This window comes from Pristiophorus japonicus, chromosome 18 (assembly GCF_044704955.1).
Source record: "Pristiophorus japonicus isolate sPriJap1 chromosome 18, sPriJap1.hap1, whole genome shotgun sequence".
Taxonomy (NCBI): Eukaryota; Metazoa; Chordata; class Chondrichthyes; family Pristiophoridae; genus Pristiophorus; species Pristiophorus japonicus.
In genome coordinates this window covers 14,539,304-14,827,661 of record NC_091994.1, presented here as the reverse complement: position 1 = coordinate 14,827,661, position 288,358 = coordinate 14,539,304, and the positions used below count along the sequence as shown (strand labels likewise).

General features: G+C 43.6%; 1 protein-coding gene and 1 pseudogene across 1 annotated transcript; one reads left to right on the top strand and one right to left on the bottom strand.

The window, feature by feature from the left end:
* Positions 1-20,474: 20,474 nt before the first annotated feature.
* Positions 20,475-20,593, bottom strand: LOC139229558 (5S ribosomal RNA; annotated as a pseudogene).
* An 82,143-nt stretch (positions 20,594-102,736) lies between these two features.
* On the top strand, positions 102,737-222,279 carry LOC139228563 (guanine nucleotide-binding protein G(q) subunit alpha-like). The gene is made up of 7 exons (XM_070859680.1): positions 102,737-103,333; positions 194,993-195,177; positions 204,691-204,845; positions 212,884-213,012; positions 217,946-218,075; positions 218,499-218,652; positions 221,394-222,279. The coding sequence occupies exons 1-7, from the start codon at positions 103,198-103,200 to the stop codon at positions 221,582-221,584; spliced, it is 1,080 nt and encodes a 359-aa protein (XP_070715781.1). The 5' UTR covers positions 102,737-103,197; the 3' UTR covers positions 221,585-222,279.
* The last annotated feature ends 66,079 nt before the right edge of the window (positions 222,280-288,358 follow it).

Sequence of the window (288,358 nt, the reverse complement as noted above, 5' to 3'; positions counted from 1 at the left end):
CAAATCAGTCCCACCCACCCTTTCCTTCAACCACTGTCTGTCCCATCTGTGACAGAGACTGTAATTCCCGTATTGGACTGTACAGTCACCTGAGAACTCACTTTTAGAGTGGAAGCAAGTCTTCCTCGATTTTGAGGGACTGCCTTGATGATGATGAGTCCTGTTAATTATTATATTTATTCCTTATCACTCTATGTATGGTGGATTGAGGCGGAACAGGATTGATTTTCTGTTATCTATCGTGACTACAAAGAATCATAGAATCAATAGCACTGCACAGGAGGAGGCCATTCAGCCCATTGAACATGCGCCAACTCTTTCGATGAGCAATCCAGTTAGTCTCACTCCCCCGCTCTTTCCCCATATCCCGGCAATTTTTCCTCCAAGTATTTATCCAATTCCCTTTTGAAGGCTGCTATTGAATCTGTATCCATCCCTCTATCAGGCAGTGCATTACCAATCCTAACCACTTGTTGTGTAAAAAAGCTTTTCCTCATGTTGCCTCAGCTTCTTTTGCCCATCACCTTAAACCTGTGCCCTCTCATTATTGACCCATCAGCCATTGGATACAGTTTCTCATTATCTACTCTATCTAAACCCTTTATGATTTTAAACACCTCTTTCAAATCTCCTCTTAGCCTTCTCCGCCCCAAGAGAACAACCCCAGCTTCTCCAGTCTATCCACGGAACTGTAATCCCTCCTCCCTGGAACCATTCTAGTAAATCTCTTCTGTACCCTCTCCAAGGCCTTCACATCCTTCCTAAAGTGCGATGCCCAGAATTGGACACAATACTCCAGTTGGGGCCAAACTAGTTTTTTCTCTAAAGGTCCAGCATAACTTCCTGGCTTTTGCAGTCTGTGCCTTTATTTATAAAGCCCAGAATCCCATATATTTATTAATGCTGTGTTTACCCTGTCCTGCCACCCTTCAGAGATTTGTGTACGTATAGACACAATAGCAACAAAATACCGAACCCACGGAAGGTGGCTATTCTCCAACGTCGAGGGAGCTAATGGCTGTGTGTTTCAGAGTATTTAGGAATCAACACCTATGTGAATCATTCATTATCTTGCTCCTGACTGGCTCCCAAAGGAATTAAGGGGGTATGTTTGAATGTAACTAAAATAATAGTTCAAGGCTTTGAATAATCTATTCACTCTGTTTATATGAGTGGGTAAGACACTTAGATTAGGTTCTGAGAAATCGTATACTGTCAAGGAACAAGAGGAGCTCAGTATCTACCTTTGCTCAGTTTACTACTGTACTTTTATGGGCAGGGAGGTGGCCTGATGATTGTACTTTCCTCCTCCATAATAGTTCCTGACACAGCAAGAGATTGCAGCTTCCATCTTATTCAGCATACTTCCAAGCAGTGTGGTGGGGAATTTTTGTGACTGGCAGATCAGATGAATTCCTGAGGGCTAAGCCTATTTCTTCTCTGTTTTCATTTTTAGAAGCAGCAGAACTGCCAGTCCTGAAATTCAGCAGAGCTGTCTTCCTATGTGTCTGAACTCTGTTTTCGTGCCTCTATCAGAAGATTGGTTGGCTGTTGGGTGGGGGGATGGGGGAGAATAAGTTGTATGTTAAATTATGGGACATATTGATGGACCAGTTGGTCTTTTTTTTTAATTAATTTAAGGCATGTGGACATTGTCAGCAAGGCCAGAATTTATTGCCCATCCCTAATTGCCCTCAAGAATGTGGTGGTGAGCCCACCTGAATACAACTGAGTGGCTTGCTAGGCCACCACAATGCTGTGGGTCTGGAGTCACATATAGGCCAGACCAGGTAAGGACAGCAGATTTCCTTCCCTAAAGGACATTAGTGAACCAGATGGGGTTTTAACGACAATCTGGTAGGTTCATGGTCACACTAGCTTTTTATTCCAGATTTATTGGAATTTAAAGTCCCCAGTCATTGTAGTGGGATTTGAACTCATACCTCTGGATCATTAGTCCAGGCCTCCGGATTACTAGTCGGAGAACATAACCACTATTCTACCGTACTCCTTTTCCTCTCCTTCATTGTCATATGTTCATATGGGCACAAGCACCAGGCAGAGTGGGTAAAATGTTCAAAGTGGAGAATTAACTTGGGGGAGGGGTTGGGGGTTTGGGGTAGAGGGAGAGGAGCAACGTGGAGAACTATCATGGCGTCAAAAAAGGTTTTAAAAAATTCTGGTTGGCCTGTGGTATCACATAGTCACCACTGACCAAAACCATGATCTAATTGGTCCATGATAAGTTATGTGTATGAACCATACAGGTCCACAACAGTATTACAGGTATACAATATCACAGTGACCAAATGGTAACTATATAGATTGATGTGAGTCCTCCTTGGCAATCTTTGAATACTCAGAATATAAGCAGCTTCACTTAGAATCTCTTAAAATCTTTATGGATCTCAAACCTTACTGATTCCCTGGATGGAGAGTCTAGAACTAGGGGTGCATAGTCTCAGGATAAGGGGTCGGCCTTTTAAGACTGAGATGAGAAGGAATTTCTTCACTTATAGGATTGTGAATTTTTGGAATCCTCTGGCCCAAAGTGTTGTGGATGCTCAGTTGTTCAGTACATTCAAGGCTGAGATGGATGGATTTTTGGACTCTAGAGGAATTAAGGGATATGGGGATAGGGGAGGAAAGTGGAGATGAGGTCGATGATCAGCCATGATCTTATTGAATGGTAGAGCAGCCTCAAGGGGCCGTATGGCCTACTCCTGTTCCTATTTCTGATATTTTTATGTTCTTATGTTCTAATATTTATGCAACCCTGTGTTATTCTGGATCATTTGCACCTATTGTTTTTCTGTAACCTTGTTAAATTGTTTGCATTTCTTTGTCTCAGTTAACCAAAACAAATGCTCTATGTTGTGAAAAAAATTAAGAGCACAATATATGTAAATGCACACAAGTTTGCTTAGTGCATGCACTTTAGGAAGGTAATGTAGAGACTTTACTGTTAATAGTTTTAGTTCAGCATATGTGCAGTTAGAAAATAATGCAAATGGATCCTGTAGGAACCTTAACGTTTGTCAGCCTGAGCACCAATATAGATTGAGGGAGTGCAGCGAAGGTTCACCAGACTGATTCCAGGGATGGTTGGACTGACATATGAGGAGAGGCTGGATCAACTGGGCCTTTATACACTGGAGTTTAGAAGGATGAGAGGGGATCTCATAGAAACGTATAAGATTCTGACGGGACTGGACAGATTAGATGCGGGAAGAATGTTCCTGATGTTGGGGAAGTCCAGAACCAGGGGACACAGTCTTAGGCTAAGGGGTGGGCCATTTAGGACTGAGATGAGGAGAAACTTCTTCACTCAGAGAGTTGTTAACCTGTGGAATTCCCTGCCGCAGAGAGTTGTTGATGCCAGTTCATTGGATATATTCAAGAGGGAGTTAGATATGGCCCTTACGGCTAAGGAGATCAAGAGGTATGGAGAGAAAGCAGGAAAGGGGTACTGAGGGAATGATCAGCCATGATCTTATTGAATGGCGGTGCAGGCTCGAAGGGCCGAATGGCCTACTCCTGCACCTATTTTTCTATGTTTCTATGTTTCTATGCCGTCTCAACGATTAGTGGCAATAATTACTGCATGAAGTCATCTTCAGGAGCAGCAATTAGATCGGGGATCCACCTCACATTTATTCAGGCATGAGCTGGCCAAAACTACCTTCTGATTTACTTCTAGGATAGCAGAGTGTCAGCTGTGGCTCAGTGGGTAACACACTCGTCTCTGAATCAGAAGTTTGTGGGTTTAAGTCCCACTCCAGGGACTTGAGCACATAAAGATAGGCAGACACTCCCGTGCAGTACTGAGGGAGCGCTGCACTGTCAGAGATGCCGTCTTTTGGATGAGATGTTAAATCGAAGCCGCGATTGCTCTCTTAGGTGGACGTAAAAGATCCCATGGCACTATTTTGAAGAAGAGCAGGGGAGTTATCCCCGATGTTCTGGTCAATACTTATACCTCAATCAACATAACAAAAACAGATTATCTGGTCATTATCACATTGCTGTTTGTGGGAGCTTCCTGTGTGCAAATTGACTGCCATTTTTCTCATATTACAACAGTGTCTACACGCCAAAAGTTCTTCATTGGCAGTAAAGCACTTTAAGAGGTCTGGTGGTCGTGAAAGGTGCTATATAAATGCAAGTCTTTCTAGGTCATAAGATTTCATTGGACACTTTGGGCTGGATTTTTGGCTTTGATGATTTCGGGGCGGTAATGGCGGCAGGGCAGTAAAGTTTGCGCCCGGGAACAGTTTGCGCTTCAGTCAGTAACATTGGGCAGGGGGCGCATGCTAAGGGAGGCATTGTACACCTCTCTTGGGCGATAGCATGGGAAACTCCCGAGGTAAAGAGCCGGGCCGGGAGCGCTCCGAGAGAGGAGGGGGGGGGGCAGGGGGGGAGGCGGGAAACCTAAAAAAAAGCCACAAAAATATTCCCAAACCATTGCCCACGCCATCACAACACAAGGCATAAAAAAAATTAAAAGAAAAAACAATCACACTTACCTTAGGAGTCCATTACTTACCTCTCGGTATCGTTGCACCGCCTGATTTCCCCAGGCGTTCACTGCGGAGTGCGCTGCGGGCGTACAGTTCGGGCAAGAGTCAAAACTCGCGCCGATGTCGCAACCAGGGGCGTTGCACACCGGCGCAGTTCTTCCGGGTGGTGCTGCTCAGCGCCGCCACTAAACCAGACCCGAGGATCGCTGCGAGGCGCTGGAGGCTGACCGCCCGCCCAGAACACCTCACCGCCGCCATTGCCGCCGCTCCGGGGCGAAAATCGGAGTGGAGAGGAGCCAAAAATCCGCTCCTAGTTCCATTACGTTCGTAGGTGAAGGGAAGGATATTCCTGTTTAAAAAGCAGCAATGTAAATTGCAATACCACTCCTGTTAAAATTATGTGGTACAATGTTCAACTCGCAGGTCAATCACAGATTATGCATTACTGTTCATCGTGACATCCCCCCCCACAGGCAGAAAAACAAAAACACAAGCCATGTTACATTTGTGCACGCTATGCAGATTAATATATTGTAGTGTGTTCCATTCCAGAACTGCGATAACACTAATAAACTATTTGAGCTTTGCTCTCACGGTTATGCCACCTCAAAGCCTTGCTATGTTGCTGCTTTGTAATACAGATAGTGTGCTATTTGATATATAATTAAAATAATAAAAACAGAACATGCGGGAAATACTCAGCGGGTCAGGCAGCGTCTGTGGAAAGAGAAACAGAGTTAACGTTTCAGGTCGACGGCCTTTTTTGTCAGAACCGGAAAAGTTTAGGGACTATGGGCACAAATTTGCCCAGGAGTTGCTCCGTTTCTTTTGGAGCGACTTGATTTTTCTGGACTATCTTAAAAATCCCCATTTTGCACATTCAATTTGCGCCAGTGTAAGTGAGTCAGATAGGACTTTTTTTAGTTTCATTTTTTTTTCAAAAGGGGGCATTACCAGCCACCTATGCGCATTTTGGCCATGTAAGCCAGTTTGGACAGCTAATAGTTGCTCCAAACTAACTTAGGCCAGCGTATGTGGCCACTTGTGGCCGCACAGAAAACCCTTGCGGAGAGTTAAGAAATCAGCGCAGGTAGGTACTTAATGACTTGACTAAAGAATGTGAATAGTATTAAACAGCTATACAGGACTGACAAACTTTGCAAAATTAATTTACTATACAACAGAAGCATTCATGGAAGCTTAAACTACAAAAATAAAAGAAGTGAAGAAAAATATATTTACATAATTTTTTCAAATTATCCAAATAAAAAATAGAAGTACCTCCTGCTCATAGGAAAGTATTCTCATCAACAGGGTTAAGGAAAGTCTTGAGTAAGCTCATTAAAATTACTGGCTACACAGTTATCACACCCTCCCCCCCCCCCCATCAAAACTCTTCTCTCTCCTCCCCCCGGATCAAAACTCTCCTCCTTCCCCACCCCACCCCCCCGATCAAAACTCTTCCCCCCCCCGCCCCGATCAAAAGTCTCCCCCGCACCAACCTGTTTCTTGTAGCCTTCAATGCGGGAAGGCAGCGATCGGCCTGTGCAGCAGGCCCGGGATAGGGGCGAGACGCATTGGGTCCCACGCTGCAGGCATCATCATCATCATGGGAGGAGCTACTGCGCATGCGCGAACGCTCTACTGCGCACGCGGACAGCTGCCGGCACTCTTTTAGGTGCAGGGCCCCTATCTCGGCCCTCCCAATGGACTCTCCACGCCACGCCAAGCCCCGGGAGAGTTGGTAGAGGGCCCAGAATCCCGCAACATCTTTTTTGGCGCTGTTTGGATCGTAGGAAGTTGCCGCATCTCACATGAGTGCGCCGAAAAAAACGGGAGGGGCAAATTTGGGCCCATAAATAGGTTTGAAGGAAGCGCAGAGGCAGGGAAAGGGGGGAGGGGATGAAAGAACAAATGGGAAGGTCTGTGAGAGGGTGAAAGGCAGAAGAGATTAAATGACAAAAGGCTGAAACTAGGGTCATAAATATAAGATAGTCACTAATAAATCCAATGAAGAATTCAGGAAAAACTTTTTTACCCAGAGACTGGGTGCGAGGCGAAAGGAGATGGTAATGGGACAAAGAAACAAAAGATGGGTCTAGTGGAGGTATAAATGGGAATATTACAATCACCAGCAACAACTGCCGAAAGAATGGGGGTCGAGGCTACGATCTGAAATTATTGAACTCGGTGTTGAGTCTGGAAGGCTGTAAAGTGCCTAATCGAAAGATGAGATGCTGTTCCTTGAGCTTACGTCGAACTTCATTGGAGCAGTGTGAGGCCGAGGACAGAGTGGAAGTGGTCCAGAGAATTAAATGACAGGCGACTGGAAGCTCGGGGTCACGCTTGCCAATTGATGATCATGATGTTTCCATTTACACCTCCTCTAGATCAGCAAAGACTCAGCGGGTTGGGACACTTTTCTCTAGAAAAGAGAAGGCTGAGTGGTTACCCAATAGAGGTCTTTCAAATTATGAAGAGGCTTAATAGATGTTTCCACTTGTGGGGGAGTCGGAAACTAGGGTCATAAATATAAGGTAGTCACTAATAAATCCAATGAGGAATTATGGAGAACCTTCTTTACCCAGAGAGTGGTTAGAATGTGGAATTTGCTACAACATGAAGTCATTGATTAAAAGAAAGAAAGACTTGCATTTATATAGCATCTTTCACAACCACCGGACGTCTCAAAGCGCTTTACAGCCAATGAAGTACTTTTGGAGTGCAGTCACTGTTGAGGTGAATAGCATAGATGCATTTAAGGCGAAACTTTCAAGCATATTAGAGAGAAATAAAAAGAAGGATATGCTAATAAGGTGGGGTGGGAGGAGGCTTGTGTGGAGCATAAACACCGACATGGACCAGTTGGACTGAGCGGCCTGTTTCTGTGCTGTTAATACTATGTCATTCTGTGTCGTTGTCAATATTTTGTTTCTTATTCCCATACAGTACATGTTTTATGCTTCTGTTATTTTTACTGTGGCCTCCCTTGAGTGCAATGTCAAATTAGTGTTAGTTTGTTTAGCATTTTGTGGGTACATGGCCACAAGGAATTCAGCCAGTAGAGAGACAAAACTCAGCCTGTGCTGGACTTGAACCAAGGTTTTCAGGGGTTAAAGAAAATGTCGAACCCACTGTCGCCCTTACACGCCAGAAAACTTTTTTATTCTTATGGAGGATGGAGAGGCATGTGTCATTTTTATCACGGTGACAATACATTTGAGTGATACGATGATGCACTTTACTATGATTTGCATCACCATGTTATGTTTATAAATAAATGCTAAATGATTTGTCAAATACTTTTCCGTGAAGTCAGGACCTCTTTAAATCCCATCTTTTCTCCCCCAATCCTCGGTTCTTCCACATTTATATTGGAGGTGTGGGTTGTAAAACAGAGATTATCTTGCTGTAGTTTTCACTACTTTCAAACCGCTGAAGTCTGGCAGCATATCCGCAGATGTGCTGCAACAATGGGCTCAAATTTCCCCAGTGATTTGCGTCGTTTTTTTGGGCATGCGCCACTTTTTTGGGCGTAAGTTTAAAAAATTAAAGTTTCCCCATGGAATGTGCAGCAGCGTAACTAAGTTACAATTTTTTTAGGTTTGTTTTTTGCGTCATAGGGGGCATAACCTGATGCCTGCGCCAGTTTTTGTCAATTATGGAAGTTTGCCCCCAAAAATTGAGGGTTGGCCTCAGGTTCTGCAAAATATAACAGAACAAATGGTTAGCAGCAGAGAAGGGGGCAGGGTGGCATGAGTAGGCTCACACAGCGCAGGCAGCAGGCTCATTTGAAGGAGCACGATGAATAATAGCACATTGCATCAACCGAAGCGTAACTGAAGGAGACATTCTGTTGTGTATGGAGAAAGAGTCAGACTGAACACTGTGAGCTCAAAGTAAAGTGTGATCTTAGTCTTTTATTGCATGTCTCCAGAGTGTCTCTCCAACCTGTGAAGCCTCCTTAAATACCTGTGCTCCCAAGGAATTATGGGATCCCTTGGGACTCCAGGGGTTGAGCCCTCTGGTGGCTATACAGAGTAACTACAAGTATACATATATAATAATTCCCATGAACCGAAGCATGGCTAGTCCACGCAGTACTTAACATTTAGCAAAGCCAGACTGTGGAATTTGCAGGACTTACCCTCTCCCTCGAGTGTGGGCCCAGCTTGTGCAGTGGTGGTTGCTTTTCTGCAGGCAGGACCCATCAAAGCAGCGACCCTCTCTTCCAAGGGTGTCAGTGGGTGCAGATTTGCCGGGCCTCCTCCTGTTCGAGTTCTTTCTCGTTTGTTGTGTGCCACCTTCCTCTGCAAAGACGAAATCTAACTTTTTCGAGAGCGTGTCTTTCTGCTGGGTGGGACATATACAGATGGTCACATTTACAATTGGAATTCTATTGAATAAATTAAAATATTACTGACACTAACTACTTGACCAAGGTCCTGCCACTTCTTTTTGCACTGGCCTCCAGACCTCGGGGTGGTCACCATTGCACAGTAATCTTCTGGAAGTTGGTTCCAGCGTTTCTTCATTTCTTTGGGTGGAACTTTTATGTGACCTCTGCTGGTGTTCAGCTCCTGCCATCTGGCCTCAATGAAAGTAACTAGTGCCTCCACTTCATGCTGTAAGAAATTCTTGGCCTTGCACTGCATTGCATCTTATAGTGCAGCTCCGATTTTTCCAATGATAATTAAAGTTCTCATACACACAACTGGCTCTTTAAAAATGGCTGATTGCAGACCGAGAGCTGTACTGCGCATGCGTGCCCATAGGAATCACGTCAAAAACGTCTTTTTTTTTCACATATGTGCAGAAGGGGCAGCATCGTTCAGTTGGCGCAGACATTAGGGTCCATCCCTCGAGGCTACAGGACAGGCTGCGCAGCGCCAATTAAAAAAAATAGAGCGGGGAAACTTTGCACATTTATTTTTGGAGCAGTTGTGACCTAGAAAAATGGGCGTAACTCTGGCAATATGCCATAAAACGGCTTTGGGGAAAATTAAGCCCATAGGTACTAGCAACAGCATCTGAACATCCATCCTACCCAACCCAATGTTCAAGTAGAGGTAACAAACGTTATAGTTACATGTCCTTAAGTTAGATTTCTTCTGAGTTAAAAGCCCCTTAATTTAAAAACAGGAACAATTGGCTTTCCTGTTATACCTCGACTGATTTCCTTCTTTCGCTCCACAATATGGTCTTCAGCCAGCCTGCAAAGAGACTGCTGCACCACTGCATCACACCACTGCAAGCATAACACCATACATCCAATAAACGTGTTCCCTGAGTGAGGACCAGCTCATTCTAATTGACATAAGTTAACATTATATGACACACATTTTCTCCTAAACTGTGTGATATAAATAAGAAGCATGCTTGGATATAGCGCTTTTCTGAAAAAATACCCATTAATCTTCTTCTTTCGTATGGTAGTAGCAAAGGAAATCAAATGTCAATGTCAAAAGCTTCCAGTGTAACAGCACGGAAATTTTGTAGGCTGCCTGAGAATTTCCTCTCAGGGCAATGCTCAATGATGTGCTCCAGGGTCTGAATCGGAGCTCCACAGTCGCTTGATGGGGGATGCTTTAATCTCCCATCTCATCATAGGCAGTCCCTCGGAATCAAGGAAGACTTGCTTCCACTCCTGAAGTGAGTTCTTTGGTGGCTGAACAGTCCAATACGAGAACCACAGGCTCTGTCACAGGTGGGACAGATAGGCGTTGAGGGAAGGGGTGGGTGGGACTGCTTTGCCGCACGCTCTTTCCACGGTCTGCGCTTGATTTCTGCGTGCTCTCGGCGTTGAGACTCGAGGTGCTCAGTACCCTCTTGGATGCACTTCCTCCACTTAGGGCGGTCTTGGGCCAGGGACTCCCAGGTGTCGGTGGGGATGTTGCACTTTATCAGGGAGGCTTTGAGGGTGTTCTCGGAATGTTTCCGCTATGGAGAAGGTGGCAGCATCGACCATGACCGGTTCTGAGGCGGTTGATGGTTGTCCACTGTTTGCGAGGAAGGTTTGATCCTTCAGGTTGTACTGTGGGGTCCTCTATAAGGAATCCATTCCGTATGTCACAATTCTTCCAAGCATTTTGCCATCGGTCATCAAGACTGAGGGGAGATCACTGAAGAGTTTCATCGATGGTCCAAAATGGCCTTCGAGATTTGAGACGGGTTGGTGATGGGTTGTTCAGTGAATCAAGCCGATACATTCATTCCTTCAAGCAAGCCAGTCAATCATCCATTTGCAAGAAATGAAGTGTTCAGCTCTAAGACTGTTTATTTTCTGATTTCCATGGGTCATTGGCATAATCACTGGTACAGATTGTAGTTCTGTATAGTTTAACTCAGTCCGATTAATATTTATTACCTGCATTAAATATGGTTTTAATATGCTTATACCATGCTGTGATTGCATTAGAACAGCAGGGAAGAAATGGCCGACGAACTCCAGAAATGTTGAAGATATCATTTCTTCCCTACTCAGAGTACAGAGAAAGAGAAAAAAATTATAGTTAAAAAATATAGGATGCATTGACACAGGGGTTTGTATAGGCATTATATATTTCTTTTAGTGGTGCTATCTCACCACTTTCGTGGCAAGACATGCTGACAAGAGGGGCAAACAGGAGCCAAACCGGTTGTGCTGTCTGAAAGCTAATACAATATTGGTGTTTTGTTCATGTGCACTGTTCAGCTCTTGTCACAATGGAGTGTATCAGCAGAATACACTATTAATGTGGACAACAGCAGGCAACTTTTCTTTCTTTTCCTTTCCACCATTCCTTTCAACATTTTCCCCGATAACTTCCACTGTACGTGACTTCTGACGATACTGTGAACGTGTTTACAAACAGATCCATTAAAAATAACATAAAGAAGAAAATATCAGGCAGGGTCTCTTTTCATTCCCATCGATTTTATCTGAGAATATCTTAAGTTTCAGCAGGAAACCCTATTCCCTATACTTTCCTCCCATCGCTGTACCAGCCTGCCCTTGTGGAACGACAACTAGCCAGACTGCAGGGCAGACGCATAATTAAGGCTGGATATTTGAGAAGCCGTTTTCCCGTACTGTAAAACTACTGCACAGTGTATGAGGGACAAGCTGTCAGCATGGAGAATAAGAAGTTAGGGCGATGGAGGTTAATCGACCATACTGCATGTGAAAGTAATTCAGGAGCTATTCATCTAGTTTGCAGGATTGCTACTCTGCAAAGCTATCCAGACCGCCTGAAAATTACACAAGGTCATTCATTAGAGTGCATGTGAATTTGTTCTCATATATCAAGGTACAGATTTAACGCATACAATATGCGAAAGAACATTCTCATTCAATATGTTTCTCAATTCAGTAATTTATCAGGCTAGTGTAATGACTAATAATGCCAAGTTGGCTAATGGAACTGTACATTAATATATTATGCAAGAAATACAGAATCGACACGGTAGTTCGTTAAGGCCTTATACAGATGCATGTTGTTATAGAGAAGATGGTGTAAATTTTAGTAACTTTGTGGTACACAGAATACACGATTCTTTCCTGAAAGCAGATTTAATTGTGGGCAATTTTAACCCACCTCCCGCTCCACAACAGGCAGGAGAAGATCGTTGGGGGCGGGGGAAGGGGGCAGGGTGTTAAATCGGCAATTTTTAAAAACTCGACCCCAGCCCACCTCAAACCCGCCTAGTTCTGTTTGAACAGCAGCAGATTTTGTGGAGTCTGACTAACCCATTGTGGAGAGGCGGGTCTGTCATTAGAATATGTAAATAAGGCTCCATTCCTGATATTTTGGGTAGCGATTTAAATCTAATGCTGGTGCTCCCAGCAGCTAAAGGAAGGAGGGAGCAGCCGGGTCCAGCAGACATGTGCTTTTATTTAGCACGTCTTGTGGACCAGGTGGAATAGGAATGCTCCCCCACCCCAGGGCCCTCAAGCAAATGTGCTGCGATTTGCCCCAAACCCCCACCAAATCTGCGATCCCGAACCTGCCCTCCACACCCCACCCCCTTCCCTCCTGATTACTGGTCCAAGGTGGGTGGGGTGGCTTGACCCATCCACCTCCACGGAGGTGTGTGGGGGACCTGACCCATCCACCTCCATGGCACGAACCTGGTATTGCAGTACTTCCAGGAACGGTGCAGTGGCTCTAGGCCTTTTGGCTAAGAGCATTGGCGCAGAGTGATCCTTGAATGGGCCCAAGGTGACCTTTGGCGTTTGTGATTTGACAAAGAATTGGAACGATTGGCTACGAATTTCAAAAAAAACAAAAACTGGTCCAACTGCCCCCCCCATTCCCTCCTCCCAGCAACTCACGACGTTTCCCGGTTCCCCCCACCCAACCCTTGCCGGTCCAATTCTCCCCGCCTCCACCAACCCGCGACTTTGCAGAAGATTGTCCCGAATGGTCCCTGGCTGTGGCCTTCTAGCTCTGGCTTATCCACCCGGTAACCGACCAGCACCTCAATCTGACACAAAAGCAGAACACAGCGGACGCATGGAATCTGAACTAAAAACAGAAAATGCTGGAAATCCTCAGCGGGTCAGGCAGCAACTGTGGAGAGAGAGAAACAGAGTTAACGGTTCGGGTCTGTGACCCTTCGTCAGGACTGGAAAACTTCGAGGTGTGACAGATTCTTAAGGAAGTGCCGGGGCAGTGAAAGGGAGAGGGGAGGAAAGAACAAAAGGGGAAGGTCTGTGATTCGGTGGAAGGCAGGAGAGATTTTAGAGACAAAAGGGATGATAGTGAACCTGTGGAATTCTCTACCACAGAGAGTTGTTGAGGCCAGTTTGTTAGATATATTCAAAAGGGAGTTAGATATGGCCCTTACGGCTAAGGGGATCAAGGGGTATGGAGAGAAAGCAGGAAAGGGGTACTGAGGTGAATGATCAGCCATGATCTTATTGAATGGTGGTGCAGGCTCGAAGGGCCGAATGGCCTACTCCTGCACTTATTTTCTATGTTTCTATAGGCAAAAAAGAGATGGTAATGGAACAAGTTAGGGAACAAAAGATGAGTCTAGAGAGGGTGTGAATGGCGGAATCATCACCAGCTGCTGTGGGAAAGAGAGAGAAAGGGGGCGAAGGTTTTGTTAAAAAAAAGGGAGGAAAGGGAAAAAAAATATGGGCAGAGGCTCTGGTTCTTAAGCCTCCCAATCTGGCCAGTTGCCGTGGGGTGGGGTGGGGTCGGTGGGGGGGGGGGGCAGTAAGAAATGGAATTTAAAAACCAATTATGTGGTACTGCCATTAAATTCGCTAGTACCTCCACCTTCCCTGTATTTCTGGGTTTCCCGCATTGCCCCTGCCTCCCCCGCACCCCCCCCCTACAAACACGCACCTCCCCCACCTCGTAAATATCAGTGCCAATGTTTTTCACCATCTTTTGAGATCCAAGCTATTGGAATCCAGCACATTTGAGGCTAGAAATTACTGTCAACAATGTCATTCTATGAACACTGAGCCCACTTTCATCACATTTTTCTCTCTGCTATTTTAACAGGGGCGATAACCCTATTAAAATAAACACCTCATTTAGAACGTCAGAGAGGAATTTAATATGAGCTGCTAAGTGTTCAATAACATCGCTCACTATATTTCCAAGGCTTCTTTGCTGATCAGAACAGTTTTTTTTAATTGATTTTAATCGTTTAATGATTTTCTTTCCCTCCTCCGACAAATATAGTACAATAGTGATGAAATCTGTTGTGAAATAATACACTTGACATAAAAGCTTTCTGAACTGCTGCATAAACACCTGTGGCCCTGGCTGTTATCCAGCACAGTCAGCTTTTATTAGCTTGTACATTATGCCAAGATGGGATTTTTCATTTAAAGAATGTAATGACTTCCCCTAATTCAAAGGAATAAAGGCCTGATTTCTTCTCTTTTTCCAGTTGTTAACAGCTTCTCGGTGGTAAGCCCTGCGACCTATGGCGCACTGTTTCGGTTTTAGCAGTAATATTACTGTTCACAAGTTAAGTCGTCCAATTAAATATAATAATGCAAATTAACAAGCTGAAAATGAGCTACTTGACCTTTACAAATGAGTTCAGCCATGTTAACACTGCCAATATACACAGGAAGATGGAAGGCACCTCTACAAGACCTGGAAATGCCTGCTTCAGAGAAGCTGAGGCTCATCTCATTAAAGATGTGGTTCTGAATAACAGGATGCCATCTATAACAATCAATAGAACTCCTAGTAGTTTAGCAGTAATATAAATCTGTTCTTGAGTTTAATTGCTGACGGTTAGTTCTATGGAGATGTATAGTCTCATGAGGAAAATATAGAATTGGAGGTAACCTTGTAATTGGTTTGAAGGTAGAAGACAGAGGCCATGATTTTGCTGACCTCGGCAGGTCCATGGCGGGCGACATCGGTGTCCCAACACCGCTGCTGACTCCATCCCGGCCTCTGTAATGAATTTCCCTTGACGGGGCTTGTTTAGCCCTCCCAGTGAGTTTCCCGGCCAATTAGAGGAAGCGGGTCTGGCGACGTCATTTGATAACGCGTCGTCAGCGGGTTTCCTTAAAGGAACCATGTCCAAATATAGTTTGACATTTGTGCTGTCAGTGTTCTACAGCATTGAGGTACTGCGAACACCGACAATCACTGCACAGAGGTGCAGGCTCTCCCATGACTCCCTCCATATGCTTTCTGGAAGGAGTCACAGCACACAGGGAGGCCCTCTTCCTTTCTGATGGGTGGAAGAGACCTCCCCAGGACACCAACAAAGCCTGGGTGCATATTGCGCAGGAGGACACAAGCAGGGATATGGTCAGGGGGATCTGGGTGCAGTGCAGCAAATGTTTCAATGATCTCAGTAGACCACAAAATGTTACTGCAAAGCCACAATCAACCTCATCCTGCTGTGCCACTCATCACATCTCCATCACTCTGCCTTCCCTACCCTACTCCTGCACATTCTTACTCACACCAACTTACCTTGCACCTCCACCCATCCCTCTCTCTCTCTATCTACATTATCACTTCCCCATCTGACTAGCCACCCCTCACACTCGCCCTCATCCTTGTGTAATCATACCAACTAACAACACACAAGGGTAGGCACTTGGGTGTTTTATGCAATGTCCAGGTAAAGTTTCTGTTAATGTGGCGTCAAACATTGAAACCTTTATTTTCAACACTTTGCATTCTTGGACAGATTTGTGTGCACCTTTAGAAGTGGCTTAGTGAGTTTCAGTCAATAGTGAGACATAATGGTACCCTCAGCAATGCTGATGAGTGTGAAAGGATTGGCTTAGGTATGACAGGGATGTTTTATGGTGTTGGTGTGGGGTGGTGCATCATGTGACCACCAGGCTGTACAGTGTCAAGTGAAGTAAATCTGGCCATGGTGAGGCCATCCCTGGCGTCCCGGGCAGCAATGTGCTTGGGTGCTGATGCCCTCTGTCCTGTGCAGCATCAGTTGATTGTGGAAAAGGTTGGTGTTGTTGTTAGTGCTGCTGGTGTGCCTGGTGCTGCTGGTGTTAGGGCTGATAGTGATGGGATTCTGAGGACCAAGGTGAGTGAGTATAAAGGGCACCCATTCTGATGGATTAGATGACAGGTGAAGTAGAGATGACAGAAGCGATCTGTCAATGGTGAGAGAGGTAAGGAGGTCAGACTGGATGGAGATTTGTGTAAAGACTTACAGCATGATGAATCTGTTGTGGGAAATGCAGTGAGGAAGAGTTTGTGATATCTCTGGAAGATGGGAGCTTTTACTTGACATTTAAAGCTGTCAACTCATCAGCTGATTCAATGGCTACTAACCTCCCGCCTCAGCTTCACAAACATGGTCTAGCAACAGTGTGAAACCCTTAGGCGAGCTATCAAATTCAAAACTATTGTTAAGTGGCTGTAAACAAGCCACTAATCATCTAAATTAGCTCCCCCGGGGTGTGCTCAGCGCTCACAGACCCGACATTTGGTAAAGGCGTGTGGTGGTGGGTTCACAGCAGGGTCCCGACCCGCTGGGGGGAAAAAACTTTTCCACATGACCCACCACCAATCGTGTCCGCTGACCACCCCCCCCCCCCCCCCCCACCTCGGGAAATCTCGGCCAAAGAGTAAGGATAAAAGGCTCATTCTCTGATTGGCGGACTGTGACAAGGGATCTGCACTGGGGCCTCAGCTTTTCACCATATATATCAATGACTTGGAGGAAGAAATAGACAATTGTATATTCAAGTTTGTAGATGACATTAAGTTAGGAGGCACATTAAGTTGTGTGGATGGGAGGAGAAGGTTACAAAGGGTCATAGACAGACTAAATGAGTGGGGAAAAACTGGAAGATGGAGTTCAATGTGTGGAGGTGTGAGGTCATCCACTTTGGACCTGAGAAAGACAAATTGGAATGGAGAGACGCAAGGAACTGTGGAGGAACAAGAGAATTTGAGTGTCCATGTATATGTCACTAAAGACTAGTGCATAGATACAAAATGTAATCAAAAGGGCGAAGGAATGTTAGCCTTTATCTCAAAGGGTTGGGATTCCAGAATGAGGAGGTGACACTTCAGTTGTAAAGAGAAAGAAAGAAAGAAAGATTTGCATTTATATAGCACCTTTCATGACCACCGGACGTCTCAAAGCGCTTTACAACCAATGAAGTACTTTTGGAGTGTAGTCAATGTTGTAATTTGGGAAGTGCGGCAGCCAATTTGCGCACAGCCAGCTCCCACAAACAGCAATGTGATAATGACCAGATAATAAGAGTCGTGGTCAGACCCCATCTGGAATACTACATTCAGTTACGGGCACCAAACCTCAGGAAAGATATATTGGGCTTGGAAGGGGAACAGAGCAGATTCATCAGAATGATGTGGGGCTTAAAGGGTTAAATTATGAGGAAAGTTTGCATAAACTTGGCTTGTATTCTCTTGAGCTTAGAAGGTTGAGGGTTGATTTAATCTAGGTACGCGAACTTCGGCCCTAGCATTCAATTCAGCACTGGGTCCTAAGCACACCAGGTTAACCTGGCGTGCAAGCAGGCTGACAGCCCCTTTGAGGCCAGGATATCGGGATGGAATCGTCCACCTGCGGTCCCACTGGCTGGGCAGACTACCTCTTCTTGTTGATCCACTGGCTGGGCAGGTTGCGTTTCTTGTTGACCCACTGGCTGGGCAGGTTGCATTTCTTGTTGACCCACTGGCTGGGCAGGTTGCATTTCTTATTGACCCACTGGCTGGGCAGGCTCCCTCTTCTTGTTGACCCACTGGCTGGGCAGGTTGCATTTCTTGTTGACCCACTGGCTGGGCAGGTTGCATTTCTTGTTGACCCACTGGCTGGGCAGGCTGCATTTCTTGTTGACCCACTGGCTGAGCAGGCTGCATTTCTTGTTGACCCACTGGCTGGGCAGGCTGCATTTCTTGTTGACCCACTGGCTGAGCAGGCTGCATTTCTTGTTGACCCACTGGCTGGGCAGGCTACCTCTTCTTGTTGACCCACTGGCTGGGCAGGCTGCATTTCTTGGGTTGTGAAACGAGGAAGACTCAAGGGTGGAGTTGTGCTGATGGGAGGGCGGGAAACTTAGAAGGGAGATGCCAGAAGGGGGATAACGCATGAGGATACCCGCATATTGTATCCTTTCAGCCCCGCCGATGGCCTGAATGTCTCCTCCAAGGGGATGAGGCGATGCTAGGAATGGTGGAAGTGCCTCATCATTGGTGCAGATTGTTGGTAGATGAGTGATTGGGTGTTGTGCATTGAGCAGTGTGTGAAGCTAGTGGTGCAGTTGGTAGGTGATGGCTTTAGAAGATGTATTCACTGACCTTGACCACTGGTCTGCGGTTATGAAGCTTCTTTGGGCACTGGAGCCAAGTAGGGGGGGGGGTGACACTATTGGCAGTGACAGCCTTGGTAATGCACTCCCACATTGTTCTTTCTGGAGGGCCTCCTGGCCCCTGTGGGTAGAGGGCCGTCTTGCAGTGCTGACCCCCTGCACAAAGCTGGGGTATTACGTGCGAAACCCTGGGTGCCCCTTCCCTGGCTTGCTGAGCCATTTGGATTAGTGCTGAGGCAGTTTTCCCGTTTGTTCATTTAGGAAGGTAATTCAGCTTTAAGAGCTGAATAATTATATTTGGAACTTCTTTTAAAAATTGAATATTTGTAAAAAGACAGAAAGGGCTGAAAAATGTATTGAATCAGTGCATTCTACTTTGTCTTGCTTCAATGTGCATGGCTCCTTTAAATTTCAGAGCTCCTCGCAGCCCATAACGCATTGCACACTTTGCAGCCTCGCACAGGCGGTCGAAGAAGCAGTAATGCCGCATTAGGACTACAAATTGGTCCCGGATCCCTCGTTCAACACCACCAGGACGCCGTTGCGCCCAAGGTTAGCGCTGCACCCACCTACCTCCATGCCCCCTATGCCAATTTAGGTCAGTTGGCGCTGCAGCTATTTCGGACGGCCGTCAGAGGTAGTTGGCGGTGACACCAATTGCTTTGTTGCCGAACACCCATTTTTTTCCCCCAAAGTGTTTCACAAGGGGAAAAAAAGATATCCAGGAAGATACTATTACTTAAATAAAAAGAAAATAACCTGCACAGAAATAAAAGAGATCTGTGGATCCTGAATGACAATAAATTGAAGCTATTACGACAATGCTCGGTGACATTTGGTAAACAACTCACATGTTGGGATATATTAAAAGGTCAATATTGAGCCAAAATAGTGAAGTAATCCTACCAGTTTATAAATCATTGATGCAATCGCACTTACAATACTGTGTACAGTTCTGGTTGTCGCAGTACAAAAAGCATATTGCAGCTATCGAGAGCATACAGAAAAGAACAACCGGAATGGTTGAGGGGATGGAGGGACTGGATTATGAGGTGATGATGTAAATTGGGCATGTTCTCACTGGAAGAGAGAAAGTTGAGAGGTGATTTATGATTCTAAAGGGACTAGATAATGTAGGCTATGGTGAGCTATTTCACCTTGCTAAGAACAGTAGAACCAGAGGACACGGCCTGCACTTGCGTGGGATTCATTCAAAACTAATCTGAGGATTATTATTTCAGACAGCAAGTGGTCAATCTATGGAAAAGGCTCCCTGGGGAAATGGTGGAAGCAGGTAGTATTGATTCATTCAAATGCAAGTTAGATAGGTTTCTTCAGAAAATAATATTTTGGCATACAGCACATGAATAATTTGAGACATGACAAATGCTAAGTGCAGTATACTTGGGAGGAACAGATGACTTTGTATGTATGGTTCCTGTAATGTATTTGCTTCATGGGTTCTTTGCTTAAGAATTCACAGCTACACATTTGCTGGAAAGAACTAACTGGTTTATTAGCAAAGGTTTAACAATCAAACTGAACACTACCAGTTCATCCACCAGGCTCACAACTGCACGCCTCATCATGGAGAATCTGAACTCAATTAACTGGGGTTTTATTGAGTCTTGTGAGCATCATGTGACTGGCTAAGCCACTCACAGTGCAACAGCTCCACAACTCTTTTGGAGTAAAACATAATTAACATTAAATCAAGTGCCCCCTAATCTGGGGAACACTCCAGCCACTTTTCAACTGCCCTTTTTTTTTGTGTTTTTTTTTGTTTTGTTTTTTTTTAAAAAAAATTTTGGCCAATAAAATCATATAATTTACAAGTGCCCCCCTATAAAAGGGGAGGGGGACACTAAAACCCGGCAATTAAAACAAATTAAACTTTAAAACAAATATTGGCCAGGATACCAGGGATAACTCCCCTGCTCTTCTTCAAAATATTGCTGTGGGATCTTTTACATCCACCTGAGAGAGCAGACGGGGCTTCGGTTTAACATCCCATCCGAAAGATGGCACCTCCGACAGTGCAGCACTCCCTCAGCACTGCACTGGGAGTGTCAGCCTGGATTTTTGTGCTCAAATCCCTGGAGTGGGACTAGAACCCACAACCTTCTGACTCGGAGGCGAGTGTGCTACCTGCTGAGCCATGGTTGACACTAAGCTGACTGCACCTGGTATTCCCAGGCGGTCTCCCATCCAAGTACTAACCAGGCCTGACTCTGTTTAGTTTTCGAGATCAGACGAGATCGGGCGTTTTCAGACTAGTGTGGCTGTAGGCCAACAGCGCCACAAGTCTATGAGCATGCTCACAGGTGCATACATTACAGTTCCCAAAGCTTTCCACCATTCGTTCTTTTCTCTCCTCATGTCTGGCTCTGTTGTAGACTATGTGATAGAGATTGATCGCTATGATTCACCAACAACTCCATTATTGTTGTACCATACGACTACCAGGACGGTAGAAGATGAACTAGATGATCTGTTTTGTCCATTATCTCCTATGTTCCTAAAACAGAATCATATTCATTAACTAGTATTTCCATTTCTTTTTACTGATAAGCCATATGAACTGCTCCCATAATAACTCATCCTCCTGCCTATGGCCATAGACAGGTATAGGCAATGACAACAATGGTGGACAATTTATTTTTGCAGGCCAGGGAAACTAATCAGAGGTATTTGGAGCACCACTCATTCTCCTACTAGCAATGCCACTTTGTTTTATTGGGTTGATCCAAAGGGTAGGAAGTATCACACACGGTGATGCCGACAGAGGTGTGCTTGGGCTGCAGAAACATCAGTCATTGTGAAGTGGGGGAATGGATCAGATAGTGTGTGCAGAGATTTCAAATTACTCCTTGTTCCCAATCTCCCTATAATTACCCTTTAAAGTAATACCATCACCAACACAAACAACACAAGTACACTTCCAATCAGTTGCCAAGTGACAATTACGATACTGACATCATTTTATTTATGCCGATCATTTTAATTCTTGACATTCCCTGTATATTCTTTCACTTAAAAAGGCTACAATGCTGAAACAACCAATGGGTAAAGAAATAAGAGTTCTTCTTAAAGACTGGTGGTTATCTAATTCAAGTTTAACTCTGAGTATTGAAATTAAGTGGTCACGATAGATGCGTAAGGGCCAAATATTGAGTGAGAGTATGGAAGGAGGGCCAGAATTTAGGCTGGGACCAAGATATGCTGGGTCACGACCTTTTCCCTCTAGTTTCCATGGGATCTTGTTTGGGGCAGAGCCTCGAAACTTCCCAAACAAGAGGGCAGTGTCAGTGTCAAAGGCTTTCAGCACATCAAGTCTGTTCTATCCAAAGCCTACATATGATTAAACCAGTGGTTGAATTCAGTGGTAGCACTCTTGCTTCTGAGTCAGAAGGTTGTGGGTTCGGATTCAACACAAAAATCTAGGCTATTATTCCAACGCAGTGCTGAGGGAACGCTGCAATGTCAGAGGTCCCGCCTTAAAGGGGGATAGATAGGCGTTTCTGCAGCCGCAACCGAGACTCCAGGATGGTATGTTGTCTCCCTGGTGCAAGGGTCAAGGATGTCTCGGAGCGGGTGCAGGACAATCTGAAAAGGGAGGGTGAACAGAGAGTTGTCGTGGTGCACATTAGTACCAACGACATAGGTAAAAAAAGGGATGAATCCTACGAGATTAATTTAAGGAGCGAGGAGCTAAATTAAAACGTAGGACCTCAAAAGTAGTAATCTCGGGTTTGCTACCAGTGCCACATGCTAGTCAGAGTAGGAATCGCAGGATAGCTCAGATGAATACGTGGCTTGAGCAGTGGTGCAGCAGGGAGGGATTCAAATTCCTGGGGCATTGGAACCGGTTCTGGGGGAGGTGGGACCAGTACAAACCGGACGGTCTGCATCTGGGCAGGACTGGAACCAATCCTGGGAGTGTTTCCTAGTGCTGTTGGGGAGGTGTTAAACTAATATGGCAGGGGGATGGGAACCAATGTAGGGAGATAGAGGGAAACAAAATGGAGACAGAAGCAAAAGACAGAAAGGAGATGAGTAAAAGTGGAGGGCAGAGAAACCCAAGGCAAAAAACAAAAAGGGCCACTGTACAGCAAAATTCTAAAGGGTCAAAGTGTAATAAAAAGGCAAGCATGAAAGCTCGGTGCATCAACGTGAGGAGTATTCGGAACCCAGGAGAGGGCTCTAAGCTAGTTAGAGTGGGTGAGGGCTCAGATGAACAGGACCCCAAGAAAGATTGCGAAAGGCAGGAGGCAACAGGGCAGAGTAGCACTGGGGTAAGTGTAAACCACAATGTGATAGGAAGGGACAATATGTATGAATATAAAGGGGCTGCAGGAGGGGTCAAAACTAAAAATCATGGTTTAAAAACTAGTATTAAAACACTCTACCTAAACGCACGCAGCATTCGAAATAAAGTAAATGAGTTGACGGCACAAATCATTACAAATCGGTATGATTTGGTGGCCATTACAGAAACGTGGTTGCAGGGTGGCCAAGACTGGGAATTAAACATACAGGGGTATCTGACGATTCGGAAAGATAGACAAAAAGGGAAAGAAGGTGGGGTAGCTCTGTTAATAAAGGATGATATCAGGGCAGTTGTGAGAGACGATATTGGCTCTAATGAACAAAATGTTGAATCATTGTGAGTGGAGATTAGAGATAGTAAGGGGAAAAAGTTACTGGTGGGCGTAGTTTATAGGCCCCCAAATAATAACTTCACAGTGGGGCGGACAATAATCAAGGGAATAATGGAGGCATGTGAAAAAGGAACGACAATAATCACGGGGGATTTTAACCTACATATCGATTGGTCAAATCAAATCGCATGGGGTAGCCTTGAGGAGGAATTCATAGAGTGCACACGGGATTGTTTCTTAGAACAGTATGTTACAGAACCTACAAGGGAGCAAGCTATCTTAGATCTGGTCCTGTGTAATGAGACAGGAATAATAAACGATCTCCTCGTAAAAGATCCTCTCGCAATGAGTGATCACAGTATGGTTGAATTTGTAATACAGATTGAGGGTGCGGAACTAGTGTCTCAAATGAGTGTACTATGCTTAAACAAAGGGGACTACAGTAGGATGAGGGCAAAGTTGGCTAAAGTAGACTGGAGACACAGACTAAACGGTGGCACAATTGAGGAACAGTGGAGGACTTTTAAGGAGCTCTTTCATAGTGCTCAACAAAAATATATTCCAGTGAAAAAGAAGGGCGGTAAGAGAAGGGATAACCAGCCGTGGATAACCAACGAAATAAAGGAGAGTATCAAATTAAAAACCTATGCATATAAGGTGGCCAAGGTTAGTGGGAAACTAGAAGATTGGAAAAATTTTAAACGACAGCAAAGAATGACTAAGAAAGCAATAAAGAAAGGAAAGATAGATTATGAAAGTAAACTTGCGCAAAACATAAAAACAGAAAGTAAAAGCTTTTACCGATATGTAAAACAGAAAAGAGTGACTAAAGTAAATGTTGGTCCCTTAGAAGATGAGAAGGGGGATTTAATAATGGGAAATGTGGAAATGGCTGAGACATTAAACAATTATTTTGCTTCGATCTTCACAGTGGAAGACACAAAAACCATGCCAAAAATTGCTGGTCACGGGAATGTGAGAAGGGAGGACCTTGAGACAATCACTATCACTAGCGGGGTAGTGCTGGACAGGCTAATGGAACTCAAGGTAGACAAGTCCCCTGGTCCTGATTAAATACATCCCAGGGTATTAAAAGAGATGGCAGAAGTTATAGCAGATGTATTCGTTATAATTTACCAAAATTCTCTGGACTCTGGGGAGGTACCATCGGATTGGAAAGCAGCTAATGTAACGCCTCTGTTTAAAAAAGGAGGCAGACAAAAGGCAGGTAACTATAGGCCGGTTAGTTTAACATCTGTAGTGGGGAAAATGCTTGAAGCTATCATTAAGGAAGAAATAGCGGGACATCTAGATAGGAATAGTGCAATCAAGCAGACGCAACATGGATTCATGAAGGGGAAATCATGTTTAACTAATTTACTGGAATTCTTTGAGGATATAACGAGCATGGTAGATAGAGGTGTACCGATGGATGTGGTGTATTTAGATTTCCAAAAGGCATTCGATAAGGTGCCACACAAAAGGTTACTGCAGAAGATAAAGGTATGCGGAGTCAGAGGAAATGTATTAGCATGGATTGAGAATTGGCTGGCTAATAGAAAGCAGAGAGTCGGGATAAATGGGTCCTTTTCGGGTTGGATATCGGTGGTTAGTGGGGTGCCACAGGAATTGGTGCTGGGACCACAAATGTTTACAATATATATAGATGACCTGGAAGAGGGGACAGAGTGTAGTATAACAAAATTTGCAGATGACACAAAGATTAGTGGGAAAGCGGGTTGTGTAGAGGACACAGAGAGGCTGCAAAGAGATTTAGATAAGTTAAGCGAATGGGCTAAGGTTTGGCAGATGGAATACAATGTCGGAAAATGTGAGGTCATCCACCTTGGGAAAAAAAACAGTAAAAGGGAATATTACTTGAATGGGGAGAAATTACAACATGCTGCGGTGCAGAGGGACCTGGGGGTCCTTATGCATGAATCCCAAAAAGTTAGTTTGCAGGTGCAGCAGGTAATCAGGAAGGCGAATGGAATGTTGACCTTCATTGCGAGAGGGATGGAATACAAAAGCAGGGAGGTCCTGCTGCAACTGTATAGGGTATTGGTGAGGCCGCACCTGGAGTACTGCGTGCAGTTTTGGTCACCTTACTTAAGGAAGGATATACTAGCTTTGGAGGGGTTACAGAGACGATTCACTAGGCTGATTCCGGAGATGAGGGGTTACCTTATGATGATAGATTGAGTAGACTGGGTCTTTACTTGTTGGAGTTCAGAAGGATGAGAGGTGATCTTATAGAAACATTTAAAATAATGAAAGGGATAGAGGCAGCGAGGTTGTTTCCACTGGTCGGGGAGACTAGAACTAGGGGGCACAGCCTCAAAATACGGGGAGCCAATTTAAAACTGAGTTGAGAAGGAATTTCTTCTCCCAGAGTGTTGTGAATCTGTGGAATTCTCTGCCCAAGGAAGCAGTTGAGGCTAGCTCATTGAATGTATTCAAGTCACAGATAGATAGATTTTTAACCAAGAAGGGAATTAAGGGTTATGGGGAGCGGGCGGGTAAGTGGAGCTGAGTCCACCCAGATCAGCCATGATCTTGTTGAATGGCGGAGCAGGCTCGAGGGGCTAGATGGCCTACTCCTGTTCCTAATTCTTATGTTCTTTTGTTCTTATGTTTTGGTTGAGATGTTAAACTGAGATCTCGTCTGCTCTCTCAGGTGAATGTAAAAGATCCCATGGCACTATTTTGAAGAGCAGGAGAGTTATCCCAGTGTCCTGGCCAATACTTATCCCTCAATCAACATTACAAAAAACACTATCTGATCATTATCACATTGCGGTCTGTGGGAGCTTGCTGAGTGTAAATTGGCTGCCACGTTTCCTACATTACAACAGTGACTACACTTCAAGAGTACTTCATTTCCTGTAAAGTGCATTGCGACGTCCGGTGATCGTGAAAGGCGCTATATAAACGCAAGTCTTTCTTTTTATTTTCAGTCTAACATTCTCTGAACGCAGTTATTTCAGGTCATGGACAAGTTGAGTTGACCATTAAACCACTTCCTCCCCTGAGCCCTACAGACAGTTCCGTTTCACCCAAAGGTGCTCTGAGAAGTATGGAAATAGGAAGTTTGTTACAAATCTTGTTTTATATTGCCGCCTGGTAGAAAATAGAATTCTTGATGGCAGTAATATTATGCCTGCTGCCAGTAGGTAAACTAAAATAGATCTGAATCCATCAACAGTGTCCCCATTCAATAGCACTTAATACACAACAGAGAAAGCTCTACAACTCACAAATAATACAGCAACTTTAATACGGTTATCATAGTCTCTCTTTCGAATGATATTTTTGGAAAAGATTTCCACACAGAACCACTAGTATCATCCCATTATTCTGTGTTTCCTACATAGTTCATAGATTTCAGTTAAAGCCTGGCTGCGTTCAGGGTTATGTAGTCCTTAAAATCAGGTTTAGCTTTGTACAGAAGAAGCGATTCATCAGGGTTGATGTACTGAAAAGTACGCTGCAGTGTAAATTCACTTGGCCAAGACTGGCCTCATTTTCTCGAATTCGTCGGGTAGGCTGCTGCTAACGATACTGTTATCCCCAAAGCGCAGATATTTTAAATTAAGTAATAATGGCCTGGATTTTCCTGTGCGGAGGTGGTAAGGGAGTACCGCTGGAGATATTTTCCATTGCTTGGCCCCATTTTACATATTTAAATATGCTGTAATTTTAAGCCTGAGAAGAGGGAAAAAGGGAATCGAGTTGGCAGAGTGTTCAGTAATTATGTCCAACCTAGAGACAATTTGCAGGCTGAATGAGAAAGTAAAAGTAATCTTTAAACCCTTCCTCCTCCTAAACATGCTGTGCAAACAAACAAAAAAAATACGGATTTATCACATCTCTCTGAAATATATGCAATACACATCAAAAATAATGACATTCATTTGAAGTACAGTGACAAACGTGGTGGCTTTTTTTTATATACAGCAAGATACCACAAACAGAAGTGAGCTTAATCAACTGATAAATTTGTTTTCATTTTTAGGATGTAGGTCAGAAAACCAGGTGCATTCTCTGGGGGAAAAATTGATAATCGCCCGGTTTGAGGCAGTAACACCCCTGGTCGTTAACGTTAGCAGCGGGCAATGTTTACCGTCTCCAATCAGGATTTTGGATTTTTAGCCCCCCTCGAGGGGAGTGGAGTGCTATGAGAAGCGTTCCACACTCCTCTTCGGGCGCTAAAGTTGAATCACGGGGCGCTGGCACGGGAGCGCTAATGAAGTTGTGGCACTTGGAAACAGGCATCCCAGTGCCTATAGGGGAGGTCAGCTGAACCAGCTGACAAGTGAAAATTAAAGCAAGGTAGGTGGGCAGGGCTGCTGACTGAGGGCCTTGCGGCTCTTTGTCGGCCGGCGTGGACACGATGGGCCGAAGTGGCCTCCTTCTGCGCTGTAAATTTCTACGTTGTTGATATTTTGAAACGTCAAAGATAAACCTTAATGAAGTCAATGTCAATGAAAAAAACCTCACCTTCCAACCACTCACCCGATGATCGATTTCAGTAGCACCCTGGGAGCTTCTGGGATGCCTGCTTTCTCTGGAGCAATTAGCAGCCGGCGCTAAGACAGGCGAACCCATTGAAGTTCCCAACCACAGCGCTATCGGGGTGTTGCACGCGCACTGATGTCACCAAGTGGGTGGCGCTAGAGTGTGCAGCGCTAGCTGTTAGCGCCGCCGGCAAACCTTGGGAGGCGCTGACAGCAAGGTGCTCCGGTGGTGAGCTCCACTCTCGGGTGCTAATGTGTGCCACTATTCCATTTAATTTTTTGCCCTTTGATCTTTAAACAGTGCGATGGGATCTTTAGTATTCTCCCAAATTGGATTTAATTTGACATTTCATCTAAAGTTTAGCATCTCAAGTACTGCACAACTCCTTTGTATTATGGCAATGCACTACCAAGTACTGGACAACTCCTTTGATACCACAAGGAACTGCCAGTCAAGGTTATGTGTTGTATTGTCATGGGGGGTTGAATTCATGACCTTGTGATTCACAGGTGAGAGTGCAACCAACTGAGCCAAACTGACATCACTACAGCCATGTGCAAGATAAGTGAGACACTTTTCAAATCATGTACACAGTGGTATTTATCACCACTCAACATCATCGTAGGTAGTCCCTCAAACGAGGATGACTTGCTTCCACAAGAGTTCACAGATGTTTCAATGAGGACCCGATGTTCCAGTCCTGAACTCCAATTGAAGGGGTGGAAGATGCCTGTGTGTGGATTTTTTTAACGTGTGGTGACCGTTGCACATCAGCCACCACACGGGCTTGACAGAGCTAGGCCTTGATCCAGTTGCAAGGGTTAACCAGGACGATTGGAGACCTGCTCTGCTGCACGGACCTAGTGCGCACACATATCGCAGTGTGTGCAGGCCTGTGCTGCCCTGGGCCCTCGGCTCTTCTGGGCCCCATACCCTCATTCGTCACACCTTCGCCCACGATGTTCTAGGGCCCGGCGATCTAGCTCTATTTATAGCCCCTGTTATGCATGTATATAAACCTCACCAATATGTAAGACTTGCCACAAGGGGGCACACCTGTGGGAGACAGAGATAGAGACAAGATAGAGGCAAAGAGGTTGTTTCCACTGGTCAGGGAGACTAGAACTAGGGGGCACAGCCTCAAAATACGGGGGAGCCAATTTAAAACTGAGCTGAGAAGGAATTTCTTCTCCCAGAGGGTTGTGAATCTGTGAAATTCTCTGCCCAAGGAAGCAGTTGAGGCTAGCTCATTGAATGTATTCAAGTCACAGATAGATAGATTTTTAACCAATAAGGGAATTAAGGGTTATGGGGAGCGGGCGGGTAAATGGAGCTGAGTCCACGGCCAGATCAGCCATGATCTTGTTGAATGGCGGAGCAGGCCCGAGGGGCTAGATGGCCTACTTCTGTTCCTAATTCTTAGGTTCTTATGTAGACCTAAGGGTTCACCATGCTGCTTCTGCACTCTGAGTCTGAATAAAGAGACTAAGGTCACAACAGTTTGAGCTTACAATACAGTCCTGTGGATTTATTCTGAACACAACAAATTGGCGACGAGTAACGGATCACGAACTTTCATGCGGTAATGGCTGCCGTTGGTATTCTTGAGAGATTTGTTGAGGGTGATGATTGGGAAGCTTGCATTGAGCGCCTCGACCAGAACTTCGTGGCCAACGAACTGGACAAGGCTGAGACAGCGACCAAGCGCCGGGTGATTCTCCTCACTGTATGTGGGTCTTCGATATATGGCCTCCTCAAAAATCTGCTGGCACCGGTCAAACCAACGGACAAGTCTTACACAGAGCTCTGTACGCTGGTTCGGGAACACCTCAAGCCGAAGGAGAGCATCTTAATGGCCAGGTATCGCTTTTACATACACCATCGCTCCGAGGGCCAGAACGTGGCGAGTTTTGTCGCCGACCTAAGACGCCTTGCGGGACAGTCCGAATTTTCAGGATCCTTGGGGGAAATGTTGCACTTGGAATCGGCCACGAGGTCATTCTTCGCAAACTGCTGTCTGCCGAATCCCTAGATCTGAGCAAGGCCATCACAATAGCCCAAGCCTTCATGTCCATGAGCAATAACACGAAACAGATAGCTTCATAGAATCGAAGCTCACCGGCAAGTACTGTGCATAAAATAATGTTTTCAGCAGGCAGAACTATACAGGGCAGGGCCCACATGACCGCAGAGGCCAGAACTAGGCCTAGAGTGACCCAGAGTCTGCCGTGGGGCGTGAATGCGTATCCATTAGCACCATGTCAACGCTGCGAGTGCAGTCATAGACCTCATCAATGTCGATTCAAGCCCGATATGTGCAAGGCTGTGGAACAATGGGGCAGCTCCAGCGAATGTGCAAATGATCTCTGACTCACCACATGGCAGAGTCAGGAGAGGACGACCGATCCAGCGAGGATCATGCCGAACGAGCAAGAGAGGCAACTCAACCTGACGATAAAGAGGAAGTATATGGGATACACACCTTCACACACCAAAAGCCCTCCGATAATGTTAAAAGTTAACCTCAACGGCACTCCAGTCTCCATGGAACTAGACACAGGGGTGAGTCAATCAGTTATGAGCCAGAAGACATTCGAGACGCTGTGGAGCGACAAAGCACAGTGACCCAAGCTGATCCCGATTCAGGCAAAGCTGCGCACCTACACCAAGGAACTGATAACAGTATCCCATGAGGGAGCGGTGCACGATTTACCACTGTGAATTGTTTCAGGTGATGGCCCAACGCTGCTTGGTGGAAGGTGGATGGGGAAGATTCGATTGAACTGGGAAGACCTCTGCGTACCTTCTACGGCAAACGACGTCTTCCCTGCTCAACCGAGCAGCGGGACAGGTGCGGTACCCACCAACCAAAGCCGACGACCCCTTCGTGATGATGGAGGAGGCTCCAGGTCGACCATGCGGAGTGGGTCTCCAGCCGGAATGATCCGAATGCATCTTCCCGATGCCAGAGGCAAAATACCTGGGGAGGAAGATCGTGCCAGTCGGCATCACGGACATGGACCAGAGTGCGTCCCGACCACGGGAAGAGACAGCGTCCAACCACAGGATATCGCCGCAATGGAACAGAGGTATTTGTTGCCCAGCAAAGAAGACGACTGGGTTTGGGGCAAAGGTAAAGAGATGAACATAAGAACATAAGAACATAAGAATTAGGAACAGGAGTAGGCTATCTAGCCCCTCGAGCCTGCTCCGCCATTCAAAAAGATCATGGCTGATCTGGCCGTGGACTCAGCTCCACTTACCCGCCCACTCCCCGTAACCCTTAATTCCCTTATTGGTTAAAAATCTATCGATCTGTGACTTGAATACATTCAATGAGCTAGCCTCAACTGCTTCCTTGGGCAGAGAATTTCACAGATTCACAACCCTCTGGGAGAAGAAATTCCTTCTCAACTCGGTTTTAAATTGGCTCCCCCGTACTTTGAGGCTGTGCCCCCTAGTTCTAGTCTCCCCTACCAGTGGAAACAACCTCTCTGCCTCTATCTTGTCCATCCCTTTCATGATTTTAAATGTTTCTATAAGATCACCCCTCATCCTTCTGAACTCCAACGAGTAAAGACCCAGTCTACTCAATCTATCATCATAAGGTAACCCCCTCATCTCCGGAATCAGCCTAGTGAATCGTATCTGTACCCTCTCCAAAGCCAGTATATCCTTCCTTAAGTAAGGTGACCAAAACTGCATGCAGTACTCCAGGTGCGGCCTTACCAATACCCTATACAGTTGCAGCAGGACCTCCCTGCTTTTGTACTCCATCCCTCTCGCAATGAAGGCCAACATTCCATTCGCCTTCCTGATTACCTGCTGCACCTGCAAACTAGCTTTTTGGGATTCATGCACAAGGACCTCCAGGTCCCTCTGCATCTCAGCATGTTATAATTTCTCCCCATTCAAATAATATTCCCTTTTACTGTTTTTTTTCCCAAGGTGATGACCTCACACTTTCCGACATTATATTCCATCTGCCAAACCTTCGCCCATTCGCTTAACCTATCCAAATCTCTTTGCAGCCTCTCTGTGTCCTCTGCACAACCCGCTTTCCCACTAATCTTAGTGTCATCTGCAAATTTTGTTACACTACACTCTGTCCCATCTTCCAGGTCATCTATGTATATTGTAAACAGTTGTGGACCCAGCAGCGATCCCTGTGGCACACCACTAACCACCGATTTCCAACCCGAAAAGGACCCATTAATCCCAACTCTCTGCTTTCTGTTCGCCAGCCAATTCTCTATCCATGCTAATACATTTCCTCTGACTCCGCGTACCTCTATCTTCTGCAGTAACCTTTTGTGTGACACCTTATTGAATGCCTTTTGGAAATCTAAATACACCACATCCATCGGTACACCTCTATCCACCATGCTCGTTATATCCTCAAAGAATTCTAGTAAATTAGTTAAACACGATTTCCCCTTCATGAATCCATGTTGCGTCTGATTGATTGCACTATTCCTATCTAGATGTCCTGCTATTTCTTCCTTAATGATAGCTTCAAGCATTTTCCCCACTGCAGATGTTAAACTAACCGGCCTACAGTTACTTGCCTTTTGTCTGCCCCCTTTTTTAAACAGAGACGTTACATTAGCTGCTTTCCAATCCGCTGGTACCTCCCCAGAGTCCAGAGAATTTTGGTAGATTATAACGAATGCATCTGCTATAACTTCCGCCATCTCTTTTAATACCCTGGGATGCATTTCATCAGGACCAGGGGACTTGTCTACCTTGAGTCCTATTAGCCTGTCCAGCACTACCCCGCTAGTGATAGTGATTGTCTCAAGGTCCTCCTTTCCCACATTCCCGTGACCAGCAATTTTTGGCATGGTTTTTGTATCCTCCACTGTGAAGACCGAAGCAAAATAATTGTTTAAGGTCTCAGCCATTTCCACATTTCCCATTATTAAATTCCCCTGCTCATCTTCTAAGGGACCAACATTTACTTTAGTCACTCTTTTCCGTTTTATATATCTGTAAAAGCTTTTACTATCTGTTTTTATGTTTTGCGCAAGTTTACCTTCGAAATCTATCTTTCCTTTCTTTATTGCTTTTTTAGTCATTCTTTGCTGTTCTTTAAAATTTTCCCAATCCTCTAGTTTCCCACTAATCTTGGCCACCTTATACACATTGGTCTTTGATTTGATACTCTCCTTTATTTCCTTGGTTATCCACGATGGTTATCCCTTCTCTTTCCGCCCTTCTTTTTCACTGGAATATATTTTTGTTGCGCACTATGAAAGAGCTCCTTAAAAGTCCTCCACTGTTCCTCAATTGTGCCACCGTTTAGTCTGTGTTTCCAGTTTACTTTAGCCAACTCTGCCCTCATCCCACTGTAGTCCCCTTTGTTTAAGCATAGTACGCTCGTTTCTGACACAACTTTCTCACCCTCAATCTGTATTACAAATTCAACCATACTGTGATCACTCATTGCGAGAGGATCTTTTACTCGGAGATCATTTATTATTCCTGTCTCATTACACAGGACCAGATCCAAGATAGCTTGCTCCCTTGTAAGTTCTGTTACATACTGTTCTAAGAAACAATCCCGCATGCATTCTATGAATTCCTCCTCCAGGCTTCCCCGTGCGATTTGAGTTGACCAATCGATATGTAGGTTAAAATCCCCCATGACTACTGCCGTTCCTTTTTCACATACCTCCATTATTCCCTTGATTATTGCCCGCCCCACCGTGAAGTTATTATTTGGGGGCCTATAAACTACGCCCACCAGTGACTTTTTCCCCTTACTATCTCTAATCTCCACCCACAATGATTCAACATTTTGTTCATTAGAGCAAATATCGTTTCTCACAACTGCCCTGATATCATCCTTTATTAACAGAGCTACCCCACCTCCTTTCCCTTCTTGTCTATCTTTCCGAATCGTCAGATACCCCTGTATGTTTAATTCCCAGTCTTGGCCACCCTGCAACCATGTTTCTGTAATGGCCAGCAAATCATACCCATTTGTAATGATTTGTGCCATCAACTCATTTACTTTATTTCGAATGCTGCGTGCATTTAGGTTGAGTGTTTTAATTCTAGTTTTTAAACCATGATTTTTAGTTTTGACCCCTCCTGCAGCCCCTTTATATTCAGTGGCCCTTTTTGTTTTTTGCCTTGGTTTTCTCTGCCCTCCACTTTTACTCATCTCCTTTCTGTCTTTTGCTTTTGTCTCCTTTTTGTTTCCCTCTGTCTCCCTGCATTGGTTCCCATCGCCCTGCCATATTAGTTTAACTCCTCCCCAACAGCACTAGGAAACACTCCCCCTAGGACATTGGTTCCGGTCCTGCCCAGGTGCAGACCGTCCGGTTTGTACTGGTCCCACCTCCCCCAGAACTGGTTCCAATGCCCCAGGAATTTGAATCCCTCCCTGCTGCACCACTGCTCAAGCCACGTATTCATCTGCGCTATCCTGCGATTCCTACTCTGACTAGCATGTGGCACTGGTAGCAATCCCGAGATTATTGCTTTTGAGGTCCTACTTTTTAATTTAGCTCCTAGCTCCTTAAATTCGTTTCGTAGGACCTCATCCCTTTTTTTACCTATGTCGTTGGTACCAATGTGCACCACGACAACTGGCTGTTCTCCCTCCCTTTTTAGAATGTCCTGCACCCACTCCGAGACATCCTTGACCCTTGCACCAGGGAGGCAACATACCATCCTGGAGTCTCGGTTTCGGCCGCAGAAACGCTTATCTATTCCCCTTAGAATTGAATCCCCTATCACTATCGCTCTCCCACTCTTTTTCCTGCCCTCCTGTGCAACAGAGCCAGCCACGGTGCCATGAACTTGGCTGCTGCTGCCCTCCTCTGATGAGTCATCCCCCTCAACAGTACTCAAAGCAGTGTATCTGTTTTGCAGGGGGATGACCGCAGGGGACCCCTGCACTACCTTTCTTGCACTGCTCTTCCTGCTGGTCTTCCATTCCCGAGCTGGCTGTGGACCCTTCACCTGCGGTAAGACCAACTCTACACATGCTACTCACGTCATTCTCAGCATCGTGGATGCTCCAGAGTGAATCAACCCCCAGCTCCAATTCCGCAACACGGTCCGTCAGGAGCTGGAGGCGGATACACTTCCCGCACATGTAGTCGTCAGGGACACCGGAAGTGTCCCTGAGTTCCCACGTGGTAGAGGAGGAGCATATCACGTGACCGAGCTCTCCTGCCATGACTTAACCCTTAGGTACACTTAAATTGACAACAACAATGTTAACAGGTTATTACTGATATAAAAAATAAAAAGAAAAGCTACTCACCAATCACCAGCCAATCACTTACCCTATTGGCTGTGACGTCACCTTTTGATTTCTTTCTACTTCTTTTTTGCCTTCTCTCCCCGCTGCAGCTGCACAAGCTGGTCTTTTATAGGCCTCACGAACCACGAACTCCCGCCTCTCGGACTTCCGCCGCCTCTCGCTGCCGTTGGGCCTTTATAGGCCTCACCAACCACGAAGTCACGCCTCTTGGACTGCCGCCGCCTCTCGAATCATCTCCGGAATCAGCCTAGTGAATCGTCTCTGTACCCCCTCCAAAGCTAGTATATCCTTCCTTAAGTAAGGTGATCAAAACTGCACGCAGTACTCCAGGTGCGGCCTCAACAATACCCTGTACAGTTGCAGCAGGACCTCCCTGCTTTTGTACTCCATCCCTCTCGCAATGAAGGCCAACATTCCATTCGCCTTCCTGATTACCTGCTGCACCTGCAAACTAACTTTTTGGGATTCATGCACAAGGACCCCCAGGTCCCTCTGCACCACAGCATGTTGTAATTTCTCCCCATTCAAATAATATTCCCTTTTACTGTTTTTTTTTTGTCCATGGTGGATGATCTCACATTTTCCGACATTGTATTCCATCTGCCAAACCTTAGCCCATTCGCTTAACCTATCTAAATCCCTTTGCAGCCTCTCTGTGTCCTCTACACAACGCGCTTTCCCACTAATCTTTGTGTCATGGTCGCTGAGAAGGCCAGGAATCCACTACGTTGCAATAAGTTGTTTGCACAATGTAACCCATGTGAGTATTCTTTCGCGGCCAATGATGTACTATCATATGGGGTCGGGAGGGGGGTGTGGGGGATCTTAAAACAAGCCAAAGTAGCGGGTGAACACCAACCGGTCGTATATGTATCTGACAAAGTACTTGTAGCAAGTGATGTGTTATCACACGGGGTCGGGTGTGTTGTACAGCAGGCCAAAGTAGCGGGCGAACCCCAACCAGTTGTATATGTATCTAACAAAGTATTCGTAGCAAATGATGTGTTACCACACAGGGTCAGGCATGTTGTGCAGCAAACCAAAGTAGCGGGCGAGCCCCAACCGGTTGTGCAGGTATCCAATAAGTTAACCAAGGCTGTAGCTTTGGTTCACAGAACAAAAGAGACGTACCAAAGAGTGTCCCAATATTTGCTCGAGTCAGACAAGCTGCCCATCCCACAGTTTTGGGAGAGCAGAGGCACTATTAACCGATGCGTTGTTTCGAGAATGTCTAACACTGTCTGTGCACTGTAACATGATCCGCCATGGGCCAGGCACTGAGAACGACGTTAATGCCCTCAGTTGGCTACCATTGCCCACCATTGGGGTGGAAACGGCGCAGCTGGAAGACCTACTCGTTGTCATGGAAGTGTTAGAAAGCGAGGGGTCAACCATAACGGCCCCCCAGTTTAGGACATGGACCAACCAGGATCCCACGTTACCGCCTGCCAACGGTAAACTGTTAGACGGGATGTTGCAGCTTATCCGTCGCAAAGACAAAAGGCTCATCCCACCTGATTGCCCCCTATGGGGCAAACCTGCAACGTGGCAAAGAAAAGCAGGGAGGCTACACACAGTTGGTGGTCCGGTGCCTCCATATTATGGCTCAGGATCCACGGGGACCAAGAGGCGTCCCGCCACTACTGAAAGTCTCAAGGCCATGTCAGCCATCCTGGGCTTGCCAGGCCTTAGGGTCAGCGACAATAGTCCGGAGTGGGCAGCCCAAATCACAAAGCCAAGCACCACATGTGTCACTGTAGACTCCCGACAGACCTGGCTATCCCGTGTGCCACGCAGTCACCAGACAGAATCACAAAGAACCGAGCCTTCCGTATGCTATCAGCAGAGAATGTGCCATGAGAACACGGCTCCTCCACACGACATCAGAATAAATGATGCAGACCATGTTCACGGCCCCAGATGGGCCACTAGCACGGTATTAGCCAAAGGTGGGGAATGGAATGTGTATGATGAAAATGGAGCGTTTGATTGTAAAACCAGGTACTGGGCAAACGCAGAAAGCATTTGGACCAGACCAAACTGCGAACTACAGATAACCAGGAACCACGGTGAAAGGACCTGGCTCCCAGCGACCACTAACACAATCAACCTCGCCGTCAACCAAAAGGATGAACCCACCACGTCAGGACTTCAACTCAGGCGATCGACCCGGGGACGCAGGACGCCAGATTGCCTCAACTTGCAAATAACTTGTACATAAGACTTTGGGGGGCGGGGGCAGTGATGTTATGTATGTATGTAAACCTCACCAATATATAAGAGTTGCCACTAGGGGGCACACCTGTAGGAGACCTAAGGGTCACCTGAGCACCCTGGGGAAAGCAGGTATAAAAGGTGGTTCACCATGCTGCTTCTGCACTCTGAGTCTGAATAAAGAGACTAAGGTCACAACAGTTTGAGCTTACAATACAGTCCTGTGGATTTATTCTGAACACAACAAATTGGCGACGAGTAACGGATCACGAACTTTCATGCGGTAATGGCTGCCGTTGGTATTCTTGAGAGATTTGTTGAGGGTGATGATTGGGAAGCTTGCATTGAGCGCCTCGACCAGTACTTCGTGGCCAACGAACTGGACAAGGCTGAGACGGCGACCAAGCGCAGGGCGATTCTCCTCACTGTATGTGGGTCTTCGATATATGGCCTCCTCAAAAATCTGCTGGCACCGCTCAAACCAACGGACAAGTCTTACACAGAGCTCTGTACGCTGGTTCGGGAACACCTCAAGCCGAAGGAGAGCATCTTAATGGCCATGTATCGCTTTTACATACACCATCGCTCCGAGGGCCAGAACGTGGCGAGTTTTGTCGCCGACCTAAGACGCCTTGCGGGACAGTGCCAATTTTCAGGATCCTTGGGGGAAATGTTGCACTTGGAATCGGCCACGAGGTCATTCTTCGCAAACTGCTGTCTGCCGAATCCCTAGATCTGAGCAAGGCCATCACAATAGCCCAAGCCTTCATGTCCACGAGCAATAACACGAAACAGATAGCTTCATAGAATCGAAGCTCACCGGCAAGTACTGTGCATAAAATAATGTTTTCAGCAGGCAGAACTATACAGGGCAGGGCCCACACGAACGCAGAGACCAGACCAAGGCTTGGAGTGACCCAGAGTCCGCCGTGGGGCGTGAATGCGTATCCATTAGCACCATGTCGACGCTGCGAGGGCAGTCATAGACCTCATCAATGTCGATTCAAGCCCGATATGTGCAAGGGCTATGGAACAATGGGGCACCTCCAGTGAATGTGCAAATGATCTCTGACTCACCACATGGCAGAGTCAGGAGAGGATGACCGATCCAGCGAGGATCACGCTGAACGAGCAGGAGAGGCAACTCAACCTGAGGATGAAGAGGAAGTATATGGGATACACACCTTCACCACCAGAAGCCCTCCGATAGTGTTAAAAGTTAAACTCAACGGCACTCCAGTCTCCATGGAACTAGACACAGAGGTGAGTCAATCAGTTATGAGCCAGAAGGCATTCGAGTGGCTGTGGAGCGACAAAGCACAGTGACCCAAGCTGATCCCGATTCAGGCAAAGCTGCGCACCTACACCAAGGAACTGATACCAGTTATTGGTAGTGCGGATATAAGAGCATCCCATGAGGGAGCGGTGCACGATTTACCACTGTGAATTGTTTCAGGTGATGGCCCAACGCTGCTTGGCAGGAGGTGAATGGGGAAGATTCGATTGAACTGGGAAGACCTCTGCGTACCTTCTACGGCGAACGACGTCTTCCCTGCTCAACCGAGCAGCGGGACAGGCGCGGTACCCACCACCCAAAGCCGTCGACCCCTTCGTGATGATGGAGGAGGCTCCAGGTCGACCACGCAGAGTGGGGCTCCAGGCGGAACGATCCGAATGCATCTTCCCGACGCCAGAGGCAAAATCCCTGGGGAGGAAGATCGTGGCAGTTGGCATCACGGACATGGACGAGAGTGCGTCCCGACCACGGGACGAGAGAGCGTCCAACCACGGGATGTCGCCGCAATGGAACGGAGGTAGTTGTTGCCCAGCAAAGAAGATGACTGGGTTTGGGGCAAAGGTAAAGGGATGAACATACGAACATAAGAATTAGGAACAGGAGTAGGCTATCTAGCCCCTCGAGCCTGCTCCGCCATTCAAAAAGATCATGGCTGAACTGGCCGTGGACTCAGCTCCACTTACCCGCCCGCTCCACTAACCCTTAATTCCCTTATTGGTTAAAAATCTATCTATCTGTGATTTGAATACATTCAATGAGCTAGCCTCAACTGCTTCCTTGGGCAGAGAATTCCACAGATTCACAACCCTTTGGGAGAAGAAATTCCTTCTCAGCTCGGTTTTAAATTGGCTCCCCCGTATTTTGAGGCTGTGCCCCCTAGTTCTAGTCTCCCCGACCAGTGGAAACAACCTCTCTGCCTCTATCTTGTCTATCCTTTTCATTATTTTGAATGTTTCTATAAGAGCACCCCTCATCCTTCTGAACTCCAATGAGTAAAGACCCAGTCTACTCAATCTATCATCAGAAGGTAACCTCCTCATCTCCGGAATCAGCCTAGTGAATCGTCTCTGTACCCCTCCAAGGCTAGTATATCCTTCCTTAAGTAAGGTGACCAAAACTGCACGCTGTACTCCAGGTGCGGCCTCACCAATACCCTATACAGTTGCAGCAGGACCTCCCTGCTTTAGTAGTCCATCCCTCTCGCAATGAAGGCCAACATTCCATTCGCCTTCCTGATTACCTGCTGCACCTACAAACTAACTTTTTGGGATTCATGCACAAGGACCCCCAGGTCCCTCTGCACCACAGCATGTTGTAATTTCTCCCCATTCAAATAATATTCCCTTTTACTGTTTTTTTTTCCAAGGTGGATGACCTCACATTTTCCGACATTGTATTCCATCTGCCAAACTTAGCCCATTCGCTTAACCTATCTTAATCTCTTTGCAGCCTCTCTGTTTCCTCTACACAACCCGCTTTCCCATTAATCTTTGTGTCATGGCCGCTGAGAAGGCCAGGAATCCACTACGTTGCACTAAGTTGTAACCCATATGAGTATTCTTTCGCGGCCAATGATGTACTATCATATGGGGTCGGGATCTTAAAACAAGCCAAAGTAGCGGGTGAACACCAACCGGTCGTATATGTATCTGACAAATTACTTGTAGCAAATGATGTGTTACCACACGGGGTCGGGCGTGTTGTGCAGCAAACCAAAGTAGCGGGCGAGCCCCAACCGGTTGTATATGTATCTAACAAAGTATTCGTAGCAAATGATGTGTTACCACACGGGGTCAGGCATGTTGTGCAGCAAACCAAAGTAGCGGGCGAGCCCCAACCGGTTGTGCAGATATCCAATAAGTTAACCAAGGCTGTAGCTTGGGTTCACAGAACAAAAGAAACGTACCAAAGAGTGTACCAATGTTTGCTCGAGTCAGACAAGCTGCCCATCCCACAGTTTTGGGAGAGCAGAGGCACTATTAACCGATGCGTTGTTTCGAGAATGTCTAACACTGTCTGTGCATTGTAACATGATCTGCCATGGGCCAGGCACTGAGAACGACGTTAATGCCCTCAGTTGGCTACCATTGCCCACCATTGGGGTGGAAACGGCACAGCTGGCAGACCTACTCGTTGTCATGGAAGTGTTAGAAAGCGAGGGGTCAACCATAACGGCCCCCCAGTTTAGGACATGGACCACCCAGGATCCCACGTTACCGCCTGCCAACGGTAAACTGTTAGACGGGATGTTGCAGCTTATCCATCGCAAAGACGAAAGGCTCATCCCACCTGATTGCCCCCTATGGGGCAACCCTGCAACATGGCAAAGAAAGGCAGGGAGGCTACACACAGTTGGTGGTCCAGGGCCTCCATATTATGGCTGAGGATCCACGGGGACCACAAGGCATCCCGCCACTACTGAAAGTCTCAAGGCCATGTCGGCCATCCTGGGCTTGCCAGGCCTTAGGGTCAGCGACAATAGTCCAGAGTGGGCAGCCCAAATCACAAAGCCAAGCACCACATGTGTCACTGTAGACTCCCGACAGACCTGGCTATCCCCGGTTCTACGCAGTCACCAGACAGAATCACTCAGAACCGAGCCTTCCGTATGCTATCAGCAGAGAATGTGCCATGAGAGCACGGCTCCTCCACGCGACATCAGAATAAATGATGCAGACCATGTTCACGGCCCCAGATGGGCCACTAGCACGGTATTAGCCAAAGGTGGGGAATGGAATGTGTATGATGAAAATGGAGCGTTTGATTGTAAAACCAGGTACTGGGCAAACGCAGAAAGCATTTGGACCAGACCAAACTGCGAACTACGGATAACCAGGAACCACGGTGAAAGGACCTGGCTCCCAGCGACCACTAACACAATCAACCTCGCCGTCAACCAAAAGGATGAACCCACCACGTCAGGACTTCAACTCAGGCGATCGACCCGGGGACGCAGGACGCCAGATTGCCTCAACTTGCAAATAACTTGTACATAAGACTTTGGGGGGGGGGGGGCAGTGATGTTATGTATGTATGTAAACCTCACCAATATGTAAGAGTTGCCACTAGGGGGCACACCTGTAGGAGACCTAAGGGTCACCTGTGCACCCTGGGGAAAGCATGTATAAAAGGTGGTTCACCATGCTTCTTCTGCACTCTGAGTCTGAATAAAGAGACTAAGGTCACAACAGTTTGAGCTTACAATACAGTCCTGTGGATTTATTCTGAACGCAACAAATTGGCGACGAGTAACGGATCACGAACTTTCATGCGGTAATGGCTGCCGTTGGTATTCTTGAGAGATTTGTTGAGGGTGATGATTGGGAAGCTTGCATTGAGCGCCTCGACCAGTACTTCGTGGCCAACGAACTGGACAAGGCTGAGACGGCGACCAAGCGCAGGGCGATTCTCCTCACTGTATGTGGGTCTTCGATATATGGCCTCCTCAAAAATCTGCTGGCACTGGTCAAACCAACGGACAAGTCTTACACAGAGCTCTGTACGCTGGTTCGGGAACACCTCAAGCCAAAGGAGAGCATCTTAATGGCCAGGTATCGCTTTTACATACACCATCGCTCCGAGGGCCAGAACGTGGCGGGTTTTGTCGCCGACCTAAGACGCCTTGCGGGACAGTGCAATTTTCAGGATCCTTGAGGGAAATGTTGCACTTGGAATCGGCCACGAGGTCATTCTTCGCAAACTGCTGTCTGCCGAATCTCTAGCTCTGAACAAGGCCATCACAAAAGCCCAAGCCTTCATGTCCACGAGCAATAACACGAAACAGATATCTTCATGGAATCGAAGCACATCGGCAAGTACTGTGCATAAAATAATGTTTTCAGCAGGCAGAACTATACAGGGCTGGGCCCACACGAACGCAGAGACCAGACCTAGGCCTGGAGTGACCCAGAGTCTGCCGTGGGGCGTGAATGCGTATCCATTAGCACCATGTCGACGTTGCGACGGCAGTCATAGACCTCAATGTCGATTCAAGCCCGATATGTGCAAGGGCTGTGGAACAATGGGGCACCTCCAGCGAATGTGCAAATGATCTCTGACTCACCACATGGCAGAGTCAGGAGAGGATGACCGATCCAGCGAGGATCACGCTGAACGAGCAGGAGAGGCAACTCAACCTGAGGATGAAGAGGAAGTATATGGGATACACACCTTCACCACCAGAAGCCCTCCGATAGTGTTAAAAGTTAAACTCAACGGCACTCCAGTCTCCATGGAACTAGACACAGAGGTGAGTCAATCAGTTATGAGCCAGAAGGCATTCGAGTGGCTGTGGAGCGACAAAGCACAGTGACCCAAGCTGATCCCGATTCAGGCAAAGCTGCGCACCTACACCAAGGAACTGATACCAGTTATTGGTAGTGCGGATATAAGAGTATCCCATGAGGGAGCGGTGCACGATTTACCACTGTGAATTGTTTCAGGTGATGGCCCAACGCTGCTTGGCAGGAGGTGGATGGGGAAGATTCGATTGAACTGGGAAGACCTCTGCGTATCTTCTCCGGCGAACGACGTCTTCCCTGCTCAACCGAGCAGCGGGACAGGCGCGGTACCCACCACCCAAAGCCGTCGACGCCTTCGTGATGATGGAGGAGGCTCCAGGTCGACCACGCAGAGTGGGGCTCCAGGCGGAACGATCCGAATGCATCTTCCCGACGCCAGAGGCAAAATCCCTGGGGAGGAAGATCGTGGCAGTTGGCATCACGGACATGGACGAGAGTGCGTCCCGACCACGGGACGAGAGAGCGTCCAACCACGGGATGTCGCCGCAATGGAACGGAGGTAGTTGTTGCCCAGCAAAGAAGACGACTGGGTTTGGGGCAAAGGTAAAGGGATGAACATACGAACATAAGAATTAGGAACAGGAGTAGGCCATCTAGCCCCTCGAGCCTGCTCCGCCATTCAAAAAGATCATGGCTGAACTGGCCGTGGACTCAGCTCCACTTACCCGCCCGCTCCACTAACCCTTAATTCCCTTATTGGTTAAAAATCTATCTATCTGTGATTTGAATACATTCAATGAGCCATCCTCAACTGCTTCCTTGGGCAGAGAATTCCACAGATTCACAACCCTTTGGGAGAAGAAATTCCTTCTCAGCTCGGTTTTAAATTGGCCCCCCCGTATTTTGAGGCTGTGCCCCCTCGTTCTAGTCTCCTGACCAGTGGAAACAACCTCTCTGCCTCTATCTTGTCTATCCTTTTCATTATTTTGAATGTTTCTATAAGAGCACCCCTCATCCTTCTGAACTCCAATGAGTAAAGAGCCAGTCTACTCAATCTATCATCAGAAGGTAACCTCCTCATCTCCGGAATCAGCCTAGTGAATCGTCTCTGTACCCCTCCAAGGCTAGTATATCCTTCCTTAAGAAAGGTGACCAAAACTGCACGCTGTACTCCAGGTGCGGCCTCACCAATACCCTATACAGTTGCAGCAGGACCTCCCTGCTTTAGTACTCCATCCCTCTCGCAATGAAGGCCAACATTCCATTCGCCTTCCTGATTACCTGCTGCACCTACAAACTAACTTTTTGGGATTCATGCACAAGGATCCCCAGGTCCCTCTGCACCACAGCATGTTGTAATTTCTCCCCATTCAAATAATATTCCCTTTTACTGTTTTTTTTTCCAAGGTGGATGACCTCACATTTTCCGACATTGTATTCCATCTGCCAAACTTAGCCCATTCGCTTAACCTATCTTAATCTCTTTGCAGCCTCTCTGTGTCCTCTACACAACCCGCTTTCCCATTAATCTTTGTGTCATGGCCGCTGAGAAGGCCAGGAATCCACTACGTTGCAATAAGTTGTAACCCATATGAGTATTCTTTCGCGGCCAATGATGTACTATCATATGGGGTCGGGATCTTAAAACAAGCCAAAGTAGCGGGTGAACACCAACCGGTCGTATATGTATCTGACAAAGTACTTGTAGCAAATGATGTGTTACCACACGGGGTCGGGCGTGTTGTGCAGCAAACCAAAGTAGCGGGCGAGCCCCAACCGGTTGTATATGTATCTAACAAAGTATTCGTAGCAAATGATGTGTTACCACACGGGGTCGGGCATGTTGTGCAGCAAACCAAAGTAGCGGGCGAGCCCCAACCGGTTGTGCAGATATCCAATAAGTTAACCAAGGCTGTAGCTTGGGTTCACAGAACAAAAGAAACGTACCAAAGAGTGTCCCAATGTTTGCTCGAGTCAGACAAGCTGCCCATCCCACAGTTTTGGGAGAGCAGAGGCACTATTAACCGATGCGTTGTTTCGAGAATGTCTAACACTGTCTGTGCATTGTAACATGATCTGCCATGGGCCAGGCACTGAGAACGACGTTAATGCCCTCAGTTGGCTACCATTGCCCACCATTGGGGTGGAAACGGCACAGCTGGCAGACCTACTCGTTGTCATGGAAGTGTTAGAAAGCGAGGGGTCAACCATAACGGCCCCGCAGTTTAGGACATGGACCACCCAGGATCCCACGTTACCGCCTGCCAACGGTAAACTGTTAGACGGGATGTTGCAGCTTATCCATCGCAAAGACGAAAGGCTCATCCCACCTGATTGCCCCCTATGGGGCAACCCTGCAACATGGCAAAGAAAGGCAGGGAGGCTACACACAGTTGGTGGTCCAGGGCCTCCATATTATGGCTGAGGATCCACGGGGACCACAAGGCATCCCGCCACTACTGAAAGTCTCAAGGCCATGTCGGCCATCCTGGGCTTGCCAGGCCTTAGGGTCAGCGACAATAGTCCAGAGTGGGCAGCCCAAATCACAAAGCCAAGCATCACATGTGTCACTGTAGACTCCCGACAGACCTGGCTATCCTTGGTTCTACGCTGTCACCAGACAGAATCACTCAGAACCGAGCCTTCCGTATGCTATCAGCAGAGAATGTGCCATGAGAGCACGGCTCCTCCACGCGACATCAGAATAAATGATGCAGACCATGTTCACGGCCCCAGATGGGCCACTAGCACGGTATTAGCCAAAGGTGGGGAATGGAATGTGTATGATGAAAATGGAGCGTTTGATTGTAAAACCAGGTACTGGGCAAACGCAGAAAGCATTTGGACCAGACCAAACTGCGAACTACGGATAACCAGGAACCACGGTGAAAGGACCTGGCTCCCAGCGACCACTAACACAATCAACCTCGCCGTCAACCAAAAGGATGAACCCACCACGTCAGGACTTCAACTCAGGCGATCGACCCGGGGACGCAGGACGTCAGATTGCCTCAACTTGCAAATAACTTGTACATAAGACTTTGGGGGGGGGGGGGGCAGTGATGTTATGTATGTATGTAAACCTCACCAATATGTAAGAGTTGCCACTAGGGGGCACACCTGTAGGAGACCTAAGGGTCACCTGTGCACCCTGGGGAAAGCATGTATAAAAGGTGGTTCACCATGCTGCTTCTGCACTCTGAGTCTGAATAAAGAGACTAAGGTCACAACAGTTTGAGCTTACAATACAGTCCTGTGGATTTATTCTGAACGCAACAAATTGGCGACGAGTAACGGATCACGAACTTTCATGCGGTAATGGCTGCCGTTGGTATTCTTGAGAGATTTGTTGAGGGTGATGATTGGGAAGCTTGCATTGAGCGCCTCGACCAGTACTTCGTGGCCAACGAACTGGACAAGGCTGAGACGGCGACCAAGCGCAGGGCGATTCTCCTCACTGTATGTGGGTCTTCGATATATGGCCTCCTCAAAAATCTGCTGGCACCGGTCAAACCAATGGACAAATCTTACACAGAGCTCTGTACGCTGGTTCGGGAACACCTCAAGCCAAAGGAGAGCATCTTAATGGCCAGGTATCGCTTTTACACACACCATCGCTCCGAAGGCCAGAACGTGGCGGGTTTTGTCGCCGACCTAAGACGCCTTGCGGGACAGTGCCAATTTTCAGGATCCTTGGGGGAAATGTTGCACTTGGAATCGGCCACGAGGTCATTCTTCGCAAACTGCTGTCTGCCGAATCCCTAGCTCTGAACAAGGCCATCACAAAAGCCCAAGCCTTCATGTCCACGAGCGATAACACGAAACAGATATCTTCATAGAATCGAAGCTCACCGGCAAGTACTGTGCATAAAATAATGTTTTCAGCAGGCAGAACTATACAGGGCAGGGCCCACACGAACGCAGAGACCAGACCTAGGCCTGGAGTGACCCAGAGTCTGCCGTGGGGCGTGAATGCGTATCCATTAGCACCATGTCAACGCTGCGACGGCAGTCATAGACCTCATCAAGCCCGATATGTGCAAGGGCTGTGGAACAATGGGGCACCTCCAGCGAATGTGCAAATGATCTCTGACTCACCACATGGCAGAGTCAGGAGAGGACGACCGATCCAGCGAGGATCACGCTGAACGAGCAGGAGAGGCAACTCAACCTGAGGATGAAGAGGAAGTATATGGGATACACACCTTCACCACCAGAAGCCCTCCGATAGTGTTAAAAGTTAAACTCAACGGCACTCCAGTCTCCATGGAACTAGACACAGAGGTGAGTCAATCAGTTATGAGCCAGAAGGCATTCGAGTGGTTGTGGAGCGACAAAGCACAGTGACCCAAGCTGATCCCGATTCAGGCAAAGCTGCGCACCTACACCAAGGAACTGATACCAGTTATTGGTAGTGCGGATATAAGAGTATCCCATGAGGGAGCGGTGCACGATTTACCACTGTGAATTGTTTCAGGTGATGGCCCAACGCTGCTTGGCAGGAGGTGAATGGGGAAGATTCGATTGAACTGGGAAGACCTCTGCGTACCTTCTCCGGCGAAGGATGTCTTCCCTGCTCAACCGAGCAGCGGGACAGGCGCGGTACCCACCACCCAAAGCCGTCGACGCCTTCGTGATGATGGAGGAGGCTCCAGGTCCAGAGTGGGGCTCCAGCCGGAACAATCCGAATGCATCTTCCCGACGCCAGAGGCAAAATCCCTGGGGAGGAAGATCGTGGCAGTCGGCATCACGGACATGGACGAGAGTGCTTCCTGACCATGGGATGTCGCCGCAATGGAACAGAGGTAGTTGTTGCCCAGCAAAGAAGACGACTGAGTTTGGGACAAAGGTAAAGGGATGAACATACGAACATAAGAATTAGGAACAGGAGTAGGCCATCTAGCCCCTCGAGCCTGGTCCGCCATTCAAAAAGATCATGGCTGAACAGGCCGTGGACTCAGCTCCACTTACCCGCCCGCTCCACTAACCCTTAATTCCCTTATTGGTTAAAAATCTATCTATCTGTGATTTGAATACATTCAATGAGCTAGCCTCAACTGCTTCCTTGGGCAGAGAATTCCACAGATTCACAACCCTTTGGGAGAAGAAATTCCTTCTCAGCTCGGTTTTAAATTGGCTCCCCCTTATTTTGAGGCTGTGCCCCCTAGTTCTAGTCTCCCTGACCAGTGGAAACAACCTCTCTGCCTCTATCTTGTCTATCCTTTTCATTATTTTGAATGTTTCTATAAGATCACCCCTCATCCTTCTGAACTCCAATGAGTAAAGAGCCAGTCTACTCAATCTATCATCAGAAGGTAACCTCCTCATCTCCGGAATCAGCCTAGTGAATCGTCTCTGTACCCCTCCAAGGCTAGTATATCCTTCCTTAAGAAAGGTGACCAAAACTGCACGCAGTACTCCAGGTGCGGCCTCACCAATACCCTATACAATTGCAGCAGGACCTCCCTGCTTTAGTACTCCATCCCTCTCGCAATGAAGGCCAACATTCCATTCGCCTTCCTGATTACCTGCTGCACCTACAAACTAACTTTTTGGGATTCATGCACAAGGACCCCCAGGTCCCTCTGCACCACAGCATGTTGTAATTTCTCCCCATTCAAATAATATTCCCTTTTACTGTTTTTTTTTCCAAGGTGGATGACCTCACATTTTCCGACATTGTATTCCATCTGCCAAACCTTAGCCCATTCGCTTAACCTATCTAAATCCCTTTGCAGCCTCTCTGTGTCTTCTACACAACCCGCTTTCCCACAAATCTTTGTGTCATGGCCGCTGAGAAGGCCAGGAACCCACTACGTTGCAATAAGTTGTTTGCACTATGTAACCCATATGAGTATTCTTTCGTGGCCAATGATGTACTATCATATGGGGTCGGGATCTTAAAACAAGCCAAAGTAGCGGGTGAACACCAACCGGTCGTATATGTATCTGACAAAGTACTTGTAGCAAGTGATGTGTTATCACACGGGGTCGGGCGTGTTGTACAGCAAGCCAACGTAGCAGGCGAACCCCAACCAGTTGTATATGTATCTAACAAAGTATTCGTAGCAAATGATGTGTTACCACACGGGGTCGGGCATGTTGTGCAGCAAACCAAAGTAGCGGGCGAGCCCCAACCGGTTGTGCAGGTATCCAATAAGTTAACCAAGGCTGTAGCTTTGGTTCACAGAACAAAAGAAACGTACCAAAGAGTGTCCCAATGTTTGCTCGAGTCAGACAAGCTGCCCATCCCACAGTTTTGGGAGAGCAGAGGCACTATTAACCGATGCGTTGTTTCGAGAATGTCTAACACTGTCTGTGCATTGTAACATGATCTGCCATGGGCCAGGCACTGAGAACGACGTTAATGCCCTCAGTTGGCTACCATTGCCCACCATTGGGGTGGAAACGGCACAGCTGGCAGACCTACTCGTTGTCATGGAAGTGTTAGAAAGCGAGGGGTCAACCATAACGGCCCCCCAGTTTAGGACATGGACCACCCAGGATCCCACGTTACCGCCTGCCAACGGTAAACTGTTAGACGGGATGTTGCAGCTTATCCATCGCAAAGACGAAAGGCTCATCCCACCTGATTGCCCCTATGGGGCAAACCTGCAACGTGGCAAAGAAAGGAAGGGAGGCTACACACAGTTGGTGGTCCAGAGCCTCCATATAATGACCCAGGATCCACGGGGACCACAAGGCATCCCGCCACTACTGAAAGTCTCAAGGCCATGTCGGCCATCCTGGGCTTGCCAGGCCTTAGGGTCAGCGACAATAGTCCAGAGTGGGCAGCCCAAATCACAAAGCCAAGCACCACAAGTGTCACTGTAGACTCCCTACAGACCTGGCTATCCCCGGTGCTACGCAGTCACCAGACAGAATCACTCAGAACCGAGCCTTCCGTATGCTATCAGCAGAGAATGTGCCATGAGAGCTCGGCTCCTCCACACGACATCAGAATAAATGATGTAGACCATGTTCAGGGCCCCAGATGGGCCACTAGCACAGTATTAGCCAAAGGTGGGGAGTGGAATGCGTATGATGAAAATGGAGCGTTTGATTGTAAAACCAGGTACTGGGCAAACGCAGAAAGCATTCGGACCAGACCAAACTGCGAACTACAGATAACCAGGATACATAAAAAGAAAGGAAGGAGACTGTTGCTGTCACAGTTTGTATTAATTCATTCACGGGCTGTGGCCATTGCTGGCAAGACCAGCATTTATTGCCCATCCCTAAATGCCCTTAATTGCTGGGCCATTTCAGAAAGCAATTATAAGTAAACCACATTGCTGTGGGTCTGGAGTCAGATATAGGTCAGACCAGATTTCCCTCCCGAAAGGATATTAATGAACCAGATGAGTTTTTAACAACAATCCAGTAGTTTCATGGCCACCATTATTGATACTAGCTTTTTATTTAATTCACTGAATTTAAATTTCCCAGCTGCCACAGTGAGATTTGAACTCATGTCCCCAGATCATTCACCCAGGCCTCTAGATTACTCGTCCGGTAACATGACCACTTTGCTACTGTTCCCGTTAATGAAATCTTAGTGAAATCAAGCTACAAATGTATTTGTTTGGGGAACAGCCAATCCAATCTTTTGTCACTGTGAGGTGAAAGGATTGCAGTGGGCTGTGGGGCTTGAAATTCCTTTGTTGCACTATTTTTAGTGCACCGGTTAACTTGTGCCTGGCAAGTTCTGAGCTGGATTATTTTAACTAAGTCATTAACCTAAAGGATTACTGACTGCATTAAAACAGGGCAATCTGGAATTTGATGTGTTAACCACTAAAAATAGCACACAGAGGAACTTCAAGCCCAGATGACTGAAAACCAACCAAGCAAAGTTTCTTTACAAGCCTATTTAGAAAATTATTATTTTCCAGCATGTTACAGGTTTCTAAATTCTGACCTTTAAGTACACAGCAGGCATATTTTTTGAAATAGCCCCTTTAGTGTAGTAGTTGTTTTTTGTTACAATTTAATTTATTAGTCCATCCCATCCAAAGAATCTGGCTTTCATTCAAAAACACACTTTGAAGCAGTCAGCTGAAAAGCTTTAGGCCGCAACTTACTTCCATGGCACGAGAACTCTCTCCCAAATATTTGTTCTCTCTATTCCGCTAACTGTTTTATCTGCCTTACACAACTAACTGTTGTGGTGCTGACCACTATCCACACTCTATACTCGCGAGCTGACAAAAAAGCGAGCAGTTTGAGAATCTGAATTCAGTTTAAAGAAAAAATCTGGAACTAAAAAGCCAGTATCAGTAAATGTGACCAAAAAGCTATCGGATTGTCGTAAAAACACAACTGGTTCACTGATGTCCTTCAGGGAAGGAAACCTGCCGTCCTTACCCGGTCTGGCCTATATGTGACTCCAGGCCCACAGCAATGTGGTTGACTCTTAACTGCCCTCTGAAGTGGCCAAGAAAGCCGTTCGGTTGTATCAAACCGATCTTGTGGTTAAAGAAGAAGGCCCACCACCTACCTACTCAGGGCAATGTTTCCTACATTGCTACAGTGACTACACTCCAAAAGTACGGTATTGGCTGAAAAGTGCTTTGAGACAGCCAGTGGTCGTGAAAGGAGCTATATAAATGCAAGGTTGATTGACACCCCATCCACCACCTTAAACATTCACTCCCTCCATCACCGGCGCACCGTGGCGGCAGTGTACCATCTACAAGATGCACTGCCGCAACTCGCCAAAGCTTCTTCGGCAGCACCTCCCAAACCTGCGACCTCTACCATCCAGAAGGACAAGGGCAGCAGGCGCATGGGAACACCATCACCTCCACGTTCCCCTCCAAGTCACACACCATCCTGACTTGGAAGTATATCACCATTCCTTCATCGTCGCTGGGTCACAATCATGGAACTCCTTTCCAAACAACACTGTGGGAGTACCTTCACCACACGGACTGCAGTGGTTCAAGAAGGCAGCTCACCACCACCTTCTCAAGGGCAATTAGGGATGGGCAATAAATGCTGGCCTTGCCAGCGATGCTCACATCTTGAGAATTATTTTTATTTTCAAAACTCAGAAAATTTCAGGACTTTACTTTGTAGGCTATTCTGATATTGCCTTTGACTTCTACCCTTTCCTCTTCTCAGTCCCAGTCAACCATCAGCCTCACAAACCCTAGAAGCAGAAGAGTAATGATCTCGATTCAATTTAAAAACTTCGGCCTGAGTTTCCACAGCCCTGTGAAATAGATCTCTTCAGTGTTTGATTCCTCGGCAAACTCAGCAATCATTCTGCATCTAACTCATCATCATCGAAATGATTGCGTCCACATATTGTCATCGACCTGAAACGTTGGCTCTGATTCTCTCCCCTCAGATGCTGCCTGACCTGCTTAGTATTTCCAATATTGTTTTGGGCTTGTCAAATGTTGGCATTAGCCCAGGGAAACCATTTCAACCTTGATTGGTAACAGATTTTAGCCTACGGGAATATTATTTGGGATAATTTTTGTGTAATTGCGCACCCTTGCAGATCAACCATTTCATCTTCCGAATGGCCCTCTTAATGTCATAATGCGCTGCATCATAATCTACCTTCACGGCAGCTCTCAACTGCTTTGAAGAGGTTTCAAGCACTGCTTTAAAGCACTTTGCTTTTACCTAAAAGCTTCCCTTGGCTGTTACTTTAATATAACCCTTGCTCAGTGAGTGAGCAGTTAATGGGTTTTCGCTTCAGTCTGGTTTCTGGCCGACTTTGGCGGCAGTGAAAGAAAATCCTGGGCTACATCATGCATCATTGCCTCTTCCCTACTGGCAGGCACACAAACTTAAACTTGGTTGCAGGCATTGTGGTCAACAACATCCTACTTGTGGCACTTGTGGCCACAAAGGCAATCAGCCACTCCACCCGTGGCAGTCGACCTTGTCATAAAGCCAGCATCTCGCTCATGTCAGCTAGCTGCTTCCCTCTCAAGGAGGACAGCCACTTCAGTGGTCTGAAGCCTCCCAGTGATGTCTGTCAATGTAGTTGGAAAATAAAAGGGTGTGCAAGGCTAACCGTAATGGCCCTGCCAACTGCTGTGCTGCTCTAAACTCCCTGCTGCTGCACTGTCATTGCGAACTTCATAAAGAAAGTCAAAAACATCGCTGCAGATGGATTTGCACTACCTTGGAAGCAGGCCTGGCATCAAACTGTCCTGCTGGGCCATCTAGAGTTGTACCTACAAGCTTGAGAGTCCTGCAGTGCTCGCACCGTTGAGCTTCTCAGGAATGCAGAGGGAGAAGCATTATAAGGCACTGAATAAATGGAAGTGTTTCATTTTTTAAGCGCTTGTGATGAACAATTAACAGGAAGTGGGCCAAGTTCTCTGGTTTGCAGAAACGCATTAATGTTGCAGAATTGAAACTGGTGTGAAAACACCTGAGAGTGCCAGTGGGACCTTTAAGAATAAGCAAAACCAGATGATAGCTTAAGGGGTCGTTCAGTGAACAAAATAGCACTGTGTAGAATCAAGTCTTGTTTTGCAACACTCTTTGCGAATAGAAGAGCAGGAACAGGAATGGCTGAAGGCCTGGGAGATTCAAGTGCATCATAGAAACACAGAAACATAGAAAATAGGTGCAGGAGTAGGCCATTCGGCCCTTCGAGCCTGCACCGCCATTCAATAAGATCATGGCTGATCATTCCCTCAATACCCCTTTCCTGCTTTCTCTCCATACCCCTTGATCTCTTTAGCCGTAAGGGCCATATCTAACTCCCTCTTGAATATATCAAATGAACTGGCATCAACAACTCTCTGCGGCAGGGAATTCCACAGGTTAACAACTCTCTGAGTGAAGAAGTTTCTCCATATCCCAGTCCTAAATGGCCTACCCCTTATCCTAAGACTATGCCCCTGGTTTTGGACTTCCCCAACATCGGGAACATTCTTCCTGCATCTAACCTGTCCAGTCCCGTCAGAATCTTATACATTTCTATGAGATCCCCTCGCATCCTTCTAAACTCCAGTGAATAATGGCCCAGTTGATCCAGTCTCTCCTCATCTGTCAGTCCAGCCATCCCTGGAATCAGTCTGGTGAACCTTCGCTGCATTCCCTCAACTGTAAGAATGTCCTTCCTCAGATTGGGAGACCAAATCTGAACACAATATTCCAGGTGAGGCCTCACCAAGGCCCTGTACAACTGCAGTAAGACCTCCCTGCTCCTATACTCAAATCCCCTAGCTATGAAGGCCAACATACCATTTGCCTTCTTCACCGCCTGCTGTACCTGCATGCCAACTTTCAATGACTGATGAACCATGACACCCAGGTCTTGTTGCACCTCCCCTTTTCCTAATCTGCCGCCATTCAGATAATATTCTGCCTTCGTGTTTTTGCCCCCAAAATGGATAACCTCACATTTATCCACATTATACTGCATCTGCCATGCATTTGCCCACTCACCTAACTTGTCCAAGTCACCCTGCAGCCTCTTAGCATCCTCCTCACAGCTCACACCACCACCCAGTTTTGTGTCATCTGCAAACTTGGAGATAATACACTCAATTCCGTCATCTAAATCGTTAATGTATATTGTAAAGATCTGAAGTCCCATCACTGAGCTGTGCGGCACTACACTAGTCACTGTCTGCCATTCTGAAAAGGACCCATTTATCCCGACTCTCTGCTTCCTGCCTGCCAACCAGTTCTCTAACTACGTCAGTACATTACCCCCAATACCATGTGCTTTGATTTTGCACACCAATCTCTTGTGTGGGACCTTGTCAAAAGCCTTTTGAAAGTCCAAATACACCACATCCACTGGTTCTCCCTTGTCCACTCTGCTAGTTACATCCTCAAAAAATTTCAGAAGATTCGTCAAGCATGATTTCCCTTTCATAAATCCATGCTGACTTGGACCGATCCTGTCACTGCTTTCCAAACGTACTGCTATTACATCTTTAATGATTGATTCCAACATTTTCCCCACTACTGATGTCAAGCTAACCGGTCTATAATTACCCGTTTTCTCTCTCCCTCCTTTTTAAAAAAGTGGTGTTACATTAGCTACCCTCCAGTCTAAAGGAATTGATCCAGAGTCGATAGACTGCTGGAAAATGATCACCAATGCATCCACTATTTCTAGGACCACTTCCTTAAGTACTCTGGGATGCAGACTATCAGGCCCCGGGGATTTATTAGCCTTCAATCCCATCAATTTCCCTAACACAATTTCCCACCTAATGAGGATATCCTTCAGTTCCTTCTTCTCACTAGACCCACTGTCCCCTAGTACATCCGGAAGGTTATTTGTGTTTTCCTTCGTGAAGACAAAACCGAAGTATTTGTTCAATTAGTCTGCCATTTCTTTGTTCCCCATTATAAATTCACCTGAATCCGACTACAAGGGACCTACGTTTGTCTTCACTAATCTTTTTCTCTTCACATATTTATAGAAACTTTTGCAGTCCGTTTTTATGTTCCCTGCAAGCTTCCTCTCGTACTCTATTTTCCCCCTCTTAATTAAACACTTAGTCCTCCTTTGTTGAATTCTAAATTTCTCCCAGTCCTCAGGTTTGTTGCTTTTTCTAGCCAATTTATATGCCTCTTCCTTGGTTTTAACACGATCCTTAATTTCCCTTGTTAGCCACTGTTGAGCCACATTCACATTTTATTTTTACTCAAGACAGGGATGTACAATTGCTGAAGTTCATCCATGTGATCTTTAAATGTTTGCCATTGCTTATCCACCGTCAACCCTTTAAGTATCCTTTGCCAGTCTATTCTAGCCAATTCACGCATCATACCGTCGAAGTTACCTTACCAATGACATAGGTAAAAAACGGAATGAGGTCCTACGAGGCGAATTTAAGGAGCTAGGAGCTAAATTAAAAAGTAGGACCTCAAAAGTAGTATTCTCAGGATTGCTAGAACTGCCACGTGATAGTCAGAGTAGGAATCGCAGGGTAGCTCAGATGAATAAGTGGCTTGAGGAGTGGTGCAGAAGGGAACGATTCAAATTCCTGGGACATTGGAACCGATTCTCGGGGAGATGGGACCAGACCAGATGGTCTGCACCTGGGCAGGACCGGAACCAATATCCTAGGGGGAGTTTTTGCTAGTGCTGTTGGGGAGGAGTTAAACTAATATGGCAGGGGGATGGGAACCTATGCAGGGAGACAGAGAGGAAAAAAAAGGAGGCAGAAGCAAAATATAGAAAGGAGAATAGTAAAAGTGGAGGGCAGAGAAACCCAAGGCAAAAAACAAAAAGGGCCACATTACAGCAAAATTCTAAAGAGGCAAAGTGTGTTAAAAAAACAAGCCTGAATGTTCTGTGCCTCAAAGCGAGGAGTATTCGGAATAAGTTGAATGAAATAACTGCGCAGATAGCAGTTAACGGATACAATGTGATTGGCATCATGGAGACATGGCTCCAGGGGGAACCAAGGTTGGGAACTCAACATCCAAGGCTATGCAGCATTTAGGAAGGATAGACAGAAAGGAAAAGGAGGCGGGGTGGCATTACTGGTTAAAGATGAAATCAATGCAATTGTAAGGAAGGACATTAGCCTGGATGATGTGGAATCGGTATTGGTGGAGCTGCGGAATACCAAAGGGCTGAAAACGCTAGTGGGTGTTGTGTATAGACCACCAAATAGTAGTACTGAGGTTGGGGACAGCATCAAACAAGAAATAAGGGATGTGTGCAATAAAGGTACAGCAGTAATCATGGGCGACTTTAATCTACACATTGATTGGGCTAACCTAACTGGTAGCAATGCGGTGGAGGAGGATTTCCTGGAGACATTAGGGATGGTTTTCTAGACCAATATGTCGAAGAATCAACCAGGGAGCTGACCATCCTACACTGGGTATTGTGTAATGAGAAGTGACTAATTTGTGCGAGGCCCTTTGGGGAAAAGTGACCATAATATGGCAGAATTCCTTATTAAGATGGAGAGTGACAAAGTTAATTCGGAAACTAGGGTCCTGAACTTAAGGAAAGGTAACTGCGACGGTATGAGGCGTGAATTGGCTAGAATAGACTGTCAAACGATACTAAAAGGGTTGACGGTGGATAAACAATGGCAAACATTTAAAGATCACATGGATGAACTTCAGCAAATGTACATCCCTGCCTAGAATAAAAATAAAACAGGGAAGGTGGCTCAACCATGGCTAAAAAAGGAAATTAAGGATAGTGTTAAAGCCAAGGAAGAGGCATAAAAATTGACTAGAAAAAGCAACAAACCTGAGGACTGGGAGAAATTTAGAATTCAACAGGGGAGGACTAAGGGTTTAATTAAGAGGGGGAAAATAGAGTACGAGCGGAAGCTTGCAGGGAATATAAAAACTGACTGCAAAAGCTTCTATAAATATGTGAAGAGAAAAAGATTAGTGAAGACAAACGTAGGTCCCTTGCAGTCGGATTCAGGTGAAATTATAATGAGGAACAAAGAAATGGCAGACCAATTGAACCAATATTTCGGTTCTGTCTTCACAAAGGAAGATACAAATAACCTTCCAAAGGTACGAGGGGACAGTGGGTCTAGTGAGAAGGGGGAACTGAAGGATATCCTTATTAGGCGGGAAATTGATGGGATTAAAGGCCGATAACTCCCCGGGGCCTGATAGTCTGCATCCCAGAGTGCTCAAGGAAGTGGCCCTAGAAATAGTGGATGCATTGGTGATCATTTTCCAACAGTCTATCGACTCTGGATCAGTTTCCATGGACTGGAGGGTAGCTAATGTTACACCACTTTTTAAAAAAGGAGGGAGAGAGAAAACGGGTAATTATAGACCGGTTAGCTTGACATCAGTAGTGGGGAAAATGTTGGAATCGATCATGAAGGACGAAATAGCAGCACATTTGGAAAGCGGTGACAGGATCGGATCAAATCAGCATGCATTTATGAAAGGGAAATCATGCTTGATGAATCTTCTGGAATTTTTTGAGGAAGTAACAGAGTAGACAAGAGAGAACCAGTGGATGTGGTGTATTTGGACTTTCAGAAGGCTTTTGACAAGGTACCACACGAGAGATGGTTGTGCAAAGTCAAAGCGCATGGTATTGGGGGTAATATACTGACGTGGATAGGGAACTGGTTGGCAGAGAGGAAGCAGAGAGTCGGGATAAACGGGTCCTTTTCAGAATGGCAAGCAGTGACTAGTGGAGTGCCGCAGGGCTCAGTGCTGGGACCCCAGCTCTTTATAATATACATTAACGATTTGGATGAAGGAATAGAATGTAATATCTCTAAGTTTGCAGATGACACAAAACTGGGTGGCAGTGTGAGCTGTGAGGAGGATGCTAAGAGGCTGCAGGGTGACTTGGACAGGTTAGGTGAGTGGGCAAATGCATGGCAGATGCAGTATAATGTGGATAAATGTGAGGTTATCCATTTTGGGGGCAAAAACACGAAGGCAGAATATTATCTGAATGGTGGCAGACAAGGAAAAGGGGAGGTGCAACGAGACCTGGGTGTCATGGTTCATCAGTCACTGAAAGTGGGCACGCACGTACAGCAGGCGGTGAAGAAGGCAAATGGTATGTTGGCCTTCATAGCTAGGGGATTTGAATATAGAAGCATGGAGGTCTTACTGCAGTTGAACAGGGCCTTAGTGAGGCCTCACCTGGAATATTGTGTTCAGTTTTGGTCTCCTATCTGAGGAAGGACGTTCTTGCAATTGAGGGAGTGCAGCCAAGGTTTACCGGACTGATACCAGGGATGGCTGTGCTGTCATATGAGGAGAGACTGGATCAACTGGGCCTTTATTCATTGGAGTTTAGAAGGATGAGAGGGGATCTCATAGAAACATATAAGATTCTGACGGAATTGGACAGGTTAGATGCGGGAAGAATGTTCCCGATGTTGGGGAAGTCCAGAACTCGGGGACATAGTCTTAGGATAAGGGGTAGGCCATTTTGGACTGAGATGAGGAGAAACTTCTTCACTCAGAGAGTTGTTAACCTATGAAATTCCCTGCCGCAGAGAGTTGTTGATGCCGGTTCACTGGATCTTTCAAGAGGGTGTTAGATATGGCTCTTATGGTTAAAGGGATCAAGGGGTATGGAGGGAAAGCAGGAAAGGGGTACTGAGGGAATGATCAGCCATGATCTTATTGAATGGCGCTGCAGGCCCGAAGGGCCGAATGGCTGACTCCTGCACCTATTTTTCTATGTTTCTATGTTTCTATGTTTCCTTAAGTTCAGGACCCTAGTTTCTGAATTAACTGTGTCACTTTCCATCTTAATGAAGAATTCTACCATATTATGGTCACTCTTCCCTAAGGGACCTCGCACAACAAGATTGCTAATTAGCCCTTCTCATTACACATCACCCAGTCTAGGATGGCCAGCTCTCTAGTTGGTTCCTCGATATATTGGTCTAGAAAACCATCCCTAATCCACTCCAGGAAATCCTCCTCCACCGCATTGCTACCAGTTTGGTTAGCCCAATCAATATGTAGATTAAAGTCGCCCACGATAACTGCTGTACCTTTATTGCTCTCATCCCTTATTTCTTGTTTGATGCTGTCCCCAACCTCACTACTACTGTTTGGTGGTCTGTACACAACTTCTGTAAAGCATGCACTCCCATGTTCCACCACCAGGGAATGCATCCCCTGAAGTCCCAAGGGATCCCAGCAACCCTTGGGAGCACAGTATATAAGCCGGCCCCTAAGGCCTGTTCCTCATTCTGGAGTGTTCTAATAAAGACTGAGGTGACTGTTACTTTAACCTCCCTGTGTGCAGCCTCGTCTGTGTTAGGAACACAATAACTGGTGACAAGAATACGAATCCAACGCAAATATGCAGCAAACTGTGGGCATCCTGGAGAAGTTCTCGAAGGGTGAGGACTGGGAAGCCTATGTCGAACGGCTGGACCAGTACTTTGTAGCCAACGAGCTGGACGGAGAAGGAAGCACTGTAAATAGGAGAGCGGTGCTCCTCACAGTCTGCAGGGCACCGACCTACAGCCTCATGAAGAATCTTCTAGCTCCGGTGAAACCCACAGTTAAGTCATATGAGGAGCTGTGTACACTCGTTCAGGAGCATCTTAACCCGAGGGAGCGCGTGCTGATGGCGAGGTATCAGTTCTACATGTGCCAGCGATCTGAAGGTCAGGAAGTGGCGAGCTACGTCGCCGAGCTAAGGCGACTTTCAGGACAATGTGAGTTTGATGGCTACCTGGAGCAAATGCTCAGAGACTTTTTTGTACTGGGCATTGGCCACGAGACCATCCTACGAAAACTTTTGACTGTAGAGACACCGACCCTCAGTAAGGCCATTGCGATAGCACAGGCGTTTATGTCCACCGTGATAATACCAAACAAATCTCTCAGCACACAAGTGCTAGCAATGTTCATAAATTAACTGGAACTGTGTTTGCGAGCAGAAATGTACAGGGCAGAAACCACGAGTCTGCAACTGCCAGCAGGCCTCAGGTGACCCAGATGACTCAGAGTCTGCAACAAAGGATGAATGCAAGGCAATTCACACCTTGTTGGCGTTATGGATGCTTCCATTCAGCCTATTTATGCCGCTTCAAAGGATATGTTTGCAAGAGCTGTGGAACAATGGGGCACCTCCAACAAGCTTGCAGACGAGCTGCAAGCTCTGCAAAACCTGCTAACCACCATGGTGGATCAAAACATTTTCGAGCCTCAAAGAGAGGAGGCAGATGCTGAAGTACATGGGGTGCACACATTTTCGACGAAATGTCCACCTATAATGCTAAATGTAAAATTAAATGGCTTACACTGGCGCAAGTCAATCCATCATGAGTAAAAAGATGTTTGAGAGATAGTGGTGCAACAAGGCACTCAGACCAGCCCTGAGCCCCATCCATACGAAACTGAGAACTTACACCCACGAGCTCATCACTGTCCTGGGCAGCGCCATGGTCAAAGTCACCTACGAGGGCACGTTGCATGAACTGCCAGTCTGGATTGTCCCGGGCGATGGCCCCACACTCCTTGGAAGGAGCTGGCTGGGCAAAATCCGCTGGAACTGGGATGACATCCGAGTACTGTCACATGTCGATGAGGCCTCATGTACCCAGGTTCTTAACAAATTTCCTTCCCTTTTTGAACCAGGCATTGGAAACTTTTCCGGGGCGAAGGTGCGGATCCACTTGGTCCCAGAGGCACGACCCATTCACCACAAGGTGCGAGTGGTACCTCACATGATGAGGGAGAGAGTGGAAATCGAGCTGGACAGGCTGCAACATGAGGGCATCATCTCCCCAGTGGAATTCAGTGAGTGGGCCAGCCCGATTGTTCCAGTACTCAAAAGTGATGGCACGGTCAGGATTTGCGGCGATTATAAAGTAACTATTAATTGTTTCTCGCTACAGGACCAATACCCGCTACCTAAGGCAGACGACCTATTTGCGACGCTGGCAAGAGCCAAGATGTTCACCAAGCTCTACCTGACTTCGGCCTACATGACGCAGGAGTTGGAGGAGTCTTCGAAGGGCCTCACCTGCATCAACACGCACAAGGGACTGTTCATTGACAACAGATGCCCGTTTGGAATTCGGTCGGCTGCAGTGATCTTACAGAGAAACATGGAGAGTGCGTGGTTTTTCATGACAACATATTGGTCATGGGTCGGGATACCGTCGAGCACCTACAAAACCTGGAGGAGGTCCTCCAGCGACTGGATCGCGTAGGGCTGCGGCTGAAGAGGTCGAAATGCGTTTTCATGGCAACAGAAGTGGAGTTTTTGGGGGGAAAGATTGCGGCGGACGGCATTCGGCCCACAGACGCCAAGACAGAGGCTATCAGGAACGCACCCAGGCCACAGAATGTCATGGAGCTGTGGTCGTTCCTGGGACTCCTCAACTATTTTGGTAACTTCCGACCGGGGTTAAGCACCCTCTTAGAGCCCCTACATGTGTTATTGCGTAAAGGTGAGAACTGGGTATGGGGAAAAAAACAAGTAATTGCTTTTGAGAAAGCCAGAAACATTTTATGCTCCAACAAGCTGCTTGTATTGTATAACCCGTGTAAAAGACTTGTGGTAGCATGTGATGCATCGTCGTACGGAGTCGGGTGTGTATTACAACAAGCTAACGTTGCGGGGAAGTTGCAACCTGTCGCTTATGCCTCCAGGAGCTTGTGTAAGGCCGAGAGGGCCTACAGCACGATTGAGAAAGAGGCATTAGCGTGTGTTCGGGGTAAAGAAAATGCATCAGTACCTGTTTGGCCTCAAATTTGAGCTGGAAACCGATCACAAGCCCCTCATCCCTGTTCGCTGAAAACAATGGGATAAATACTAATGCCTCAGCCCGCATACAAAGGTGGGCACTCGCGCTATCAGCATATAACTATACCATCCGCCACAGGCCAGGCACCGAGAACTGTGTGGATGCTCTCAGTCGGCTACCATTGCCCACCACGGGGGTGGAAATGGCGCAGCCTGCAAACTTGTTCATGGTGGCGCAGCCCGCAGACTTGTTGATGGTCATGGAAGCGTTTGAAAATGATAAATCACCTGTCACGGCCTGCCAGATTAGGACTTGGACCAGCCAAGATCCTCTCCTGTCCCAAGTAAAAAACTGTGTACTGCATGGGAGCTGGGCCAGCATCCCCGTTGAAATGGAAGAGCTAATCAAGCCATTCCAGTGGCGAAAGGACGAGCTGTCCATTCAGGCAGACTGCGTGTTGTGGGGTAACCGCGTAGTGCTACCCAAAAAGGGCAGGGAGACGTTCATCTTGGATCTCCACAGCGCACACCCGGGTATAGTAATGATGAAAGCGATAGCCAGATCCCACGTGTGGTGGCCCGGCATTGACTCTGACTTCGAGACCTGTGTACGGCAATGCAGCGTGTGTGCTCAGTTGAACAACGCGCCCAGAGAGGCACCACTAAGTTTGTGGTCCTGGCCCTCCAGACCATGGTCGAGGATCCATGTCAATTATGCGGGCCCGTTTCTCGGTAAAATGTTCCTGGTGGTGGTGGATGCTTTTTCAAAATGGATTAAATGTGAAATAATGTCGGGAAGCACCGCCACCACCACCATTGAAAGCCTGAGGGCCATGTTTGCCACCCATGGCCTGCCTGACATACTAGTCAGTGACAACGGGCCATGTTTCACCAGTGCCGAATTTAAAGAATTCACGACCCGCAATGGGATCAAACATGTCACCTCGGCCCCGTTTAAACCAGCCTCCAATGGGCAGGCAGAGCGGGCAGTACAAACAATCAAACAGAGCCTTAAACGAATCACAGAAGGCTCACTCCAAACCCGCCTGTCCCGAGTACTGCTCAGCTACTGCACGAGACCCCACTCGCTCACAGGGGTGCCCCCAGCTGAGCTACTCATGAAAAGGACACTTAAAACCAGACTCTCACTGGTTCACCCCAACCTGCGTGATCAGGTAGAGAGCAGGCGGCAGCAACAAAATGTAAACGATGGTCGCGCCACTGTGTCACGGGAAATTGATCTGAATGATCCTGTGTATGTGCTAAACTATGGACATGGTCCCAAGTGGATCGCGGGCACGGTGATAGCTAAAGAAGGGAGTAGGGTGTTTGTAGTCAAACTAGACAATGGACAAATTTGCAGAAAGCACCTGGACCAAACGAGGCTGCGGTTCACAGACTGCCCTGAACAACCCACAGCAGACACCACCTTTTTCGAGCCCACAACACACACTCAAAGGATCAACGACACCACCCCCAGACCTGGAAATCGAACCCATCACGCCCAACAAGCCAGCAAGGCCAGGCTCACCCAGCAGCCCTGCAGGGCCAACAACATGCCAGCCCAGCGAGGGCACAGCCAACATACCAGAACAGATATTTGTACTGAGGTGGTCCACCAGGGAAAGAAAGGCTCACGACCGCCTCACCTTGTAAATAGTTTTCACTTTTTGACTTGGGGGGGGGGGGGGGGGGAGTGATGTTGTGTACCTGTAAAGCATGCACTCCCATGTTCCGCCACCAGGGAGCGCATGGCCTGAAGTTCCAAAGCATCCCAGCATCCCTTGGGAGCACTGTATATAAGCCGGCCCCTAAGGCCTGTTCCTCACTCTGGAGTGACTTAATAAAGACTGAGGTCACTGTTACTTTAACCTCCCTGTGTGCAGTCTCATCTGTGGTAGGAACACAATAACTCCCACTAGCGTTTTCTGCCCTTTCGTATTCTGCAGTTCCACCCACACCGATTCCACATCATCCAGGCTAATGTCCCTCCTTACTATTGCATTAATTTCCTCTTTAACCAGCAACGCCACCCCGCCTCCTTTTCCTCTCTGGCTATCCTTCCTAAATGTTGGCAGACCTCTTGGACTTCTTCCCACTGATTGTAACGTGAGTGGATTTCAGCTAGGAATAGTGTCTGCACAGACTGCACCTAATGGTGGGCATGATTTCTAACTGATCTCAGCTCATGGAGCCACGCGTGCAACCAATGACTAACATCCAGGATAAACTACAGGAGCACTTGAAAAGTGTCGGTTGTGGGCTCATTTGGTAGCACTCTTGCTTCTGAGTCAGAAATCCCACACCAGAGACTTGAAGACAAAAATCTAGGCTGATACTCCAGTTGAGATACTTTTGGTTGAGATGTTGAACTGAGGTCCCGTCTGCTCTCTCAGCAGTAAAAGATCCCATGGCACTATTTCGAAGAAGAGCATGGGGAGTTATCCCCGGTGTCCTGACCAATATTTATCCCTCAGTTAACATAACCAAAAGAGATTAACTAATCATTGCTCCTGCGCCTGGCCAAGGTGGCCATCAACCGGTGCGGGAGGTCGAGGTGGTCATTCGGCCCGACTGCCTGCCTCTCTTCTGCGGCTACGTTCGCGCCCAGGTGTCCCTGGAGATGGAGCACGTGGAGTCCACCAGCATGCCCGAGGCCTTCCTCAGCTGAAGTGCATTATCACAACCAGAAACAAAATTTTAATTTGATTTATTAAGTTTAATTTAATATTTGTTAAGTTACAGTCTTTTTTGGTTGTGCTTGACTTTTAATCGTCAATTGCCAGTATTTAAAAGTGTCAGAAGGACTTGAAGACTCTTGGGCAGACAGGCGGCAGATGAAATTCAAGAAGAGAGATGCAAAGTGCTTCAACTGGTGACAACAATTGTAGGAAGGGACTAATATTTCTCTGTTACTTAATTAATCTGCATGGAAAATGAAAGAGATCTGGGAGTCCTGATGAACAATTAATTGAAACTAGCACAACAATGCTCGGCGGCAGTGAATAAAGCAAATCAGATATTGGATTGTATTTAAAGGTCAATATTGAGCCGAAATAGTGACATAATCCCATCACTTTATAAATCATTGGTGCAATCGCAATTAGAATACTGTGTACAGTTCTGGTCACCACACTATAAAAAGGATATTGCAGCGATTGAAAGAATACAGAAGAAAGCAACTGGAATGATTGAGGGGATGGAGGGATTATGATGAGCGATTATGTAATATGGACATTGTAATTAATGCACCTGTGAGATTGCTCACTGGTTTGCAGAGATGTTTCTCCACCGGTACGCTCGTGGCCTTCTGCGAGAGGTGGGCGCCGGAGGGACTGGAGTGCATCATCACCCCCGGCAACCAAATTTTAATTTTATTTTATATGTTTTAAAGTTTAATTTGTTTTAATTGCTGGGTTTTAGTGTCCCCCTCCCCTTTTATAGGGGAAACTTGTAAATTTACGGTTTTAATGCCCAAAAAAACCCACAAAAAAAACCTCCAAATAAACACAAAAAAATACAAAAAAAATATAAAAACGGCCGTGATAAGCGTTTGGAGTGTCCCCCAGATCGGGGGCACTTGATTTAACTGTTTTATTTTGTTTCCAACTAAAAGAGTTGTAGAGATGTTTCTCCACCGGTACGCTCTCGGCCTTCCGCGAAAGGTGGGCGCCGGAGGGACTGGAGTGCATCATTACCCCTGGCAACCAAATTTTAATTTGATTTTATATGTTTTAAAGTTTAATTTGTTTTAATTGCCGGGTTTTCGTGTCCCCCTCCCCTTTTATAGGGTGCACTTGTAAAAAGTTATGATTTCAGTGTCCAAAAAACCCCCCAAAAACCCACAAAAAAAACACAACCCCCCCCCTCCCCCCAAAAGAAAGGGCCTTGATAAGTGTTTGGAGTGTCCCCCAGATCAGGGGGCACTTGATTTAACTGTTTAATTTTGTCCAACCAAAAGAGTTGTAGAGATGTTTCCATCATCACCCCCGGCAACCAAATTTTTATTTGAACTAAGTTTCCTTTAAAGTTGTATTCGGAAATTTATGGGTTCTAGTGCCCTTACCAAAAGGGGGCACTTGATTTAAAGTTATGCTCAAAATAGTGTAGAGCTGTTGCATTGTGAGTGGCTTAGCCAGTCATGTGATGTTCACAAGACTCAATAAAACCCCAGCCAGTTGGGTCTGGGTCATCCACGATGAGGTATGCAGTTGTGAGCCTGGTGGATGAACTGGTAATGTGATTGTTAAACCTTTGCTAATAAACCAACTAGTTCTTAATAGCAATGTGTTGCTATGAATTCTTTGGCAAAGAACCCGTGAAGGAACTACATTACAAAATGGTGACGAGGATGGGAGTTTCTTCATGAAGAAAGGTGGGTGGAATTTTCCTTTATGAGAAGGCAAATACAAGTGGAGCACAGCAAGAAGATATACTGGCAGTGTGGTTCCTGAATGAGAGTCTGGCAGTACCATTCTTTTTTGTGAGTAGTGATCAGCCATGTTATGCATGAAGGGCAAAACGGTTGCCTTTGCATCTCGTACATGAAGCAAACAAAACGATGCCCAGATTGCCAAGGAGGCTTTGTGGAAACAAGCTCTCCAAACTGTTGAGCATACTCACAGGTGCTTCCAGTACAGGCATGTTCTCACTGGAATAGAGAACATTGAGAGATGATATGATTGCAGAATTTAAGATTATAAAGGAACTAGATAATGTAGACAATGGCAAGCTGTTTTACTTTGTCCAAAACAGTAGAACCAGACGACTTGGCCTACGCCTGAAAGCGGGTAAATGGAAGTATAATTGGCCCCGATATTTACAGGGAAGCAGGGATGCCTGTCAGCTGCCGGGAAACCCGAAAATACCGGGAAAGCGGAGCTCGTGCCGAATTTACAATTTTAAAAATTCCATTTCCTACCTGGCAGTTGGCCAAGAAAGCAAGAAGAGCGAGGGTTGGTGGTGAAGGACCCAGAGCGTGGCAATGAGGAGGGAGGTAGAGATCGCGGTGGTTGTGCGGGGGGGGGGGAGTGGGTAGAGATTGTGGGGAGGTCCGAGAGAACACGCCGGGGAGGGGGAGGGGGTGGGGGGATGACAAAGGGGAGAAACCGGGTCAGCCGACCGCATGGAAGGGAGAGTTGCCGGCAGATTTGCTTGAGGGGCAGAGGGGAAGCATTCTTACTTCTCCTGGCCCACAAGCAGTGCCGAAAAAGCCCTTGCCTGCTGGGTCTGGCAGCTCCCGCCTACTTATAGTTGCCAGATTTCCCGAGCCCTGGGAAACCTGGCCCACAGCCTATAATCAAAATGGCTCCTAAACTCTGAGGCACGGAGCCTCCATTAAACATTATATTTACCGAATCGGCTCTCCAGAGCGGGCTACTCGGCTGACCCAAAACCTGAGCACATTCGTGCTGCGATGGGGTCGGGTTTCATATTTTTTCAAATTTAACCGACCCTCTCCCGCCCAGCGTGGATGGTTTAAAATTACCCCCATTATTTCAGTGAGCGAGTGGTAACTCTATGGAACAGGCTTCCTTGGGAGACGGTGGAAGCAGCGAGTGTTGATTCATTCAGATGTAAAAAGGATAGACTTCTTTCTTGCCTTTGTTACCTCCAGACTTGACTATTCCAAATCATTCCTGGCTGGTCTCCTACATTCTATCCTACGTAAACTAGCGGTGATCCAAAACTCAGCTGCTCGTGTCCTAACTCGCCCTCAGTCCCGCTCACCCGTCACCCCTGTGCTCGCTGACCTACATTAGCTCCCGGTTAAGCAACGCCTCGATTTCAAAATTCTCATCCTTGTTTTCAAATTCTGCCTTTAATTCTGCCCTCTTGAGCATCCCTGATTATAATCGCTCAACCATTGGTGGCCCTGCCTTCAGCTGCCTGGGCCCCAAGCTCTGGAACTCCCTCCCTAAACCTCGCTACCTCTCTATCTCTCTTTCCTCCTTCAAGCCGCTCGTTAAAACCTACCTCTTTGACCAAGCTTTTGGTCACCAGCACTAATTTCTACTTATTCAAATTTTTTATATCTCATAATACTCCTGTGAAGCGCCTTGGGATGTTTCACTCTGTTAATGGTGCTATATAAATACAAGCTGTTTTTCTTCTTCTTTCTTGTAATTGGCCTCAGGATGTGTCTAAGGGGAACTGCCCTCTAACCGACCACAGGAACAATGTGTTCTCTCGAAGCTGTGCGGATGCACCGTGTCTGTGAGGTCCCGCACAGGCCGCTCATGGCTTTTGCGTTGTAAAAACCATGCATGCGCTCAATTTGCATGGGCCGCACAGCCAGTTAAAGGGCCCCAAGCACCAAAAGAAATTACAGGGAACATTGCATAGGATGTGTCTTTTTGGAGCAATTAGACTTTGCAGCGGATTGCTACTGTGCGTTGCATCGTACGGTGCTTCAGGCCTCATAAAACCTACTGTGAGCACTACGTGGGGTGCGCTAAGCCATGAAATAATAAACATGAAGAAGTGAGATAAGTCGTAATCCAATACAGGGTAATGGCTTTTATGACATCATTTGAATCTTCCTCAGTCGCACAGCTATTATTCTCCATGCATAATAAAAACTTTATTAAAAATTTCACTAAATAGCTTGCTTATGCTAGAGTTCGAAAGTCCGTACAGCTTATTGTGTTTTAAGAATTGTAACTGGGAACAGATGATTGCTAATGAAGTGCATACAGGTGAAGTCCGGAATTGTGTTACTACAAGGTACATCCCCCTTCCCTTTTATAGGGGGCACTGGGGAAAATTGTGATTTTAGTGCCCAAAAAAAAAAACCAAAAAAAGAAAATCACAAAAAAAAACAAAAAAAAGGGGGGAAAAAAGGGCCTTGTAAATGTCTGGAGTGTCACCCAGGTCGGGTGGCACCGTTTAATGTTTTATGTTTTTGCAGGTGAACTCCAAAAAGAGTTTCATGCACAAGGACCAATTGTGGAGCAGTGGAGGCGTGTCCTGCTCAGTAGGAGCTGAGCTGCAGAGAGAGGAGCAGCTATCAACTTTTGCTCCTGCCTGGAGAGCCCTGAGAACAGCCCAGGAAGAGAAGGAAGGAAGGGGCTTCACCACCAACTTTCATCCAGAGGGAGAGGAGGAGAAAAGAAAACTACAAGGTACAGCTGTTGCCCATTACTGCTGTCAGGTTCACATTAGGTCCACTCCCTGTGAGAGCAATAAAATACAGTGTATATCATATTGAAATTAAATACAGTAAACTCAATTTCAGTCATAATCACTGGAGACGACAGAAGCCCATTTGTTAATCATGCATACCAAGGAGAATGAATGCATGTGACTCTAGTCATTGTCAGACAGCTGTAAGCCAAGTAATTCATTAAATGAGCTATAAACAGGAAGGGGCTGTTGAAATTGGTATTTCCACCTGCCTGCTAACTTGTGAAATACTTGGCACTTTTCAACCAAACCTGGTATATTTTATCTGATTATGTTCTACATTACAAATTGGCAATTTTCACCATTCTAATTGTCGCCCAGTCTCCACTGCCCTTTCCTGAGGGCCTCGACTCCCTTCTCAGGCATGGTTTCTTGGATGCTGGGGTGCTCCACTCTCTTGTCCAAAGGGAATTCTTCCAGTGTGAGCCTAGACAGTGAAAGTCAGCAGGCATCACATCCGAGTCTGATCCTATACTTAGCTGATGTCCGCACCTGCGCATCTTCCCGCAATATTTGGTGTGAAGCAATCAGGAACTGGAGTCTTGGCTGATGCTTCCCTTCGCTGACAAAGAGCATTGGGCCCGAAAATTCACAAGAGGGGAGCATCCTGGCATAATTATGTGCCAAGATGAATGAGCCTTCTCAGGGCATTTGCTTCTGTTCCTGACAAAGTTTGTTGGTTCAAGGGAGGAGGTCCCTTCATTTGTCTACCAATGGCAACAGCTGTGCCACTAGGGCTCCAACTCCTGCTCTCTCGCTCTTATTCCTACTAAACTGCTGACCACCCAACTTCCCTCCCTCTCTGCCCCCCCCCCCCCCCGCCCCACCCTCCCACCGACGCCCACTTTGTTAGCTGATATTATTAAAGGTTCTCTCTCCTCTGGTACTGCCACCCTGCCTTTCAATACTGCATCCATCATCCGCGTCAAAAAAAACCCCCACCTATGACCACTCTGTGCTTGCAAATTACCGCCCCATCTCCAACCTCCCTTTCCTCTCCAAAGTCCTTGAACACGTTGACACCTCCCAAATCTGTGCTCATTTTCCCACTACTCCATGTTTGAACCTCCCCCATTCAGCTTTCTGCCCCTGCCACAGCACTGAAACGACGCTTATCAAAGTTTCAAATTACATCCGATGTGACTGTGACCACGTGCAATGCCACAATTTAAAATTCATATCCTTGTATTCAAATCCATGGCCTCATCCCTCCCTATCTCTGTAACCTCCTCCAGCCCTTTTAACCCTCCAAGAATTTTCCATTCCTCCAATTGTCGACTCGTGCATTCCCGATTTCCTTTGCTCTACCATTGGCGCCCGTTCCTTCAGTAGTCTCGGAATTCTCTCTCTTTACCTCACCCTCCTCCTTTTAAATACTCCTTAAAACCTACCTCTTTGTCTAAGTTTTTGGTCACCTGTCCTAATATTTCCTTATGTGACTCTGTGTCAAAATTTCCTGTGAAGCACCTTGGAACATTTTATTATGTTAAAAATGCTATATAAATGCAAGTGCTGAGATAATCAAGGCGGTGGGGGTGGGGAGGGGGCACCAGTGGGGGATGTTATGACCCTACGGGGACAGTAGAGGCCTGCTCCCAGCAGCCCTCTAACAAAGAGGGCCAATTTATTAATATAAAATATTCCATTATTCTGCAAGGGTCCCCAGGTGGGTCTCATAACCACTGGGTGTCGAGAAGATATGCCTGTTGTGTCCGTGTACGTCACCTGACCATAGCTGGGAGCCTGCACTGAGGCCCTAGGACTTGGAACTCCTGTCGTAGGGTTCCCCGCTACCACGCCCCCTCACCGCCACTTCCAACAGTGGCAATGCTTGGGGACTCCACTCTAACAGGCCAGACAGATAACACAGCACAAGGCTGTGACAAGGCCTATATAGATGACAGCCCAGTTTCTGATTCTGTCAAATTTTGTCTGATAACGTTCCTGTGAAGTACCTTGGGATGTTTTACTATATTAAAGGCACTATGTAAATGCAGGCTATTGTTATTGTTGCAGCCGACTCCCACCAAAGTTACAACAGGAGTACACTAGAACAGCTGTAGACTTTCATGGCCGTTAAGGCTGTAGCATCCCAAGATAAGCTAATCGAGCACAGAGCAAACTTGAGCCCTTGGTAATCTAGCTTTGCCTTATGCAATCGCAAGCCTTTTATTGCTGTACTTAAAAACAACATTGAGATTTTCTAGTGCTGACTCACGAATACGCAAATGTTTGTGTGGTTCAGCTTTGTGTGATGAATATCTTTGGTCTTCTGGCAATATTGAAATGCCAGATAAGTTGAAACACAATACTTTATCAATGCCTTGAAAGGTTTCCGATGAATCTGTAAGATCCTGGTGAGAATAACGCAATCACGAATGGATCCATCCTCGCTATGGAATGTTTTTTGGGTGGAGCTTTGCGTTCCTGAAGTTCCCATCTATTTTAATCTGATGAAGAGAGGATATCATCAAGCATTTCTGGCATTTAAGCCAAAAAATAACATTGATAAGCATCCCAACATAACATCGCCTCTTACGTATCTACAAGATCTGGCAGGTGTTTGGCTGTGGTTACGTTTTCTGTTTATCTATGCTGGCGATGACACCTTAAAGCAGTGATATTCTAATACAGACAGGGGCTGTCAATAATTCTTACTGTGTCAGCTGTGACTCAGTGGGTAGTACACTCACCTCTGAGTCAGAAAGTTGTGGGTCCAGGGACTTGAACACAAAAAAAACTAGGCTGATATTCCAGTGCGGTGCTGAGGGAATGCTGCACTGTCAGAGGTGCTGTCTTTCAGAAGAGATGTTAAACTGAGGTCCCATCTGCTCACTCAAGTGGATGTAAAAGATCCCATGGCACTATTTTGAAGAAGAGTAGGGGAGTTATCCTTGGTGTCCTGGCCAATATTTATCCCTCAACCAACATAACAAAAAAAAACAGATTATCTGGTCGTTATCACATTGTTGTTTGTGGGAGCTTGCTGTGCGCAAGTTGGCTACTGCGTTTCCACATAACAACAGTGACTACACATCAAAAGTATTTCATTGGCGGTAAAGTGCTTTGGGATGTCCGGCAGTGGTGAAAGGGGCGATATAAATCTTTCTTTCTTTCCCCAGTTGTGTTCGCCAATGGCCCGCAGCAGTTTTTCCACTAAAATTATTGACAGGAATAATCCACTCCCTTCGTTACAGGAATTGCTTTGAGTTTCCGTGCCCTCAAATAATAAAGTTACTTTTCTGTGTGCAGGTTGGAGCCAAAAGAAAACCTAAAAGCTGCTTTCATATTGTGTCTCTGGCGCCAGCTTCTGACACATAGGCCTCACGCAGCCAGCTGCTATTTGAAAGTAAATGAGCCAAGCTTCACTCAGGCCAATAAGCCAGGATAATCCACCTTGACTTGATCTTTCCAGTCATGCCCCTGAGCAAATCCCAGCAAGTTTACTTTCAGTTGCAGTCGGGTGCGTGTTTACCCTGAATTGGGGCTTTTTTTTTTGCAGTGTTAGTGTTAGTCTCGCACAATATAAAAGCAGCCTTAAATGTGTAGAATGAAACAGTATTTGGGGCTTTGATCTGTCAGTAAGAGATTATGGGGATGAATTTCCTCGGAGGTTCCCCCACTCAGTAACTCCGGCAGAAACCCCGTTTAAATACGTAACGGGGAGTTTTCCATCGAACTTCAGCCGAGGTTACGGTGGTGGGGCGGGAGAACTCTCGAGCAAATTCACCCTCTATGGGCTCAATTTTGCCCAAGCCCATTTTCTGGCGTATTGCCAGAATTACGCTCCCTTTTTCTAGGACAGAAATGCGGCAGAAATATTTTGCCAAAGTTTCCCCGATGTATAATTCAAATTTGGCGCTGCGCAGCGTGTCCAGTCGCCTCGGGGCTGTCTGCACCGAAAAAACTGATGCTGCACCTTCTGTCACATGCGCGACAAAAAAGCTGACATTTTTGGCGTTCTTTAAATGGACACGCATGCGCAGTACAGCTCCGGGTTGGCAATCAGCCATTTTTAAAGAGCCAGTTGTGTGTGTGAGAAGGAGTGCTGTGTGAGAGCATTGGAAAAATTGGATCTACAGCAATACAAGATGCAACGCGGCGCAAGGACCAAGAATTTCTTACAGGATGAAGTGGAGGCACTAGTTACTGTGATTGAGGTCAGATGGCAGGAGCTGGACACCAGCAGAGGTCACATAAAAGTTCCACTCAAAGAAATGAAGAAACGCTGAAACCAAGTTGGCAGAAGATTACTGTGCAGTGGTGACGACCATGAGATCTGGAGGCCAGTGTAAAAAGAAGTGGCAGGACTTTGGCCAAGTAGTTAGTGTAAGTAATATTTTCAGTTATTCAATGGAATTGCAATTGTAAATATGACCAGCTGTATATGTCCCACCCACCCTCTCTAAAAAGTTGCATTTTCATCTTTGCAGAGGAAGGTGGCACATAATAAAACAGATAGAACCTGAACAGGAGGTGGCCTGGCAAATCTGCAGCCACTGACACCCTTGAAAAAGAGGCCGCTGCTTTGATGGGTCCTGCCTGCAGAAAGGCAACCACCACTGCACAAGCTGGGCCCACACTCGAGGGAGAGGATAAGTCCCGCAAATTCCACAGTCCGGCTTTGCTAAATGTTAAGTACTGCGTGGGCTAGCTATGCTTCGGTTCATGGGGATGTCTCCGTCAGCTACGCTTCGGTTGCTGCAATGTGTTATCATTCATTGTGGTCCTGCTGCCTGCGCTGTGTGAGCCTACTCATGCCACTAACCCTTCCCCCTCCTCTGCTGCTAACCATTTGTCTGTGTTCTGTTATATTTTGCAGAACTTGAGGCCAACCCCGACGATGCAGAAGAAGATTCAGATGAGGACGAGCCTGGAGGAGAACAATCTTCCAACCTCACCCTCCAGACCAAGAGCATGGGGGTGAGGGGATGGAGATGGATGAAGCCCCCACTGTTTTACAGACTTTGGTGGAAGTGCAGGTGCCGCCCTTTGAGGTACCAGCCCTTTCCGTGACTAGTGGTTTGAGTGTTGGTGGGACATTCCATGGTTTCCTAACGTCCGAGGCTGTGGGTTCCAGTTGTGGGGTGCAGCGAGGTACACCCAGGGCTCCACTTTCCGAGGCTGCGGGTCCCAGTGGTGTGGTGCAGCGAGGCATACCCAGGGTCCCACTTTCCGAGGCTGTGGGTCCCAGTGGTGTGGTGCAGCGAGGCACACCCAGGGTCCCACTTTCCGAGGCTGTGGGTCCCAGTGGTGTGGTGCAGCGAGGCACACCCAGGGTCCCACTTTCCGAGGCTGCGGGTCCCAGTGGTGAGGTGCGAGCCACACCCATGGGGAGGCGGGGAAGGAGAGCTCGCCCGCGCTCTCCTGAGGTGCAGGATCTAACAGATGTGGTTCAGATGATGGCAATGAGTGGGGAGAGCATTTACCTTATGCAATCACTCCTGGACACCATCAGTGGGGTGGGTGATGAGGTAGCGTGACTGTCGGAGAAGTAACAGCAATCGCACGAGAAATGGGAACGATGTCCGGGACCGTGAGTGAGGGAATATCTTAGTCAGCTGAAACCATGTCAGTGACCATGAGGCAGGGAATGTCACAGGTAGCTGATGCGGTGTCAGTGAACATCCGGGAGGGAATGTCAGAGATGGTGCAAACTATCACTGAACATGAGGGACGGCATGTTGGAGTTAGTGGCTGCAATAAGGGAGCACGCCCAGACCCAGTGCCCATTGAAAGAATCAACTGCTGCAGCCACTCCAATCCCCACACCAGCCTCTGAAGAGGCCCAAGCCACATTGCCGCCTGCTGCCCTCCCTCCACACCCCACCCCGCGCCCCCCACCCGCTCAACATGTGCGCACTACCCGAGATCTTAGAAAGAAGCTTGGTACCAACCCCAGAAACACTGCGCCACCGCCTGCGGGCAGGGGTGGTGGAGTCACCAAGAACAAGCACGGTGGGTGGTCTTAGAATAAAGTGGAGGAGAGATGGGTGCAGCCTTTCTTTGCTGCTGTTGTTGTTGTTGTTGTTTTTGCTATTATTGTTACTGTTGTAACTGTTCTCAAATTAAAAGATTTTTGTAAGTTATGTAAATTTACAAGTTTAAAAGTTTGTAAGTGATCTTAAAGTTTGTAAGTGATCATAACTGAAAACTTTAAAGTTTGATGCAAGAATAATTTTATTAAAGTTAAGTTACGTACAAAGAACTGTTTGTTAAACTTTTGAATAAAATATATTTTACATTAAATCTAAATCATTTTCATTATTTGTTCCATTATTAACACAGCAGGCAGGACAGGTTCTTTGTTCTCTCTCCCCAAGGTCCTGTATTGATGGACTTTTTTCCCACACCCCCCCAAACTCATTGCAGTCTTGTGCCTAGTGCAGCAGCCTTCCGATTGCCACCTCCCTCCGCCCCCGGGCTTGTTTTTCAGCCGAGCTCTGAGACCCTGTGTCCAGGCGCGGGGCCGATTCTGACGGCTGACCCCTCCAGCCCTGCTTGAAGACGTTCGGTGGTGGCGTGTGAGTAAAAAAAAAAATGAAAACTTCAGAAATCCTAGAAACTTCTATATACTCCGTTGAAAGGTTAAAAAAAAAAGTTGAACTTTATTATGGATATTTCGTTAGAGACTTCCTCCAAAAACTTCGATGAAAAACAATGGCGTCTTTCAGCGGCGGTTTTTCAATGTGCGCTGCTTTCTGTTAATTCCTCAGAAGGTTTTTTGGGAGTGGCCAGATATGCCGACCTAGGATAAAAAAAATTGGGCAAACTGTGAAAAATGCTGAAAATTGGCGCAGACATGAGGGAACGTCCCCGATGACGTCAAAAAAACCTAACCTAGAAAAATCTTAACTAAAGCAATTACGTCGGCGCAGATTCCAGGGGGAAACTTTGAATTAAATAATTACGCCAGAAATAACGGCGTGCGCCAAAAATGGCAGAAATGACCCGGGAAAATTGAGCCCTATATATTTACGGGTGGCCTCGACACTGAAATAATGTTTTCCTGATATTAATCTGGGCTCACTTTTTTTTTAAACAAGTAAATCCCTGTTTCACCTGGAAGGATTGTTTGCGACCCTGGACGGTTGAAAGAGAGGAGGTGAAAGGACAGGTGATGCCACCATCAAACATCATCCCCTCCCCTCCCCTTTCAATATTCCGAAGGGGCCGTTCCCTCCTCAACACAGGTCCACTCTTCCATTGCCTCCAAAAGCCGCTCCCCTTCCCGCACAAGCACAGGAGATTAAATACATGCCCTTTCACTGGTGTTTATGCTCCACTCGAGCCTCCTCCTGTCTTTCCTCATCTAACTCTATCTACATTACCCTCTATTCCCTTCTCCCTCATATGCTTGTCTAGCCTCCCCTTAAATGCATCTATAATATTCGCTTCAACCACTCCCTGTAGTAGTGAGTTCCACATTCTCACCACGCTCTGGGTAAAGATGTTTCTTCTGAATTCCTTATTGGATTTCTTGGTGACTATCTTATATGGATGGCCTGTAATTTTGCTCTTTCCCACAAGTGGAAACATTCTCTCTTTATCCACTCTATCAAAATCGTTCATCATTTTAAAGACCTCTATTAGGTCACCCCTCAGCCTTCTCTTTTCAAGAGAAAAGAAATCCAGCCTGTTCATCCTTTCCTGATAGGTGTTCCCTCGTCTTGTAAATCTTCTCTGCACTTTCTCCAGTGTCTCTATATCCTTTTTATATGACGACCAGAATTACACACAGTACTCTAAGTGTGGTCTAACCAAGATTTGATACAGGTTTGATACTACCTTTCAATTCTATCCCTCTAGAAATAAACCCTAGTGCTTGGTTTGATTTTTTTATGGCCTTGTTAACCTGTGTCGATACTTTCAGTGATTTGTGTATTTGTACTCCGAGATCCCTTTGTTCCTCTACCCCATTTAGATTCTTATTTTACAAGTAATATACGACCTCACTATTTTTCTTACCAAAATGTAATACCTCACATTTATCTGTGTTGAATTTCATTTGCCAATTAGATACCCATTCTGCAAGTTTATTGATGTCTTTTTGTTGCAGTTCTCCTCAGTATTGACTATCCCACACAATTTGGTATTGTCTGCAAATTTAGAAATTGTGTTTTTGATTCCAAAGTCTAAATCATTAGTATAAGTTGTGAACAACAGTGGTCCCAACACTAATCCCTGTGGAACACCACTACCCACCTTCTGCCACTCTAAATAGCTACCCATTACCTCTACCCTCTGCTTTCTGTCTTGAAGCCAGCTAGGTATCCATTCTGCTTCTTGTCCCCTGACTCCGCATTTCTGACCTCCTTCATTAGTCTCTTATGTGGTACCTCATCGAAGGCCTTTTGAAAATCGAGATATATTACATCTGCTGCATTCTGTACTGTCGACTGTATTCGCTGCTCACGATGCAGTCTCCTCTGGATTGGGGAGACCAACTCAGATTGGGTAATCGCTTTGCTGAACACCTTTCAATCCACAAGCATCACTTGCCATTTGAATTCTCCATCCCACTTCCACTCTGACCTCTCTGTCCTCCGCCTCATGCACTCTATCAATGAAGCTCAACGGAACCTTGAGGAACAGCACCTCATCTTTAGATTAAGCACTTTACAACCTGGAATGCATAAGGAATACACTGTAACCCAAGTTCTATAACTCTGGCAGAATCAAGGCCATACACATCCTTGGCACAGGGGGTGGATCGTGATGGTAGCTGAGTAGTGGCAGTACCTCTCCTAATTTAAATAGGTTACTGGCACAGAAAAAGCTCATACTGTAATCTAAAAATACTGCTAATGCTCCTGTAATACTGTATAATTAAAAATGCATTTTCACTCATTAAATCATGATAATATATTGTACATTACAGAGCATAAACTAGCATATGCTCTGACTTACTATTAGTAGCACTGCAGGAAATCTGCTGGTGTGTTTCTGTACTTGTGTATTTCTGTCATACTCCAAACATCATAGTTCAAAGCATGAAGCTTTGTTCCAGATGCAAAACGATCTTAAAAAAAGAAAGCTTTTCATTTTATGTTGGCTACTCCTTACAGGCAGTGACAATTATCTTCCAGTTAACCTCAAGGGTTTCCAGGCACCTACACTTACCTGGATTTGCCTATTCGGACCACTTGCCCATGGGGAGTACCTGAGCAGTGGACTTACTATGGATATACAGTTCTATCTTACCAGCTAAACATCATGTGTACTCCAGACTACCCATATGCAATGCCATAGTATCTGCTCATTGGTGGGAAGACTTGTGATATAACCTTAGTGACAAAGTCATCATCATCATAGGCCGGCCCTCGAACGAGGATGACTTGTTTCCATGAGTTCACAGATGTTTCAATGAAGGACCCAAATCGAGTCCCATCCTGAACTCGAGGGGTGGAAGATGCCTGTGCGTGGATTTTTTTAACGTGTGGTGGCCGTTGCACACCAGCCACCACACGGGCTTGACAGAGCTAGGCATTTATCCAGTGGCAAGGGTTAACCAGGTCGACTGGAGACTTGCTCTGCTGCATGGACCTAGTGCGCACACATATCGCAGTGTGGGCTGGCCCGTGCTGCCCCTGGGTCCTCGGCTCTTCTGGGCCCCGTACCCTCATTTGCCGCACCTCCGCCACGATCTCTTGCCGTTCCTCCGCCACAAACACACGCATCGCACCTCACGCCAAGCATTCGCCGAACCTCCGCCACGATCACCCACTGAATCTCAGCCACGATCCCTCAACGCACCTCCGCCTCGATCACTCGCCATACGTCCACCACGACCTTCCCGCTCCTCTGCTTTACCAGGGCCCCGCTGATGCTCCTGCCTCAAACAGCAACCCGGGTCCTGATGACGTCACTCTGTTGTCCACCTTGAAGCCGTCGCATACCTGGCGTAGCTCGCACTGGATGTTGTAGTGATATGCCGCTCCAGCTCTTTTGTAGTCGAACCATGGAGCTGTTCTTACAGGTCGGGGGCCACGATGTTTGACAAAGTACTGTAAATTAGCCCACAGTTAAAAAATATGCAGTTTCAACACACCAGGGAATATTGAGACCAATACTGTGGGAGCAATATATTTGAAAATATATACATGGAAATTGTTCTCAAATTCAACGACGGTGTCCAGAGAACCCACATTTATGGAACAATTGTTACGTTTGATTTACCTTACATATTTGTGTCTTTCGGATGAGATGTTAAACCGAGGCCCCGTCTGCCCTCTCATGTGGACGTAAAAGATCCCATGGCACTATTTTGAAGAGCAGGTGAGTGATCCCCGGTGTCCTGGCCAATATTTATCCCTCAATCAACATAACAAAAAAAAATTAGCTGGTCATTATCGCATTTGCTGTTTGTGGGAGCTTGCTATGCGCAAATTGGCTGCCATGTTTCCCACATTACAACAGCGACAACACTTCAAAAGTACTTCATTGGCTGTCAACCCCTTAGGTACGGTGGTCGTGAACGGCGCTATATAAATGCAAATCTATTTCTCTGTTTGGGAGTGAGTGTGGGGGGAGATCACTTTACACCTGGAAATAATTATCCTTCCAATCTGGCTTCAATTTTAAATCAACATGAAGAATTAGGACTGAAGCTGGGATTTGGGAGCTATTATTTAAACATCATAGTGAAGGAGGAAGCAGAGAAACAGATGCTAGGGATGCGCTCTGCTCCTTCAATGCTATGACAATAAATGACAACTCCACTTCCCAACAGTACCGATTTAAAATCTCTTCTCTCTAGATCTATAGCATGTTGGTCTGTTTATAATTTTAGATCAGCTTTAGGATTATGGAATAAAAACAGAAAATATGTCTGTGGAGAGAGAAACAGAGTTAACGTTTCAGGAGAGCTGGAAAAAGTTAGAGATAGAAAGTAGGTGCAGGAGTAGGCCATTCGGTCCTTCAAGCCTGCACCACTATTCAATATGATCATGGCTGATCATTCACTTCAGTACCCCATTCCTGCTTTCTTTCCATACCCCTTGATCCCTTTAGCCGTAAGGGTCACATCTAACTCCCTTTTGAATATATCTAATGAACTGACCACAACAACTTTCTGTGGTAGAGAATGCCACAGGTTCACAACTCTCTGAGTGAAGAAGTTTCTCCTCATCTCAGTCCTAAATGGCTTACCCCTTATCTTTAGACTGTGACCCCTGGTTCTGGACTTCCCCAACATCGGGAACATTCTTCCTGCATCTAACCTGTCCAATCCCGTCAGAATTTTATATGTTTCTATGAGATCTCCTCTCATTCTTCTAAATTCCAGTGAATATAAGTCTAATCGATCCAGATGTAACAGGTATTTAAGCAAGTGCAGGGACAGGAAAAGGAGGGAGGGGAGGAAAGAACAAAAGGGAAGGTCTGCGATAGGGTGGAAGGCAGGAGAGATTAAGACAGATGCTACCCGACCTGCTGAGCATTTCCAGCATTCTCTGATTTTATTTCAGATTTCCAGCATCCGCAGCACTTTGATTTTGTATTAGAATTATGGGGTTGGAAATTCGGTTGAAGGTTTTTTAAGGCACTAATATCAGGCGGTCGCTAAATTTAGCGCCTGAAAATGGTTTGGGACAGCAGCCAAAAAATTCAGTGGTTGCACCCTGAGAGTGGACTGGAGCACTAAGTGAAGCGTTCCACACTTCTCGTAGGGCGCTAGACCGGGTGAGCAACTGAATATCCCATGCTAAAGAGCCGGCTTCGTAGTGCCCCAAGAGAGGTCTCCCTGCAAAAAATAAAATCGGAACAAAAAAACCCACAAAAAACATTTCCTATACATTACACACCCCAAATAAAGTTAAATCGCAAAAAGAAAAAATATATATCACTCACACTTAACTCATGCAGTCATTCCTTTCCCTTAGCGCCCCGGAATTGTTTTGCACACCAGCTTTCTCTGACGGCGTCACTACAGGGGGCGCTACGGGTACAGCGCAGACCAAATGTTGCATCCATGTCGATACTGGGGGCGTTGCACACCAGCGCGACACACCCGGGTGATATTCCTCAGTGTCGTCGGTACTGAATTTGCCGAGCGCTCGCGGCTGCAAACACTTTAGCGTCCCTGTTCCGATCCTCGCGTGGACTATAGTTGGGATTTGGGAGGGATAGCTGTCAATTAAATAGGAGTGCTGGAGGAGTGGATGGTGTTCGTGTCAGCTGTCGCCATGTTCCCGCAGCACCGTGATACTTAAATGGCACATTTTCTTGGCAATTCCAGTCCAAGCTCTCGCTGCACAACTAAAAGTGGAGGCAGCTCAATAGGATGTAGGGATCAGTTCTGGGAGCCAGCACTGACTCTGAAGGGGGAGAGTTTCAACATAAGTATCACAATACAGGATGAGTTAAGCAGGACAGATGATAGGAATGTGCTGGTGAAAATGGGAAAGAAGGTAGAGAAAATATATTTATGGATGCCCATCAAAATGAAGATGATTATTTTGCGCATAGAAGCTTTGTAATATTGATCCAGTTGCCATATATGAGGGTCTCATGTTTTTCAGGGGAATTTGGGGGATTGTCTTACATATGGATTGCCTTATATGCCAGTATAGATGATAAAAAGGAATAAAAAATTGCATTTATATAGAGACTTTTACGACCACCGGATGTCCCAAAGTGCTTTACAGCCAATCAAATACTTTTTGAAGTGTAGTTACTGTTGTAATGTAGGAAACACGGCAGCCAATTTGCACACAGGAAGCTCCCACAAACAGCAATGCAATAATGACCAGATAATCTGTTTTTTAGTGATATTGATTGAAGGATAAGCAGACAGAGCCTCAGTTTAGCATCTGCTCTGAAAGACGGCATCTCTAACAGTGCGGCACTCCCTCAGCACTGTGCTGGTGTGTCAGCCTAGATTTTGTGCTCAAGTCTCTGGAGTGGGACTTGAACCCACAACCTTCTGACTCAGAGGCGAGAGTGCTGCCCACTGAGCCAAAGCTGACAGATAAGTGTACAGCTGAGCAGAACCTATGAATACAACATTTCTGAGTGCTTGCACTAAAATGTTTATATTTTAATTAACACAGCAGAGTTAAATTGGTACCTCTTGAAATGCTGTAGCTTTGTACTGTCACCATAATCAGTTCGATGGATTAAATGTACGTAAGAACATAAGAAATAGGAGCAGGAGTAGGCCATTCAATAAGATCATAGCTGATCTGGTCTTGGCCTCATCTCCACTTTCCTGCCCGCTCCCCATAACCCTTGACACTCGTGTTGTTCAAAAATGACCCAGCCTCCACAATCTCTGGGGTAGAGAATTCCCCCTCTGAGAGAAGAAATTGCTCCTCACTCCGTTTTAAATGGGTGACCCCTTGTTCTGAAACTATGCCCCCTAGTTCTAGATTCCACCACGAGGGGAAACATCCTCTCTGCATCTACCCTAAGCCCCCTCAGAAGTTTAGGTTTCAATAAGCTCACCTCTCATTCTTCTAAACTCCAATGAGTATAGGCTCAACCTGCTCAACCTTTCTTCATAAGACAACTCCTTCATCTCAGGAATCAACCTAGTGAAACTTCTCTGAACTGCCTCCAATGCAAGTATATCGCTTCTTAAATAAATGTAGTGTTGAACTATGTGACTAAACTCAAGGGGCCGAACTTGGTGAAGGCCAAGTCCCGTTCAAAAGGCTGCCGGTGGCCGCCGAGAGGCGGCACTTGGGGCGGGAAATGGATGAAAAATAATTTATAAGTTGGGCTGGTGGCAAACGAGCGACGTACGCCGCCAAACTGGGTGGGAGCGGGCGGGAGCTCCCAATCTCGGCGGCAAAGGCTCTTGCCGCCAAAGTGCTGCCGAGGATGGAGTCGGGCCCACGGAGGGAAAATAAAAATTATTGGAAAACAAAAATTACCCGGTAGACTTTCAGGGGAATCCATTAAGGTAAGTCGCTGTAAAGAAAAATGTATTAAAAAGTTCACTAACATTTTTTTCCAGTTTTTTAAAACTTACCTGGGGGGGTCAGACCAGCCTCCTCGTGGCGGCCCTTCCCCCTTCTGGCGGCAACTCCCGCCGATTCCCGCCCGCACCAATCTGGCATCTCGGCAGGCGGGAGGTCACTTACGCCACTTGGCCATCCGCTGATGTTAGCAGGCGGTTCCCGGCGGTTCTCCCCTCCCGCCCGCTCCAGCCCAAATGCAAACTGGCACAGGGCGAACCCGGAGAGGAATGTCGGTGGATCTCGGCAGCAATGGGCGGCAGGGCCATCAATTTTGGCCCCAAGGAATGGTGGATATTAAACTCGAAGGTGCAGCGAAGGTTCACCAGACTGATTCCAGGGATGGTGGGACTGACCTATCAAGAAAGACTGGATCAACTGGGCTTGTATTCACTGGAGTTCAGAAGAGTGAGAGGGGACCTCATAGAAACGTTTAAAATTCTGACGGGTTTAGACAGGTTAGATGCAGGAAGAATGTTCCCAATGTTGGGGAAGTCCAGAACCAGGGGTCACAGTCTAAGGATAAGGGGTAAGCCATTTAGGACCGAGATGAGGAGAAACTTCTTTACCCAGAGAGTGGTGAACCTGTGGAATTCTCTACCACAGAAAGCAGTTGAGGCCAATTCACTAAATATATTCAAAAGGGAGTTAGATGAAGTCCTTACTACTCGGGGGATCAAAGGGTATGGCGAGAAAGCAGGAAGGGGGTACTGAAGTTTCATGTTCAGCCATGAACTCATTGAATGGCGGTGCAGGATAGAAGGGCTGAATGGCCTGCTCCTGCACCTATTTTCTATGTTTCTAACTCAGACTAAATATTACAGACTACAATAACCTATATATTTACTTATAGTTAAGCGGAAATATGAAGCATAAGGTTTGGTAAATGCTACCAGTATAGTATATAAAAATATACATTCAACAAGTAAGTTGAGGTCAATTGACCTCAGTAACTTCCTCATGGCATAGGCTTTTTGCTTTGAAACACACAGTTCTGGATACTGACGAGACAAATTCAGTTGATTTCCTCATAGCCCTTGCAGTATCGTACAATGTATGTAACCCTGTTAAAAATGATCCTTCTTTCTTATCCTATTTTAAAACTCAAAATAATTCTTGAATTGCAGCAAAGACTCTCTTTTAACTATTAATTAACTCTTTTGAAGTTGAGATGTTCAGTCAAACTTAATATATGTATTCACATACATCGTTGACAGTGAACATTGCTGAATATAAAGACTAAGCAAATTAATTCTGCAAACGGGAGCTCAGCTGAATTTAAAGTTAATCAGAACATTGCACAAATTTGCTTGCAGAGTTGCAAATTGGATTAACAATTCCTCTTCAATCAATCAAGCAGTACAGCAAAACACTTTGGAATTTGAAAGAGGAAGCCACGCTGACCTGGGATCAAAAATTTCTTTTGAACTCTTGATCAGAAGCTGCCATCTGAACTATAATTGAAATAGAAAGACTTGCATTTTTATACAGCGCCTTATCACCGGTCATCTCAAGGCACTTTACAGCCAATGAAGCACTTTTGCAGTGTGGTCATTGTTGCAATGTGGGAAACACGGCAGTCAACTTGCGCACAGCAAGGTCCCACAAACAGTAATGTGATAATGACCAGATAATCTGCTTTTCTTTGTTATGTTGATTGAGGGACAAATATTGGCCAGGTCACCGGAGATAACTCCCCTGCTCATCTTCGAAATAGTGAGGTGGGATCTTTTACGTCCACCTGAGAGGGCAGACGGGGCCTCGGTTTAACATCTCATCTGAAATGTGACACCTCTGACAGTGCAGCACTCCCTCAGTACAACACTGGAGTGTCAGCCTAGATTTTGTGCTCAAGTTCCTGGGGACTTGAACCCACAACCTTCTGACTCAGAGGCGCGTGTGCTGCCCACTGAGTCACAGCTAACACAGCAATAAAACAAAGCAATTGAAATTTCACAACATCGCCAGCCCCTACCCCAGAAGAGTTTTCCCATAGGAGCTACTTATATGTACTAACCCTGCACATTATTCTTGCAGATAACCAACTGCCATTACCAATCATTATTCCCATAATGAGAACACCATCACCTTTAAGTCACACACCATCCTGACTTGGAAATTTATCGGCGTTCCTTCATCGTCGCTGGGTCCTGGAAAATCCTGGAACTCCCTCCCTAACAGCACTGTGGGAGCACCTTTACCACACGGACTGCAGCGGTTCAAGGCGGCGGCTCATCGCTACCTTCTCAAGTGCAACTAGGGATGGCCAATAAAGGCCGGCCTTGCTAGCGACGTCCACATCCCATGAATGAATTTTTTAAAAACCTTTTGGTGTACAATGACGATATTGTCCAGTGTTGCAATTAAGCATTTTTATCCTGCCAAATTTAAACATATCATAGGATTGTGCAACAAAGTCACATTTTCAGATCAACTTAATGATATTAAATAAAATTGACAATGATACTGTAATCTCTACTTGTATTGCCTGAACTGAATTTCTAAATGTATAATATTTCTGTAATCCTAGATTCAGTTTATATGGGGTTAATGCCCTAGGCTGCATGCAAAATATTTTCTCAATGTTAGGCCAGGTGCCCAGTTCTCATCTCAACAATCGTGATTTGGAATGTTAATAAGTGAACAAAGGGATAATCATTGCGTACAACCTGAAGCATTTCATTCCATTTTGATAATATGCTCCCTTGTGACACCCGAGAAGCCTGGCATCAGTTCATTCCATTTGTACAGCCAGGGCCTTTAGGAGCCTCATGCCTCACATTGGAGAGGAGGTGTTTCAATCAGGACTGTGACCTTGGCAAGCCAAACCCTAATTCTCACAGACCGACTGGGGAAGGCTCTCAGACACAGTGAGACTCAGACTCAGAACTGCTCCCTATGCCAGCTAGTTTCAGTCTCTTTGATAGTGAAAGTGAGTCATTGCTCAAAGATTTAGTAAGTTACACCTTTATTGTGCTTGTGATCAATGAACATAGGCATTTGGCAGTTCTCGCTGTGAAACCGCATGTTGTTTATTCATGGGTATTCATGGAGGATCTGGATAACATCCAGGATTGAGTTAACAAATGGCGGCTAATATTCGCCGCATAAATGCAAGATGCAAAAATTTGTACAAAAGTCCCTGGTGGTCCCGGAGGTTCGAAGACTTGTAGTCCTGGGCCTTTACACGAAGGCCTTCGTAGAGACACAGGAATCCCAGGAGCGTATGGGCTTCATACGCATCACTGGGATCACATGGGCCAGCCTACCTATTAGAGAAGGAGGATCCCCATTCAAACTTATGTGAGTTTCGTATATACGGAATCACCTAAGTATGAATGGGAATACTCCCAAAAACACACAAACACTGAAAATAAATTTAAAAAACATCAGATATTTAAAATTGATCAAAATGGAAATGAATTAATTATTTAAAACAAAAATTTTATTTTTTGAAAAATAAACGTTACATATTTAAAGGGTCTAAAATAAACACCTTATGTAATCGTATTTTAAATGTTTAAACGATTGAACAAAATGTATTATTCTGTGCTTTAAACGTCTTACGCTGATAAAACCAGGCCTTACGCCTGTTTTTATCAGTCATAAGAATTTGAAGGACATTCACTGGGCAGGAGTTGGACAAACAATTCAACTCTCCGCCCGTGGAGGCCCTTTAATTTCGGAGACGTGCGATCTGTCAAGAAAATTCATGACAGATTGCAAGTTCCGAGTTTAGGAGCACGTGCTTCACATGCCTAAACCCGGGGCCCTTCGTACGCATCCGTGGGGAGCGCGAATTCAGGCCCAATGACTATCTTGAACAAGAGAAAGCCCAGGCACCTCCCCATGACCTTCAGTGGCACCAACACCATTGAGTTCCCCCATCATCAACATCTTAAAGGTCACTATTGTCCAGAAGCTTAACTAAACATCCATATCATGGCTACCTGAATAGGGCAGAGGCTGGGTACTCAGAACAAAGGACTCGCCTCTTGATCCCTCTGCACCATCTACACGTACAAAGTCCCGAATCCGGAAATCTCGTGATCAAGGCCGTTCTGGTTTTTGGGTTTTTCCGGATTTCGGATAAGAAATCCAACGTCCCGAATCCGGCAACCTCGGGGCTGAGACGATTTTCGTTTTTCTCCAGATTTATATATGAAAAGGTATTTACCTGTACTTAAAATATGAAAAGGAATGTACTCAAAGCACGAAATAGAAGAAAGGTTTTTATTTGGTAAACAGTACAGGTATGAAACAGAATCCAGGTACCCTGTAATATATAAAGAATAATATTCTTCCTGTGATCCACTTCCTACGTAAGCTGCACAGAAATAGGTACAGGTAACAATTGGCTGGAGGTTGTGCTTGAAGGCGAGTTTGGGGTAGAGGGCTCAGCTATAATGTCTGGGGATGAAGATGGGCAGCAAGCAATAGGATGTTCAAGTGTGGAAATTGCTGGTGTAGTTGTAGGCTGTAGGTGTTGGGCACTCTGTTGTGATATCCTCTTAAACATATCGACTACTGGTAATTGTTTAAGTAGTTTGTGCTTTTGTTTAATTAACTTTTCACGAATTTTATATACCTGCATTATTTTTTCTTCACTTATGAAGTTTAGTTGCTCTAGGGTATTAATTAATTCATGACAAAGATTGATAGCTTTGTCTATGGACACTTTTTCAACTTGATTATCAACATCAGCATCGTCATCCGCACTGCTTTCATCCTTTTCCTCTGGACGCAAAACCATGCCCACAATTTCTTCATCTGTCACTGCATGCACAACGGGAGCATCATTGTCTACGTCCATGACTTCTGCGACATCGTCTTCATTCAATTTTAGCGCAGCTTCACAAGTCAGCCTATTTGCGTATTCTAAAAGTTCAGCAATAATTTTCTTCTCTCTGGACACATGAAAACCTTCAGCGTCATCATCAGCATCATCGTCATCTTTACTAAACATAGTTGCTGGCCAGAGGTTATGCCAAGCATTGGCCAAGGTGTTTCTAGTTATCTCATTCCATGCGTCCGCAGCTGCTCATATGGCGACCTTCACAGAGAAACCTTTTGAGAATGCTATTATCCCCATGCCTCTGTTCACAGCACTAAGCAAACACCTCATGAATTTGTTTTTGTAGAGACACTTCATTGATCTCAAAATTCCTTGGTCCATTGGCTGTACCAGTGATGTTACATTGGGAGGTAAATAGATTCCATGGACATTATCCTTTACTAGAAGTTCAGCATCAAGATGTGCTGAGCAATTGTCTAGCAGCAAGAATATTTTGCAGTTTTCTTCAAGGCCAACTGCCCTACAATGAGCACGCACCTGGGGAACAAAATGCTTCTGAAACCAGTTCAGAAAAATTACCCTGGTTACCCATGCTTTCTTACTGCACTGGGAATACTCTCACATCCTTGAAATATCTTGGATGCTGGCTTTTCTCGATGACCATAAGCTTACACTTATGTATCGCAGCCGCATTTGCACAAGCAAGCACAATCAATCTATCTTTGGCGTCTTTTACACCTGCTGGCTGTGATTCTTCTGCTGTTACTAATGTCTTTCTCGGTATATAGCGCCAAAACAGTGCTGTCTTGTCGACATTATAGATTTGCTCAGCCAAAAGGTTTTCATTAGCAATTAGTTTAACAAACTCATCTATATAACTTTCAGCTGCCTCATGATTTGCTGAGGCTTTTTCGCCCCACACTTTTAATTGCCTGATACCATGACGCATTTTAAATTTGGTTAGCCAACCTGAAGAGTAGTTGCATGGAGTTTCAATCTCCAGTTCTGCATGGAGTATCTTGGCTTGTTCCAGCACCATTGGGCCAGACAAAGGAATCTTTTCACTTCTCCTCTATCGCCACCACTCCATCATTTCTCGATCCAACTCATAACTTTTAGGCTTATGCACAGTTTTTCTCTTACTCATTTCTTTCTGAGCTTCACTTCCAGCATAAAACTTCACGATCTGTTCTTTCTGTTTTTTATATCATAAATGGTGGAGATTCCAACACTCCTCACGCAGTCTTCTCACTGAAGCACCTCTATCTAATCTCTGGAGTAACTCCATTTTCTTGGCAATTGACAATGAATTATGCTTCGTCTTTGCACTATCTGTTGGCCTTTTTGACATGGTTATAATGACAAACAACACAAATTCACAATACCTTTAAATTGGAAAAGACACCACAACGCTTGAGTCAGGTCGGGTGAGGCCTGATCGAGGGGAGTATGTGGGTCAGGTGGGGTCGGCTCGAGCCATACGTGGGTTAGGTCGGGTCGAAGTTACAAGGGAAGGGGTCGTGGGGCATCCGAAAGGCTTGGACTGATCGCGGGTCTTTAATACGTCATTTTAATGTCCGGTTTTCAGACAAGATTTACAGATTCCGGACGACTCCTTCTGCGACATGCAAAATGTCCAGTTTTTGGACAATTACGGTTTTTGGAATTCCGAATTCGGGATGTTCTATCTATATAACGCTCAAGGCAGGAGACTGATGGAATACTTAGCACTTGCCTGGATGGATGTAACTGTAATAGTGCTCAAGAAGCTCAACAAAATCCAGGACAGAGCAGTTCTCTTGATCAACAACCTGTCATCGGTTTCAATATCCACCTCCTACATCACTGGCACATTGTGGTTGCAGTATGTACGATGCACATGATACACTGCAACAACTTACTGTGGTTACTTTGATAGCATCTCCCTTCCCTTGTAACCTCTACTGCAGAGAAGGACAAGAGCAGCAATGACATGGAAATGCCAACACCTCCAAGTTCCCCTCCGAGTCATACACCACCTTGGCTTGAATATATAACATAATTTTTTTTATCATCACTGGGTTAATTTACTTTCCAGCACCATTGTGGGAATAACATTACCACAAAGACCACCGCAGTTCAAAAAGAAAGCCCTTCATCGCCTTCTCAGGGCAACTGGGATGGGCAATAAATGCAGTCTTGCCAGTGTTCCCACATCCAGAGAACATAAACAAAGTCCATTTTATCTAAAAATAAACCAGTTATTGGTTTTAAACTGTGCTTCTTCTTAATAGAAAGCTTTCCAATCAAATTTTCATAGAGAGCAGGTAAATGGAAATAAGTGCAATATTTCAGTGCCGATACCGAGTCAGGGTTCTGTTATGATCCCCAGGTCATGTTAACATTTAACTAGATATTAGGCAGTAAAAGGTGCAATTATGTAAGGAACATGTGATTCGCTTATGGGAATGACCAGTGATATGGAGATGATATCTAACAGAAAACCCCTAAAATACTGACAGCTACTCACAAAATTATCTGAATAACTATATTTATGCATGTGTGGATCAAGATACGATCCAACAACAACTTGTATTTATATAGTGCCTTTAACATAGTGAAACATCCCAAGGCACTTCGAAGGAGTATTATGCGCTAAAAATTTGACACCGAGCTGCATAAGTAGAAATTAGCGCAGTTGACCAAAAGAGATATGTTTTAAGGAGCGTCTTGAAGGAGGAAAGAGAGATAGACAGGCGGAGGGGTTTAGGCAGGGAGTTCCAGAGCTTGGGGCCTAGGCAACAGAAGGCACGGCCACCAATGGTTGAGCGATTATAATCAGGGATGCTCAGGATAGCAGAATTAGAGGAGCGCAGATATCTCGGGGGGTTGTGGGGCTGGGAGGAGATTACGGAGATAGGGAGGGGCGAGGCCATGGAGGGATTTGAAAATAAGGATGAGAATCTTGAAATCGAGGTGTTACTTAACCGGAAGCTAATGTAGGTCAGCGAGCACTGGGATGATGGGTGAGTGGGACTTGTTAGGACATGGGCAGCCATACCAAATATAGCAGGAACATCCATTTTTATTTGCAGAGATTTGCATAGTTCAGAATTTCCAAGACAAATGAGTTTGCTAGCTAAGGTGTAAACAAACGTTTACAACAGACATATAATTAGCTTGTTTGGATTACAGGAAATCCCCATTTTCATCAATGCAGTCTTAAAAAATTTAAATTAGTGAACCAGTCCGATCCAGGATCAAAGATCTATTTCTACATTCATATCAAGGAACTGCTTTTGATCTATTGATCAGAGGTGTTGACTGAACTCTTTTTAAAATAAAACTATGCAAATTCACACATTTGTAACATCCGCAATAAAATTAAAACAGTACTAATGACTATTGCAAGTAGTGCTTGTAAACTGACTGAAGATTATATGATGTTACCACCACAGAATAAAACATGTACATGATTCCAGAAGGATTAATAAAGCAATTATTTTGCAGTTGAGACACAATTTAATAAGGCCAATGATGTTGCATTATATATAATAGTTTATTATAAATTGAACAAAATCTCATACGATACTTAAAACACAAACTAGTTCTAGAATTTTGTTTGCTCTAGAAACGAGATAGGTTCATGCAAATTATAAATATTTGTAGAAGTGTAGAAAAATAGGAAAAAACATAATTTTATGCCATGGAACTCTATTTTGTTCAAAGCTTTACATTAAAATTGGAGTAACAAATTGTATATTAAAATGTAGTGATGACATACAATATTAAAATAAGTGGCATTAAAAGCAAGACTTGCATATTTATATAGCCTCTTTCTCGACCTCATGACTTCCTAAAGCGTTTTACAGCCAATGAAGTACTTTTGAAATGTAATCACTGTTGTAATGTAGAAAACGCAGCAGCCAATTTGTGCACAGCAAGCCCCCACAAACAGCAATGTGATCATTATCAGATAATCTGTTTTAGTGATGTTGATTGAGAGATAAATATTGGTCAGGACATCAGGGATAACGCCCTGCTCTTCTTCAAAATAGTAGCCATGGGATCTTTTACATCCACCTGAGAGAATAGATGGGGCCATGGTTTAACGTGACATCTGAAAGACTGCACCTGACTGTGCAGCACTCCCTCAGTACTGCACAGGAGTGTCAGCCAAGATTTTTGTGCTCAAGTTTCTGGAGTGGGACATGAACCCACAACCTTCTGACCCAGAGGCAAGTGTGCTACCAACTGAGCCATGGCTCACACATTAGGAGTAATTGTATTTGAACTATGATTTAGAGGCTTGCTATTAATAACAAGAGGACAACTTGTACCTAAATCATGTTAAGGGACTTGATTGGATTAAACTCAGTACAAGATATTTAAGTGCATACATTATAAAAATTACAATAAATCTTGAACTTCACCAGCAATCCTATTTATGTAAAGTAATTGCCCCAGTATTAGTGAATCTATTTCAGTTTGGTATAAGTATAAAAGTTATCAAAATTAAATCCAACTTTTCTGCACTTGACTACGGCATACCAATCAAATTGGTGTTTCCAGCTCAGACCTGTGTTTGTCTGACTATTCAAAAAGTATTATCACTCATCTGCTCTCACACCTTTCCCTTCTATACATCAACACAATCCCTCTGTGCTCATCTTATCTGGCAATGCATCACTGTAAGGTTCCAGAGATACCAACCTGGGAATCTCAAGATAACTGCCAACTCCAAATGATTGAAATTCCAGACAAATATAAATCTTTTCAAAAGCTGAAGAAAATATTAATCAATAAAGTAAGGCTTCTCTTGAAGAAGGAGCACCAACAACAACTTGTATTTATATAGCGCCTTTAATGTAGTAAAATGTCCCAAGGCGCTTCACAGGAGTGTTATCAGACAAAAATTTGACACCAAACCACACAAGAAAAAATTACGGCAGATGGTCAAAAGTTTGGTCAAAGAGGTAGGGTTTAAGGAGTGTCTTAAAGGAGGAAAGAGAGGCGGACAGGTTTAGGGAGCGAGTTCCAGAGCCTAGGGCCCAAGCAGCTGAAGGCAAGCCACCAATGGTTGAGCAGTTATAATCAGGGATGCATCAGATAATCAATCCTGATCTGTTAACCACCACTCCAATCAGATGTTTTTGAAAAGGTACCAACTGTACTCCTACTTCACAGAAAACATGTATCATGTAAAACAGAAAATGCTGGGAAAATACAACAGTCATTAGCATCTGAAAAGAAAACCAATTGGTTAACATTTTAAGTAGAAACCCTTTGTCAGAACTGCAAAAGTTAGGCAGGCAAATCCCTTTACTGGTCAAACAAAATCAAAGAGGGGAGGGGAGAGCACAAAGGTTGCAAGTAAATATTGGTAGAAATAAGCATTTAATAATTTGTGCATAGATTTTTTTTTAAGTCTGGAAAAAGGTAAAAAGTGATGAATGATATGCAAAGATCATCTCAGTCAGACTGTTGAAAGGCAAGACAAAAGATGTGTAAAACCGCTCTGGTAGAGGCCAGCTGAGTGGAAAGTTAATGGAAGACATTTGCAGCAAAATTGCGGAGACAGGTAATGTCTGAAATTGCTAAAGTTACTGTTCAGAACACATCCTTAGGAGAAAGATTGTGTTTAGACTGTGACTTAGAGGCTTGATATTAACCACTGTTCTTTAAATCTGTGTTGAGCTTGGTTCAAAGAAGTGTAGGAGACTAATGATGGAAAATTAGGAGTGGGAATGGGAGGGGACGTTGAAATGTTAAGCCACAGGGAGGTCAGAATTACGCTTGCAGATCACTTGATGTTTTCAACCTCAGCCATATGTAAATCTGCTCTATGTACATTGAATATGGGTGTACTACATTGGAGAACCTACACCTAATGTAGACACGCACTATGTTTGGGGCCCTTGACAATGATGTGGAAAGGAAGCAATTGTGATCTGTTGCATCTTCAACTGTAACTGGGGAGGAGCTATTGGAATGGAAGATTCGAGAAGGCGGGGTGGAGTGAATGCCTCTCCAGAAAACTGCAGGAGGAAGATGTGCTTGGTTGTGGTCACTTTGTAGTTGGTAAAAATGCTAGAATGTGATGTATGGATGGAAGATGAGCACAAGAGGAATCCTGTGTTGATGGGAAAGGAGGAAAAGAGGGTGAGAGCAGATAAACAGGAGTTGTGTATGTGCAGCCCAGGAGCGTATCAATTTCAGATGAAAGGAAAACTTAGCAGAACATAAAGGGCATTTCAGAAACTCTAATGTGTAAGATGAGCAGATACTTTGGAGATTTAGAAATGGAGAGATTTTGTAGGAAGGACAATGGGAAGGAACATCGTTTAAGTAGGATGTCTGGGCTTGTAATGGTGATGGTTTGTCCATCATTGTTGATGATGGCAGCCTATGATTCATCTCCAATTTAATACAGGTTGTGGGTTCTCTTATGACTGTAAAATCTAATGTTCATGAGGTATGTTATCTCACACATGGAACATCAGATGTCAGATTGACTGAAGGGCTGACCTTTCCTTGATTTCCTTTGGGCTCTCTTTTCTTTGGCTAGCTGGATATGACTTGCTTCAAGTTTTGTTACGCCATCGTGAATGATCTTTTGCCATTTTTTCCTGCCTCAACCACTATGGTTCCATGTGTCAGTTGAGATGTCATTTTTTTCTCAGATTAGTCCTTAAACAATCCTTGTATCTTTTGAATTGACCACTGCTTACGAAGCTTCATCTCACTATGAAATACCTCATTAGGTAGTCTAGTATCAGGCACTCAAACTAAGTGACCAGTGCACCTTTACTATCATTGCTTCTGTGCTTGGTATATTTGCTCATCTGAGGACCTGTGCCTGGAATCTTGTGCCACCATTGAACCTTCAAGAACTTTCTGAGGCAACCGAGATGGAAGTGGTTGCGCTTTCTGATATGGCAACAGCAAGTGGTCCAGTTATTGCACTCATATTGATAAGGATGTTCTAAGTAATACCTTGTAGACCTTAAGTTCTGTTTCCAGTCTAATGCCCTTTTAATCCCATAACCTCACACAAAGGCTTCCCAAAACACTACTGGCTTTAAATAATGTGTGGTTCACTTCATCATCTAGGAGCATGTCATGTGACACGATGCATCCTAGATGGGTGAACCTATACAGGGCAGGTAGCATATGCCCTTTGATGGTAATACTCGGTGACACGTAAAGTTTTCCAGGGGAAGGCTAGTATATAACTTCTGTCTTCTTCAGACTGAGTGAGGCCCAATTTCTTACAAGCATCCGAGATTGGAGGTCCTCTTTTGTGTGGGTAACAAGGGCACAGTCATCAGCAAACAAGCGCTCCCGAACAAGTTCTTCAGATGTCTTAGTTTTGGACTGCAGTGGCGGAGATTGTGCAATTTGCTATTCTTCCTGAAGCAAAAATGCACTTTTATCCAAGTTCCTGAAGGCATAAATAAGCATAAGTAAACATTACGACAGTGATTACACTCCAAAAAAAACTACTTCATTGACTGTATAGTGCTTTGAGACGTCCGATGGTCGTGAAAGGCGCTATATAAATCCAAGTCTTTCTTTCTTTCATAGAAATAAACAAAGTACTAAAAAGGATGGGAACTAGAATACAACCCTGTTTGACTCCACTGGAGATCAGCAAGGTTGAAAACCACTATCTTCTATGACTCTGGCCATCATACCATTCTGGAAGTGGCAGATCATCTGGATAAACTTTTCAGGACAGCAAACTCTGGCTAGTAATTTGCAGAGGCTCTATCTGCTGGCTGCATTGAGGGCCTTTGTGAGATCAACAAAGGCACAGTAAAAGTTCAAATTTTGTTCTCAACACTTTTTCTTAAGTTATTTGGCAGTAATATCAATAGTACCACTGCGTTTTGTGAATCCACACTGACTATCAGGCAAGAATATCTCAGCTATATGTTCGATGTAACAATTTAAGATGATCTAAGCGAGGAATTTACATGTGATGACAAGGAAATTCCTCTATGATTGCCCTTGAATTTGAATAAATGGATAATGGATGCATCTCTATACTTTTGCGGGGTGATTTCTTTATATCATAAAAGCTCAGTCAGAAAATGAGTTGGCTGGTGTCTTCCAGCTTGATATATCTCAGCAAATACAGCATTGGAACCTAGTGACTTGCCATGGAAAAAGACTTGATAGCCTTTATGGTCTCTGACAATGAAGGTTCTCCAGCAAGGGACACTATGATTGTACTTTGCAGCAGTTGACCCTTTTCTATGCTGAGTTTCTGGTTTGCTAGATTCTTAAAATGGTTAGCCCATCTGTCAAAGGTTTAGGTCTTGGTAGTTAACAAGATGGAACCATCTACTTTAGGAGAGTAGTGTCTCCAGACAGGGGAGCATACATAGTTTGCAGTATCTCATTGAACCTTTTCATAGCATATGTGTCTGCGTACATCTGGATTTCCTCAGCTTTGGCACGCCACCACATTTTCTGCATGGCTCTTAGCTTTGTTCGAAGCTCAGTATGCTTACTGTTAATTCCAGCATTCCTTGTTGATGACATGTCATTCAACCATGTTTGGTGAATTGTGTGTTCCTCACAGAGTAATTCAGTGATCTGTGTTTCATTCTCATCAAACTAGTCTTGGAGTTTTCTGGTTTTTGGCTCGACAATTTTACTGGCTGCAAACTAAAAGGCATCTCCTAAGTTTTTCCAGTCCATTTTGATGTTGCTATAAACTGTGTTGACGGCACTGAGATGATCTTCTGCTCCTACTTTTGACAACTTTTAATCTGGTAGAGGGCTTTCTACGTTGTGGTCTTCAAAATGGAGCTACCTGGAGATCAAGTTTTACTTGAATGAGTCTATGGTTCATCCAATACATCCTTGACATCTCACTATTTAGTCAATGTTCATAGATTTTATTTTGTTTCATCAGAGTTCGTCATGGTTGGCGCATTGGCAGCAATAGGTAATGGTGGTATACCGCTTACGAGACAACAAAAGTCTTAGTCATTAGGTTGTCACTGACTCCTTCAGGAAGACTTTCAAGCATAGATATCATGTTGGATTTCACAGCAAAGCCAACCCCAGCTTCTCCATGTTTCCCTTTGGAGCAGCCTATCCAGAAGAAAAGGTATGCTTCAACAGCCTTTTTCAGCTAACCTTCTTCAGCTAAGCACATTTTGCTGAGAACAGCGATGTCAATATTATACCATCTTAGTTCCCTACTGATCAGTGCACTTCTCCTTTCAGGTCTACTTGTTGACTCAGTGTCCTGGAGTGTTCTCACATTCTAAGCTGTTATATTTAGGTGTTTGGTTCTCTTATTATTTGGACCGCTTCTGTGGGTTTCCCCTCCACTGTTGCAGACTGACCAGGGATTTGTGAAGCAGGCATTGTCTAGGACACCTTTTCAAACCCCTTCTTTGTGCTATGGAGGTGAGCAGTGTGATACTAAATAGGGCTCAGTCACTCAGGGGCTGCCGAGCTCCCCTGCTGCTTCAGTCCAGTGGAGAGTGGCTCTGTTGAGAAACCTGTGTGCAACTTTGCAACTACAGATTCTACTGAATCTGCACCTGCTGTTTTACTGCTATCCCATTGTCATAGGACTTTGGGAAGGGGTGTGGTGTTGTGAAGATGAAAATGGCACATGTGCATCAACTGGATTTTAGTGAGGAAGACTTGCACAGTTTGCCTCAATCGATCGGCTTCCTTCATCTGGAACTGGTGGCAAGTCAGAGCCAAAGGCAGCTTGGTATGAAGTCAGTGGTTGTGAATGGCCAATGGTACTTGGTGTTGGACTGCTTTCGTGCTCTTTTTCATTTTGTTGCTTCAAACATCAGATTACTCACACACTCAGTTGTAGTAATGGCAGGGTTAGGTTTTTATTTAAAACTTCATAACACAAAAACTGATATGAAAGTTATTGAGACATACACTTCACAAAACCAGTGCATGCTCCCTGCTTGTGACAGACACACACTCCAATTCTAGTATTTCTGCTAAAACAGTGTTCGCTCACAACTCTTATACAAAATCAGGTCTTTGACCTCTATATTCCTTACATACTATCAATGGTACATCAAAAGTACTTCTTCTTCGGCAGTTCCCCGGAGTCAAGGATGACTAGCTTCCACACTAATATGAGTTCTAAGGTGACTGATGAGACCAATGCAGGATCTACAGTCTTTGTCACAGGTTGGGCAGGTGGTGGTTGGAGGGATGGGTGGGTGGGGTGCTTGATTTGTTGTACGCTCCTTCCACTATTTGTACTTGGCTTCCGCGTGCTCCTGACGAAAGAGGCTCAAATTGTTTGGCGCCTTCTCAGATGCTTCTCCTCCACTTTGAGCAGTCTTGGTCTCGGGATTCGCAGGTGTCAGTGGGGCTGTTGCACCTTTTCAAGAGGATTTGAGGGAATCCTTGAAGTGTTTTCTCGGCCCTCCTGGGACTTGCTTGCCGTGTTGGAGCTCGGAGTAGAGCGCTTGTTTTGGGAGTCTAGTGTCGGGCATGCAGACAATGCGGGGCTGATCGTGCGTAGTCAATGCTTCAATGTTGGGGATGTTGGCCTGAGTGAGATCACTGACGTTGGTGCACCTATCCTGCCAATGGGATTTGCAGGATTTTGCGGAGGCAGTGTTGGTGGTACTTCTCCAGTGCTTTGAGGTGCCTACTGTACCTAGTCCGTGGGCCCGAGTTTGGTCAAACCGAAGTTCCACCCGTGGACCGTCGAAAGGACCGCTAAGATCCTGACGGTACTTTGAGCGGAGGTTTGGTGGAAAAATGGAACCAAAACTGCCCGACGGAAAAATGGGCGTTACATGCCGATTCTGGGCAGCAGCTGGCGGTAGGTCTGATTATGGGCGGCAAATGTGATTCTCGGCAAAGGATAGAGGAGGGGTGGAACGGGGAAAAAAAAATGTTCAACCAATGAAAAAAATTATTACAAATCCTTCACAGGACCCTATCCAACAAAATTGCTGCAAAAGAAATGAAGATAACCAGTTTACTAACCTTTCCTTGCAGGTCCTCATACTTACCGTTCAGGTAAGACCTGCCTCCACGCTGTGGTCTTTTCTGCTGCTGGAGCGGAGGACCGCCCGGACCAATCTGGGAAGGGAGCAGGCGAGTGCGAGGACTTTTGTCGGCGTTGCACGCTGGCGCACACCAGCAGATGCTCCCCAGCGGTCTTCTCTCCCCGCCAGCGTGAGGGCCTCACCAAACTCGCTCGGAGGGGAGAGTGCCGAAAAACCAGGGAGACCACCGAGTTCAGCTGGCGGTAAGTTCACCAAATTTGGGCCCCATGTCTCCGAGGCATATAGGAGGGCAGGTATCATTACTGCTCTGTAGACCATGAGCTTGGTGCTGGGTTTGCGATCCTGGTCTTCGAACACTCACTTCCTCAGGTGACCAAAGGCTGCACTGGCACATTGAAGGCGGTGTTGGACTTCCCATCAATGTCTGTCCTTGTTGACAGTAAGTACATATAAAAGTTCACACAAATACTAACAATGTAAACTAAACAACCAGCTACTCATTATCCTGAAATCTGGTCTTATTTCCGCAATCGACTCTTGCCGTGAATTGTATTACTATAAACACACAGCTGACCAAATTGACACATTCAAATGGCTGAATGACTCTTCACACCTTCTAGTACCTGTTTCTGTGGAGACATTCTGTTTTGTTCTAAACTTCAATTTACAATCCATGCTCATCAGGAAAGCTGCTTAAAGTATGAAGCCAGCATGTGTCGTCTCAGACTGCGCCGAAAGCGATGTATTCCAGAAATACGGACTTTCACTCCCACACTTGGTGCATCCATACTGACGATCTCAGCTATCCACTGTGTCCTTTCAATTGGAGAAATTAACATATCTGTTGGGTCTGCATGTCTGCCACAGTAGACTTTGTGCTCTAGAAAGGGAAATGGATATCTACCCATCACTCAAGGACATTCGCCCAAGAGCTATCCTCTACTTAGTTTAGCAAGTGAGTCGATGCAGTTGCCCAGGGTGTGGCCGTCATTGCGCTTATTTAATGATGAGCAGTCATAGATGAGAATTGTGTGTAGCATTGGATACCAGAGATAGGAGTCCATCCATAGGGGAGGCGGTTGACTCCTAAAGATGGCTCTCTTAATGCTACACATTACAACAACAACTTGTATTTATATAGCGCCTTTAACGCAGTGAAACGCCCCAAGGCACTTCACAGGAGTATTATGAGATGAAAAATTTGACACCGAGCCATATAAGGAGAAATTAGAGCAGGTGGAGATAGGTTTTAAGGAGTGTCTTGAAGGAGGAAAGAGAGGTAGAGAGGCGGTGAAGTTTAGGCAGGGAATTACTGAGCTTAGGGCTGAGGCAATAGAAGGCATGGCCACCAATGGTTGAGCGATTATAATCAGGGATGATCAAGAGGGCAGAATTAGAGGAGCGCAGACATCTCGGGGGTTGTGGGGCTGGAGGAGAGTACAGAGATAGGGAGCGGCGACGCCATGGAGGGATTTGAAAAGGATGAGAATTTTGAAATCGAGGCATTGCTTAACCGGGAGCCAATACAGGTCAGCAAGCACAGGGGTGATGACTGAGCGGGACTTGGTGTGAGTTAGGACATGTGCAGCCGAGTTTTGGATGACCTCTAGTTTACGTAGGATAGAATGCGAGAGGCCAGCCAGGAGTGCATTTGAATAGTCAAGTCTAGAAGTAACAAAGGTATGGATGAGGGCTTCAGCAGCTGATGAGCTGAGGCAAGGGCGGAGATGGGCGATGTTATGGAGTTGGAAATAGGCGGTTTTAGTTATTCTGCGGATATGTGGTTGAAAGCTAATTTCAGGATCAAATATGTCACCAAGGTGTCAAATAGTCTGCTTCAGCCTCAGACAGAAGTTGGGGAGAGAGATGGCGAGATGGAGCTAGGGAACGGAGTTGGTGGCAGGGACCGAAAAAATATGCTGAGAGCTTAATCCTAGAGCTAGACGACGTAGATTTCAGGAAAGGGAAGGAAGTGTCACTGATTAACCATGTAAGGCAGAGGGATGGATGCAAATAGGAAGTGTAGTCAATGAATTTCTTCAGGTTGAAACAAGAGCAGGAAGCAGGACAACACAACTATCAAAGTGATGTTGGGCTTGAGGATTGTAACACATACTGTTGTTACTAAAGGATTGCCCAAACCCCAGTCATCAGAGGACTCAGTGGGCATCAGTGAATCGGGACTTTCAATCACTGACATGTTCAATGAAAATGGACTTTCAATCCCTGACATGGCCATTGCCACTCCCACTAGGTCAGCCACCCAGCCACCAGTTACAACAGACTCTGAACACTCACCCAAGGTTGGAGTTGAACTGAGACGGTCAACCCAGGAGCGTAAAATACCGGACTGTGTTAATATCTCAGAGGGGGTTATTGTCATGTATGTACTTTGGGGATCACTAGCCACTAGATGGCATCACTGTTGGAAGCTATTGGGCTGCACGCACATGTGTGCAGCCCAAGTAGAAAAAGGCCAGCCATTTTGTATATTAGTCACTTTGGACCTTAATAAAGCAGAGCCAAGGTCATACCTCGTGGAGTTAAACAATACTCAGTCTAACAGTTATTGCATACAGATCAAACAAACACAACCAAATGCCAATCATGGTTGAGACCTCCTCAATTTGAAGAAAGCCACAGATGCAGATTGGTTTACTGTGATTGCAGGTTTCCTTTTGGTTTCAGCTTCTATGTAGATTGAGCTGATGCCACTCGAGATATATCAAAATAATACATAGGAAATGACATAGTGGAGAAGTTGAATTGTATGAAATGGCAACTTATGGTGTAACCTATTTGCTCAACAACATCCTGAATTTATTTTAGCTTTCCTTGCACAGCACAAAATGCCCAATTTTTAAAGCATATTAACGAACCTGATGATTAAACCAACAACCATGCTGTTCAGACATACAACTTATTTTTTAGACAAATAATCATTTCCAAAACTTCCTTTTGCCACAGAAGCCGACGTGGCAACATCAAGCAACTGTGTGGAAGAGATATTTTTGATCTGAAGCAAAGACGCAAGATGTTGGAAGCTCTCCAACCAGTCACTGCACCTGTGGAGAGAACAGGTGAGATAACATCTCAGGTGTGGACACGTGCAAAGTTGATGAATGTTGCACATCTGAGGGCTGTTAACCTGTCTGTCCTGTCAACAGTTTTCTGTTTTAAGTCTTAGATCTCCAATTATTTTTTTGCATAATGGTGATTAAAAAAATGAAACAAATTACGACCCATGTCAAACAAATGGAGCTGAGCTTATCTTTTAAGACTTAACCCATCCATCAAAAACAATAGATTATTTTTTAATAATAGCAAAATGAACGATAAGCAATGAAAAATCTGCACATCAGGAACTGGTTTGCTTGTGTCAAGCTCTTTGCAATTCCTCATCTTAATGAGATCTCAGGGAACGCCACGCCCGGGCGCACGCGCAGACCAGAGCCTGCCTGCCTGCCTGCCTCCCGCGGCAGTGCTCAAGTCCTCTCCAGCTCGGGAGCGGAAGTCCCACCCATTCCCTCCCCCTATTGGTTGGCCGGCGTCAGCGAGTCTTCGGTCCTATTGGCCGGTATCAAATGCCACTCAAATCCATACGATAAATATATCCCGCCCGCTTCTCCGCGCCTCAAATACTCCCGAGCGAAAGTCTGACCCATTCTCTTTCACCCACCCTCCTCTTCCTCACTATTAGTTGGTCGACATCAGCGACTCTTCGGTCCTATTGACCCCCGGTACCTCATGACAGTCAAATTCCATATATATCCAAAATATATATCCCGTCCCACAGACGATTCAATATATATCTATTCCCGCCCCGCTTCTGCGCGCTCTCCCAGCCCCACCGCCCCGCGAGCGTAAGTCCCGCCCATGGATTGGGGCGCGGCGTCCACCGGCTCCTGACTCCTATTGGCCGTGAGCGAATGCCAGTCAGATCCCCGCGCAGTCGCTCCCGCCCCTTTCTCTCACACGCTTTCCCTTCTCCTGGTGAAAGTCGCCGCGATCCCTCGCTCGGCGCGTGCGCACACGCACTCTCTCTCCCCCCCCCCCCCCACCACACACACACACACACTCCCTCAGCCTTTGCTTCCGGCCGTCAAGTTGGCTCGAGCGGGGGTGTGTGTGTGTGTGAGAGAGAGAGAGTCCGGCAATAGGGGGGGAAAGAAGAGACAATTTTAATTATTGTTTATATATATTATATATTTAAAAAAAAAGAAGAAACGAGAGCCAGAAATTAAACCGAAGAAAAAAAAATCAAGGGCAGAGAAGATTTTTTTTTTGTGTGTGAGGGAAAAATATTTGACGGGGTCGGAGGAGGATTATGTGAAAAAAATAATTGGGTTTTCGTTTTATTTTTTTTTCCCTTTCCGCCTTCCTTTTTTCCCTCTCTCTTCAAATGTCGGCGTTTCTGTAAGGAAAGGGGCAAAAAAAAAACAAATCATCATCCTTTCCCCCCCCCCCTCCTCCCTCTCTCTCTTCCCCCCCCCCCCTCCCTCCCTCCTCTCCTCTCCCCTACCACCCCTCCCCGCCAAACCCCCCCAAAAAAATACCTCCGGCTTCATGACTCTCGACTCTATCATGGCGTGCTGCCTGAGTGAAGAGGCGAAAGAATCCAAGAGAATCAACGCCGAGATAGAGAGGCAGCTGCGCAGGGACAAGCGGGATGCACGCAGGGAGCTGAAGCTGCTGCTGTTGGGTAAGGAAGGCCATGAGGAAGGAGGGAAGAAAAGTGGAGTGGTGTGGAGCGGGGGAGAGAGAGAGCGAGAGAGATGCAAAGACAAAATACAATCATCCTCTCCTCTCCTGATCACAGTGCAATCCATTGCTTGATTCCTTCATGTTTGGGATTGCATCCCCTCCACCCCCTTTTTTTGTGGGTTTGTTTTTTTTGCAATCCCCCGCTCCCCATCGTTTTTTTTGGAATTTGTTTTTTTTTAAAAAAAATCAGATGCAAGATTTTTTTTAAATTCTGTGATCAAATTTCCTTTCACCCGAATCCCTGGCGGTTGCCACTCTTCCTCCAACAGGCGAGGGATTGATAACAAGTCTAAAAGGAAGGCCTAGGGAAGGCCTGGGGTATGCAGTGCAATTCTGCAATTGGTTACAGCTATCCAGATCGTTTCATGTGTGTGTGTGTGTTGTTTTTGAGGGGGAAGGGTGTTTAAGGTAGTTATATTTTAAAATGTAATTTTGTAATTCACGTAATTAATTTTCTTAATTGCATTTGGGAAAAAAAATGAATTCCAGCTGGACTGCTTCATATCATTCCAGGGTTTAATTATTTTGACTGTCAAGTTATTTTTTAGCCTAAAGTTAAAATGGTATATTTTTGGATGATTGCTTTTCTTTGTAATCTCTTGTCTGTATTTCAGTTCAGCGGAATATAATTTTTGCAGCAAGAAGATGTGTGGTGTCAGTGATTTGTTTTTGTTTGATATTGAAGGAACTAGCTCTATCATTGCATGGTGTTATTGTGATGTGCTCAGATAGATTTTATTTTCTTTGGATAGGCAATGGCCTTTTCTGGATGTTTAGGGATATTGTGATAACGTGGCATATGAGTTAATGGTATTGTGAAACTTTAAACTAAAGGATTAAAGAAAACTTTGCCACAATCCTTTTTGGCTGGACAGAGATGGTTTAGTTTCTTCAAGAAAAAGTGTAATTGTTGGCTTATGATATAGTTATGGTCTTACTAAACGTACCCATTGTTGATTTATTATGATGACAGCGTCTTAAGAGTTTGCATATAGTAAGGAAGCTAATAAATGAGGCTTGTAAATGACATTGTCCAGTTTTCCAGTCTAATTTTTGAATAATGTAAAAGGGAAGTGAAGAGTGGTGCTATTATAATAAAGATGATACCTATACACTGCACTATTGCTGCACCAGTATTTTTGGTGTACTGGTGCCAAAAGGGCAGGACATATGTCCTACTGCACCAGCAAAAGTAAGACTGCTTCCAAGAGCAGATCTTTGTTTTATTTTTCGTAACTGCTGCAACAAACACTTTTTAACTTGCCTTTTATATAAAGAAGTCTAATACAGTCGGTTGCCTTTGTGGTTCTAGTAATCAAAAAGAGCTGACTGAATGAGGAAACTTACCTGAGTTGGGACCAGTCAGCATAGATGTTTGTGAAATTCTACCTTCCTTCAACTCCACAGCCATTTGAATGGACAGTTTAAGCGTGGCTCCTCGCTAGCAGCATTACTAAATGCTAATGGTGGATACAGTATTGCATACACACATAACAGTATAGTTACGTTTTTGAGACTTCTAAGCCCATTCCTTTTTCGTTATCCAATATTTTCAATACTGTAATACATTGTAAAGTGGAAAAATGTTCGGGCATTTTAATCAGAATTTACCGGTGTATATGCTTTCAAAGAATGGAAACCATATTATTTTCTCTACCTCACAAGTTATCAATCTTAGCTCCTGATTATTACACCATTCTGTATTAATCTGAACTAACAATTGGAAAAAAATAACAGTCCAAAATTTCATTTCGGTGTAGTCTTATATTTCCTCCCTTCCTATTTTATAGGTCTTGTTGCACAATACAATTACCCCAAGGAGTGGATGTGCATGCAACTTGCTTCCAGGCTTCTGCCAGTGCAGCTGGAGGTGCATGAGAGCATAGTTGTGTGGGAGTGATGTCTGCAATTTTTTCTTGCTCCCTTTCTGGAAATGTTCAGTGTCTGTTTGTGGCCTCCAGCTGATGGCCTGAATGAGATCAGTGTGCAGGGTACTGAGCGGGAACCTGCATCCCTCCAGTCTTTGGCACAGCATGTTGGAGTTCTCTTCCACTTTTTATATTTCATCTCAGTAACCATATTTATCAGTTTCTTATCAGCACTTGCCCACTTCCTATAACGTAGCTGTGCCTTGTTTTATTTTGCAAACCTTTACTGGCATTTGCAACACAGTTGTCTAGATTGGCCCATCATTGAGATAAATAGAGGATACATTGTGAGTTCCCATTGGATGAAATTCATATACAATGAACAAATATATTGCAAGTGTAGTTATAAGTTGTAAAGGAATATATCCAGCACCAACCAGTTGTAAATTTCTATGATTCTACGTAACTATATATTTCAAAATATGACTATGCAATGACATATTTTGGAATATGCCTTTGGCTGATTGGCTCCATGAGTGATGGATACACATTGTGGTTCATGTAATGCCTGTTTTTTTGATTTTAACTCTTGATTCTTGTGCAGCCTTGGAGCGCATGTCAACAGCGTTGTGGCATTTTACAACTTCATTTGATCTTTCAGGATGGTTAGTAAAGTGGGTTTGTACTCTTGTTTCATTTCTATGAACAAGTTTTGCATCTACTCCAGACAAGTGGTAAATGGTAAGGGTCCTATGCGAAATGTGTTTAGGCAGTTTCAACTCAGTTTCGTCTTGGGCATACAGCTTGGGGTTCCTGTAAATGGGCACTCTCACTTAGGCTACAGGTGGGGGTAGCTAGTGTGGGAAGTGGAAGCATTTTAAATAGGTAGGTTGAGATGACCTTCTGAGATGTATTGGTGTATTGCAATGGGAGTTCTACTCTCCAGCTGATCATGCGCTCCCTGACCTGGGAGTGCTTGAAGATGGTACTGTGACAAAAGTAGAAAACTATTCCATTCCCAGCAGTAACATCTGTCACCTTGAACCAGAAAAAATGCAGAGACAAAATGTGAATATATTTACAGTTTAAAACTATGGAAATGGTTATAAAGCTGCTGTAATTTGGATGGGCAGTTTTGTCATCAGCATTTCATTACCTGTACATTGGAATGAAATTCTCATATGCCTCCTTACTGAGGAGTATTACCCAGTATTCTAATTATAAACTAAAAAAATATTTTTCCAAATTTAAGTTGTCTGGAGATAGCATTTTCATCTATGTAACACAAGGATAAAATACGAATGTTTGCTGGTCTGTCATTGGTTGTGGTGGGATCGATTTAAGGTGAGGAATTAGAAGTACCATGCAAGAATTGTATCTATTGACACAGCACTAAAGTGTATTAGATTAAATTATCTTTGCAGTTTATTAATATCAGTATGTTAAATATGCCATCGCGACAACATCTTCATTGATAGCAAACTTTTCACAAAAAAAAAGTTTGGCAGGAGCTGCATTTTGGGTCAGATTAAGGGTTTGATCTTCTGGTTACATAAACCTGATATTTTGAACAATTAATTATGCTTAATTAAAACCTAGTTTAATTCAACTTTCCAATAGGTTTAACTATCTTGTAAAATATGGACATGTGCTAAGTTTTAGGCATTGGGACAGTTAGATGTCACATGACTATTGAAAATTTAAAGCTTTAAGAGTTTTAAATCATCAATGTTTTCATGTTAGATGGATTTAAATTATACAAGAATGCAACAGGCAGTACAAAATAAAATATGTACCATAAATTATATTGTGTGATTTGAATGGATTGTCCACAAGAACATTGGTTGGTTATGAGAAGTGGCACTTGATGTCCCCACCCAAGATTGATTTGAAGTCCTGAAAGATAGTTATTTTTGTGCCTTGAACATAGGGTAGTTTTTTTTAAAGTTAAGTGTTTTGAGTGGTACCTTTTACTTATATTTGTGATTCCCTCAGTGTTTTAGATCGATGTTATTCACTAATTATTGAGGGCCGTCTTAGGAATAATCCGACATGCTGCATCATAGAGTGGTACGTTGATCTTGCCTGTGATTTCATGTACTGTGAGCTTCAGATTTAAAATGTGCCAAATAGAAGCCAGTAGTTTACAGGAATGCGGGAAGAGGAGGAGGGGGCGATAAAACTGTTGGATCAACCATCATTCTCTTAAAATCATTGGTCCTATAGTTTGAATAGAGCATTTTCACTTGGCTTGTGAATGCAGGGATAACTCTGCCTCCTAATAGCATTGTATGTCTTTCTTCCACTGGACAGCAAAAAGGAGATTTGCAAGGATGAATTCCAGCTCTAGCAACATCCAATAGCCGATGTGATTGGATAACTTTTATTTCTATATTGTCTTTAGTCTAGCAAAAATGTCCCAAGGTCCTTCAGTAAGTGAGAGTCCAACCTGACAAGAAATAGGGGAAAAGATCAAAGGCATAATTAAAGAGGGATGTTTAAGGAGGTTTCTGAAAATTGGGCAAGATGTGGTAAAGTGGAGAATTTTTGGAAGGCAGTTCTGGAGTGAAGGAACAGCATACCATGAGGGACCAAATTGCCTACTCGTTCTATTTCTTATATTCATGGTCACACGGAGGGGAGGGTGTCATACAGTTAACTAAAATTGGAATACTGGAGTGTGCTTGTAAGGCTGCAGGAAGTTTTCAGTAATAGGGTCAAAGCTAATAATCTCTGGATTGTTACCTGAGCCAATTGGTGTAGGGATAAGCAGATTCGAAAGTTAAGTGCGTAGCTCAAAGAGTGGTGTGGGAGGCGGGGGTTTTGCTTCATGGGGTACTGGCACCATTGCTAGTGAAAGAGGGAGCTGTTCCATTGGGACGGGCTCCACTTGAACTGGGCTGGAACCAGTGTCCTGGCGAATCAAATAACTAGGGCAGTCGACAGGGCTTTAAACTAATGAAGGGAGGAGGAGGATTCAGGAAAGAGTAAATTTAAAAGCAGCAAGAGAAATGTCAAAGCTCTAGAGCAGAGTTTTGGGTAAAAATAAGCAGAGTGGGTCAGCAAGGGACAGAGAACAAAGGTAATAGGGCATCATTGACTAAGGTGACACCAGGGAAAAATACAAAAAAGTCAAAGCTAAAGACACTATATCTGAATGCGTGAAGCATTTGCAACAAAATAGATGAATTAATAGCGTAGATAGAAATTAATAGGTTTGATCTATTGGCCATTACGGAGATGTGGTTGCAAAGTGACGAAGGTTGGGAACTAAATATTCCAGAATACTTAATTTTTAGAAGAGATAGGCAAAATGGAAAAGGATGGGATAAAGAGAGTAGAGAGAAAGAATCTTAGCTCCGAAAATCCGAAGTAGAATCAGTTTGGGTGGAGCTAAGAAACAGCAAGGGGCAGACAACATTGGTGGAAGTTGTTTATAGGCCCCCAAACAGTAGTTGTAAAGTAAGGCAGAGTATAAAACAGGATATTAGAGGTGTATGTAACAAGGGTAATATAGTAATCATGGGGCTCTTTAATCTACATATAGACTGGGCAAACCAAATTTGCAGTAATAATGTGGAGGATGAATTCATGGAATGTATACAAGATAATTTTCCAGATCAGTATCTTGATGAACCAATTAGAAAACAGGCTGTTTTCGATCTAGAATTGTGCAGTGAGAAAGAGTTAATTAATAACCTTGTAGTAAAGGGGCCTTTAGAGATGAGTGACCATAATGGGCCCAAGTTTCCACAAGAAAAAAAACGGGCGCCCCTCCGAGCTGGGCGCCCGTTTTTCACGCCTAAAACGGCGCCTAAAAAAATCCTCAGTATTCTCCACCGACTTACAGGTCCTGTGGCACTCGGCGCAGCCGGCACGAGCTGTGGGGGGGGCGGAGCCAGGTCCCTGCGCTGAAAACAGTGCCGGGACCTCTGCACATGCGCGCTACAGTCGGCACGCAAGTGCAGTAGCTCCAGGTGCCGAACTGTGTGGGAGGGGCCCGAAGCACGCAGCCCCTAGCCCTGGCCCAATGGCCTCACTGGGGCTGTGTGAATGAGGCTCCTCCCACGGCCAGCTCCTGCTCCCCGCCCGACCAGACCCGACACTCGCTCACCCCCCCCGCCGACCAGACCCGACTCGACACCCGCCTCTCCACCGACACCCGACACCCGATTCCACCCCCCCCCCCCCCCCCCCCCGCCCCGCCCCGAGACCCGCTCCCCCCCGCCCCGACCGAGACTCGCTCTCCACCCGCCCCGAGACCCGCTCCCCGCCCCGACCCGAGGCCCGCTCCCCCCCGCCCCGACCCGACACCCGCTCCCCCCCGCCCCGACCCGACACCCGCTCTCCCCCCCCCGCTCCTGTTCCCCGACCTCCCCTCCCTCTCCCTCCCCTCCCTCCCTCTCTTGCTCAGCGGCACGAATAGCTGCAGAATTCTCCCTGGCTGAAGCACTTTCACACAGGTAGGAAGATGGTTTATTCAATCTTTTCTTGGCTTATAAATGTTTATTCAGGTTGGATTTATTTGTATAATATTTGTAGAAGTATAAATAAGGATTTATTGTCGAATTTAATGAGTTCCCTTTCCCCCCCACCTCGTTCTGGGCGCCTAATTTGTAACCTGCGCCTGATTTTTTAATGTGTAGAACAGGTTTTTTCAGTTCTACAAAAATCTTCACTGGCGCCATTCTACTTTAGTTTGGAGTACATTTTCACTGTGGAAACTTTCAAATCAGGCGTCAGTGGCCGGACACGCCCCCTTTTGAAGAAAAAATTCTGTTCTAAACTAGAACTGTTCTACCTAACTAGAACTGCAGAAAAAAAAATGTGGAGAATTGCGATTTCTAAAATAGTCCGTTCTCCACCAGTTGCTCCTAAAAATCAGGCGCGAATCATGTGGAAACTTGGGCCCATTATGATAGCATTTTATATTGAGTTTGAAAGTGATTTAGTTAAATCCAAAAATGGGGTCTAAACAAAGCAAACTATGTTGGTATCGGGAGAGTTGCCTAAGGTGGATTGGGAAACTACATTAAAAGGTATGATGGTAAACAAGCAATGGCTAGCATTTAAAGAATTTATACATAATTTACAACAAACATCCATTCCTTTAAGGCACAAAACCACCAAAGGAAAAGTGATCCAGCCATGGCTGACGAGAAGCTAAAGATAGTATTGGCCTTCATAGATAGGGGATTTGAGTATAGGAGCAGGGAGGTCTTGCTGCAGTTGTACAGGGCCTTGGTGAGGCCTCACCTGGAATATTGTGTTCAATTTTGGTCTCCTAATCTGAGGAAGGACGTTCTTGCTACTGAGGGAGTGCAACGAAGGTTCACCAGACTGATTCCTGGGATGGCAGGACTGACATATGAGGAGAGACTGGATTGTCTGGGCCTTTATTCACTGGAGTTTAGAAGGATGAGAGGTTAGATGCAGGAAGAATGTTCCCGATGTTGGGGAAGTCCAGAACCAGAGGACACAGTGTAAGGATAAGGGGTAAGCCATTTAGGACTGAGATGAGGAGAAACTTCTTCACTCAGAGAGTTGTTAACCTGTGGAATTTCCTACCGCAGAGAGTTGTTGATGCCAGTTCATTGGATATATTCAAGAGGGAGTTAGATATGGCCCTTACGGCTAAAGGGATCAAGGGGTATAGAGAGAAAGCAGGAAAGGGGTACTGAGGTGAATGATCAGCCATGATATTGAAGGGTGGTGCAGGCTCGAAGGGCCGAATGGCCTACTCCTGCACCTATTTTCTATGTTACTATGTATTAGATCAAAAGAAGAAGCTTATAATGTTGCCAAAAAGAGCAGTGAGCCTGAGGATTGGGAGGATTTTAGAATTCAGCATAGGAAGACCAAGAAATTGATAAAGGGAAAATAGAATGAGAGTAAACTAGTGAGAGACATAAAATCAGACTCTCAAAGCTTCTATAGGTATGTAAAAAGGAAAAGATTAGCGTGTGGGTCCCCTACAGGCTGAGACAGGAGAAATTATAATACGGAATAAGGAAATGGCAAAGAAATTAAACAAATACTTTGCGTCTGTTTTCACGGAAGAAGACACAAAACACCTCCTGAAAATAGTGGAGAACCAAGGGTTGGCGAGAATGAGGAACTGAAAAAAATTAGTATCAGTAAAAAAAATAGTACTGGAGAAATTAATGGGACTGAAAGTGGATAAATCCCGTGGACCTGATGGCCTATAACCTGGGATTTTGAAGGAGGTGGCTATAGAGATAGTGGATACATTGGCTGTCATCTTCCAAAATTCCATAGATTCTAGAACGGTTCTCGCAAATTGGAAAGTAGCTAATGTAACCCCGCTTTTTAAAAAAGGAGGGAGAGTGAAAACAGGGAACTACAGACCAGTTAGCCTGACATTAGTAACAGGGGAAATGCTAGAATCTATTATTAAGGACGTGGTAACGGGGCACTTAGAAAAGAATAGGATTGGGCAGCATCAACATGGATTTATGAAAGGGAAAGCATGTTTTACAAATCTGTTGTAAATAGAATAATAGTGGATGCAGTATATTTGGATTTTCAGAAGGCAGTCAATAAGGTGCCACACAAGAGATTATTAAAACAAAATTAGAGCTCGTGAGCTTGGGGATACTATACTAGCATGGATTGAGGATTGGCTAACGGATAGAAAACAGAGAGTAGGAATAAATGGGTCATTTTCTGGTTGGCAGGCTGTAACTTGTGGGGTGCCTTGGTGATTGGGCCCCAGCTATTCACAATATATATATCAATGATTTGGATTAGGATTCCAAATGTAATACATCCAAGTTTACTGATGTGTTGTGAGGAGAATGCAAAGAGGCTTCAAGGGGATATAGCCAGGCTAAGTGAATGGGCAAAAACATGGCAAATGGAATATAATGGAGAAATGTGGTTATCCACTTTGGAAGGAAAAATAGAAAAGCAGAGTAATTTTTAAATGGTGAGAGATTGGGAAATGTTGGTGTTCAGAGGGATCTTGGGTGTCCTTGTACACAAATCACTGAAAGTTAACATGCAGGTACAGCAAGCAATTAAGAAAGCAAATTATATTTTGGCCTTTATTACAAGAGGATTTGAGTATGAGTAAAGATATCTTAGTACAATTATATAGGATCCTGGTGACCCACATCTGGAGTATTGTGTACAGTTTTGGTCTCCTTACCTTGGGAAGGATATACTTGCCATAGAGGGAGTGTGACGGAGGTTCACATGACTGATTCCTGGGATGGGGGGGTTGTCCTATGAGGAGAGATTGAGTAGACTAGGGCTATATCCTGTAGAGTTTAGAAGAATGAGAGATAATCTAATTGAAACATAGACAATTTTTACAGGGTTTGACAGGGTAGGTGCAGGGAGGACGTTTCCTCTGGCTGGGAAGTCTAGAACCAGGGGTCACAGTCTCAGAATAAGGGGTCGGCCATTTAGGACTGAGATGAGGAGAAACTTCTTCACTCAGAGGGTGGTGAATCTTTGGAATTCTCTACCCCAGAGGGCTATGGAGGCTCAGTATATTCAAGACAGAGAATGATAGATTTTTGGATATTTAAGGGATATGGGGATAGTGCAGGAAAGTGGAGTTGAGGTAGAAGATCAACCATGATATTGAATAGCGGAGCAGGCTCGAAGGGCGAATGGCCTACTCTTCCTATTTCTTATGTTCTTATGAGTGAGGCTGTGGAGAGATTTATACCCTAGGAAGATGGTTTTGAAATAAATATACTGGGGGATGAGGAATCAGTGGAGACCAGAGACTTGAAGAACAGGTTTTCCAAGAGTCATCGATAAAGAGGTGTGGACCACGAGTGGTCCCTGTACAATTATTTTGAACTACACAGCAAATGTATTAATTGGGGAAACTTCTTGTTTATAATGAAACAATCGTGTGCTTTAGATTTGTGGAGCATTAGCTTTGATAAATTGTACTGAAAAGATGTTCCTTTACAGTAGCAATTTCCAGCTGTATTTAGGATTAATTTTTTCATACATGGTTCAATTTAGTTAGTATAATGAAATGTATCCTGCTGTGCATTGTACTTGTAGTATATTGATCAAAGTGTTCTAAATTAGGGCAGGTACTTGAGATTGTTGTCAAGTTAACACCAATTATGATTGTCTTCAGAGGTAGAGATTATTTATAAATTGAAACAAAAGAAGCAGTTTAGTATAAATCTCATTGGCTGTAACAGTTATACCTGGGACAGAGGATTGAACTGGGACAATGTTCGAGTTACTATCCTGGTATTGATTTGATTATTCCATGCATTTTCTAGTATTCTAGCAATCCCATACATACTCTAACTTGACTGTTTTCCATTTGTTGGATCTTGATGTTAAATGGCTGGCAGGTAAATTTTCTAATTGAAAATTAAGAATTGTAGAAGAAGGGTACCCCAAAAATTATATTCAAATTTATATTTGGTTCTAATATACTGTTTTAAGGTGAAGTATGGATAGCAATTGACGGGGTGGGGGTTGGGTTTACAGAAGTCATGTAACTATAAATGGGAGGTTCTTCCAGGACAAATGCCAAGTTGTTTGGAGAGTATACAGGTACATTCAAAAAAACTTATAATAAATGAAAAGAACTGGATGCTGCTTAAACCTACCATTTTGGTGAGGGTGGGTTTAGCAGCAAAGAATTTCAAGTAGATGATGTGCAAAGGAGGTCGAACCTTAATTACACCACATGTGTCAGCAGTATCAGGCCATAAATAGTACATATATGTGGGGTGTAAAATTTATTCTACACGTATAATGTTATCCAGCCAGAACGAGGGGTTAGATGAAGGATAGGAGGAGGCTAGTGTGGAGCACAAACACTGACATGGAGCTAGTGGGCTGAATTACTTGTCTCTGCTGTAAATACTTTAATACTAATTGTAAAAACTGTTATGAAAGTCAGTGGAAGTTGAAAGGAACATTTACGCAGCTGGGCACTTGCTCTTGGCACCGGTGAGCTTTTTGTGCTATTAGTACCGCACATGCTCATTCTGTATAGTTGGCACAATGCAGTCACTAAGCAGTTTCACGTTAGCAATCAGCATCCACTGTATCTTATTGCTATGTCTGTTTTATAGCCCACTCTGCTGTTGCGTTGGACCAAAACTCCACTACTGAGAAGTAAAGTTATTTAAATATTAAAGTGAAACTGTAGTGTGTACGTTGTGCCAATCGTGTATCTTGCATGGATTGAATATGTCCTACTTGTGAAGGAAACTCCTGCAATTCATTTGTGACTTTGGTCATGAGTTTCCATCTTGATGTGATTCACATTGAATTCAACAGATTCACATAAAGATTACTGATTATCTGCAAGCTGTTTTTTAAGTCCAGATATTTTTGTCTTTTATTTCATAAACCATTTATTTTCCCTCCCCCAAATATTGCTTGTCAGGTTTTTTTTTTCTGCCTCAACTGTTTATCCCTTGCATGGCCTACCATAAAATTGCTAACTTTTGATATACAGTATTTAAATTTTTTTTTGGTCATTGCACAATTAATAAAAAAGGATTTTCTGAAGTTGCTGCCTAATGTTCTGTTCCTTGATTTTTGATTTTTTAAGTTATCCTAGTTTTCTGGGTAGCTACTGTTCTGCATACTGTATATACCAGTTTACAGGTTAGGTGTGCAACTGTAAATAACTTAATTAATGTCGCTCTGTGGGCACCTGGTAGGCTTTGAAATGGATTCTGAGGTCAGCTTATTTACACTTAGTGCTGTGGCTGTTATCTTTGCTGAGATTGTCAATCGGTACCTTTTTAAAGAAGCTTGAGCTGAGACCTGTTCATGTTCCCAGTGTGCAATAATACATTATAGCAATGGTCTCCCATAAGACCTATGAATGACGAGAGTTGTGTATTTTGAACAGGAGCTTTGTGAATGTTTATGATTGTAAGAATGTTGCAATGAGAAAAGGCCATTTAGCCCATCCATCTCCTATTTCCTAATATTTTTTCATTCTTTTCTCTGTCAAATCCATAATAATTCTCCCCCACCCCAAACTCACTTGTTGAATTATGAATTGATCTGGCTCTCTTGATTAAGTACTGACATATGAAACCTATTTTGTAAACTCCTTTCTGCCCTCTTTACATAATCTCCAAACAGAGCAAGAGTAAGCATTTCTCAGCTTTTGAATCTATTGACTGTTAAAGATACACAATGAATTATGTTGAAATCATTTTGGAAAAGAATCTCAGAATTTTACCTTTCCCAATTAGTGCATTTGAGATTGTAAACTCACTTTGTGGATTTGAGTGTGTAACTTTCTCTTGCCACTTTGTGTTGCACAGTGTTATATAACAGTATGTTATGATACCAGCCCATGTATAAGCCAAATGATTTGAATAAGATCAGCTTTCACCTGTACTGGGGAATCACATTTATGTAATAAGCGCTTGAATCCAAAATGTGGTAATTCCAGATAGGTTTCATTCCCTACCTGTTTTTAATTTTGTTGCTGTTTTAGCTAGTACCAACTGCAATGAGTTTTTTAAGCAATTTCACTGGCTTTACCGCACAGGTAACTAACTTAACTTGGGGCTATTTAATCTTGCATAAGAAATAGAAGATTCTGATTCCAGAAATAAGATTTTCTGTTACAAAGTAGATTAATACTGGCTGAAACTGTAGGGTTATGCATTCTAATACAAGAAACTTTGCGGAGGTTAACTATGCCTTTCTGTTACTGTAGCTGAAGATTGAAATTCCATTGATGCGTATCAGTCGATTAAATTCTTGTCAGGTGAATAACTGGTTTCCTGCAAATACAATTAATCTACCTGATATAACAGTGATAAACAGAACTGAGATATTTTGTGGAGAAGAAAATGGCTTTCAGAAAATAACAAAACTACATTATGACTTGAGGTTAATGTTGTACATTTTGGTAGAAAGAAAAAAGCATATCAGACTCTTCGCTGACAAAAATAACCCAAATCATGATGTGATCCAGGAGCCACCATATTGTGGTTGAACTTAACACCGAGTAAAAGGTACACTTTGATTGGATTTGCAGATATAATTACATAGTTAATATACATATCGGGCATAGTAACAGTTTAATAATGTGTAACCAAGTAGTCTGATCTTGTAATACACAAATGACCCTTTCCCCTTATCTTTTTGTATTCTATAGTAATGGTTTTTGAAAGTCCCAGTTTCTTTGTAAGAAGGTAGAATGGGAAGATTGAAAAGAGTCACTTATGATATTGTGATATGGAGAGATGGTTTATTTATGTCTGGCTTTCAGGTTTCATGAGTTAAGAGACTGACAGCAATAACTCACATTTATTTTGGACTGTTTGTATATGAACATGTCCTCATGTACTTCACGGGGAACAATGGGCATTGAGCTAGAATTAGTGGGAAAATTAGGGGAATTGACCAAAGGAATTGCAAGAGGCAAATTTTGAAGATGGGAAGAGAGATAACTTGGTGAAAAGCATTCTAAAAGTGGAGGAATATGATGGCTGTAGACTGTGCCATCAATGCTGGTGCAGAAGGTAGTGAGGATATGCATTAAATGCAAGTTGGAATAGTGAAATATGTTGACTTGCAGAGATAGGATGGAGCATGTTCATAGAGGGATTTGAAGACAAGGATTGGATTTTAAACTCCCATGTACTGGAAGTTGGTGCAGCTGGGTTGATGTGTGGGCGTTGTGTGTAGGATGGGATATGGGCTGCAGCTTTCTGGTTGAGTTAGGATTTGTACAAGGTGAAATGGGGGTGGCTGATGGGGGTGCTGGAGAAATTGAGCCTTCAGGTGAAGAAGATGTGGATGACTGTTTCAGTAGCAATGGGAGTAAGGATGGAGCATAGGTGGGTGATGCTTCTGGAGATGGAAAGTGGAAGGTGTACAAGAAAAACCTCTATTCCTAGATGATAATGGAACTACATGCATTCTGCACTTGCAAATTCTCTGAATGTAGGCAGTTCTTAGAAGCTTTCATTAGTTATCTAATGTTGATGTTAAAGGTGACTCTGGAAGGTTTAATTAGAAAGGCTTAATTTTCTTAGGAAGGAACTAAACAACAAACTATAATGTTTAAACTTTGTGTCATAACTTGTATCCAAATATTTTTTTTTAAAAAAGTATCTATCTTGTGTTTGCTGCTTGTTTGGCTGCTAGTGGGATTGGTACTCAATTACAATGCACAATGATAAGGCAGCAATGTATTATGATTTTGGTGAGAATTTTTTTTTAAAGGGCAGTAGTAGAAGAGCGAAAGGCAGAGAACTAGAAAGATAAGGGGACCCAAAAAGTAAAGGAAACAAACTGACAAAGAAAGAAAAGAGCTATTAGGCAGGAAGATTTATTCTGAGCGTCAGATACAGGTGTAGAGATGAATATTTTTCTTATTTTGTTCAGTGTTTTTTGGGTTTTGCACATTAATTGATACGTTTTTTTACTTTGCGTTGGAAAGTTTGGCTGAAGCATGACAGTGTTCTATGTGGCCACATGATTAACCTTATGACTGAAAATAGTCACTGTTCTTAGGACCAAACCCATTGAACAATTTCCTGGTAATCAATTAGATTGTTTCTGGATAAACTTTTAAGTACTACAGCCTTGGGACCGAGGCTGAGCCGGTTTTCGTCTTTTTCCGGATTTTGGAACGTCTTTCTGACGTCACGAATCCGGAAACAGCCGAGCCCAGGTTCGGATATTTCCGGATTTCAGAACGTCAGAAAGAGGGGAGTGGAGTACCTGCTGCGGAGCTGTTCGGGCCGTCCGGGGCCCGTCGAGGAGGCGTTCGCGTGGGCGGGGCCCTGCCAAGGATGTTGTCGTCGGGCGGGGTCCCGTCGAAGTGGTGTTCGCGCGGGCTGGCAAGGAGGCCCCGAGATCGGGCAGGGTCACCTGGTCCGGATTCCAGAACATTTTACGGATTCCGGACGACCCTGCCATGAATCATCCCGGAGTCCGGAACATTACGGATTCCGGAACACCGGATTTTGGACGCTGCACCTGTACCACAGTATTTCAGCATTCTGAGTATCACTGCACATCATGAACATATAGTCACAGCGGCTTATATAAACAGAATTTACCGCCCCCCCCCCATAAAGTTAAAACCATAATTCTCAAATAAGATATCGGGGAATTATTTCAAGGCACAATCGAATCTATGGCCTCATGAATCCCATCAAATTTAGTGATTTGTGCTATTATCAATGTCTTGATAAAATCAATGGCTTTAGTTTCTATTGAATTCATTATTGTAACTATATGAGGGATTGATGCAGAGAATATAGATATTACACTTCAGTGAATACTTAGTCATTTGATGCTGTTTGGTTGGTGATGTATGACAGCAGCAGTGTGATATGTGGGAGCCTATCAGCAAGGGCAGACATCGATGATGAGGTCCAACATTGCCTCCAGTGCGCCAGCGCAGCCTTCGGTCACCTGAGGAAGAGAGTGTTTGAAGATCAGGACCTTAAATCTGGCACCAAGCTTATGGTCTACAGGACAGTAGTGATAACCACTCTCGTATATGGTTCAGAGACATGGACCATATACAGCAAACACCTCAGAGTGCAGGAGAAGTACCACCAGCGCTGCCTCTGCAAGATCCTGCAGATCCATTAGGAGGATAGATGCACCAACGTCAGTGTTCTCGCTCAGGCCAACATCCCCAGCATTGAAGCACTGACCACACTTGACCAGCCCTACTCGGAACTCCTACATGGCAAGCGAGCCCCAGGTGGGCAGAGGAAATGCTTCAAGGACACCCTCAAAGCCTCCTAGACAAAGTGTAACATTCCTACCGGCACCTGGGAATCCCTGGCCCATGATCGCCCAAAGTGGAGGAAGAGCATCCGGGGAGGGTGCTGAGCACTTCGAGTCTCGTTGCCGAGAGCATGCAGAAACCAAGCACAGACAGTGGAAAGAGCATGCGGCAAACCAGGCTTCCCACCCACCCTTTCCTTCAACCACTGTCTGCCCCACCTGTGCAGAGACTGTAATTCCCACATTGGACTGTACAGCCACCTGAGAACTCACTTTTAGAGTGGAAGCAAGTCTTCCTCGATTTCGAGGGACTGCCTATGATGATATGTGGTTGTAAAATGTTTGTGATGTGTTCCTCATAAGTGATATAATTTCCACATTTTTAAATACTTCTATCCAAAGGTATACACTGTGAAGTATAGAATCATAGAATAGTTACAGCACAGAAGAAGGTCATTCGGCCCGTCGATCCCATGCTGGCTCTTAACCAGTCCCACTCCCCTGCCCATTCCTTGTAGCCCTGCACATTTTTTTCCTTCAGATACTTACCCAACTCCCTTTTGAAAGATAGCATTGATTCTGCCTCTACCACCCTTTCTTTATGCAGTGCATTCCAGATCTTAACCACTTGCTGCGTAATTTTGTTTCCCATGTTGCCTTTGGTTCTTTCACCAATTACCTTAAATCTTTGTCCTCTGGTTCTCTACCCTTCTGCCAATGGGTACAGTTTCTCTCTATTGACTCTGTTCAGAATCCTCATGATTTTGAACACCTCTATCAAATCTCCCCTCAATCTTCTCTGCTCCAAGGAGAACAGCCCCAGCTTCTCCAGTCTATCAAGTTAACTGAAGTCCCTCATTCCTGGAATCATTCTCGTAAATCTTTTCTGCACCTTCTCTAAGGCCTTTACATCCTTCCTAAAATATGGTGCCCGGAATTGGACACAATCCTCCAGTTGGGGCCAAAGCAGTGTTTTATACAGGTTCTTCATAATTTCCACACTTTTGTACTCTATGCATCTATTTATGAAGCCCAGGATTCTGTAAGCTTTTTTTAACTACTTCCTGTTGATTTGGGAGCCATTCAAAAAGCGCTTTAAATGATTTGATAGTATTCTTTCTGGGTTTTAAATTTAGTTTTTTCCCCTCATCACTTTTTCTGTCTCTTGGCACTACACATCTGTGCCTAACCCAAAATCCTTGCCAAACGATCAGTAGTGTCACTGTTTAGAGAAGCGTAAGAACACCTTAGCAATGAGATTGTGCTCAAGAAATTATGGATGTAAGCTCATTTCCAACCTTACTGTGATGCTGGATCGTGAGAGTATTACCATGAGATCCATAAAGTAAGTGCTTCAGAGTTGCTATATTATATGCTGAATATATTGCCATTAGTATAGTTCCAGCTCCATTTGTGTAGTGCTATGACCAGCAAATTTTATTGGCTGTATGTATGGCTGTGGAATAATGACAGACCTCTGCTTTTATAGCCAATTACAACAGGAGACAGCTTAACCACTTCCCCTTTACATTCAGTGACATTACCCTTGCCGAGTCCTCTACCATCAACATCCTGGGGGGGGGAGGGGTCGTCACCATTGACTGGAAACTCAACTGGACCAGCCACATAAATGCTGTGGCTACTAGAGCAGGTCAGACATTGGGTATTCTGTGGCTTGTGGATTATCTCCTGATTCCCCAAAGCACCTCAGTTTGACCCTGGCCTACAAGACACGTCAGGAATGTAATGGAATACTCTCTACTTGTCTGGATGGGTGCAGCTGCAACAACGGTCAAGATACTTGATACCATTGAGGATCAAAGAAGTCCACTTGATCCGCGCTCCATCCACTAGTTTAAACATTCTCTATCTCCTCCACCAGCATACCATGTTGTATACTATCTACATGATGCACGGTAACAAGTTGCTAAGGCTTCTTCGACAACACCTCCCAAACCTGTGACCTCCGGAAGGACACGGTCAGCTGGTGCATGGGGACGCCATCACCTCCAAGTTCTCCTCTAAATCACACACCATCATGACATGGACATGTACTGCCATTCCCACCTTACTGAATTGTGGGAATACCGTCACCATATGGAGTGCATAAGTTTAAAAAGGTGGCCCACTCGAGGGCAACTAGAGATGGGCAATAAATGCCAGCCTTGCCAGCGAAGACCACATCCCGTGATTCAATATATTTTAAAAAAATTAAAGTTCCTTTTATGCTCTCCTCTATTGATACAGCAGTAATTTCCTAATATGAAAAGTATAATTTGATTTGGGAGACCCAAGTTATTTTAAATGGGACAAAATGTGAATATTGTGCTATTGCAGCTGACACAAAGATTGATGGAGGTGCCCTCACTAAGATTGCAATGGTTGGGCTTGCATTGGCTGTGATGTACTGTACATATGAGACTGATGTAAGAGAAATCACAGTATGATCCAGTCCTATAAGTGCAGTATGTTATGGGTACTTACAAGGGAGGCAGTAATCCTGCTTGTTATAGTTGTATTGTCATGGTAGTGGTTGTATTGGATTACTTTAAAATAATTCAAGATTGCTCTCCTGCTGGCAGTGAGTAGCTGATCCATACAGACCAGAAAGGTTGCAGGTTGATTGCCAGTCTGTGCCGCATTAGCTGATCTGGAGTGGTGATTGAGATACTACAGTTGACCTAAGTACCTCTGAGTTGGGTGCGAGAAACTTGTTTTGGATTCTCTCTCCTGATTGCTATCCAATGACTGGAAATGTGAAAGTGAGGAGCGAATCAGCCTAGTTGTTATGTACTCCTGTCTGCTAGAGTACTGGTGTTTACTGTCTTGGCTCACGTGAAGCCCACATGGACAGAGTAATGGAGAATGACAAGCGCTTGTGTAACCATTTCCTAGCAAGAACTTGATGCATTCTGGACAGAAGGAATGAAAATTGGCAGAAAATTCAAGATCACTTACAATTGAAAAGTGGTCACAGACTACACTGCAGTATTGTACTCGCTGATTAATGAGGTGTTAACTGACCCATTTAGATGAGTATTTAACAACTGAGTGTTTTGCAAAGGTGAGAATTGATTAAAATATTAATTTGTACTGGTGTGCTTAGATATTTTTTCCTTGTCTCTATGAAGCTCCTTACAAAATTTTCTGTATCAAAAACACAAAATAAATGTAAGCTGTTGTAATCACAGCCAAGCAAACGCGACACCATGGGTGATCTGTGTGCTACAATCGCTAGATTAAGGGACCCAAGTTTCGGCCTCAGTTGCTCCTGATTTTTTGGAGCAACTGGTGTAGAACGGAGTATCTTACAAATTCAAATTCTCGGCATTTAGTTTGCTCCAGTTCTAGTCAGTTAGAACAGTTTCACTTTGGAACAGAATTTTCTTTTTCAAAAGGGGACATGTCCAGCCACTTACGCCTGTTTTCAAAGTTTCGGCAGTGAAAACTTACTCCAAACTAACTTTGAATGGAGTAAGTGAAGATTTTTGTAAGCTCGAAAAAACCTTGTCTACACTTTAGAAAATCAGGCGTAGGTTACAAATTAGGCGTAGGGAACGAGGTGGCGGGGGAGGTAATTCATTAAATTCTACAATCAATCCTTAGTTATACTTATACAAATATTATACAAATAAATCCAACCTGAATAAAAAATTTATAAGCAAAGAAAAGATTAAATAAACCATGTTCCTACCTGTGTGAAACAGCAGCAGCCTTTGAGCTGCTGTGCTTCAGGCAGGCCATTCATGTTGGAGACAGGCAGGAGTGTGGCATCAGTGTCTCGACGGCAGCCCCAACAGCAGCAGCAAGCAGCCTTCGAGCTGAGCTGCTGTGCTTGCAGGCAGGCCTTCATTCTGTTAGTGGCTGGCTGGCAGCCGAAGGATCAACACCGGAGGCACGCAGCTTTTCAAGGGGGTTGAGGCCATTCGGCCATGGGATAGGAGCGGCGTCAGTGGCTGGCCGTCAGCCGAAGGATCAACACCGGACGCACGCAGCTTTTCAAGGGGGCTGAGGCCATTCAGCCATGGGATAGGAGCGGCGTCAGTGGCTTGACGGCAGCCGAGTCCTTTTAAAAATGGCCGAGTACCAATGTTTGTTTGACACTGCGCGTGTGCGCACGCTCCAACGCGCACGCGCAGGGTTGCCAGCACCATTGTTGGCTCATTTAAATTGGACCCACCCCCCACTACTTACAGAATCGGCGCGAGTGTTTGGCTCCGCCCTCCGCTGTGAAGAGCGCGCCGCGCCAAGCTGAGATCGAGCTCCGAGGAACCGGAGAATATCGAAGTTTATTTCTAGCGCACTTTTAGGCGCGAAGAACAGGCGTCCAGCTCGGAGGTGCGTCGTGGCCGAAACTTGGGGCCAAGGTGTTGGCACATCCAGAAAACTAAATTGGGGGATTTCTATATGCACAATTTTTGTTTTGAGCAAATATCAATGGCTAATTCAATGCATTGCAGAATAGAATCTAGTACAGGCAGATTGAAGGACATGGTGAGTCTCTTCCTTCAGCTACTTGTCGCGATAAAAATAAAAACATAAAAAAATAATGGGGGAAAATTGCGGCCATGGGCTTCCTGAGGGCAAACGCCTCTTATTGAAATTTTTTAAACAAAAATATCTAGTGGTTCTGGAGGAATGTAGGATTGCGCTCGGAGGCCTAGTTTCGCAGTCCAGCGTACGGGAACGTCTTCCAGGATCGTATGCGCATCCTGGGATCACGTGGTCCTGGACCACCAATCACTATGTAGTATTCTCATTCATAGTATGGGAGCTGTGAGTTCCCATTACTATCAATGAGAACACTCCTAAAATCAAATAAAACACACACAAATTAAAAAAAACACCACTTAAAATTTTTTTGATAGAAATTGCATTAAATTAAATGTTTTAGAGAAACGTGTTTTTTTGAAATTAAAAAATATGTTTTAGTAGTGTTTAAAATAACTTACCTTCATAGTAAGGGTTTTTAATATAAAAATAAGTAAAATTTAATTTTTCTATGCTTTAAAATTGGGCTAGAAATTCAGCAGGTTTGCGCCCATTTAGCGCCGTGGCAAAGCTGAAAAAGTAATGTTTTTGGCGCTACACAAGTCGCACAAAATTTAGCACCCGATCAGAAAATTCCGCAGTGGTTTTGCGCTGGAGCTAAAAATTATCGCCGGTCTGTGTTTTTTGCTGTTTTTATGACAGCAATCGGCGTGCAATGCTGTGCTATCGCCGGGGGCGGCAAATTTGACGATAACGCCATTTTTATTGCCGGCCTAAAAACATGCCCGAAAAAAATCAAGCCTTACCAGATCGGACCCGCGATGCACTCAGCGCCACCATCTTGAAAAACAGAGCAAAAGTTCATTGCATAAAAAGATTTTGCGGGAATGCTACGTCTTACACAGTGAGCTTTATGTGAGTTCATAGTTTCTAAGGATATTTAAGGATGTTTAAAAGAATGGGGGCTATAATATCTCTACCATTATTCCTGGCTGCTTTTTCTGTGCCGCATCGAGCTGGAAGAAGACTTCTTCAGGAGCATTTTGAGTGTAATCAAAGAGCTCGCAGATGTATGAGGAGGAGGTTTTGCCCCCCGACGAGTTTACAGGGAACAGCGCTCATACCTGCAGCTGTCTGACGCACAGTGTGTTCGAAGGCTGTGCTTCCGAAAAGAGGTGGTTATAGAGATATGCCAGCTGATAAAAACAAACCTACAGCCGACCAGCTGCATCAGGACTGTATTGCCTGTTGAGGTGAAGGTGACATCGCCACTTGCGATGCCTCCGGCTCCTTTCAGGCATCAGCAGGGGCATATGTTCCACCTCGCAGCACGCTACAATTCGTTGCATTTGTCAGGTGACTATTGCACTGTACGCACGCAGGATGGACTTCATAAACTTCCCAATGACCAAGGAGGCACAGAATGAGAGGGCTGTAGGTTTTGGACGAATTGCTGGCTTCCCCAAGGTTCAGGCTGCCATTGATTGTACGTACATTGCCCTGTGAGCACCTTTGGAGGATCCAGAGGTTTACCGAAACCGAAAGGGATTCCACTCCCTGAACGTACAGATCGTCTGTGACCATACTCACCGCATCATGGCAGTAAATGCACAATTTCCAGGGAGTATCCATGACGCTTTCATCTTGCGTGAGAGCATCAACCGCAAGGCCAGAGCTAGATGCTGGGGGGGCAAAGGTTACAGCCTTGTCACCTGGCTCATGACCCCCCCTCCGGAACCCTCCGACACAAGCCGAGCATTGCTATAATGACAGCCATATAGCCACATGCAACATTGTCGAAAAGACAATTGGAGTGTTCAAGCAGCACTTCCAATGCTTGGACCACTCTGGAGGCTCCTTGCAATAATGTCCTCAGCAGGTTGCTGAGCTAATTGTGGTGTGCTGCATGCTACACAACTTAGCCATCATGAGGGGCCAGCATTTGCCACTGGGGACTGTAGGACCACCTCAGGAGAGAGGTGAGGGGGGGGGGGTTGGGGGAGCTGCGGTATGAGGAGCCTGGCGATGAACCCATCCCATCACCCCCATGGGAGGCCTCGTGGAGCTTTCGCCACTGCAAAAGCCTTGCATCAACAGCTCATAATTCATCGCTTTGCTTGAAGAGTCAACAGCATGTTTCACCGTTGCCTGCCCATTCTATCCCACCATGTTGACTATTCCCCCTCTTATTCTGCAAATGAGACACTACACAGGAATGGTTAACGTGAACAAAAAAATTTATTTAACATACAGTAACTTGAATCGTATTTTGTAATCGTATTTTGGAAACTGAAATAAAATGTATTAAGTTATTAAAAGTTCACAATAATGTTTAACAGAATTGGGAAACTTTGAAAACTTTTATAAAATAGCAACAACAAAACAGCAACAAAACAACGAAAGAACAATCCCTGCACTGAACATCTTTTACATACCCAAAACGGTACCAAAACGTCATCCAACAACACGGCCAGAATCCTCTAAAAGGGCGATAGACAATGGCATGTGTGGATCCCCTGGAGAAGCTCGGGGTTTGAAAGGCCCAGCTTCTGAGTAGCGACCCTCTTGCTCGGCCTCGCTACTCACAGGTGATGTTGGTCTGTTTGCTGTGACACAGGGGACTGCAATGCCAAATGTCGAGACCATCAACTGGGCATGGTCATTGACAGCCGTGACAATTTGAGACATGCACTCCCTTGTGTCTGCCGATAGTGCCCCCGTAATGCTTGCGGGAAAAGCAACCAAGACCTGCGGGAGCTGTCGGCTGAGTTCCCACCATGTCCAGGTGCCAGGTGTATGTCTGCCTGTCTGTCAGCAAACCGGCTTTGCTGAATCACTTGCCTGAGTGGCACATGGGATTCAACCCTGGGTGTGCGTGGCTGCCCGCCATTTGGACCCGGGGTCTTGGATTAGGGAAAGCCCAAGAATATGTCTTTCTGTTCAGAGCTACTGGCTGCTGCAGGTAAAATAGGTGTCGATTGCATCGTTTCCCCCTCCCCCACCCCAGAATAGCTTCCTGAGTTTCCTCCTCCCGTGGAGGTTCCTCGTCCTCGATGTCTTCAAGGTGCCCCTCTTGCACCCCCACACGATGGGCTGAGGCGGAGGCTTCCATTGGTGGATTTGACACTTCCTCATCTGGAAATAGAAAACAACAGATGAGTGGTTAGCAGCAGGGGAGGGTACAGGGTGACATGAGGAAAGTCACATAACACAGGCTCATTTGAAAAACCGGCGTTATTGCATTATATGTAGCCCACAGACACGACATGACATTGCCCCAACCCGAGCCCACAGACACTACCTCACATTGCCCCAACTCAGCCCTAGGAGTGTGCAGGACTGACCCTCACTATCGAACGGGGGTTCAGCACCCCCACAGGTAGTTGACCTTCCTGAGGCACCGATCAGAGCTGTCACGCACTCCTCCAAGTCCGTTAACAGCAGTGTCTGGGTGGACCACCGCCTGTGCGTTGCTGCTCCCGGCGGTTGACAACTTTGCCTGCAAAGATGACAATTGGAATGGTTACCAGAGGGTCCATCTGCTCTGGTGGCACACACAGATAGTCATCAAAGCACTTGTACTGTATCATGGTGCATTTAATACAGTCCTCTGTTTAATGGCCCTGGTAGTTGCACATGGTTCATGAGGAAGACATCGAAGTGCAAAAACATCTTTCAAGATGTCAAAAAACGATCATTCATGTCAAATAAGGTGCAACACTAAGCCTACATATATCAACATGTCTCAGATTTACAATTTAAGTAATGGAGGAGTGCATGAATAAAAAATATTACTTACTCTCGCGACTCTGCAATGGTCATTGAACTTTTTCCTATGTTGGTGATGGTCCCTCTTGATATTATCGACTGCGGAGACCTCCACAGCCACATTGGTACACAATCGCCTTTGCACAGCTGGGAGGGTTTTTCAGCCCCTCCTTAAATTACCCCATCTGGTTTGCACAGCTGCATTCAGGTCCTCGTTTGCTTCATAGCTAAACTTTTGAGCACTCTGCTGGAGTCCCTTTCCATCGTGGCTGCTTGGTCTGTGAAAAGAACCTGCTTCATCCCTGGATGTACTGCTCATGGGTGGGTGCACCCTGACAGCTGACCAGAATTGCGGGAAGAAGAAAAAAATGTGTGGAAAAAAAATTCTGCATGTGCAGAAGATCTGTTTTTTTTTTCATCGCCAGTATCGGCTCCACTACACAAATTCCATTGTGCAAAGCTAGATTTAGCGCTATCGCCGGTCACCATTTGCTGAATTTTTCAAATTCCAGCAATAATGCTAACCCAGCACTAAAAAAAAAAATAATGACACTATTATTGCCCAAAAATGGAAGAAATTGCTAATACCTGAATTGTTAGCCCATACGCTGGTAAAAGCAACCTCAACCAGGCGTAAGAGGTTGAAGGACGTTGGCTGGGCAAGAGTTAGGCAAATAGCCCAAATCTGCACCCGCGAATGTCCTTCCTGCGGGGATGCGTGCAATCTTTCAAAAGAAATTTTGACAGATCGCAAAAGCCGGATCTCGGCACATGTGCATCACGCACCGAGAACCGGCATTTGCGAGGCCTCTTTGGGTGCGTGCGCACATCGTATGTACCCGGAGAGGCCGCAATTTTCGGCCCAATATTCATTAACGGGTTGTGGATGTCGCTGGCAGTGCCAGCATTTATTGCCCATCCCTAATTGCTCTTGAGGTGGTGATGGTGAGCCGCTTTCTTGAACCACTACAGTCCATGTAGTAAAGGTACTCCCACAGTGCTGTTGGGGAGGAAGTTTTAGGATTTTGAACCAACGACGATGAAGGAACGACACTATACTTCCAACTCAAGATGATGTGTGACATGGCGGGGAATTTGGAAGTGGTGGTGTTCCATGCACCTGCTGTCCTTGTCCTTCTAGGTGGTAAAGGTTAAAGGTTTCAGAAGTGCTGCCAAAGAGGCCATGGCGAGTTGCTACAGTGCATCTTGTCGATGAAACACACTGCAGTCCAGATGGGGTGCCAATCAAGCAGACTGCCTTGTCCTGGATGGTGTTGAGCTTCTTTGGTGTTGTTGGAGCTGCACTCATCCTTGTGGAAAGACTTTGGGAAGTGAGGAGGTGAGTCACAACCAGGATACGTTCGTGGTGGAGGGAGAGGATTTTTAAGCTAGTGGATGGAGTGGTGGACTACTTTGATCGGGATGGTGTCGAGCTTCTTGAGTACTGTTGCAGCTGCACCCATCCGGGCTAGTGGAGAGTATTTTATCATACTTTTAACTTGTGCTTCATCAGTGGTAGAGAGTCAGGAGGTGTGCCACTCGCCTCAGAATACCAAACCTCTGATCTGCTCTTGTAGACACAGTATTTATGTTGGTCCAGTTAAGTTTCTGGCCAATGGTGACTCCCAGGATATTGATGGGACTTCATCTCCACAAGGACTTCTACCACGACTGTCATTTTTGTTGACCTTGTATGGAAACTTTACAGAAGAACACAATTTGGGGTCTGTTAATTATTGTTTTGGGGTTTCTGTAGAAATACATGGTAGAGAGAGATACTGTCTTTTAAAATCTGTGCACGTGGATAATATGCTCTTAAGTAGATTGGTATATTTAAATGTACTGGGTATGATGCCGTTTATGTCTATATATTACTTGTATGGAATGGATCTCCCGTGGCATTGCTCAGGATGGACTGGAAGATGTGCTGTTTAATAGTAGGAATATTAAGCTGTGCACTAATAAATATCAGGTAATAAATATTTAATTGACAATCACTGGAAAAGTAGTCCATTTTGTATTGTGTGATTGCCCCAATTTTAGAGGAATAAAAGCCCAATACTGCCAAATCAAAACTAATGCACATCAATTAGTCAAGGAACTGAATAAATATCAAATAATTCAAACCAGGCAAAAAGTTTTGAATTGCAAATTGGAGGAAAATAGGGCCCACCACACAGTTATGTAGTAAAAGCTGATTTTTGAATGAACCTCTTCCAAGTGTCGAAACAGCTTTGTGTCCTGAAAATTATTGTCTTCTGACACTAACAGGAGTCTGGATGATAAGACTGCTACAAAAATCCACCAAGGCAGATAAAAAGTTTAATTAAAAAAACACTCTAGGCACAGTTCACTACCTGCTAGAGTGAGACTCCACAGCTTCATTGTTCCTTTCTGGGCCTCCAAGGTGGAGTGTCATGCCTGGATCATAAATCATGTCTTTACACGGTCCTCTATGACATTAATTACCAGCCCTAAATGCTGCGATGGATATAATTTGTAATAACGTCGTAAATCTAGCAATTTCATGGTTGTCATTAAGTTCAGTGGGGAGTCTCACGTCAAGAAGGGACTTATATCTACTTTGGTGATACTAACGGCGCAAATCGTCTAGCAATTTGTGGCGTATCGCTCTTTGCAAGTTCCTGGATTTTTTTACAAATTAATAATGGCGTGCGCCATTGATACTTCATTATAATGAGGCGACTTCCCAGCCATTTCTGGCCCCTTGTATCTTTCACAAATACTGCAAATACAACATGAAGTAGAGCAAAAAATATTAATGTAAATAATTGGAATGTGATTTTGGAGGGAGAAGAAACAAAAGCATCTTCAGCAAATTTTGTTAAATATTGATCGGTAAATAGTGTTATGAATACAGCTGCGAAGTCTGCATCTTACCATATCACTACACTATAATTTTTTTAACTTCAAGTCAGTCATAAGAGATTTAGATTCAGTACGTTTTCTGTAATAAATGCCACTGTTACTTGTTGTGTCCAGTGATACACTACCTGTGGGCATCACGGTGGGACATCTAATTTTATTCATCAAAATATAAAAGAAGTGCTGACCCTTATCCTGAGTGTTCTATGAGTGCATTACTTTTGAGCCATTTAGTAATTATAGTAGAGAAAGAAATTGAATTTATATAGCACTTTTCATGTCCTCAAGGTGTCCTCCAGCCAATTAATTACTTTTGAACTGTAGTCACTTGTTTTGTAGGCCGATGAGAATACATTTTTAAAATTAGAATAACTTAATTACAATTAAGAAAACTCAAAGATTCAATTTTTCATTGGACTGTTGGTTATTTATTGGAGTCATTTAATTCATTTGGAAGTAATCTGCCTGTGATCCCTGCAGGCTGACTTGAAATGAAAACTTACTAAATAGATTGTTGCAAAATAATTCAAGTATAATTGATCAAAATAAAACAGCAGCACAGAAATTTAGTTTAACCATTTGGGAATATGAGTACTTTCCGTAAAATGTCAAAAATAATTGAAGCCTACTAGGCATTTTCAAACAATGCAAGTTGCTGTCCCTAAAAGGGCTTTGTGATGGCAATTTTCCATTTTCTTTAGGATGTTTATTTGTAGAGACAAAGTTCAAATGTCTATAATTGCATTTAGTATTCATTGTTTCAGTTTAGAGGGGTAGATGGGAAAATACCTATTTTTAAAAAACCAACCTGTTAAAAGTCAGAATGTAGTTAGGCAAACACCGGTCCATGGGTGCTCTTCAAAATATCTTGGATGTTGCAGTGAATCCTATTTCTTAAAAAAAAATTATAGTCCTAATGGTTGATCTTCATCTTTATAGAGATTGTCCAATGATTGAATTATATTGAAGTACTACAACAAAAGCGTTTCTAATTGAGATGGGTCTAAATTCATATGTGCAAATAGCATGAGATTGTGCTTCTGGAGCATTTTAATATTGAATCATTCCAGTCTCAATCAATTGTGAAGTTACAATTTTATAAAGTATAGATGGACAAAAACCTTTTATTTAAATAGCACTGTGTGCTTCTCAAATGTCCCAAACCACTTCAGATAAAGCTTTTTGAAGTGCAATCACTATTACGTCAGTGAACATGTAGCTATTTTGTGCACTGGATAAAGGCTCTGTCAAGCCCATGTGGTGGCTGATATGCAATGGTCACCACACGTTAAAAAAAACCACGCACAAGCATCTTCCACCCCCTCAATTGGAGTTCAGGACTGGAACATCAGATCCTTTATTGAAACATCTGTGAACTCATGTGGAAGCAAGTCATCCTCGTTCGAGGGATCGCCTATGATGACATACCTATGATGATTTTGTGTTGGTCACACAAGCAGGAATGAGATGAATGACCAGTTAGTTTTCTTGTGCTTTTGATCAGGATACCAGGAAAGCTATCTGGTCTGTTACAAATTGTGATAAATGAAGGTGGATTACAGAAAAATTAAAATGGTAATGTTATCAAAAATACAGTAGCATAGTAATACTGGAGATACAACACAGTAACTGATCCTTATTTGGAGGACTGATCATTGATTTTTGGATCTATTTTATCCATTTGCAATCAACCTGCCAGTTATCACTCTATGCTGACCTAGGAACAAAGCTTTCTAAATACAGTGCTGCAAAATAATCATTCAAACAACTTTTACCCCACCCAAAAGCACAGATGATGCAGCCTGTCAGTGCACTGTGATGATTGAAATTACAAATCATTTCTGAGACATGCTCCTGCAGTGGGGAGTAATAGAAATGTAAAAATACATTACATCACAGTAAATTTAAGACAGTAAACTGATCTTGGGCTTCAGATGATGAGAAATTGTGTTGACTTTTATCTTGTGTTTTACACCATCTCGTGAACCCCTTGATTGGATTCCCACCATGTGATTTATACAGAAGTATATAGTATTCTTTTAAATAGTTACTGTTTTGGTTCAAACAAGATGGGTTTCATTTATAATTTTATTTGTCATGTTCTGTAATGTCTGAATTCCCTCATTAATTAAAGAAGTGTCTCATTATGAGAACGCAGTTTAGAAATCAAATGCATTTAAATTATTAGCATTTTCTTCGTTCTGTTGCGTTTGGAATTTATTTATCTTGTGTGTTGATAACGTTGAAGGTGCTGGCTTGAAGAAGTTAATGGACCTGACTAAGGAAGTTGCATTCAGAAATATACAGTCACAAGTCTAATGATTCAGCATCAACTTTAATTTCACTTTGTTGTCCAGTAGACTGTCGACTAAAATGGGCAGTATGAAATAAAAGGATGTAAATGATTAAATTATTTTAGCAATTTGATGTTTTGAAATTTGGTTAGATGTTAACTACCTCCTTAGAATGATTTTGAAATTCATTTGAGGACACCTCATTCCTTGTTCCACCTGTATCTAAGTTACATAACAATTATTCTAATGAAAGGAATTGCAATGGCAGTTGGTACTTGTACAGAAGTTCCTGAAATTTTCACAAGATGTCCCTCACATTCTTGACTTCCGACAATATTTGAACTCAAGCTCTGTGGCTGCCAGTTATATGATACTGGCCTGCTTCATGAGCATTGTCATTTATTGTCTGGTTTCTTGATGTAATTCTTATAAACAGAAAGTACATTTCTGGTATTCTGCATGGTATACTGAATTTCTGCTTCCTTTCCATTTACAACCCAATGAAGTTTGCATGCAATACTACATTTGAATAGTGTCATCTTCTGCATTCATAAGTAAATCCTGTGTCTGATTTGTAATGAAGTTTCTAATATGTTTACAGATTTGAAACAGAATAGAATTTAAAGTAAATGGTTCTAGCTCAGAAGCAATAGCTTCCATCCATAGCTTCGAGTAACCAGAAATGGATAGTAGATTGAAATCTATAACTGAAGACCTTTTTTAAAAAATGAACTTTTGTTACACTGCATCAAAATATCTACTTTTAGGTTGTCTGTATATAACACTGTTGCATTGTCAATTTGGTGTCAATTTGCTCTAATACTGGCATAAATTCTGTACCAATTGGGTAAAATAATACCACGTGAATTAGTAATTTGAAAATTTACACTCCGATCCCCAATGCAGGCCATTGCCAGGAAAGGTGGAATCTGTTGGCTTCAGCATGTTCTGAATCTTGCAGAGCTATTGTGCAGGTATGCAGGGTTGCAATGTATGTATATGCCTGTATAAGTGCAGTGATACTTTGAGTTTTGGATGTAATTGGAAAGTCACTGACTATTGACGAGTATAACTTAGATGATGGTGAACCAGCATTCCTTGAGATGCCTTATAGCGTTATAAGAGTTCTTGCCTATGTATGATTTTTATGATGGCAAGCTGACAGTGTATCGTTATGAAAATGGAAAGTATAATCAGGTGGCTTTGAAATAGGTGTGAAAATGTCACTTAAACCATGTCCTGTTAAAAGAAGGCAATTTAATGTAAGGAATCAGAAATGTTCTTGCAGGAGGTTATTTGAGCCATTGTTTCACTGGTGGCGGTAGTTTCCCCACCTAATCTATCCAATCCCAGTTCCTTGCTCTCTTCCTGTATCCTGAATATTTTTCTTCGTGTTTATCTAATTCCCTTTAAATGTTATGATTGACTTGGCTTTAATATCCCCATTTGTGGTATCGTATGCCTATCCCAATAATTCTGAGTGATGATAAATCCTTCTAATTCCCATCCTATATGTGAATAATCGAGTTTATTCTTGTTAGCAATTCACTGACCAGTGGAAATATGCACCTACATTTCACCTTTTCTGTAGCTGCAATATCATTTTTATAATGGGGTGCCTAAAACTCCAGTTGGATCCTCCCCAGTGTTATGTACAGATTTATCATGATTTCCTTGAACACCTAGAATCCTATTTTCGTTTTTGTATGACTTTTTCTTTCTGCAGAATTGCTTTTAAAGATCTTTTTATATCTGTGCTCCTAAATAACTGTTTCTCCGTTCCATTTGCAAATTTAGGGTATATTTTCATTCTCTGTTCTTATTTCCATAATTGGATAAATAATATTTTATGTGCTCTCAGCTTTGTCTTTTGTCCATTCTCCATCCACGCTGACACTTTATATTTAATACTGTGGACCATGATCTTCTCAACAAATCTCCTTTGGGACACTCTTAAAAGCTTTTTGAAAGTCTTAAGTGTACCTGATCAAACTACATTTCCTTTGTATAAGTATTCTGTAATTTGCTTGAAGAATTTGACAAATTTGCCTCTTACACATCCTTGTTGAGCATGTTATTGGGTTGAGAGAAAACTCCACACCAGATCTACCACTTAAAATTTACATGCAGTTTTCACCATAAAATGCCTTTTTTATGAGGAGTACATTGTTGGGACGGAATTTTGGAACACCTGTTACAAACTGATTCATACCCTGATGTGCTTTTCCCCCCCAAAATCTAATACAATTTTAATTAAAGCAACTGGTAGAATGTGTAGTATAATTTGAGGTTTAATTAAAAATAAATGTGAGGAAGATAATTTAATATAATTGGGGCTGCTCATTAAGTAGAGTGCTCATTGATCTTGGCATTTCAGCAGTGCATCGATCGAGCACCCTTTCACCTTTGTGGTTAGTAACTTCTCTGAGCCAATTAACATGTCATATGTATACACGGATCACACACAAATCAAATATTCAACAAATACAGAATGAAGCATAAGGATTTTTAACAGTGATCATTATTCTATGCAATTATTTTGTAAAGACGGCAGACTTTTTAGTGAGACTGCCATTGAAATGATCTGGTGCTCATTTGTATTTTGTAGCTTTATCAAATGTGCAATTTTGTTCACGGTTTCAGTGTTTTCTCTTCCTGTGCTTGAAATTATCAAGGTGAAAGAAGAACTGAGTGACAACGTGCTTCAGGGCCAATGAAGTACTTTTGAAATATACTCACTGTTCTGTATGTAAATGCAGCAGCCAATTTGTGTATGGCAAGGTCCCATAAAAAGCAACAAGATGAATGGCGAGATAATCTGTTTTAGTGGTGTTGGTCAGGACGCAGGGAGAGCTCCACTGTGCTATGAATCGTGTCATGAGTCTTTTTGTTCAACTGAAAGATGGCACCTCTGACAGTGTAGCACTCCATGAAAAAGAAAAGAGTTACTAAAGTAAATGTTGATCCCCTAGAGGATGAGACTGGGGAATTAATGGGGAACAGAGAAATGGCAGAGACTTTGAACAAATATTTTGTATCGGTCTTCACAATAGAAGACACTAAAAACATCCCAATAGGGGATAATCAAGGGGCTACAGGGAGGGAGGAACTTTACAATCACTATCACTGAAGAAGTAGTACTCAGTAAAATAATGGGACGAAAAGCAGATAAGTCCCCTGGACCTGAAGGCTTGCATCCTAGGGTCCTAAAAGAAAGGGTCCCAGCGGTTTGGAAAACTGCAAATGTAACGCCCCTATTGATGGGCTCAATTTTGCCCAAAGCCGTTTTATTGCGTATTGCCAGAGTTACACCCGTTTTTCTAGGCCACAGCTGCTCCAAAAATAAATGTGCCAACTTTCCCTGCGCAGCCTGTCCTTTAGCCTCGGGGGGGGTGGAGCCGAATGTCCGTGTCGAAAAATCTATGCCGCCCCTTCAGCGCATGCGCGAAAAAAAAGGATGTTTTTGATGTGATTCCTATGGGTGCGCATGTGCAGTACAGCTCCCAGTCTGCAATCGGCCATTTTGAAAGAGCCAGTTGTGTTTGTGAGAACTTTGAGTGCCGTGTGCGAACTTGAATTATCATTGGAAAAATCGGAGCTGCAATACAAGATGCAACGCGGCGCAAGGACCAAGAATTTCTTACAGGATGAAATGGAGGCACTAGTTACTGTGATTGAGGGCAGATGGTAGGAGCTGGACACCAGCAGAAGTCACACAAAAGTTCCAACCAAAGTAATGAAGAAACGCTGGAACCAACTTGCAGAAGATTACTGTGCAGTAGTGACCACCCCGAGGTCTGGAGGCCAGTGCAAAAAGAAGTGGCAGGACCTTGGTCAAGTAGTTAGTGTAAGTAATATTTTAATTTATTCAATGGAAGTGCAATTGTAAATGTAACCATCTGTAGATGTCCCATCCAACAGAAAGACACCCTCTCTCAAAATTATATTTTCATCTTTGCAGCGGAAAGTGGCACACAACAAACGAGAAAGAACTTGAACAGGAGGAGGCCCGGCAAATCTCTGCCCACTGACACCCTTGGAAGAGAGGGTCGCTGCTTTGATGGGTTCTGCCTGGAGAAAAGCAGCCACTACTGGCCCACATTCGAGGGAGAGGGTAAGTCCTGAAAATTCCACAGTCTGGCTTTGCTAAATATTAAGTACTGCGCGGGCAAGCCATGCTTCGGTTCATGGAGATGTCCCCATCCGCTACGTTAAGCACCTTACATCAACCGATCGTTCATCGTGGTCCTTCAAATCAGCCTGCTGCATACGCTGAGTGAGCCTACTCATGCCACACACCCTGTCTCCTCCTCTGCTGCTAACCATTTGTCTGTTCTGTTATATTTTGCAGAACTTGAAGACAACCTTGATGATGCAGAAGATTCAGACAAGGATGAGCCTGAAGAGGAGAACATTTTACAATCCCACCTTCCAGACCAAGAGCATGGGAGTGAGAGGGAGGAAGTCCCCACTGTTGTACTTACTTTGGAGGAGGTGTAGGTGCCGCCCATTGAGGTGCTCGTCCCTTCCCTGAGTAGTGGTATGAGTGGTATGGCGGCAGGGATTGTGGATGCATTGATTGTAATTTACCAAAATTCCCTGGATTCTGGGGAGGTCGCAGCAGATTGGAAAACTGAAAATGTAACACCTCTATTTAAAAAAGGAGGCAGACAAAAAGAGGGAAACTATAGACCAGTTAGCCTAACATCTGTGGTTGGGGAAATGTTGGAGTCCATTATTAAAGAAGCAGTAGCAGGACATTTGGAAAAGCAAAATTCGGTCAGGCAGAGTCAGCATGGATTTATGAAGGGGAAGTCATGTTTGATTTGCTGGAGTTCTTTGAGAATGTAATGAACAGGGTGGACAAAGGGGAACCAGTGGATGTGGTGTATTTGGATTTCCAGAAGGCCACATGATTACTGCACAAGATAAAAGTTCATGGGGTTGGGGGTAATATATTAGCATGGATAGAGGATTGACTAACAGAACAGATAAATTGTTCATTTTCTGGTTGGCAACCAGCAACTAGTGGGGTGCCGCAGGGATCAGTGCTGGGACTCCAACTATTTACAATCTATATTAATGACTTGGAAGAAGGGACTGAGTGTAACATAGCCAAGTTTGCTGACGATAGAAAGTTGGGAGGAAAAGCAATGTGTGAGGAGGGCACAAAAAAATCTGCAAAAGGACATCGACAGGCTAAGTGAGCGGGCAAAAATTTGGCAGATGGAGTATAATGTTGGAAAGTGTGAGGTCATGCACTTTGGCGGAAAAAAATCAAAGAGCAAGTTATTATTTAAATGGAGAAAGATTAAAAAGTGCCGCGGGACCTGGGGGTACTTGTGCATGAAATACAAAAGGATAGTATGCAGGTACAGCAAGTGATCAGGAAGGCCAATGGTATCTTGGCCTTTATTGCAAAGGGGATGGAGTATAAAGGCAGGGAAGTCTTACTACAGCTATATAAGGTTTTGGTGAGGCCACACCTGGAATACTGCGTACAGTTTTGGTTTCCATATTTAAGAAAGGATGGAGGCAGTTCAGAGAAGATTCACTCGGTTGATTCCGGGGATCAGAGGGTTGACGTATGAGGAAAGGTTGAGTAGGTTGGGCCTCTACTCATTGGAATTTAGAAGAATGAAAGGTGATTTTATCGAGAGGTATAAGATTATGAGGGGGCTTGACAGGATGGATGCAGAGAGGATGTTTCCACTGATGGGGGAGACTCGAACTAGAGGGCACGATCTTAGAATAAGGGGCCGCCCATTTAAAACAGAGATGAGGAGAAATTTCTTCACTGAGGGTTGTGAATCTGGAATTCGCTGCCTCAGAGAGCTGTGAAAGCTGGGACATTGAATAAATTTAAGACAGAAATGGACGGTTTCTTAATCGATAAGGGGTTATGCGGAGCGGGCAGGGAAGTGGAGCTGAGACCATGATCAGATCAGCCATGATCTTATTGAATGGTGGAGCAGGCTCGAGGGGCCGTATGGCATACTCCTGCTCCTATTTCTTATGTTGGTGGTACATTCCATGGTTTCTCACTGTCTGAGGCTGGGGATTCCAGTGGGGTGCAGCGAGGCACACCCAGGGCCCCACCATCCGAGGCTGGGGATTCCAGTGGGGTACAGCAAGGCACATCCTGGGCCCCACCGTCCAAGGCTGTGGGTCCCAGTGGTGTGCAGTGAGAAACACCCAGGGCCCCACCTTCCAAGGCTGGGGTACCACTGGGATGCTGCGAGCCATACCCAGGGTGGAGGAGAGCTCGACTGCATTCTCCTGAGGTGCAGGATCTAACAGATTTGGTTCACGTGATGGCAATGAGTGCGGAGAGCATTGACCTTACCTGATCACTCCTGGACAGCATCAGTGGGGTGGGTGATGAGGTATCGGAACTGTCGGGAGAAGTAACAACACACTCATGAGAAATGGGAACGCTGTTCAGGAACATGAGGGAGGGAATATCTCAGTCAGCAGAAACGATGTCAGTGCATGAGGGAGGGAATGTTGCAGGTAGCTGATGCGCTGGCAGTGAACATGAGGGAGGGAATGTTGCAGGTAGTTGACACACTTTTGCTCAACATGAGGGGGCGTGCATGTCACAGGTAGGTGAGACACTGTCGAGGCACATGAGTGAGTCAGTTGCTGCAATAAGGGAACACGTCCAGTCCCCGCGCCCATTGACAAAAGCAACTGCCACTCCCACTCCCACTCCAATCCCCAAGCCGGGCCTTCCACATTACCGGCTGTACCCCGCACCCCCCCCATCCATCAAGAAGTGCGCATTACCCGAGTTCGAAAGAATAAGCTTGGTACCAACGCAAAACGCTGCGCCATTGCCTACGGGCAGGGGTGGTGGAGTCACCCAGACCAAGCGCAGCGGATGGTCTTAGAATAAGGTGGAGGTGAGATGTGTGCAGCCTTTCTTTGCTGTTGTTGTTATTGTTACTGTTGTAATTGTTCTCAAATGAAAAGTTTTTTGTGAGTTATGTAAATTTACATGTTTAAAAGTTAGTAAGTGATCTTAAGTGAAAACTTTAAAGTTTGATACAGAATATGTTTATTCAAGTTAAGTACAAACAAATTTTAAACTTTTGAATAAAATATATTTTAAATTATAACTGAATCATTTCCATTATTTGTTCGATTATTAACATAACTTTTTGAAGTAAACGAATCATTTCCATCATTTGTTCCATTAACACAACACAACATTACGGAACAGATCCAAACAATAAACATGGTCCTTGTGGAATAGTTGCCGCTGAGCCTTCAGGCAGTAAAGCGTTCACGGATGAGCTGCTGGTGCAAGTCTCGAGCAATCGTTAAAGGGGCTCGACGGCCCTCCCTCCCTCCGCCATCTTGCTCCGGCTTCAGGTAGTTGCATAGCTTCCTCATCCTCATTCTCCTCCTCTTTCTCCTCATCATCAGCCACTCTCACCTCAGGTGGGTCTTCTACTACCAGTTGCTGCTACCTCCTGATGGCTAAATAATGCAGCATGCAACACACAACAGTGAACTTACTGACAATCGCAGGGGCATATTGCAAGTAGCCTCCGGAATGGTCTAGGCTTGCGGAAACACTGTTTCAAGATGCCAGTGGTCCTCTCTCTTATGCTTTGCCACGTCATGATGTGCGTCATGTTGTATTCCCGGCCAGCTTCCGTCCGGGTTACGCGTAGGGGTGTCATGAGCCAGGTGGCGAGCCCGTACCCTTTGTCTCCCAGTAGCCAGCTCTGCCCTTCTGGCTGCTGCTGAAACATGGCAGATATAACGCTGTCGCGTAGGATGAACGCATCATGGGTGCTCCCAGAATAGCTTGCATCAACTGACATGATGCGTTGCATGTCGTCACACACGAGCTGCACATTAATGGAGTGGAAGCCTTTTCTGTTCCTGTACATTTCGGAATCCTCCAAAGGTGCTCGCAAGGCGATGTGGGTACAATCAATGCAGCCCTGTACCTTTGGGAAGCCAGCAATCCTGGAGAAGCCCCCAGCCCTGTCACGCATTGCCTGGGCGGTCATGGGAAATTTTTTGCAGTCATTCCTCCGAGCATATAGTGCAGCAATCACCTGCGGAATGCAGATATGTGTTGCATGTTAAGAAATGGCTGCATCCCCAGTTGTAGCTTGTAACGATCCAGATGCAAAGAATGAAAGTGCAGCTGTAACCTTTACTTCAAGTGACAAAGCAGTCCCCCTGATGCTTCTAGGTTGTAGGTCTGTTTTTAACAACTCTCAGATCTCAATTACAATTTCTTTGCGGAAATGCAGCCTTCTGACACAGTCTGCATCACTCAGGTGCAGGCACGAACGCCTGTCTCGATATACCCGACGTGGGTAAGGCCTACGGCCTCAGAGGTTCCTCATGCGATGATGTCGACTCAATTGTCTCCTCCGCAGTACCATAATGCAAAAGACTTGCACAAGGTATGGCATTGTGAGTATTGCCCCCATGCTTAAATTTTACCTTTGCAAGAAGCTCAAAACGGTAGGCAGGCAGGACAAGGTTCTTTGTTCTCTCTCCCCACAAGATCTGTATGAACCACACACAGGTTTGAGCAGGTGCAGTGATCGGGAACCCCTCCAACTCCTCGGGCTACATTTGATGGGTAGTGCAGTCTTCGGATGCCTTCCACACAGCCCCCCACCCAGCCGGGCTTGATTTGATGCGTGGTGCAGGCTTCTGATGCCTTCCGTATGCGATCCACCCCCCCCCCCCCCCTGCGAGCTTCTTTTGCAGCTGAGCCGGTGCGGGACCAATTCAGTCGGGCACCGCTCTGACCCTCGAGTCCTGTTTGCAGACATTCGGTGGTGCGGTGTCAGTTGAAAAAAAAATGAAAACTTACAGAATTCCATCAAACTTCCATTTACTGTGTTATAAGGTTAAAAAAATGTAATCTTTATTAAGCATATTTTAATGTTCTTGAAGATGTCCCTTAGAAGATGAGAAGGGGGATTTAATAATGGGAAATGTGGAAATGGCTGAGACCTTAAACAATTATTTTGCTTCGGTCTTCACAGTGGAAGACACAAAAACCATGCCAAAAATTGCTGGTCACAGGAATGTGGGAAGGGACGACCTTGAGACAACCACTATCACTAGGGGATAGTGCTGGACAGGCTAATGGGACTCAAGGTAGACAAGTCCCCTGGTCCTGATGAAATGCATCTATTAAAAGAGATGGCAGAAGTTATGGCAGATGCATTCGTTATAATCTACCAAAATTCTCTGGACTCTGGGGAGGTACCAGCAGATTGGAAAGCAGCTAATGTAACGCCTCTGTTTAAAAAAGGGGGCAGACAAAACGCAGGTAACTATAGGCCGGTTAGTTTAACATCTGTAGTGGGGAAAATGCTTGAAGCTATCATTAAGGAAGAAATAGCGGGACATCTAGATAGGAATAGTGCAATCAAGCAGATGCAGCATGGATTCATGAAGGGGAAATCATGTTTAACTAATTTACTGGAATTCTTTGAGGATATAACGAGCATGATGGATAGAGGTGTACCGATGGATGTGGTGTATTTAGATTTCCAAAAGGCATTCGATAAGGTGTCACACAAAAGGTTACTGCAGAAGATAGAGGTACGTGGAGTCAGAGGAAATGTATTAGCATGGATAGAGAATTGGCTGGCGAACAGAAAGCAGAGAGTCGGGATAAATGGGTCCTTTTCGGGTTGGAAATCGGTGGTTAGTGGTGTGCCACAGGGGTCAGTGCTGGGACCACAACTGTTTACAATATACATAGATGACCTGGAAGAGGGGACAGAGTGTAGTGTAACAAAATTTGCAGATGACACAAAGATTAGTGGGAAAGCGGGTTGTGTAGAGGACACAGAGGCTGCAAAGAGATTTGGATGGGCTGAGGTTTGGCAGATGGAATACAATGTCGGAAAGTGTGAGGTTATCCACCTTGGGGGAAAAAAAACAATAAAAGGGAATATTATTTGAATGGGGAGAAATTACAACATGCTGAGGTGCAGAGGGACCTGGGGGTCCTTGTGCATGAATCCCAACAAGTTAGTTTGCAGGTGCAGCAGGTAATCAGGAAGGCAAATGGAATGTTGGCCTTCATTGCGAGAGGGATGGAGTACAAAAGCAGGGAGGTCCTGCTGCAACTGTATAGGGTATTGGTAAGGCCGCACCTAGAGTACTGCGTGCAGTTTTTGTCACCTTACTTAAGGAAGGGTATACTAGCTTTGGAGTGGGTACAGAGGCGATTCACTAGGCTGATTCTGGAGATGAGAGGGGGTTACCTTATGATGATAGATTGAGTAGACTGGGTCTTTACTCGTTGGAGTTCAGAAGGATGAGGGGTGATCTTATAGAAACATTTAAAATCATGAAAGGGATAGAGAAGATAGAGGCAGAGAGGTTGTTTCCACTGGTCGGGGAGACTAGAACTTGGGGGCACAGCCTCAAAATACGGGGGAGCCAATTTAAAACCGAGTTGAGAAGGAATTTCTTCTCCCAGAGGGTTGTGAATCTATGGAATTCTGTGCCCAAAGAAGCAGTTGTGGCTAGCTCATTGAATGTATTCAAGTCACAGATAGATAGATTTTTAACCAATAAGGGAATTAAGGGTTACGGGGAGAGGGCGGGTAAGTGGAGCTGAGTCCACGGCCAGATCAGCCATGATCTTATTGAATGGCGGAGCTGGCTCAAGGGGCTAGATGGCCTACTCCTGTTCCTAATTCTTATGTTCTTATGTTGATTCCCTACAAAACTTCGCTGACAAACAATGGCTTCTTTCTGCGCCGATTTTTCAATCTGCGTTGCTTTTTCTCAACTCACCGGAAGGTTTTTCAGAAGTGGTCAAATACGCCGATGTAGGAGAAATTTTTGGGCGGTAAACTTACATAATTGACAAAAACTGACGCAGACATCAGGTTACGCCCCCTATGACGCAAAAAAAAAAATGAACCTAAAAAAATCGTAACTAGCTGCCACACAATACTTCGGGAAACTTTAATGTTTTATCTTACGACAAAAAAAAATGTCGAGCGCCAAAAAAACGTTGCAAATCACTGGGGAAAATTGAGCCCTAAAAAAAAGAGGCAGGCAGAAAGCAGGAAACTGTAGACCAATTAGCCTAACTTCTGTCGTTGGGGAAATGCTGGAGTCCATTATTAAGGAAGCAGTAGCAGGACATTTGGAAAATCATAATTCAACCAAGCAGAGTCAGCATGGTTTTATGAAAGGGAAATCATGTTTGACAAATTTGCTGTAATTCTTCGAGGATGTAATGAGCAGGGTGGATAAGGGGGAACCAGTGGATGTGGTGTATTTGGAAAGTCGGGATAAACGGGTCATTTTCCAGTTGGCAAACTAACTAGTGGGGTGCAACAGGGATCGGTGCTGGGGCATCAACTATTTACAATCTATATTAATGACTTGGATGAAGGGACGGAGTGTAATGTAGCCAAGTTTGCTGATGATACAAAGATGGGTGGGAAAGCAAATTGTGAGGAGGATATAGATAGAGACAGGCTAACTGAGTGGGCAAAAATTTGGCAGAAGGAGTATAATGTCGGAAAACGTGAGGTTATCCACTTTGGCCGAAAAAATAGAAAAGCAGATAATTTAAATGGAGAAAAATTGCAAAGTGCTTTAGAGGGACCTGGGGGTCCTTGTGCATGAAACACACAAAGTTAGTATGCAGGTACAGCAAGGCAAATGGAATGTTGGCCTTTATTGCAAGTGGAATAGAGTATAAAAGCAGATAAGTCCTGCTACAACTGTACAGGTATTGGTGAGGCTACACCTGGAGTACTGCGTGCAGTTTTGGTCTCCGTATTTAAGAAAGGATATACTTGCATTGGAAGCTGTTCAGAGAAGGTTCACTAGGTTGATTCTGGAGATGAAGGGGTTGACTTATGAAGGTAGGTTGGGTCTATACTTATTGGAGTTCAGAAGAATGAGAGGGTTATCTTTTCGAAACATATAAGATAATGAGAGGGCTGGACAAGTTGGATGCAGAGAGTATATTTCCACTCATAGGGGAAACTAAAACTAGGGGGCATAGTCTCAGAATAAGGGGTCACCCATTTAAAACTGAGATGAGGAGGAATTTCTTCTGAGGGTTGTAAATCTATGGAATTCTCTGGAGGCTGAGTCATTGAATATATTTAAGGTGGAGATAGACAGATTTTTGAGCGATAAGAGAATAAAGGGTTTTGGGGAGCAGGAAGGGAACTGGAACTGAGTCTGTGATCAGATCAGTCGTGATCTTATTAAATGGCGGAACAGGCTCGAGGGGTCAAATAGCCTATCCTGCTGCTATTTCTTGTATTCCCTCAGTACTGCATTGAAGTGTCAGCTTAGATTATGTCCTCGAGTCCTGGAGTGAGGCTTTCAGTCAAAATCTTCTGACTCGGGTGAGAGTGCAAGAACTGAACCCAGGCTGGCATCGGATGTGATTGTTTAACTCCAAGGAGGAAAGATTAGGGGAGGACCTATTGTGCAATTTAACCCATGTTTCCATCTCTCAACCCCCTCCCTAGCCTATTTTCATTTGTGTGTCATGTTTTCTGTTTCTCATGATGGTTGGATGACGAAGAAAAGAGCACTGGCTTTTGTGTGATGACATGGCATCTATTTGTTTTCTTTTACATGTGTGATGAAATCTTCAATATTTGCTCAACTGACAAGGTGGGAGATTGCAATTTCAATGTGGGATCGCCTAATCTATATGACACTGACTATTGATGTCACACTCATTAAATTTGCAGTGTGAATGTCTCTTGTTAGTGATGCAGAACATATTAGCAGTTAGTATTGTCAATGACAACTGCTGCCAGCACAAAGCAAGATCAAAACAGAATAAAACCATGGCATAAAATTTAAACTGCATTGGCTTTTTAAATTATCATCATCGCTTGGACTTTTGTTTTTCCGATTGCCTTTCTTCAAACTTTAAAAAAAATTTGTGGTTGGACTTTTTGGGCCAAATCTTCAATATTAAAAATATTACAGCTAGGTTTTTATTTGTCCCACTCTTCCAATGTAAAATATTTCCAAAGTGAATATTAACAAATGAGGATTTAATTATTTGTAAAGCTTATGCTGTTTTGGTTCTGCAAGGCTTGAAATCAAGTGAATTTGTGTTCGTGTTACTTGGGTAATGGCTTTCAAAGCCATTTACTTGCTTTCTATTTCTATTGGCATGTCATTATTATTGGAAAGTAATTATTATTGGCGAGTAATTATATTCAAGAATTAACAATTACTGTAGGAAATTAACTTTAGTTCATTAGGAATTTCATAAGGTGGCATCCTGCCCTGTATCCTGTCAGTATATCTATTTTCCTCAGTCAATGAGTTATCACTTAGTTTGATCTTAGATTTTCATCGTCTTAAACTGTATTTCTTGCAAGCCTTTAAATTTTGGGGGGTATAACTATTATTGTAGAGTTCAGAATATTTATTTTTATTTTAGGCATATGCTGTACTATTAGATATATAAGATACATGAGGGAACATGGTGTTTTACAGAAGAAAATGCCCAAAGAGTAAGAAGTTGATTTTTCTGTAACCATGAATCCTGTTGTATATCTTCGCTTTATGGACACTGCATGTCAACTTATTTTAAAAAAAAATTTGAACAGTTCTGGAAAAGAACATTACTGTGTTCTGTGGGAACTCTTACCTTCATACGAACTGTTGCATACTCCATGATAGTTGGTCAGTTCATTGCAGAGAAGGGCTAGCTGATATGCACATTGTGGAGCAGTGGAGAATAATGGGCAAAGTCTTCATGTTTTTATTGCAATAAACCTCAAGAAATACACAGTAAAAGTTTAGTAATTGTAACGTAGAAAATGTGCAGAGGAGAAAAATTTGAAAGGATGTGCTTCTATGATTTTGGGAGTTTAAGAAAAGGTGCCGGTTTCAAAAATGATGTACTTGCAGTAAATCATCATTGAGTCCATCTATGCAATGCTATCTGTAAGATCCAATTAGGCAAATGATTTTACATACCACGTGAACATCTGCACCAGAAGCATGTTGTGTACTCAAGTACTACAATTTTGCCTTCAAATTCCCAGAAACAGTAAAAATGCTTAAATGAGAGGATTTGAGCAATAAATCACTTATAGCAACAAATTATTTTACCCTAGGTATAATTTAAGGTAACTACGTAATGTTTTATTTATACATTAATTGTATCTGACTGATTGCAGCTTGTGTATGGATGCAGACCAAATTGAAAGTGTGTTTAAAATGTAAACACATGCCTGCAATACTTCCTTGCAATTTGCCAACTGAGCCATAAATAACATGTGAGCGCATTTGATTTTAATCTTTCAAATCTTCAGTTTATTCCCCTCTTTTGATGGTTCCACTTTTGGTGGTTTCACTGGTAACATTGGCCTTCCAATACTTCACCCGGATGTTAGTGTGTAAAATTTGGCAGTGAATAGAGATAGCCTATTCGATGCATGAGGACCATAACTACTGCTCATGATCCTATCCATCACCTGGCATAATGCATGTGCAATTGTGGCAAAGCTTGGTGGATAGCAGTGAGAAATGAAATATATTGCATAAGAACATAAGAAATAGGAGCAGGAGTAGGCCATACAGCCCTTCGAGCCTGCTTCGCCATTCAATAAGATCTGACCATGGACTCAGCCTTTCCTTTCTCTCGCCCTCGCCCCTCCCCCGGTCCCTTTCAGGAATGCTGAGGCCATTTAATGTTGCCCTGGTTGAGATCCAGATCCGTTCAGCACAAACTAGGAATTGAACCTTGGATCTCCTGGTCAATGGGACCCAGCAAACAATATACTGCATTGAATTACATAGAAATTACAATGTCGAAATAGGCCTTTTGGACTGTTGGTATTTATCCTCCACATGAATAGCAATCTTACTTCCATTTGCCCACCTTCTCCTTTAGCCCATTATTCCCCTTTCCTTGTACCAAGTACCACCTATCTAACCTATTGTTAAATGTTGAAATGGCCTTTGCTGCAATCACTAATTCTGGTAGTGCATTCTACATCTTAACTCTCTGTAAAGGGAAAACAAGTTTCTATTGCTCTCTGTCTTAAATCTATGTCCCCTCAGTCTAGACCCCTTAATCACCGGAAATTGTCTGTTTCTGTCTATCCCGTTAGAATTTTAAACACATTTATCAAATCATCCTGTAATCTCCTCTGTTCTAATAACAGCCCCAATTTGTCAAGTCTGTCTTCATATTGTATTACCTTATATCACGCAGCATCCTAGTGAATGTGTGATATACCCTCTTGTTGCCTTAACATCCTTCCTACAAGTGATAGATTTTGCTAAGAAGAGTGAGGAGAGGCAATATAAACAAAATTATATCATTTTAAAGGGGGTTAAGGAGCAGAGATAACGGGGGGTGTATGTACACAAATCTTCAAAGGTGACCGGGCTGTTAAAAAAGCACACGGGATCCTAGGCTTTATTAATAGAGGCATAGAGTACAAAAGAAAGGAAGTTATGCTAACTTTTTATAGAACACAGGTCAGTCCTCAGCTGAAGTATTGGCCGCGATTTTGTTCAACTCGGCGGATCCGTGGTGGGCGACGTCGGTAGCGAGTCCCGACTCTGCTGCTGGCTCTGTCCCACTCTGTAAAATGAATTTCCTTTGATGGGCTTGTTAAACCTGCCCAGCGCGCAATGAGGTCCGACTGTGTGGAGACTTGTGTAAAGTCTTCCAGCATGGTGAATCTGTTGTGGAAATGCAGTGAGGAAGAGCTTGTGGCTGAGGGAATATCTCTGTAAGGTGCAAGCTTTTACTTTACATTTGAAGCTGATTCAATGGCCACTGAACTTGCACCTCAGCTTGACAGCATGGACCCTGTGGGCGAGCTGTTAAATGCAAAAAGTAAGCTGAAAATTATTCTTTAAGTGGCTCTAAACAAGCCACTAATTACCTGAAATGGGTCCCCCGCCACTGTCGGGTCTGCTCAGTGCTGACAGATTCGACATTGGGAAGGGCACGTGGCAGTGGATTCACAGCTGTTGTGGAAAAAAAGTACTTCCCCACTCGACCTGCCATCGATCGCGCCTGCTGACACCCTGCAAAATTCCGGCCATTGTGTTCAGTTCTGGGCACCACACTTCAGAAAAGATGTCAAGGCCTTGCGGAGGGTGCCAAAGAGATTTATTAGAATGATACCAGGGAGCAGGGACTTCGGTTGTATGAAGACACTGGAAAACCTGGGGTTGTTTTCCATAAAGCAGGGAAGGTTAAGGGGATTTAATAGGTGTTCAAAATCATGAACGGTAAATAAATCAATAAGGAAGAAACTGTTTTCATTGGCAAAATTATGATGGTGGCAGAAGGGTTGGTAACCAGGGGACACAGGTTTAAGGTGATTGACAAAAGAATCAGAGGCGACATGAGGAAACTTTTTTTACACAGCGAGTTGTTATCTGGAATACACTGTCTAAACAGGTGGAGGAATCCTATTCAATAGTAAGTTTTAAAAGGGAATTGGATAAATACTCGAAGGGAAAACATTTGCAGGGCTGTGGGGAAAAAGCAGGGGAGTGGAACTAATTGGATAGTTCTATCAGAAAGCCAGCACGGGCACGATGGGCCGAATGGCCTCCTCCTGTGCTGTATCGTTTTATGATGTGGGCTGTCAACAGCAGTGTATTTGAGCTTATCTACTGGAGGAAGCTTGGGAACCATGGGCAAATAAAGTCCCACTGTGCTGACATTGCTGCTGTTAGCTTATTGGAAGTGGATTAGCCAATGAGTGATGGAACATCCAGCCACATGTTAACTGGTGATGAAGTTGTAATTAGTTGGGAGGCTCCCTACACAATATAGGACTTTTCAGTTGATATGCTAAACCTGTCCTCATCAGGATAGCCTAAGGACATTAGCTCTAACCTGTGACTTTAGGGTTCAAGAACCAGTGCTGGGGAATCTCTCTCTCATAAATAATTATACTCTGAATTGTTTTAAGCATCAAATCTAAAATGTTTTTCATTATTGAATATAGTCAGGGTACTATCCACCCACTGTACTTAGGGAGATAGATTACATCCTCTGCAGCCACGATTGAGAGTCCCAAACGGTGCGTTGTCTACCTGGGATCAGGATAAGGGATATTTCACTGTGGCTGGAAAGGGAGGGAGATAATCCATGTCAGGACCAGGAAGAAAAGGGAGCAGGTCTGCTGAGATTATCAGGAGTTAGGAACTAAATTAAAAAGCAGAGGGGTCAATAACCAGGGGGCCTAGATTTAAAGTAATTGGTAGAAGGATTAGAGGGGAGTTGAGAATTTTTTTACCCCGAGGGTGGTGGTCGTCTGGAACGCATGGCTTGAAAGGGTAGTGGAGGTGGAAATCCTCTTTGCATTTAAAAGGATATGTCCTTGAAGTGCTGTAACCTGCAAGGCTACGGACCAAGAGCTGAAAAGTGGGATTAGGCTTTGTCGGCTGGCACAGACATGATGGGCCGAATGGCCTCCTGTGCCGTAAATTTCTGTGATTCTATGAGGACCTCAAGGGTGGTAATATCAGGATTATTACCTAAGCCATGTGCTAACTGGCATAGGGACAAACCGAACAGGAAGGTGAACACTTTGCTAAAGGTGTAATGTGGGAAAGAGGGTGTTCCATTTCATGGACACTGACCCCCATACTGCATGAGATAGCTGTAATGTTGGGACCAAGGTTCAAGCGGAAAGGAAAATAGACTGGTAAAAAGTGCTTTAACCAAATAAATGAGTGTGGGGGTGGAAGGGGCTCAGTCAGAAATAAGAACCAAAATTATATTTTAAAGGTTTTAAAAAGGGTTAAGTGCAAAGTTGATGTCATAAACAAGTGATATAGATGCTCCACGTGAAGGAAATACTAAAGTAGTTACAGCAGGAGTGACAAATAAGAAACAGTGTTAAGTTAAACGGTACGAGACTGTTATTGGGTAAAATAGCTGATGAGCAGTGGAATGTGTTTTAAAAAGAATTTAGCTTAATACAGGACCAGTATATAAAGAGCTCTACTTACCAAATAAAATAACCATGGTTGACAAGAGGTCAGAGATAACATAAAACTAAAGGAAAGAGCGTACAAAAGTGCAAAGAACAGTGTAGATTTAGGGGATTGGGATCATAGAAGAATCATAGAATCATTACAGCACAATAGGAGGCCATTTGGCCTATCTAGTCCATGCTGGTTCTCTGCAAGCTAGTCCTAATTCCCCGCTCTTTCTCCGTAGCCCTGCATTTTTTCTCTTTCAGATACTCATCTTATTCCCTTTTGAAAACCAGATATAAAGAACAGCAACGGAAGACAAAAAAGATAGCAAGTGCTGCAAAAAGTAATATGAAAAAAAAAATCAAGATTTTAACACACAGTTTTTACAATTATATTAGTAGAGTCAAGGGTAATGTGGACCCTTTAAAAACAGTAATATTGCAAATGAAAATAATCAAATGGCAGACTTGTTGAATAATTACTTTGTGTCAGTCTTCACAGTAGAGGAAGAGGATGATGTATCTGACATTCCAGGGAAGCTACTAATGAAACTCATTAAAGTTAATGTAAATAAAAGAGTATTAGAAAAAATGATGGCACTAAAGACTGACATATCCCCAGGACCTGATGGTTTCCACCCCAGTGTTTTACAGGAAGTAGGTGAGGAAATTGCAGATGCTTTGGCCATAATCTTGCAAAGCGTTCTCGATTCAGGAATTGACTCTTTTGATTGTAAAATTACAAATATAACTTCATTATTTAAGAAAGGTGAGAGAGAAACAGATATTATAGATCTGTTAGTCTAACATCTGTTGTGGCTAAGTTATTGGAATCTATAGTTAAGAACAAAGTGTCTGAGCTCCTAAAGAAATTTGGGTTAATTAAAGAGAGCCAACATGGATTTCTAAAGTGTAGGTCATGTCTAATAAACCTAATTGCATTTTTTGATGAAGTAACGAAAGTAGTAGATAGGGAATGTCTGTGGATGTAGTTTATATGGACTTCCAGAAGGCATTCGATAAAGTTCCACATAGAAACGGTTAGCTAAAATTAAAACTCTCAAAATTGAAAGAAAAGAAAAAGAATTAAAGGCAAATTATTGACCTGGTTATGATATTGAATAGGCAGTAGAAGACAGAAAGTAGGGATAATGGGTACTCGAATTTGAAGGAAGTGACTAATGGTGTCTCACAACGATCTGTGCTGGGGCCTCAACTATTCACTACCTTTATAAATGACTGTTAAAGCATTGGAGCCATATATACAAATTTGGTGATGACACAAAGATTGGTGGCATAGTAAGTAATGTAGACAGGAGCATAAAATTAAAAAGGAATATTGATAAGTGCCTCTAGGTAGTTCCAGTGATCTTAACGAGCAATCCACCTCTTTTGCCAAGTGATAAGTATTTAGTATTGTTGTTGAGTAAATGTAGAAACTCCAAACCAAGCCTTTGCACATGCCCCTCCAAAGCAAACGGTGTCCTGCCCTTATCCCCTACTCTCTCTTTCTCCTATCTCTCAGTATTTGGTACAATTTGCTATCCTTGCACGTGTCGGGATTTAGCAACACGAACTAGAGAAAACTTGCAATTGAAATTTTCTGTCTACAGTTCTGTCGAACAACTGATTCACATTTAAATAGGTTAATTTGTTTACCGTAAAATCTTGTGTGTTTCTAAAGTGTTTATGCCCTCAATATAGGTAAGTGACTTTATATACCATTATGGCTCGTAATAGTTTTTTTTCAAAAAGAAAAACAACGTTGGACTAAACTTTAAACTGGTAGGCACTATTGTTGCAGCGCTTCTTTGGGAATTAATATGAATAAAATTAGCAATTTAATGTTTTTTTTCCCATAAACATTTTGCCGTGCCATGACTTTTTCCAGGGATACTTGATTACTATTCTCAGTACCACTGCCTGAGTGTTCCATGAAATCGAGGGCAACTTCATATTAAGACTCCTGCATCAGGAGAGGTCTGGGCAATGCAACACATTAGCAACTATCCTTTAATCTCTATTTAAAAGGTTCAAATCTAGTCCACATTGAGTAGGATGAAAAACTCCCCTTTTGAGCATACTTCCATTTGGGTACTACTGCAGGAAGTCAAGAGAATGGTACAGCGTAGAATATTAGCACAAATAAGTATTAAATGTTCTTTAAGGACAATTTTAAAGGAGGACACATTTGACTGCTAGGGAGAGTGTGTGCAAGTCTTTGGCTCTAAGTTTCCTTTTAAGATTAAGCTTCACTGGCTTTCAGAGATATACTGTAGTCACGATATATTGTTGGGAAGAGACTGGATCTTCAATATATTGTTTCAAGCATTGTGTATATGAAGTGTGCTAAAGACCAGCATTCTGTGTGTGTGGAGTCTAGTGTTCGTTGTCTACTGGTCCAGGGAGGCAGAAGAAACATGACCAGTGTCAAAATCTGATGTAGCAGAGATTTGGATAACCTTTTTTCAAGCTAGCCTGTGAGAGGTTCAGGAAAAGATTAATTTCTTGAAATCATAAGCTGCTTATTTGAAGTAGTCACTGATATATGTTTGAATTAATAAAAATATTACTTCTACACTGTAGACTTGTGCTTAATGGTTATATGTTCAATTGCAAACAAATTAGATGTTAGTAGAAATCCACCAGATTTATTTGGTTCTGATTTTGCAGTGAATTCAATATAAACATTTTTCCTGCTCTTGGGCTAGAGATGTACAGATATTCTTAAACTTTACAAATAACAATTTTGTTACACATTAAAAATAGGAGTTTCTTTTCTTTGCTTTTCTGTATGTGTTTTAGGACCTATTTACTAATAAAGGGTTTTGGCATCTGTTATCTGGCTAAAATCAGACTGCTACTATGATTATGTTAGGCAGATATACTAATTCAGATCTACGTGACTTTCTGCACTGCCCTGTGATTAGCATGCTTCTGTTTCTTTAACCCATTCCCTTCTGACCGATCTATTTTCTTTATCTACTTTCCAGGAAATGACCAAGATCTGGAAATGGGGGAACTGGGTGGCATTGTGGGTTACATACTGAACTTTGACCTCTAGAACCTGGATTCAACCCAGTCTGATGGGTTGAAAGACTGCTATCTCTGTAGGTTGTAAGGATCCGATATGAAATATGTTTGAAATAAAAATAGAAAATGCTGGAAATACTCAGCAGGCCAGGCAGCTTCTGTGGTGAGAGAAACTGTTAACATTTTTGGTCGATGACCTTTCATCAGAACTGGAAAAAGTTAGAGATACAGGGTATAACAGATTTTAAGCAAGTGCAGGGGGAGGGGAGGAAAGGTCAGTGATGGGGTGGAAGGCAGGAGTGATTAAATGACGAATGTACAAAGCAAAAGGAGATGGTACTGGGACAGATAAAGAAACAAAAGGTGTAAATGGGAATGGCAGAATCATCAACAGGTGCCATCTGGAAAAAATAGCGGCAGAGGTTATGGCCTGAAATTGTTGAACTTGGGGCCCAAGTTTCCACATGATTTGCGCCTGATTTTTAGGAGCAACTGGTGGAGAACGGACTATCTTAGAAATCGCAATTCTCCACATTTTTTTTTCTGCAGTTCTAGTCAGTTAGAACAGTTCTACTTTGGAACAGAATTTTTTCTTCAAAAGGGGGCGTGTCCGGCCACTGACGCCTGATTTGAAAGTTTCCACAGTGAAAACGTACTCCAAACTAACTTAGAATGGAGCAAGTGAAGATTTTTGTAGAACTGAAAAAACCTGTTCTACACATAAAAATCAGGCGCAGGTTACAAATTAGGCGTCCAGAACGAGGTGGGGGGGGGGAAGGGAAGTCATTAAATTCTACAATAAATTCTTATTTATACTTATACAAATATTATACAAATAAATCCAACCTGAATAAAAATTTATAAGCAAAGAAAAGATTAAATAAACCATCTTCCTACCTGTGTGAAAGTGCTTTAGCCAGGAAGAATGCTGCAGCAAGCCTCACAAAACGAGGCAGCCGTTCCCGAACGCGGGAGGGAGGGAGGGAACCGACCGCCGACCGAACGCGGTGGGGGGGGGGGGGGAAAGGAAGCCGTTCCACACGGCCGGCGGGAGGGAGGGAGGGAACCGACCGCCGACCGAACGCGGGGGGGGGGGGGGGGGAGGAAGCCGTTCCACACGGCCGGCGGGAGGGAGGGAGGGAACCGACCGCCGACCGAACGCGGGGGGGGGGGGGGGGGAGGAAGCCATTCCACACGGCGGGACGGAGGGAGGGAACCGACCGAACGCGGGGGGAGGGGGGGGAGCCGTTCCACACGGGAGGGAAGGAGACAAGGCTGCAGGAAGCCTCAGAAATTGAAGAGCCATTTCCCGACAGCAAAAGGGGGAGGTCGTCGGGAAACGGCTGCCTCAACTTTCTGAGGCTTCCTGCAGCCTTCTCAGTGCTGATGTGCTGATGGCAATGTGCTTTTATTAAAAAATGTTCAAAAACTAAACAGCTACAAAGAACTACAAAAATGGCCGAGTGCCAATGTTTCCTTCACACTGCGCGTGCGCGAACGCTCCAACGCGCACGCGCAGCGTTGCCGGCAGGAAAAAAACTAATTTAAATAGTACCCGCCCCCTCCCACTTACAAAATTGGCGCGAGTGTAGGCGCCGCGCCAAACAGACAAGGAGTTGCAGGGCTCTCCAGAATCGCGAGTTTTTTTCCTGCGCCGTTTTAGGCGCGAAAAACGGGCGCCCAGCTCGGAGGGGCGCCCGTTTTTTTATCGTGTGGAAACTTGGGCCCTTGATGTTGAGTCCAGAAGGCTGTAAAGTGCCTAATCAAAAGATGAGGTGCTGTTCCTCGAACTTGCCTTGAGCTTTGTTGGAACGGTGGAGGAGGCCGAAGACAGAGAGGTTAGAGTGGGAGTGAAGTGGAGAATTAAAATGACAGGCGACCCAGAAGCTCGGTCACGTCTACGGACTGAATGGAGGTATTCTGCAAAGTGATCACCCAATCTGCGTTCGGTCTCCCCACTGTAGACAAGACTGCAACATATGCAGCGAATACAGTATACTAAATTGAAAGAAGTACAAGTAAATCGCTGTTTCACCTGGAAGGAGTGTTTGGGGCCATGGACAGTGGGAAGGGAGGAGGTAAAAGGGTAGATGTTGCTGCATCTGTGTTTGCAAGGGAAGGTGCCTTGGAAAGCTTTTGAAAGACATTTGTGAAGTTTCAATCTAGTTCCTGGTGGGTATGGGCCTACAGCACAAAACTGCCCCTAATTTGCCTTTAATTGGCAGTTTCTCGGGTAGAAAAAATATCAAACTGGTGCATTTTGAGACACTCGAGGTTAGGGAAGAGTAGCAAGGACTTTACTCTGTATGTGGCTGCACTTTATGCTAACTAGGTATCTGAAAATGGAAGAGTTCCACTCCTCAGCAGTAACATCCTTCACCTTGAACAAATATGTTTCAGAAATATATATATATTTTTTAAATGGTTTTCATTCACAGTAAAACTCCTAGATTTTAATTATTCACTTTTTGCTCAGTTGCTGTAAGGGTTTTGGGAATATTAGTTTTCTGTACTTGGTGATACTACCTGCAGTTATTTGCTTAGTTGAAGAAGTTAAATTAATTGGGGTGTGCCTGTGATGGGTCAGATTATCCAAGGTCTGGAAGGAGCAGATTTTATAAGTTAAAAGGCCTTTTCTCTTTCAACAATTATGTTTTTTTTACATTATTTCAGATGAGACATTGCCCCGGATTTTACCGCAACGGTGCACATGCACGAAAACCCGGAACTTGCGATCTGTTAAGTTTTGCCTTGACAGATCGTACGCATCTGCTATAAAATCATTTTCACTGGCCGAGTTGTACTCTTGCTCAATTATTACTCAGCGAATACCTACAAAACCCTTATGCCTACTAAAAGCAGGCATAAGGCCTTTTATCAGTATAAGGGTTTAAATAAATGTTAAAATAATTTTTTTTAATGAATTAAACATTCACTTACATTTAAAGTTTGCTTATATCAATTTTGTCCCTGTTAAAAATGTTTACATTTATTTGTCAAATTTGTTTAAATTTTAAATGTTTAATTAAATGTTATTTTAATTAATTTTGAACCTGTGATCATTTATTTTTATTTCAGTGTTGTGAAATTGCATTTATTAGGTGATTTCTATTCTGCTTATGGGGATTCCATATATAAATGAAATCCCCATAAGCATAATAGGAAACCTCCTTTCTCATTGGTTGGCCTGGCCCATGTGATTCCAGGGACGCTTGCGAATTGCATACGCCTCTGGGATGCATGGGCCTTTACGTAGGCAATACACCTGTAGGCCCAGGACTGCAAGAGTCCAAAGCTCCGGAGACAGCAGGAGAAAGCACGTACTTTTCTTGCGGTTCGGTGGTGTACGAGGTCAGCAAGCCTCTGGCTGCAATTTTCAGGCAGTTGTTTCAAGGCTCAGTCTGCTTGCTTAAGTTTGCCCAAGGTCCCGGCGAACTTTGTTCCGTTAACGAACATCACCAAAAAACAGGTTGACTGGCCGTTCATTTGATTTACTATTTGTTGGGCTGTCAGATTTTCCCACAGAGCAACAGTGACTAGACATAAAAGTATCTCAGTGGTTATGAAGTGTTTTGGGTTGTGTTGTGCTACATTTATTTGTCACACATTTGGATGAATTTGTTTAGTGTGTTTTGATTTGGGATTCAGTTTTGAATACTTTTTTCAGTCTACTTCCGGCTTGCCAACTGATTCATTGTCTGTAAAATGAAAGGCATTGTTTGGGAAAATATTTGTGGTTTCTTTTCTGTAAGTTATTAACGGTGTCCTCTTTGTCATGCCTTTGAGCTTTGCTCCATAAATAAGTGGCAATTTATTAAATGCTATCTGCCATTGGGTGTGAGTCTTGGGTGGATATTATCATGTGAACAGAGGCCAGAAAAGAAATGGAAACATTTTGGATAATAAAATAAGATTGAAGTAATAGTTCTGCACATACATGCTGTCCAAAATTGGTACACTTTGATACCGAAAGCAAAAAGGGCCGACGTTGCCAAATGCAAATAAAGTGGTTAGCATTGTTTTTTTTACATTATACTTTTCAGTCAATCTGTACTGTACTTCCAGAATATTGATTACATTTTCAGACCGTGTACTATGGTTTATAAATGCATAAACCATTCATATCTACATGCAATTCTGCCCTGGTGCTTTCAAAACTTTTAAGTATTGAAGTTAATTTGCACTGATTCGACAAAGCAAGTTAATGCTGCACATTTTTAATAAGTCGCTACCAACTGGCTATCACTTTTCTACTTGTATTTGACTTATTAGTAATAGGGACTATTATTTTTCAGGACATTATTTTGTTCGCTATAAGGAGGAAATTACCTCTGGTGTATATCTGCCAGCTCCAAATTTTCATTCAACCTTTGGTAGTTGTAAAGTCTACCTGTGGACTTTTCACTTTAAGCTGAAGGATGATAAAGGGTTGTCACGATAGAGGGATCTGGTTCCTTCCTGCCCTGAAGAGTAAAAAGAAGGCACCACTTACCCATTACAAGTCCTTGTGCTGGGACTATAGTCGGGTCTCAGCAAAATATTTTTGTCTTTTAAATAATTTAAAGGGTTTTTTTTAGGTTTGTGCCAAAAAGGATGAAGAATTTCATAATGAATTCATCAAGTGTTATATGAAATCTTAAAGTGATCAATAAGGTAGCTGAGGTTAATGTTCTTGGAAGCTGAAAATGTTTAGATATTTCCCCATCTCTATTATAATGGTAATTTTTGCTTGTTGCTAGCATTGAACACCAAGTTTGTGGAATACTTGCTGTGTTTCTAACTGTATTGATACAAGTGTAACCTTGTATCCATAGTCAAGTACAGGAAGTTCCCTGACTCTTTCCTTTCACTGAGAAGGTTTGTTTAATTGGTAGCTGCATGTAGTTAGTTGAAATGGCTGAGCAATGAAGAGCACGTTTGCAAGCTCTGAACTTTTTTAGTTTATTACTGATTGAACTAATAACTCAATATGTTTTAAAAATGTTGTCCAATGCATTAGTCACTAGCCACATGGGAATCCAGATGTGGCTAATTGCATTTCTGATGAGTAAATAATGAGTAATAGACACTGTTGGGCATGTGATCTCAATGTTCCTATTCGTACAGTGTATACATGTGCACTTTAACCTTTTTGTGCATTTGTTGGAAAATGGATAAGACGAAAAACACAGTGCAAGTGTTTTTTGACCATTGAGTACTTTATTTACTTGGTTACTGAATGGTGGTAGATGTTTGTTTAGTAAATACACAAGTGAAGTACATTTATCTGTATTGTGCAAGTGTATGTAAGGCACTTTTTACTAAAATTGTTGCATGTGGCTAAAAAGCTGTAGTCATCACACCTGTGGCTAGTCAATGATTCTTATTACACAACACTATTGAAAGGAGATACAGAAGGGGGAGAGAGGGGCAAGAGAATATTTGTAGCCAGGAAGAAGTCTGTCCTGTTAGGGGTCAGAAATGTAATGCATTTAGAGAACAGAACTAATTCTCAGCCAAATGTTCAAAGTTCAGAAAGTGGAACAAAGGGAAACTGGCTGCATAGTGTAGATTAATTTGTTTGTGACTCAGATGAAAGTCACTTTCTCTTGCTTGAGGTTGCGTTTATAGAAGACCAATATACCATACTCGTAAGCAACAAGCAACTCAAACTCCAGCTATTCTGCTATAATACTATCAGTGTGCTGCCTCCATCATAAAGATCACCTAGTTCCCCCTCTTAACATCCCCATCTCCTGCTAAAGCCCTCATCTATGCATTTGTCACATCCAACCTCAACTATTACCATCCTTCATCCTCTGAACATCAACTCATCAAAAACGTTGTTGCTTGTGCCCATGCCCGCACCAAGCTCAGCTTGCCCGTCACCGCTGTTCTCACTGATTTACATTGGCTTCCTGTGCCTCACATTTAGAATTCTCATCCTTGTGTTTAAATCCATCCAAGGCTTGCACCATTTTATCTCTTGAACTGTCTCCACTGCTGCATCCCTCTACTCTCACCCCAACTCCATTCACCCCACCACTGATGGCTGCCTTCAACCACCTATGCTGTGGAATTCCCTTTGTAAACCCCTCCACTACTCCAACTCTCCTTTCAAGACCATCCTTAACCCACTTCTTTTACTATGATTTTGGTCACCCGTGCTAACTTTTGACTTTGGCACAATGTTCATTATTTTCTTTATGCTTCTGTGAAGTGCCTTGGGGTGTTTTCCTACATTAAATGCATTATATAAATTAAAGTTTTTATTGGGAAAGAATATGAGATTGTTGGATGATCCAGATGGTAGTGCTTTAGGATTCCAACACTTCAGTGCTCTTATTCAATAAAACAGAAATGAGCCATTTGGGAAAGAACCATCAGTGTTTTAAAAACGCCAAGATCAGCAAAAATACAGCTTTGAATTTCAAATAGTTTTAAGTGATGTCGACCTATTCTAGGCACTAGTTATTCAACAGATGCTACTTATGACTGAATCATAGGAACATTTAATGACAGCATTTATCTGAACTCTCAAAACACGATGTAATGATCAAGTAGCAGGGGAATCTGTAAAGGAGAGGGAAGTTAGAAGGCACTCTACAGCTGCAAATAAATCCCGGGTTCCCACCTACACACATACTAGACAGGAAACAACCTCTAGCTGTAAAATAATTAATTAAGAAGCGTATTAATTAATGAGCTTGTTGATACTAAAGTTATTGCATCAGATTTACTGGGCTACCTCAGTGTTGGTGGCAATCAAAGGAAATGATAAAGTTTGCATGTGTATTGGCCCAAAGCTGCTCAACAAAGCCCTCAAATACAATCACCACCCACTTCAAACTATAGTTGATGTTCTGCCAGATCCAGCAAATGCAAAATTATTCACCATTGTTGATGTAAAGAATGGGTTTGGCACATGGTACTAGATGAAGGATGAAGTGTGCTGGTTACCTTTTCAACATTATATGGAAGATACAGATGTTAGTCCTTGCTTTTTCAAATCGCTAACCCCTGAATTTCGGAGAGGATTTCAAGAGGCACTTGAAAATCTGTAAGAATTACTGTCATGGTGGATGACATTTTAGTCGATGTTAAAGATAAACAGGTCATTGTTCAGATACTAGAAGCCTTGTTGAAGTGATGCCAACAAAAAGATATCAAACTGAACAAGGACAAAATTAAGTTCAAGGAATGAAAAATTACATATAGGTCATCGACTCTGCAATAGTAGAAACATAGAAAATACGTGCAGGAGTAGGCCATTCGGCCCTTCGAGCCCACCACCATTCAATATCATGGCTGATCATTCACCTCAGTACCCCTTTCCTGCTTTCTCTCCATGCCCCTTGATCCTTTTAGCCATAAGGGCCATATCTAACTCCTTCTTGAATATATTCAACGAACTGGCATCAACAACTTTCTGCGGTAAAGAATTCCACAGGTGAACAACTCTCGGTGAGTGAAGAAGTTTCTCCTCATCTCAGTCCTAAATGGCTTACCCCTTATCCTTCGACTGTGCCTGGTTCTGGAATTCCCAACAACAGGAACATTCTTCCTGCACCTAACCTGTCCATTCCCATCAGTATTTTATGTGTTTCTTTGAGATCCCCTCTCATCCTTCTCTACTCCAGTGAATACAGGCCCAGTCGATCCAGCCTCTCCTCATATTGGAGCTGAGGGTGGATTCACTCTAGAGCATCCACGATGCTGAGAATGACGTGAGTAGCACGTGTAGCGAGTTGGTCTTACCGCAGGAGAAGGGTCCACAGCCAGATAGGGAATGGAAGACCAGCAGGAAGAGTAGTGCAAGGAAGGTAGTGCAGGGGTCCCCTGTGGTCATCCCCCTGCAAAACAGATACACTGCTTTGAGTACTGTTGGGGGGGGGGGGGATGACTCATCAGGGGAGGGCAGCAGCAGCCAAGTTCATGGCACCGTGGCTGGCTCTGTTGCACAGGAGGGCAGGAAAAAGAGTGGGAGAGCGATAGTGATAGGGGATTCAATGGTGAGGGGAATAGATAGGCGTTTCTGCGGCCGCAACCGAGACTCCAGGATGGTATGTTGCCTCCCTGGTGCAAGGGTCAAGGATGTCTTGGAGCGGGTGCAGCACATTCTAAAAAGGGAGGGAGAACAGCCAGTTGTCGTGGTGCACATTGGTACCAACGACATAGATTTAAAAAAAGGGATGAGGTCCTACGAAACGAATTTAAGGAGCTAGGAGCTAAATTAAAAAGTAGGACCTCAAAAGTAGTAATCTCGGGATTGCTACCAGTGCCACGTGCTAGTCAGAGTCGGAATCGCAGGATAGCTCAGATGAATACGTGGCTTGAGGAGTGGTGCACAAGGGAGGGATTTAAATTCCTGGGACATTGGAACCAGTTCTGGGGGAGGTGGGACCAGTACAAACCGGACGGTCTGCACCAGAGCAGGACCGGAACAAAAGTCCGAGGGGGAGTGTTTGCTCGTGCTGTTGGGGAGGAGTTAAACGAATATGGCAGGGGGATGGGAACCAATGCAGGGAGACAGAGGGAAACAAAAAGGAGGCAAAAGCAAAAGACAGAAAGGAGATGAGTAAAAGTGGAGGGCAGAGAAACCCAAGGCAAAGAACAAAAAGGGCCACTGTACAGCAAAATTCTAAAAGGACAAAGGGTGTTAAAAAAACAAGCCTGAAGGCTTTGTGTCGTAATGCAAGGAGTATCTGCAATAAGGTGGATGAATTAACTGTGCAAATAGATGTTAACAAATATGATATTGGGATTACGGAGACGTGGCTCCAGGATAATCAGGGCTGGGAACTCAACATCCAGGGGTATTCAACATTCAGGAAGGATAGAATAAAAGGAAAAGGAGGTGGTGTAGCATTGCTGGTTAAAGAGGAGATTAATGCAATAGTTAGGAAAGACATTAGCTTGGATGATGTGGAATTTATATGGGTAGAGCTGCAGAACACCAAAGGGCAAAAAACGTTAGTGGGAGTTGTGTACAGACCTCCAAACAGTAGTAGTGATGTTGGGGAGGGCATCAAACAGGAAATTAGGGGTGCATGCAATAAAGGTGCAGCAGTTATAATGGGTGATTTTAATATGCACATAGATTGGGCTAGCCAAACTGGAAGCAATACGGTGGAGGAGGATTTCCTGGAGTGCATAAGGGATGGTTTTTTAGACCAATATGTCGAGGAACCAACTAGGGGGGAGGCCATCTTAGACTGGGTGTTGTGTAATGAGAGAGGATTAATTAGCAATCTCATTGTGCGAGGCCCCTTGGGGAAGAGTGACCATAATATGGTGCAATTCTACATTAGGATGGAGAATGAAACAGTTAATTCAGAGACCATGGTCCAGAACTTAAAGAAGGGTAACTTTGAAGGTATGAGGCGTGAATTGGCTAGGATAGATTGGCGAATGATACTTAAGGGGTTGACTGTGGATGGGCAATGGCAGACATTTAGAGACCGCATGGATGAACTACAACAATTGTACATTCCTGTCTGGTGTAAAAATAAAAAAGGGAAGGTGGCTCAACCGTGGCTATCAAGGGAAATCAGGGATAGTATTAAAGCCAAGGAAGTGGCATACAAATTGGCCAGAAATAGCAGCGAACCCGGGGACTGGGAGAAATTTAGAACTCAGCAGAGGAGGACAAAGGGTTTGATTAGGGCAGGGAAAATGGAGTACGAGAAGAAGCTTGCAGGGAACATTAAGGCGGATTGCAAAAGTTTCTATAGATATGTAAAGAGAAAAAGGTTAGTAAAGACAAACGTAGGTCCCCTGCAGTCAGAATCAGGGGAAGTCATAACGGGGAACAAAGAAATGGCAGACCAATTGAACAAGTACTTTGGTTCGGTATTCACTAAGGAGGACACAAACAACCTTCCGGATATAAAAGGGGTCAGAGGGTCTAGTAAGGAGGAGGAACTGAGGGAAATCCTTATTAGTCGGGAAATTGTGTTGGGGAAATTGATAGGATTGAAGGCCGATAAATCCCCAGGGCCTGATGGACTGCATCCCAGAGTACTTAAGGAGGTGGCCTTGGAAATAGCGGATGCATTGACAGTCATTTTCCAACATTCCATTGACTCTGGATCAGTTCCTATCGAGTGGAGGGTAGCCAATGTAACCCCACTTTTTAAAAAAGGAGGGAGAGAGAAAGCAGGGAATTATAGACCGGTCAGCCTGACCTCAGTAGTGGGTAAAATGATGGAATCAATTATTAAGGATGTCATAGCAGCGCATTTGGAAAATGGTGACATGATAGGTCCAAGTCAGCATGGATTTGTGAAAGGGAGATCATGCTTGACAAATCTTCTGGAATTTTTTGAGGATGTTTCCAGTAAAGTGGACAAAAGAGAACCAGTTGATGTGGTATATTTGGACTTTCAGAAGGCTTTCGACAAGGTCCCACACAAGAGATTAATGTGCAAAGTTAAAGCACATGGGATTGGGGGTAGTGTGCTGACGTGGATTGAGAACTGGTTGTCAGACAGGAAGCAAAGAGTAGGAGTAAATGGGTACTTTTCAGAATGGCAGGCAGTGACTAGTGGGGTACCGCAAGGTTCTGTGCTGGGGCCCCAGCTGTTTACATTGTACATTAATGATTTAGACGAGGGGATTAAATGTAGTATCTCCAAATTTGCGGATGACACTAAGTTGGGTGACAGTGTGAGCTGCGAGGAGGATGCTATGAGGCTGCAGAGTGACTTGGATAGATTAGGTGAGTGGGCAAATGCATGGCAGATGAAGTATAATGTAGATAAATGTGAGGTTATCCACTTTGGTGGTAAAAACAGAGAGACAGACTATTATCTGAATGGTGACAGATTAGGAAAAGGGGAGGTGCAACGAAACCTGGGTGTCATGGTACATCAGTCATTGAAGGTTGGCATGCAGGTACAGCAGGCGGTTAAGAAAGCAAATGGCATGTTGGCCTTCATAGCGAGGGGATTTGAGTACAGGGGCAGGGAGGTGTTGCTACAGTTGTACAGGGCCTTGGTGAGGCCACACCTGGAGTATTGTGTACAGTTTTGGTCTCCTAACTTGAGGAAGGATATTCTTGCTATTGAGGGAGTGCAGCGAAGATTCACCAGACTGATTCCCGGGATGGTGGGACTGACCTATCAAGAAAGACTGGATCAACTGGGCTTGTATTCACTGGAGTTCAGAAGAATGAGAGGGGACCTCATAGAAACGTTTAAAATTCTGACGGGTTTGGACAGGTTGGATGCAGGAAGAATGTTCCCAATGTTGGGGAAGTCCAGAACCAGGGGTCACAGTCTAAGGATAAGGGGTAAGCCATTTAGGACCGAGATGAGGAGAAACTTCTTCACCCAGAGAGTGGTGAACCTGTGGAATTCTCTACCACAGAAAGTAGTTGAGGCCAATTCACTAAATATATTCAAAAGGGAGTTAGATGAAGTCCTTACTACTCGGGGGATCAAGGGGTATGGCGAGAAAGCAGGAATGGGGTACTGAAGTTGCATGTTCAGCCATGAACTCATTGAATGGCGGTGCAGGCTAGAAGGGCTGAATGGCCTACTCCTGCACCTATTTTCTATGTTTCTATATGTCAGTCCTGCCATCCCGGGAATCAATCTTTTGAACCTTCGCTGCACTCCCTCAATAGCAAGAACGTCCTTCCTCAGATTAGGAGACCAAAACTGAACACAATATACCAGTTGAGGCCGCACCAAGGCCCTGTACAACTGCAGTAAGACCTCCCTGCTCCTATACTCAAATCCTCTAGCTTTGAAGGCCAACATACCATTTGCCTTTTTCACCGCCTGATGTACCAGCATGCCAACTTTCAATGACTGATGTACCATGACACCCAGGTCTCGTTGCACCTCCCCTTTTCCTAATCTGCCACCATTTAGATAATCTGCCTTCGTGTTTTTGCCACCAAAGTGGATAACCTCCCATTTATCCACATTATACTGCATCTGCCATGCATTTGCACACTCACCTAACCTGTCCAAGTCACCCTGCAGCCTCTTAGCATCCTCCTCGCAGCTCATACTGCAACCCAGCTTAGTGTCATCTGCAAACTTGGAGATATTACACTCAATTCCTTCATCCAAATCATTGATGTATATTGTAAATAACTGGGATCCCAGCACTGAGCTCTGTGGCACCCCACTAGTCACTGCCTGCCATTCTGAAAAGAACCCATTAATCCCAACACTCTGCTTCTCTGGCAACCAGTTCTCTCTCCACGTCAGTACATTACCCCCAATACCATGTGCTTTAATTTTGCACACCAATCTCTTGTGTGTGACCTTGTCAAAAGCCTTTTGAAAGTCCAAATACACCACATCCACTGGTTCTCCCTTGTCCACTCTACTAGTTACATCCTCAAAAAATTCTAGAAGATTTGTCAAGCATGATTTCCCTTTCATAAATCTATGCTGACTTGGACCAATCATGTCACTGCTTTCCAAATGCGCTGCTATTTAATTTCTAATAATTGATTCCAACATTTTCCCCAATAGAGTACGAGAAGAAGCTTGCCGGGAACATAAAAACTGACTGCAAAAGCTTCTATAGATATCTGAAGAGAAAAAGATTAGTGAAGACAAACATAGGTCCCTTGCAGTCGGATTCAGGTGAATTTATAATGGGGAACAAAGAAATGGCAGACCAATTGAACAAATACATTGGTTCTGTCTTCACGAAGGAAGACACAAATAACCTTCCGAAAGTACTAGGGGACCGAGGGTCTGGTGAGAAGGAGGAACTGAAGGGTATCCTTATTAGGCGGGAAATTGTGTTAGGGAAATTGATGGGATTGAAGGCCGATAAATCCCCTGGGCCTGATAGTACTCTGGGATGCAGACTTAAGGAAGTGGCCCTAGAAATAGTGGATGCATTGGTGATCATTTTCCAACAATCTTATTGACTCGGGATCAGTTCCTATGGACTGGAGGGTAGCTAATGTAACACCACTTTTTAAAAAGGGAGGGAGAGAGAAAGCGGGTAATTATAGACCGGTTAGCCTGACATCAGTGGTGGGGAAAATGTTGGAATCAATTATTAAGGATGAAATAGTAGGCGCATTTGGAAAGCAGTGACAGGATCGGTCCAAGTCAGCTTGGATTTAAGAAGGGGAAATCACACTTGACAAATCTTCTAGAATTTTTTGAGGATGTAACTAGCAGAGTGGACAAGGGAGAACCTGTGGATGTGGTGTATTTGGACTTTGAAAAGGCTTTTGACAAGGTTCCACACAAGGGATTGGTGTGCAAAATCAAAGCACATGGTATTGGGGGTAATATACTGATGTGGATAGAGAACTGGTTGGCAGATAGGAAGCAGCGAGTCGGGATAAATGGGGTCCTTTTCAGAATGGCAAGCAGTGACGAGTGGATTGCCGCAGGGCTCAGTGCTGGGACCCCAGCTCTTTACAATATACATCAATGATTTGGATGAAGGAATTGAGTGTAATATCTCCAAGTTTGCAGATGACACTAAACTGGGTGGCAGTGTGAGCTGTGAGGGGGACACTAAGAGGCTGCAGGTTGACTTAGAGAGGTTCGGTGAGTGGGCAAATGCATGGCAGATGCAGTATAATGTGGAATAAATGTGAGGTTATCCACTTTGGGGGCAAAAACGCGAAGACAGAATATTATCTGAATGGTGGCAGATTAGGAAAAGGGGAGGTGCAACGAGACCTGGGTGTCATGTTTCATCAGTCATTGAAAGTTGGCATACAGGTGCAGCAGGCGGTGAAGAAGGCAAATGCTATGTTGGCCTTCATAGCTAGGGGATTTGAGTATAGGAGCAGGGAGATCTTACTGCAGTTGTACAGGGCCTTGGTGCGGCCTCACCTGGAATATTGTGTTCAGTTTTGGTCTCTTAATCTGAGGAAGGACGTTCTTGCTATTGAGGAAGTGCAGCAAAGGTTCACCAGACTGATTCCCGGGATGGCCGAACTGACATATGAGGAGAGACTGGATCAACTGGGCCTTTATACATTGGAGTTTAGAAGGATGAGAGGGGATCTCACAGAAACATACAAGATTCTGACGGAACGGGACGGGACAGGTTAGATGTGGGTAGATTGTTCCCGATGTTGGGGAAGTCCAGAACCAGGGGACACAGGATAAGGGGTAGGCCATTTAAGACTGAGATGAGGAGAAACTTCTTCACTCAGAGAGTTGTTAACCTGTGGAATTCCCTGCTGCAGAGATTTGTTGATGCCAGTTCATTGGATATATTCAAAAGGGAGTTAGATATGGCCCTTATGGCTAAGGGGATCAAGGGGTATGGAGAGAAAGCAGGAAAGGGGTACTGAGGGAATGATCAGCCATGATATCGAATGGTGGTGCAGGCTTGAAGAGCCGAATGGCCTACTCCTGCACCTATTTTCTATGTTTCACTACTGATGTCAGGTGAACCAGTCTATAATTACCCGTTTTCTCTCCCTCCTTTTTTAAAAAGTGGTGTTACATTAGCTACCCTCCAATCCATAGGAACTGATCCAGAGTCGATAGACTGTTGGAAAATGATCACCAATGCATCCACTATTTCTAGGGCCACTTCCTTAAGTACTCTGGGATGCAGACTATCAGGACTTAGCGGCCTTCAATCCCATCAATTTCCCTAACACAATTTTCCGCCTAATAAGGACACAATTTCCCACCTAATAAGGATTTCTTTCAGTTCCTCCTTCTCACTCGACGCTCGGTCCGCTAGTATTTCCGGAAGGTTTTTTTGTGTCTTCCTTCGTGAAGACAGAACCGAAGTATTTTTTCAATTGATCTGCCATTTCTTTGTTCCCCATTATAAATTCACCCGATTCTGACTGCAAGGGACCTACGTTTGTCTTCACTAATCTTTTTCTCTTCCTATATCTATAGAAGCTTATGCAGTCAATTTTATATTCTCGGCAAGCTTCCTCTCATACTCTATTTCCCCCCTCCTAATTAAAGCCTTTGTCCTCCTCTGCTGAATTCTAAATTTCTCCCAGTCGTCAGGTTTGCTGCTTTTTCTGGCCAATTTACATGTTTCTTCCTTGGATTTAACACTATCCTTAATTTCCCTTGTTAGCCACGGTTGAGCCACCTTCCCAGTTTTATTATTACTGCAGACAGGGCTGTACAATGGTTGAAGTTCATCCATGTGATCTTTAAATGTTTGCCATTGCCTATCCACCGTCAACCCTTTAAGTATCATTCGCAGGTGTATTCTAGCCAATCATACCATTGAAGTTACTTTTCCTTAAGTTCAGGACCCTAGTCTCTGAATTAACTGTGTCACACTCCATCTTAATAAAGAATTCTAGCATATTATGGTCACTCTTCCCCAAGGGGCCTCGCACAACAAGATTGCTAATTAGTCCTTTCTCATTACAAATCACCCAGTCTCGGATGGCCAGCCCTCTAGTTGGTTCCTCGACATACTGGTCTAGAAAACCATCCCTAATACACTCCAGGAAATCCTCCTCCATCGTATTGCTACCAGTTTGGTTATATGTAGATTAAAGTCGCCCATGTACCTTTATTGCACGCATCCCTAATTTCTTGTTTGATGCTGTCCCCAACCTCACTACTACTGTTTGGTGGTCTGTACACAACTCTCACTTTTTCTGCCTTTTGGTATTCTGCAGCTCCACCCATACAGATTCCACATCATCCAAGCTAATGTCCTTCCTTACTCTTGCTTTAATTTGCGTTTACAATGCCTAAGATGTCTTCTCACACTGTCAAACAAAGGTATCAAGAGAATTCTTGGAATAACTCTATCAGTATTCTCCAAAGTTATCATTGTGTCCACTCCTCTTTGTGATTTTACATGTGACTGTCAACTTGGTGTCTGGATTTGTTCAAGATCATCACAAGTGCCAGCATGAAAATGCTTTGACATCAATAAGAATGTACTTTCACAAGATAAAAATATCTCAAAGCAGACTGTTGGCATGTCTCCTACAAGAAGGTCAACCTATGGCTTATGCTTTGAGATTCAATCTGAAACAGATAAATTACATTCAGATCAACAAAGAACCCTTGATTTTGATTGAGAAATTTAAGTGGAAAAAAAATTACTGTGGAAAATGATCAAAATCTGCTTGAAACCACTTGGATTCTATGGTGCACCAGGAAGGTTCCAGAGAATGAGGTTACTCCTTCAAAAATATGAATTGTATGTTTCGTACAGGATAGGTGAGGAAATGATTTTTTACTAACAAACTGAACAGAGAACCTTACATGATGCACAAGACAGAAAAATAAATCAAAACCATTAATGTGCTACAACACTGACTCCTATCTGAAGATTGAATGATGAAAGTTCAGCAAGACCAGAGTAAATTATCTGAAATTGTTGAGAATGACAAACAAAGAATGGCCATGTTGAAGAGAAATGCTATCTTGTATTGCTGTGTATTTCAACATTACAGAAGAACTCTGCATACAGGATGAACCTATATTAAAGGGAGACTAAATATTTGTTTCACTTTGTATGAGAGAAGTGATGAACTACAGAGTTCACTCAAACCACATTGGAGCCAAGGTTGTCTTTGGAGAGCTAGTTTACTGACCTCTGAAGAATGTCATAAAATGTACATATCTAGGTGTCATTAAGGAAGTGGTAACAGGGTACTTAGAAAATCATATGATTAGGCGGCGTCAACATGGTTTTAGGAAAGGGAGATCATATTTAACAAATTTATTAGAGTTTTTTGAGGATTTAACCAACAGGTTAGATAAAGGAAACCAGTGGATGTAGTATATTTGGATTTCCAAAAGGCATTCGATAAGGTGCCACATAAAAGGGCTCATGGGCTTGGGGTAATATTTTAGCATGGGTAGAGGATTGGTTAGCAGACAGAGAATAGAGATAAATTAGTCATTTTCAAGTTGTCAGGCTGTAACTATTGGGGTGCTGCACTGATCAATGCTTGGGCCTCAGCTATTTACAATTTGTATTAATGACTTACATGAAGGGACTGAGTGTAATGTATCCAAGTTTGCTGACGATACAAAGCTAGGTGGGAAGGTAAGCAGTGAGGAGGACACAAAGAGCTTGCAAAGGGATTTGGCAGCTTAAGTAAGTGGACAATTAGGTGGCAGATCGAGTATAATGTGAGAAAATGTGAGGTTATTCACTTCGGTGGGAAGAATAGAAAAACAGAATATTTTTTTAAATGGTGCGTTACTATTAAATGTTGGTGTTCAGAGGGTGTCCTCCTACAGGAAATACAAAGTTAGCTTGCAGGTGCAGCAAGCAATTAGGAAGACAAATGGCATGTTGGCATTTATTGCAAAGGGGTTGGAATACAAGAGTAAGGAAGTCTTAGTACAATTAATTGTACAGGGCTTTGGTGAGACCACACTTGCAGTACTGTGCACAGTTTTGATCTCCTTATCTGAGAAAGGACATACATGCCTCAGAGGAGGTGCAACGAAGGTTCACAGATTGATCCCTGGGATGAGAGGGTTGTCCTATGAGGAGATATTGAGTAGATTGGGCCTATACACTCTGGAGTTTACAAGAGCGAGAGGTGATCTCATTGAAACATCGAAGATTCTGAAGGAGATTGACAGGGTAGATGCGGAGAGGTTGTTTCCCTTTGCTGGAGAGTCAAGAACTAGGGGGCTATAGTCTCAGGATCAGGGTCTTTTAGGACTGAGATGAGGAATTTTTTCCCCAAGGGTTGAGAATCTTTGGAATTCTCAGTTGTAGATGTTGAGTCGTTGAGTATATTCAATGCTGAGATGGATGGATTTTTAGACTTTAGGGAAATTAAGGGATATATGGGGATCAGGCGGGAAAGTGGAGTTGAGGTCGAAGAGCAGCCATGATCTTATTGAATGGTGTAGCAGGCTCAAAGGGCAGTATAGCCTACTCCTGCATCTAATTCTTATGTTTTCGTGTGATCTGTACAAGCAGTTTTTAAGCAAAACAGCAAAACAAACTGATTGCTAGCTACCAAGTAGCAAAAAGGTGCTGGGACAAAATGGGACATATGTTCAAGGGGATGGAAAAAAACTCATGTTCTATTATTCTAATTTCCTTGAAATAGACGCTAATTAAAAAAGGGAAAAAAGTCATAGCCTGCATGAAAGTTGACTTTGCATTCTAGTGTAAAATGAGATGTTAAACTTGAGGTCCAGTAAGCTTTTTCAGGTAGATGTAAAAGATCTCATGGCACTATTTGGAGTAGAGCCGAGGAGTTGGCCTGGTGGCTTGTTGAATGAACAAAGCCAAAACAGATTAATTAGTCATTTGTCTCACGGTTGAACTTGCTGTGTGCAAATTGGCTGCTGTGTTTTCCTGCATGGCAGCAGGGATTATAAGGGGGGATGCATTGGTTGTAAAGGGCTTTAGAGTATACAAGTTCATATGTTCTTCACTTGAAATGAGGACAGGATTAGGCACAGATGTTGAACAGATGGGATCACATAAAAGAACAGCCACTTGGGCCAAGTACAGGGATTCATTCAGGTCGATGCAGCGAAACTCTTTCTTCTGGTGGGGGACTCCAGAACAGGGTGACATAATCTTAACTATGGAGCCAGGCCATTCAGGAGTGGAATCAGGAAGCATTTTTTCCACAGTGCAGTGGAAATCTGGAACTTTTCTCCCAAATGGCTGTGAATGCTGGGTCAATTGAAATTTTCAAGACTGAGATTGATAGATTTTTGTTAAGTAAGGATACCAAGGCACATGGAGTGAAGACAGTTAAATGCAGTTGAGGTACAGATCAGCCATGATCTAATAGAATGGAACTGACTTAAGTGGCTGAATAGCTACTCCTGTTTCTATATTCCTATGCCACCTACTTATATCCATCAATAAACCTTGAAGTCGAGGAAATTACAAGTTTGTGCAACAATATGAATTTACTCATGTCGCCAGCAGGCCAAGCTTTTCATAGTTAGGCAGAGAATACTGTTGGATAGTCCTCGAACAAGAACAAGATTTTTACCTCATTTTTCTCAATTACCAAACTTCCAATTTACGTAAGGCCCATGACCTGTGTCATGTGCCCAGTCATCATTTCTGTACCTTTAACTCACTCTCGCAGCCTTGACTACTCTTCCCCAAAGGCAGCAAGATAAACAAAAATGTTGTGATTTGAGCCAAGACTAATGCTTAAGAGACTCAAATATAGACCAGGTAAGATTGTGGACTGCTTATCACATCAAAGACCATTGGAAAAGCAATAAAAACATTACTCTTTACAGCAAGCTCACCTCTGAAATGGAGGCTAGTAAGTGAAGCAAAAGAGAAGCTGTAACCTCAAGAGTCAAACAGGTCCAGTTTTGCAATAGAGATACCAAAGAGCTCAATAAGCTTAAAGAAAAAGTTCTCAAAATCCAAGAGAGAAGGAGAAATAAATGGCAACACAAGTTCAACTGCAAATGGATATCAGATCCGACAATGCTAGAGTGAGAAAAGGAAGGATCTTAAGGTGGAAATGGCAAAACTTGCAGTAAACAAAGTCACCATTTGTGGAGAGATTGGGGAGTTTGGTTACACCAGGTGGATCTACCCAGCCAGCCCTCATTAAACAAACTGCAGCTAGAACAACAGAGCCCAATGGAAACAAAGACCTTGGCAGATGATCGACTAAACAGTAAGCGAACTTCAGATGGTAAAGGCTCCCATCTATGCCATGAGTAACAAACCATCTACCCTAACAAGATAGAATGGTGTGAAAACCATGCAATAATTTTAACTATTGGTGACTAGTATTGAACTGTTCAAACTGGAACTATTAGACTTAATAGTTGTTGCAGATTTCTGACATTGTTTGTGTTTCAAGTTTTATTTTCTTTGGGAAGTATAATGGTACAAATTTGCATCCATAATTAAGACCTTGGAAGAGCTGCAGCATTGAGAATTATACCAGGTCTTAAAGGGTTAAATTATGAGGACAGGTTGCACAAACTTGAATTTCAAAGGTTGAGGTGTGATCTAATTGTGGTCTTAAAATTCATAGAAGAATTCGATAGGGTAGAGAAACTAATTCTTCAAGGGGAGTCTAGAACAAAGGGTATAATAAAATTAGAGCCAGAGCCAAAGCTAGTGATGATCTGAAACTTTCTCTTCCAAAAGGCTGTGGAATCTGGGTCAATTGGAATCTTCAAGACAGATCAATGGATTATTGTTTCTTAAGGGTGCCAAGGGATATGAAGCGAAGGGAGATCTGGCAGAAAATTTAGGAGTTGGGGAGAATATAATGCAATGTTCATTATATCGGTGATCAAAAATATAACCCCCTCCCCCTTGCAAAATGTACTCAAAGTTAGTGAAATAAATGAGTATTAATATTAAAATGGAGTCGATTTACAGGTGGTCATGATCAAATTGAATGGTGGAATAGATTTGAGGGGCAGGATAGACTACTCGTGTGCCTATGTTCCTGCATGAGTACAGAAAGTTCTCTGACCTGGAAGTGTTTTGTATGATGCACAACTGCATGTGGTTTATAAAATGGCTGAGCAATAAACAGCATATTTGTAAGCTGTGAAGACTTCCAGTTTGTTACTCACTGAAAGTAACACATTCTACAGTAATTCAGATGACTTTATTCATGATTTTTTCCCCCATTGATTAGCTTTAGTAGTAGAGTTGCTGAAATACTCCTATCATATGTGGTTTTCAGTTATGGTACAATAAGGAAGTATGTATCTATATACCGAATAAACCACAGTAGTGTCATTTCCGATGTTTGTGGTTTTCCTGCCAAATATATTGTGCAGTTTGATTGTATTAATGCTCACTTTTTCACTGACTTTGAATATATTTTGCAATATATTTTTGATCATACCTATAATGAACATTGCATTATATTCTTCCCAACCCCTCAAATTTCTGGTAGGTCTGTTTCCTACAATTGTTCTCGACTTGACCGTGCCCCCCCCCCCCCCCCGCAAAAAAAATGATTGTTAGGAAGTTTAACCAAGCGGGTGCTGTGCAATTTAAATGAGTTGTAAAAAAAAAATCTAAATAATAAAACATTTGTTTAACAGCGTCAGCATTTTGGATAGTCCGAAAATCCTGAATACCTGTCTCGGATATACAGGTGCAATGTCCCAAATCCAGAACTCCGAAAACCAGAATTGTCCGAAAACAATCGTAGATGGAGACATCCGGAATTATTGTCAGAAAACCGGACATTTTTGAGGCGGCCAAGATGGCGACGTCGGGCAGTGAGGGACGAGGAAACCAGTAAAAAGCACAGCGCGTGGGGAAATCGGCGTGCGGAGGTGCGGTGGTGAGCAGCAAGGAGCAGAGGATCGGCGAAGAGTGGTGGGAAATCGGCGAGCTGTGAGGAGTGGCAGGAATCGGCAAGCACAAGAGCAGCGTGAATTGGTGAGGATCGGTGGGAATCGCCGAGTGGCGAGGTCCGAAATCCGGCAATGGATTCGGTCCCAAGGATTCCTGATTTGGGACGTTGTACCTGTATTAGCAAATAGATGGTTAAATTGCAGTATGACACATAGACATACCTTCTGTGTTGAAGATGAATGAATCAACTTTAAAAAGACCACTCGTACATAAAATTGTTGTAACTAAGCATTAAAAGGAAATGTTTATTTACTTCTGACATTGGCGACAATGTGAGTAACTTATGATCAATTAGAACTACAGATATGAACGTCTTCATTTAGTAGCATTGTCCGGTGAATCCTTGTTACAGTAGTTCGGTTTATGGAGCACAGTTGAATGGTTACATTGGTTCCAAACAAACTCTTTTTTTGAAAATATGTGCACACCAATGTAAAATAATTCAGTGACTGAAGTTTATGGGAAGAATGCTTTTTCATTGCCCTGTACATTGCTTCATTCAAACACAACGGGCCCAAGTTTCCACACGATAAAAAACGGGCGCCCCTCCGAGCTGGGCGCCCATTTTTCGCGCCTAAAACGCGCAGGAAAAAAAAAACTTGCGATTCTCGAGCGCTTTGCAGCTCCTTGTCTGTTTGGCGCGGTGCCCAGAGGGGCGGAGCCTACACTCGCGCCGATTTTGTAAGTGGGAGGGGGCGGGTACTATTTAAATTAGTTTTTTTCCTGCCGGCAACGCTGCGCGTGCGCGTTGGAGCGTTCGCGCACGCGCAATGTGAAGGAAACATTGGCACTCGGCCATTTTTGTAGTTCTTTGTAGCTGTTTAAATTTTTGAACATTTTTTAATAAAAGCACATTGCCATCAGCACTGAGGCTTCCTGCAGCCTTCTCACTGTCTCCTACCCCCTCGGGAACGTCTTCCTCCCTCCCCCCCCCCCGCTGTGTTCAGGCGGGCGGGCCCACTCACTTCCTCCCGCCGTCGGGAACGTCTTTCCCCCCCCATCTGCTGCGTTCGGGCGGGCGGGCCTGCACTCCCTTCCTCACGCCGTCGGGAACGAACTTGTGAGGCTGGCTGAAGCACTTTCACACAGGTAGGAAGATGGTTTATTTAATCTTTTCTTTGCTTATAAATGTTTATTCAGGTTGGATTTATTTGTATAAGTATAAATAAGGATTTATTGTAGAATTTAATGACTTCCCTTCCCCCCCCCCCCCCCCCACCTCGTTCTGGACGCCTAATTTGTAACCTGCGCCTGATTTTTTAATGTGTAGAACAGGTTTTTTCAGTTCTGCAAAAATCTTCACTTGCTCCATTCTAAGTTAGTTTGGAGTACGTTTTCACTGTGGAAACTTTCAACTCAGGCGTCAGTGGCCGGACACGCCCCCTTTTGAAGAAAAAATTCTGTTCCAAAGTAGAACTGTTCTACCTGACTAGAACTGCAGAAAAAAAAATGTGGAGAATTGCGATTTCTAAGATAGTTCGTTCTCCACCAGTTGCTCCTAAAAAATCAGGCGCAAATCATGTGGAAACTTGGGCCCTTAATCTTAGACAGTCATCAAATTTAAAATGGTATCTGTCAGTGGAAAGTTACTAGTAAATTAATTGCAATTAGCAAGGAAAAAATAATGCTGTTTTTTCAAGTAACCTCTCAATATTTGAATAATTTTTTTTGTTTTATTTGTTTTTACTGTATTAAAATTTTATTTTTTTTTCCTGTTCCCACAATTTGGAAACCGTGTAACACAATTGTTTCCTTTTTTTTGGATCCGGTGTCAAAGTATTGAATATTGGGATTTTGCTGTGTGAGGGACGGTTTAGCATTTGGATTAGATGCATGGCAATACACCCATGGATTTGGCTCCTGGAAACACGTATCACAATACTTATCTTGCAAATATATAACTGCAGTATAACTAATAATTTTAACTTTTACTTGAAAAAATTAAATAACTCTGAACATCAGCGCTGCTCATGAAATATGCATTGGTCACCAGCAAACTGAGTTTTAATGTATGCTTTCAATCTCTTAAATGTATAAAATTCTTAGAGGTCTTGATATGGTAGATGTTGGGAGGATGTTTTCCCCTGTCTGGAGAGTCTAGAACTAGAGGTAATCGTATCAAGATAAGGGGTTGGCTATTTAAGACTGAGATGAGGAGGAATTTCTTCACTCAGAGGGTTGTGAATCTTTGGAATTCTCTACCCCACAGGGCTGTAGATGCTCAGTTGATTCGTATATTCATTTGTTGCTAAGGGAGTCAAGGGATTATGGGGATAGAGCGGGAAAGTGGAGTTGATATAAAAGTACAGCTATGATATTGAATGGCGGAGCAGGCCCAACGGGCTGTATGGACTACTCCTCTTAGTTCTTGTGTTCTTAAATTTTTGTTGCTGACCACACAAATAATTTGAAAATCATGGAGTTTTGATAGAGTAGGAAACTGTTTCCACTAGCAGAACGGTTAATAACCAGATGACACAGATTTAGGATAATTGGCAAAAAAGCCAGGCATTGGGGGTGGGGGGAGGGGAGAGGGGGAAAAGAGATTCATATCATCTCCACTGCAGGCCAAATCCTCAACCTAAACAAAACAAGATAGTGTTTTTTTAATCACAATTCAATATAAATAATTTTAGATTCTTGGCCTGAAGACTCCGTGATCTGCAGATTGAATAAGCTGACAAAGACCAGCGGCTTCAGTAACTCCTCGGTATCTAGGTTTACCTTGATGATCTGATACAAAGCAGCAACAACAGCAACTTGCATTTATTTAGTTCCATTAATGCAGGAAAATATTCTAAGGCACCTCACAATAGAAAAAAAGTTAGTATAATCAAACAAAAATTGACACCAAGCCAAAGAAGGAGATATTGAAGAGGTAGAGTACAAAGAAAGACTTGCATTTATATAGCGCCTTTCACGACCACTGGACGTCCCAAAGCGCTTTAGAGCCAATGAATTATTTTTGAAGTACAGTTACTGATGTAATGTAAGCAGCTAATTTGCACATTGCAAGCTCCCACGAACAGAAATGTGATAACGATCAGAAAATCGTTTGTTTAGTGATCTTAATAAGAACATAAGAAATAGGAGCAGGAGTAGGCCATATGGCCCCTCGAGCCTACTCCGCCATTCAATACGATCATGGCTGATCTGATCATGGACTCGGGTCCACTTCCCTGCCCGCTCCCCCTAACCCCTTATTCCCTTATCGGTTAAGAAACTGTCTATCTCTGTCTTAAATTTATTGAATGACCCAGCTTCCACAGCTCTCTGAGGCAGCGAATTCCACAGATTTACAACCTTCAGAAAAAATACCTACTCATCTCAGTTTTAAATGGACGGCCCCTTATTCTAAGATCATGCCCTCTAGTTCTAGTCTCCCCAATCAGTGGAAATATCCTCTCCGCGTCCACCTTGTCAAGCCTCCTCATAATCTTATACGTTTTGATTAGATCATCTCTCATTCTTCTGAATTCCAATGAGTAGAGGCCGAAGCTACTCAACCTTTTCTCATAAGTCAACCCCCTCATCTCCGGAATCAACCTAGTGAACCTTCTCGGAACTGCCTCCATCCTTTCTTAAATATGGAAACAAAAACTACGCAGTATTCTAGGTGTGGCCTCACCAATACCCTGTTTAACTGTAGCAAGACTTCCCTGCTTTTATACTCCATCCCCTTTGCAATAAAGGCCAAGAATTCCTTGGCCTTCCTGGTCACTTGCTGTACCTGCATACTAATCTTTTGTGTTTCATGCACCAGGAGCCCCAGGTTCTGCTGTACTGCAGAATTTTGCAATTTTTCTCCATTTAAATAATAACTTGCTCTTCGATTTATTTTCTGCCAAAGTGCATGACCTCACACTTTCCAACATTATACTTCATCTGCCAAATTTTTGCCCACTCACTTAGCCTGTCTATGTCCTTTTGCAGATTTTTTGTGTCCTCACACATTGCTTTTCCTCCCATCTTTGTATCATCAACAAACTTAGCTACGTTACACTCGGTTCCTTCATCCAAGTCGTTAATATAGATTATAAATAATTGGGGTCCCAGCACTGATCCCTGCGGCACCCCACTAGTTACTGATTTCCGACCCAAGAATGAACCATTCATCCCAGCTCTGTTTTCTGTTAGCCAATCCTCTATCCATGCTAATATATTACCCCCAACCCCCTGAACTTTTATCTTGTGCAGTAACCTTTTATGTGGCACCTTGTCAACTGCCTTCTGGAAGTCCAAATACATCAAATTCACTGGTTCTCCTTTAATCCACCCTGTTCGTTACATCCTCAAAGAATGCCAGCAAATTTGTCAAACGTGATTTCCCCTTCATAAATCCATGCTGACTCTGCCTGACCGAATTTTGCTTTTCCAAATGTGCTGCTACTGCTTCTTTAATAATGGACTCGCAACATTTTCCCAACTACAGATGTTAGGCTAACTGGTTTAAAGTTTCCTGGTTTTTGTCTGCCTCCTTTTTTAAATAGGGGTGTTATATTTGCAGTTTTCCAATCTGCAGGGACCTCCCCAGAATCCAGGGAATTTTGGTAAATTACGACCAATGCATCCACTATACCCTGCCGCTAATTGAGGGATAAGTATTGGCTAGGACACCAGGGTAACTCCCCTGCTCTACTTCAAAATAGTATCATGGGATCTTTTACTTCCACCTGAGAGAGCTGATAGGGTCTCGGTATAATGTCTTATCCGAGAGACTGCACCTTCGACAGTGCAGCACTCCCTCATTACTGCACTGGAATGTCAGCCTAGATTTTTGCATTCAAATCTCTGGAGTGGGGCTTGAACCCACAACCTTCTGACTCAGAGGCGAGGGTGCTACCAACTGAGTCACGGCTGGTCAAACAGGTTTTAAGCAGGGTCATAAATAAGATGAGTGGAGAGGCATCAAGATTCAGCAAGGGAATTCCAAAGCTAGATCCTAAATGAAAGAAGACACTGTCCATGGAAAGGCAAAGGAAGTTGACAATGCGCAAGAGGCTAGAGTTGGAAGAAAGCATAGTTCTTGGAGAGTTGTAGTATTGGAAGAGGTTACAGAGATGTAGAGGTGCGAGGCAATGAAGGGATTTGAACTTTAAATCGGAGGCATTGGGGAACAGAGAGCCAGTGTGGATTCGCAAGCACCAGGTCATGGGTAAGCTGGGCTTGATATAGGCTAGGATAGCGGTAGCAGAGTTTTGGATGAGCTGAAGTTTAAGCAGGGTGTGAGCCAGACCAGAAAAGCATAAGTCTGCAGGTGAACAAAACATGGATGAGGGTTTCGGCAGCAGATGGGTTGAGGCAGGGGCGGAGACGGCCAATATAACCGAGGTGGAAGTAGGCAGCCTTTGTGATGAAAATATGGAGTGGGAAGCTCAGCGTAGCGTCAAATAGAGCACCGAGGTTGAAAACAGTCGGCTTCAACCTGAGACTGAGTCCAGGGAGAGTTATGATGTAATTGGTGGCAAGGGAACAGAGTTTGTGACGAAGACAATGGCTTTGGTCTTCCCGATATTTAATTGGGGGAAATTTCCATTCAGATAAACAGAAATGAAAATTGAGTGGTTTCTGTAACAGGCCGATTCTCTTTCAAAGCACAAGTTTTATGCTTGGGTGACAATTTGAAAATCTACACCTGAAAGTGTAAATTATTTTAGCTACAAGGTCAGCCTTTTGCCAGAAGATTGTGGGTTCCAGCCACACTCTGAAACTTGAGCACATAATCTTGCCCTGCACTTCAGTACATTGAGGGAATCCTGCCTTGTCTGAGGGACCGTCTTTCGGAGCACTGTTAAAGCGAGGCGTAAAAGATCCTATAGCATGATTCGAAGAAGAGCAGTGGTGTTCTACCAGTGTCCACCAATGTTTGTCCCTCAACCAATACCTAAAATGGTCATTATCTGAGCATTTCTTTAATTGCTGTTTGTAGGAGCTTGCTGTGCGTCAGTTGTTTGCCGTGTTTCCTACATTACAACAATGACTGCACTTCAAATGTACTTCATTAGCTGTAAAGTGCTTTGGGACGTCCTGAGGTCATGAATGGTGCTATATAAATGCAGGTCTTTCAAATCTATCTTAACAATCCATATTGTTTCAAACTTCCTGACATCTGTATCTAGTTTGGAGTTGTTCAGTTGGTCTTGGTTTGTTTTAACTTCTATCTCTCTGTCCTGCTGTATGCTTTGAGAAGATTGAAATAAGGGTTTGGGTTTCAGGGTTAGACTCAAATCATTTGGGAAGAATGATCTGATCAAATGTGATAGAATAAATTGGCTGTGAATTAAGAGTGACATGCAAGGTTTGCAGAATAATTTTTGCAGGAGGTTTACAATGTGTACTGTATGCAAAACTTTCAATATATTAAAATAATGTACGTGTCTGCATTATAAATGCTTCCACTATTTGATTGTTTTGTCCTGCGCAGGCATCGACTATTCCTGTGACATGGAAGCCCCACTAAATATGTTTGTAAAGGAGGACTTACCTTTGGGGGTGAAACATTTTCTTTTGTACATGTAGGTTTTGTGTGCAATTCGTGTTGACATGTTGCTGGCTATTTGCATCACATTTACATGATGACAAAGGCAGTTTTGCATACCTGCATTGACAAAAGATTGGTAGGACACTTATGTAATGTATGCTAAAATTTGTCCTAATAATTATTCAAGAATTACTGACTTATCTGTCAATGGTGTTTTAGATTGATTACTTCTATATTTTTCTAGTCTTCTAATTTTGTATGGTAACACCAAAGCAAATCAAATGTCAATATCTAAGCCCGCTATCCAGGCCAAAGCTTACGGTGTAACAGCGTGGATATCTTGTAGGCTGCCTGTGAATATATATTTGCAAATCTAGATCACATTTCTTAATGTAAATTATGCCGGTGAGTTTCTAAAATCAATCTAACTTCCTACTGCATTCTTTGCTCGCGCTGCGTGGGGCTGTTGCAGGAGGAATGTTTGATTTGTTTGAGATTGACCAGACACTTGGGTTTTGCAGGCAGAATTTCAAAACTTTTTTGGCCAAGGATCCACACCCAAAATGCTAACTCAACTGTTGTCTACACAGGTGGTTCCTGACCTGCTTCGACTTCTCACCATTTTCTGTTCTTGGTTCAGATGTGCAGCCTCTGGAGTGCTTTGCATTTTGCTCATGGCGTGTTATCTGAAGATGACTAGTTTGCTATCAATTGTCGAACCTGTAATCTGCTGAAAGAAGTACATTTTACTTGGTTTTTAATCATTGAAGTGAAGGAAAAGATACATTCCAACCTTCTTGAGTTTAGATTTATTTAAAAATGGACATACACATAAAAAAATAAAGGTGATGTAAATGAGTGATGTGGTAATTCGATGTGCTGAATATCAATGTGTAGTGTATCAAAGGAAAAATACACCTAGCATACAATTCAACCAGATCCAGCACACTACCTCCTGAGCTTCCTCTTATTTCAGCCCTTCAGTGCATCCTGTTCAGGTACTAAACACTAACTTTGGGTGATTGCACCAATGGACCCGAATAACACTGCCGCTTCTCATTCAGTTCCAGGGTTGCTCACTTTATTGGATTGGCATGCATGACAATGTGCCATAACCAACAAACTACTACAATAAAAATAACTAAACTGGGAAAGTAAATTAGGTAAGACAAAAATTGTGACTAACAAACAAGGTGAAATATCATCCAATAGCAGACATTACGATATTGTATGGTAATCATTCATAGTTTGGTGACTTTTTGTATATTGTATCGCTCTAATTAGTGTTTGTACAGCAACGTAAACATTGAATTATGAATGCAAAACTTAGTGCAGAAACAAATCCTGGATTAAACATTAGTATGATTTGAAGAGGCAAAGGATATTTGTAGTAGCAATGATGTAAGGATGTTTCTTTTCGACAAAGTGCATGCCTGTAGTTTTACTACATTGAGCACATGACCTTGAATTGTTTTTTTTGTTTTTGGCCTGACTAGTAACCTAGATTTCTTGTGCTTTTCCTGAGTCTCTCCAATCAATCATCCATTTTAACAGATTTAGTTCATTCTGTGTCTGCAGTTTATATTTTAAAAAAGCAGGGGTTTCCACAAGTTCAGAAGAATAGCATTTCTGCAGGTTTCCATAACAAGTTTTCATGGGAACATAAGTAGGCCATTTAGCCCCTCGAGCCTGTTCCGCCATTCTGTTAGATCATGGCTGATCTGTACCTTAACTCTATTTACCCAAGAGAGTTCCAGAATTCCACTACCCTTAATGTGAAAAATTACTTCCTGATTTCACTCCTAAATGACCTAGCTTTAGTTTTAAGATTATAATAACTTTTGTTTATATAGCGCCTTTAACATAGTAAAACGTCCCAAGGCGCTTCACAACATTGTTACAGACAAACAGATAAATTTGACACAGAGCCACAGAAGAAATTAAGGCAGATGATCAAAAGCTTGTTTAAAGAGGTAGGTTTTAATGAGCGTCTTAAAGGAGGAAAGAGAGGTAGAGAGGTGTAGAAGTTCAGGGAGGGAATTCCAGAGCTTAGTGCCCAGGCAGCTGAAGGCACGTCCGCCGATGGTTGAGCAGTTATAATGAGGGATGTTCAGGAGAGCAGACATCTTGTGGGATTGAGAGGCTGAAAAAGATTAGAGAGAGAGGGAGGGGCAAGTCCATGGAGTGATTTGTAAACAAGGATGAGAAGTTTGAAATCGAGGTGTTGTTTAACTGGGAACCAATGTAGGTCAGAAAGCACAGGGGTGATGGGTGATCGTGACTTGGTGTGGGTTAGTACACGGGCTGCTGAGCTTTGGATGACTTCAAATTTACATAGTGTGGCATGTGGAAGGCCGGCCAGGAGTGAGATGGTGTAGTCAAGTCTAGAGATAACAAAGGCATGAATGAGGGTTTCAGCAGCAGAAGAGCTGAGGCAGGGGTGGAGGCGGGCAATGTTACGGAGGTGGAAAAAGGCAATTTTAGTTATGCCACAGATATTTGGCTGGAAACTCATTTCAGGGTCAAATATAGCACCTAGGTTGCGAACAGTCTTGTTCACCCTCAGATTGATGCTAGCGAGGGGGATGGAGTCAGTGGTTAGGGAATGCAGTTTGTGGCAGGGAACCAAAGGTAATGGCTTCGGTTTTCCCAATATTTAATTGGAGAAAATTGCTGCTCATCCAGTACTGGATGTCGGACAAGCAATCTGACAATTTAGATACCAAGCAGGGGTCGACAGAAGTGGTGGAGAGGTAGAGCTGGATGTCGTCTGCGTACATGTGGAAACTGACTCCGTGTTTTCGGATGATATCGCCAAGGGGCAGCATATAGATGAGAAATAAGAGGGGACCAAGGACAGATCCTTGGGGGACACCAGAGATAACAATGCGGGAGTGGGAAGAGAAGCCATTGCTGGAGATTTTCTGGCTACGATTAGATTGATAAGAATGGAACCAGGCGAGTGCAATCCCACCTAGCTGGACATTGGTGGAGAGGTATTGGAGGAGAATGGAATGGTCAACTGTGTCAAAGGCTGCAGACAAGTCCAGAAGGATGAGGAGGGATAGTTTACCTTTGTCATATTTACAAAGGGTGTCATTTGTGACTGATGAGAGCAGTTTCGGTACTGTGGCAGGGGCGAAAGCCAGATTAAAGGGATTCAAACATTGAATTCTTGGAAAGATGATCACGGATTTGGGAGGCAACACACGTTCAAGTACTTTGGACAGGAAAGGGAGGTTGGAGATGGGTAACAAGCAAAGTGGGATCAAGGGTTGTTTTTTTGAGGAGAGGGGTGATGACAGCAGATTTGAAAGAGAGGGTAACAGTACCTGAGGACAGAACAGTTAATTATGTGGTCCTGTTCTGGATTCCCCCACCAAAAGAAATTGTTTCTCTATCTACCCTATTGAATCCCCTTTAAATACCTTGATTAGATCACCCATCAACCTTCTAAACTCAAGGGAATACAAGTCAATTTTATGCAATCTGTGCTCAAAATAAGCCCTGGTATCTGGTGAATCTGCTCTGTATCCCTTTCAAAACTAATATCCTTCCTGAGGTTCAGTGCCCAAAACTGAATGCAGCATTCCAGATGTGATCTGACCAAGGCTCTGCACAACTGAAGCATCACTTCCTCACTTTTGTATTTCAACCACCTTGAGATAAAGACAAACATTCCATTAGCCTTTTTGATTGCTATTTGCCCCTATGCACGAGCTTTTAGTGATCTGCATAAAGAGACACCGAGATCCCTTATTGAGCTCTTCATCTGTGTAACTTTATCCTTGATTAACCATTGCCATCCTTTGCCCTTTCTTCTCCCATCATCTCCCTTACCTGCTTAAACAACCCTGGCTCTAATAGTGGGCACATTTTAGCCCAAACTATCATTTCAACTGCAGAGCCCACTGCCCATCACCTGACCTTGCTTGTTCTTTGTTTTCACTGTGCTCTTTTTTTAACATCTGGAATTATGCTCAAATTTGACTTCACAACTTTTGGGTTCCCCTGCCTCCAGGACTATGCTGTAAGACTCAGCTGCTCTGACTCTGCTCTGCTACTTCAGTCATTATAAGTTTTAAGGTAACTTTTTCTAGCCTTCAGCCCATCCCTCACCTGCTGTTGTTACCTACTGAGGTTGACTGTATGTACTTCAGTGAACTGCTCGCTCCCAGCTTTATTTTACCCTGCAAAGTCCATTTCTCCGATGTTTCTGGACCTTATCGTGACCTCCAACTGTTTTCTACGGAGACTGTATTCTCTGCTGGCCTGTTTAGATTCTAGTATCTAGCCTGCTCCTGCTTTTCCTCAGTTTTCTGCTTCTCCACTGGGAAATGTTTTACTGCACTGTGCTATCGCTGATCTGTCCCGGCTGGTTCCAATCCTGCTGCGGATTCTGCTCCACTGCTGCTGAGATTTTAAATAAATTTGTTCATGGAATGTGGGCGTCACTGGCAAGGTCAGCATTTATTGCCCATCCCTAATTGCCCATTAGCAGGTGCTGATGAGCCACTGCCTTGAACCACTACTGTCCGTGTGGTGAAGGTACTCCCACAGTGCTGTTAGGGAGGGAGTTCCAGAACTTTGACCCAGCGATGATGAAGGAACGACGATATACTTCCAAGGATGGTGTGTAGCTTGGAGGGGAACTTGCAGGTGATGGTGTTTCCATGCATCTGCTGCCCTTGTCCTTCTAGGTGGTAGAGGTCGCGGGTTTGGGAGGCGCAGCCAAAGAATCCTTGCACTGCTACTTTATGCCTGCTTCTCATTTATCCCTTTGCCGAATCTGTTGGTGTGCAATACTCATCACCGAGGCCACTGCTTACCTGGATAAACTTATGATTATGGCCAATTCTCCATGCCTCCTCATCGGGAAAACTAGCAGTGCATCCACTGATACTCTGTCCCTCAAACTGCTCCTGGAATCACTCACACTCCAGATATCTCTGAACCTGTACATCAGTTTGTCAGTGCTTTTAAGCTGACTCTACCCATCTGAAAGTCAACTTCCTCCCACCATGAGACATCTTGACTTTAACTTTGGACTCTTATTGTCTCCTCCGTGTCCCCTGTTTACAATCAGGACATACCTGTCCTAATCTTTGCCATACCTATGCAACCTGAATTTCCTGTCTGTTCGCATGCACATTTTGACTACTGCTCCGACCCAATCATATTGCTTCTGTCTCCTTCTTACCTGTGTCCTCCCCTTCCTGTCATGCCTGCCTTAATTTCTCCCGCAGGTACTTTGTTCCCCTGCCCGCCACACCCACCCTCTAATCTCTATCTTAATCCTTCATTATTCATCGGCCTTCCTAGTCTCTGCTGCCCACTATGCTTCTCTCGGTCTTGTCTGAAGGACCCATAGAGGCTCAATGCTGCCTCATGTTTGAATCTTTATTTCACCAGTCTGAAGACATGCAGCAACTCCAAATGTCCCATAGAAGAATGAGAGGTGATCTTATTGAAACATATAAGATACTGAGGGGGGCGCAACAAGGTAGACACAGAGAGGATGTTTCCGCTCGTGGGGGAATCTAGAACTAGGGGGCATAGTTTAAGAATAAGGGGTTGCCCACTTAGAACTGAGATGAGGAATTTCTTCCCTCAGATGGTTGTAAATTTGCAGAATTCTCTGCCCAGAAAGCTGTGGAGGCTGGGTCATTGAATATATTTAAGGTGGATATAGACAAATTTTTGAACGATAAGGGAGTGAAGGGTTATGGGGAGCGGGCAGGGAAGTGGAGCTGAGCCCAAGATTAGATCAGCCATGATCTGATTAAATGGCAGAGCAGGCTCGAGAGGCCAAATGGCCTACTCCTGCTCCTATTTCTTATGTTCTTATCCATCAATAAGTGCGAGAAGTTCATGGACTTCTTTGTCACTAAAATTGAGACCATCCGTCAACTTCTACTGCCATATTACTCCCTTCCCCTTGCTCACCGAACCAATCTTTCCCCTGCCCTGCAATGAACTAACTTACTTCTCTAATTTCTAGCCTCATGCCCTCTCCAAGCTCATATTATCCTGCTCTCTTGACCAATGTTCCCTATAATTTATTTTTGTGCGCGAGCCCTTTAGCTGGCTGCATGGCCCATTCAAATCTTCATGCATGCACGATTATTCCTATTGAAAAACCAGTGAGTGGCCTGCGCGGGACCTCCAGCCCATCACGCGTCTATGCAGCTTAACGGGTCGTTGCTCTCGACCCTATTCATACTAAACTGCTGACCACCCAATTTCCCTTCCTGGCCCCCATGCTTGCTGACCTTGTAAATAGTGCCCTCTCATCAGATGCTGCCTCCCTCCCTTTCAAATCTGCAGTCATCACCTTCCCTCCTTAAAAAGAAAACTTCACCCCACTGACCTTTCAAACTACAGCCCAATCTCCAACCTCCCATTCTTCAAAGTCCATGAACATGTTGCTGCTTCCAAACTCAATGTCCACCTTTCCCGCAACTCCATGTTTGAACCTCTCCAATTAGGTTTCTGCATCGTCACAGCATTGGAACTGCCTCTGTGACATCTTCTGTAACTGTGACCATGGTGCACTATCCCTCCTCATTCTTCTTGACTTCTCTGCAGCACTCGGCATGGTTGACCACGCCATCTTCCTCCAATGCCTCTCCTCCGTTGTCCAACTGAATGAGACAGCCTTGCCTGGTTCCAGAGATTCTCCTGCAATGGCTTCTCTTCTCGTCTGCACCGTTGCCTCTATTACGTTTGGTGCGAGGAATCCAGAATCAAAGACGACAGTATGTCCAGCTGATGGAAGAAATAGACAACTTACAGAGAGACACTAACGCAATGCTGGCTGATCAGCCCTGGTACTCAAAGCTGTGGGACATTGGACTTAATATTCAAATTTACCCATGGAAAAGAATAATATCACATGTACTTGTAGTAATACAGGGTCTGGTTCTGATGGTCATGATGGGATTAACATGTGCACGAATTAAACAGGCCAAACGATAAGTCAGGGCACGCACTATGATTAAGGCCATAAGGGATGAAAATTTAAGCAGTCCTACAGGAAGGACTTACCTTATATAACTCTGTGGGAAGGTTTCAGGAGGTCCCGAAGCTTGGGAGATGGCCACCCAGGTGAACGAACCTATCTGGAACTCGCCTACAGGGAGATAGTTATCGGGAAATATGGCCAGCTTGGCGTATAGCCAAGGGCCAAAAGGGGGGAATTGTAAGAGAAATTTGGCATTAAGGGTACCAGCGGGATAAGGGTTAAAGTGCTGGTTCCTGCACTGGCCCATAAGGAGGAAGAAAGGGAGTGGATAGACCAAGTGCTAATCAAATGTGTTATGTTTTGAAAATGTATAACTACTGTGTTTTCGCGTTGTAAAGGGGCTTGTCCTGAGGAAGGTGAACAAGCTCTGATTGAGAGTGTTCCTTTGTCTTGACAAGTCCCGGCCGGAGAATCTTCAATAAAGGTCTTTTACAGAAAAGGCAGCAAGGTGTTCGTGTGTCAGTGTATTCACTGAAACAGATTGAGGGAAAAAGAATCCGTATTAACACCTCTGGAGTCTCCCAAGGCTCTATACTTGATGTCCTCCTATTTCTCATCTACATGCTGCTCCTTGGCAACATCAACCAAATACACAATGAGGTTCCACAGGTATACTGGCAAACACACAGCTCTTACTTCACCACCACCTCTCTCTTCACCACCACCTCTCTCGACCCCTCTTCTGCCTCTGGTTTATCATACTTGTTGTCCGACATCCATTCCTGGTTGAGCCACAATTTCCTCCAATTAAGCATTTGGAAGCCCTAAGCCATTGTCTTTTGTCCCTGCCACAAACTCCGTACCCTCAGCACCGATTCCATCCCCCTCCCTGACCACTGTCTCAAGCTGGACCAGACTGTTCGCAACCTATTTGACGCTACGTTGAGCTTCTGACTTCATATCCTCTCCATCACAAAGACTGCCTACTTCCACCTCCGTAACATTGTCCATCTCTGCCCCTGCCTCAGCAGCTGAAATCCTCATCTGTGCTTTTGGTAACTCCAGACTCGAATATTCCAGTGTTCTTCTGGCTGACAGCATCTTCCACCCTCCATAGAGTTGATTCAAAACGTTGCCTGTATCCTAACCCGCACCAAGTGCTGCTTACCCATCACCATCATCATCATCATAGGGGTCCCTCAAACGAGGATGACTTGCTTCCACGAGTTCACAGGTGTTTCGATGAAGGACCGATGTTCCAGTCCTGAACTCCAATTGAGGGGAGGTGGAAGATGCCTATGCGTGAATTTTTTTAACGTGTGGTGACTGTTGCACACCAGCCACCACACGGGCTTGACAAAGCTAGGCCTTTATCCAGTGACAAGGGGGCGACTGGAGACCTGCTCTGCTGCGCGGACCTAGCGAGCGCACACATCGCAGTGTGGGCTGGCCCGTGCTGCCCCTGGGCCCTCTGCTCTTCTGGGCCCCGTATCCTCATCTGTTGCACCTCCGCCACGATCTCTCACCGCTCCTCCGCCATAAACATTCACCGCATCTCGCCACAAACACTCTCGCCGCTCATCCGCCCCGATCTTCCCACTCCTCTACCTAGGCCCTGCCGATGTTCCTGCCCACCCTCCAAAACGGCGACCAGGGTTTTGATGACGTCGCCCATCTCAAAATCGTCGCATACTTGGAGCAGCTCGCGCTGGAGGTTGAAGTGGTATGCCGCTCCAGCTCTTTTATGGCCTGACCTGCTTATCCATCACCCCCATGCTCACTGACCTACATTAACTTGTGGTGCACCACGCTTCGGTTTAAAAAATCTTATTCTTGTGTTCAAATCCCTTCATGGCTTTTCCCCTCCCCATTTTTGTAACCTCCTACAACCCTAGAAGAACTTTGCGTTTGTCCAACTCTGGCCTCTTGTGCATCTTCCGCACTCTTTGTCCCATTAGTGGCCTTACCTTTACCAGTCTTTGCCCTAAGCTCTGGAATTTCTTCCCTTAGCCCCTCCACCTCTCTCCTCCTTTAAGACTCTCCTTAAAACATACTTCTTTTGACCCAGCTTTTAGTTATCCCTGATATCTTTCTTTGGCTCTGTGCCAATTTTTAATCTGATTATGCTCCTGTAAAACGCCATGAGACATTTTCCCACATTAAAAGTGCTATATAAATTCAAGTTGTTGCAACTGCAGTTGCTGGATGTTGGAAATCATTGTGAACCACATCAGATGACAGAAACTGCGACATTCAATGAAAGGCGTATGTCAGAAATAGAAATGTTGATGAAAGAAAGTGTGACACCCATAGGGGAGATAATGAAAGATGAACAGAAAGGAGAAATGAAGTAATAGAGATTGAGGAGGTAAAAGCAGACAGTTACAGAGAGAGATCATTTTTTTTTTTGCTTAATGAACTGTTGAGGATGGTGAGCATTTTGGAAGATTTGCTGATTCTGGCACTAGTTCTAGAAAATCATCATCAATTTCAAATTTAATTCTAATTCCACATGCACAGACCCATGCAATTAACTAGTTGAGCCAATGTCTACTACAAGGGTCTTTTTTCATTATACATGTTCTAAACTTTTAAACCTATGCAATATTGTAACTTGACTTCCACCAAAGTCAATAGTATTTGGCTGTAGTGAAGCCGACCTTATTAGCTGTCTATTATTAGTCAGTTGAGTGTAACCGAGGCATTAATTGTCCCAGACACGTGGTTATTTCCTAGTTTGCAAATTATAGCACTTTCTGTTAAATTGCAAGAAGATCAGATATATCAGGCGAGAAATTTACATTAGTCTGCTTGGCACACTTAATATTCCAGTCACTGGTCTAATGCTATCAGTCTGTTGGAATGCTAAATGCTTATGCTTGAAAGCTATATTTCTCTTTGAGAGAGCATAATGTTGTCTAGAATTTCAGTAAAGTTTTAAAGCAAAAAATGAAGATTCTGTTAAAATATATATTTTTCCTGCTTGCAATAAATACTGAATGTAAAAATGAATATAATGTATTGATGATCATACCATAGATACACAGAACGTTATGTCAAGTAACTAAGTATAAATCCCCTTTTAATAAAGTGCTGTGTTAATTACTGCCAGTCAACCTCTGGCACTGAAAATGAACTATTACAAGTGCGGAGTCTCGTTCCTTCAGATTTTAGTTGCTGTTGGAAATTTAAAAAAATGGTTTTTTATCTCTCTTTCAATCCAATCTTTCTTTCCCTCTCTTTTTGTACCTGATTTGACATTGAATTCACGGTTCGAACTTGTACTTCCTTGTTCAGACCTTGCACCGGTCATTTCACATTCCATCAATCTAATTGGTTAAGGAGATACGCAGTTGCTTGTCCTGTTCATTCATATCCCAGATGCTGCCATGCTGTTTCCATCTGGCACTTCCAGCAACTTGCCACGCAAAATATTGTGGCGATTAACTGGGAAAGGGCATGTCTATTGAACAGTGGGTGCCGTTCGTTGACCTGCTACAGGAATTTTTTAGCCAATTCATTCTGTGTTTCTGCAGTATTAATACTGCTGTGTATGTTGTATGCATGTTTACATCCAGTATGTGTGTCGGAAAATATGTTTAACCAGGATTCTTCAGAGAATCTTTAAGAACTTTGAAAAAGCGCCATTGTCATTTGAGGTCATGAAATTCACAGGCATCAGTTTAATTCTACCATTCCTCGATGCAATTCAGATATTGTACAGAGAACAGTTTTAAAACAGCTGAGCTAATTTCTAAAGTCAAAATTGGATTAATTATTGCTGCAGGTATGGTTATGGGCTGAAATTTGCAGTTACTACTGGTGCATACGAGGTGCGCAGCGCAAGTTCTGGGTTTAGGGCTAAAACCCATAACAGATTGCACGCATCCCTGCGAAAAGGGCCTCTGCAGGTGAAGAGTTGGGCTATTTACCCAACTTCTGCCCAGCGAATGCCGATGAAATTCTTTCACCTGGTAAAAGCAGGCATAAGGCCTGCTTTTACAGTGTAGGAGTTTTTTAAAAAAGCATTAAAATACTTTTTTCAATTATTTATACATTAAAAACCCTGTTAAAATGTACATTTATTTTTCAAAAAATTAAATTTTTGTTTTAAATATTTAACTAAATGCCATTTTAATTCATTTTAAATATGTAATTTAAAAAAATTTATTTGACATACGGAATCCCCATAAGCATGAATTGGGGATCCCCTTCTTAAATTGGTTGGGCCGACCCACGTGATCCCAGGGGTACTTGCGTGGAGCTACGTGGGCCTCTACACATAGAGCATCAGGAACGCAAGTCTCCGTGATCCCAAGGCAGAAGGTAAGTTCATAGAATTTTGCTGGTTGGAGGCATCCAGCCGCGGGTAGCCTTTGACCGCAAATTCAGCCCCTATATCTTTGTGAGGTTCTCTCCCATGAAATAAAGCTCACCTGAATACTTATGTGGAGGTTAGTTGTTGTATTTGTACCTATCGCAATGTACCTTTATTGTTTGGAAAGATCTGATTATTTTGATTCATAGTAAATGATGCACATAGACTTTTTAAAAAAGTTGTTTCGGGTTTCAATTTAGTGATTAGAAGAGCTTTTAGATTTACTCATCAGTGTTCTAGTTATTAGAAAAAAATATGCATTTGGATTCCAGCATATAAGTTGCCCCTTTACATAAATGTTTGTGATTACCAGACCAAGGCATGCAGCTTTTTACACTGATGGAATAATACTTTGCATTTTAAACAATAGATTAATTTAATCATTCTGTTAATTTTCTTTGTTTCTGCATGTGGTGGTTACAGACAGTTGCAGATATTACTTGAGACAGAAAATGATGAAAATACAGAGCAGATCTATCAGTATCTTCAAAGTGAAAAGATAGGCTAAAATTTGGGTATAACTTCATCAGGATTTGTCGTGCAGTATTTGCAGTTTTTTTTTAAAGTGAAAACAAGTAACACTCTGTGGAAGCTCAATTTGAGACTTCAGTCATGTGGGATTTATAATTTACAGTATTTTGCATTTCATGGGTTATTTCCCATAAGTAGAACAGATGTACAGTACTTGATTTTTAGTGTTGGCTCCATAAAGAGGGAATGCTATTGGACATTAATCAGTTCATGTGTTCACATGGTGTCCCTGTATATAAATGCAGTTTTAGTTGAATCTGTGGCGGTGGTCAACTTGCAGTGCTGGCTGACAAAATTACCCATCTGCAAATGTAATTTTATTTGTATATATTTCAAAAATTGCTTCTCCCCTTGTACATACAGTGGGCATATGCTTTAACAGTTCTATTAAGCTTTTACATTACATTGTCACTGAATTGGTATGTTTACTTTGTGCCAGGCCAGAATTTGCAGCGTTTACACAGCCAGTTGAATTTTTTTCTGCCCAAACTTTCAAATGACCAATGTAAATGAGACGTATATGTCCCCAGTAGCAATGGTATTTGAACATCAGGAAGCCTAGAGTGTACATGTACGCCATACTGATTGCAATATTTTAAAGAAAACTAATCTCAATGTTCTTCAGTTGAAGATTTTAGATAAGTGTGAATTTATTGTTAGTTGTCTGTAATGTGCTGTTAATATAGCACAATTCACCATGAAAGGATTATCTGAAGAAGGTCATGACCCTGTATGAAAGTAACGTTACGTATGGCGAGGAGGAGGCTAGGCAGTTATACGAGAAGGAATTGAGTGATGATGCCAGTTCCTGACACACAATGAGGGAGATCTTTTTCCTTAAACCGTAACTCCATCCAATCAGTATTCTGCTTGTTCTCAGTTTGTCTCTCCCACCCTCTGAAACATTTTCTTTAATGCTACAGGTTAAAAAAGGAGCCCCTATTTATTTCAGTCCATTATTTTTTGTAATTTTCTCATTTTATGCAAATTTGTTACTAATGCTTTTTTGTAATTCGTTCACGGGATGTGGGCATCGCTGGCAAGTACTTCTACAGTGTTAGATAGGGAGTTCCAGGATTTTGATCCAGTGACGATGAAGGAACAGTGATATATTTCCATGTCAGGATGGTGTGTGAATTGGAGGGGGTCTTGGAGGTGGTGGTGTCTCCATGCACCCGTGTCTTTCTAGATGGTAGAGGTTGCAGTGTTTCTGAGGTGCTGTTGAAGCTTTGGTGAGTTGCTGCAGTGCCTCTTGTAGATGGTACACATTGTAGGCACGGTGTGCCAGTGGTGGATGGGTGTTAATCAAGCGAGCTGCTTTGTTCTGGATGGTAGTGAGCTTCATGAGTGTTGTTGAAGCTGCACTCATCCAGGCAAGTGGCAAGTATTCCATCACACTCCTGACTTGTGCCTTGTAGATGGTGGAAAGGCTTGAAGGAGTCGGGAGGTGAGTCACTCAATGCAGAATACCCAGCCTCTGACCTGCTCTTGCAGCCACATTATTTATGTCTGGTCCAGTTAACTTTCTGGTCAATGGTGACCCCCACAGGGTGTTGATAGTGGGGCATTCGATGATGGTTATGCTGTTGAATGCCAAGGGGAGGTGGTTAGACTTTTTCTTGTTGCCGATGGTCATTTCCTGGGTTTATGTGGCGCGAATGTTACTTGCCACTTATCAGCCCAAGCCTGAATGTTGTCCACGTCTTGCTGCATGCGGACACGGAATGCTTCATTTTCTGAGTTCTGAGGGGTTGGAAGTGCCTTCATTATAAAGTGGTATTTAAGAAATGTAATTCACAATGCCAATAGTTATTGATGGTGTTTTTATAAAAATGATGGCAAATTGATAATGTAATAAAATACTCAAATTTTCAGCCACTTGCACTGATCTTGTGCAATTGTTCTTTTCTAGGCACTGGAGAAAGTGGCAAGAGCACATTCATCAAACAGATGCGGATCATACATGGGAGTGGATATTCAGATGAAGACAAACGGGGCTTTACAAAATTAGTCTACCAGAACATATTCACTGCCATGCAGTCCATGATCAGAGCCATGGAAACCCTTAAAATACAGTACAAATATGAGCAAAACAAGGTAAGTTTCTAGCATGCAGAGTGACCAATTTTTTTTGCAATAGTGTGTGTACAGCTGGCAGCAAGCTGCATTCTTTGCCATAAAAAAAAGTTTGAACCTTGTCCCTCATTCTATCACTTTCTCATTCTATCACTTTCATTAAATGGTAGTTCAATTTAAAAAAAAAAATCATTCTTCCATTTCATATATAAAAAGTCCCTTTTCTTTGTCTTTGTCATTCCTCACCTAAGGTGCAAGCAGGCGGATAGCAAACTTACTCCCAGGCCTTTGCTAATGTTTTTTGTCAATTCGCTGCTTGGAGCTGTACAAGATTAGATCTGAAGCATTCTTCCACTAATCTTTAACCCTTCCTACAGGAAAGAGGCACCTTGACTTGACATCTTAACTGAAATCAGAAACAACTTGCGTTGCATTATAGATGCAGCTAATATTTCTAATTCAGGATTAGCAATTTGTATCTGCCTCAAAGCAGCAATCATTGGAACTGACAACTGAATTGTAATCAGCTGCTATTCTATGCACATGTGACACTGATTTAATATCTTGTTGACCACTAAAGGTACTATTTGGTATTTTCACTGCAGTCACTGGTCCCAGGGAGGATACTTGAAAACATCACGACAAGCATTCAGAGTGTAAGGTGTAACAACTGAAAATAACAGTTGCTGAATTGCCTTCGTTTTCTTGTGAATGAATCATCATTTTGGTTAGGATTTTTAAAATCCATTCTTGGGATGTGAGTGTCGCTGGCAAGGCCAGTATTTATTGCCCATCTGTAGCTACTTTGAGAAGATGGTGGTGGGCCACTTTCTTGAATCGCTGAGCTGTTTGATACAACCTAAGTACCCTTTTAGGCTACTTCAGAGAGGAGTTAAGAGTCAACCACAGTGTGAGGCTGGAGTCACACGCAGACCAGACCGGGTAAGGATGGTAGCAATGTTCCCTGTAAGCTGCGCTTTGTTCTGCGTGGCCTGTTTCTCTCAATGTGCTGTTCCTTTAAATTTCTGCGCATATGCGATATTTCCAATGTAAAAGCTTGTGAGCGGCCTGCATAGGACCTTGCAGAACACTGCGTGGCCGTGCACGTGCGGAGTTTAGAGGGAACATTGGATGGTAGGTTTCCTTCCCTAAAGGACATTAGTGAACCAGTTGGGTGTTTAAAACAATTCAAGAGATTCATGGTCACTTTTACTGATGCAAGTTTTTTATGTCCAGATTTTTCAAATTGAATTCAGATTCTCAAACTGCACTGGTGGGATTTGAACTCACCTTCTCTGGATTATTAGTCCAGTAACATAACCACTGAACTTCCTTACCTTTTAGTTGCAAGATCTAAATAATAACTACTGAAATATTTGAATGTAATATCTCAGTAGTTGTTGATTAGGTTCTGCAACTGTTATGAAAACTTTTAATTTTGCCAAAATGGCTCTGAACTTTACTCTGATATAAAGTTTAGTCAATACGATTTTTCAAAGTGAATTCACATTGGCAAGATTTGCATTTGTAATCGTGTCTCATCATGTCTTCCATAAACATCTATCACTTGCATTCACTTAGCTAAGAAGTACGATAACATGTACAAATATTCGCACTCAACTAGATCCCATAAACAGCAAGAGATGATTGATGGTTATAATTGGTTGAGGAAGGACTGTTAGCCAGGAAGTGGGTAAACCCCTTGCTTGAACAGTGCCATATGCTCTTTAATGTCTACCTGAACCACTGGAACAGGCAGACATCCTGAGATGGTACTACCCTGAATGTAAGGTGGATTATGTGATTAAGTCCTGGAGCAGAGTTTGAATGAGCAACTGAATCAGGTGGCATGGATATACTGTGACTGTTCTGTAGCAATGTACAACTGGAACACACAGGGCTAGTAATAATTCTGAAGTTTTTACAATGTGTCATTTTGATGAGCTTGTTGGAAGCTGCTGCTGTTACTCAATACATTATCAGTGTTCAGGATGCCTCTTATTTTATGTAGTACAGGTATATACTTCTACAGTTGTAACTCAATCACATATACACTGGCAAAACTTCCAAGAGGCAGCAACAGATTATGTTACAAGGGCTTGGAGCTCCCATACTGTAACCACAGCTTAACCATCAGGTGGCATGGATATACGCTTGCTTCAGTCTTAATTAAGAATGACAAAAATGTCACCTTTAGTCTGTAATACCTCTAGTCTGGAAAGAATAAACCCTAGTTTATTTGAGAATTGATTGTGTATCTATCTTTACTTTCTGCATTTAAAAATGTTCAGTTTCTAACACAAATTTCAGTACCAGTATACCGGATTGTAGTCTTGTCAAGAGACTATTTTTATGAGCTTGTTGAATTACATGTTGGTAGAATATTTGTATTTGCACAGGAGAGTCTTCGATGAGCATCCTCAATACCATTCTTCGTATGTAAGATGAGACAGCGAGTGTCATCAGGCTATCCAGTCATTGGAGATACCACAGTCAAGACATCCATTTATTCTGTCCTTCAAACTTGGACTCAATTGCCCTCTTCACATATCTCAGAACCTGGATATTAGTGCGTTGGTGCTCAAAGCTGACTCCACCCCATCTACAAGTCATACATCATCCCACTACGGTACCTCTGGATTTAACTTTGGACTCTCTTATTTCACTGGCATCAGATGCATTTTGTCATACCAAATCCTGGTTTTAATTCAGCGAAACCTTACTGTATTTTATTGTCCTTGCATTCTACCAGAAGTAAAATAGATAATTACAACTGATCTTGAAAGAGAAGTGTCTTAAAACCTCCCAGCAATTCAATCCATATGGGATAAAACTACAAAAGTCCAAACTGCTTTACTTTGACTCCATATTAAGCTGAACTGTGAAATTTGACAGGAACATTACAATACAAATCAAAACAAGTTCATCAATAATATTTTACATTTGTTGCTTCCAAATAGTCTGTGCTTTGATTCATGATTCTTCTAGTGGTAGCAGCCCAGAAATGTGTGGCATGCGACCAAGTATACTATGTTGTCTACTTTTACCATATGATGGTTAAGCTGTGGTTTACAGTATGGGAGCTCTAAGCCCTTGTAACATAATCTGTTGTTGCCTCTTGAAGTTTTGCAAGTGTATATGTGATTGAGTTACATTCATATGATTAAATCCAAAGCGAATGTATTCTGATTTTGATGGTCGCTGAAACTGCTAATAATAATCACATTAAAAAGAGACACAATTTATGTCCGTTTACCATAGGAAATCTACAGCAGGCACTTAGTCATAAAAAGAAAGACTTGCATGTACATAGCGCCTTTCACGATAACTGGATGTCTCAGCGCTTTACAGCGCTAAATATTTTTGAAGTGTCGTCACTGTTGTAATGTCGGAAACACAGCACCAATTTGTGCACAGCAAGCTCCCATAAACAGCAATGTGATAATGACCAGATAATCTTTATTTGTTATGTTGATTGAGGGATCAATATTGGCCAGGACACTGGGGATAACTCCTCTGCTCTTCGAAATAGTGCCATGGGATCTTTTACGTCCACTTGAGAGAGCAGATGGGGCCTCGGTTTAATGTCGCAGCTGAAAGACAGCACCTCCGACAGTGCAGCGCTTCCTCAGCACTGCCCTGGAGTGTCAGCCTCAATTTTTGTGCTCATGTCCCTGGAGTGGGACTTGAACCCACAATCTTCAAAGTTTAGAAATCCCTAGAATTTCTAGGTAACTCGTCTTGTAATTGTAACATACCCATCATTACAGCAATTTCCTTTCTTTAAGTTGTACGTCCAATGTTTGGATAGCCTGATGACACTCACTGCGTAGTCTCTGGCTCACAGTCAGTCCATTAGATAGATTATCTGAATAATTGTGGGTAGGGGGTCACCATCGTAAATGTTTCCTTTTTGGAAAAACTGGTTCTGATTCTTTCATGGATCTGAAGCAGACAGATTTTCAAAGATTAACCAGCAGGATTCTGCTCCTTGCTTGCTGCCTCCTCAAACTAAATTGAGGTATGCATTGCGATGAGCCGATATGTAAAGACCAGGAGCTGCAAGGGTTCTAATTATGCTGTTTAGTTTCTAAAAACTTGTGTGTTTTAGGCCCATTTAAAAAAAAAAAGAACATTATTTAAAAAGGTTTACAATGGGCACCCTGCCTATCATTGAACCGACTGTGTGTCAGAGACCTATTTTCACATTGTCTGAAGAAAACATTATGAAATTGCTGTATTCAGGTGTTGCAATTACAAGATAGATTGCCGAGAATTCCAGGGATTTCTAAACTTTGAGTAAATAATCAACTTGAGATTTTTTTCATTATTTGTACTGTTATTCTGCGTGAATGCCTTTACTGCTTGCTCTATCTTTGCTATGATAAATTAGTGCAAGTTATGCTCCCTTTTAAGTCACATGAAGATTGTGGGTTTAGTAATTGTGAAAAGCAGAATGCATTCACTTGCATTTGATCATGTGAATGTAACTCAACTACATATTTATTGGAATACAGCCACATTTGGCGTTCAGTTACCCTGTGTAGCTCAGCAATTAGTAAGCTGTGTTTATGTATTATATATTTTCTTTAAGACACTAATTTTCCATGCATTTTTTACAGGGTTGATTCCTTATGGGTCCTGATCCAGTGATTAGGGTCAGCTTCTCTAGGCCAGAAAGTGGGGACATTGCATGAAAAATGTACCATAAAATGAAGGAATGAGTAAATCAGTGACTTGCCTGGGTGATGGTGAGGTCTTTAATATTTGCCTCAAATGTGTGTACCCTTTGCAGATTTTCTAGTGGTAGTTCACATATTTGTCACTAAATCTCTGCATTTGTTTTTTTATTTGTTCCTGGGATGTGATCATCGCTGGCAATACCAGCATTTATTGCCCATTCCTACTTGCCCTCCAGAAGGTAGTGGTGAGTCACCGCTTTGAACCGCTTCAGTCTGTGTGCTACTGTTTGTAGCTGTTTCAGCAACTCGGAGGGCAGTTAAGAGTCAACCACATTACTGTGGGTCTGGAGTCACATATAGGCCAGACCGGGTAAGGATGGCAAATTTCCTTTCCAAAAAGACATTCGTGAACCAGCTGGGTTTTTACGACAATCCAGTAGTTTCATGGTCACCATTACTGAGACTAGCTTTTTATTCCAGATTTATTTAATTAACTATGGCGACCCAAGCTCCCAAATAGCAGTAAGGGATTTTTTCCCCCCCTTTTATATTGCTGAAACTCTCATCCATGCCTTTGTTACTTCTGGGATTGACTATTGTATTGCTCTCCTGGTCGGCCTCCCATCTTTCCCCCTCCATAAACATGAGCTCATCTGCCTGTATCCTAACTCTCATCAAGTACTGTTCACCCATCACCCCTGTGCCCGCTGATCTACATGTGCTCCCCATCTGGCAACCCCTCAGTTTTACAATTCGCATCCTTATTTTCAAATCACTCAATGGTCTCGCCCCTCCCTACTTCTGTAACCTCCTCCAGTCCCACGACCCTCTGAGATATCTGCACTCCTCCAATTCTGGACTCTTGCGCATCCCTGATTTTAATAGCTGCACCATTAGTTGCTTTGCCTTCAGCTGTCTAGGTCCCAAGTTTTGGAATTCCCCTCCCGAAAGCCCTTTATCTTTCTCTCCTTTTAAGGTGCTTCTTAAAACCTACCTCTTTGGCCAAGCTTTTGGTCATCTGCTCTAATATATCCTTATGTGGCTTGGTGTCAACTTTTTTTTGATAATGTTCCTGTAAAGCGCCTTGGGATATTTTACTATGTTAAAGGCACTATATAAATGCAAGTTGTTGTTTTTGCACTTGCTCTCCATTTAACAAAATCTGTTTTCCCTCTTCCCTGTCTCCCTGTAACAGGATTTTAATTTTTTTCTTTCTCTCCCTCTCCCTCCCTCCCTCCAAATGTCAGATGGATGCTGTCAAAAAAAACTGATGCGCTTGTCAGTGCAAGAAAATGGTCTCATTGGTAGTTGGTATCGTGTCAGGGTGGGGGTGGGAAAGAGAGTGTGATGGCACCACCTAGTGCTTGGATAGTAGTGGGCCATGTCAGAACAGCACTGAAGCATGCTGCGGAGTACAGTGGGAGCCCCTCTGGGCAGGATCCACAGTCAGTTTATGAGGCTGCATTTATTGATGGCTTGTTTTTATTTTATAACTGAAGCTGGGAGCCAGTGAAGTATGAAACCATGATATTTTTATTTCAGTCTAGGATTATTAATTTTGTTTAAAGAAAAAGTTAACTTGGGATAGTTTTCTGAGGGGCTTGCATTAGCCCAGCAGCTTTGAAATGGGACTGCATGCTCCCTTACAAAGTCACACTACTGTACCAGTGCTTTTTTTGGAACAAATGTTCTCTTGACCAGTCTTTGTAAATAGTAAGTTGTAAATGTTGACACTTTTCTCCTGGCAAGATCAATAGGAGTTTTCAATGCATTTTGAAATGGAATGCTGTGACTCTCTCACCAATTGTAATCTCTATTTTTTGATTCCTGGATATGGACATCACTGGCAAGGCTAGCATTTATTGCACATCCTTAGTTGAGATTGAAGAATAACCCCTTTTACCTCAAAATGATATGGTCGGTTCATCAATTATAATCTCCCTTTCAGAATCCACGCTGATTCCTTATTGATTTTTGCAAGTGATATGCTGTTGTTTTTCATAACTGCCTATAACAGTTTTCCCACAACAAAGGTAGCATTTACTGGCTGTGGTTATTGTCTTCCCAACTTGAAAATTGTAATTCTTCTGATCTTTAATTTCTTTTGTTTTCAATCAAGGTCTTTGCCAGGCCACCAACTTGGCACCTAGATCTAATGCATGGTCTAAATTCAGTGCGTTTAATCCAGAAATGACTTCTTTGATATCATTAAAATATTATTCTTGGTAACCTGCACATTTTAATTGAGGATCTGGAACGTTTGCAACATGTTCAATAATGCATAAGAAATAGGAGCCGGAGTACACTATTTGGCCCCTCAAGCCTGCTCTGCTATTCAATAAGATCCTGACTGATTGATTGATTCTTAAAGGAATAGGAAAGTAACCTTCTATTCTGGAATGAAAATGCATCATGTACATTCTTCAAAATATGATGCTAATGAGACAAATCAAAGAAATTGTGGCATGATACTCCTATAAAACAATTTAAATGTAGACCATTTGCAAATTAAGGTATGCAGAACATAAATATGCAGAAAAAACAATCAAGTGGGGAAAAAATGTATGGTTGAAAGTACTGGTTTGTATAAAGGATTGTATTTACAGTGTTTTGCCCAATTTAAAATTTATATAAAGATTCTATACATTTACATTTTGAATCCAGAGTTCAAAAATAGTCACCGTTTCCATGTTTCCATGTTTCTACAAGGAACCGGTCATGTATCTAGACATATTTACTGCTTGTACTATTACATATGATGTGCCACCAGAGGGCACTACTATGGGAAACTTGTACACCAGCTGTATGGTCATTAAGGTGTGCCACCAGAGGGCACTGCAGTGGGAGATTTGTAGGTTACCTGTACAGGTGTGCCTGACCTAGTATAAAAGGCAGGCCACCTTGTGTGATCTTCACTCAGGAGTTATATTAAATGGACTAAGGTCACTACAGTTCAAGTGCAATACATTGCCTCGTGGAGTCATTATCAGAGCATCTAAAGACATAGCAGAACCCATCAACACAAGTATGAATTATTATTATCTAAAAGAAAAAGATACAGTTGCTGTCTACTATCCAACAACAACTTACATTTATAGAACAATTATTGTAAAAAGATATATTCGTTGTGGCAGGGGTACAGTGCAGATTTCACCGGGGATTAAAAGATAAAATGATGAGGACAGATTACATAACCTTGGCTTGTATTGCCTTGCATTCAAAGGATTGAGTGGTGATCTAAGCAAGGTGATTAGAGTAGAAAAAGAGAAACTATTTCCTCTGCTAGGGGAATCCAGAACAAGAGGGCATAATCTTAAAATTAGAGCTAGCCCATTTAGGAGTGAAATCAGGAAACACTTCAAAGGGTAGTGCAAATCTGCAACTTTCTCTCCCCCTGTTTCCCCCCCCCCCCCCAAAGGCTGTGGATCCTGAGTCAATTGAAATTTTCAGGACTGAGATCAATGGATTTTTGTTAGGTAAGGGTGTTGAGGGGTATGAAGCAAAGGCAGGTAAATGTTGAGGCACAGATCAGCCAGGAACTAATTGAATGGAGGAACAAGATGGAGGGCTGAATAGCCTTCTACTGTACCTATATAAGTCGATCTGGTGAAAGCATAGTTTAACATTTCAACAATGCCAGGGATGTAAGCAATTTCTGAAGCTGGAAGAATACAAACTTGATAGGTTGGATAGGTAAAAAGCTTAGCTTGGAGTGGAACAGTGAAAGATTGCACACTTACTGGATTTAGCCTGAGCGGACAGCTGGGAGATTCAAAGGCACATAGGTGCATATAGTTTGTTGGCAATAATTAATGCAAACATCTTGTAGAGGAGTAATAGTTGAAGATAATAGCAATAGATAATAGATACAGGAGCTGAGTGCGATTTTTAAGAGGGAGGGATGAAAGCAGTTTTCAAGTGGTTGAGGCCATGTCAGGGATAGAAGTGTTTCTAACCTTGGGTCCAAGAGGGAGGAGGTGGAGGAAGGTAATGGTTTCAGTGGTACATATGTATTTAACATGGATAATAGATGGCAATTCCTTTTGTGTTGTCTTGGTGAAGAGAACCAATTAGATGCAACATCTGCCTTTTAATCTCCTCCCTTCCCACTGTCCCAGGCCCCAAACACTTCTTCCAGGTGAAAGTGATTTACTTGTGCTACATTCAGTCCAGTATACTGTATTCGCTGCTCACGAATCTCTCCTCTACATTGCAGAGATGAAACGCAGACTGGGTGATCGCTTTGCGGAACACCTCCATTCATTTCGCAAGAGTGACCCTGAGCTTCCGGTCGCCTGTCACTTTAATTCTCTGCTCCACTCACACTCTGGTTTCTCTGTCCACGGCCTCTTGCGCTGCTCCAATGAAGCTCAACGATTAGGCACCTTAAAGCTTTCGTGACAACAATTGAGTTCAACAATTTCAGATCATAACCTCTGCTCCCAATTTTTCAGATGGGACCTGTTGATGATTCTGCTATTGCCATTTACCTCCTCTAAACCATCTTTTGTTTCTTTACTTGTCCCATTACCACCCCCTTTTGCCTTGCGCCATCATACCTTTTGTCATTTAATCTCGCCTACCTTCCACCCTAGCACACACCTTCCCTTTTTGTTCTTTCCTCCCATCCCCCCTTTTTCTGCCTCTAGTTGCTTAAAAACCTGTTATATCTCTAACATTTTCCAGTTCTGATGAAAGGTCATCGACCTGAAACGTTAAACTCTGATTCTCTCTCCACAGATGCTGCCTGATTTGCTGAGTATCTCCAGCATTTTCTGTTTTTATTTCAGGTTTCCAGCAACTGCAGTATTTTGCTTTTGAGAACCAATTATATTGTTGTTTTGCTTTATAGGCCAATGCACAATTGATTCGAGAGGTTGATGTAGAAAAAGTATCATCGTTCAGTAGTCCATATGTGAGTGCAATAAAGACTCTGTGGAATGATCCAGGAATTCAAGAGTGCTACGACCGAAGACGAGAATATCAGTTGTCAGACTCTGCTAAATAGTAAGTACGTGACTTGTTTGGACCGTCTTGGGTAAAACCAGGATATGTGACTCCTATAACTTAACCTAAATCAAAGAATATAATCTATGAATGTTTTGAATGCAAAACAAAGGTGTATACGTACTTGTGCAAATTGATATAGTTGTAAATGCTTTAGTTATTTTGTCATTTTGAAATGACTGGATGGTTTATCTGGATCATGCCCTGATTCCACAAATTATGCAACCCAACAACTCCATTAAGCTCCCAACTCAACTTGAGCAACAATTTGTGTTATCAGTGCATGATCAGACAAACCATCTATTCATTTCATTTCAAAATGACGAGACATAACGAAAGGATTTACAAACATGCCCACTTTCATAATTACACATCCACCTTTGTTTTGTATTCAAAACATTCATAGATTATATTATTTGATTTAGTTTAACCTGAAGAAGATACTAACAACTGAAGAGTATGATTATTGAAATTCTGATTTCCCCCACCCATATCATCATTAATGCTAGAGCAGCAAATTCTGCACAATTTTCTAAAGTTTTCTGTTGGAATTAATGATGCCATATTCCTTTGTTTCCAATTTCTTCTCAAACTGCCACCTTCCCATTTGCTGAGGAAGTTACTTTTGGTGACAGATAACCTCAATTGGCCATTATTCATGTGAGAGCTTTGACAGGGAGTGTTGGCAGTTATTTGCCCATGTAATCATAACAACTGAGCTGCTTCTGGTCCCATCCAACATCAGCCTATGTATTTCTGACAGGGATCACTCAAGCGACAATCAGGAGCAGCGCCCTCTTTTTTTTAAGGGAACATACTTGCTCTGTACCCTCAGGATCTCCTCCTTGAATGCCTTCCACTCCTCTGACACTGAATTACCATCGAGTAGCCATTTCCAGTCCACTTTGGCCAAATCTCATCACAGCTCAGCAAAATTGGCTTTACCCCAATTGAGAGCTTTTATTGCTGGTCCCCCTTTGTCCTTTTACATAACTACCCTAAATCTTACTTAATTATGATCACTAGCACCAAAACGCTCTCCCACTGATGCCCCTTTCACCTGCCCCTCTTCATTCCCGAAAACCAAGTCCAGAACCACCCCCTCCCTCATTGGGCTTGTTACATACTGGCTAAAGAAGTTCTCCTGAATGCATTTTACAAATTCCGCACCCTCTGTACCATTCACATTACCTTTTTCCCTTGTTAATATTAGGGTAGTTGAAATCCCCCACGATTACAGTTCTATAGGTTTTGCACTTCACAGCAATTTGCCCACCTATTTGTTCTTCTATCTCCCTCTGACTGCTTCGGGGACTATAGTACACTCCCAGTAGTGTGATTACCCCTTTTTTGTTCTTTAATTCAACCCATATGGCCTCATTTGTTGACCCCTCTAACATATCATCCCTTCTCACAGCTGTAATTGCTTCTTTAATCAATACTGCAACCCCCTCCTTCTTTACCCCCTCTCTATCCCGTCTGAAAACCCTGTAACCAAGAATGTTGAATTGCCATGCCTGCCCTTCTTTCAGCCATGTCTCAGTAATAGCTATAATATCATGCTCCCAAGTGTCAATCTCTGCTCTCAGCTCTTCTGCCTTATTTCCTATACTCCTTGTATTGAAGTATATACCATTTAGTATTGCCAAACTCCCCTGTTTATTTTCCAGCCCTTGTTTCCTCTGACTTCCAAATTCACTTTCTACTTCTACTTCTCTGCTGCCCAATTCCAATTTTGCTTCTCTCCCCACTGAATCTATTCTCCGGTTCCCATCCCCCTGCCAAGCTAGTTTAAATCCTCCCCAACAGCGCCAGCAAAACCTCCAGTGAGGATACTGGTCCCGGCTCTGTTGATGTGCAACCCGTCCGGCTTGTACAAGTCCCACCTCCCCCAGAAACGATCCCAATGCCTCAGGAATCTAAAGCCGCTCCCGCCTACACCATCTCTCCAGCTACGCATTCATCTTCTCAATCCTCCTATTTCTGTACTCACTAGCACGTGGCACCAGCAGTAATCTGGAGATTACTACCTTTGAAGTCCTGCTTTTTAATCTCTCTCCTAGCTCCCTAAACTCTGCCTGCAGGATCTCATCCCTCATTCTACTTATGTCATCAGTGCCATATATCCTGTGCAATTATTTGTAATGCATTGAGGAGTGGGTGTTTTGTAAAATTGCAATTAAAGTGCTCCTTGATGCCTCCATTTTAGTGGAGGGGAAGTATGACAAAGCATTTCCATTGCAGCCCATCTACTCCACAGAATTGAGAATGCTGAGCCTGTTTCATTGGCTTTCTGTGCATAGACTAATTTGGAGCAATTTTCTTTTTAAGAATTATCTTGCCTGGTTGAGTATTTGTTAAAACGTAACTGAACATTGAAATTGGGGGAAACCAGGAATTTTATACACTGTCCAATTGGATACTTTGTGATTAACTTGTCATGCCTCTCATACTTTGCTGCATTCTAATCAAATTTTATTAAGTTTTCTCCACTTTTTTTGGAAAATGGCCATTCTGGGAACTACCCTTATCTTGTCTACCCTCTTACAAGTGATGTCATCTCATTATCTTAAAGGGCAGCTAAACTGAACATTCTGAACTTGAATGTAAGTGAGATAAATTAACTTGAAACAAGTTTAAATCAAATTTCACTAATCATGAGAAAACACATCAGATTCCCTTGGTTCTTTTTGGTGTTAGTCCAGCCGGAAGCTGAAATCCTGTGTATTTAAAAGCACAGGCACTGATGTTTGGTAGCAAGCTGGAATTCAATAGCAGTTAGTAAAAATGATTCCTTATAACTGGGATTGTGTTTTAAAAATGTGCAGAATCACGCATGTAATTACTGTATCTAAAAATCCTGACTCTTTACTTCTGACTGAAGATATACTCTTGCCGTTCAGATCCATTTTTTTGCTGTCTGCCTTGCATCCTTTAGATACCCCTACACTAAAAGTGAACAAACTTCAAGCCTTGTAACACGACACTCCCTCAGATTTCATTTCCCACACTGCAGTACATACAGCATTGATTTATGGTGACAGAATGCATATGTGTAAACAAGTGTAGCAGTATGGAAAATAAATCTTCAGCAGTGTTCTTGCCATATTATGATCTTGTTTTACATGCAAATTCAAACAGAACAATTTGTAAATTTTTCATTTATCGTGCAAAGCACTTTTAAGGGACAATGCTTAATTCTCTATTGCCATAAGGATATTTGAAGAAGAGGTGAGGAATAGTTCTGTGCATGCTTGAAACTTCTAAAGTTTTACCACCAGTGATTGAAGATCACAATACATTTATCTGATGTCCTCAACTGCAACTTTCTTACCAACAGACACTGCAGAGGTCTGGAGGACTGGGGAGACTTGTATGGTACTGTCTTTGCCATACAGTACTGTATTAATGGAAGTTTGCACTGAAATGGGAGAAAATTGGTATGCATAACTTTGTGAAACAGGGCCATCCACATGCACAATTCAGAACTGCGAATGAGTGGAGGATATGGAGAGATTGGGCTGAGCTCTCAAAAGAAGCAGACAAGCAATCCTATTAAAGGAAAGACATCAATAGTGACTGAATTACAAACCACTTAGAGAATGGAGAGGAGAGAAGTAGAAAGATATTTTAGAGTATAATTGGGATGGGCAGTACTTTTCAATAGCTCAAATGCCACCTATATTTGCATCTTAAGGGCTAGACCATAACATTTCAAAATGGAAATTAAACTTATACTTAGTGGTGCACACTTTCTAATGTTGCTGCTTGTGGTAATATTGCCAGTCATAAATGATTCCTAAACCTTTCTACTTTTATGTTTTAAGTGGAAAAGAGTAAATTAATTGGTTTGCAGTATACTTCTCACTGTATAGTAAAAGAAACAATGCACTGTTCTTAGAAGAAAAACAGTTTCCAACTAGTTTTGAATGCGAGGTAATTATCGATGAGGACACGCGTTTGATCTTAATCTATCCAGAATGACCATAAAGCCCCCACATTTGCAGCATCCATTTGGTTCTTAAATGACTCCAAGATTCTTCAGACCTTTATTTGGGAATCCATTCCAAGTGTTTACTCTGTAATCATCACCATCATAGGCAGTCCCTCGTATCGAGGAAGACTTGCTTCCACGCCAAAAAGGGATGAGTTCACAGGTGTTTCAATGAAGGACCTAATATTCCAGGTCCCGAACTACATCCTGAAGGGTGGAAGATGCCTGTGCGTGTAAAGTGACTCCGCTGTCACTCCTAAAGATGCGATAAATACTGTAGTCATCGCTGTCTAAGACATTCAGTGTCAATCTGTAGATTGGGTTACTTAACTAGTTAGGATTGGGTTGCTAACTAGTTAGGATCAGTCGTCTTCTGTTGTATCCAAAGTGAAAATAAATTAACTATTAATTGACAAATGTCTTGTTTGCAGTATCCATGGGACATTAGACCAGCTATAATACAGCATAATTCTGTGTTTTTTTCAATTGAATCATTTTTTTTCCCCCAAGATTGATACGATTGTCTGTTGGCCCATAATATCTCAGTCTAGATTTATAGAAATGTATTAAATATGAAGGATATTATGCCATTGTAATATTTTGTTTCCATTGGTGTTGAACTTGTCATTGGGTATGGAATTAATATTAGCGATGTTTTGCACTTAAAAAAAAAATGAAGGATTAGGACTTTCTAGGTTTCATATCCCTGTCCATCCTAAGCCGTCTACTCTTTATTCAAAATTGCTTAATTCATATTATCTAGCAATTAAATTTTGCATTAAATGCCCACTTTGCTGTATTATTCACATTCCTTAATTCACGTTATTTCTTCATTCAAAATGTTAGTGCACAAATAACAGAATGATCAGATCTTAGACTTCAATTTCATGCATGAAATATATTTGAGGCTGCAGAGCCCAACACAACTTGTTAACATCACTATTAAATATTGGGGGAGGAAAATTGTTAACTGAGCTTATAGAAAATTCTATAACATTTGTAGAACCATTTTTCACATTCAGTATTTTGTGGGTGGGAGTAACTAGCTACAGCTACAAGAGGGGGGAACTTAAATTCTGTGGTAATTTAAACAATAAAAGATTATTGCAGAACTATTTTCTTTTGTAGCCAGTTAATCCTACCCACAAAATCACGAAATATTGATTGTGAAAAGCGGTTCTACAAATTTTGTAGAATTTCCTACACTGGTCTACAAATTTCAACAAATCATTTTCCCCAGTGTAAATTTCTATGGCTACTTTTAATATAAAGGTACTTAAATCCTGTAAGTGAATGTATACCATACAAATGATTAGACTAACTGGGGAGAAAATGAAATTGTCCCTGAGAGCTTGATCATATAAAGTTGCTTTTTCAGTTTCTTCAAACAATAAGCTAATGCACTGGGACATGCCATCAATAAAAATGGCATCAGTCCAGCCCAGATGAGTGTTATTAGCTTGGCTTGCAATACTCCCGAAAAGTATTTTGTTCGTTGAAAAATTGTGGGAAAGCTTCGATGAAGATTAAAGAAACCTACAGAGTTTACCATTGACCGGTCCTTTTTCGTCTTGTTTCAGTGCTGTATTTAATTAAATGTGATTTTCGATATAAGAATGATGTGAATGATGTAAAATACGTATGAACTATTTTGAGGAATACCTTTTCTCTTCATTAAATGTCCTTCATATACCAAAGGAAGTAACCCAGCTTAATTGATTCTAGGGAAATGTGTAATAATTAATTATAATGTTGTAGATAAGTGGTGCCTCCTGTAGTGGTCTGCTCCCATATCCTGAAAGCCCCAGGACTGTGTTTTTCCCCAGCTAAAAAGATGTTTACGACTCCACATTTTCCACTTCTCAATGTTAAACTGGAACATGGTTTCAGCCCCTTGCCAGTGTAGGTTACATTGGACAGTCCTTTTAGTTTTCTTAATTGTCAGACTGTATTTTCCTTTTTTCCTGGTCTTCATGCCAATGATGTTGACACTATTCTAAAACAGCATCAGCACAATTATACTCTGATACTTCTCCTTCAAGCATCTCGCCTTGTTTCACCTATCTCACCACTTTTTTAAATCCTTGTTGTCTACTGCTTCACCCCAGGTCTATTTTCAGATGCTTCATCAATGACCTTTCTTCCATCATACGGTCAGAAGAGAGGCTATTTGTTGATTGCTCCATTCTCAATTTCTTGGATAATGTGTCAGTCCATGCCTGCATGTATGGGTAGGGTAGCATAGTGGTTATGTTACTGCTGTACTAATTCAGAGGCCTGGACTACTGATTCAGAGACATTAATTCAAATCCCACCATGGCAGCTGGGGAATTTAAATTCAGTTAAATTCAAATAGATCTGGGGTTAAAAAGCTAGGATCAGTAATGGTGACTGAAACTACTGGATTGTCGTAAAAACCCATCTGGTTCACTAATGTCCTTTAGGGAAGGAAATCTGCTGTCCTTACCTGGTTTGGCCTATATGTGACTCCAGACCCACAGCAAATGTGGTTGACTCTACGGTTCAAGAAGGCGGCTCACCACCACCTTCTCAAGAGCAATTAGGGATGGACAATAAATGCTGGCCTTGCCAGCGACTCCCACATCCCAGGAACAAATAATTTTTAAAAAGCAACACCTGGACAACATCCAGGTGTGGGCTAATGTGGCAAGAAACATTCACGCCACACAAGTGCAGGCAATGATTATCTCGAACAAAAAAGAGCTTAACCACCTCCCCATGGTATTTAGTGGCATTACCATTGTAGAGTCTTCCACCATCAACCATTGACCAGAAACTCAACTCAACCAATCACATAAATGTGGTGGCTACTAGAGCAGGTCAGATGCTGTGTATTGAGGCAAGCAGCACGCCACCTCTCAAAAGCCGATGAGGCACAAGTCAGGAGTGTGATAGAATACTCTCCATAGCCTGGACGGGTGCAGCTTCAACAGTACTCTAGAAGCTCTGCATCATCCAGATCAAAGTAGTACACCACCCCATCTACTAGCTTAAATATCCACTTCCTCCACCATCAGCGTACCCTGGCTGCAGTGTGTCCTATCGACAGGATATATGACACCAAGTTCCCACGGTTTCTTTGGGGCACCTCCCAAACCCGTTGTCCCCATCACCTAAAGGAAAAGGGCAGCAGGTACATGGGAACAACAATCACTCCAAGTTACACTCGAAGTCACACATTCTCCTGACTTGGACATATATCACCTTTGTCGCTGGGCCAAAATCCTGGAACAAAAATATAATAGGAGCACCCCCACCTTCACTATGGATGGACAATAAAGGCCGTCCTTGCCAGTGACACCCACATGAGGCTTGCGTGCGTGGTTGGAAATGCAGACAGTAAGCTAGTTTACCAAATAGTTAGATATTTCACTTAATAAAGCTGATGATGCTAGAAAATAATCCAACTGAATGCTTGTTTTCTTTCACTCACTCCTGAGACAACCGCGATGAAGAAGATAACTGCTTTGCTATTTGACCACTCTAAATGTTTTATCAAAATAATTGCTACTCTACTTCATCCCTTTTTGTTGGTCTGTCCCCACATAATTTTGCTCCAAATTAATTGATGTTGGTTTTGGCCAAAACTGAATTTTCCATTGAGCTTCTTGTGTTACTGTCTCATTTTCTAGAAATACGTTTGCTTTGTGGCAAAACAAAAGGAACATTTTAAAGTCATGCAGGATGAAAAATTAGATAAAACTCTTTTTGGGTTCTTTTCCTTTCATTGAACACGGTATCGTCAAAGTAACTGTCAGCTGTGATGGAGTATGTGGCTGTAGGTGAAACAAAGTGTGTAGATCAGTCATCCTGAGAGAAGACTAACTGTATCATGGGAAATATCTGCACAATTCAGTGAGATATGGAGGTCACCAGGAAATAGTTTCCACCCCCACATCTCAGAAAATAGAACAGCCCCTAAGGGTTATTCACAATGTGTGCAGGGAAGCATGTTGGCGAATTTATCTTTAGGGGTTCACATGCTGTCGTTTTTGTATTCATGTGTTTTTCCCTTGTTTGTAGCTATCTTAGTGATTTGGAACGTATATCGGATCCTGCCTATCTACCCACACAACAGGATGTCCTTAGAGTTCGAATCCCAACAACAGGGATCATTGAATACCCCTTCGACTTACAAAGCATCATCTTCAGGTAGAAGCAGGTGGTTACTGAAAATCAGTAACTAATTTTCTGTCTGTTGCATTGCATTTTTGTGCATGTTCATCCTGGAAAAGTGAGCAATATTATTGCAATTTAGTATAATCCTTTTTATTTCAAATTTGATCCCTTATGATTTTTTTTGATGAAGATAACTATAAAAGATGGCTATGGGATTTATGTATGTCTTAGTCTGTGTTGTGTTCTTTTTTCTACTTAAAAAAAAATATCTGGTGGTTTGTTTGGGGTAAAACTGATTCACATGCTGGTTAAAGTTTTTTTTTAAAGCTCAAGGACAATTAAATGTCCAAACAAATTAAATTGAAACTAATTTAATATCAAAGTTGGTATTTGTTTGGAAATACTGCTATGAGAAGTTGTCTGTAGTGTAGATAAGTAGGGCAGATCTCCATAGAAAATTAGGTCATTCAGTTTGCAGTAGTGTTATTTTGGTCTACCTCTACAAGGCATCATTTGTCAAACTGGTAGGCTGCCATGTACTAAACACCAGGGATTAAATGAACGGTGCCCAGAACCTTTTTTTTTAAATAAGGACAGCTACTATTGAAATTCCCTTTTTTTTTTACCATTAAAGCTCTTGAAGTGCTAATTTTCATTTTATCTTCTGTTTCTGAAAACCACCTCCTTCTCTCAGCAAGGTAATGAAAGTTTTAATCGACCATCTTTGGCAATACTATTTGTAATGAAAATGTGTGGGCCGCGTTGTTATTTTGTCCTTCGACCCATCATAAATAGCACTTGAACAAATGTTAAATTGTAGGACCTGACTTTGTGCCAAGTTTTGTTCTTTGAGGACATCTCAGCTTTAACTGCTGCCCCTCTGTTCCATATATGAAGCACCAAGCTCCTAAGATGCTTAAAAAAAAAACTAATTTCTCCTCTAGTCTGCCTATATTGTAACACATTTAACTTACTTACAAAGTGAAATGCGCAAGAGTTGCATTTTTACAGAAGTACCAAGATCAGTGGAAGTTGGTTCAATCTTTATTTTAGTGTGAAAGAATTCCTCTCTCCCTCCCCCCACACGCACTCTTTGGAACTTTTCATAATGTCTATGTGAGAAAAAGGACTTCAACTGTCAGTATATTTTTGTTAAGTATAGGAGCACAGCTGTAAAATAATACTCAGAGAATTGTGAACCTGTGGAATTCTCTACCACAGAAAGTTGTTGAGGTCAGTTCGTTAGATATATTCAAAAGGGAGTTAGATGTAGCCTTTACGGCTGAAGGGATCAAGAGGTATGGAGAGAAAGCAGGAATGGGGTACTGAAGCTGCATGATCAGCCATGATTATATTGAATGGTGGTGAAGGGTCGAATGGCCTACTCCTGCATCTGTTTTCTATGTTAATACATTTCTGTCTAAGATAGGCGGAGGACAAAGTTAAATAATTTTAACTTTAAAAGAACATAATTCAGTACCAATTAGGTATTTGTTTTTTGATACCTCCAAGATTAAATAAATTGCTGCATTCTTCATCTGCCTTCTTGAGAATCTCTGATTATAATCACTCAACCATTGGTGGCTATGCTTTCTGTTGCCTAGGCCCCAAGCTCTGGAACTCCCTGCCTAAACGTTCCGTACGCTCCTTAAAACATACCTCTTTGACCAAGCTTTTGGTCACCTATGCTAATTTCTACTTATGCAGCTCGGTGTCAAATTTTTTAGATCTCATAATACCCCTGTGAAGCGCCTTGGGATGTTTCACTACGTTAAAGGCGCTATATAAATACAAGTTATCATTAGATTTTGGGGACAAGAGAAAGCTGCATAAGCATTTTACATTTTTTTAAATTATCTCAAAATATAGGTTTCACAGACATTTCTGTTCTTTTGTGCACCTCCATTCGATGATGCACAGTGAATAAACATAATGTTATAGCAGTCAAATTAAGCCAAATCAGATTTGTTACTTGAACTGTTTTATATACACGAACTGCCTTGATTAGAGATTTGATTTTACATTTTCCAATCAGTGTTATTTTAATGCTAGCAGTAATTAAATTCAAATAAATGAGTTATCACAATGTTAGAATAATTCCTTTCAGAAAATCTGGGCCTTGGTGTGTGCTCTGCATTATTGATTGAACAGTATAAATATAGGATGCACAAACTGTTGGTACTGACGTAATGGCACCATCTCCTATGAATTGTCAAGTTTGCATTTTCTTGAATATTTTAAGTTGGAGCTTTGAGCAATTTATGAGGAGGTATCACAACATGAGGCTGGTAGCAGACATGAACCAATTGGTAAACTTTTCTGGTTTCCTGAATAAGGGTGGAGAAAGGAAGGATTGATTCTACCCCAATTACAACAGGTGATAACAGCAATTTGGGAAGACTTAACAGTGTTGCTTGGGTTGTCCTCTAGCCCTACAGTTTTTCTCCTACTTTTGTGAGAGCCATTTTTTAAAGACTTATTTCATTTCCTTTCCCTGCCTATTGCAGTTTCCTCATGGCATACAGCAAACTGGCAAAGAAGGTGGTCTGATCTTGATTCAGCTCCTAGGAAATGAGTAGTTAGCCCTTCTCATTTATTTTTATCCCTCTTGTGGTAAAGTGCTTGGCCTTCCAGCTGGTGTTTTGCTTGAGGTGAGAATTCTGTGACATGGAGAAACTAACTTGCAGCTCTCCACTCTTTTCTAATATTCACGACTTTCATGCCACCCTTCCATTCTGATGCATGTAAATAGACAATCAATCAAATCAAAGCAACAGCAACTTGCATTTATATAGCGCCTTTAAAGTAGTAAAAAAACAACGAGGCGCTTCACAGGAGTGGAATCAGACAAAAAACATCGGCTGGTACAAGAATACCTTTTATAATGTAACGACACAGGTGTTTGTACCAGAAGACCTATATGGCTTCAACTCAGGATTGTTAGAGCATACATTACACGATGGGAAACATGTAGCCCAAAGGTACTTTCTCTGAGGTTTTCTATCCTTCCAGGAGCCACCAAGATCAAATTTGGTCATACAGATACAATGTCCAAAATCTCAGGACTGAGATCATGCCAGTTTTTGGATTTTGCCGGATTTCGGGCCGCGCTGTTGGCGCTTCTTGCTGCCCGCTGATCCTCGCGGCCCTCCTGCGCTATGTTTTTTTACCGTTTCTTCGTCGCTCGCTGCCCGATGTAGCCATCTTGGCTGCCACAAAAATGTCCGGTTTTCGAACAATTCCGATTTTCGGACATTGTACCTGTATCTATGCTTTGCATAGCTGTTCTCAGCTGCATGGTGCTATGCCACCTGATAAGCTATTGACATTTTTCATATTGTTTATAACTCCTCTGTTAATCTTTGCACTGCTTTTGTAACTAACAGAAAACAGAGAGTTGGCAAACTATAACTAGTGGGGTGCCACAAGGATCAGTGCTGGGGCCTCAGCTATTTACAATTTATATTAATGACTTGGATGAAGGGACTGAGTGTAACGTAGCCAAATTTGCTGATAATACAAAGCTAGCTGGGAAAGCAAGTTGTCAGGATGATGCAAAGAATCTACAAAGGGATATAGATAGGCTCAATGGGCTCAAAATAGCCCAGGAGTTGCTCTGTTTATTTGGAGCAACTTGATTTTTCTGGAGTATCTTAAAAGTCCCCATTTTGCACATTTAATTTGCGCCAGTGTAAGTGAGTTAGTTAGGATTTTTTTAGTTTAGTTTATAGTCTTTTTCAAAAGGGGGCGTTACCAGCCACCTACGCCTGTCTTGGCCATTTAGGCCACTTTGGACAGCTAATAGTTACTCCAAACTAACTTAGGCCAGCGTTTGTGGCCGCACAGAAAACCCTTACGGAGAGTTAAGAAATCAGCATAGGTAGGTACTAACGACTTGACTAAAGAATGTGAATAGGATCAAACAGCTATACAGGACATCATATGACAAACTTGGCAAAGTTAATTTACTATACAACAGAAGCATTCATGGAAGCTTAAACTACAAAAATAAAAAGTAGAGACAAAACATATTTACACAATTTTTTCAAAATATCCAAATAAAAAATAGAAGTACCTCCTGTTCGTAATTCTTATGTTCTTATGTAGGAAAGTATTTTCATCAACAGGGTTAAGGAAAGTCTGAATAAGCTCATTAAAATTACTGGCTACACAATTATCATCCTCCCCGCCCCCCCGGGATCAAAACTCTTTCCTCCCCCCACCCCCCCACCCCCGGCCCCGATCAAACTTTTGAGATGGATTTCAAAATAGACAATTCTCCCTGAACCTTTACATGGCAATGTCCTCAAGTCTTCAAGTTGTGTATAGAATATTGACATAAAGTGGCAATAATGCAGGCAGCCAACAAAAGAACCAAGTGCTTTAGAAGACACTTCTGTGCGGCAGGCCACTCGGCCCGGGATAGGGGCGGGACGCATCGGGTCCCATGCTGCAGCACGCATCCTCATCGGCAGGAGCTTACTGCGCATGCGCGAACACTCTAATGCACATGCGGACAGCTGCCGGCATTCTTTCACGCTCCGCCCCCCCAATCCACTGGCCACGCCGCGCCAAGCCCCGGGAGAGTCAACAGAGCGGTCAGAATCTGGGGAGATCTTTTTGGGTCCGATGAGTGGGCAAAAATTTGGCAGATGGACTATAATGTGGAAAAGTGTGAGGTTATTTAATATAGGCATATAATAATCTTTGTCTGTTACGAGAAAAAATGCAAACTAGCAGGGCTGATTAAACACATCTTTTTCCCCCTTGTCAAGTGACAGCTATTTCTGGGCCAGTCAGTCACAGAAATGTTGTGCAAAGTGTTAAAAATACTGATCAATCACTATATGCTTTGCAAAATACATACATCCTTAGTATTTAGTGTGTTGCAGGATGATGGTAGGTAACAATTTATTATTTTATATACTCCCAAGTATTACTTCAATGTACTTTGTATTTTCTTTAGAATGGTGGACGTTGGAGGCCAGAGGTCAGAAAGAAGGAAATGGATACATTGCTTTGAAAACGTGACATCCATCATGTTTTTAGTAGCACTTAGTGAATACGATCAGGTTCTAGTGGAATCTGATAATGAGGTGAGTGTATTTTTAAAGAGTCAGTGTTCAAAGCAGTGTTACATTGGAGACCAAAATATTTGTTGAATGTCCAAACTTAATTGAGAAGTACTTCACTACATTGGAAATTGTAAGTTGCAAAATTATGTGAAAATATAGAAAAATAATTTGCAATGTGGGACTGGTAAATTTGAGAACTTTTCCTATTTGAATATTGAAACGCAAGGAAACTGTTTATAATTATAATCGTACTAAATACTGCGCTAGTTTTGAAACGTTCTTGTGACTAGAAACTTTTCGAAAATGTTGTGCAAAAGGAGTTTTATATTCCTGCCAAAGAAAGTTTGTAATCCAAAACATCAGTCTCAGTTGTAGATTGTAGATCAAAGAGCCAGCAACATTTGGTGCAGTTTTCACCAGTTACTCTAATAACTATCTTTCCAGAATCGAATGGAGGAGAGCAAAGCACTATTTAGGACGATAATCACATATCCCTGGTTTCAAAACTCCTCAGTCATTCTCTTCTTAAATAAGAAGGATCTCTTGGAAGAAAAGATTATGTACTCCCATTTGGTTGACTACTTTCCAGAGTTTGATGGTGAGTAGTGTATTCCTAGATATCAGTTTTCTTTTGTGGGTTTGGGAAAGGATAGCAACAGTCTTTAACAAAGGGTGGAGCAATTTTCCCTCTAATTTCTTTTTCCTGAGCTTTTCCTTTAACTAGCTGTACGGTCCAGTCAAATTTGCATGCATGCACGGTTTGTTCCATGTAAACACCAGTGAGCGTCCTGCGTGGGACCTCCAGACCGCTGCGCAGCTTAGCGGAAATGTTGGGGTGAAGTATTCAGAATTCAAAGCTTTTGTGGCATGATTACACAGTGCGAAGTGGGAGACAAAATAATACATTCAACATTGCATAAACTGATGGCAAGCTTGCCAATAGCAGGTATAGAAACATTAATACAAAGGTAAATGCATGCCTTAGAAAGGGTGCAATGAAGATTCACTCGATTGATTCCTTGAATGAGAGGGCTGTCCTATGAGAAGACATCGAGTAGAATGAGCCTATACTCTAGAGTTTTAGAAGAATGAGAAGTGATCTCATTGAAACATACAAGATTCTGAGAGGGCTTGACAGGGTAGATATTGAGGCTGTTTTCCCTGGCTGGAGAGTCTAGAACTGGGGGCATAGGCTCAGGATAAGGGGTCGGCCATTTAGAACTGAGATGAGAAGAAATGTCTTCCCTCAGAGGGTTGTGAATCGTTGAAATTCGCTCCACCAGGGGGCTGTGGATGCTGAGTCGTTGAGTATATTTAAGGCTGTGATCGATAGATTTTTTGGAATGTAAGAGAATCAAGACACATGGGGGTCAGACGGGAAAGTGGAGTTGAGGTTGAAATTCAGCCATGATCTTACTGAATGGTAGAGCAGGAGTATGGCCGACTCCTGCTCCTATTATGCTATGTTTTTAAATTTCAGACCTCAAACAAAAGCTCTGAGACCTTTAGCAAGTCATAGTTTTGTCTTGTCTTTTGAACCAGTGTATTCATTTAATTTGTTTCTACTGCAAATTTTGTATAAATAATCTCTTTTCAACTTCAAGTAGATGTTGGTTTTGCATGTTTAATGCTTTTGTTTCTTAGCTGTTTTTGTTCTATATAATCTTGGCACTAGTTGCCTAACATCTGTCTGTACTGTTAAAGTTGGAGGCTTGTTAACTCCAATTTTTGTGGCATTTTTAAAGTCAATATAGCATTTTTAAAAAGACACTTGTTTCACAATATGTTCTGATTATTTTCCAAAGAATAAAAAACATCAAGGGCTTTATGTGGCTTCTAAGATTAACAAATTTTAGTAAAACTGGTAAAAGCAGTATTATACAATAGAAATAGTTCACTAGTCAACACAAACAGCTTATAGTGACGCCGCTTTAGCCACATGCACTCATTTTAGTAGAAAACACAAGTAGATGTGATCCATGTGTATATTTACTTAACAAACCATCTACCACCATTGAATATGAAACTTTTCAGTCTTTCTCTTCTACCAAAATCTTTGCAGGAGTTTATCAGACACACACATCTGAGTACAACTTCGAAGTTTTTGTCAAGCAATTGCAAGCGATACTTTGATTTCATCAGGTTGTTGACTTGCATAATGAGAGGCACCAGATCTGTCCCTGCACTCCATCCGGAACATAGTTGGTCGCTGCTCGCCCTTTGCTATGACATGTCCTGTGGAAGCTGCTTGTTATTGATTATGCTTGCTTTTTTTCTACTAGTCTGCTGAAAAGTACATAAATCACAAACTCATCCCTGTGTGTCTCAGTTACCACCTCACCCAAGTTCAAGTGGCTGACCTATATTTCCCTTTTGCTGAAGCTGGTGTTGATGGTAGGGAGAAATTACAGGTTTATCATTGGGTTTCTTTGGACCACAGGATGGAAATTGCATTAATTCTGGCACAATCGGTTGTACATTAAAGGCTGTTGTTTTAGAAATGTCAGAACAGTATTTTGCTGGTTTGTAAAACTAGCTTATTTCTTTCATAAATGGAATAATGATTCCCGATGATGCAGGCATTCTATTGAAATAAATCACGACTGAAATTCAAGTACTTTATGACTGCAGTCTTAACTTGTAGATTATATTATATTCCTGAGATTACTTTCTTGTACCATAATCTTTGAAAACGTCACATATGGAAGGGGGCAGTCGTCGTCTTTGCCAGCAGTGACCATTTAGCATTCCATGTCCTTGCTGTATAACTCTAGCTTTTGGCCATTGAGGTCATGCAGATGATGGTCAAATTAAACTAAACATGTTGGATTTTGTTTAGACCAAAAGTCAGGAAGCCTTGTTTTCCTACTGCGTCTTTCTGATGCCACAGGTGGTTTTGGAGCCAGTAGACATACTACTCTGGTGGCAGTAGTGCACGTTGTTGACATTGTCACACATGCACACTGCTATTCTGTCTGTACTGATGTCACTGTTCTACACATTGGCCAAAATATTGCGCGTAGCCAGTTTGCACATGCATGAAGTGGCAGGCCCCAACAGTGCAGCTGATTCACAGGAGGGCCAGCTGTATATTAAAAAAGTAAGTGAGAGAGCAACAGTTAGCTCAGCTTCCTATGGTACTGGGCTGCAGTATAAAAAAGCAATGACAGTAATTTAATGGCGATGTCATTACTGCACATTATTAAGAAATTATCAGTAGCTTACTGGGAAGTACAACATTCACTATAATCTACTTTAGAGCAATATCGCCCTCTTGACTTGATAAGCTTATAGACAATACAAGAAAGAAAGTTGCCATTTTGCTGTGTGTCTTTATAGGTCCACAGAGAGATGCACAAGCTGCCCGGGAATTCATTCTGAAGATGTTTGTTGACCTGAACCCAGATAGTGACAAAATCATCTACTCTCACTTCACATGTGCCACAGACACGGAGAACATACGTTTCGTCTTTGCCGCTGTCAAAGATACAATCCTACAGCTGAATCTGAAGGAGTACAACTTGGTCTGAGCGGACCAAAGCAGAAGAAAATGGGGGGAAAAAAGAAGAAAATTTAAACCATAATGACCGCAATTGTTATGATCTGTGAAGTTTGCAAACTGCTAATTGCCATCCTGGATTCTTGTCTGTGTGTGTCCATAGAGTTGTAGCTTCTTTTAAAACAAAAATGGTTTTATTCAGCAATGCAGGGTGGGGGAGGGGCAGGGGGACACAAGATTTTTAATGTGCATCTTTTTTGGTGCCAATCTACATTACCATTTTTTTTTCCAAATATCACTTAATAACTAGCTGTATAACAGATAGTTGGCTTGAGCTACAATCTCTAATGCTTGCTCAAACAAAGAATAGCAGGTGTTCTTCCACTTGCCAAATCAAAATGCAATGCCATCCCCTCTCTACGCTCTCTCGGTTATGCTGGCCTTCTGTCTGATCACAGATATGCTCTGTGGTGCACAGTGGTGATGTTTCAGGACTCTTAACAGAAACCAAGCCATCACTTGCATAATTGATGTACTGTTTCTGCTTTATTTGGGTTTTTTTTCCTGATCAATGAGAAAGTATTGATGCAGGTACTGTGATTTTTTTTTTTGATTCTTTTTTTAAAATAAATTATTGATGTTCTACATATGGTTTGCCACTCGCTATAATTCAGCCATGGACTACAAAGATGGGAGCTGACTAACCAATAGCAGTTTGAGCAAATATCATGGGAAGAGGGAGGGGGGGGAAATTTGCTCAAGTACTTCGAAACCTGAGATGTGGAAATAATGATTACTTGGCAAACAAATGAAGCCAAATCTAGTATAAAGAAATAAGTGTATTTATCTAATTTATGGACCAGTATACTTAGGCTTGATTTCAGATTCGAATGTTTCTGTACGAGTTGGTTTACAGATACTCAGCTGTTGCCAAACTTTGATTTTTTTTTACTGCTGTACACTACAGTGGCAAGTTATGGAGCTTTTTTTTTTAGGATGACTTGCTAAACTAAAGTAAGTTGACAGTTTATGCTAATTTTAGTCAGATGAGGGATTTTAACCTTGAAAGTTTTTAATAGAAGGATAGTTTTATGCAGTCAGGTACTTTTACAGAATCGTTTTTTTTATATAGGTATGATATCAGGCCTGTTTGAAAAGAAAACCTCCGTCTGTGTTTTATAGGAATGCAGGTGCCAAGAAAGTTGCACTACACAGCTCTTAATTTGTGTGATTTCTCTGTAAAAAGGTGAAAGGATGGCTTTTATAAATGCTGCACAGTGCCATAAATATACTGTACCTTACGTTTAAAAGTTTTGACCTCACCAAACGAATATCGGGACTACTTTGTAATGTTAAAAGTTGAAGGTAGCCTTTTTGATAAAAATGCTACATCCCACAGTGGTGAATTACATTTTGTGGTATAGCAGAAATGGCATGTTCAGAGTAGCTGATATCTGTGCTTTTCTATTCCTTTTAATGCAGTTGGAGACACGTATTTTTCCCGCATTCAAATCATCATGCTGCTACCCACTCAGTGATTGTATAGTCAGTAACTTACCTTGATGACGCCTCTGCATTGTAGCTGCTGACTTCACCAGCAGGCGGTGCCCCTGTCATTTGCTCTAGGCATTTGCCAACAAAAGGGCTCCATATCCAAAATTGTGGTAGTTGATGTAATACAAATGGATCTTCACACTAAAGCAGCTGGGATAGATTAAACAGACTAGAATACGAGTTAGAGCAACAATTGTGTATAAGATGCAGCATTTTACATTTTATTGTTTGACTATAATCTAATTGCTTTTTCAAGGATCGCTGACTGTTCAAAAATATAGCTTTAGCTAGTTGATTTTTGTTGTATTTTCTAATGGTGGAATATTAGGCTGATTGTTCAGAACTAAGTAAATCTCAATTTGATTGTTGACATTATTTCAAATGTGGTTGAAAGTGTAATTTGGTCAGCTGTGAATTTGATGTAATGAAATGAGTCATGGTGAGAATTGTACTCTGGTCCCAAAATGTCGTCATGTCTACACAATAGTTTATCCATATTGTGTGTTAGTAAGAACAGACAGCAGATGCTAAAAGTTTTGATTGGCAGAGCTGTGCTAACACTGGCAGCAGTAGAAATCTGTTTCTTCAAATCCAAACATTACTTTATTTTTATTTAAAAAATAATTAAAATGCTTGAATCTCAATCTAGTAAACTCAATTATGAGATGCTTATATTACAGACTATTATTTTTGGCGAGTAGTGTGATTTCATCTTCAGTTATTGTGGATATAAATTCAATCCCCTTTCTGAAAAGGGGCTTTTAAAATTAGAAATATACCATATCTGAGTGGGTGGGTATAAAAAATAAATGGGGCACCATTGAATTAACACACCTTGTGCAGATATCTCGTGTTCCTACCCTTGGGTATCTAAGGAATATGAAAACTCCTAAATTAATTTTTTTTTATATAGTTTGTAAATGTGGGAGTAATACCTGCACTATACATTTAACTTCATTTAAAATGTGTTCATTGTCAGGTAAAGCTGATGATTGAAGGAGAATTTTGATTGTGTTTTTACAAAGATTTTTTAATCCTTTTAATTTTTGAGGGGGTCTACTTAGGCTGCTGATAAAACAGTCAAATGTTCTGTACACTACAAACCATTACCAAACACTCCAATGTCCTGTAAAAGATTCTTTCTGTAAAAACTAAATTGTGTAATGCCATTTTTGTTAATGAACCAACATGGTAATGTGGCATTAGGTTTCCTTAACGCTAAGTTTACATAAAAGGCCTTGGAAGTTTTGACAGGACTAGACTGTGTATGAAAAAAATAACTTTTGGATACTTGGGTTTGCTCTATGAAGGTAAAAGGACCTTGTACATTTTAAGAAAATTGGCTGGGGGAAGAGAAATAAAGGAGTCTCTCTGTGTTGAATTCTCTGGCAGTGAAGTAAAGCAGAGAGTGCCTTACCTAATCCTAAACTGAATTATTTGCCAGTAATGTGCACACTTAAGTTTTATTGTATAGGGCTAGAACAAAGATTGTTTGTCAGCTATTGATCCTTCCTCTATTCCCCTTGTGTTTAACACTTGTAAGTAACAATCCAAAAATTGATGTTTAATAACTAGAAAAGATGTGTAATTCAGGAGTGGAACCAAAATGCCATGAAATCTTCAAGGGTAGGGGGTGGGAATGTTGCAGCTTCTAGTAGAGATTTAGGGAAAGCTGGGTTTGCTGAATAAAGTTGATGAAATGTTGTGTTAGCCTGATTTGTGAGTAATGTCTAAAACTTATCATGTGGTAGAGTAAAAACTTTACTTGAAAACATGTGGTATTATTTAGTTGCAGCTAAATCTGCCACATAATGGGAATTATGCATACCTTCAATTGGGAATACTGTGTAAATCTTTGCCCAACATTACCTGCATCCACTGTCGACAGCTGAAGTTATTTTACAGAATTGAATACTGAAGGAGCTCATGTGCCCCACCATGTCCTTTCTAGTAGTAGCTCTCCTCCCCTGCGCCCCCCCTCCCCCCCATTCAGAAGGAATGATTTAGTTAACCCAAAATGAGCACCTTCTGTGTGTAATGCATATTACGCATTAACCTTTGCCTGAATGATATTGGACAAATTGGAATTTACAGTAGACAATGCAGCTCCAGATCACTGGTATCTGTAGCAGCATATTCTAGGTTCTCAACTTTTCAATATCTAATTTTTTAGAAAGAATGTAACTTTTGCCTAAGTAGGTATTTGTCTTGGAGAGAAAAAGTTAACAAAATTCCGGAACTGAACTTTTTGTGTGCATGCAGTTATCGAATGTAACATAATGTTTTATTCTAATCTCAAAGGGGAGACATCATTATTATTGAATGATGATCTCATTTTTAAATAACACTAAGCAATTTTATAGTGTGGACTGTTGGCAATCTTTTAGATAAAAGTGATTCTGACCAACGTCTCCCCAAGTCCCTGAGAGAGGAAAAACTGACCGTTTTTTAAAATAGTTTGTTTACATTGCTTGTGGATTTGATGGATAGTTGCAGAACATGCAGCTTTTGAACATGTTACTCATCTTTAGCCGAAATTAGCCAATTGAAGACCACATATGTTGTCTCACAGTGGAAATTCAAATCTAATATTTTCAAATGTAAACAAAACATCAATTTTTCAATCCTAAGATTTGACAAAAAAAGTGTAGCTTGTTTTAACTTTAAAGCTAACCAGCCTGTGTAAATAACATGTTGATTCACTTTATACCCTTTGCCATCCAGAGGTTCCAAGAAAAAAATACCTTTCTCTTTGGATGTAAGAGTTTAAAAAAAACACTACGTTAAACTTTAAAATAACTGGGTGATCCATATTTGGCCCTGGGTTATGTGCAGTTTTCAGTAGGTTATGCATAACTTATGTGCGTGATGTCAAGAGCATGGGCCCATAGTCAGAAAAAGTTACACAATGCATAGTGTTGGGATTCCAATTTACACTTTTTGCACATTTACTTTTGTGAATATGGGTCCCAGTGTGAGGAGAAATATTTTACCAAATTGAGGGTGGTAGGTAGTTTTAACTTTTACCCAGATTTGCAAAAAAATGTATAAAATGTATGTAGCATATGCTTGCATAATATAGGAAAGTAAAAATGGGAAATGCTTCTTTGTATTGTATTTAAACCAGGGGACCAAGCTTCTGTCGAGAATCCTATTTTAATTTCAGTTTTATTCCTTGTGGTGGACTAGAAGACTTCTTGATTTATAGTATTGGACTATTAGCAATTGCATTATAGTAGTAATCTTCCTAGCTATCTGTTCTGCAGTATTGAGAGCTGTCTAGGCTATTTTTCCACATCGCTTTCACTATCAGAAGCTTCTGCTTTTGCCAGTCTTCTGCAAATATTTGGGGAATGCAGGTGGGAAATGGGGGATTGAGTGGCCGTATTAACCTGAATCTACCGTGGTTGATGATTTTTCCATATTTGACAGCCGAGATTAAGAGACGGAGGAAACTGTTTGTGCTATTTGTATAACCGGTGGTGGTGTACAGGTGGCCAATATGTTATAGGATCAGGGACAAATTCAGAAACACATTTGCAAGCATTTATTACTACAGTAAAATCAGCTATGTAAGTCTGTTGTTTTTATTCATTAATTCAGAGGTGCAATTTATTGGACTAATTACATTTTTGGGCTTTTTAACAAAAAAAGGGCAACCCTAAATGGTGCAATTTATAAAACCTACTTTAATTATTTTGACTAACATTTTTTTGAAATCTTAATTTTTATATTATGTCTATCTTGTTGCATTGTTAATGCTGAGATTTAAAAAAAAAATCATTTTTTAATAACTAAAATGCCATGGATAAATGATTACTGTTGGAAAAATTTGTTTGTTTAGCAATCTACAGGTAATCTTAAAACACTAGCCAATCTCCACTCCCCCACCTCCACTTTGGCTCTTTTAGCAGGAGTGATAAATTCAGTGAACTTGAATCAGTTTCCATGTTTAATTCATGTGCATGAAGTTGTGCTTACCAATTTTAAATAATAGATGAATGTTTCACTATGTGTACTTGATGGTAATGTTTATAGTGTAACATTTGTTCTGTGAAAAGGTATTTGCAAGTCAAGTGCCAAAAGGAATTTTGGAAAAGGGGTTGCTAACTTTTCGTCAGGGTTCAGGGCGCTGCATCAGAGTGTTGGGATGTTGGCCTATACTAGGAGTTCCTCATGTTCCTGTTGTATGCTGTTATGGGGAGTCCCCAAGTCAAGGTCCAGCAATTCTCCCACTGGCAGGAGTGAAATAAAATCTAATGAATCTGGTTGACTTGTATATAGCTCATAGTGGAAAGGTTTTGGTGGAGCCTTGGGAGCAAATGTGAAATCCACGTTTTTATACGGAGAAGATATGTGATGTAGGAGAGGAAGTGAAAATTCCTGGTGAGGATGGGTGGGGGGGGGGGGGGAAGAAGAGTGTAGAGAGTATTCACTTGCTGTTACTGCTTCTAATTTACTAATTTGTCATCTTTCCATCAAGTTTTCTTCACTTTGTTTTTCTAATTGTCTCTTTTTTTTACTTTCGGTCATCTCTACATTCCGACATTCTTTCTTTCTGAATAGTTGATGACTGTAATTTAGCATTGGTCTCTGTTTATTTCGAGTTATTATTAAGGGGCCTAGCTATCCTAGCATTCACAGTGGAATTAAGAGTGCTCTATTGATGTTAGAGGTTCAATATTGCAAAATTGGAGGCCTTTCGGTTGTATAGTTGATACAAGGATAACCTATTTGCTAATTGTATTTTCTTGCTATGTCGGAAAGGGAACAACACTAAATGTGAACATGTCAACATTCCAACAGGTTTGCAGGCTATAAATGGAGGCATAGACTGCTACTCCAGAATAGCAAGTCTGCTGAGAGCTGAAAGTCACAGTGAGTGAGTGCCACTGTTTTAGATACAGTTTTTGAGGGAGCAAAATATGTGGATCTTCTAAACGAACAATGCTGTATCTGTCTGCACATCTCTGTGCCATGATGTTGAAAAGTTAACAGTTGCGTGTCATTTTGGTTAGCCATCGGGGAAGGGGCGGGTGGGAGAGAATATCTAATGAACCATCTCTGACAGTTTTTAAGGTGACTTTGATAGCGACAGCAGAACCACAACATGACTAGCTTGTGTAAGTTTCCAAATTGCGTTGCTCAATATTGACATACCATGCTCATTTAGCAAACAAGAGAATAGGGTGACTGGAAGATTTAAATCTTCCATTGCTAGCATATTATCAAGTCGACAGATAAAGCTCATGGGATATCATTGTCGTACAGATATTTTTTTTGGGGGGGAGGGAGACTGGAAACAATGATCTTACTTGCCTTTGCCTAATTGCAGCAAATCATATAGAAGCATCTTTGCTATAATTAAGGTACTAAAAGCTCCATGTGGAAAAATAAGCCTGTTCAGTTGTTTGGGAAAAATGCATTTTGAGCTAAAAAGTCATCTTGCGCTTCAATAAGGTTGTGTATAGAATGAATATTATACCTCTGTAGACGTCCTGCCTTCATGCAAAGTAACTGTTCTGTCATAGGTCTGGGATGTTAACATTTTAGTATTCATTTGGTGGGATATTCAAACTTCATATTTTGTTGTGTATTTCTATGCTTGTAACTTTTTGAAGAAAATTGAAGCATGGCAGCCATCGGCAGTGGTGTATTGAACTAAAATATGTATTACTGATCTTTCACAGATTTTTTTTTTTAAGTAAACCAAATGTAAATTATGTAGAATAATGAATTAAAGTGTGCCAAGTCCCTTCTTTGTAGTGCCAGACTCTCCAAGTGCCAATGTGGTGGAAATTTAGGTTGGACTTGTATATTAGGTCCTGTTAAAAGGAAACTTTAAACTATTTAAGAGCTATAACTGCTGTTTTTAAATTGTGTCATTTTAATGCATGTATTGTTGTTTGGGGAGGGGCATAGTTTTTGAAAAATAAAAAAAAAATCTTGTATAATAATTCATCCAAGAAGGGTCTTACTGGTTATTAATACAGTATTTTTCGGCCATAATTTTGTAATAGTTTCATTTGACCTCTGTTGCTTGACCCTCATGGAAACATGGACTTGATTTTCATATCCTTATCCTGAAATTCTCTGTTTGAAATTGGAATAAATTTTGTTCCTATATCGTTTGCACTTTGTCGTTATTTAACTGCGAAGTACAGTGTTTAATCCAGTAGCACATCAGCACCTGTTGACCAAAAAGATTTCCACTTACAAGTGTTCTACATGTCTCTCAACATCCCAAAATGCTATGAAGTGCAGTGACTGTTGTGTGCACACAAGTTGATTTCATGGAAAAGGTTTTCATAAGGTAGGATCAGTTGTGAATATTTATTTCTTCATATTGCCATTAGTTATCTTACCAATAACTATATGTTGTTACACTTGTTTTTATTTAAGTTGTAGACATAGATTATTTTGAAATGTCATCCACTGGTGGTCTACTTCTACAAAACTTTTGGCCATCTCTATCATTAGAATGCTTCATCTTGCTGTTCTAAACTCTCTTTTCTCATCCAATCTTAAAGATTGCCTCTTGTCTCTCAGTTTACTTCATTAAATAAGTATATGATTTGGTACACAAATAAATTCTGTTTCACAGGGAATGGACATCAATTGGGGTTAAAATTGTATTGCACATTTGAAATGTACTATTTATGGTGTATATGACACTTTTTGAACAAAGGATCTGCGTTTTAATTGGAAAGTTACTGATGTCATTAACTTTGAATATCTGATGAATAGCTCCACTACACGTTAATGATTTTTAATTTTATTTGCCTAACTCCTGTTGTTAAGATTGGAAGCTGCTCTGTGATGGAGTTCCTTCTGGAGGTTAAGTTTCACCGTCTGCTGAATTCACTGGCACAGCATTTTACAATATCTTCTGGACTTAAAAAAAGATAACAAACCCTAGAATCTCAGTGGTGGGTACATTTGATCTGATGCTCATAATAAGTTGAATTGTATGACCCTCCCAGGTTAACATGAAATCTCAGCAGAGGAAATTGAAAGAGAGTTGGGAGTATGACCAGATGTTGTACTTTCATGCCCAGTCACTGGAGCAACAATCGACAAAGCAAATAGAATGTAGTATTGCTGAACAACAGCCCCCAAAAAAATGAAGTACAAGTTAGAAGATGTCACAGTACACTGATCAGACTACATCGCGAGTGTCCAGTCTTCACCGCCAACATGTAAGAGAAATAAGCCGTGGAGGGTTTGCAATGCAGCGATTAATCCTACTGCCAAGAGACTGGGTTATAAGGAAAGGTTTGAAAATCTTGGCTATTTAGCTGTGAATATAGGAGACTAAGAAGAGACCTTGTACAGTTACATTTTACAAAGGACAAATCGAGAACAGTGATAGAATGAAAGGACAGTCAGATTAACAAAAGCCAAATTTAGAAGTGTTGTCAAAGTTCTTCACGTAGAATGATCAGCATGTGGAATGGAATGGATATAATAGTGGATATAAATTCCCCAGTTTCCATTTGAGAAACACATGCAATGATGTTTGGATTGTAGGTTCTCTGGAACAATGAGCTGCTTGTTACAGAAGCAGATACAGCTGTGACAAATCCCCCGCCTGAAACTGTCAACTTGACTTTAGAACAGGACAAATTAAGATGTCGGGTTCCTCTGGTTACCCAGAAGATTGCTGTTTTCCATACATAGTCTCTGAACTTTTGCATTGCAAATGAATATTTTGAGAGTTCGTGAATTGATAGACAACTTAAGCTTCTGCCATGGGAATGAGCACAGTTCCTGAACTACATCCAGGAATTGTTGGATACAAGTCTCAAATTTAATTGCACCACAGTGCACCATGCATGCGTTTTACTCTTCGTCTTATGGGTCCCAACAAATTCCTTGGGACCAATGCCTCCGTGTTAAGAAAAAGGGATGGTAAACTAATCTGCTTAACAAGACCCTTGCTCCCAAAATGTAATGATTTTGTGAGGAAAGAACATAATCTTTGAGCCAATGGTTTATATTATTTATAGCCTTTATTACTGAAAATAAATCCAGCTTTAGCATGATAGTTTCATGTAGCAGAGTTGCTGAACATCAGATCGTGGTTGTTGACCAGCCCTGCATCATGTAGCACAGGAATGGGGCACCCTGCCAATACCTGAAACTTTAACTCAAATAAATTTCTAAATGTCTTCATTCCATTTTTTTATTAAGCATTGCACAAGACTAATAGAAAATAAATGCTGTGATATAAATGTCAAAAGAAGCATTGTTTTTATGTAATCAATACAAGTTTATGTTCTATGCACACAAACAAGTTCCTCAACATCCAAGCAATGTGTTACTCTTTGTCACCAGCTGATGGGGTATAGTTCTTCTAAAGGACAATTGAGCAAGGCAATAGCCACTTTGTCAGCTAATCTATGTTGGGTTGTAGAACATCTAGAAACATAGAAATCTACAGCGCAGAAGGAGGCCATTTCGGCCCATCGTGGGCGTGTCGCCCGACAAAGAGCCATACGGCTCTTGGTCAGCAGCCCTGAAGGTTACACACAAACCAGTAAACAATGGCGGAAAGATAAAGAGCATCCAGCCCAACCAGTACGTCCAACACAATTGCAATACCCCATACATCGCAACATTTTACACTCCACCCCAACCGGAGCCATGCGATCTCCTGGGAGAGGCAAAAAAAAACAGATTTTAAAAACCCAGGCCAATTGGGGGAAAAAATCTGGGAAAATTCCTTTCCGCTCCATCCAGGCGATCGAAACTAGTCCAGGAGATCACTCTTGTCGTATTCAATTCCCTGAAATACTTACCATCGTATATGCGCTAGCCAACAAGAGGTTATCCAGTCTAATCCCACTTACCAGCTCTAAGTCTGTAACCCTGCAGGTTACAGCACTTCAAGTGAGGATTTCTGCCTCTACCACCCTTCCAGGCAGTGAGTTCCAGACCCCATAACCCTCTGCGTGAAGAAGCTTCCCCTCAAATCACCTCTAAACCTTCCACCAACCACTTTAAAACTATGCCACCTCGTAATTGACCCCTCCACCAAGGGAAATAGGCCCATGCTATCCACTATATTCAGGCCCCTCAAAATTTTACATACCTCAATGAGGTCTCCTCGGCCGCCTCTATTCCAAGGAGAACAATCCTAGCTCATCCAATCTGTCCTCATAGCTAAGATCCTCCATTCCAGGCAGCATCCTCGTAAATCTCCTCTGCACCCTCTCCAGTGCAATCACGTCCTTCCGATAATACGGCGACCAGAACTGCACACAGTATTCCAGTTGTGGTCTAACCAGATTATTATATATGTATTATTATGCTCTTGTATTCTATGCCTTGGCCAGTAAAGGCAAGCATTCTGTATGCCTTCTTAAACCATCTTATCCATCTGGCCTACTTTCAGGGATCTGTGGACAAGCACTCCAAGGTCCCTTTGTTCATCTACACTATTAAGTGGTATACCGTTTAATGTGTATACCCTTTCCTTATTAGCCCTCCCCAAGTGCATTACCTCACTTCTCCAAATTAAATTCCATTTGCCACTGTTCTGCCCACCTGACCAGTAGATTGATATCCTCCTGCAGTCCATGACTTTCCTCTTCATTATTAACCACACAGCTAATTTTTGTGTCATCTGGAAACTTCTTAATCATACCCCTAATATTCAAATCTAGATCATTGATGTATATCACAAAAAGCAAGAGACCCAGTGCTGAGCCCTGTGGAACCCCACTGAAAACCTTCAGTCAAAAAACATTCATCAACCATTACCCTTTGCTTCCTACCTCTAAGCCAATTTTGGATCCAACTTGCCACTTTGCCCTGGATCCGTTGGACTTTTACCTTCGTGACCAGTCTGCCATGTGGGACCTTATCAAAAGCTTTGCTAAAGTCCATATACACTACGCACTACCCTCCTGGTTACCTCCTCGCAAAATTCAATCAGGTTAAACACGAACTTCCCTTAACAAATCCGTGCTGACTGTGCCTGATTAATCCTTGCCTTTCCAAATGTAGATTTATCCTGTCCTTCAGGATTTTTTCCAATAATTTTCTCACCACTGCAGTTAGGCTGATAGGCCTGTAATTACTCGGCCTATCCCTTTCTCCCTTCTTAAACAAGGGTATCACGTTAGCAAGTCTCCGGCATCATGCCCAAATCCAAAGAGGACTGGAAAATGATGGTCATGGCCTCTGTTATTTCCTCTTTTGCTTTGCTCAACAGCCTGGGATGCATTTCATCCGGGCCTGGGGACTTAACCACTTTCAAATCTGCTAAGCCCCTTAATACCTCGTGTCTCTATGTTTATTTCATCCAGAACTTTTTTTTTTCCTCGATAGCAGTATCTGCATTGCCACTTTCCTTTGTGAAATCAGACGCAAAGTATTCGTTTAGAACCATACTAACATCTTCCGCCTCCACACAGAGATTACCCTCGTGGTCTCTAATAAACCCTACCCTTTATCCGCTTACTCTTAATACATTTATAGAACATCTTTGGGTTTTTCTTAATTTTACTTGCCAAGAATTTTTCATGCTCTCAGCATTCCTAATATCTTTTTTAATTTTACCTCTGAACTTTCTATATTCCTCCAGAGATTCTACAGTATTTAGCTGCCAGTATATGACATACGCTTCCCTTTTTTTCTTTAATCCTCCCCTGTAAGTCCCGAGACATCCAGGGGGCTCTAGAATTGTTATTACCACCCTTTTTCTTTAAGGGCACATGTTTGGCCTGAGCCCTCCGGATCTCCTCCTCGAATGCCTCCCACTGTTCCAACACTGATTTACCTACAAGTAGCTGTTTCCAGTCCACTGTAGCCAAATCACTTCTCAACTTAGCAAAGTTAGCGCTTCCCCAATTTGGGACTTTTATTCCTGATATATCCTTGTCCTTATCCATAACTACTTTGAATCTGACTGAATTATGGTCACTGGCACCCAAGTGCTTTCCCACTGATGGCCAAAACAAAATCCAGAACCGCCCCCTCCCTGGGCTTGTTACACACTGACTAAAAAAACTTACCTTGAATGCATTTTAAGAATTCCGCACCCTCTATACCCTTCACACTATATGTGTCCCAATCAATATTAGGATAGTTGAAATCCCCTACTTTTACTGCCCTATGGTTTTTGGACTTCACAGAAATTTGCCTACATATTTCTCTTTTATCTTCCTCCCACTGTTTGGGGGTCTATAATACAGGCCCAGCAGTGTGATTGCCCCTTTTTTATTTTTCATTTGACCCATATGGCCACATTTGATGATCCTCTAACATATCACTCTCCTCACAGCTGTAATAATTTATTTAATCAATACCGTGACCCCCCCCCCATGCCTTTTTACCCCCCTCTCTGTCCTGTCTAAAAATCCTGTAACCAGGAATATTTAGCTGCCAAACCTGCTCCTCTTTCAGCCATGTCTCTGTGATGGCTATAATGTCATATTCACAAGTGTCTATCTGTGCTCTCAGCTGCATTGACGTATATACCATTTAGCACAGGCAGACCTCCTTGATTACTAGTTACTAACCCTTGTTTCCTCTGTCTTACAGATTCATTTTTTACATTCTAGCTTTCCAATTTCAGCTTTACTTCCTTCTCTATTGAATTTGTTCTCGGGTTCCCATCTCCCTGCCAAGCTAGTTTAAACTTTCCCCAACAGCAAGAGCAAATCTCCCCACGAGGATATTGGTCCCGGCACTGTTGAGGTGCAACCTGTCCGTTTTATACAGGTCCCATCTCCCCCAGAAGCAGTCCCAATGCCTCAGGAATTTAAAGCCCTCCCTCCTACATCAACTCTTCAGCCACGGGTTCATCCTCTATCCTATGCTTGTACTCATTAGCACATGGCACCGGTAGTAACCCAGAGATTAACCTTTGAGGTCCTACCCTTTCATTTTTCTCCTCGCTCCCTAAATTCTGCCTGCAGGACCCTCATCCCTCTGCCATGCATAGGATAACAACAAGTGTATTTGCTACCAAAAGCAGTTTGATAGGGCTATTCTCGTCAGTCCTTTGTACATCACAGGTGAAAGTGTCTGCCTTCAAGTACAATAGGTTATAAATATTATGTGAAACATAAATGAAGAGAGGTAGATGGGATAATGTTGCATCTCCTGGTCTGTTAGCCTAATCATCTTTGCGATATGTCAAACTATTGATGTATTGTTAAAATTTATTTGTGTATTTGCCCCCGCCCCCACACACACACACACACACACACACACACACACACACAAGATAAAGTTCATGTGAGTAGATCAGGTCACCCCTCAGCTTTCTCTTTTCTAGGAAAAAGAGCCCTAGCTTGTTCAATCTTTCCTGATGGGTAAACCTCACAGTTCTGGTATCATCCTTGTAAAACTTTTTTTTTTGCAACTTTTCCAATGCCTCTACATCCTTTTTATAATATGGAAGCTGGAACAGTGCACACAAATCTGTTATTAGTAAATAATAAACAGTTAATAAGCTCTCAGCTTGGAGGTGAAAAATACTGGTTGATATCAGTCTATGAAAGGACAATAATAAGAGAAAAGGTATGTAAAACAATACTGACTGTCCAGGCATGGTATGTTCATTTTCATTTTACTCATTGATTACACAAAACAAATTTCATACAAAAAAGCAAACAGCCAGCTGCTATAGTGCATTGGTGTACTATGGGAAAGGGAGGGGAACATCCTAACAAACTATCACATGATTTTGGGGGCATTAGATCAGAGGGCAAGTTCATCTGCATTTGTGTTTTTCTCAGCATCAAATTCAAGGGCAATATTGCTCGATGCCTGAAAGTGGGTTGTCTCTCCACCCTTTTGCAACACACATTTATACATGTTAGGTGGCAAGAACGTTCTTTTGGTCAATCGGGTGGCTGACACATGGAAACCCATTACTGTACAAGTCTGTAAACCAAGCTACTAAGTAATTCACACGGGTAAATATGCCAGATGTGACGTGCACATACTTTTCCCCACAGGGATGCACCCTGCTTGGACCCGTAATACTGCCGAAGCTTAAAGAACTAAATTTGTGCAGCTTCTGAGGACTGAGCAGTGGCAAGTTTCCCACTGCGTGTCCAGCCAGGACCGCCCTACATGTTAGGGTCGTGGCTTGCAGGGTTACCTGTAGCGGAGTGGGAAGAATACCAGGCCCAGTCACGGGTCTTTCCCTCCAAATTGCATTAAATGAGTGATGTTAGCTGGTCTTAATATCTTGCTGAAGTTCTGCCTGCTTCATCTTACCAGGTTGACCACAGAGGCTTGACTTGGGTTTTCTTTGAAACACCTCAACTCCAAAAATGACCTTGCTCACCTCTCCAGTTCTCTATGCCACTCCCCTCCCCTCCGCCAAAAGAGAGTCACTAGTGATTGGGCAACTAATAAGCTCAGGTTTAAGTTCTCACGGGGTGGTCAGTGTCAGATAGTGTATATAATAGGAAAAATAGCTTAACAATACAGAAGTTAGTATTACTGGCTTTGTATTATGAGCATGTATTGTGTGTGTTAGAAGCTAACATGGTTCAGAGGCCATTAGGATTCTGCAAAGGAATGCTAAGTAAGCAGGAGGTGTCCGGTTAATGCAATTTAAGAATGAATAAACTAATTTGAAGACAACATGTCCAGGTTTCAGCTGCTGCTATTCTGATAAGGTTTGATGTTTATAACTATGCAAAGTTGTTTTTTTTCTGCATAAACATCCACATCCAGTGAAAATGGAGTCTGCATGCGGTGTGACATTGCCATCTACTGGGGTAGTAGCATACGACACAGATCTCATGACAATCTTAGAATTGATGGAGCAAATCATCGGACATTGCCCACCTAGGTCTATAAATAGACTCGCTTTCAGTAATTCTGTGCTGAGAACTCGCCTGACTTGGTTTGTAGTCTGCATCCCTAGATGGATGTCCTGCTAGTAAGTATAGACGGATAACTGGCTTGTACGTTCTGGCGATATTAATAAAACCAATAAGTTGATTTATCTCAGGCGTCCGAGCCTATATATTTGCATTCATCTACTCATTGATCTGCACAGTTCTTAACCACAATGTAGATAAACACAGTATAGATACCCACTATACTCCATTACATGCTTGATTTTCTGCACTCAGAGTGGAACAATAGTATCGTGCTAGGTACTGACTCCTGCTCATCTGCTCATCAGTCCTACCTGGCCTTCTAGCAGCTGTCAATCCAAGTTTACGTTTCGTCTGCTATGTAATGAACATCTGCTTTCAGCCTAATGGAAGGATTTAATCGTGATAGCTTTGCAATATGCAATGCATCCATGCTATGCTGCTCATCAGGCGTGTTGCCTTTGCAATTGCGGCTTTGACTGACTTCGTCACCTTGATATTATGACAGGTTGGTGTAAGCCAGAACCCTCCCTCACTGTTGCCCCTCACAAGCTTGGTGCTGAATTCCCCACAATGGACTGGAGGAAGCCTTTCTGTTGCATTCCTCGGATTTATGAAACATAAAGGGAAACTTTGGAACGCATCTTGTAAGTCATAAGCTTAACCTAGAATGCGCCGTCGCTGTCATTGAAGAAAGCTGGACGAAAAGAAAGAGCTTGCATTTAATTAGTGCCCTTTATGACCTTGGTGTCCCAACGCGCTTTACAGCCAAGAAAGCACTTTTGAAGTGCTGTAATGTCGGAAACTGATCAAATGTCGGCAACACACCAGCCAACGTGCACACATGAAGATCCCACACACAGCAATGAGGTAATGACCATCTGTCTTAGTGATGTTTGAGAGATAAATATTGGCAGGGGCACCAGGGATAACACCCCTGCTCCTTTTCGAATAGTGCCATGGGATCTTTTAGGCTCACCTGAGAGGGCAGGTGGGGCCTTGGTTTAATGTTTCATCCAAAAGACGGCACCTCCGATCGGGCAACACTTTCTCAGCACTGCACTTAAGTGTCAGCCAGGATTAGTGGGACTTGAACCCACATCCGTCTGACTTAGTGGTGAGAGTGCTACCACTGAGCCCAGGCTGACACCATAGACAAGACCAAAGTGCTCTACACCCAATGTGATCCCAAGAGTGTGTGCATGCTTAACTTGACATCCACCAGTAGCTCCAGACGCCAATATGAAGCAATATTTGGAGCAGATGCCCCATATATTTTCCAATCAATATCTTTTGAGATCTCAAGTTGTGCAAAGCCATAGTATACTGTAATTGGGGCAATCCACTGCCACATCCTGCTGATTAGCCCATTGTTCAAAGATGGTGAGTAGAGTACATCACATTATCATCTCTGAAAGGAAATGGCACATTTTTCTTTAGAAATGTCCACAACAGAGGCTGTGCGATAAGATATATCTACATATAAACACATATCTACACAGATAGGAAGAGGTTGCAGGGAAAATATAACATTTATTTCAGATAATGTAAGTTCGTTCATTAAAACAAAACGTTAACGCCAACAGAATTATATATAATTTATATGGGCAAAAAGGCAGTGGAGATTTGTCGCCAACAGATAAGATAATGTGTACTCCAAGGATAATTTTTACTTGTGTCTTACCCTAGAGCCGGTCCTAATTTAACATGAAATTCATGACCCACATACTAAGAAAGAGTAGCTGAAGTGGTTTCCCGTTTGCTTCCTCATGGTTTTTATATTTGGTACAGGTTGGACCTCCCTTATCGGGGACTCCCTTATCCGGCATGATTCCGGTGGTCGGGGGCGCATGCGCAGAGCGCGGCCGACCTCCACTCCAACTTTGGGCTCGCGCCAACTCTGGGACTGCGCCGACACTCGGCCCAAGGGCCTGCCGATACTTCGGGGCCCGCCCGGAGCGCCGACCTTCTCCCCCCCCCCCCACCACCTTACCTCAGGCTGCCTTTCCCTGCCCCCGGGCCACTGACCTCCCCTCATCCAGCAAAATCCCTTATTCGGCACAGGACAGGTCCCGAGGGTGTCGGATAAAGGAGGTTCAACTGTACCTTCTCCTAGGTGGGCTGCAACCAAGGCTCAAGACCCCCTCCTAGCCTTCTGATGAGTGTGGGGGGCGCACCCACAGCCATGTCTCCCCGCTGGACATCAATCCAGTATTCCGAGCCGGTGCTCCAGCCTCTGCTACCCGGGGCTGTCTTGAGTAGGACCGAAACCCAACCTTTCTGACTCCAAGGCAGGAATACTTCCACTCAGCCATTCCGGCCGGACACCAGTACTCCACTGGATACCGACCCAGATACCATATTCTCGTCTTCACTCTGGAGCTCAAAGCCTTCACCTTCTGAGGCACAAATGCTACCATGAAGGGAAAGGCTCACTCATAAAATAAATGATCAGAAATATTAAATGTTGTATGGAGAAAAATTGAAGTTGGAAATATCCATCTGCAGTTTTTTGGGTAAATCAAAAATTATGTTCTAAAAATTACCTACCGTTTGCAAATTTGCAAAGGAACATCTATTCTTTAACATGAAAAAGGCTAGAGCAAGGAAGTCATTCAACCCATCAAACTTGTACCCTGTATAGTCCATGTATGTATGTTTTATTTTTAGTTTCAATTCTGACAAAAGGCCGACACTACAGTGTTGGAGAGCTCAAGTACTATAGGGCGCAAGTCAAATAAATAGGAAGTCAGGAGTAGGAAGAGAAAGGGTTAATCAAGTTGCAGAATACTTGATCAAGAAAGGTTATTGAAGCAGAGAATATAAATCAGTTGTAGAGACTATTGTATCTGATTCTGAAGAAAGAGATTGAGGGAGACAATCGGAGTGCAGTTGGATTTAATTCGAGGAAGGGAGAGGGCTTCTTGAACTTAATGGCTTTTCCCTGTGCCTAAAAGAAAATCTTGCTTTCTAACCAATGTAACAGATTAATGAAATAAACTGGCAGGTACTTAATATGGCAAGACTATTGGGTAGGGAATTCATGGCAGAGAAATAGATTTGCAGTTACTAAGGTGATAGGGAACAGTTCACTTATATTATAAAAATTCTATTCTTTTGAGCATATTGTAAAAGTTCTACATGTGAGTGTCAGCTTGGTTCAGTTGATAGCACTCTCATCTGAGGCTGAAGGTCATGGGTTCAAACTTCACTCAAGAGACTTGAGCACATAATCTGGGCTGATACTTTGCAGTACCGAGCGAGTGCTGCGTTGTACAGTAGTAGTGTTTTCTCGATGAGATGTTAAACTGCCTATTCCGGTGGATGTAACAACAAATCTGATGACACTAGTCAAAGACGAGCAGAGTGATCTAACTAGGTTCCTGGAGGTGTTGTCACATGACCTCCTACCTCTAACTGCCCTGCCCCCACCCTCCTGCCATTGGTTGCCCGATGTGTCCATCCATCACTGCTCCGCCTTCTCCCACCAATCGGAAAGCAAACAAACTCTTCATTAGCCAATTGGATGATTCTTGACGGTCAGTCAAACAGACTATTCACTCCATCCCTTGTCCACTATTTTTTTATAGCTAATAAACAAATGTGTTCAAATACTTTTTTTTTTAAAAAGTGCAGTTTTTTTTTACAGCCCCTACGATTTTTAACTTGGGTTGGTCACAGCGATGGCCTGGAGATCCTGGTGGGTTGGCAACCCTAGAAAGAAAGACTTGCATTTATATAACGCCTTTCACGACCACCGGATGTCCCAAAGTGCTTTACAACCAATGAAGTATTTTTGGAGTGTAGTCAGTGCTGTAATGTAGGAAACGTGGCAGAACAATTTGCGCTCAGCAAGCTCCCACCAACAGCAATGTGATCATGACCAGATCATCTGTTTTAATGATGTTAGTTGTGGGATAAATATTGGCCAGGATACCGGGGAGAATTCCCTTGTTCGTCTTTGAAATAGTGCCGCAGGATCTTTTGCATCAACCTGAGAGGGCAGACGAGGTCTCGGTTTAACATCTCATCCGAAAGACGGTACCTCTGTCAGCCTGGAATTTTGTGCTCAAGTCTCTGGAGTGGGGCTTGAACCCACAATCTTCTGATTTAGAGGTGAGTGTGCTACCCACTGAGCCACAGCTAACACTGCAACCCTATGATGATGAGGACGATGACTCCTAACCAACATTCTTCCTTCATTAGAAAAGCATATTAACTGGTCATTTGCTGTTCATTAGCCGATTGCCTAGCTGCCAAATTTGCTTACGTACAAAACTAACTCATCAGCCATGAAGCACTTTGTGATGCAATGAAGTAAATGCACATTCTTTTTCTTTGTTGGATGAAGTCCCAAAACAAAAATGTTCTTACAGTACCATCTTGTGGCCAGAAATAATCTTACAATAAATGGCTGCTTGAATGGACTAACCACCAAGTTGGCAGCTTTGAGTGTTGTGAGCGTGACCCGACTACTTTTGGTAATGCAATTCTCTGCAATTAAGAATTTAAAACTTAAATGCTCACTCTGGTAAATTTCTTACTGATGTGTAAGAACACTCGGGGGCAAGTACTAAGTAAGTATTTCATTGGCTGTAAAGTGCCTTGGCACATCCTGAGGTTGTGAATGGCGCTACATCAATGCAAGTCTTTTTTTTCTTTCAGCATCTGATCTCTGCTGCAAATTTCAACGCCTTTTATTCGGATACTGACAGGAGGCGAAATTGATCGCAATGGTTAAGAATTTCCAAACCAAGCTGTTGAGAAATTTACGTAAAGTAGAGTTTCGGTTTGCCTGATGATGAATGTGTAATCTTACCCCCACAGGGGCAAACTCTGGATATCTCAGCCCAGGGATCTTTATTTAAAAATTCAGTCACGGGATGTGGGTGGTGATGGCAATTATTGCCCATCCCTAATTGCACTCGAGAAGCTGGTGGTGAACCGCCTCCTTGAAGCAACTGAGTGGCTTGCCATTTCAGAGGACAGTTAAGAGTCAACCACATTGCTGTTGGGTCTGGAGCCATATACAGGCCAGACCAGGTAAGGGTGGCATACTTTCTTGTCTAAAGGACATTTGTGAATGCGATAGCATCTTGGTCACCATTACTGATACTAGCTTTTTGTTCCAAATTGATTTCGTTAACTGAATTTAAAATTCCCCAGCTGCCGTGTCTGTGGGTTATTGGTCCGGGCCTCATGATTACTAGTCCTGTAACATAACCACAATGCCACTGTACCCTGGGGGGTGCATTTAAGTGCAGGTTGTCAAGAATCAAAGCTTATCCCCAAGTGTGTGTGAGATTAATAAGCTTAAAACGACACCACTTACCATCACCAAGGACTGGTAAATATCCCACTTGTTCAGCTCGGACCATACCAGGGGCACTGGCCTGCACAGAAGCCATCAATGACTGTACCATACATCAAATCCAATTTTTTTTACGCTGAATTTTCCACGAATAATGTTGCAATTATATAACACCCTTGCATTTATATAGTACCCTATCATGCTGAAATGCCTTAAAACAAGTCACACAATGGGTTGCTTTTAGAATGCAATTATGTCAGTATTCTGTGCCAGCAACCTCCCATAAATAACAATGCGATGAGCAGTCAGTGAATTGTTTTGCAGATGTTGGTTGAAGGAGGAATGTTGGTCAGGACACTGGGAGAACTTCCTACTCCTCTTTAAATCGTGTCACGGGATCTTTAATGTAATTCATAAAAAGGCAGTCAGAGCCTCTGTTTAACATCTTATCTAAAGGTCAGCACCTCTGACAGCAATAGTTCCCCAGTAAATGAACTGGAATGTCAGTAAAGGTTCATGTGCTCAAGTCATGGTCAAGGACTTAAACCTACAGATTTATGGTTAAAAGACATTTCAATCCTTATGTTGAACTACAATTTTAAAAATCTGATTTATGCTCTTCCCCACCCCTTCAATGGCCGGCCTCCATGGTCATTCCACTGAATTGCCTCTCCCCCTCCCTCCTGCTCTCTCCCCCTCTCTCCTCGTCCTTCTCCCTCCATCTCCTTCCTCCCCTCCCCATCTTGTTTTTACTCCTCTCCCCTTCCTCCTCCCCGCTCCCTCCCTTACTTGATCCTCTCCCCTCCCGCATTCTCCACTTCCCTCCCGCATTCTCCTCTCCCCTCTCTCATCGCCCCTCTCCCCTCTCTCCTCTCTCATCGCCCCTCTCCCCTCTCTCATCGCCCCTCTCCCCTCTCTCATCGCCCCTCTCCCCTCTCTCATCGCCTCTCTCCCCTCCTTCATCCCCCTCTCCCCTTCTCCTCCTCTCCCTCATCACCTCCTCCCTCTCTCCCTCCTTCCACTCCCACCCTCCCCATCCTCTTTCCCTCCCACTCTCCCTCCCCCCATCTCCCTCCCTCCCCCTTCTCTCACACTCCTCTTTCTCTCTCCCTCCCCCTTCTCTCTCCCTCTCCCTTCTCTCACCCTCCCCCTTCCTCTCACTCTCCTCTCTCCCTCCCACCTCCTCTCTCCCTCCCCCCTCCTCTCTCCCTCCTCTTCCTCCCCTCCTCTTCACTCCATCCCTGTCCTCTCTCCCTCTCCCCTCCTCTCCCCCCTCCTCTCTCCCCTCCTCTTCCTCCCCTCCTCTTTCCGCCCTCTTTAACCCTCCTCTTTCTGCCCTCTTTAACCCTCCTCCAATCCTCTTTCCCCTCCTCTTCCCCTCTCCAATTCCCCCTCCTCCTCTTTCCAGAGCTACAACTGCCAGATCTTGCGTCCTGTATGATCGATAAGCTGCTTGAAATACACTAGCAGCTGCCGGATGTTATGGAAATGAGGTCCGACCATAAAAATTGCTCGATGGAATCAGTCACCCACAAATTGACTCAAATGAGCCAGTATGTATGTTCAGTGCTAATGTCAGACTTTTTATACTCATTTGTTAAAGTAAGATATTTTTTTAACTTGTTTAATTAGAACAGAAACGCGAGCTCTTGGCAATGCTCCCATATTCTGATCATATCCATCCCACAGATCACACTTGGTAATTTTATTTTTCTGGCATTTTGTTCCATTTTTCTTGTGTTTTCTTCAGTATGTTTCACACAATTGCAGAGGATGTTATCTGAAAGTATTTAAGACTCTCATCCTTATTTTCAAATCCCTCCATGTCCTTGCCCCTCCGTGTAATCTCCTCCTGTCCTACAATCCTCTGATATATCTGCGCTCCTCTAATTCTGGCCTCTTGAGCATCCCCACTTTCAATCACTCCACCATTGGCAGCCGTGCCCTCAGCTGGCAAGGCCTAAAACCCTGAAATTCCCTCCCTCAACCTCTCCGCCTCTCTACGCTCCTGTGAAGCGCCTTGGGATGTTAAAGGCGTTGTATAAATAAAGTTGTTGTTATCTACCTCTAAATATACAAATTACATGCACGCACTACCTGTCCATCAAAGTACAATTGTCACATACCGCCTAATGAAAATCTCTGTGGAACTCTTTTAAGAAAAAAAATGAGTAAAGAAACAAAGGCAGCCATTATCAATGTAAAGAAAAACTATTTTGGAACACAGAATAATGGAGCTGAAATGTTTGCCAGGCTCTCAATTGAGCTTCCCATAAACAAAACCACCGATCTCTAGCTTGAAAAGCAATTAACCTTTCAATAAATTCACTCAGTGTTTACTTAGCATCAATTAGATATTGTTGCGTAAAAGACACACATACACACACACACATAATGTGCCACAGGTAATTTACTGGTATAAGTAGAAAATTGAAACATAGGAACAGGAGAAGGCCATTCAACTCATCGAACCTGTTCCGCCATTCAGTGGGATCATGGCTGGCCTGTGATCTGAATTCCATCTTGTTCCAGATCCCCTTATAGAAACATAGAAATTTACAGCGCAGACGGAGGCCATTTCGGCCCATCGTGTCCGCGCCGGCCGACAAAGAGCCGCATGGCCCTCGGTCAGTAGCCCTGAAGGTTACATATAAACCCATAAACAATGGCGGAAAGGTAAAGAGCACCCAGCCCAACCAGTCCGCCCCACACCACTGCAACACCCCTAATAACAAAACATCTACACCCCACTCCAACTGGAGCCATGTGATCTCCTGGGAGAGGATAAAAACCCAGGCCAATTTAGGGAGAGAAAATCTGGGAAAATTCCTCTCCGACCCATCCAGGTGATCGAAACTAGTCCAGGAGATCACCCTGGCCGTATTCTATTCCCTGCAGTACTTACCATTATATCTGTGCCAACCAACAAAAGGTCATCCAGTCTACTCCCAATTAACAGCTCTAGGTCCGTAACCCTGCAGGTTACCGCACTTTAAGTGCTCATCCAACCATCTCTTAAAAGTGGTGAGGGTTTCTGCATCCACCACTCTTCCAGGCAGCGAGTTCCAGATCCCCACAACCCTCTGTGTAATGAAGCCCCCCTCAAATCCCCTCTAAACCTTCCACCAACCACCTTAAAACTATGCCCCCTCATAATAGCCCCCTCCACCAATGGAAATAGGCCGTTACTATCCACTATGTCCAGGCCCCTCAATATTTTGTACACCTCGATGAGGTCTCCTCTCAACCTCCTCTGTTCCAATGAGAACAAACCCAGCCTATCCAATCTGTCCTCATAACTAAGATTCTCCATTACAGGCAGCATCCTAGTAAATCTCCTCTGCACCCTCTCTAGTGCAATCACGTCCTTTCTATAATACGGCGACCAGAACTACACGCAGTACTCCAGCTGTGGCCTAACCAAAGTATTATACAATTTAAGCATAACCTCCCTGCTGTTATATTCTATGCCTCAGCCAATAAAGGCAAACATTCCGTATGCCTTCTTAACTACCTTATCCACCTGGCCTACTACTTTCAGGGATCTGTGGACAAGCACTCCAAGGTCCCTTTGTATTCATCTATTAAGTGGCCTACCGCTTAATGTGTATACCCTTTCCTTATTAGCCCTCCCAAATTGCACAACCTCACACGTCTCTGAATTAAATTCCATTTGCCACTGCTCTGCCCACCTGACCAGTAGATTGATATCCTCCTGCAGCGCATGTCTTTCCTCTTCATTATCAACCACACAGCCAATTTTAGTGTTGTCTGCAAACTTCTTAATTATACTTCTTATATTCAAATCTAAATCATTGATATATACCACAAAAAGCAAGGGACCCAGTACTGAGCCCTGCGGAACCCCATTGGAAACATCCTTCCAGCCACAAAAACATCCATCAATCATTACCCTTTGCTTCCTACCTCCAAGCCAGTTTTGGATCCAACTTGCCACTTTGCCCTGTATCCCATGGGCTTTAACCTTCATGACCAGTCTACCATGTGGGACCTTATCAGAAGCCTTGCTAAAGTCCATACTACGTCGTATGCACTATCCTCATCGACCCTCTTGGTTACCTCCTCAAAAAAATTCAATCAGGTTAGTCAAACACGATCTTCCCTTAACAAATTCGTGCTGACTGTCCCTAATTAATCCTTGCCTATCCAAATGCAGATTTATCTTGTCTTTCAGGATTTTTTCCAATAATTTTCCCACCACTGATGTTAGGCTGACAGACCTGTAATTACTCGGCCTATCCCATTTTCCCTTCTTATACAAGGGTACTACATTAGCAGTCCTCCAATTCTCCGGCACCACGCCCATATCCAAAGAGGACTGGAAAATGATGGTCAAGGCCTCTGCTATTTCCTCTTTTACTTCGCTCAACAACCTAGGTTGCATTTCATCTGGGCCTGGGGACTTATCTACTTTCAAAGCTGCTAAACCCCTTAATACTTCCTCTCTCACTATATTTATTTCATCCAGAATATCACACTCCTCCTCTATAGCAGTATCTGCATTACCTCTTTCCTTTGTGAAAACAGATGTAAAGTGTTTGTTAAGAACCTGACCAACATCTTCCGCCTCCACACAAAGATTACCCTCATGGTCTCTAATAGGCTCTACCTTTTCCTTAGTTACCCTCTTACTCTTAATATATTTATAAAACATCTTAGGGTTTTCCTTAATTTTACTGGGCAAGAATCTCTCATGCTCTCTCCTCGCATTCCTAATATCCTTTTTACTTTTATCTCTTATCTTTCTATATTCCTCTAAAGATTCTAAAGTATTTAGCCGTTGATATGTGACATAAGCATCCCTTTTTTTCTTAATCCTCCCCTGTAATTCCCAGACATCCAGGGGGCTCTAGAATTATGTTTCCCAGCTTTTTTCTTCAAGGGCACATGTTTGGCCTGAACCTTTCGGATCTCCTCCTTGAATGCCTCCCACTGTTCTGACACCGATTTACCCACAAGTAGATGTTTCCAGTCCACTATGGCCAAAACACTCCTTAACTTAGCAAAATTAGCTTTTCCCCAATTCAGAACTTTTATTCCAGGCCTATTCTTGTCCTTATCCATAACCAACTTGAATCTGACTGGATTATGATCACTGGCACCCAAATGCTCCCCCATTTATACCGCTTCAACTTCCCCAACTTCATTCCCCAAAACTAAATCCAAGACCGCCCCCTCTCGTGTTGGGCTTGCTACCTACTGACTAAAAAAGTTCTCTTGAATACATTTCAAGAATTCCGCACCCTCTATACCCATCACACTAAATTTATCCCACTCAATATTTGGATAGTTAAAATCCCCTGCTATTACTACCCTATGGTTTTTAGATTTCACAGCAATTTGCCTATATATTTGCTCCTCTATCTTCCTCCCACTGTTTGGGGGTCTATAATACACGCCCAGCAATGTGATCGTCCTTTTTTATTTTTCAATTCGACCCATATAGCCTCAGTTAATGATCCCTCTAACATATCATCTCTCCTCACCGCTGTAATAGTTTCTTTAATTAATACCACAACCCCCCCCCCCCCTTTTACCCCCTCTTTATCTTGTCTAAAAATCCTGCAGCCATGAATATTGATCTGCCAAACCTGCCCCTCTTTCAGCCATGTTTCTGTAATGGCTATAGTGTCATACTCCCAACTGTCTACCTGTGCTCTTAGCTCATCCGCCTTATTCGCTATACTTGCATTAAAGTATATACCATTCAGCACAGGAAGACCTCCTTGCTTACTAGATACTAAGCCCTGTTTCCTCTGTCTTACAGATTCGCTTTCTAGATTCTTGCTATCCAACTTCTGCTTTACTTCCCTTTTGAATTTGTTCTCAGGTTCCCACTCCCCTTGCCAAGCTAGTTTAAACTCTCCCCAACAGCACCAGCAAAACTCCCCGCGAGGATATTGATCCCGGCGCTGTTGAGGTGCAGCCTGTCCGGTTTGTACAGGTCCCATCTTCCCCAGAAGCGGTCCCAATGCCTCAAGAATTTAAAGCCCTCCCTCCTACACCAGCTTTCCAGCCACGTGTTCATCCTCTCTATCCTTCTATTCTTGTACTCATTAGCATGAGGCACCGGTAGTAACCGGGAGATTACTACCTTTGAGGTCCTACCCTTTAATTTTCTTCCTAGCTCCCTAAATTCTTCGTGTAGGTTCTCATCCCTCATTTAACTATGTCGTTGGTCCCGATATGGACCACGACCTCTAGCTGTTTCCACTCCCCCCTCCGCTCTCCCCCCCCTCGCCCTCCCCCCCCCGAGGATGCTCTGCATCCGCTCTGTGACATCCTTGACTCTGGCACCAGGGAGTCACAAAACCATTCGGGAGTCACGTCTACAGCCGCAGAAATGCCTGTCTGTTCCCCTAACGATAGAATCCCCTATCACTAGGGCTTTTTTGTTCTTCGTCCCTCCCCCCTGTGCAGCTGAGCCACCCGTGGTGCCTTGGAATTGACTCTGGCTGCACTCCCCGGAGGCACCATCATCCTTACCAATACTCAGAATTGAATATTGGTTTGAAAGTGAGATGGACTCATGGAGGGACTCCTGCGCTACCTGCCTAGCACACTTACTACGTCTGGTGGTCACCCACTTCCCCTCCACCTGCATATCTTTAAGCTGCGGGGTAACCACCTCCGAACCGCAGAGCTCGAGCAGTTGAAGCTGGAGACACCTCCTGCACACATGGTTGTCTAGGCTGCGCGAAGCATCCAGGTCTTCCCACATGCCACAGGATGTGCACTCCATGGGGCTGAGCTGCGCTGCCATCCCTCTAGTTAGACTTATCTAGTTTAAAATCTACTTAAAAAGAAATAGAGAAAAGAGAGCTACTTACCAACTCACCTCAACGACCTCCGAACTCCCGGTCTCCGAACTCTTGACTCGCCGACCTCAGGACCTACCCACTCGCCGACCTCAGGACCTACCCACTCGCCGACCTCGGGCCCTACCTACTTGCCAACCTCAGGGCCTACCCCTCATCGACCTCAGGGCCTACCCACTCGCCAATCTCAGGGCCTACCGAATCGCCGACCTCAGGGCTTACCGAATCGCCGTCCTCAGGGCTTAGCGAATCGCTGACCTCAGGGCCTACCGAATCGCTGACCTCAGGGCCTACCCACTCGCCAACCTCAGGGCCTACCCACTCGCCAACCTCAGGGCCTACCCACTCGCCAACCTCAGGGCTTACCGAATCGCCGACCTCAGGGCCTACCCACTCGCCAACCTCAGGGCCTACCCACTCGCCAACCTCAGGGCCTACCCACTCGCCAACCTCAGGGCTTACCGAATCGCCGTCCTCAGGGCCTACCCACTCGCTGACCTCAGGGCCTAACTACTCGCAAACCTCAGGGCCTACCGAATCGCCGAACTCCTGAACTCCTGAACTCGACTCCCTGGAACTCACGGACTCTCCTGCTCTAATAACAATCTATCAATGTCAGTCATGAAAATTTTCATTGACCCAACATCCCACAGGGGTGTGAGTTCCAGATTTCCACTATCCTGTGTGTGGAAAAAGTGCTTCCTGATTTCACTCCAAAAGGGCTTAGCTCTAATTTTAAGATTGTGCCCGTTGCTTCTGGATTCCCCAGAGGAAATAGTTGCTCTGTATCTACCCGATCAAATCCCTGAATCAGTTTAATTACCTCAACGAGAGAACCTCTCAATTGTCTAAACTTAAGGAAGTGTAAGCCAAGTTAATGCGACATGTCTGCATAATTGAAGCCTTTAATCCCTGGTGTAATTCTGGTGAATATGCGCTGTACCTTTTCCAAGACCAAAATATATTTCCTGAGGTTTGTTGCCCAAAACTGAATGCAGTATTCCAGATCCGTTCAAGGGCACTAAAGTAGTGATATGCATCACTCCAAACACCAGACCAGTGCACCACAAAGGCAGAGCGGTGCCGTACATCATGCGTGAGAAAATTGAAAGTGAACTGGACAGGCTGCTCAGAGAGGGCATAATTTCGGCCATTGAATTCAGCGACTGGGCAAGTCTCATCGTTCCCGTCCTCAAAGCAGATGGCTCGGTTAGGATCTGTGGTGACTACAAAGCCATTGGTCGCTGCAAGACCAATACCCGCTTCCGAGAGCGGAGGACCTCTTTGCCACGCTGGCAGGCGGAAAGCTGTTCACGAAGCTGGACCTCACTTCGGCCTACATGACTCAGGAACTGGCGGAAGATTCCAAGCTTCTGACCACCATCACGACGCACAAAGGATTATTTGTCTACAACAGGTGCCCGTTTGGCAGTGGCTATCTTTCAGTGAAACATGGAAAGCCTGCTGAAGTCCATCCCTGGAACGGTCGTATTCCAAGACGACATCCTTATAACGGGTCGAGACACCGAGGAACAGCTCTGCAACCTGGAGGAGGTGCTACGCCGATTGGATCGAGTAGGCTTGCGGCTGAAAAAGGCCAAGTGTGTGTTTTTGGCCCCAGAGGTTGAGTTCCTGGGCAGGCGGGTTGTCGCAGACGGGATCCGGCCCACTGAATCAAAAACTGAGGTGATTCGCCGGACGCCCAGGCCTGGCAACACATCGGAGTTGCGATCATTCCTGGGACATTTGAACTATTTTGGGAACTTTCTGCCGAACTTAAGCACATTGTTGGAGTCGTTACACATGCTCCTCCGTAAAGGGTGTGAATGGTTTTGGGGGGATTGTCAAGAACGGGCTTTCTATAAGGCGAGGAACCTGCTGTGTTCCAACAAACTGTTGACTTTGTATGACCCCTGTAAAAAAACTGGTTTTAACATGAGATGCGTCATCCTACGGGGTTGGGTGTGTGTTGCAGCAGGGTAACGATGACGGCCGGACTCCAACCGGTGGCTTACGCCTCCAGGTTGCTCTCCCAGGCAGAGCGTGGATATGGCATGGTCGAGAAGAAGGCACTCGCGTGTGTGTACGGTGTGAAAAAGATGCACCAGTACCTTTTCGGTAGACAGTTCGAGCTAGAGACGGACCACAAGCCGTTAACATCACTGTCGTCCGACAGCAAGGCTGTCAACGCTAACGCGTCAGCTCGCATACAGCGATGGGCCCTCACGCTGGCTGCATATGACTACACCATACGGCACCGGCCAGGCACCGAAAATTACACTGATGCACTCAGCAGGCTCCCACTGGCCACCACCGAGGGGGGGTCAGAGCCGAGTGCTGAGATGGTCATGGCCGTTGAAGCTTTTGAGACTGCGGGCTCCCCCATCACAGCCTGACAGATCAAACTCTGCCCCAACAGGGACCCCCTCCTATCCATGATAAAGAAATGTGTCCTGACTGGGAATTGGGCGTCCGCACACAGGGCATGCCCCGAGGAAGTCAGGCCGTTTCAGAGACGGATGGATGAACTCTCCATCCAAGCCGACTGCCTGTTATGGGGCAGCCGGGTAGTCATGCCCCAGAAAGGATGGGAAGCGTTCATCAGGGAACTCCACAGCGAGCACCCTGGCATCGTGTTAATGAAGGCCATTGCCCGGTCACATGTATGATGGCCGGGGATTGACTCAGACCTGGAACACTGGGTTCGCAGGTGCATGACGTGTGCCCAGCTGGGCAATGCCCCCAGGGAAGCTCCACTCAGCCCGTGGCCCTGGCCCACCAGGCTATGGTCACGTATTCACGTAGACTATGCGGGCCCATTCATGGGAAAAATGTTCCTGATCGTTGTCGATGCATACTCGAAGTGGATCGAATGCATCATATTGAACTCGTGCACGATATCCATCACTGTGGAGAGTCTGTGAATGGTTTTCATGACCCGTGGCTTGCCGGACATCCTGTCAGCGATAATGGCCTGTGTTTTACCAGCCATGAATTCCAAGAGTTTATGTCGGGCAATGGGATCAAACACGTCCGGACAGCGCCGTTCAAGCTGGCTTCAATGGCCAGGCAGAATGGGTGGTCCAAGTCATAAAGCAGGGCATGCTACGCATCCAAGGACCCTCCCTTCAGTACCACCTATCGTGCCTCCTGCTGGCCTACAGGTCCCGGCCGCACTCGCTCACGGGAGTCCTGCCAGCGGAACTCCTCATGAAACGCACGCTCAAGACGCGGCTGTCCCTCATTCACCCAGACCTGGCAGACATTGTTGAGGGCAAGTGCCAGTCCCAAACCGAGCTCCATGATCGAGGCTCAAGGGGGAGGTGTCTAGAAATAGATGACCCGGTATTTGTCCTTAACCATGTTTTGGGACCCAAATGGCTTGAGGGCATTGTAATTGGCAAAGAAGGAAACAGGGTCATGGTGGTCAGACTAAACAATGGGCAGATATGCCACAAACACTTGGACCAAGTAAAGACAAGGTTCAGCATAGACACAGAAGAACCCACAGAAGAGCATGATGAGATAGCATCCACACTACTTCCAGCGTACAAGCAACAAAGACAGCCCTCAGCATGCACAGTCCCGGTGGCCAGGCCGGAATCATCTCAAGTAACAGAGACACATGCTGAGGCTCAGCCACCAGAGCCACAACTGCAGCGCTCCACGAGAGAGCATCGACCACCCGATAGACTTAACCTCTGAAACTAAAAGACTTAAGGGGGGAGGTGATGTCATGTATTTCACCATCTTGCAATGACAATAGTTATGTAACTGTAACACATGCACACTGTACCTGTACTTTTGAAATGCACACCCTGACCACAGGGGGTGAGCTTGTGGGAGACACTCCTCACCTGGGTTTCCAGGTATAAAAGGGGAGGTCCCAACCAGGGTCAGCACTCCTTGGTCCTGGGAATAAAGTGAAGGTCACAGAGTGACCGTGTCTGATACATGCATGCCTCGTGTGAGTTTGTAACAAGGTACAGAGACAAGCTCTGTACAACTGAAGCATCACTTCCTCACTTAAATTCCAATCCCCATTGAGATAAAGACCAACACTCCATTAGTCTTTTTGTTTACTTACTAAAAACTAACAAATATGATTGCTGTGAATAAAAAGAAGGACTTGCATTAATATAGCGCCTTTCACGACCACTGGACATCTCAAAGTGTTTTAGAGTATTTTGTGGTGTAGTCACTGTTGCAAAGTGGAAATTGTAGCAGCCAATTTGTGCACAGCAAGCTCCCACACACAGCAATGTGATAATCACCAGATAATCTGTTTTTTAGTGATGTTGATTGAAGCATAAATATTGTCCAGGACACCGGGAATAACTCCCTTGCTCTTCTTTAAAATAGTGCCATGGGATCTGTTACGTCCACCTGGGAGGCCAGACGGGGCCTTGGTTTAACATCTCATCCGAAAGATGGCACTTCTGACAGAGCAGCACTCCCTCGAGCGTCAACCTAAATTTATGTGCTCAAGTTCCTGGAGTGGGATTTGAACCCACAACCTTATGATATCAGAGGCAAGTGTGCTACTCACTGAGTCATGGCTGACACTAGTTTCATGTTCTTGCTCTGATCACAGATACCCGCTGAGCAAAACCAAGAGGAAAGTAAAGCAACTGTACTCTTTAAAAAAAATATATTGTCACAGTTCCACTAGAACTCCTAGAAAATTGTTTGTCTACATTTATCTTCCCTCAAGAACCTCGAAAGTGACGGAATCCCCATGGAGATACCTGCAATGTCCGTACAATGAACTTGGATTTAGTAGCGGGTTTCAGTAACCGTGTGCAACCTGCTGACTTTTAAAGTATAGAATAAAATGAATGACCCTGTTTGTCCATTATATTGAATCGCTTTCAACAGCAGCAATAAGAACGCCAGGGGAATAGAGCTGGAAACAATCACTCCATTGTATTTCTGATCGAGAAGGTGACACTTCTTACATGAGGTCACACTTCAGGGTAGGCATCTCCACCTCAGTAAATTCACCTGCTAAATATAAACCATACCTATAATACCAGTCTGTTCTCGATGTTGCTTTTTATCCCCCTTACTGTGCTAATTGCATATGATGAATATTTCATGAAGCCATGATGTGTGATAACTATGATTTATATTTGAGCAGGTGCATTGCCCAGTCAGCAAGTGCGGAAAATCAAATATTCCTTCAAGGCGTTTTTTTTTGTCATTGACCTTGACTGCATGACCTTCTCCGTGCTATGTCCTACATAAGGACAGTTCTGGGCACAATTGATCACCCCATTTCTCCCTCCCTCCACCACCAGTGCCATGCCGTGCGAGAATTGGGGTTTTTGTTGATTATTGTATCAGAAAGAGCTGCTGACCTTCAACAGATTTTCAGCTTCCAGTCAACAGCTTCACCTCCTGAAGAAAATGGCATCCAGATTTAATTTCAGCAAAAAGTGCAAAAAAAACCCCATTCTTTTTGTTGCTGATTGAAGCATTTATGATGCTTTTCCCAGGACACTGTGGTGACATCTAGCAAGAATGTCATTGAGCAGGAATCGATGCTTCTGGGTAGGTGACTAATAGAGGCCGTGGCCTAGTAGCAGGAGTGGAAAGAAAGACTTGCATTCATATAGCTCCTTTCATGACCACCGGATGTCTCAAAGCGCTTTACAACCAAAGAAGTACTTTTGGAGTGTAGTCACTGTTGTGATGTAGGAAAGACGGCAGCCAATTTGCGCACAGCAAGCTCCCATACACAGCAATGTGATAATGACCAGATAATCTTTTTTAGTGATGTTGATTGAGGGATAAATATTGTCCAGGACACCAGGAATAACTCCCCTGCTCTTCTTCAAAATAGTGCTATGGGATATTTTACATCCACCTGAGGCAGCAGACCTCAATGAGTTAACGTCTCATCTGAAAGGCGACACCTCCGACAATGCAGCACCCCTTCAGTGTCAGCCTAGATTTCTGTGCTCAAGTTTCTGGAGTGGGACTTGAACCCAACAGACTTGAACCTTCTGTTTCAACGGCAAAAGTGCTACCCACTGAGCCACAACAACTGGGCACCTCTGTTTAGGTTACTTATAACCCCGTTATTGTTTGTTACACGGGGTGGTCTCTTCAGTTTACTTTTCGTAGTGAGGATATTTTTCAGATGCATGTTTACGATTTTTTAATGTAAAGTACAAATGCAAATAGTTGTCATGGTTTTCTAAACAGGTTAGTGTTTATGATACAGCCTGCAGTATGTCCTACATCATTGGCTCGCGATGCTCTCAGAAGTGGCCCAGCAAACTACTGATTTGTAAAAAGAAAATTGGTACATAGCAATAAGGCGACCCACCGTCACCTTCCTGGGGCAACGTGGGATGGACAATAAATGTGGCCTCACCAGGAGGCCCTAAGTCCTGAGAACAAATAAAATAAGTAAGACCCTCATCCCGTGCTCCGATGGGGGGGGGGGGGGGGCGGGGGGAAGTTGAGCTTGAAGGGAGTGCAGTCCAAGATAGGGCCTCAATTCTCTGACCCGCACTCCCTTAAAGCATAGCTTTCTGCTGGGCACATGGGATTGGGGAATCTACCCTTGCAGGTAATTGTGGAAAATCAGTTATAGATGTGTGGGACGGGGGGGGGGGGGGGGGGAGGATCATGTGTTGATTTCCTCTGACTGCTATGTGTTGACGTCATTAACACAAAGGGGAAGATTATCTGTGCTCAGTATTTCCAACAAAATCGTAAAAGCATTCTAAAAGAAAGCTAGAATGGTACATATAGCAGTCAAAGCAAATAGTCTTGCTATATTTGCAAGGATGCTAACACATAGCAACTAGAGGAAATTCCCCTCCTCTCATTTGACAATAACCTACAACCATGTTTCTTAACTCTTTAACTCTGGGAGGACAAGTTGCTGGACCTCTTCAATCCCAGATGTTCCCATGTAGTTGCTGCCTCCCACACCATACAAATAGTATCACAGAATCAGCCAGGGTTCCCCTTTCTTGTTTACTATCTAGTGGTGCCGCTGTGGTTATGTGAGTGTGTGTGTGTGTGTGTGTGTGTGTGAAGATGTCCGGTGAGTACAGGGCTGGGTTTGGCTGTAAAGCAATCCACAATCAAATAGGCTTGCTGTTATTCACTGTCGAGGCTGACGTAAGCAGATTGTTTGCTTGTACAAGCTATCAGAGGAAATGTACCTCAACAAGCAGGAAGGAAAGGAAGACAAATTGGGTGGGAGAAACGACACCAAATAAAAAGCAATGGATCATGGCTGATCCGATCATGGACTCAGGGCAGGGAAGTGGACCTGAGTTCATGATCGGATCAGCCATGATTGTATTTGTTATGCTCATAATAAAGTAATGCAACTGAGTACTGTAGACAATGAGTAAGTGTGACCTTAGCTCCTTTATTTAAACTCCAGAATGCTGGTACAGCATGGGAGGCCTGCTTATATACAGTGCTGGGATCCCTTGGGACTCCAACAGGTAGGCCCACTGGTGGTGGTATGATACAAGTTGCCAAGGGTTACATACATAACAGTATTAAATGGCGGAGCAGGCTCGAGGGGCTGTATGGCCTACTCCTGCTCCCATTTCTTATGTTCTTATTAATGGAGGCAACAATCAGGTGGGCAGGACTCTGAATCCAAATCAATGAGTGCAGGCTGGAGATCTGCATCCTAATTAATACATTAATATTGGCATATTGCAGGATTCCCTGTAGAATGTCAATGGTTAGAATGGATGGATTAAAACTGGGACATCAAGGAATCAACAAATTCCCTGTTGCACAAGAACGTCTGGTCAGCTTAACCTACATGAAAGAAACTTGGCAACAGGTTGGAAGACAGTTGCCCAGATTATGTTTCAGAAAACTGTCAAAACTAAAATCTGTAAGTATTTTACGGACTAACTATGGTACCATTGCCGTGCCAAAATCAGATATAATCTATGCTCGCTGTAGACTTTCCCGAGAATCCAACTGCAAATTACTTGCAGTAACTAGCAGTAGGCGACATCACAATCATAAACCTTTCAGTGTGAATGCCAATACATGTTGCGTCTGTACACAAAGTTGCTGTACGCACAAAACATTGCTGTTCGCACAAACTGGATAAAACCAGCCGGGTAAAAAAAAAAATGGACAAATTAGCCAATATCCTGGACTAATTTCAAGGCAGTAAACTAATATTGTGGATGACAGTTATAAATTGCTCAAGCTTTGTTCTCATCATTTTTAACATCAACTGCCCCTCCTCTTCCCCAATTAGATCACTGCCTAGTAATCCTTTCTCCAACAGATCTCCAGCACATGGTGTGTAGGCAGTGCAGGACCGGTAGCTAGCAGCTGTAATGAAGAACAACAGAGTTTGTAATTTATACATCATAGTCTAATAGTGATTGCAAGGTTTAATCTAGCTAGATATTAACAACAACAACGACATTCTGCTTTTATATAGCGCCTTTAAGGTGGGGAAATGTCTCAGGATGCTTCACAGACAAAAACTGACACCGAGCCAAAGAAGGAAGTATTAGGACAGGTGATCAAATGCTTGGTCAAAGAGGAAGGTTTTAAGCAGAGTCCCACGCGAGGCGGAGAGGTTTAAGGAGGGAATTCCAAAGCTTTGGGCTCAGACCACTAATGGTGGAACGAATGAAGTATCAATATCTATCACTCTCCTTTTCATAAAATAGAGAACTTATTAAAAATAACTTTTCTTTCAGGCCCTTGCATCCGAACAAAGTATCGTAACTTTAAAATGAAGCCAGCAGCAGAGGATGCATGTTTGCATGCACTCTTACACCCAGCACTCTTCCCCGTGGCCTGACATCACCCACCTGTCACTGCTGCTAGTTGCAGTGAATCATGTCAAAAATATCAAGGTTCAACTTCCCAGCAAAAAAAGAAAGCTGGTCGCTGCAGGTTAAAATCAATCCAATATGTTCTTTTGGGGGTGTTACAAATCCTTTTAACAAGGCTTGGGGGTGGAGCTACTCTATGTGTGTAGTGTATTTGCTTCATGGGTACTTTGCTATTAAAAACTAGTTTGTTTATTAACAAAGGTTTAACAATCACACTGCACATTACCAGTTCATCCACTGGGCTCACAACTGCATACCTCATCGCGGATGACCTCGACCCAACTGACTGGGGTTTTATTGAGTTTTGTGAACATCACGTGACTGGCTAAGCCACTCTCACCACGACAGCTCTGCAAACCTGTGAGCATGCTCACAGATGCATCACACTACAACGTGTATGCGTAGACCAGGGAAAAAAGAGCAGAGGCCAGGATAACAGAGCGGAATATTTTAGTGAAGGGGTTAAGCACAGTGAGTGAACGAGATCAAGAACTTGTGGCAAGATCCTCCCAGACTGCACCCTTGGGACGTCCGATTGCCCTACGATCTCCCCAGAGCAACAGACAGCAAGGTTTAGCCCTGTACGTATATAGAAGTGAGTATTGGTACACGGAGTTAGTTGCTTGATATTGAGAATTGCAGCGAGATAATATATAGCGCCTTTAGCTAAGAGGTATAGGGAGCTGTAGTGAGAGAAAGGGTCTGTGAAGGAATGCCATCTTAAGCTCCACATGGTTATTTGAGATCTCCCAAATAAATAGAGTTAAGTTGAACTAAGAGTGTTCAAGAGACTATGGGCTGGACTTTCCTATGAGCCCCTCAACGCCCGATTGCCCGCTCAGAAAAACCGCTAACATTTGGTGAGTAACGCTGGCGAGAATTTCCACTATTATGTTTAAACTAATTAAAACTAATCGCCAGGCGAGAAAATGGGCATTGCATCTTCATTGTCGGCGGTTAAGTAAAATGGGCGGTTCTTACTGGAATGGACTATAGATATTTAAAATTTAGTCCGAGGCTGCGATTGGGCCTAGGGAGGGGGGAAATGTTTAAAAAAAACATTTTCAATAAAAAAAAGTTAAAAAGCATTCCAAAGACACTTTTACGCCTAATCGTCATTTTAAAATTAAAAATAAATAAATAAAGAACTTTTAACTTATCTTTCTTTGCAGAGCACTCACCTACCGCCCTGTTTAAGCAGCTTTCACAGAGCGGTTTCCTCGGCGATCTGGACGGGCTTCCGTTGAGGCCAAACTTACGCCCTGGCGATTTTCTCGGTGGTGCACGTCCGCGGTTTGGTCTCGGCGGGCATGTTCAGATGTGGGCGATACCATTAAAAAACGAAGGGGGAAACTTTCGCCGGGTGGAAAAACAGCTGTACCGCTGAGAAAATCGCTGAGCACCCACCGAAAATGATAGGAAAGTCTAGCCCTATAAAATACACGGTGTCAGAAGTGGTATACTTCCGATCTTTCATCGAACGCATCTACGACAGAAATATTGGGACTGCAAGACTTTTTCGAGCCGATCAAAATCGACATTAAGCAGCGCAGTGCAGAGCGTGATTTCTACACATCGCGCGTGGATCCGTGAAGGGCGAAAAATAAGCTTGTAAAATAATCTAGAGGCATTAGTAAAGTGAACTTAAAGTGGCATAAGCTATTGTAGAGCCTCGACTGAAAAAGTATCTTGACAATTACATGGCCACGATATTTTACTATTCGACTTGTTCTAGTCCTCTGGGTCGTTAAACTGTATACATGTATGTGACACACTCAAAGTCCTAACCTGTAGCGAGCAACCATGACCACCATGGTGCCAACTCCCGCGCACATTCCTCTCCCACCTCCATTGCAGGTGACCGGTGATTTGAAGGCCAACTGGAAAAAATTCAAACATCTGTGGGACAGCTATGAAATTATCACGAATATTGTGGAAAAAACAGATAGAGTTAGGGTTGCAATGTTTATCGCTAGATAGCCACAATAATCTTCCCTACAAATCAGAGGAAGACAAGCAGGAAAGTGTGATTATTTTGAAGCTCTGGGAAGAGCACTGTAATGGTAAAACCAACATCATCTATGAACGGTACCAGTTTAACAACTGTGTATAAGGGGACGTCGGTTTGACAGATAGCTCGTGAAAGTGAGAGAGCTAGCATCGTCATGTGATTTTGGCAATTTGAGGGATGATTTCATCAGAGACCGCACAGTCTGCGGAATATCTGATAACACTCTGCGTAAGAGGCTGTTGCAAGAATCAAGCCTAACACTCGATAAAAGTGTAATGCTCTGTAAAGCTACAGAGGTTACAGTTGCACAAATGAAATCCATGAAGCTCACTAAAACAGACTCTGAAGATGTCAAAGCTGTCAGACAGAAACCCCGAACCACAAAAAAAACAATTCACAGACATTTCACAGGTATTGAGAGATATTCCCGCCTCATAGCCCCCACCCCGATCGCCACTGGCAAGCCGGCGTGAATAAATTTCTACGCCCACGTATTTCCTTCTGATAATTGGATATGTAGATTATATGGCTATTAAAAGCTCTTCACTTTAAGGAGCTCGCAGCATGGAGTGATCATAATAATATGGAGCCAAAGGCGACATAAGAGAAAACTTTTTTATGCAAGTGGTTAGGATCTGGAATGCACTACCTGAAAGGATGGTGGAGGCAGACTCAATCATGGCTTTCAAAAGGAAATTGGATAAGTACCTGAAAGAAAACAATTTTCAGGGTTACGGGGAAAGGGCAGGGAAGTGGGACTAGCTGAGGTGCTCTTGCAGAGAGCTGTCATCGTTCTATGATTCTATAAGCTTGTAGCCTAGGCCATTGCAGTCACTCAATGGCGTTGCCAGTGCGGCTGATAATAAAACCCTGAGACACTGACAGCCCCTCCCTGAGCAGGGGAGTTGATGTTCTCCATGTAATGTAATTTTAAAAACAAATCCCAAACATTCCGGAGGCTGAAATAGAAATTTGGGGCTCGAATTTCCATCGCATCGCCGTCTGGTTTCTCGGCAATATTGGTGGTTTTGGGCAAGAACCGGGGTCGGCGACACTTTCCACAGCTGAGTTCCGCCGGCGGTCTCGAAGTACCGCTGGGGAGCGGACCGCCGGCGTGCAACGTCCACAGATCGACCTGGCGCGATTTTTGGCTCAGCAGTGACCCGTAGGTAAGTAGCCCTGCAAAAAAAGGCAAGTAAATGGGTTTTTACTAATTTTTTTTTTTTATTCTCTTACTGTGATATAAGTGAAACTGGTCCTGAGAACGTTTTTCTGATTTCTTTTATTTTACGTTTTTTGAAAAAATATTTTTTGTGTTTTTCTCCTCCAAGGCCCAACCTCGGAGTCAATTTTAGTAATCATCGCCCATGTTTTTTCAGAACTGCACAACCAGCCCAAGATTCCATTTTCCACCGAGAATCGGGGTGTAAGGCCAATTTTTTTCACTGGGCAGATTTTTTTCCTTTTTTTATGGAATTCTTCGCTGACGATAATTTGAGAATGTTAGCGGTATTTTGGACGGCAATCCGGCGATGTCGGATTTTTGGGAAATTCTAACCCTGAGTCATCATCAAGTAGGAAGACAGTTGAGACAGCATTTGCTGAACCTCTTCAGGAACCCTTGCCCTATCACAATCAGAATCACAATCGGGAGCAGGACCTGAAAGCCCAATTAAACCACTTTTATGAGCCTTAACCTCAGACCGTCTGGTCGTTGAGGATTAAAATATATCGATACTTGCACATTAGAGTAATAGAAACTGTGAAGCGCGTCATATAATTTTGATTTGGCTTTAGATAAAGCAATCTGTTTTGAAATTTATGTTAGTTAGCAGAGCTGAGTCATGAGGGTAAATTCACCCACCCCACATTCCCAATGTCTCTCAGTGTCACACTATTGTAGCCCTACCTCCAACTTGTGCTTCGATCAAACATGGCATCCGCTGACACTGCAGGATCAGTGAACTAAGCCGATAGAATTAGCCCAGAGAAGCAGAAAGACTTGCATTTATATAGCGCCTTTCATGACCACTAGACGTCCCAAAGCACTTTATAACCAATGAAGTACTTTTGAAGTGTAGTCACTGTTGTAATGTAGGAAATGCGGCAGCCAATTTGTGCACAGCAAGCTCCCACAAACAGCAATGAGATAATGACCAGATAATCTGTTTTTTTAAATGTTGATTGAGGGATAAATATTGGCCAGGACACCGGGGATAACTCCCCTGATCTTCTTCGATATAGTGCCATGGGTTCTTTTACGTCCACCTGCAAGGGCAGACGGGGCCTCAGTTTAACATCACATCTAAAAGACGGCACCTCCGACAGTGCAGCACTCCCTCTGCACTGCACCAAAGTGTCAGCCTAGATTTTTGTGCTCAAGTTTTTGATCGTGGGACCTGAACCCACAACCTTCTGACTCAGAAGTGAGAGTGCTGAGCCACAGCTGAGACTGAGAAAAAATACATATAGCACTGTCTGGAGATAGGGACTTCTGACTCGGCTAGTTCCCCGCAGTACTGTTATTGTCTGCTTCCGTAAGTGAATTGCATCAAAGGTTACCTCATGTTTATGAAAACTTGCAGTGAACACTCTGGATAGTTCCTCTGTCCCCCGATTTTAAGTAGGGGACAGGGATGGAAACAGAACATGCATTGAGTCTGCAACTTTAGTAGCTATGGAGTCCTGGCCGATATTAACATTTACATAAAGCTTCCGAGATTCCCGGCCAAATGAGGTGTCTGCCTGTGTCCCGCATGACGCGATCTCCAATGGGAGTCCCAGCCATTATTAAAGTGCACCGCTGCGTTTAGTCAGGGCTCAAATCTGAGTAATTGGAAATCACTGCTGGAAAGTCTCTGTGTGCCTGTGGTTCCGTAACTTCTCTACCCCCACGCTGGCGGAAGCTAGCATTTCCAACTTGGGATCTTCAGCATGTTCACATGGAATGGTGGAGGGATTAGTTGTACACGTTCATAGTCGAGCATTAAAGGAAAGAAAATGCTAGACAGTCATTGTGCAGGATTCACTGCCTTTGGAGGGGGAACTTGACATGTCTGGATGCAGTGTTCTGATGTGATGGGACACGTTTCTGGCTTGCCTACCAATATCTTGTACCTGCGGCCTCCTATTCAGATCCCTGCTTGTGAACATCTGTTCATGGCTGCCAGTGATCAGTCTTCAGATATATAATCAAAGGCATTGCCTCAGAACTAAACATATTTTCTTTTCAAGAATGTCCTACTCCCTGAGCAATTAGTTTCTTGGATGATAAAGAAAGACTTGCATTTATATAGCGCCTTTCACGACCACCAGACGTCCCCAAAGCGCTTTACAGCCAATGAAGTACTTTTGGAGTGTAGTCACTGTTGTAATGTGGGAAACGCAGCAGCCAATTTTGCTCACTGCAAGCTCCCACAAACAGCAATGTGATAATGACCAGATAATCTGTTTTTGTTATGTTAATTGAGGGATAAATATTGGCCAGGACACCGGGGATAACTCCCCTGCTCTTCTTCGAAATAGTGCCATGAGATCTTTTCCGTCGACCTGAGAGGGCAGACAGGGCCTCGGTTTAACATCTCATCCAAAAGACAGCACCTCCAACAGTGCAGCGCTCCGTCTGTACTGCACTGGGAGTGTCAGCCTAAATATTTGTGCTGAAGTCCACTCCAGGGACTTGAACCCACAACCTTCTGACTCAGAGACAAGTGTGCTACCTGCTGAGCCACAGCTGACACAAGCATAGTAGACCCTGTATTAGACATAGTAGCAATCAGAGTAATCTGAGCTACTCCCCCCATATTGCTTGGTCCTTGGGTCACATAGATTTCCATTGCAGATGCAAAATTGGTGCCATTCCCTCTCCGCTGAGCTTGGATGGTCTCACACATCAGTGATGCCAGAGCTACTCATCTGCATTGGAAATGTGTATTCAAGAGATAATCTCTCCATCTTGCCCAGCAGCTATTCATCCAGCATGGTGTGTGTTATGTCTCAAATAAAGCAACGTGACTGAGTGCTGTAGACTTGAGTAAGTATGACCTTAGTCTCTTTATTCTGACTCCAGAGTGCTCACAGAGCACGGGAGGCTTGCTTATATACAGTGCTCCCAAGGGATGCTGGGATCCCTTGGGGTTCCAATAGATGCGCCCTCTGGTGGTGGTAGAATGCTGGTTACAAGATGTTGCATACATAACATCACTCCCCCGCCCCCCCCCCCCCAAAGTCAATAGTACATTTATTTACAGGGTGAAACGATCTGAGGCTTTCCGCTCCCTAGTCGATCGTCTCGGTACAAACACAGGTGCAGGTGAGTTGGTTTGGCCTTCGCTGGGCTGCTGCGCAGCTGGTCTTGCTGGGCTGCCGGGGATGATGAGTTCAGCTTCGTGGTCAACCGTGATGTCGGTTGCCACTTGCGTGTGTATCGGAGGGTCGAAGTTGGTGGTGTCCTCTTCAGGTTGCTCGTGGCTGTCTGTGAATCGCAGTTTGGTTTGGTCCAAATGCTGTCCACAAGTTAGTCCATTTGCAAGTTTGACCTCAAATACCCTACTCCCTTCTTTGGCTACGACAGTGCCAGCAAGCCATTTGGGACCATGCCCATAGTTGAGTACAACTACAGGGTCATTGACTTCAATATCGCGTGACAAATTTGCGCGATCATGGTACATGCTTTGTTGATGCCGCCTGCCCTCGACATGATCATGGAAATCAGGGTGGACTAGAGAGAGCCTTGTTTTGAGTGCCCTTTTCATGAGCAGTTCGGCAGGGGGAACCCCGGTGAGCGAGTGGGGCTCCTGTGCGGTAGCTGAGCAAGACTCAGGACAGGCGGGTCTGCAGGGAGCCTTCCGACACGCGTTTCAAGCTTTGCTTGATGGTTTGGTCTGCCCGTTCAGCCTGGTCGTTGGATGCAGGCTTGAATGGGGCAGATGTGATGTGCTTGATCCCATTGCGGGTCATGAATTCTTCTGGTGGCGGTAGAATGCTGGTTACAAGGTGTTGCATACAGAACAGTGTGTATGGTGGCCGGGACATTGTGCATATTGTCTTGGTATTCAACCTCCTCATGTAGTAGGTGGGGCCCCTCTTCCAACTTTTTAGGAAGAAGTCGTTAAATTCCAGTCCATCTTCCGGGCACACTGCCCTCCCACGGCCAATTGGAAAGCGGACAGACTCTTTAATACTCGGTTTCTCTCTCCACAGATGCTGCCTGACCTGCTGAGTGTTTCCAGCATTTTCTGTTTTTATTTCCGATTCCAGTATCCGCAGTAGTTTGTTTCCGTGTTTAATTCACAGCCGCTTCTCTCCTAGGAATGCCCACCTTGAAGTTCTGCTCTTCTCTCAGGCAGGGATTCCCGTTTGTCTCTTTTACCTTGTTCATCTTCACTGCTTTCTGTTTCCCTTCACATGTTTAATGCAGTATTTACCAAAGCTCACTTTCACGGCCACATCTCTTTCATTACCATCTCCTTTTGCCTCGCACCATCATCCCTTTTGTCATTTAATCTCCCCTGCCTTCCACCCGATCACAGACCTTCCCTTTTGTTCTTTCTGCCCCTCCCCCTTTCCCTGCCCCTACACTTGCTTAAAAACCTCTCACATCTCTAACTTTTTCCAGTTCTGACGGAGGGTCATCGACCTGAAACGTTAACTCTGTTTCTCTCTCCACAGACGCTGCCTGACCCGCTGAGTGCTTCCAGCATTTTCTGTTTTTATACCTTTAATACCCGATTGGATTAATCTTGTCAGTCAAATTTCATTTTTGCCCCATTGACAATGTTTTTATAATTAATAAATGAAAGTGTTCAAAGAAAATACAAAAAAAACCCATGTTATTTTTAATGCACCGATGATGTTACTCTGGGGTCACTCGCAACATAGAAACATAGAAACATAGAAAATAGGTGCAGGAGTAAGCCATTCGGCCCTTCGAGCCTGCACCACCATTCAATAAGATCATGGCTGATCATTCATCTCAGTACCCCTTTCCTGCTTTCTCTCCATACCCTTTGATCCATTTAGCCGTAAGGGTCATATCTAACTCCCTCTTGAATATATACAACGAACTGGCATCAACAACTATCTGCGGTAGAGAATTCCACAGGTTAACTACTCTCTGAGTGAAGAAGTTTCTCCTCATCTTCAGTCCGAAATGGCCTACGCCTTATCCTTAGACTGTGACCCCTGGTTCTGGACTTCCCCAACATTGGGAACATTATTCCTGCATCTAACCTGTCCAATCCTGTCAGAATTTTATATGTTTCTATGAGGTCCCTCCTCATCCTTCTAAATTCCAGTGAATACAGGCCCAGTTGATCCAGTCTCTCCTCACATGTCAGTCCTGCCATCCCGGGAATCAGTCTGGTGAACCTTTGCTGCACTCCCTCAACAGCAAGAACATCCTTCCTCAGATTAGGAGACCAAAACTGAACACAATATTCCAGGGGAGGTCTCACTAAGGCTCCTATACTCAAATCCTTTAGCTATGAAGGCCAACACACTATTTGCCTTCTTCACCGCCTGCTGTACCTGCATGCCAACTTTCAATGACTGATGTACCATGACACCCAGGTCTCGTGCACCTCCCGTTTTCCTAATCTGCAACCATTCAGATAATATTCTGTCTTTGTGTTTTTGCCACCAAAGTGGATAACCTCACATTTATCCACATTATACTGCATCTGCCATGCGTTTGCCCACTCACCTAACCTGTCCAAGTCACCCTGCAGCTTCTTAGTGTCCTCCTCACAGCTCACACCGCCACCCAGCTTAGTATCATCTGCAAACTTGGAGATATTACACTCAATTCCTTCATCCAAATCATTAATGTATATTGTAAATAGCTGGGGACCCAGCACTGAGCCCTGCGGCACCCCACTAGTCACTGCTTGCCATTCTGAAAAGGACCCGTTTATCCCGATTCTCTGCTTCCTGTCTGCCAACCAGTTTTCTATACACGTCAGTACATTACCCCCAATATCATGTGCCTTAATTTTGCACACCAATCTCTCATGTGGGACCTTGTCAAAAGCCTTTTGAAAGTCCAAATACACCACATCCACTGGTTCTCCCTTGTCCACTCTACCAGTTACATCCTCAAAAAATTCTAGAAGATTTGTCAAACATGATTTCCCTTTCATAAATCCATGCTGACTTGGACCGATCCTGTCACTGCTTTCCAAATGCGCTGCTATTTCATCTTTAATAATTGATTCCAAAATTTTACCCACTACTGATGTCAGGCTAACCGGTCTATAATTACCCGTTTTCTCTCTCCTTCCTTTCTTAAAAAGTGGGGTTACATTAACTACCCTCCAGGGCTTTGAACCTGATGGATAGGGAAATCATCGCCACAGTAGAGATACGATTATTATTGCACAATGAGGTACTGGCCTGTACCAGCTCTTGGCCTTTGTTCTCTATAATGGCCTCCTCATAGCACACTGTATAAGGGGCTTTATTTTCTGTGAGCTGCCACCATCAGGCCGAGCGTTGGTGCCTATTGGAGGCTGTGCTCTTCTGCAAAGAACAGAACGGTTGCGTAATGTGTCATTTTGTAAAAGGAAGTGAAAACTGCTCAACGGTGCGTAGTCCAACAAACGCCAACCACCTGGCCAGCTGAAATTGAGGAAACAGGACGTCTGCCTTCATTTTGTCACATCTGTCTGTGACTCAGAATAGTTTGTGAACAATGTTTTTCAACTGCTAACCTGATGTCCTACATCTCCCAAGTCCCACTCACCCATCACCCCTGTGCTCACTGACCTACATTGGCTTCCAGTTAAGCAACGCCTCGATTTAAAAATTCTCATCCTTGTTTTCAAATCCCTCCATGGTCCCGCCCCCTCCCTATCTCTGTAATCTCCTCCAGCTCCACAACCCCCCGAGATGTCTGCGCTCCTCTAATTCTGCCCTCTTGAGCATCCCTGATTATAATCACACAACCATCGGTGGCTGTGCCTTCTGTTGCCTAGACCTCAAGCTCTGGAACTCCCTGTCTAAACCTCTTCACCTCTCTTTCCTCCTTCAAATCGCTCCTTAAAACGTACCTCTTTAACCTCCTGCGCTAATTTCTACTTATGTGGTTGGGTGTCATATTTATTATCGCATAATACTCCTGTGAAGCGCCTTGAGACATTTCACTTTGTTAAATGCTCTATATAAATACAAGTTGTTGTTGTTGTTATCTGAAATATTCTCATTATCTCAATTTTGTGCTCCACTTGCAGCAGGTTAATGGTGATAATGATAGGCATCTGGGAGACTCTTGTACTGACCCCTGCAACCTCCTCGAATGCAAGGTAAGAGGCGGTCATATCCACACATGGAAATGTCTGATGATTGTTGCTTATATCCATGCAGAGAAGGCTGTTTCCACTGATGAGGGAGACTAGAACTAGAGGGCATGATCTTAGAATAAGGGGCCGCCCATTTAAAACAGAGATGAGGAGAAATTTCTTCTCTCAGAAGGTTGTAAATCTGTGGAATTCGCTGCCTCAGAGAGCTGTGGAAGCTGGGACGTTGAATAAATTTAAGACAGAAATAGACAGTTTCTTAAACGATAAGGGGATAAGGGGTTATGGGGAGCGGGCGGGGAAGTAGAGCTGAGTCCATGATCAGATCAGCCATGATCTTATTGAATGGCGGAGCAGGCTCGAGGGGCCGTATGGCCTACTCCTGCTCCTATTTCTTACGTACTTATGTAAGACCATTCACAGCAATCCCCATTCAAATTAGACTTTTTTTCCCACACATCCTTCCAAGTGTTTGTGGGGTGACTAGTGGACATTGTGACATTGAGTTTGCCTCCCAATAAACTGACTCTCACCTCTCTGTTAAATGGTGCATTGGGCTTGCTGACCCACAGAACATATGTATCGTTCGCTCACGCACTCCAGACCATCATCTGCAAAGCTTTGAGAATCCCCTTGGCCCCACCAAAATCCCCAGTTCACGCCTGCACTGAGGTTTATCAATAACGTTTACAGTGTCTCACCTCCTGACTCCCCAAAGCCTTTACACCATCTACAAGGCACAAGTCTGGAGTGTGATGGAATATTCTCCACTTGCAACTCCGACAACACTCAAGAAGCTCGACACCATCCAGGACAAAGTAACCTGCTGATTGGCTCCCGATCCACCACCTTCATCAATCACTCCCTCCACCACCAGCGCACCGTGGCTGCAGTGTGTACCACCTACACAACGCACTGCAGCAATTCATCACTGGTTCTTCGGCAGCACCTCCCAAACCCGTGACCTCTACCACCTAGAAGGACAAGGGCAGCAGGCCTATGGGAACACCATCACGTGCAAGTCACCACACCATCCTGACTTGGAAATATATCGTCGTTCCTTCATCGTCGCTGGGTCAAAGTCCTGGAACTCCCTCCCTAACAGCACTGTGGAAGTTCACCTTCACCACACGGACTGCAGCGGTTCAAGAAAGCGGTTCACCACCATCTCCTCAAGGGCAATTAGGGATGAGCAATAAATGTTGGCCTTGCCAGCGATGCCCACATCCTGGAATGCATTTTTTAAAAAGACGCCTATTAAGGTTGTTGATAGATAACATAGCAGCAATGTTGCAAATAAATTCTGATTTGTTGTTCAGCTATAAGTTAGTTCTCATGCAATAGTTGTAAATAAGCCTGTGTGTTCCTGCAAGTGTGCTAAAAAAAGAGGGAAAAATATAACTCTCGCTTAATGCACAATCAGTATAGAAGAGAAAATTCAACCCATGGTGATTATATGGCCACAAGTTTCACACTATCAATTTGGTGCAAAGTTTTAACCTGCCATTATCATTATGATTCTCTTTTTGGATTTTGCTTGGTTAGATTGTATAGCACATGTGTAATTTTGTACATGAATGTCACTAAGTCATTGTTTGCTGCTATACACAGTTTATGTGATTACATAGGATTACATAGGATTTACAGCACAGAAACAGACCATTTGGCCCAACCAGTCCATGCCGGCGTTTATGCTCCACTCGAGCCTCCTCCAGTCTTTCCTCATCTAAATCTATCAGCATAACCCTCTATTCCCTTCTCCCTCATGTGCTTGTCCAGCCTTCCCTTAAATGCATTGATATTATTCGCTTCAACCACTTCCTGTGGTAGCGAGTTCCCCATTCTCACCGCTCCCTGGGTAAAGAAGTTTCTTCAGAATACCCTGTTGGATTTCTTGGTGGCTATCTTATATTGATGGCCTCTAGTTATGCTCTTCCCCACAAGTGGAAACACTCTCTCTGTGTCTACTCTGTCAAAAACGTTCATAATTTTAAAGACCTCTATTAGGTCACCCCCTCAGCCTTCTCTTTTTAAGAGAAAAGAGACCCAGCCTGTTCATCCTTTCCCTGATGGATATAACTCCTTTATGAGAGGCGATCGATAAAACATTTGCATTTATATAGAACCTTCGTGTCCTCAAAGTGTTCCAATCACAGCCAATCAAGTACTTTTAAAATGTAATTACTTTGTAATATAGCGAAACACTGCAGCTAATTTGTACACAGCAAGGTCCAAATGAGATAAATGACCAGATAAGTTTTTCAGACTTGTGGTTGAGGGATAATTATCTGCTCGGACACCAGGAGGACTCTCTGATCTTCTTCCAGTGGTGCCACGGGATCTTTTACATCCACCTAAGAGAGCAGGCAGGACTGCAGTTTAACATCTCATCCGAAAGATGACACTTCTGACAGTGCAGCACTCCCTTAATACTGCACTGAAGTGCTGGAGTCTCTGGTTTGTGGCTTAAACCCGCAACCTCTGACACCGAGGCGAGAGTGCTACCAGTCTTTTGTGCTGAACATAGGAACCGGATTAGACCATTCAACTCCTTAAGCCTGATCCGCCATTCAATGAGATCGTGACTGATCTCCATATACACACCTTTGGCCCATATCCCTTAATACCTTTGGTTAACAAAAAGCTATCAATCTCTGATTTAAAATTAACAATTGATCTAGCATCAGTTGTCATTTGGGGAGGGGAGTTCCAACCTTCTGCCATCCTTTGTGGGTAGAAACGTCTAGCTCTAATTTTTAGACTATGCCCCTAATCCTCGGGCTATGAATTGCGTGGCGCCCCATTTGGGGCAATAACTTTTCAGGCAGCACAAAAGTATCACCAGGCGAAAAATAATTTTTGCTCCTGGGAACTTCCGCTTTAGCGCTCCAAGAGGGAAGCGGAGCGCTAAATTAAACGCTATCACTTCCCTTAGAGCGCTAAAGTGAGTGAGAGGGGCGGTAACAGCAGAGTGCGGCACAATGTTCTGTGCAGCATTGCCGTCTGTACAGGGGCTCCTTCCCTCCCTTAAAGGAAAGGGCCAATGTTGGTTTGAATCAATCCTCATGCTACCTCTGTGGGGCCATGGGACCCGCACTACGTGTATAACAGCCTCAAGCACACTGATAGCGCGCAGGGCTGAGGAATCGCGGCATCAATCAAATCAGGAGGCAGCAGAATTTTGCCCTACCTGACCAGCACTGCTGTTAAATATCACTCCCCAAGCGGCCGGCCGAGTTGCCAACGCTTCCTGCAGCTGACGTTGTTGATGCCTGGCGATACTGCAGGGGGTGGGAGCGAATATTACATCCGGGGCGATAACAGGTAGCTGCGCACCGGATAACGTCATGATCTACGGGGTGGGGGGCAAGAGAGTGAGGTGGTAAGTGTTAGCGCCAGGGCAAAACCGCCAGGGAAATTTGCAGGCGTCGATGATCCCACCGTGCCCGATCAGTAACCCCTTACCGCCCCATTACTGCCCCTGCAGGTGCTAACAGGAGTCACAATCCATGCCAATTTCTCCCATCCAAGACTCCCCAACCAGCGGAAATAGTTTCTCTCTATAAACCCGATCTGTTTCCCTTAATAACTTGGAAAGATCACCCCTTAACCTTCTAAATTCTGAAAAATACAACCCTGATTTGTGTAATCTCTCCTCGTAACTTACCCTTGAAGTCCAGGTATCATTCTGGTAAACCAACGCTGCACTCCCTCCAATGCTAATATATCCTCACAGTTCACACCAGAGTTAAAAAAAAGTCATAGAGAGCTGTAAACACAACTACCAAACTATCAGTAGTAGCTTGTTCACCATCAGTTTATTGTTTATCTGGATAATTAAATATAGGCAACATATTCATGGTGGTAAATAACCTGATATCCTACTCCAGAAATCTAAAGAGTTCTACTGGTGATGCGATGTAGTATCATGCATTTTCTTTTGTTATAGACACTTGGAATATATGACTCCATAATAACTTCTCAATAAATAACAGCAACAACAACTTGTATTTATATAGCGCCTTTAACGTAGTGAAACATCCCAAGGCACTTCACAGGAGTATTATGAGACACAAAATTTGGCACCGAACCACATAAGGAGAAATTAGGGCAGGTGACCAAAAGCTTGATCAAAGAGGTAGGTTTTAAGAAAGAGAGGTAGAGAGGTTTAGGCAGGGAATTCCAAGCTTACGGGCCCAGGCAACAGAAGGCACGGCCACCAATGGTTGAGCGATTATAATCAGGGATGCTCAAGAGGGCAGAATCAGCTCGGTGGGTTGTGGGACTGGAGGAGATTACAGAGATAGGGAGGGGCAAGGGCAAGGTGGGATTTGAAAACCAGGATGAGAATTTTGAAATCGAGGCGTTGCTTAACTGGGAGCCAATATAGGTCAGCGAGCACAGGGGTGTTGGGTGAGCGTGACTTGGTGCGAGTTAGGACATGGGCAGCTGAGTTTTGAATCACCTCTAGTTTACATAGGGTAGAATGGATGTAATTCAAGATCAGTAATGAAGAATAAGAACATAAGAATTAGGAGCAGGAATAGGTCATTTGCCCCATTAAGCCTCATACAATGAGTCATGGCTGATCTTCTACCTCAACTCCACTTTCCTGCACTATCCCCATTTCCCTTGATTCTCTTAATATCCAATCACCGTCTTGAATATACTCAAAGACTGTCCATCCATTGCCCTCTGTGGTAGAGAATTCCAAAGATTCACCACTCTTTGAATTTAGAATGGACATCTTTATAGATTGAATGAAACCCTTCTCTATAAAGACGACTTGGTGGGGTTCATTCTCCTGCTGGTGGGAGGGAACTTTGCCTGTTGGCTGTGTATACCGGAAACACGCCGGCATACTGCGATTCTCCTCACCACCAGTGCATGTGCGGAAAATTACCCCCCAAAAATCCATCACAGATAACCTGCCGGGAATGGGGCGAGTTCAGATCAGACACCCGTTGTACACCCCGTCTGATCTTACTCTGTAATGAAGTCAATGGAGAGTGAAGTCGTGCGCAGTGTAAACCAGGCGGCGGGCCTGAACTTGGTCACTTCCTGCCCGGCAGGATTTGGTTAAAATGAACCCTAACTCATGCAATGTTACAGAGAGAATCTCTCTCTGAATGAAGGAGCCATTAACAATGTGTGTTACATTATAATGTGTTACATTGAGACGTTACTGTATTATGTCTCAATGTCATCATCATCATCACCATCATAGGCAGTCCCTTGAATCGAGGATGACTTGTTTCTACGTCAAAAAGTTCACAAGTGTTTCAATGAAGGACCTAATATTCCAGATCCCAAACTAAAGCTTGAAGGGTGGAAGATGCCTGTGCGTGGATTTTTTTTAGCGTGTGGTGGCCGTTGCACACCAGTCACCACACAGGCTTGACAGAGTTAGGTCTTGGTCCAGTGGCAAGGATTAACCAAGATGACTGGAGATCAGCTCTGCTGCACGGACCTAGTGTACACACATATCGCAGTGTGGGCTGGCCCATGCTGCCCCTGGGCCTTCACCTCTCCTGGGCCCTGATCGCGTCCCTCTACAATCTCTCGCCGCTCCTTCGCCCTGACCTCGCCGCTCCTGCTGTACCTGCCCGCGCTCCAATCACCGACCTGGATCTTGGTGATGTCCCTTTTCACTGCCGTTGCTCTCCTGCTCCAGCACGTGCTGCTCCCTGGAGTGGTACGCTGCCACGCTGCTCCTTCCGCTTCCCGGCCTGCCCCGATGGTGCTCACAGGCCGAGGGCCGCTCAATGTAAGACATTGTAATGTAACGCACATTGTTAATTTAGAGTGACTCCTGCTATCGAAGCTACCGGAAGGTCCCAAATTTTAAAAATAATGTTCACAACAGATTGAGGTCTGCATAAATGCCAACTCTTGTTTGCTTTTGATGATCAAAATCTATTTATTATTTGTAATATTTTCCATCTTTACAGTTAAGTGTCAACTATGGCTCAGTGGGTAGCACCCTCGCCTCTGAGTCAGAAGGTTGTGGGTTCAAGTCCCAATAACTTGAGTAAAAAAAAATGTAGGTTGACACTCCAGTGCAGTGCTGAGGGAGTGCTGCACTGTCAGAGGTGCTGTCTTTCAGATGAGATGTTAATCTGAGGCTCTGCCTGCTCTCTCAGGTGGACATAAAAGATCCAATGGTACTATTTTGGAGAAGAGCAGGTCAGTTATCCCTGGTGTCCTGATTAATATTTATCCCTCAATCAACATAACAAACAAACAGATTATCTGGTCATTATCACATTGCTGTTTGTGGGAGCTTGTTTCCCATATGCCGTGTTCCCCTTATTATAACAGTGACTACACTCCAAAAGTACTTCATTGGCTGTAAAGTGCTTTGAGACGTCTGGTGGTAATGAAAGACGCTATATAAATCCAAATCATTCTTTCTTAAGATTTGAAGTTCTGTGGAGACTCCGATTGGAGAATAAACACAGGCAAGAAATACAGAGAAACAAATATTAAAACATTCCCGTTGGATTGGCTCGATAAACATCCTCATTATTTAAAGATGTCTTATAGCGTTTTTATTCCCTTGTTGGAAATAATTTTATTATAAAGAAATGCAAATAACATTTTAAAAGCGCATCATTTTCCCATCAGCAATCCAGGCTCAACTTTATCTCAAGTGTAATATGTTTCTCTCGTTTTTTTCAAAGATCTTTTCTATCATCTCAGCAGGGTCCTCGCTCAACCTCCTCAACTTTAAAAAAAAACCCACTGGAACTGCGCATGCGCAACTCCTTCCGGTTCGTTGGCAGCAATCGCGCCCATTAAAATATGTGTTACCCGGGGGGTTGGTGGTGCACTGAGTTGGACGTTGGCTTTTGATCTTGGGGCCATGACATTAAATGATGGGATGAAAGCCTCCTCTGTCTGCTGGCTGTAAGGATACTATACGAAATGTGTTTTGGCAAACCGTTTCCTTTTCTGTGCCCAACCTGATTGGGCACCGGGAGAGGCCAAAACAGAAATGGACTGAAATTCCTCAGGTTTTCTCTTGCTCCACCATAAAACCATATAATGGTTACAGCACAGAAGGAGATCTTTCGGCCCGTCAAGCCCGTGCTGCCTCCCTGCAAGAGCGCCTCAGCTAGTCCCACTCCCCCCAAGGTTACCCCAGGATTGGGTACAATAGAGAGCTCAAGATGGGTGATGAGCGAAGTGGGAAAATGTCACAATGGTACAGTAGGGGGTGCTCTTCTGAAGTCGGAGCATGTTGTTATGGCAAAATAGAGCGACCCCAAAATTTAACATTTTTAAAAATTCGTTCTGGGATGTGGGCGTTGCTGGCAAGGCCAGCATTTATTGCCCATCCCTAATTGCCCTTGAGAAGGTGGTGGTGAGCCACCTTCTTGAACCGCTGCAGTCCGTGTGGTGAAGGTACTCCCACAGTGCTGTTAGGGAGGGGTTCCAGGATTTTGACCCAGCGACAATGAAGGAACAGCGATCTTTTTCCAAGTCAGGATGGTGTGTGACTTGGAGGGGAACTTGTAGGCTCCCATGCACCTGCTGCCCTTGGCCTTCTAGATGGTAGAGGTCGCGGGTTTGGGCGGTGCTGTCGAAGAAGCCTTGGTGAATTGCGGCAGTGTATCTTGTAGATGGTACACACTGCAGCAACTATGTTGTACCTAACCTGGAAGTGCTTGATGTTGACACTTTTTGTTTGCTCTTCCACAGCATTAATAAAATAATTTGACCTGATAACATTTACAAAAAAAATGGCATTAAGATATGCACTCACAATTGAATTTTCCAGTAATTTCTTTCAAAATGATGACTCTTTTGACATGGCTGTCTCTACACATTGAATTATGGACAGGGAAGGTTGACGTGGTGTGAGCTCAGCACTGAGTTAGTAGGACTCAGAAGATAATCCCTTTTCCGTACGTCTTCAACACATCAATCTCTAGTGCCGTGACATGGCAGAAGCAGAGGTTGCAAAGTTTCCAAAATAAAGCAGGAATAATGTTCAGCTGATTTACTACTGTGGTATTCACTGTATTCCTGCAGTTCAAGGGTAAGGAATCATTTAAAAACTCAAAAACACAAAATATGTTCTCTTTGCTCAGCACCAGCTGATAAAAATAGCCATTCAAAATCTGGAACAGGTTTGGAAAAAAGAAAATTAATGAAATGACCCAACTTTCACTGATAAGAACCATTACCTTCCCTTTCATGAACATAGAATGATGGCAGCAAAGCAAAACTGCGATTATTTTGAATATCTGTATCCTATTAGTAGGATATCTTTAGTAACAGACTGCACAAGAACTTCTCTTCCTGCTCCCTTCGTCCTTACTGTGCTGAAATCATTGCACTGATGCTTACTGCAACTCGTTCCTTTCCAAGGTTGCAAAAGTGTGGCATTCACCTCCCTTGGGCTTATCTTGCTTGCACACACTGCAAGTTTTTCAGGTGCTATCTCTGAGCCATGGTGCAATACTGAGGGAGTGTGATGTCCTTCAGATGAGACATTAAATCAAGACTTCTAGTCCGTCTTAGAGGTGGGTGTAAAAGATCCCCTGGCACTATTCAAAAAAAAGCAGGGAAGTTCTCCCGGAGGTCCCGGAGGCCAATAACTAACATCGCTGAAATACATTTATCTCATTGTTGTTTGTGGGAGCTTGCTGTGCGCAAGTTGGCTGCCATGTTTCCCCATAGTACAGCTGTGACTACACTTCAAAAGTATTTAATTGGCAGAAAAGTGCTTTGGGACATTATGAGGACATGAAAGGTGCTATATAAATGCAAGTTATTTCATTCTTCTTTCTTTTAAAATCCAAACTCGGTTTTACCCAGCACCACTTTGATTTTACTCAACACTCGCCTCTGTGATAGGAGGTTGTGGGTTCAAGTCCCACTCCAGGAATGTGAGCAGATAAATCTAGGCTGACACTCCCAGTGCAATGCTGAGGGAGTGCTGCACTGTTGGAGGTGCCGTCTTTCAGATGAGGCGTTAAACCGAGGCCCCGTCTACTCTCTCGGGTGGACGTAAAAGATCCCATGGCACTATTTTGAAGAAGAGTAGGGGAGTTATCTCCAGTGTCCTGACCAATATTTATCCCTCAATCAACATAACAAAAAAACAGATGATCTGGTCATTATCACATTGCTGTTTGTGGGAGCTTGCTTGCGCAAATTGGCTGCCGTGTTTCCTACATTACAACACTGACTACACTCCAAAAGTACTTCATTGGCTGTAAAGTGCTTTGAGACGTCCGGTGTCGTCTTTCTTTATTTACTCTTCTCAACCTTAGAGCGTTGATCTTTTGCTCATATAATAAATATTAAGAATATTTGAAAAATCTACGAGTAAAAGCAAACCGAACAAACATCAGTACGACTGCACGAACAACATTCAGTACATTCAACTCCTACCTCACTTTGCAATGACACACCTTGTGAGGACCACACCTTATGTAGGTCAGTGTGAAGAAATATGCAAGGCGCTGCCAACTCTTAAAGATTTCGCACAGGATATTCCAGCAGCAGAATCAGGTGCAAGTCCCCACACATCCCGCTCAACCAGTTTATGGAGCGAGACCTTCAAAAGCTTGAAAATCAACTGCTTGCATCTGGAGATTTATTTTCGCCCTTTCCTTGATATCATTGGTTGGGAAGGTGAAACATGATCTATGAGAATTCTGTGCTAGTTTGTTAAAACTGTTGAGTGTCCATGGGCTGTGCACAGCGAGCAATCAGTGGTGCGCTGTTCATTACTGCACCCATTCTAATACACTTAAAGGAGGGGTTTATCAATGCCTGCCATCTGTGCAGATTAAGAAATTGTGGGTACGGTGCCAACCAGGGAAGATTGTGGGCTGTATTTCCCGTTATGCATGGGAGGCATTGGTAAAATTCTCCACTATCCATTATAATTACACTACTGTAGAAAATATCCTCCAGCTAATTTACTCATGTACAGTGATACGGTCTGCAGTGTAGGAACTGTACCTGAAATGATGCTAAACTCTTATCCTGGGAGTACCGAGTCATTAACTTGCATTGAATAATTGTAATTATTCTTTCACAATGACAGAAGAGACATTCCTTAAAGAAGAGGAAATGCAATCCTCTAATTAACTAGTCACCGTCAGGACTGAACCACCCTGGTTGTCTGAGGGTTGCTGAAATTCATGTTGACGTATTGAAACAACAGTGGGCTCTCGGTGAGCGAATGGCTTTGCTGGTGTCTTCATCAAGTGGACATATCACTTATTCTAATGCTTGGGGCCAGCATGGTATGAAGCAGCCGAGACTGTTAATTTTGGTTGATTCCAAGGCACCTGACAGGGTGCCCTCTTGTCAACCTTGCTATTGGTTCTGAGTGGCTTGAATTCTTGCAGTGCATATCCAGAAACAATTTGATTTTCGGGGGTTTTGTGCTGTGGGATTTGAACACAAAATGTAATTATATACAGGCGATGCGCTGCGATAGGCTTCTGAACCCATAGCTAACATCCCTTGCATCATGGTTTGCATCAGAGATTATTGTCATCTACTCAGGTGTACCAAGTGTGAAGCCCTGATAGTTAGTGCATCACTCATTTCAAACCTTTATAACTCTTGCCATTTTAAATGGATCACAGTGTAGGTGGTACCTTAAGTAGATGTTGCAATTGTAGAAATGCATACAACAACTCTCAGGTTAATGGCAATATCATCACTTAGTTCCATAGGCCCTATCTTTTTCTCACTGCTACTCAGCTCCCAGTTTTTTGCCTGTCGATAATTTGTTCCTTTTTAAATGTTGGTTCCTCCAGTTACAAGTTGGCCTAATCAACAAGATACCGATGGTGCTTGGCATGAGGTGAGTAACTTTTATAAAGTACACTTACAGCTTGCTGTCGACATTCATTTCACCGTTTGGATTACAGTATAGCGATAGATTGCTGCATGTTTGGAGGCTGAGGAACAAGCACTGCGCTCTTGCATGAGCTGGCCAGGATCTGTACAAAGTGAGGGATGACTTCTGGTGGAATGCAACATTTCCGATCTTCTCCATCCTGAATTGGCATCAAGCACTTACAGATCAGGTAACTTTCACAACCTCAGGATGTCCCAAGTGCCTTACAGCCAATGAAGTACCTTTGAAATGTAGCCACCGTGGTATCCAATTTGCGCAGTCAATAAGGGATCCTAACCCCTGTGCCCACATCACGGTCAGCAAACAACTTGGGGCCTGTCTCCTCTTTACAAATGAGACTATAATGTGTACCTATGTCCCTCTCCTGCCCGATCTATGTCCAAATCTCTTTCCATGTTGCACCAGCTGTGGCTCAGTGGGCAGCACACTTGCCTCGGATTCAGAAGGTTGTGGGTTCAAGTCCCACTCCAGGGACTTGAGTACATAAATCTAGGCTGACATGCCAGTGCAGTACTGAGGGAGCACTGCACTGTTGGAGGTATCGTCTTTCTGATGAGACATTAAACCGAAGCCCCACCTCTAAGGTGGACATAAAAGATCGCATGGCACTATTTCAAAGAAGAGCAGGGGAGTGATCCCTGGTGTCCTGGCCAATTTTTAGCCTGCAATCAATATAACAAAAACAGATTATTTGGTCATTATCACATTGTTGTTTGTGGGAGCTTGCTGTGTGCAAATTGGCTGCTGCATTTCCCACATTGCAACAGTGACTACACTCCAAAAGTATTTAACATAGAAACATAGAAAATAGGTGCAGAAGTAGGCCATTCGGCCCTTCGAGCCTGCACCGCTATTCAATGAGTTCATAGAAACATAGAAAATAGGTGCAGGAGCAGGCCATTCAGCCCTTCTAGCCTGCACCGCCATTCAATGAGTTCATGGCTGAACATGAAATTTCAGTACCCCCTTCCTGCTTTCTCGCCATAACCCTTGATCCCCCGAGTAGTAAGGACTTCATCTAACTCCCTTTTGAATATATTTAGTGAATTGGCCTCAACTACTTTCTGTGGTAGAGAATTCCACAGGTTCACCACTCTCTGGGTGAAGAAGTTTCTCCTCATCTCGGTCCTAAATGGCTTACCCCTTATCCTTAGACTGTGACCCCTGGTTCTGGACTTCCCCAACATTGGGAACATTCTTCCTGCATCCAACCTGTCCAAACCTGTCAGAATTTTAAACGTTTCTATGAGGTCCCCTCTCACTCTTCTGAACTCCAGTGAATACAAGCCCAGTTGATCCAGTCTTTCTTGATAGGTCAGTCCCACCATCCCGGGAATCAGTCTGGTGAATCTTCGCTGCACTCCCTCAATAGCAAGAACGTCCTTCCTCAAGTTAGGAGACCAAAACTGTACACAATACTCCAGGTGTGGCCTCACCAAGGCCCTATACAACTGTAGCAACACCTCCCTGCCCCTGTACTCAAATCCCCTCGCTATGAAGGCCAACATGCCATTTGCTTTCTTAACCGCCTGCTGTACCTGCATGCCAACCTTCAATGACTGATGTACCATGACACCCAGGTCTCGCTGCACCTTCCCCCTTCCTAATCTGTCACCATTCAGATAATAGTCTGTCTCTCTGTTTTTACCACCAAAGTGGATAACCTCACATTTATCCACATTATACTTCATCTGCCACGCATTTGCCCACTCACCTAACCTATCCAAGTCACTCTGCAGCCTCATTGCTTCCTCCTCGCAGCTCACACTGCCAACCAACTTAGTGTCATCCGCAAATTTGGAGATACTACATTTAATCCCCTTGTCTAAATCATTAATGTACAATGTAAACAGCTGGGGCCCCAGCACAGAACCTTGCGGTACCCCACTAGTCACTGCCTGCCATTCTGAAAAGTACTCATTTACTCCTACTCTTTGCTTCCTGTCTGACAACCAGTTCTCAATCCACATCAGCACACTACCCCCAATCCCATGTGCTTTAACTTTGCACATTAATCTCCTGTGTGGGACCTTGTCGAAAGCCTTCTGAAAGTCCAAATATACCACATCAACTGGTTCTCCTTTGTCCACTTTACTGGAAACATCCTCAAAAAATTCCAGAAGATTTGTCAAGCATGATCTCCCTTTCACAAATCCATGCTGACTTGGACCTATCATGTCACCATTTTCCAAATGTGCTGCTATGACATCCTTAATAATTGATTCCATCACTTTACCCACTACTGAGGTCAGGCTGACCGGTCTATAATTCCCTGCTTTCTCTCTCCCTCCTTTTTTAAAAAGAGGGGTTACATTGGCTACCCTCCACTCGATAGGAACTGATCCAGAGTCAATGGAATGTTGGAAAATGACTGTCAATGCATCCGCTATTTCCAAGGCCACCTCCTTAAGTACTCTGGGATGCAGTCCATCAGGCCCTGGGGATTTATCGGCCTTCAATCCCATCAATTTCCCCAACACAATTTTCCGACTAATAAAGATTTCCCTCAGTTCCTCCTCCTTACTAGACCCTCTGACCCCTTTTATATCCGGAAGGTTGTTTGTGTTCTCCTTAGTGAATACTGAACCAAAGTACTTGTTCAATTGGTCTGCCATTTCTTTGTTCCCCGTTATGACTTCCCCTGATTCTGACTGCAGGGGACCTACGTTTGTATTTACTAACCTTTTTCTCTTTACATACCTATAGAAACTTTTGCAATCCGCCTTAATGTTCCCTGCAAGCTTCTTCTCGTACTCCATTTTCCCTGCCCTAATCAAACCCTTTGTCCTCCTCTGCTGAGTTCTAAATTTCTCCCAGTCCCCAGGTTCGCTGCTATTTCTGGCCAATTTGTATGCCACTTCCTTGGCTTTAATACTATCCCTGATTTCCCTAGATAGCCACGGTTGAGCCACCTTCCCTTTTTTATTTTTACGCCAGACAGGAATGTACAATTGTTGTAATTCATCCATGCGGTCTCTAAATGTCTGCCATTGCCCATCCACAGTCAACCCCTTAAGTATCATTCGCCAATCTATCTTAGCCAATTCACGCCTCATACCTTCAAAGTTACCCTTCTTTAAGTTCTGGACCATGCTCTCTGAATTAACTGTTTCATTCTCCATCCTAATGCAGAATTCCACCATATTATGGTCACTCTTCCCCAAGGGGCCTCGCACAATGAGATTGTTAATTAATCCTCTCTCATTACACAACACCCAGTCTAAGATGGCCTCCCCCCCTAGTTGGTTCCTCGACATATTGGTCTAGAAAACCATCCCTTATGCACTCCAGGAAATCCTCCTCCACCGTATTGCTTCCAGTTTGGCTAGCCCAATCTATGTGCATATTAAAGTCACCCATTATAACTGCTGCACCTTTATTGCATGCACTCCTAATTTCCTGTTTGATGCCCTCCCCAACATCACTACTACTGTTTGGAGGTCTGTACACAACTCCCACTAACGTTTTTTGCCCTTTAGTGTTCTGCAGCTCTACCCATATAGATTCCACATCATCCAAGCTAATGTCTTTCCTAACTATTGCATTAATCTCCTCTTTAACCAGCAATGCTACCCCACCTCCTTTTCCTTTTATTCTATCCTTCCTGAATGTTGAATACCCCTGGATGTTGAGTTCCCAGCCCTGATCATCCTGGAGCCACGTCTCCGTAATCCCAATCACATCATATTTGTTAACATCTATTTGCACACTTAATTCATCCACCTTATTGCGGATACTCCTTGCATTAAGACACAAAGCCTTCAGGCTTGCTTTTTTAACACTCTTTGTCCTTTTAGAATTTTGCTGTACAGTGGCCCTTTTTGTTCTTTGCCTTGGGTTTCTCTGCCCTCCACTTTTCCTCATCTCCTTTCTGTCTTTTGCTTTTGCCTCATTTTTGTCTCCCTCTGTCTCCCTGCATAGGTTCCCATCCCCCTGCAATATTAGTTTAACTCCTCCCCAACAGCACTAGCAAACACTGCCCCTAGGACATTGGTTCCGGTCCTGACCAGGTGCAGACCGTCCGGTTTGTACTGGTCCCACCTCCCTTAGAACCGGTTCCAATGCCCCAGGAATTTGAATCCCTCCCTGCTGCATGGCTGAACATGCAACTTCAGTACCCCATTCCTGCTTTCTCGCCATACCCCTTGATCCCCCTAGTAGTAAGGACTACATCTAACTCCTTTTTGAATATATTTAGTGAATTGGCCTCAACAACTTTCTGTGGCAGAGAATTCCATAAGTTCACCACTCTGGGTGAAGAAGTTTCTCCTCATCTCGGTCCTAAATGGCTTACCCCTTATCCTTAGACTGTGACCCCTGGTTCTGGACTTCCCCAACATTGGGAACATTCTTCCTGCATCTAACCTGTCTAAACCCGTCAGAATTTTAAATGTTTCTATGAGATCCCCTCTCATTCTTCTGAACTCCATTGGCTGTAAAGCACTTTGAGACGTCCGGTGGTGGTGAAAGGTGATATATAAATGTAAGTCTTTCTTCTTTCTCTGATTTAGAGTCCTGCCTAAAATGCTTCCATTAAAGCAAATTCAAATAACATCAATCCCTACACTTTGGCATAAACCAAGTTTGTTCTTTTCTTGTTATTTCAAAAGCTGAAATGAAACATCCCTTCATCCTCACTGTGTTGAAACCAAGACCTCTGGCACCATTTCCAACTGTAACTCATTTGTTCCCAGGGCTTCAAGCCTATGGAACTGCTTATCTCTCTCGGTCTTCTCTCCCTCCCGTAGCACACAAACTTCCAATACTCAGTGAATTGATTTATCCCATCTTCGTTCCTGCTATATTTCAAACTTGGGATATCTTACACAATGGGCTGTGATTCTTAACCGAGGGTTTTGAATAAATAAAGCTGCAATCGAATCATTGGGCTAGAAATTCCCCAGCCAGTCGTTATTTGATAAATAAGGACAAAATAGTGAATAAATAAGAATAAAAATGTCGGCAATTTTTAAAGGGGTAAATTTGACCACAAAATACGGCGGCTCTTAAAAAAACGGCGTTCCACAACGATTGCCGTTAAAAACTGTGATGTCGCCAACTTTAGCCTGAGGCCTATCAATGTGAAAAATACAGGCCCTGAGAGGGGAGAAAACAGAAAAAATTGCAAAAAACAAAAATCAAAAATCACAAAACATTTACAAGAGCCTTAACCTAGTAATTGCCGCAAAAGAAATAAAAATTAAAAACTTTAACTTACCTTTTTTGCAGGTTTTCCGACTTCCGACGTTTCTGAGGCTGTAACGCCTGCTTTGCTCGTGCATTTTTTTCCCTAAAAACAGGTTCGCCGAACGGCCAAACTTAGGTGGTGCATTTTTTTTTCCGTGATTTTTTCGCGTTGCATCTGGCCGATCCGCTTTTTGGTGACATTTTGAAAACACCATTCCTACGGTTTGGGGAATTTTGTACAATTCAGTTTAAGAACAAAAAATCACTTTTAACACGAATAACTCGCATTAAAACATGCGTTAGGCCGGGGAAAATCTAGCCCATAGAATCTTACAGCACAGAAGGAGGCCATTCGGCCCTTCGTGCCTATGCCGGCTCTTTGAAAGAGCGATCCAATTAGCCCCCCACCACCCCTGTTCTTTACCCATAGCCCTACAATTTTCTCCCCTTCAAGTACATATCCTTTTGAAAGTTTAAATCTGCTACGACCACCCTTTCAGGCAATGCATTTCAGATCGTAACAACTCTTTGCGTAAAAACAAATTCTCCTCTTCTCCCCTCTGACTCTTTTGTCAATTATCTTAAAACTGCATCTTCTGGTTACTGAATTAGTGCTATGGGATCTTTTGCATCCACCTGAGAGAGCAGACGGGGCCTCAGCTTAACGCCTGATATGAGATTATTTTCATGATAATTGCTTCCACTCAATCATTATGATTTTTTTTTTAAACAAATTCTCTTTGACCTCTTGTCGGCATGTTTTTGCTGGCAGTGGAAGGTGTTTCTTTTGGCAGAGGGTGATATCAGGACATTCTATTCAGTTAAAAGGCAAAATACTGCGGATGCTGAAAATTTGAAAGGAAAACTGAACTTGTGTGGAGGTGGTGTGGGCTGGTGCTTCAGTTGGGGATAGTCGAGTATAGAGGTAACAAAGGCATGGACGAGGGTTTCAGCAGCAGATGAGCTGAGGCAAGAGCGGAGACGGATGACGTTACGGAAGTGAAAATAGGCCTCTACCACCCTTTCATGCAGTGTGTTCCAGACCTCCAACAGCCTCAGGTTGAACAAAATTCTCCTCATTTCGCCTCTGCTTCTTCAACTAATGACTTTAAATCGATGTCCCCTACTGATGTATCTTCACTTACAGAACGAGGGAAGTGTCGGAAACAAGTACTTCCCCACATTGTTAGTCTTGTCAATAAGAACAAATATGGATATATGCCTTGTAACAATTACCTTTATTTAAGTAGCACCTTCCTACTTAATCTATTGACATAGTGCAATGATATCTATTACGGGACAAGTACTGTCAACATTTCCTGTCTGACACTGAAAAAGGCAACAGACAGCTGATTGTCATCACACTGGGCAGTAAAAGTATCAGCTTTTATATACCATCTTATAAGAACATAAGAAATAGGAACAGGAGTAGGCCATACAGCCCCTCGAGCCTGCTCCGCCATTCAATAAGATAATGGCTGATCCGATCATGGACTCAGCTCCACTTCCCCGCCCGCTCCCCATAACCCCTTATCCCTTTATCGTTTAAGAAACTGTCTATTTCTGTCTTAAATTTATTCAATGTCCCAGCTTCCACAGCTCTCTGAGGCAGTGAATTCCACAGATTTACAACCCTCAGAGAGAAGAAATTTCTTCTCATCTTAGTTTTAAATGGGCGGCCCCTTATTCTAAGATCATGCCCTCTAGTTCTAGTCTCCCCTATCAGTGGAAACATCCTCTCTGCATCCACCTTGTCAAGCCCCCTCATAATCTTATACGTTTCAATAAGATCACCTCTCATTCTTCTGAATTCCAATGAGTAGAGGCCCAACCTACTCAACCTTTCCTCATAAGTCAACACCCTCATCCCCGGAATCAACCTCGTGAACCTTCTCTGAACTGCCTCCAAAGCAAGTATATCCTTTCACTTACAGAACTACCTGCCCACATTTATCTGTAAGTCTACGCAAGGGCTCTTAGCCTGTCTGGAGTGGTCTGGTGCTGCGGTAATTTTCTGCCTTGTATGCGGTGGGCATCAGATGGATTTTCCAGTGAGCAACTTCATTGCAATTCGCGGTTAATTGTAAACCTGGGCTATAGCAACTCACACAGGGCTGAGAATAAAGAGGCAGGTTTCAGTTCATAAAGAACTCGGTTTGCGTATGGGAACTGGAGCTTCGAACGTGAGAAGCATTTTAGAGGGGAAAGGCCAAGCTACAACAATCACATCAACATGTCTCAAAGTGCTTTCACACAATGGATTAATTTTTGAAGTACAGTTGCTGTTTTTCAAGGGAATTGTTCTGCACCAGCAATGTCCCACAAACAACAATGAGGTACAGGACCAGTTAATCTTTTTTATGGCGGTATTGGCTGATGTGGGTCACAGCACTGGGAGAACTCACCCCTTTCTTTTTCAATAGTATCCTAGACTCTCAACATCCATCTCAATAGGCTGAGCTGGGGCCTGTGTTCGATATCTTCACCCTCCACCCCCTCCTCTTTCTCCTTCCTCCATCATAAAAACATAGAAACATAGAAAATAGGTGCAGGAGTAGGCCATTCACCCTTTGAGCCTGCACCGCCATTCAATGAGTTCATGGCTGAATATGCAACTTCAGTACCCCATTCCTGCTTTCTCGCCATACCCCTTGATCCCCCTAGTAGTAAGGACTACATCTAAATCCTTTTTGAATATATTTAGTGAATTGGCCTCAACAACTTTCTGTGGTAGAGAATTCCACAGGTTCACCACTGTCAGGGTGAAGAAGTTTCTCCTCATCTCGGTCCTAAATGGCTTACCCCTTATCCTTAGACTGTGACCCCTGGTTCTGGACTTCCCCAACATTGGGAACATTCTTCCTGCATCTAACCTGTCTAAACCCAACAGAATTTTAAACGTTTCTATGAGATCCCCTCTCATTCTTCTGAACTCCAGTGAATACAAGTCCAGTTGATCCAGTCTTTCTTGATATGTCAGTCCCGTCATCCCGGGAATCAGTCTGGTGAATCTTCGCTGCACTCCCTCAATAGCAAGAATGTCCTTCCTCAAGTTAGGAGACCAAAACTGTACACAATACTCCAGGTGTGGCCTCACCAAGGCCCTGTACAACTGTAGTAACACCTCCCTGCCCCTGTACTCAAATCCCCTCGGTATGAAGGCCAACATGCCATTTGCTTTCTTAACCGCCTGCTGTACCTGCATGCCAACCTTCAATGACTGATGTACCATGACACCCAGGTCTCGTTGCACCTCTCCTTTTCCTAATCTGTCACCATTCAGATAATAGTCTGTCTCTCTGTTTTTACCACCAAAGTGGATAACCACACATTTATCCACATTATACTTCATCTGCCATGCATTTGCCCACTCACCTAACCTATCCAAGTCACTCTGCAGCCTCATAGCATCCTCCTCGCAGCTCACACTGCCACCCAACTTAGTGTCATCCGCAAATTTGGAGATACTGCATTTAATCCCCTCGTCTAAATCATTAATGTACAATGTAAACAGCTGGGGCCCCAGCACAGAACCTTGCGGTACCCCACTAGTCACTGCCTGCCACTCTGAAAAGTCCCCATTTACTCCTACTCTTTGCTTCCTGTCTGACAACCAGTTCTCAATCCACGTCAGCACACTACCCCCAATCCCATGTGCTTTAACTTTGCACATCAATCTCTTGTGTGGGACCTTGTCGAAAGCCTTCTGAAAGTCCAAATACACCACATCAACTGGTTCTCCCTTGTCCACTCTACTGGAAACATCCTCAAAAAATTCCAGAAGATTTGTCAAGCATGATTTCCCTTTCACAAATCCATGCTGACTTGGACCTATCATGTCACCTTTTTCCAAAGAACATCCCATCCTCCTCCTCTACCCCATCCTCCTCCCCTCCTCTCCTCTTCGCCACCCCTCCTCCTCCTCTCCCTACCCTTCGTCCCCGCTTCCTCCTCTCCCTACCCTTCCTACCTCACCCCTCCTCCTCTCCCTACCCCTCCTCCCCATCTCC

Excerpts from the sequence above, each read along its gene's own strand:
- LOC139228563 (XM_070859680.1), top strand. The coding sequence starts at position 103,198 with ATGACTCTCGACTCTATCATGGCGTGCTGCCTGAGTGAAGAGGCGAAA. Across the intron at positions 195,178-204,690 it reads ACAAATATGAGCAAAACAAG|GCCAATGCACAATTGATTCG; the intron begins GTAAGTTTCTAG and ends TTTGCTTTATAG. Across the intron at positions 218,076-218,498 it reads TAGTGGAATCTGATAATGAG|AATCGAATGGAGGAGAGCAA; the intron begins GTGAGTGTATTT and ends CTATCTTTCCAG.